General features: G+C 43.6%; 27 protein-coding genes and 1 long non-coding RNA gene across 55 annotated transcripts; 8 read left to right on the top strand and 20 right to left on the bottom strand.

Moving 5' to 3' along the window:
• Positions 1-3,225: 3,225 nt before the first annotated feature.
• On the top strand, positions 3,226-3,511 carry LOC119133576. Its single transcript, XR_005100162.1, has 2 exons — positions 3,226-3,309; positions 3,465-3,511. It is a non-coding gene; the product is annotated as an uncharacterized LOC119133576 (long non-coding RNA).
• A 625-nt stretch (positions 3,512-4,136) lies between these two features.
• bhlha9 (basic helix-loop-helix family, member a9) lies at positions 4,137-5,576 on the bottom strand. Its single transcript, XM_037269554.1, has one exon. The coding sequence runs from the start codon at positions 5,299-5,301 to the stop codon at positions 4,546-4,548; it is 756 nt and encodes a 251-aa protein (XP_037125449.1). The 5' UTR covers positions 5,302-5,576; the 3' UTR covers positions 4,137-4,545.
• A 3,087-nt stretch (positions 5,577-8,663) lies between these two features.
• On the top strand, positions 8,664-18,969 carry sptbn4a (spectrin, beta, non-erythrocytic 4a). Of its 3 annotated transcripts, XM_037269852.1 has the most exons (21): positions 8,664-9,343; positions 9,571-9,724; positions 11,785-12,048; positions 12,242-12,475; positions 12,539-12,628; positions 12,698-12,976; positions 13,064-13,194; positions 13,271-13,475; positions 13,554-13,799; positions 13,869-14,003; positions 14,098-14,339; positions 14,399-14,537; positions 14,601-14,685; positions 14,766-14,977; positions 15,209-15,817; positions 15,893-16,608; positions 17,119-17,179; positions 17,251-17,519; positions 17,579-17,749; positions 18,101-18,146; positions 18,393-18,969. In XM_037269852.1, the coding sequence occupies exons 2-21, from the start codon at positions 9,602-9,604 to the stop codon at positions 18,687-18,689; spliced, it is 4,554 nt and encodes a 1,517-aa protein (XP_037125747.1). In that variant the 5' UTR covers positions 8,664-9,343; positions 9,571-9,601; the 3' UTR covers positions 18,690-18,969. The 3 variants fall into 3 exon arrangements, with proteins under 3 accessions (XP_037125747.1, XP_037125745.1, XP_037125746.1); XM_037269850.1 differs by having other exon boundaries at positions 15,209-16,608; XM_037269851.1 differs by lacking the exon at positions 8,664-9,343 and having other exon boundaries at positions 9,354-9,724; positions 15,209-16,608.
• An 8,143-nt stretch (positions 18,970-27,112) lies between these two features.
• On the top strand, positions 27,113-30,211 carry micu2 (mitochondrial calcium uptake 2). Of its 2 annotated transcripts, none has more exons than XM_037269906.1 (12): positions 27,113-27,344; positions 27,597-27,726; positions 27,820-27,851; positions 27,914-27,989; positions 28,144-28,191; positions 28,345-28,427; positions 28,827-28,880; positions 28,950-29,047; positions 29,128-29,299; positions 29,366-29,474; positions 29,566-29,723; positions 29,912-30,211. In XM_037269906.1, exons 1-12 carry the CDS (start codon positions 27,150-27,152, stop codon positions 29,999-30,001), a joined length of 1,245 nt encoding a protein of 414 aa, XP_037125801.1. In that variant the 5' UTR covers positions 27,113-27,149; the 3' UTR covers positions 30,002-30,211. The 2 variants fall into 2 exon arrangements, with proteins under 2 accessions (XP_037125801.1, XP_037125799.1); XM_037269904.1 differs by having other exon boundaries at positions 29,900-30,211.
• A 3,220-nt stretch (positions 30,212-33,431) lies between these two features.
• On the bottom strand, positions 33,432-36,509 carry LOC119133697 (interferon regulatory factor 2-binding protein 1-like). Its single transcript, XM_037269780.1, has 2 exons — positions 34,462-36,509; positions 33,432-34,363 (listed from the first exon to the last, which is right to left on the bottom strand). Exon 1 carries the CDS (start codon positions 36,253-36,255, stop codon positions 34,489-34,491), a length of 1,767 nt encoding a protein of 588 aa, XP_037125675.1. The 5' UTR covers positions 36,256-36,509; the 3' UTR covers positions 33,432-34,363; positions 34,462-34,488.
• A 378-nt stretch (positions 36,510-36,887) lies between these two features.
• hnrnpl (heterogeneous nuclear ribonucleoprotein L) lies at positions 36,888-45,424 on the bottom strand. Of its 2 annotated transcripts, none has more exons than XM_037269776.1 (14): positions 44,770-45,424; positions 44,426-44,521; positions 43,856-43,974; positions 43,531-43,768; positions 43,372-43,457; positions 43,154-43,250; positions 43,011-43,083; positions 39,324-39,392; positions 38,998-39,245; positions 38,796-38,917; positions 38,519-38,720; positions 38,005-38,062; positions 37,470-37,565; positions 36,888-37,389 (listed from the first exon to the last, which is right to left on the bottom strand). In XM_037269776.1, the coding sequence occupies exons 2-14, from the start codon at positions 44,507-44,509 to the stop codon at positions 37,328-37,330; spliced, it is 1,554 nt and encodes a 517-aa protein (XP_037125671.1). In that variant the 5' UTR covers positions 44,510-44,521; positions 44,770-45,424; the 3' UTR covers positions 36,888-37,327. The 2 variants fall into 2 exon arrangements, with proteins under 2 accessions (XP_037125671.1, XP_037125669.1); XM_037269774.1 differs by lacking the exon at positions 44,770-45,424 and adding an exon at positions 39,610-39,645.
• A 282-nt stretch (positions 45,425-45,706) lies between these two features.
• Positions 45,707-55,157, bottom strand: slc8a2a (solute carrier family 8 member 2a). Of its 6 annotated transcripts, none has more exons than XM_037269767.1 (14): positions 55,014-55,157; positions 53,924-53,996; positions 53,314-53,439; positions 50,313-50,687; positions 50,082-50,219; positions 49,708-49,935; positions 49,381-49,644; positions 48,876-49,307; positions 48,362-48,723; positions 48,036-48,139; positions 47,524-47,636; positions 46,582-46,681; positions 46,209-46,478; positions 45,707-46,132 (listed from the first exon to the last, which is right to left on the bottom strand). In XM_037269767.1, the coding sequence occupies exons 4-14, from the start codon at positions 50,646-50,648 to the stop codon at positions 45,756-45,758; spliced, it is 2,724 nt and encodes a 907-aa protein (XP_037125662.1). In that variant the 5' UTR covers positions 50,649-50,687; positions 53,314-53,439; positions 53,924-53,996; positions 55,014-55,157; the 3' UTR covers positions 45,707-45,755. The 6 variants fall into 6 exon arrangements, with proteins under 6 accessions (XP_037125662.1, XP_037125659.1, XP_037125661.1 ...); XM_037269764.1 differs by lacking the exon at positions 53,314-53,439 and adding an exon at positions 51,972-52,084; XM_037269766.1 differs by lacking the exon at positions 53,314-53,439 and adding an exon at positions 54,418-54,510 and having other exon boundaries at positions 55,014-55,127.
• A 574-nt stretch (positions 55,158-55,731) lies between these two features.
• nccrp1 (P1, F-box associated domain containing) lies at positions 55,732-57,779 on the bottom strand. Its single transcript, XM_037269779.1, has 6 exons — positions 57,538-57,779; positions 56,821-56,901; positions 56,661-56,757; positions 56,472-56,567; positions 56,111-56,249; positions 55,732-56,018 (listed from the first exon to the last, which is right to left on the bottom strand). Exons 1-6 carry the CDS (start codon positions 57,677-57,679, stop codon positions 55,872-55,874), a joined length of 702 nt encoding a protein of 233 aa, XP_037125674.1. The 5' UTR covers positions 57,680-57,779; the 3' UTR covers positions 55,732-55,871.
• Positions 57,780-58,329: 550 nt separating this feature from the next.
• On the bottom strand, positions 58,330-60,094 carry LOC119133695 (odorant receptor 131-2-like). Its single transcript, XM_037269778.1, has 3 exons — positions 59,684-60,094; positions 59,365-59,528; positions 58,330-59,298 (listed from the first exon to the last, which is right to left on the bottom strand). The coding sequence occupies exons 1-3, from the start codon at positions 59,712-59,714 to the stop codon at positions 58,486-58,488; spliced, it is 1,008 nt and encodes a 335-aa protein (XP_037125673.1). The 5' UTR covers positions 59,715-60,094; the 3' UTR covers positions 58,330-58,485.
• A 2,905-nt stretch (positions 60,095-62,999) lies between these two features.
• ckma (creatine kinase, muscle a) lies at positions 63,000-65,971 on the top strand. The gene is made up of 8 exons (XM_037269777.1): positions 63,000-63,150; positions 63,980-64,188; positions 64,253-64,407; positions 64,467-64,599; positions 64,736-64,907; positions 65,076-65,199; positions 65,272-65,461; positions 65,542-65,971. The coding sequence occupies exons 2-8, from the start codon at positions 63,996-63,998 to the stop codon at positions 65,718-65,720; spliced, it is 1,146 nt and encodes a 381-aa protein (XP_037125672.1). The 5' UTR covers positions 63,000-63,150; positions 63,980-63,995; the 3' UTR covers positions 65,721-65,971.
• Positions 65,741-82,075, bottom strand: mark4a (MAP/microtubule affinity-regulating kinase 4a). Of its 4 annotated transcripts, none has more exons than XM_037269772.1 (18): positions 81,381-82,075; positions 79,385-79,582; positions 79,140-79,193; positions 76,511-76,559; positions 76,365-76,430; positions 76,015-76,085; positions 75,848-75,904; positions 75,211-75,447; positions 73,895-74,014; positions 73,644-73,743; positions 73,425-73,534; positions 72,702-72,897; positions 72,344-72,570; positions 72,158-72,261; positions 71,398-71,679; positions 70,968-71,050; positions 69,824-69,868; positions 69,574-69,749 (listed from the first exon to the last, which is right to left on the bottom strand). In XM_037269772.1, exons 1-18 carry the CDS (start codon positions 81,432-81,434, stop codon positions 69,685-69,687), a joined length of 2,118 nt encoding a protein of 705 aa, XP_037125667.1. In that variant the 5' UTR covers positions 81,435-82,075; the 3' UTR covers positions 69,574-69,684. The 4 variants fall into 4 exon arrangements, with proteins under 4 accessions (XP_037125665.1, XP_037125666.1, XP_037125667.1 ...); XM_037269773.1 differs by having other exon boundaries at positions 72,344-72,555; positions 81,381-82,074; XM_037269770.1 differs by lacking the exon at positions 70,968-71,050 and having other exon boundaries at positions 65,741-69,749; positions 81,381-82,015.
• A 4,393-nt stretch (positions 82,076-86,468) lies between these two features.
• exoc3l2a (exocyst complex component 3-like 2a) lies at positions 86,469-93,935 on the bottom strand. Of its 2 annotated transcripts, XM_037270043.1 has the most exons (14): positions 93,315-93,935; positions 93,224-93,234; positions 92,522-93,077; positions 91,895-92,115; positions 90,665-91,412; positions 90,480-90,594; positions 90,300-90,410; positions 90,124-90,224; positions 89,907-90,017; positions 89,706-89,841; positions 89,501-89,623; positions 89,271-89,426; positions 88,341-88,462; positions 86,469-87,371 (listed from the first exon to the last, which is right to left on the bottom strand). In XM_037270043.1, the coding sequence occupies exons 3-14, from the start codon at positions 93,055-93,057 to the stop codon at positions 86,975-86,977; spliced, it is 2,877 nt and encodes a 958-aa protein (XP_037125938.1). In that variant the 5' UTR covers positions 93,058-93,077; positions 93,224-93,234; positions 93,315-93,935; the 3' UTR covers positions 86,469-86,974. The 2 variants fall into 2 exon arrangements, with proteins under 2 accessions (XP_037125938.1, XP_037125937.1); XM_037270042.1 differs by lacking the exon at positions 93,224-93,234 and having other exon boundaries at positions 93,315-93,929.
• A 432-nt stretch (positions 93,936-94,367) lies between these two features.
• ppp1r14aa (protein phosphatase 1, regulatory (inhibitor) subunit 14Aa) lies at positions 94,368-96,790 on the bottom strand. The gene is made up of 4 exons (XM_037270051.1): positions 96,529-96,790; positions 95,445-95,525; positions 95,191-95,223; positions 94,368-94,924 (listed from the first exon to the last, which is right to left on the bottom strand). Exons 1-4 carry the CDS (start codon positions 96,730-96,732, stop codon positions 94,757-94,759), a joined length of 486 nt encoding a protein of 161 aa, XP_037125946.1. The 5' UTR covers positions 96,733-96,790; the 3' UTR covers positions 94,368-94,756.
• Positions 96,791-97,387: 597 nt separating this feature from the next.
• On the bottom strand, positions 97,388-101,353 carry dlb (deltaB). The gene is made up of 7 exons (XM_037270044.1): positions 101,131-101,353; positions 100,807-101,046; positions 100,674-100,731; positions 100,335-100,592; positions 99,406-99,767; positions 99,032-99,248; positions 97,388-98,811 (listed from the first exon to the last, which is right to left on the bottom strand). Exons 1-7 carry the CDS (start codon positions 101,179-101,181, stop codon positions 98,105-98,107), a joined length of 1,893 nt encoding a protein of 630 aa, XP_037125939.1. The 5' UTR covers positions 101,182-101,353; the 3' UTR covers positions 97,388-98,104.
• Positions 101,354-107,003: 5,650 nt separating this feature from the next.
• On the bottom strand, positions 107,004-110,419 carry zgc:153990 (uncharacterized protein LOC768125 homolog). Of its 4 annotated transcripts, none has more exons than XM_037270049.1 (5): positions 110,144-110,419; positions 109,191-109,389; positions 108,699-109,106; positions 108,538-108,591; positions 107,004-108,466 (listed from the first exon to the last, which is right to left on the bottom strand). In XM_037270049.1, the coding sequence occupies exons 2-5, from the start codon at positions 109,315-109,317 to the stop codon at positions 108,045-108,047; spliced, it is 1,011 nt and encodes a 336-aa protein (XP_037125944.1). In that variant the 5' UTR covers positions 109,318-109,389; positions 110,144-110,419; the 3' UTR covers positions 107,004-108,044. The 4 variants fall into 4 exon arrangements, with proteins under 4 accessions (XP_037125944.1, XP_037125940.1, XP_037125942.1 ...); XM_037270045.1 differs by having other exon boundaries at positions 108,681-109,106; positions 110,144-110,417; XM_037270047.1 differs by lacking the exon at positions 110,144-110,419 and adding an exon at positions 109,893-110,120 and having other exon boundaries at positions 108,681-109,106.
• Positions 110,420-110,583: 164 nt separating this feature from the next.
• capns1a (calpain, small subunit 1 a) lies at positions 110,584-114,650 on the bottom strand. The gene is made up of 11 exons (XM_037270050.1): positions 114,435-114,650; positions 113,536-113,592; positions 113,419-113,455; positions 113,243-113,335; positions 113,008-113,065; positions 112,869-112,933; positions 112,624-112,692; positions 112,263-112,341; positions 111,801-111,917; positions 111,669-111,727; positions 110,584-111,595 (listed from the first exon to the last, which is right to left on the bottom strand). Exons 2-11 carry the CDS (start codon positions 113,580-113,582, stop codon positions 111,569-111,571), a joined length of 651 nt encoding a protein of 216 aa, XP_037125945.1. The 5' UTR covers positions 113,583-113,592; positions 114,435-114,650; the 3' UTR covers positions 110,584-111,568.
• An 8,451-nt stretch (positions 114,651-123,101) lies between these two features.
• On the bottom strand, positions 123,102-135,656 carry nova1 (NOVA alternative splicing regulator 1). 2 transcript variants are annotated; one of them, XM_037270039.1, is made up of 5 exons: positions 135,454-135,656; positions 135,198-135,377; positions 129,420-129,563; positions 124,804-124,970; positions 123,102-124,125 (listed from the first exon to the last, which is right to left on the bottom strand). In XM_037270039.1, exons 2-5 carry the CDS (start codon positions 135,358-135,360, stop codon positions 123,106-123,108), a joined length of 1,494 nt encoding a protein of 497 aa, XP_037125934.1. In that variant the 5' UTR covers positions 135,361-135,377; positions 135,454-135,656; the 3' UTR covers positions 123,102-123,105. The 2 variants fall into 2 exon arrangements, with proteins under 2 accessions (XP_037125934.1, XP_037125935.1); XM_037270040.1 differs by lacking the exons at positions 135,198-135,377; positions 135,454-135,656 and adding an exon at positions 132,091-132,495.
• A 919-nt stretch (positions 135,657-136,575) lies between these two features.
• On the bottom strand, positions 136,576-139,734 carry kptn (kaptin (actin binding protein)). Its single transcript, XM_037270041.1, has 12 exons — positions 139,327-139,734; positions 138,996-139,078; positions 138,851-138,935; positions 138,726-138,780; positions 138,560-138,638; positions 138,362-138,435; positions 138,166-138,272; positions 137,942-138,046; positions 137,630-137,693; positions 137,385-137,520; positions 137,080-137,253; positions 136,576-136,882 (listed from the first exon to the last, which is right to left on the bottom strand). Exons 1-12 carry the CDS (start codon positions 139,526-139,528, stop codon positions 136,724-136,726), a joined length of 1,323 nt encoding a protein of 440 aa, XP_037125936.1. The 5' UTR covers positions 139,529-139,734; the 3' UTR covers positions 136,576-136,723.
• A 3,411-nt stretch (positions 139,735-143,145) lies between these two features.
• On the top strand, positions 143,146-147,497 carry crx (cone-rod homeobox). Its single transcript, XM_037270467.1, has 3 exons — positions 143,146-143,516; positions 144,587-144,738; positions 145,195-147,497. Exons 1-3 carry the CDS (start codon positions 143,420-143,422, stop codon positions 145,822-145,824), a joined length of 879 nt encoding a protein of 292 aa, XP_037126362.1. The 5' UTR covers positions 143,146-143,419; the 3' UTR covers positions 145,825-147,497.
• Positions 147,498-148,424: 927 nt separating this feature from the next.
• Positions 148,425-151,493, bottom strand: h3f3c (H3 histone, family 3C). The gene is made up of 4 exons (XM_037270469.1): positions 151,343-151,493; positions 150,115-150,259; positions 149,778-149,931; positions 148,425-149,530 (listed from the first exon to the last, which is right to left on the bottom strand). The coding sequence occupies exons 2-4, from the start codon at positions 150,240-150,242 to the stop codon at positions 149,402-149,404; spliced, it is 411 nt and encodes a 136-aa protein (XP_037126364.1). The 5' UTR covers positions 150,243-150,259; positions 151,343-151,493; the 3' UTR covers positions 148,425-149,401.
• An 896-nt stretch (positions 151,494-152,389) lies between these two features.
• On the bottom strand, positions 152,390-180,424 carry arhgap32b (Rho GTPase activating protein 32b). Of its 6 annotated transcripts, none has more exons than XM_037270465.1 (24): positions 179,968-180,424; positions 174,144-174,249; positions 172,458-172,555; positions 172,177-172,261; positions 167,449-167,535; positions 166,181-166,318; positions 165,844-165,936; positions 165,614-165,736; positions 165,310-165,387; positions 165,017-165,098; positions 164,153-164,203; positions 163,832-163,906; positions 159,428-159,577; positions 159,193-159,295; positions 158,643-158,787; positions 158,439-158,521; positions 158,223-158,330; positions 158,014-158,159; positions 157,749-157,950; positions 157,513-157,658; positions 157,360-157,434; positions 156,453-157,232; positions 155,788-156,365; positions 152,390-155,656 (listed from the first exon to the last, which is right to left on the bottom strand). In XM_037270465.1, the coding sequence occupies exons 2-24, from the start codon at positions 174,144-174,146 to the stop codon at positions 153,578-153,580; spliced, it is 5,508 nt and encodes a 1,835-aa protein (XP_037126360.1). In that variant the 5' UTR covers positions 174,147-174,249; positions 179,968-180,424; the 3' UTR covers positions 152,390-153,577. The 6 variants fall into 6 exon arrangements, with proteins under 6 accessions (XP_037126360.1, XP_037126356.1, XP_037126359.1 ...); XM_037270461.1 differs by lacking the exon at positions 179,968-180,424 and adding an exon at positions 175,876-176,042; XM_037270464.1 differs by lacking the exon at positions 179,968-180,424 and adding an exon at positions 175,802-175,825.
• A 1,240-nt stretch (positions 180,425-181,664) lies between these two features.
• Positions 181,665-184,580, bottom strand: vps26bl (vacuolar protein sorting 26 homolog B, like). Its single transcript, XM_037269385.1, has 6 exons — positions 184,195-184,580; positions 183,595-183,751; positions 183,273-183,437; positions 183,019-183,194; positions 182,808-182,950; positions 181,665-182,647 (listed from the first exon to the last, which is right to left on the bottom strand). Exons 1-6 carry the CDS (start codon positions 184,415-184,417, stop codon positions 182,519-182,521), a joined length of 993 nt encoding a protein of 330 aa, XP_037125280.1. The 5' UTR covers positions 184,418-184,580; the 3' UTR covers positions 181,665-182,518.
• Positions 184,581-185,281: 701 nt separating this feature from the next.
• On the bottom strand, positions 185,282-202,905 carry jam3b (junctional adhesion molecule 3b). Of its 2 annotated transcripts, XM_037269387.1 has the most exons (10): positions 202,763-202,856; positions 198,193-198,243; positions 190,231-190,299; positions 190,042-190,155; positions 189,824-189,976; positions 188,946-189,148; positions 188,276-188,375; positions 187,793-187,922; positions 187,662-187,716; positions 185,282-187,472 (listed from the first exon to the last, which is right to left on the bottom strand). In XM_037269387.1, the coding sequence occupies exons 2-10, from the start codon at positions 198,224-198,226 to the stop codon at positions 187,437-187,439; spliced, it is 894 nt and encodes a 297-aa protein (XP_037125282.1). In that variant the 5' UTR covers positions 198,227-198,243; positions 202,763-202,856; the 3' UTR covers positions 185,282-187,436. The 2 variants fall into 2 exon arrangements, with proteins under 2 accessions (XP_037125282.1, XP_037125281.1); XM_037269386.1 differs by lacking the exon at positions 198,193-198,243 and having other exon boundaries at positions 202,763-202,905.
• A 10,209-nt stretch (positions 202,906-213,114) lies between these two features.
• igsf9bb (immunoglobulin superfamily, member 9Bb) lies at positions 213,115-230,039 on the top strand. 5 transcript variants are annotated; one of them, XM_037269755.1, is made up of 21 exons: positions 213,119-213,438; positions 216,127-216,318; positions 217,365-217,511; positions 217,614-217,765; positions 217,868-217,985; positions 219,491-219,632; positions 220,044-220,189; positions 221,535-221,677; positions 221,779-221,919; positions 222,057-222,173; positions 222,255-222,405; positions 222,462-222,585; positions 223,295-223,470; positions 223,781-224,007; positions 224,413-224,497; positions 224,569-224,733; positions 224,874-224,919; positions 225,369-225,853; positions 226,796-226,994; positions 228,999-229,126; positions 229,278-230,039. In XM_037269755.1, the coding sequence occupies exons 1-21, from the start codon at positions 213,375-213,377 to the stop codon at positions 229,490-229,492; spliced, it is 3,363 nt and encodes a 1,120-aa protein (XP_037125650.1). In that variant the 5' UTR covers positions 213,119-213,374; the 3' UTR covers positions 229,493-230,039. The 5 variants fall into 5 exon arrangements, with proteins under 5 accessions (XP_037125648.1, XP_037125649.1, XP_037125646.1 ...); XM_037269753.1 differs by lacking the exon at positions 229,278-230,039 and adding an exon at positions 227,641-227,686 and having other exon boundaries at positions 213,115-213,438; positions 225,369-226,994; positions 228,999-229,095; XM_037269751.1 differs by having other exon boundaries at positions 213,117-213,438; positions 225,369-226,994.
• A 2,921-nt stretch (positions 230,040-232,960) lies between these two features.
• Positions 232,961-237,944, top strand: LOC119133683 (cilia- and flagella-associated protein 58-like). Its single transcript, XM_037269757.1, has 18 exons — positions 232,961-233,319; positions 233,522-233,804; positions 233,871-234,019; positions 234,101-234,251; positions 234,326-234,520; positions 234,599-234,736; positions 234,830-234,989; positions 235,116-235,198; positions 235,281-235,472; positions 235,555-235,716; positions 235,791-235,937; positions 236,022-236,162; positions 236,227-236,450; positions 236,528-236,636; positions 236,751-236,855; positions 236,939-237,058; positions 237,118-237,242; positions 237,450-237,944. The coding sequence occupies exons 2-18, from the start codon at positions 233,550-233,552 to the stop codon at positions 237,550-237,552; spliced, it is 2,559 nt and encodes an 852-aa protein (XP_037125652.1). The 5' UTR covers positions 232,961-233,319; positions 233,522-233,549; the 3' UTR covers positions 237,553-237,944.
• A 451-nt stretch (positions 237,945-238,395) lies between these two features.
• Positions 238,396-244,398, top strand: fez1 (fasciculation and elongation protein zeta 1 (zygin I)). Its single transcript, XM_037269097.1, has 10 exons — positions 238,396-238,597; positions 239,889-240,255; positions 241,154-241,241; positions 241,620-241,706; positions 241,770-241,935; positions 242,031-242,353; positions 242,867-242,947; positions 243,157-243,232; positions 243,297-243,362; positions 243,468-244,398. Exons 2-10 carry the CDS (start codon positions 239,918-239,920, stop codon positions 243,482-243,484), a joined length of 1,242 nt encoding a protein of 413 aa, XP_037124992.1. The 5' UTR covers positions 238,396-238,597; positions 239,889-239,917; the 3' UTR covers positions 243,485-244,398.
• A 1,007-nt stretch (positions 244,399-245,405) lies between these two features.
• Positions 245,406-263,093, bottom strand: esama (endothelial cell adhesion molecule a). Its single transcript, XM_037269095.1, has 7 exons — positions 262,676-263,093; positions 248,594-248,748; positions 248,304-248,505; positions 248,081-248,236; positions 247,882-248,004; positions 247,564-247,699; positions 245,406-247,232 (listed from the first exon to the last, which is right to left on the bottom strand). Exons 1-7 carry the CDS (start codon positions 262,734-262,736, stop codon positions 246,722-246,724), a joined length of 1,344 nt encoding a protein of 447 aa, XP_037124990.1. The 5' UTR covers positions 262,737-263,093; the 3' UTR covers positions 245,406-246,721.
• Positions 263,094-264,501: 1,408 nt separating this feature from the next.
• On the bottom strand, positions 264,502-267,758 carry LOC119133370 (myb/SANT-like DNA-binding domain-containing protein 2). The gene is made up of 5 exons (XM_037269094.1): positions 267,178-267,758; positions 266,570-266,828; positions 266,429-266,492; positions 265,452-266,324; positions 264,502-265,409 (listed from the first exon to the last, which is right to left on the bottom strand). The coding sequence occupies exons 1-5, from the start codon at positions 267,628-267,630 to the stop codon at positions 265,394-265,396; spliced, it is 1,665 nt and encodes a 554-aa protein (XP_037124989.1). The 5' UTR covers positions 267,631-267,758; the 3' UTR covers positions 264,502-265,393.
• Positions 267,759-273,954: the final 6,196 nt, after the last annotated feature.

Below are 273,954 nucleotides of genomic sequence, written 5' to 3'. Positions count from 1 at the left end.
TTGATGGAGAAAAGAAAACCTGCGATTTCTTTGGAGCAGAAGCGTGCTCAAGGAAACAAGGGACTTTTAAAGTGGCTGAACAATTTCTTTTCTGTAACCAAAGGCAGTGCAACAAGCGTCATGTCAATGCATGTGCAGCAAAAAAATCAAATCGCAGACTGAGCTTCTCCTCGGGTATTAGAATCCAGCAAAAGTCAAACCAAATGTGTCTGTTGTTGACATTATTCAGATTGTTTAAACTGTTACCGCTGCACTAATATATATGTATACAATTCCTAAAACGAATGCACTTATGTCTCAAATACTCGTTTTTTATTGAATTACATGGATTGTTTCTTTTTTCCTTGGATAACTCGAGCACGAACAAACATGATCTCTTGCCTTATAAAGAGTTACCTTTGTTGCATTATGTATTTGAGCCTTGGGTGTTTTCTCATTGCTATTCTGAAGACGCTAACGTGGCCCAACGGCTTTAAATTTCTCGCAGACTTTTTCAAAATGGGGCAGCTCAAAAAAAGGGGCAGTTATTCTACAATAAGGACCTTGTGATCCTCCCCTGGAGTGCCCCATTAAGTGAAAGACTTGTGCGCTGGTCCCGGCCGTTAACACGTGCCTCATGTGAACGATACTTTTTCTGACTGCATGTTAAGTAGAAATAATGGAGTAGCTTCGGGATATTCTATTCATCTTTTAAGGAGCACCAACCCCATCCACCATGTGTGCGTGTTGCGGTCATGGGCCGGCCTCTATTGTTGCATCATAGATTTTAAGAAGCTGACAGAGTAGAGCTGTTTTGGATTTTGTTTTGCTCAAGAGGTGTTGGATCATCCTTTGTGATTCACATCCGTTTAGTAAAGTGTCACCGTTTTGCCTGCCAGATGAATCTCTTGCTCCTTTTTAGTTATCTGTGTGTTGATATTGGTCAGTTCTGGAGTTGAGCCCCAATATCCCAATCCAAAACCCCAACTCGTTCACTCCCATTGACAGCTATAGACGTCAAAGATATTCATTAAATGCCTCATTAAAATGGTTCAAGAAAGTTTTCTTTGAATCAAAACTGTTCTTACCTTTATCGTGTTTTTTTTCTTAATTGATGCGCATTTAAATGCATAATCAATCGTGAACTAAACGTTTTGCTCTAAATGAAATCTAAGCTATGAAAATTCCCCAAACTGGCTACCAATCGACAAGGGATCTAATCAATTTAGGAAGGCCAATGCCAGTGATTAAAGATGTGCTTTAGGCATGGGGTAAAAAAACAAAACAAAACAGTAGTTTAGCTCTTTTTAATGCCAGTCTGCTTATTTAATGGCAAATAAGTGACCCTGTTTTGCTCATTAATTTGAAATCTGACTCATGTCAGCGCCTCACCTGCCATGTCACCCTTTGGAAGCGAACCATCATGACATTTTAATGGTGTTTTGATCAAATTGGCCATGGCTTGACAATGATGTTTGCTCTTTGATGTTACCATCTCACACCCAAAAATAAAAACATGGTCATTGTACTGATCCATCTTCTTTAGACAGCTGGATCCCATTAGTCACATTTATCACGTCGTTTCCATTTCAATAATTGCCATATCTGTCTCAAGCTTGGAAAAGACAAATGGTTCAATGACCAAATTTCAGTGGCATTACAAGCGGAAAGAACATCTCAGTGAAAAGGAAACCAAGTAAGACTGACACATAAACCCAGAGGATGAATCCGATAAAAGCATAAAAAGAGATTGAGGTTGTGATTGAAAACAGCAGCATCGGGTTCGGGTTAGGGTTTATTCATTACTTGTGTAATTTGTGAGCAAAAAGAAAGAAAAAAAAATGCAAGTGATTGCTTGGACTTAAACCACAAAGACTTTTTTGCTTTCCACCCATCTATTCTGTCAGGTTGAATAAATAAAAGATTTTATGCACAGGCATTCAAAACCAATCTAGTTGGAAAAATCTATTTGTGAGAGGCTGATTAGAAGTAGAAGGGGAAAAGAACCCAGAATAATTAAAGACAGCGCAGCGCAAGTCGCCATCCAATTACTTAACAAGGTGTCGCTTTATATTCCTGAGATGGGGCCTCGTATATGGGAACAGATAGGCGCAGAAGAGAGCAATTTATTGTAATTATTTAGGCCCCCTCTGTTAAGGAAGTGACTTGATCCAGACTCAGTGTCCTGCTTAAGGTTTTAAAGCCGAGGGGCTAGCATGACAGTGATGTTAAAATAGTGGGAGAATGAAAGAATTCACTTCCACTTCAATGGTTATATACACGTAGATAGTCTTTTTTTTTTGCTTGGCACTATATAAAGCTGACAGGAGTTTGAGAAAAAAAATCTCTTGTTGTGGTCCAGTGTTTCCATCTAGTGTTTGCTAATGATACTGCCTGCTGCTCTGTGAAGTCAGACAGCCCAATAAAAAAAACAAGCTACAACTTGTTTCATTTGTTGGAAAATGGCAGCGATAACATTTACAGGGTGAGAATTTTCCATGATAAGTGTGCAACAATGAAAAACAAGAAATGAAACGGAATATCTAACTGATACAGTAGTGAAAAGAAAAATGTCATTACTGAGACTGCTAGGGACAAAAATAAAAACAGCTTCATAAGAGGCAGATAAGTGGTGATGTCATGGTGTGTGAGCACGTATGGAGAGCATACATACATCTTCACTCTTGGGGTTGACTCATCCCATTATCACGCAATTGCATCATTTCTCTCATCTTTGCTTGTTTTCTTATCCATCAGTTTGACAGCCAGAGGTGTTGAGGCGGCGGATCTGTCTGAGAAAAAGATGCATCATTGGCACACTCCATTCATTTGTTGGAGAGATGAGGTAACTTCTAGCTTGACTCACAAGTCCACGTGAAAAAAAATATAGATTTTCATATTTATATGAATAATGTTATTCCGTACCATTCCCCAGGAGTAACCTGTGAAAAAACAAATCCTCTTAAAAATGAAAAAGTTGTTCCTCAATTTGCCTCCTCTGTTCCTGTTTGCATTACGCTGCCAAGGCTCAACTACAAAAGATTACACTTAAGTGACAATAAAGCAAGGGCCTGCTGTCAGTGGAGATCATTTGGTGCCAACTGCAAATTTAGAGCAACTTGTAGTAAAAAAAAAAAAAAATTCCAATGATGCTGGTGTGTAAAACAGAATGCACGAATATGAAAATCCTTTTATTGTGTTCATTTCCACCGCATGATACTGTGATTGCATCTTTGATTAAAGATCTCCAGCGAGTGTGATGTGCCAAAAAGGGAGTAGAACAAGACATGCTGTCATTGAAAGCTCCCCTCCCCACATCGTCTCGCACTGGTGAGTCAAGTTTTCCCATTGATTCACGTCTGTTGAACAACACTCAAAAACTGAAGTCACTCTCGTTTTTTTATGTTTCCTCTTCCTATCACTCCACTCCTCCTCATGGTTTATCTATCTCTCCTTCCCTTTCCTTCTGCTCTTCCACCTTCAAGCTTGTTGCTGTTCTTCTTTCAGTTGTTGGGAGAACTTGAAGCTGTTTCAAAAAAGAACAACAAGAAAAAAAAACTTTATTGCTACCTTCGGGCCAGTACAGGGGATTTCACCACACTGATGATGGGGCTTGCTCGCTCGCTCGCTCGCTCGCTCTTCCTTCCTGAACCCACATAAATCTGTCGCTGAACTTCCTCCTTATATATTCATGGTATGCTACTTGGCAGGGAAGACATTTTTTGGACTGACAAAACAAAGTCCAACTTTGCTCTTTTAATTTCTTCCTCTTGTTTGATTTGTCCGTGGAACCGGAATTTCCTGAGGAACTGAGTCTAAAAAGATGCTGTATTGCAGGTTGACCTATGCTCTTATTCTTTTGTTGACTTTTGCCAAGAAAAATGACAAGAATGGACTTGCAAGGACATTTTTCAAACGACTGAAGGACCTCTGTCATCGCAGACACGGAATAGTCAAGGCCGCTGACCTTAGGCTATAATCAAACACACACACAAATACACACCCATTCCTTGCACACATTTGATTTGAGTTGTGCAGAAAGTAACGATAACCCAATCCTATAAATGTACACAGGAGTCATATACGTAGTATGCGCATTTAATTTGGAAGTTTTTCAAATGACTTTCAAAATATACAAACAATATATCGACAGTCACAGCTTTTAGGCCAAAAGAGTAAATAAATATTTTAAAAAATGCTTGTGTAACGTATCAAGACGCTGTGATTCTTACATAACAGTGAAGCACAAATACACTTGTGCGGATCTTCAACACTCAATGAGAAATAAATGGAGAGTGAAACATTCTTTTGGAATTTTCAATCCGCATATGACCATTGTGAATTTATTCACCATATTTTTCACCTTTTTCAAATCTGGCCACCTGCTCATAGGTTTCTGTGCACTACTGATTTTTAAGAAAAGGATTTTAAGTGTGCGTTATAGTCTGTAAAAGACGCTGACCTGGACTGAATTTTAATACTGAGTTGATTAAATCATCAGAATGAAAGAAACAAAAGCAAATCATGAACCTCTCCCCCTAAAATCATTCAACTGTCCAACAATGTTCACAGCAGTGTGTCTGACCCCGCAGAGAGCTTGTGCTCAAAGTCCTGCAAATAGTTCATCTGCCAGGGACGTCCCAACGCTGGAGACGGCTCCGCAAAAGTGTCAATGCACGCTTGGGTGCAGGAGCCCCACATTCCGGGCAGAGGGCTGGGCGGATGGCCGCCACAATGGCCGCCGTAGAGCTGGCCCTCCGGCGGATAACAAGGGTAGTGCGGCGAAGGGGGACATGACGACGCAACGGTATCCACGTAAAGGCCCTCTCGGGGCTGCGTCTGCTGGGAGATGGACGCGCGCCACGGAACGTAGCTCCGATGCTCCAGATGAGGGATGGCATCAAGTCGAGATGGCGTCATGGCCGGTGAGCGGTCGCACTCCCGATGGGCGCAAGGCTTGCTCGGAGGGTTTGTGCTCAGGAATACGGAGAGAGCAGAGATACGATTGATGGCCCTTTGCAGCGTGGCGATCTTTGAGAGTCGTTTGCCGCTCAGGTCGTGATTCAAAGCCACACGAAGAGCATTGAAGGCCTGGTTGTAGTCCATGATGCGTTTTCTCTCACGGACGTTGGCCGCCACCCGTCGAGCTTTGGAGCGGACTGGCCTCGAGCGCTTTTTGCTCTGGCCTTCCTCCGGGTCACTGGGGCTGCTCGTTGAGCTCTCGCTGTCTCCAAACGGCGGCTTCGGACTCGCTCGGTCCTGAGCGCCGAGGTCCAATTCCTCCTCGGAAAACTCCGACTCTGCGATGCTGCTGCAGCTCATTGTGGACACCAGTTGGAGATATGGAAAAGAAATCTCTGGGCTGTCGGTGTTTGCCGCTGCTGCTGCTGTGCCGACAGCCCTGTGACGCTCTTCTTTCCGACTCCTCTGGTTCTTCCACGGGACGGGCTGGCTGGCTGGCTGGCTGGCTGGCTGGCTGGCTGGCTGTCTTTTTAACGCTCCTGAAGTCACATGGTACAGTCACCTGTGAGGAATGGTGCACTCTCTCCCTCTCCGGGTTTATGAGTAGCCTCCAGCCAAATGGCATTGTCGCCACCTCCTCCTCCTCTGACTCTCCCTCACATCCCTTACAAGTTTCAACACTTGCGTCTCAGCATAAACAAAACATACAATTGGAAATGAATCCAGGAACTTTTTTGCTGAGTTGTCTTTATTGGTTTGAATGTGCAAAACTTTGTGCAACCTTTTTTCTGTCATTTGTATCAAAAGCAAGAAAGACGTCATTCATTGTACAACTTGAGTGCCACCCTATCTTTGAAACACATTTCTTTCCTCTTTTCTCTCTGGGAACTGTCTTATCTAACACAGGTTGGATTTGTCTTGCAATTAGACGTCTCAAGAGCAATGAGCTCCCCCCCCCCCTCGGGTTTAAGAGGGCATGTAATTTAGAGTATCTTCCCTGGAAACCATCCTCATAAATCAGGCTTGGGCAGCACCTCAGGACAATGAGGCGAGCAGAGCCTCAACTTCAAAGAAAAACAAGGCCACATTGGAACCTGTAATTGCTGATGGCTGAGGCCGTCTGTCTTCCAGAACCTGTTACTCTTCAATAATGTGTTTTGATTTTTTGAATTGACTACCAATTATTTAAGTCTTGTCTTCTAATAATGTCTTTGTGATGGCGGAGAGCGTGTAAAAAAAAAAAAAATATTAATGTTTTTTTTTTAATTGACTACAAATTATTTAAGGACAAGTCTTGACTTCTAATATTATCTTTGTGTGTGTGTAAAAAAAACAAAAAAAACATACACCTACGTACTTACCTACAAATGACCCTGCTGATTTTTTACATACCTTAAATCTCCAAAACCTTTTGAAATGTTTAGCTTTTATCACATGCTATGGATTTATGGCTTTTACAAACATTTGAGATTGACTGTGGTGTCGTAAAGACCGCCCCGACCGACCGACCGACTACAGAGTCGGACTCTCGTTCCTTTTTGACAGGTGACAACACCCCAGTAATTATCAGCCGCCAGGAATAAATCACAAGATTTGATCACACAACTCAGCTCACTAGTGATGGGATAACCATTTTCAAGGAAGTGCTACCTTCCCATTGCCACTGAATTTGTAAATCTCCCGCTCAAGCCTCAATAATGACTGGTTGTTATCCGTTTGTTATTAGAGGTCTGTGTGCCAAACGTGGATGTATATTACCAAAGGGGGTAGTTAGGGCTAATAAGCGACTAAGGTCTGGGTTCGCCTAACCTTGGCTTTGCGCTGGTATGTTAATGCGTGTTTTTGCCGATTGCAAGGAATTTTCTCACCTCTATAAAATGTCTGTCAACATACGTATGTATGCATGTAAGTCTTTGCAAAGCAATACTGTCATCTAGTGGTATTTGTGTAACTTTTGCAATTGGCAGCACATTAGGCCTGTTTTTATTTTAATGCTTATTTCGCAGCGGTAGTTAAAATAATATAATAATTATATGTATAATAATACACATTTTGCAGCATACGTTTAATCTTTTGTCTCCATGTTTTGAGGATCTTTTTGGTCTCTGTTTAAACAAATAACTGATGAGACTAATTCGACCTTTTTGTCAATAAGCTCATAAATGTAAGGTGTTAAAAAAAACAACGAATGTTTGGGTCAGTGACAGCCGTGCGCTCTCTAATCTAGCTGTAAGTCGAACATTATTGTAAAGCTCTCTTGTTGATTTACGTCATGCAGATCTGATGTCATGACACGTCTAACCGTTTCCTCCGCAAAGGAATGTAGCCATGCTTCCTGATTGTTTGATTTGGTTGCACATGGCAATGAAGACACCATGGCTCCTTTCTACTCCTTTTGCACTTCGGAAGCTTTGCATTGAAAAAAGTTCTCATATGTCCGTTGGACATTCTTTCCGCAAAGAAGTCAGTCATTACACTGGGTTATCATTAAAGGGCCCATTCGCAGTGTCGGAACATGTGGTCAAGGTTAACTGTCTGGAGGCTCGTTCCCACACAATATTTAAATGGCGCCCCCTGACTGTGCAAATGCATGTTTTTTTAATGTTTGCCATACTTTGAGCAAATAGGAAATAAATAAGAATAAAAAATGTTGATTTTGAAAAAAGTAGGCTATTTGATACCAGTTCACCACCACTTGGTGTAAGATGCACTTTTCCCCACTAGATGGTGTAAGTGGGCTACAAAACGTGTTTGGTATTTACCATCTGCAAAATACCTCAAGTTCTACTTGACCAAAATAAAAGCTGTGGACTCTCCGCAGACTGGAGGTTTCAAGGTTTGGTTACGTGACGTTACGCTCTGCAAAACAATTGCGTGTACGTTTCTGCTCCTTCAGTATACTGGTCAGTCCGGTTTCAGCACCATGGTCAGCGCCCCGTCAATGACACTCACAGCCACGCCCCATAGCTATCAGCGCTCATTGCCTGACTGCAGGTCATCGCCAACATCTGCTCCCGGCTCCCCACTTCAACTCTGTCACGTCCTTGTTCCCCTTTTTCCACAATAAAGAAAGTTTGTGCTGCATCTGGTTTCCCTCACCTATTAAACTCACTGATTTATGACCCATAAACACAGTTCTAAAATAATTCTCTCTTAATTTTATAAAATAAATAAATAGTGAAAAAAATGAAATGAATAAACAGTGCAAAATTAGAAAAAAAATACATTTATAAAAAACGACCTGCATGAATTAAAATAAATGTATTCGATGTGGAAGTGAGGCGTTACAGCACACACTGGTTTTTGTTTTGGATTTGTAAGACGGGGGGGGGGGGGGGGGGTCCCATTGCAGACTGTCTTCAAGCAGCAGCAGAGTGAGCACTGATCCAAATCAGTCAGCTGCCCATGTGTGCATGCAACCTCCCTCTCATTGAGTGCTTTACAATGACCCCTCCTCCATCCCAAATCCTGCTCCTGCTCCTGCTCCCGAGTGCAGTCATTTTCTAGTGCAGAGAAATGTCTCTGGTGACACTGAAGGGTGACGTAGGCTCTTTCCTCCATTCTGTCTTTCATCAGCACATCACTACCTCCCAACATCTTTTACCTCTTCCCTCATTTTCCCCCTTTTATATTCCCTCTTCCTGCCTGCCTCTCCCTATCGCCCTGCCTCTCCCTCCCTCCCTCCCTCTCTCTCTCTCTCTTGCTGCTCTGGCACTGCAGTGCTGATTGTGATTGCACACACACATGCACTCACACACACACACACGTATGCACCCACACAGAGCATTGGTTGCTGAGAGGTAGGACTGCAGCAGCATGCGCCAACGGCGCTGGAGCTGCTCGGGTAGCGGGAGGACGGCGAAGTGAAGCGAGGAGAATGTTGTCTGCCGTCTCACGTCAGCATGCATCATTGGCGCGGTAGCAATGATGCATTTCAAGAGCAGATAGCTTCTGTTCTCCTGCCTCCTCTGCACTGCCTCTGCATCCTCTTCTCCCTGCTCCTCCCACTCCAACTCTTCCTCCTCCTCCTCATCCTCCTCCCGTCTACTGCTTCACTAGACAGGACTATAGATTGACCAGGACTAGCAAGTGCTGGATGATCAGGTTTGCGCCGGCTGGGGAGATTTCTCTGTGGCTACATCTTCTCTCATCCCTTGGATTTTAATTGACATTTTGAGGCTAGAAGACAAGTGGCCACCGGCAAGATATCGTGGTTGTGTGTGACACTCCTCAGCAGCGTTGCTATTGGCTCATTTCCTTGTTTTTTGCTGCTTGTTTTTGCCTTTCCTGGCTAGCAGGCACTGCAGCATCAGGACCGCAAGACGGATGAAGTAGTAGGGCATGAGGACCCTGGGCCATCCAAACCAAGGGCTGGAGTGCTTCCATTGCTACCACTGCTGAGGTGCTTATCTTGATTTTTTTTTTTTTTTTTGTTCTTCTTTTCTTCATCCCCCTCCAGAAAAAGAGTGTCTGGTGGGGGTGGGTGGTGAGAGCACAGGTATCCAGGCCCCTGCAGAGCCGGGGGAGAGCAGGGTGGCTCGTGCGTAGAAGAAGCAAGCAGGACGTCCTGAGGGAAAGGGCCGGCTCAAGCGTTGGCCTCCTGATGGTGGCTATTTTTGTCTCCCCTAGCTGAGCGACTGGGACAGAGGGTGAAGAGAAGATGCTTATGGCCCGAGACACGGCGCGAGATGAGGCTCAAAAGCTACACAGGAAGTGGCTGAAGCACCAGGCCTTCATGGCAGAACTGGCCCGGAACAAGGAATGGCTGGCCAAGATAGAACAGGTGAGTACATGCGAGCGAGGCATGATGCAGGATGGAGAGAGAGGTCACATGCTGAGGTGGAAGTGTCATGCGTGCGTGCATGCGTGCCACCAGAATAAGAATGCATGTCTAAGTTGAAGCTAGCCCAAATTGGGAGACTCGTCGTCACTCATTGATCATCGCCTTATTTCTGGGCAAAGGCGGCGGGCATCCTGAATAACATTCTCAAGGTTAGGAATGTTTGCTTTTCACATTCACAGGTGACATGATGGCTTTGGCCTCTCGTGCAGCATTGTTTAAAGAAAAAAAAAAAAGAAGCACAATTGCGTCAGCCCGTTCAGCTCACAGTTGATTTTGGGGACACGACGTTCACGGCAGCAGTGATCAATAGAGATAATCTTCATTTTTTCCTCGCTCGTATAGAAAGGCGGGATTTGTTTAAGACAGAAACGCCGTTACCTACTTTGCTACCAAGCTACGTGTCCTCTGCTAAAGTGGGCTATTGACATGTAAATTAGCCAAGTTAGCACTGGACGTGTTGCAAAATATTTTGCTGCTTTCAGTCAGGAATTGCATTCTCTTTTGAGAATATGTGCACTGAAGAGCTTTTAGCTGATTTGATTGACACTTTAGAATGAAAAGGCTTCATAACATACATACAGTTATTTGTCTGTATTGGAATAATAAAAGAATGCAAAAATCAGATACTACAATATAAGCTCAGATGATATTGTGAAATACAAATGCATTTTTGTTTCACCCACAACGTGCCGACGTTGTGTTTCGTTAAATCGTGAACTTGCTTCCATTGACTGTCATGATCTTTATACATGAATTTACTGTTGTCTCCATGATGAAATATTCATGAGATAGTGATGTAACTAATTATATCCATGGTCCTTGAAGACAAGCCCTACTACTGTTTGGTAATGTATCAGATGAGCCATTTTGGCTGCATGTAGTATATGTCAAAGGAATTTTAAATTTAATAAAAGAAAGAATATATACTCCAGGAATGCTCTTTTGAGTTTGGAAAGCTCCTGAATCACGCAAATATTTTCATCAGTGTTGTTGCAAATTGTTGTACAGTATATGTTATATCAGAATGTTCGCAAGTGATGTTGTACAAAGTATAAGAATCTTTTTTCTCTTATGCATTTGCACCTCCAATGGTTAAGATGCACATACTGTACGAATAGAAAGTATTTTTGTACTGTCATGTAATCAAGCTTGTTTTATTGATGGCGCTTTTAGAGGGAGATTGGAATCTCTCTCTCAGAATGAACTCTTATTTTGATCTTGAGGAAAATAATGCTGCGTAAAAAGAGTTGCTGTATCAATTTTAACCTGCAAAATCATAAAGCACGATTCACAAATAAACCAATGCTTAAAAAATGCAGTTTAGCCTAAATTCCCATTGCAAAGTTTCACGAAGACTGTTGTATGAAACATAAATGAAAAATGTTCATCGCTCACTCTTTAGTGGATGGAATCAATGTTTCCTGTCAATAACTTGATAAGCTTGTGCTAGCAAGAAAACACCAGCTGCATTGATCGCGCTGCATCTTTTGATTCAGAATTCGAATTCATGTTGCGAGAAAGAAGCCCAGATACAGGACACAACAAGGTGTATTAGACTTACCATGCACGATTTGTAGGTCAGCCCGAGGCCAAAGTTTGCTCCATTCCCTGCATCTCTGCAAGCAGGGGGTCGCTGTGTTATTCCATCTTATTTTTGGCCGGCCGCAGAAGCAAATTGATGTAGCTACTGCGTCTTTTTTTTTTTCTTCCTCCCAGGCCAAACAATTGCATATGACAATGGTTCATCAGCTCTCGTGCTATGTTTTGAATGATATAATGAGATTTTTCCAGTGTTCATCTTCTCCATATGTTGTAGTGAGCATGGCAGTGGCTCATCCTATACGAAGCGTCCCTTGAAGCCACGGCTGACATTAATGGAGTGAAACTCCGAGTCACTCAGCCAAGAAATGACAATCATCCACATAATGCATCTTCACTCTTAAGACTCACTGCAATGATTTGAATCCACTTTTTGTAACAATGATTGCTGTTTTTCTTAGGAGGGCCAGGGGCTGATCCAGGAGAAGCCCGAGTTGCGCACAGTTGTGCAGCAGAAGCTGGAAGAGATCAGGGAGTGCTGGTCTGACTTGGAGAGCACAACTAAAGCCAAGGCTCGCCAGCTCTTTGAAAACAACAAGCCGGAGCCAGCGGTGAAAAGCTACTCGGACCTCGACAACCAGCTCTCCCACTTGGAGCGCCAGCCCCCCCAACTCGAGCAGGCGCATCATCTGCCCACGTTCAATGAGCAGCTCCAGAAATTCCAGGCGAGTACACCAATAAGGAATGGATGGCTCAACAAAACATAGAATTCATATTGTGGCTATATATTATATAACATAATAATAATAATGTGAAAAAAAAGAAAAATCCATCCACGATTGTGCTATTCCCACTCCCTAACCATGACTAGTTGAACCTTTGCTGTAACTCAAAGTGTACTGCTTCCTTTTGGTATAGGCTATGGAGTCTCAGTTTGGTGACATTTACAAGGATGTTGAGGAACTGGGTAGCTTGCAGGGCGTTTGCCTTCCCCAGCGAGGTCTGATGGCGGGTGACAAGGAGGGCGCTGAGCAGTCAGGCATGGTGGAGACCCGCATTGTTCGCCTCATTGAGCCCCTGAAGGAGAGACGCCGCATCCTGCTGGCTTCCAAAGAGATGCACCAAGTGGCTCAAGACCTGGAAGACGAGATGGTCGGTTGGCTTGGAATCTTCTCATTTGGAAATATTGCTTATCTCCTTTTTATTATTTGATAGCTTTGGATTCAAGAGAGGCTTCCACTGGCATCGTGTAAGGAATATGGAAATAATCTTCAGAGTGTGCAGCAGCATGTCAAAAAGAACCAGGTGACTATCACAAAGACACATTTTGATACAAAGCGCTCTTGAGATTGACCTGAGATTTTTCTTCTCCAGACTCTCCAGAGGGAGCTGACAGGGCGGCGAGCTCGCGTTGAGGAGGTTCTGGACCGAGCGGGAATCATTGCATCGCTCCGCACTCCCGAAGTGGAGTTTGTGCGTGAAGGGGCCGGCCATGTGCGGCAGCTTTGGGAGGTGTTGCAGTTGGAGCTGGAAAGGAGATGTGTCATTCTGGATGCTGCACTCCAGGCTCAACAATACTACAGTGAGGCAGCCAAAGTGGAGTCCTGGTTGTCAGGTCAAAAACTCCAGCAGGCCAATGACGAAAAAGGCACAGTACGGACAATGCCGGGAGTCTGTCAAATGATTTGGAAAGGCGCCACTCGAGTCCACTTCTGACGCTTTGCTGCTCCTTTTCTGTAGGATGAGGCGAGTACCCTGCAATTGTTGAAGACTCACCTGGCTCTCGAGCAGACGGTGGAAACGTACGCAGAGACCGTGGGTATGCTCTCGCAGCAATGCCAGCAGCTGCTCGAGCTCGGACACCCGGAGAGGTGCGACACGACTCATCCTTTGACTTTCTCGTCACCTGTCGGACAGACTTTGAGCGAATTGGTTGTCTTTCCTCAGTGAGCAAATCACCAAGCAGCAGTCCCACATAGACAGACTCTATGTGTCTTTGAAAGACATGGTGGAGCACCGGAAGGTCAAGCTGGAGCAGCAGTACTGGCTTTATCAGCTCAACAAGGACGTGGAGGAATTAGAGAAATGGATCACCGAGCGTGAGGCTGTAGCAAGTTCCACCGATCTTGGCCAAGACCTGGAGCATGTTACGGTGAGAAACGGGGAATAGGCCATACATTTCCAAGCATTGATTGATCGATTGATCGATTTCTTTTTTGGCCCCCCCCAGGCACTTCAAGAAAGGTTTACCAAATTTGCCTCGGAAACAAACGGCGTTGGTCAGCAGCGGATGGAGCAGGTGAACAAAATGGTGAACGAAATGATCGACTGCGGTCATTCGGATGCGGCAACCATCGCTGAATGGAAGGACGGACTGAACGAATCCTGGGCCGACCTCCTGGAGTTGATGGAGACCCGTAGACAGATGCTGGCCGCATCCCACCAGCTCCACAAGTTCTTCACTGACTGCAAAGAGGTGTGTGGGTTTGTTTTGTGTTTTTTTGTCCGGCTGATATTTTGAAAGCGCTTCTGTCTGGCATTGTAGGTTTTGGCACAGATTGCAGGGAAGATGAAGCAGCTGCCAGAGGTGAGGGCATGCCAAGCCAACATCACCAATCCAGCCACCCTGCAGAGACTTATGCACTCTTTTGAGCATGCCCTTCAACTGTTAGTTACACAGGCAAGTGCTAGCATCTCTTCGAAAAAACCATCAATCGTATCATTTACGATTCTGGTTTGAGTGGACTTGGCTTTTTTTTTCTGTCTCGGTTCAGGTACGACAACTCCAGGAGAACGCCGCGCAGCTGCGTACTATTTACGCTGGCGAAAAGGCCGAGGCCATTATGCTCAAAGAGCACCAAGTGATGGAAGCTTGGAAGGAGCTGTTAAGCTCTTGCGAGGCCAGTCGTGTCCAGGTCACCTCGGTGACAGACAAGGTGCAGTTCTTCTCAGTGGTGCGCGAAAATCTCATGTGGATGGAAGGCATCATGGGCCAAATTGGATGGGACGAGCCTAGGTAAGATCTCGCTCGGCCACTGTTCGTACGTCAAATGTGTCATCGTTTTCTCCTTTCAGGGATTTGACCGCATTGGAGGTCATGATGAAACAACACCACGAGCAGAAAGTTAAAATCGACGGCCGCAGCAAAACCATCCAGCAGTGCGCGGATCTCGGCAAGATCCTCATAGCTGCTGGCAACCCTGCGTCGGAGGAGGTCAGGCGATGGAACAAAATGAATGACGTAAGCACACAAGTGATCGAATCATACGTTTTGCAGATTAAAGAGAAGTTGGATGCGCTTCTGGCCAAGCAGAAGGATCTTGTTGAGAAGTGGGACAAACACCAGGAACGCTTGCAACGCAGTCAGTAGCTTGCTTCTCCGTACAACACAATGTTAGATGGATGAACCATGATGGCAATTGTGGCGTCTCATCTTCTTCAGAACATGACAGATTCCACTTTGCCCAAGAGACAGTAAGGGCAGAAGCCTGGCTGAAGGCAAAGGAGCCTCCAATCACCTCCAAGCAGCCAGAGGGGGGACAGACCCCGGCCCAAAGCGACGAGGTGGAGCAGCTCATCCTTCGCCACGAAGCCTTCCGCAAAGCTGCTGTAACCTGGAAAGAACGTTTCAGCTCTCTCCGCCAGCTTTCCGCAGTAAGTTGTTCAATTACCGTAATTTTCGGACTATAAGTCGCACCGGAGTATAAGTCGCACCAGCCATAAAATGCCCAAAAAAGTGAAAAAAAACCATATATATGTATATAAATCGCTCCTGAGTATAAGTCGCCCCCCCACCCAAACTATGAAAAAAACCGCGACTTATAGTCCGAAAATTACGGTAGTTGGATTCCACCAGCAGAAAAAAAAACAAATGTCATTTTTCAGGCTGAGAAGAGAAAAGAGGAAGAGAAAAAGACGCCGCTGTCCAGTCGAAGGATGTTCCCGCTATCTTGCCTGACTCCCGGCGGCGGTTCCTCGTTGGGTTCCACTCCGTCGTTCATGAGGCAGACGGTCCGCGCCCAAATAGAAGCCACGCCCTTACCGACCAGCGTGGAACCGGCTGCCCCGACCCCGAGGCTGTCCTCGTCGCTCGGCAGCTACAAGCCGCTCATAAACGGATCGGGCTATCACAGTTTGGAGCCGCAGGGTAGTGGAAAATTGGTGAACCCCTCCTATCTTGGGATGAACCATCAAGCCATTGGAGGTGGGAGTGACTCTGCCTTTTCAGTGCTGACTTCCAAGTGTGGAGGACAAGACACTTCCACTCACCATGTGATAAACAACCAAACAAGTGATGGTGCTGAGAACTCTGGCTACTTCGGACTGTCTGCGGCTTGCCTGGGCGGCTCCGGCGGGGGCGGCTACGCCATGCAAAGCCATCCGGGCGGTGGCCGCTTAGGAAGTTCGGGGAACCTGGCTCAGGAGCAAAGCAGTGGAGCCATTCCTGGCTTCCTCCAGCAGCCCAATATGGGAAGTTCCGGTTACTTGACGCAACCTCCAAATATGGGAAGCTCCGGTTACTTGACGCAACCTCCAAATATGGGAAGCTCCGGTTACTTGACGCAACCTCAAAATATGGGAAGCTCCGGTTACTTGACGCAACCTCAAAATATGGGGAGTTCAGGATACTTGGGACAACATCCAAGTTTAGGGAGTTCAGGATATTTGGCCCCACAGCCACATTTAGGGAGTTCAGGATTTATCGCTCAGAATTACCACACCAGCGGAGGAGGAATGGGTAGCTCGGGCTATCTGGCACAAAATCACTACAGCAGCGGAAGTCTGGGCAGTTCGGGATACCTGGCGCCTAGCGGTGGCATCATGGACCCCAAAATGGCTTACGCGTGGCAACACTTGAAAGCTGACTTCATGCAACCCGGGATCAATCACATCCACAAGGCTGTCAACCCCCTCCTCGAGGCCAGTCGAGTCCAGCGGGAACAGTACGGCGATATCCCCATGGCGGACACCGTGGGCCCAGAATCAGGACTGGAGCTACTCCACGGCCGTCTCCAGAGGGATCCCCGGGGCAGCCGCTCAGACCCTCAGATGGACCACCTGAGACGAGAGAGGGAATACAAACTGGGGAGACAAACGTCCAGCGAGCAGGAGATCCAAGCCAGGCTGAATGAGCTTCCCATGATCGTGCGCCAGGAACGCTACCGGAGACGCTTGGAGAGGCAGTCGTCGAGTGAGCAGGAGGGGAGCGGCAAGCAGAGGCTGCACCGACAAGACTCCAGTGACCTGGAGGGTTCTGTTAAAGATGGCTCTGACAAACGCTCAGGGTAAGTCAGACCTGATGGATTTGGGCTGATAGCCGATTTGTGTATTTCCCGCCACTATCTTGAGCTATGGCAAAAGAAAGTGTGTCCTTGGAGATGTCTGGAAAAATACCAAAGCTTAGTCCAAGCCACCCCTGGGCAGATTTGCACCGTGCCTTTGCTTTAACACACAAATGTAAGGCATGACTTAAGAAAAAAATGGGTTTTTGCAGACTTACTGTACATAAATAGAATTTTGAAAATGCCCTGGGCTCTGTGGGACCTCACGCTTTAACATTCCAGCTCGGGCTGACTGAACAGTTCAATAGTCACTGTCATTATAGCAGCAGATGTCACTCTTTTAGCACAGCACAGCACAGCACTCCAACTCCCTTTACATTTGATTGATTGATTTTTTTTTATTTTAATCTGTAGGTGTAAAAACAAAAAGTACAAGACATTTGTTTTGGTTCCAACAATATTCAAATAGAAAATCCTCTCTCTCTTCATGGCTGACTCATGTTGTCACTGCAGGGAAAAGAGATCGACAATGGCCGAAATTGTCGAACAAGTCCAGGAGCGAGAAGCAGCCCAGGTAAGTTACAATGAAGCAGAATGCTCGCTGCAAGTTGCTTTTGGGTCATTTTCTGAAATGTGCTTCATCAGGCCAGAGGAGAACCTTATCGTCCTCCGAGCAGCCTCTCAGCTCCAGTCACGCGCTTTGACGGTCGCCCTCGCGCTCGAGACCGACCCAAACCCAGGAGGAGGCCCCGCCCGAAAGAACCCGAGGAAAGTCGGCGCTCTCGATCGGCTCCGGCCACCGGCGCCCCGACCACGCCCCAGCCGCCGTCACACACGGCACACAACGAAGGATTCCTGTATCGCAAAAAGGCCACCAGCTCTGATCTCGAAGCTCAGCAGAGAAGCCCCACCAGGTATGGAACTCTTCTGAATGATCAAGTGAATAGAAAAGCAAATCTTCTATCTTTCTCAGCAAATCCTGGGTGAATGTCTATTGCGTGCTGAAAGAGGGCAAGCTGACCTTCTACAAGGACGCCAGGAATCACAACACAACATATAACGGAGAGCCATCGGTTGACCTTTCCAACTGCTCCTTTGATCCTTCTTTGGGATACAAGAAAAAGAAGAACGTCTTCATTCTTCAGTAAGACAGATTGTGTCTTTTCATACATTGAGATCTGTTAAAGGAGCTCTATCATTCTATTTGAAGCTTTCCACAATTAACTATAGGCATATTAATGATGCGAAAGTGGGGGGGGGTTTAGTCACTATGGGGGTGGCTCGGAGCCGGTTGTTTTCTCGGATCGGGGCTGCTGCTTAGAGAGGAGGCATGAGCAAGGAATGCTCCAAGATGAGTGAATGTTTTGGTGAGGAACTTTCACTTGAACATGACTCAAAGCTCCAAAAAGATGATTTAGCCAAGATATTGCTCCTTTAACTTGAATTCTTTACAAAGCATGAGCAACTGACTGCCTCTGGTTTTCTTTTCTCTCAGAGTCAACGATGGAAATAATTTATTAGTATTCCATGCAAAAGATGAGGTAAGGTCCACTTTTATGGGAAGGCAAATTTTGATCTTTTTTTTTTTAGATTTTAACTTTTTGAGGTCAACTAAATCTAAAGAAAATGATATGATGGATTTTTGAGGCAGAGTTGAAATATGAATGCATCTGTAATTACTCTCAATAAAGCAAAAATGAACCATATAACTTATTAATACCCCCCCAAAAAAGGTCATATGAGAAAGTAAACCGCTCATGTGGCTTGCTTGCTTGCTTTCTCTGCAGGATGATCTGAAGGCTTGGACTTCCAACATCACCACCTGTATAGCTGAGCACGAGGCCATGGCCGAGTGGGACAAACCCGGCACTTCGGGCATGGACCATGACCGTTCGGAGAGGAAGGAGAGGTCCGAAGGCGACGCCGACGCCAGGTCCGAGAGATCGGAGCTCGTGGGCGAGGAGCGATCCGAAAAGGAGAGGTCAGAGAAAGGGGACGGCTCCGACAAGTTAGACACGTCTGAAATCGCTGACAAGCTGGAGGGTGGGGCGGGGGGCTCCAGCACATCTGGAAAGAGCAAATGAAGAAAGAGTCTTGCTGACAATTCATTGCTGGTTGCTTGTATGAATGGGAAGGAAGCATGTTTGCAGAGTTGGAACACACCGCCCTCCCGTGGACAAGGTTATCATCCTAACTCATCCATCCATCTCCCAGCCAACCTCCCCAAAACCCAAAGCAGTGCAGCAGTGCTTGCTCTGCGCCACCTAGTGGTGGGGGCTTGCCATTGTTTCATCTATTGGCTTCATATGTTTCAGTGACTGATTTCACCATGTCTGTCGGTCTGTCTGTCTGTCTATCGGTCGGTCTGTCTGTCTGTCTGTCTGTCAGTCGAGACCCACCTGAAAAAGAATTGTTCACAATAATTCTAAACTTTTGAAGCAATATACTTTTTTAAGTTCTTCGCTCTTGTAGTGAGAGATCAAAGCAAATGAAGTTAGTTGAAAATGTGATGATTTGATATGATTTCTCATGGTCCCCCCCCCCCCCCCCCGTCTTGCACCTTAGATACTTCAAAACATACAGTACGAAATCTTGAAGACGTGTTACCCCACCCACCACATGGTAATCATAGATCATGTTATTATAACGGAATGCTGGTGTTAGCCACCTATCTTTTTTTGGGATGTTGTTAAATACAAATTATTCTTTTTTTCCATCCATGTCAACAAAAACAAAAAAAGAAAGGGAGCTGTCTATGAAATGCTCACAGTGACACTATTTGACATAATGCCTTTGTACACAAAATCTGAACACTGCATGAAATCTAATAGTCTCTTAGTGCACTTGTTTGACTTTTTTATGTTCATTTGGAGAAAATTGCAATAATTTCATGTGAGGAAACATTTTTGCAATCATACTCACAAAGTAGGTTTGTCTTCCATCCACACTTCCAAATGACTCCTCCTTGAATGATGAGAAATTCTTATCATCTACAGTATTCCCCCCCCCCACACACACACACACACACAGAATGTACCATTGTGTCTGAAGAATTGTAAAAAGCCGAAAGTGAGGGAGAAGCTCTGTACCGTTTTATTTTGAAGAGCAGCTTGTCAACAGCGAGCTCAATTGCAAATCTATTTGAAGTCATGAATTGTATATATCGTTGTGTGTATATCAATAAACCCTGTGCGCTAATAAAACAGTACACTAAAGTGAAATGGGTAAAAGGAAAACATTTATATTAATCCACTCAAATAAAAACATTACATTTAAAGGAAAGTATGCAAATTAGAAGTCTCTAATGAATTACATAGCGTATATAAGTACACCGATATCTAGTCGTCTGAGCCACGTTTACCAGGGAAAGGCAACAGGAAATACTCCAAATATGCTTGTCTTTTTATATTCTTATGTTTGCTATATTGGCCCACAGCCCAAATAAGACCATCTAGTTGATTGAGTTGTCAGTGTGTTTGTGAGAGGTGTGTTCAATGTATGTATTAGCAACACGTGTAAATCAAGAAATTATTGATGGCAAGCACAGGGTTCTGTCAGATACTGTTTGTTGCCCATGTCTTCATTCTTTTACATGTTTGGGAAGAATAGGATAGAAATGTGAACAATGCGGCCATTTTGACACAACCTGCATAAATAAGTCATCCACTAAAGCTGGATTGGGGCATTGTGTAAATGTTGAGATGAAGTGGTCCATTTTATCATCATTGCCCCTTGAGAAAAAAAAAAAATATATATATATATATATATATATATATAAAAGAGTCTTCCTTTGTTTGTAAACACCAAAAGATACTTTCCAATTCAGTAGTATTGGGACACCACACCACATGAGGAATGTAGTGACAATGTGTGCAGTGTCCTTCTGCAGCCTTCAAATTATTCAAATGAGAAAAGATTTTACGATGCGAATGTTATTTTCCTGTCACTCATTTAACAGAAGTGCCATGTCATACGGTTTGATGAAAGAGCACTACAGAAGACTGGTGATTATTGAATTGTCATTGCAATACAGCGTTTTATCATTCATGTGGGAGCGACAAGATTACAATGTGGATGTAGTTGCTCCAATCCATGTTTGCTCTCCATCACTTTTATGAAGCACGCTGGGGACTTCTTCCCCCCCCCCCCCCCTTTCCACCATGTTTTGAGCAACTCACCTGAAGAGACAGCACAAACTGTGACTGATAAAAAAAAAAATGCAAACTTTGTTTCCTTCATTGATTGTCTTAAAGTGTGTATGTCTTTGTTACTTTACATTCAAACCTGCTGCTAAGACATTAATAAACCTCCGAACTTGCTGATGCTAACATGACACTGAATATGTGGACACATTGTGTACTGTATGATCTGCAGTTCTACTCACATGACACATTCAAATGTTTCCTACTCAAAATGTCACTGTAGAACAGGTGTCATGACTCCAGCGCCTCTTGCAGTCCTAAAATATTTTCTGGTGAAGATATTTCTGCTCACCCTAGACTCTTTATTATTTTTATTATTATTTGTAAGATATGATCAGTTAGCTGAGCAGTTTGAAAACAAAATTTGAGTCCTGGAATCTTCAGACACAAGACATTTCTCTTCTTGCGAGTTGAACTAATCTCGCATCCATTTGTACATTTGAACTCCACCAGTCAAACACTCCAATAATTCAAATTCCACTGCAGACCTCAATCGGAAATCCATTTAAGGGGGTTTTTATTTCGAAGTTTGTGCCCCTATTTGTCTCTCTATGTACAATAAAAGAGTAGAGCACGAACTTATCGATGCTGCACTTGCAGCTTTTTTTTAAACAGTAATTAAAAGGTCGAATTTCCTCCAATATATAGTTTTAAAAATGTTAGTGAATGGGTGAAACGTATGAGAGTTTAAAAAATAAATAAAAAAATAAAAAAAGGCTTTTGTTAGCACTGTAGTGCCAGCAAGAGGGGGACGGGCAGGGTGGTGGGCGACTGTTCCATAAAAAAATAAATGATCAGACATGTATACATTATGGCACAAGTCCTGCACAACTTGATGTATGCTTCAAGAATGTACATTAACATTATGATTTGTTTATTGAATTGAATTACATCTAAATTATATCTGTCTGTGGAAATATGGTGATGTATAAAATCAGTCCATCCCTTCACTTTGCTATTGTCTTCTTTCCCCTCTGAAGGTTTTTCGAGATACTGATGATCCCCTTCAAGGAAATTTCATTTATATACACATGATAAATCTGAATCTAATGGTGACTTCAAGTGTTTTTAAATATTTCCATCTGTTACTTTCCTTTGGGCCGAGCCCCCTCCGGCCTGCACCTGTAAACTCCTCCAACATAATACATTTCCAAGCTATGTAAAAATGAAAAAAATATTGCCATTTAAAAAAAATCCGCTTTTAATATTCATGACTTCCTTATTTCTTAAAATTGACCAAATTCAAACAGATGTCTTCCTTTAGTCCAGCTCTTTCCAGTGGCATTGGTCTTGCGTATGTATGATTTTGTGTGTGTTTTAAAAGAACGTTTTCATACTTTATTTGACTGTATGTTAAATAGTAGGGGTGTAACGATTCATCGATACACATCGATTAATCGATATAATGCTCTACGATTTGTTGGCATCGACGCTAAACGTAAACATCGATCTATATCGCCCGTTTTTGACCTCGGACATTAGATGCGCCTTTATTTTGAAATCCAGTTCATTGTTGCTTGCTTCCTCTTTCCGGGAGCAGTGCGCGGCGTGTTGTGTTGTGAGCAGAGCAGGCACGTGAAAGGGGAGCCGACAACTACGCGGCTCCTGGGCTGGTGCTATGGCTAGTGTCTGTCCAAGAAGACGAGGAAATTCGCTCCCCTTTGGGCTTCAAGTCATTCGTTTGGAAGCACTTTGTAATTTCCTAAATAAAGAGTTTGCAGTACCTTGTTGATTCTGCGTATGAATTGTTATAAATCAGGATATTGTTCTATATCGACCGTAGAGCACTATATCGTGATGTATCGTGAATGAATCACAGCAGGCTTTAAGATATCGGCAAATATCGTATATCTTGGTATCGATATGATATCGTATCGTTACAAAACCCGCGATTTACACCCCTATTAATCGATGTGTATCGATGAATCGTTACACCCCTACTAATTAGGGTTTCAAACTAGGGTTAGGGTTTCCGACTAGGGTTTTAAACCAAGGTTAGGGTTACAAACTAGGTTTTAAAGCTAGGCTTAAGATTTCCAACGAGGCTTTCAAACTACTTTTAGGGTTTCTAAGATCAGGGTTTCTAACTAGGCTTTCAAAACTAGCGTTAGGGTTTCCGACCAGGGTTTCCAAGGAGTTTTGCCATTGCTATTTAGGGTTTCAAACTAGGCTCAGGGTTTCCGACGAGGGTTTTAAACCAAGGTTAGGGTTACAAACTAGGTTTTAAAGCTAGGCTTAAGGTTTCCAACGAGGCTTTCAAACTACTTTTAGGGTTTCTAAGATTAGGGTTTCTAACTAGGCTTTCAAAACTAGGGTTAGGGTTTTCGACTAGGGTTTCCAAAGTTAGGGTTAGGGTTAGGATTAGGGTTGGGGTTAGGGTTTCTAACTAGGCTTTCAAAACTAGGGTTAGGGTTAGGGTTAGACTTAGGGTTAGGTTAGGTTAGGGTTAGAGTTAGAGTTAGAGTTAGAGTTAGAGTTAGGGTTAGGGTTAGGGTTAGGGTTAGGGTTACTAACTAGGCTTTCAAAACTAGAGTTAGGGTTAGGGTTAGGGTTTCTAACTAGGCTTTCAAAACTAGGGTTAAGGTTTCCGACTAGGGTTTCCAAGGAGTTTTGCCATCGCTAATTAGGGTTTCAAACTAGGCTCAGGGTTTCCGACTAGGGTTTTAAACATAGGTTAGGGTTTCAAACTAGGTTTTAAAGCTAGGCTTAAGATTTCCAACGAGGCTTTCAAACTACTTTTAGGGTTTCTAAGATCAGGGTTTCTAACTAGGCTTTCAAAACTAGCGTTAGGGTTTCCGACCAGGGTTTCCAAGGAGTTTTGCCATTGCTATTTAGGGTTTCAAACTAGGCTCAGGGTTTCCGACGAGGGTTTTAAACCAAGGTTAGGGTTACAAACTAGGTTTTAAAGCTAGGCTTAAGGTTTCCAACGAGGCTTTCAAACTACTTTTAGGGTTTCTAAGATTAGGGTTTCTAACTAGGCTTTCAAAACTAGGGTTAGGGTTTTCGACTAGGGTTTCCAAAGTTAGGGTTAGGGTTAGGATTAGGGTTGGGGTTAGGGTTTCTAACTAGGCTTTCAAAACTAGGGTTAGGGTTAGGGTTAGACTTAGGGTTAGGTTAGGGTTAGAGTTAGAGTTAGAGTTAGAGTTAGGGTTAGGGTTAGGGTTAGGGTTAGGGTTACTAACTAGGCTTTCAAAACTAGAGTTAGGGTTAGGGTTAGGGTTTCTAACTAGGCTTTCAAAACTAGGGTTAAGGTTTCCGACTAGGGTTTCCAAGGAGTTTTGCCATCGCTAATTAGGGTTTCAAACTAGGCTCAGGGTTTCCGACTAGGGTTTTAAACATAGGTTAGGGTTTCAAACTAGGTTTTAAAGCTAGGCTTAAGATTTCCAACGAGGCTTTCAAACTACTTTTAGGGTTTCTAAGATCAGGGTTTCTAACTAGGCTTTCAAAACTAGCGTTAGGGTTTCCGACCAGGGTTTCCAAGGAGTTTTGCCATTGCTATTTAGGGTTTCAAACTAGGCTCAGGGTTTCCGACGAGGGTTTTAAACCAAGGTTAGGGTTACAAACTAGGTTTTAAAGCTAGGCTTAAGGTTTCCAACGAGGCTTTCAAACTACTTTTAGGGTTTCTAAGATTAGGGTTTCTAACTAGGCTTTCAAAACTAGGGTTAGGGTTTTCGACTAGGGTTTCCAAAGTTAGGGTTAGGGTTAGGATTAGGGTTGGGGTTAGGGTTTCTAACTAGGCTTTCAAAACTAGGGTTAGGGTTAGGGTTAGACTTAGGGTTAGGTTAGGTTAGGTTAGGGTTAGAGTTAGAGTTAGAGTTAGAGTTAGGGTTAGGGTTAGGGTTAGGGTTAGGGTTAGGGTTACTAACTAGGCTTTCAAAACTAGAGTTAGGGTTAGGGTTTCTAACTAGGCTTTCAAAACTAGGGTTAAGGTTTCCGACTAGGGTTTCCAAGGAGTTTTGCCATCGCTAATTAGGGTTTCAAACTAGGCTCAGGGTTTCCGACTAGGGTTTTAAACATAGGTTAGGGTTTCAAACGAGGTTTTAAAGCTAGGGTTAGGGTTTCCAACGAGGGTTTCAAACTACTTTTAGGGTTTCTAAGATTAGGGTTTCTAACTAGGCTTTCAAAACAAGGGTTAGGGTTTCTGACGAGGGTTTCCAAGGAGTTTTGCCATTGCTATTTAGGGTTTCAAACTAGGGTTAGGGTTTCCGACCAGGGTTTTAAACAAAGATTAGGGTTACAAAGTTGGTTTTAATGCTAGGGTTAGGGTTTCCAACGAGGGTTTCAAACTACTTTTATGGTTTCTAAGATCAGGGTTTCTAACTAGGCTTTCAAAACTAGGGTTAGGGTTTTCGACTAGGGTTTCCAAAGTTAGGGTTAGGGTTAGGATTAGGGTTGGGGTTAGGGTTTCTAACTAGGCTTTCAAAACTAGGGTTAGGGTTAGGGTTAGGGTTAGGGTTAGGGTTAGACTTAGGGTTAGGTTAGGGTTAGAGTTAGAGTTAGAGTTAGAGTTAGAGTTAGGGTTAGGGTTAGGGTTAGGGTTAGGGTTAGGGTTAGGGTTAGGGTTAGGGTTACTAACTAGGCTTTCAAAACTAGAGTTAGGGTTAGGGTTAGGGTTAGAGTTAGAGTTAGGGTTAGGGTTACTAACTAGGCTTTCAAAACTAGAGTTAGGGTTAGGGTTTCTAACTAGGCTTTCAAAACTAGGGTTAAGGTTTCCGACTAGGGTTTCCAAGGAGTTTTGCCATCGCTAATTAGGGTTTCAAACTAGGCTCAGGGTTTCCGACTAGGGTTTTAAACATAGGTTAGGGTTTCAAACTAGGTTTTAAAGCTAGGGTTAGGGTTTCCAACGAGGGTTTCAAACTACTTTTAGGGTTTCTAAGATTAGGGTTTCTAACTAGGCTTTCAAAACGAGGGTTAGGGTTTCCGACGAGGGTTTCCAAGGAGTTTTGCCATTGCTATTTAGGGTTTCAAACTAGGGTTAGGGTTCCCGACCAGGGTTTTAAACAAAGGTTAGGGTTACAAAGTTGGTTTTAATGCTAGGGTTAGGGTTTCCAACGAGGGTTTCAAACTACTTTTATGGTTTCTAAGATCAGGGTTTCTAACTAGGCTTTCAAAACTAGGGTTAGGGTTTCCGACCAAGGTTTCCAAGGAGTTTTGCCATCGCTAATTAAAGTTTCAAACAAGGGGTAGGGTTTCCGACTAGGGTTTTAAACCAAGCTTAGGGTTACAAACTAGGTTTTAAAGCTAAGGTTAGGGTTTCCAACGAGGGTTTCAAACTACTTTTAGGGTTTCTAAGATTAGGGTTTCTAACAAACTAGGGGTGTAACCCTAACCAACTTTGTAACCCTAACCTTTGTTTAAAACCGTGGTCGGAAACCCTAACCCTAGTTTGAAACCCTAAATAGCAATGGCAAAACTCCTTGGAAACCCTCGTCGGAAACCCTAACCCTCGTTTTGAAAGCCTAGTTAGAAACCCTAATCTTAGAAACCCTGAAAGTAGTTTGAAACCCTCGTTGGAAACCCTAACCCTAGCTTTAAAACCTAGTTTGAAACCCTAACCTATGTTTAAAACCCTAGTCGGAAACCCTGAGCCTAGTTTGAAACCCTAATTAGCGATGGCAAAACTCCTTGGAAACCCTCGTCGGAAACCTTAACCCTAGTTTTGAAAGCCTAGTTAGAAACCCTAACCCTAACCCTAACTCTAGTTTTGAAAGCCTAGTTAGTAACCCTAACCCTAACCCTAACCCTAACCCTAACTCTAACTCTAACCTAACCCTAAGTCTAACCCTAACCCTAGTTTTGAAAGCCTAGTTAGAAACCCTAACCCCAACCCTAATCCTAACCCTAACCCTAACTTTGGAAACCCTAGTCGAAAACCCTAAGCCTAGTTTTGAAAGCCTAGTTAGAAACCCTAATCTTAGAAACCCTAAAAGTAGTTTGAAAGCCTCGTTGGAAACCTTAAGCCTAGCTTTAAAACCTAGTTTGTAACCCTAACCTTGGTTTAAAACCCTCGTCGGAAACCCTGAGCCTAGTTTGAAACCCTAAATAGCAATGGCAAAACTCCTTGGAAACCCTGGTCGGAAACCCTAACGCTAGTTTTGAAAGCCTAGTTAGAAACCCTGATCTTAGAAACCCTAAAAGTAGTTTGAAAGCCTCGTTGGAAATCTTAAGCCTAGCTTTAAAACCTAGTTTGTAACCCTAACCTTGGTTTAAAACCCTAGTCGGAAACCCTAACCCTAGTTTGAAACCCTAATAGCTGTTAGTCACGTGGCCCAATGTGGAGGTACTTGTGGGCGGGGCCTGCTGAAAAACCAACTACGGAAGCTCGCCCAACCCAGAGAGAAAATGGCCTTCGTTGGAAAAGTTACCTTCTTGTTGAGGAACGCTGTCAGGGGCTCGCGTTCTTTTAGTTCTTTTCGAGCTTTAACATGGCGCCGAGCTGTCGTCTGTGGCACAGTCGTCGCAACTGGATTCATAGGTTACCAATATAACGTAAACAAAAGCATTCCTCTCGCCGTCGTTCACGCCGAAGAGCAAAAGGTGAGTGTCATGCGTAATAATGCATGAGCTGTTTTAAATGACTTGTATTGTGCATCGCTTGTGACAGCGTCAAAGTCCCTATTAAAAGGCGTAACGCGATTGTTTACCCTTTTACGTTCCAAAGTAGCGACCCTCCCTACCTCCCTCCCTCCCTTGTTGTGGTAACAGGATCGCGTCAAAGCTTGTTAGACACACAAGTTCAACTAATACTCATGGCTGAAATCCTCCTTGAACATTTTGGCGTGATTTCAGGAGACCGCAGCCCCCCAAATGTCAGCCCGAAAGAGGCGTTTCATCCAGTTTGCCTCGATTGTCTATCAGGAAGAGCCCTACATGACACCAAGAGACTTCCTCTACTCGGTCATGCTGGAGAATGTTGATCGTAAGCTTACAGTTTACAAAATAATAAGCATCGTCTCATTTTATTTGTCCAGCTCAACCACTTATTTCTTTTTTTATGTTTCCCGTGCTGTAGGAAAGCTCCAGAAGAGAGTCTTAACAAAAAAGGTAAGTGTAGTTTCCCCACTTTGGGTAAGTTCAGGGATACAAATGGTCTGACATGTTTGTAGGAAGTGGAACGGATGACAGTGGCTGCTTCCAAAGCGTGGCCTGGCAATACTTTGTTCAGACTTTGGGGAGATCACGGTAAGCTGAATAGGCTGTTTGGATGCAAACAGTTCCAAAGTTTCCAGATGCTGTCAGCGTTTGATTTGTGAAAGCCTGTCCGTTGCTGCTGGAAGCTGCGATTCATATTTGTACTTTTTTTCATTTATAATTGTGACATGTTGTCATTATGCAGGTTTGATATCCTACACGGAATACCTGTTCTTGCTGACTATTCTGACAAGTAAGTAAATGACTAAAACACCGCCTGAACTGTCATTTTATGCGATGATGACATTTGACTGCCACAGTTTGTCAACATTTCCATTTTCAATGCTACATTCTAGCTTGTGTGATGACTTTTATTAGACATCAATATGCTGCTTTGTGTTTGCAGAGCCACGCACGGGATTTCACATCGCGTTCAAAATGCTCGACGTGGATGGCAACGAGCATGTGGACAAAAAGGAGTTTATGAAGGTCAAACAAAATGGCAACGTGTATTTTAATAGTCTTCCTCACGAGTGATTTTTTTTTTGTGGGCTCTAACGTCACACTGTTTGCGTTTGTAACGCTGCCTGATGCTGCCGCAGTTGGAAGGTGAGGGGACCACAAGTGTTCCAGGTCCCATTTGCATCGGTGTAGCATGACTCAGCAGTTCTCTTGAGTGCATTCCTTTCAATATTCCCGTGTCCTGACCAAGCATGTGAATTCTTCACTTGACTTCCTCTGTAAGCCTTTCTTTTTTTGCAGTTGTACAAAGAGACTGGTTTTTCAGGAGTAGAAGTGCATGTTTTCTTTTTTTCTCTTCGACAGCTAGTATGATTTGATTTCGTTTTTGAAAGCGAGTCATCATTGTTTTTTTGGTTTTCTTTTCAGCTTAAGAAAATCATTGGAAAAAGTAAAAGGAGCATTTCAAAGGATGACACAGAGGTGAATTCTTTTTTTTTTTTTTTTTCTTCCCAAAAATTGTTGATGTACTAAAATGCTGGACTCTTGCAGATAGCAATTGAGGACAGCGACCAAGTGAACACGACGCTGCAGGCGTACTTTTTTGGAAAGAACGGGCAAAACAAGTTGCAGTATCAAGAATTTCGAAAGTAATGGGACACCCAATCACTTCGCTCGATACACTGTCAGAGTTCTGTTAGCGATCCGGAACGCTTTGACCATCTCTTAGGTTCATGGAGGACCTACAGGCTGAGGTTCAGGAGATGGAGTTCCTGCAGTTCTCCAAAGGAATGGATACCATGCGACGGGAGGACTTTGCAGAGTGGCTGCTCCATTATACCAACGAGGAAGACAATGAGGTCTACTGGGAAAACATGAGGAAGAGGATCCCTGCTGGCCAGGTACGCTCGCAGCCTAATTGTTCTCTCATTGGCTGCCAATTGCAACATACTCATTGCCCTCTGCAGAGCATCACATTTGAGGAGTTCAAAGCCTTCTGCCTGTTCACAAACAACCTGGAGGATTTTGCTTTTTCCATGAAGATGATCAGTGAAGCCAACCGTCCTGTGGGAATGGGTAAAGATCACTTGTCCAGCTAGAATGCACAGCAAGGGAGATGATGGCCATAGTTGATTTGATTTGATTCTTTTCCATCTTCTGAAAACAGCCCAGTTCAAGCGGGCCGTGAGGATAGCCACAGGCCACGACCTGTCTGAGAACGTGTTGGACACCGTGTTTAAGCTCTTTGACATGGACGGCGACAACTGCTTGAGCCACAAAGAATTCATCGGAGTGATGAAGGACAGAGTGCTGCGTGGGCTCAAGGTAGGTTCCCATCACTGTGGCTTACTTGCTCTAGAAAAAAATAAAAATCACGACCACGTTAAATAAATGATACATTGAATATCAGAGTCCGAAGACTAATATTCTTATCCTCTTTGCTAGTCGACGTGGCATTTTCCAAGAGTTCTTGCTTTGTTTTATGTGATAAACATATACAGGTGCATCCACAGAATGGCTTCTCTGGCTACTGGAAATGTGTGAAGCGCGAGACCCTGAAGGGAGCTAAGGAAGCGCTGGGAAACGGCAGATGTCCCATCTGAGCGTCGGATCCAGCGGGGGGGGGATTCGTCTCAAAGCCACCATTAGTGATTGCATCATCAATGAGCACACACAAAAGAAAACTATGAGTACAATATCCTGTGTTTCAAGAGCCAATTTTGTAACAGTGTCATTTCAGATTTGATCTGCTTGGTGTTTACACATTTGTACTTAAATAATACAGTCTTGCAATAAATCAATTCAGTACAGTGTTTGTTTTGAGTGAATGTGTTATTGGTTAGAATGGGCTTGGGCGTACCGGAGCCTATCCCGGCAGTCATCCGGCACGAGGCGAGAGACACCATCAACCCGTTGCCAGCCTATCGCAGAGCACACAGAGATGAAACAACCATTTGCACTCGCACTTATGGCTTAGCAATTTGGAATGCTCCATCAGCCTACCATGCATGTGCCCGGCCGGAGAAAACCCATGCATGGGGAGAACATGCCAAGTCCACACAGGGAGGGCCCGAGGTGGAATCCAAAGAGAACTTTTTAAACTGCGAGGCGGATGTGCATGCATATAAATATTGTCATCCAATATATCAACTGCAATTTCACATTAGATTGCTGGTTTGAAATTTACTTTTAATATTATTAGTAGTATTATATTGAAATAAACATTGATGTTAAAACTTGTCTGGTGTTTTAGTCCTTGTTTTTATATTCGCCAATTAAAACATATTAGACGTCACAGATCAAACAGCCAACCCTAACCCTTGGAAAACATATTGGAACGCGGCCACGCGAGGACTGGAGCTTGACACCTGTGACCTTTGACCATGATAGTTCCCTAATAAAGTGGCCTGTTATTAGGTACACTTGAAATGGCGGTGTACCTAATGGAGTGTCCGTGTGATTCCCTCGTTAAGCGCACCTGCGTGAAAAGTTTTAGCTCCTGCGGAACGTGAAAGTGACCAAAAACTTTTCACGCAGGTGCGCTTAACGAGGGAATCACATGGACACTCCATTAGGTACACCGCCATTTGCAAGTGTACCTAATAAAGTGGCCACTTTATTATCTTGGAAAACATGTTGGAATGCGGCCCCACGGACTAGAGCTTGACACCCGTGACCTTTGACCATGATATTTCCCTAATAAAGTGGCCTGTTATGAGGTACACTTGAAAATGGCGGTGTACCTAATGGAGTGTCCGTGTGATTCCCTCGTTAAGCGCACCTGCGTGAAAAGTTTTAGCTCCTGCTGAACGTGAAAGAAGCTAAAACTTTTCACGCAGGTGTGCTTAACGAGGGTCACTTGGAAAACATGTTGGAACGCGGCCCCGAGGACTAGAGCTTGACACCTGTGACCTTTGACCATGATATTTCCCTAATAAAGTGGCCTGTTATTAGGTACACTTGAAAATGGCGGTGTACCTAATGGAGTGTCCGTGTGATTCCCTCGTTAAGCGCACCTGCGTGAAAAGTTTTAGCTCCCGCTAAACGTGAAAGGAGCTAAAACTTTTCACGCAGGTGCGCTTAACGAGGGTCACTTGGAAAACATGTTGGAACGCGGCCCCGAGGACTACAGCTTGACACCTGTGACCTTTGACCATGATATTTCCCTAATAAAGTGGCCTGTTATTAGGTCCACTTGAAAATGGCGGTGTACCTAATGGAGTGTCCGTGTGATTCCCTCGTTAAGCGCACCTGCGTGAAAAGTTTTAGCTCCCGCTGAACGTGAAAGAAGCTAAAACTTTTCACGCAGGTGCGCTTAACGAGGGTCACTTGGAAAACATGTTGGAACGCGGCCCCGAGGACTAGAGCTTGACACCTGTGACCTTTGACCATGATATTTCCCTAATAAAGTGGCCTGTTATTAGGTCCACTTGAAAATGGCGGTGTACCTAATGGAGTGTCCGTGTGATTCCCTCGTTAAGCGCACCTGCGTGAAAAGTTTTAGCTCCCGCTGAACGTGAAAGAAGCTAAAACTTTTCACGCAGGTGCGCTTAACGAGGGTCACTTGGAAAACATGTTGGAACGCGGCCCCGAGGACTACAGCTTGACACCTGTGACCTTTGACCATGATATTTCCCTAATAAAGTGGCCTGTTATTAGGTCCACTTGAAAATGGCGGTGTACCTAATGGAGTGTCCGTGTGATTCCCTCGTTAAGCGCACCTGCGTGAAAAGTTTTAGCTCCTGCTGAACGTGAAAGAAGCTAAAACTTTTCACGCAGGTGCGCTTAACGAGGGTCACTTGGAAAACATGTTGGAACGCGGCCCCAAGGACTAGAGCTTGACACCTGTGACCTTTGACGTTGATATTTCCCTAATAAAGTGGCCTGTTACTAGGTACACTTGAAAATGGCGGTGTACCTAATGGAGTGTCTGTGTGATTCCCTCGTTAAGTGCACCTGCGTGAAAAGTTTTAGCTACTGCTGAACGTGAAAGGAGCTAAAACTTTTCACGCAGGTGCGCTTAACGAGGGTCACTTGGAAAACATGTTGGAACGCGGCCCCAAGGACTAGAGCTTGACACCTGTGACCTTTGACGTTGATATTTCCCTAATAAAGTGGCCTGTTACTAGGTACACTTGAAAATGGCGGTGTACCTAATGGAGTGTCTGTGTGATTCCCTCGTTAAGCGCACCTGCGTGAAAAGTTTTAGCTCCTGCTGAACGTGAAAGAAGCTAAAACTTTTCACGCAGGTGCGCTTAACGAGGGTCACTTGGAAAACATGTTGGAACGCGGCCCCAAGGACTAGAGCTTGACACCTGTGACCTTTGACGTTGATATTTCCCTAATAAAGTGGCCTGTTACTAGGTACACTTGAAAATGGCGGTGTACCTAATGGAGTGTCTGTGTGATTCCCTCGTTAAGTGCACCTGCGTGAAAAGTTTTAGCTACTGCTGAACGTGAAAGGAGCTAAAACTTTTCACGCAGGTGCGCTTAACGAGGGTCACTTGGAAAACATGTTGGAACGCGGCCCCAAGGACTAGAGCTTGACACCTGTGACCTTTGACGTTGATATTTCCCTAATAAAGTGGCCTGTTACTAAGGTACACTTGAAAATGGCGGTGTACCTAATGGAGTGTCTGTGTGATTCCCTCGTTAAGCGCACCTGCGTGAAAAGTTTTAGCTCCTGCTGAACGTGAAAGAAGCTAAAAGTTTTCACGCAGGTGCGCTTAACGAGGGTCACTTGGAAAACATGTTGGAACGCGGCCCCAAGGACTAGAGCTTGACACCCGTGACCTTTGACCATGATATTTCCCTAATAAAGTGGCCTGTTATTAGGTACACTTGAAAATGGCGCTGTACCTAATTTTAATACAAACAGATTGCCATACGGTGCCACTACTTGGGTGGTGTTTGTATTCTAATTAGCATTATGTTAATAAATGTAAAGCGGGGTACACTTGCATTACGAAAAATCACAAAGGAGACAAATACTGTTCACACCGCAATATAATTTCAGCAAATGAGTGTACAATGTTGTGGGTTTTGTTTGGTATTTATTGAATAAAGTTTGTAAAAAAACGTTTGTCTGAGCATCTGTTGCACTTTTTAAACAGAAATAAACAGTAAACAACAGCCAGGCAGCAATTCAACTACTGTAATTTGCAATTTACTGTATAATTCATCCACTGAGATCACAAGTATGTTGTTAACCTTTGAAAATGGTGGTGCTAATTCTTGTCAAATTTTGAGAACGTAAATAAAGCTTCATTCTGTGAAAGAAATGAGTGAGTGGTGGCATGGTTCTAAGTACATCCAACATACAACCACTAAAATAAAAAATGTGAGTGGTGGCATGGTTCTAAGTACATCCAACACACAACCACTAAAATAAAAAAATGACACTTGAGTATGATGCCATCTTTGGTCTTCTTACTATAAACAAAGCATAAATGAATGAAATTTGAATTGTATCAAAAATAGAAATTACAACCATATTGAAAGGAAATTCATATATCTGACAGACCTACACGAAACAGAAAGAGATTACATCAATCCAATCCTTGGCTTTAAAAAAGAAAAAATTCTTTTGAGAACATGTTTGACATTCGTTTTAGTGTGTGTGTGTGTGTGTGTGTGTGTGTGCTCCACGCTTATATCGGTCAAACGAACAGTATCAATGTGATCCATCTGTATTTGCCAATATTATACACAAACAGGGAGGGGAGGGTGGGGCTCTTGTTTTATTTGATAAAAAAGGGTGTGCTTTCTATTGTAGACTTTGAAAACGGCTTGATGAAGTCTTGTGTCCTTTAAGCCAACAGTCTCATCATCCTCTTAGACGCACACGGGAGCGAGGGAGTGAGGGAGGGAGCTCTTGGGTCCTGAGAGGCACATGTTGAACTGCAGAGAGGGCAGACTCTGCTGGATGTGGTAGGGAAGTGCTTTGGAATCATCGTCAACAGCCACTACAGAAAGAAAGTAGGACAGGACGGGAATGTTAGGAAATCAAACTTCTACACCTACACAAAGCATGGAAGGAGAGAAAAACAAAATGCGGTCATACCATTGCTCGGAGGACGGCGAGGAGATGTCACGGGTCATTCTCCTTCTTTACTGTCACGTCTCCGTCCCCAGCCAGAATCGTGGAGATCTCGCCCTGCATGAAGGCCCAGGGCACGGTGGACCCGGCCAGGGGACAGCGCTCTCCGCTCGGGCAGTACACCTCTCCTCCTTGGCCCTGGCTGCGGATGAAGCCTCTGGTGCAAGGAAAGCAAAACTTGTGGTGCGGTACCGAGGGACACTGGACAAAATGGGTGTCCTCCAGGCGCTCTCGGCAGAGGGTGCAGCAGAGCAGGGCACCCTGGCTTCCACCGGTGGTCGACTCGCCGCCGCCGCCAGTGCTGCCGCTCAGGCCCGCAGACGCCTGAGAAACTGAGGTGGAGGCGGCGCCCCCGGAGGGGCTGCTGGTGCGTCCGGCCCCGGAGGAGTGGGCCGAGGACATGCCGGGGCTGTCTCTGGCCACCTGGCCAGAGCTCAGGCTGTCGGCGACACCCATAAGCGCAGACATGGGCGAAGGCTGGCTGTGTAAACGAGGGGGGCCGTCCGGAGGGGCGGCCATTCCCGAAAGAGGTTCCATGCCCGGGTAAGCGCCTCTGGACCACACCTCTCTGGACGGGTGATCGGGTCTTCCTTCGCTCTCGCCGTTCTCAGAGCCCGGAGAGGCCTTGCGGCGCCGAGTCGCGCTCTTGGCCGGGACAGAGCGTGCGGCCACCGCCATGGGCGGGCCGGCATCGGGCTGCGGAAGAACCTCGGGGATGGGCGGCTCCTTGAACATGCGCACGCCGTCGTTTAAAAGCTCCGACAGTCCCCTCCAGTCGCCGCTCCCTTGTCGCTTTTCGTATTCCACGTAGCGCAAGCCAGAGTTCACCGCTTTACCGGCATCCTTGGCGGAGTCGCGGAACATCTGCCTGACAAGGTCCGGAACTCCAGAAAAGATCAGCCCAGAGCCAACGGGGTACTCCACAAAAACCTTGAGCTCCAACTCTGGATTGGCGCTGGCGTCAAAAGCCAGAACCCGGCCCATCAGATTGTGGTCTTTCCTGAAGCGCACAGTAAAGGGCACACAGGTGCTTAAAGCCAGGAGAACATCCCGAACAACTTTTGGTTTGTTGGGCCAGCCTTCCACCTTGCTGCGCGCTACCTCGTTGAGTTCAGCCATCATTTCGCTGTTCCTCCACGCCGCGGGGTCGATGCTCACCAAAGCAGACGTGCTCGCTCCCACGCCCAGAGCCACAGCCTGTCTTCTCGCAGCATCGCTCATGATGGGGCCGGCTGAGACGGCAATAGGAGCGGCCCCCGTTCTGGAGCCTGATATTGGCGCTAGGAGCCCATGTGGGGATGCGACTAAGCCCTGGGCAATCAACGCATGGGATATCGTCCCGTGGAGACTCGGAACAGCGCTGGCCATCGCCCTGCGAGTGTTCGGGCTCTGTCGGCTGCTTTCTGATAACGCCACATCCTCCGCTCTGTGCAGACCATTAGGGAGGCGAGAAGATGCACCGTACTCACCCCTACCCCTGTCGAGACGGTCTCCGTGCGGACGCCCGGCTTCCATGGATCCGGTCGAGCTGGCCTTGCCCTGCTGCGGGCCAGGAGACCTGCCCTCCAAAACTCCATGCGTGCTCTTCAGTTGTCTGGCTGTTTCAATGAGGAGCTCGATGCGATCCGCGCCGTCGTAGTTAACGCATCCCCGGCACACGGCTTCGCTAAACTCCCACAACATGGCCCAGGGCATCTTGGGTAGATCGCAGAGGTAGCACCATTGGCGTCTCGAGGAGGGCTGCGATGTGGAGGACATGTTGTTTACAGGCCCTCGACCAGGCAAACTTTCTTTGCTAGGCCTAAACCTTGCGATCAACGTTTCCGACGATTCTCCCTTCTTCAACCACAGCTCACCACATAGCGCACATTTTTAAATGATCATCTAGCGAAAAGTAGCTCAATAGACCACTGTATTCGATCACATTTAGTCATTTGCAACGTCGTCTTTCTTGATTTGGTCGCGTCGATCCGTGCAGAGGGAAGTCAAATCTCACAGGACACCGGAAACACCTACGTACTTTGCGGCCCGGGGCATCATGGGAGTTGGAGGCTTTGCAGCAAATCTAGTCAGGCGAGACTAACATCGAGGCAATTTAACATGTAACTATAGTTTAATACACAGTATTGTAATCACATACCCAAATTCTAATGCAACTAGTAGGACTATAAATGTGTGGCCATTTCACAGAAAAGGAGAGAAGGGTCAGAAATTAAATCACAAACAGTACAATTCAAATTTTAACATCGCCATGCTCTACATTTTTCTATAAAAAAAGCACAATTCAAATATTGAAGAAAAAAATCCCATTTGAGATATTGATTACATGTATTGTGTTACTGTACTCTAGTCAGAATTGTTCAGACACTCATTAGGTCACAGCTCACTCCTACAATGTTTCCAGATTCTTTATTTATTCTTAAAATGTTCACAGTACCTATTAACTAAATGTTACGTGATCATCATTTGGACAAGAGGATCCCAACCAAACAACAGTCATGTTTAGATTTTTCTTTAAAATCACATAGCTGCAATTTGCTCATTACACAGCTTGCCAATAAATACATTATATGGTTGTTGACCTTGCACAGTAAAATCCCTTCCATTTCAAAACAAAAGGCTGGGTTGACATCGAAATATTTCAGATTGGGGGCTTGATAATATATATGTACATTGCAAAGAAGAAATACTGTCATCACAAAAATATCATAAAACACAACATTCCTATTTATGTCAATAATGAGTGAATATTTTAATAGGACATAAGAACAGAACTACATTAGAGTTTATGAAAAGAAATAAAATGTGACATTGTTTGAAGCGGTTGTATTTAGCTGCTGGCATGATGGGTGGTTGAGAAACATAACTTCAAAGTGTAAGGGTAAGGCCCACCTAGAAAAAGAAAAGGGGAAAAGCATTGTACACATTCCTTGAGAAGCTCGAGATAATGAATGATCGGTGTAAATCCTTACTGGGGTTTTTCATCTGGTGATGGTTCATCATTGCCAGGGCTTCCATGGCATCATTAACGGATTCCCACTCAAGCAAACCCGATGAACTTCGCTCACCTGTCGTGCCACACGAGACAAAGGATTTCATGGAAACATCAAACTCAAAGATATGATATGGCTGTTGAAAATTCCTTGTCATTTCTGACATATTAGCATACAAAAGCACTGTTATGCTTTGTGTTGTTTTGGATTGATGTTGGGCATCTTTTGATTCAAACCTTTGGGTGTATATGAGCCCATATGCCTTTCAAGAATGAACAATACTGTTGCAGTCGAGTGGAATCCTTGCATCGCCAGCACCGTTCTTTTGAAAATAAACAGCCTTTTGCTTTTTCGTTCAATAGCGCAACCTCTTCTGAACACTTAATATTGGTTCGAAACCCAAACATGTTGAGTCATGAACAGTATTGTAATCTCATTATGGGTGAGCTGGCTGGCACTGCGAAATTCCATTCCTTAACACAAAAAACATTTTCTACTCATGGTCTGTACTCACTCTTCCCACTGAAAAGTTTCACACTTGAAGGGCTCTTAACTCCTAATTCATCGCAGATCTAGAAGAGGAAAACATAGCTCAGTGAAAATGAAACCAATACCACCTTGTAGTACTTTGTTACAGAGGATAAAAAAAAACAAAAAAAAACTTACTCACCCCTTTCTTTGTGATGTTAAAAAAAAAAAAAGAGCCCAAGTTAACCATGTCAATATGTTTACACCGTTAATGTGATCGATGGCTTGTACAACTCCACGTAAAAAAAGAAAGAAAAAAAATCTTTATGGCTCTGTTCACACTGCGGCTACATACATCAGATTTTTTTTCATGCAGTGTGAAGAGTACTATTCTGACTTTTCCCGAATCCGAGTTGGGCCGCTATTATATAAATATTGTATTGTTCAGATCACAGTTTACATCAAAGGCTGAAAACGTTTTGAAATGGTTGTTTTTTTCCATCCCAAAAACCAGCCATTTAATAAGGCGAGACATTTTTTAGCCTTGTGGCTTTTCTGACCTGGTTGAAGATCTCCTCAGAGATGTCAGGCTGTGCGTTAAAAAAATGTAGGACATTGGTGGGGTGTTGGATTCGGTTCTTGGCTGCCTGCTCTGGTGAGGTGAAGCGGTTGTTGCGAGAACCATGGAAGTCTTTGAAGCTACTGCTGTTGTCTTCCAACTGGTAGCTCTGTCCCGGCACGATAGCCTGCTGCTTGGACACGCTGCCGTGCAAAAGCAATCGATTAGTACCTGGATCATAATAATGCCTCACTTTTAACATTTTCTATCACCCTTACCAGACGTTGAGTTTCTGTCCAAAAAGGAAGTTGTTGTTAAGATGGGAGATAGCCCTGTCCACAGAATAGCAGTCCCCCATCTCCACCATTGCAGCTCCAGGTTTGCTCTTCATGAACTTAACCTGCAGGAAAAGGAGATATGCAGGTGACAACATGCCGACAACCTTTCTTTGAACCAATTTTGAAAAGGAGCATTCCTCACCCTCTCCACATTCCCATAGAGGCAGAAGATGTTAAAGACCTTATCAGCGTTAATCTTTGACGGCTCAAGACCGTATACCATAAGTACGGGCGAGTCTGCATGAGGGCCGTACTCGGGGGGCGGTGGCCCGTATCCCGCGCCATAGCGCTGGTTACCACGGCCACGTCCGCCCATACCGGGTCCCATGCGGTGGGAAGGAGGCCCGTAGCTGTCGTCGCTGTAGCCATGATAGCTTCCCTGAGGGCCACCTTTATGGTAAGAAGAGAAAAACAAACCAATGACGACCCTGTGCACCATTCCTTAAATCACAATGAAACGATTTATACCATAATCAGGTGGGTGGTCCCCGAGAAGAGCAGGCTGCCTTTGGCGTTTGTTTGGATTTGCATTTGGGTCTACGTAGGGTACAGTCAAAAATAGCAATTCAAAGAGCTTGTCGACAAGAAATCGAGCTGGAAAATTGACATTGGTGACTGTGTGTTATGGGACAAGGTGACAGGCATGCAACTTGCATCTTAATTGTTGACCGACGGACGGTATGATTTCGGAAGCCAACTATGACATAATGGAGATTTGTTTGTTACTGCTACCCTAGTACAAACACAAACACACCTTGTGAATTGTTCCAATTGCCTTCACCGTCAGCATCTGTGCAGGTACACATATACATGTCAAATAAAAAATAACAACCGGGGGGGGGGGGGGGGGAAACACATTTGATACACATGGATAATTACAATCAAATAAAATTATAAGTGTGCAACAGTTTGCATAACAAAACAGTCCATGTGACCACAAAACAACATTTTGGTATGCAGCAGTTGTAATGACAAGAACTGTGATCACCATGTTATGTGCTTTAACCACAATACAGCAGTCATTCATTTGCTCTGACATGAAAACGATTTTCTTAATTTCATTAAAAAAAAGTCACAATTACACGAGTCAACAGCAAATGTTTATGTCTCTAAACATGATTGTGATTCAAAAAAATGTCTTTACATTTATTGTAGCACATCAGGTTTGTGAGATGTTTTCATTTTTGACCTATAAAAGCTTGTGCGTCAAACTGATTTGACCATGTGTTGTATATAATAGCTAGGATGCCACGGAGGGGAAAATGCCACCTAACAATGTTTAAATATCACAGTACTAAATATACTACATATATTATTATTATTACTATGAAAACCTGATGTGCTTGAGAAATAAGAGAAAAAAAATCTACAAACATTTACTTGCATCTGTTAAATAAAAAAATAAAAATAAAAAACTCAATAGAAATTGTTGACCAGTGTTATTTGACCACATTATCCAATCCAACTGGAGCTGCATCATACATTCATTAAAATATATTTGAGCTGCTACCGCTGCCATCAGCTTTTTTTTTTTTGGTACAGTAACTTGACTAAACAAGCGCAAATTTGAACATTGGTCCACAGTAGAAGTCAGTTTTTAACAATTACATCAACTTGTCACTGAGCAGTACTTACAGCACCATACATGAAGTATTGGACACAGTGGGTGGGTAGGTAGGTAGGTAGGTAGGGGGTAGTCTTCAGCAAAGGACGCTTACCCTCCAAGCTCAACTCCTTTCCAATTTCCTTTTTTTTTTTTCTTCTTCACGTCTTCCTTCTTTGCATCCCCACCACCAAAGATAAGTACATCCACACATCCATGCTTGGTTTTTGCTTTTCATTTTTTTCAAAGTTGCTATGACAAGCATCTCTAGCTTACCGTGGTGACCACAAAGCAGGATTAGTGCATCATTTGAGAGTGGGCTGTCTGTCCACAGACACACTGAGCCAAACCTGCATCACACGGGAGGTGTTAAAGGCATCACTGTGGGCCAGTGCAGGGGGGAGAGGGGAAAAAAAAAGAAGAAAAAAAAAAAAAGGAAAATGAAACAGAACAGCACAGAAGGGAAACAGGTGGGAAGGTAAAGGGGGAAAAACAGAATACCAGTCCAAAAATGCTGCGCTTTGGAAGAGGATTTGTAATCTGTTTGCATCTGTGTTCTTATGCTTGCTGAATGTTTCATGCTTGTGTCTTCATTGGATATTTCTTCAGGTGTAAAAATGGCCACTGACTTTGATTTGGTTTAATGGCGGTCGGTCACTTGTAGAAAAAGGGAAGAGTGCTTGTTGCTTGTATATCTGCATGATGATGTGCTGTGATGGCCGTTCCGCATTGTATGCAGTCGGGGGTCGTAGTGTCTGTCGTGTGTTCGCTCGCACAGGAAGGTGGGGAGGCGTGCTGCGTTATTGTTTCGACGAGACGCCGGGGCCTCTTTTGTGTCATCTGTTCCCTTGAGTGTTTGAAAACTCCTTTGTGGATCCCTGTCGTAGTGTTACAGAAGGACTAGCCTGAGGGCCCCCCCCCCCGGCCGGGGCTAGGAAGTGCGTCCGGCAACAACCGATCAATGTACTGTGTCAAAAGTGGTTGCTCCTCAAGGTTCTGAAGATGTGCTGTACTGGAAAACCAGATGGTGGTGGTGGTGGTAGATGCTTATCAACAAGATGGCGCTGTGTTGGCTATAGGTGGTGTTTGCGTGGGTGGCCTTTGAATATTTCTGATTGTCCATCACCCCCAAAATAAAATGAATCATTCCCTTGTAGTGGAGATAGAGGTGATGAAGTACTGCCTTGAGGTTGTGTTCCAGTGTTTGTTGTCCCACTGTGTCCAATGTATCCCAATGACTTATGGCTTCGGGTGCCGATGTATTGTCGCTGTCGAGGTTGTTGTGGCTTTGGCAGCATGTGTCTGCTTGGGAAATGAGGTCAGTCTGTATATGGCTTTGCATGGCCAGAACATGAGGAGTACCTCGAAAGGCAGCACAAATGTTACAATAGTCAAGTTCATTCGATTGAGGGCTTTTTTTTTCAGCCAAACTTGCTTGATTGTAGCCAGTTTTAGAAATGTAGCGACCAAATTGAAACAACACATGGAAGTACTACCTTAAAGGGGTCTCTCCAGATAAATATTTTCTTTGCAAAAATATATTCTGATAAAAGAAAATCTGCCACTCCACATTAATCTCATCAGAACACGGTGATTAGACTAGCGTGGGCACATATTATTGCAAAGAAAATACCTTCAATTCCTGTTGAAACACCTGACAGCAAGGCATATATTTGAACAGTGTGTCTAATACGTTAAAATACCAAACATCCCAGGAAAGTATTTTATTTTATTTTTTAAAGTTATGTGCTTCATTTTCAGATTTACTATCGTGTACATGAGTGCACTTTGAACAAAAACTTAATTTGACTTCAGCCTGCTGTAATTTTATTTCACACGAGCCTTTTTCCAAGGCTCCTCATTTAAGCGTTGAATAATTCAAAACGCTAAGAGTGCGCTTGCTCTATCAATCGCTCTTTACGAGAGCAACGCAACAGTATTGATTCAAATGTTTATGACTGCTTCAATCAAGAACACTCGCCGTAGTGGCCGCTTTATTACTTAGTCAAATTAAAAATCAACCACATTCAAAACGAATATCATGCCAATGTGAACACAATACTTTGCCTTCGGCAAACTAGGATTAAAGTCCTGAGATCAGAGTCCATTTTGTAAATGATGTGTTTCATTTAACAATGACTACAATCTCCAATATGTTTGACTCTTACATTATCTATGTTCCGCTGTGCAGCTGTGTCATTCATGCTCTCGAGGGAATGTGGGACCTAAGAGGTGAATGGTAAACTTGTGCATGATGCTGTGACTAGAGTGCACTGGTCTTTCCTCATGCATAGGACAAAACAATTGGCTGCCAATCAGGTTACCCCTCATGCCCTTAACCGTGTGGCTGCTGCTGCTGTGTAGCAAGAAAATGCATTCAACTGTGATTGTACCAGGGGAATAATGCCTTGGAACAAGAATAAGCATGGCGAGCAAGTGGAGGAAATCAATAGCGATCAAAGGCAATATTCCCATAGTAAAGAAACCTAACATTTAGTGACATGAAAGATAAAGAGGAAGTAGAAAGGGGGAAGGGATGCTAACAAACCTACCTTGGCCACTCAAGTTAGGATTTGTGTAGTCCCATGTGTCCTGGTCATTCTTGAAGACATTTAGGCGTGCTGGCTGTGGATTGAGTTACAAAAGAAAGCCCAAGAGTAAATATTTGGACAAATGATGACATTATACCTCATACCTTGGCATATTCAATCTTCAGCGTGCAGCAACCAGAATAGATGTCTGCTCCATTGAGCGAGGCTTTGGCCCTCTGGGCACTTTGGACAGAGTCAAATGTAGCAACTGTTGAGTTAAGGTGACCTTTTTTTCGAAGCAGATTCATAGTCATTCCTGAGCTTTCTATTTGTAATATATATATATTTTTTAAATATTGTCCACAAAAACAAAAAAGGATATTCAACCATGGCCTGAACACCATTCTTTCTGAAGATGACGATCCGCTGGACAGGCCCGCAGTTGTTACATATGGTGTACAACACGTCCTGTAGAAGTCAATTGGAACAATCAAATACCATTACAAATATACTTTCTCTCCAAATTTCAAGTTCAGTTTACCGTGGTGATTGGGTAGATAGGGTTGATGATGGTGAGTAGCAACACGTTGTTCACACTCCGCGTGTCGTCCGAGTCTCCTGGCCGGGAGATCTTTTGGCTCGTGGAATAGTTGATGAAGGCAGGGTGGCCTCCAATGTAAACCTGGTTCTCTGCTGCATATGTAACAGCAGAGGAGGATCCATTCATGTCCTCATACTCCACTAAGGCCTGGCGCTTCTTGGGCATCATTACCACAGAACTATGACGAGGAGGTAAAAATCCATCTTGGTAAGGAAATAATGAATGAAACAAGCTTCAAAGCCAAAATGTGCTAGTGGATGAATACCTGACCGTCCCAAACTCTTGCAAGGCTTCCACCAAATCAGTCTCCACAATACCATCAACCAAGCCCCTGATGTGCACCACCGGGGAGGGTAAAGGTTTATGGGGATCATCGTAGCTTTCCTGAAAACAATGTCATCGCAAAGATGCTCATAAACAACGAGCAAAGCAATGTGGGAAATAAACCCATCTCTACCCGAATAAATGACACGCGGCCAAATTGGGGTCTTGGAATGAAAAGTGCATTGAGGTTAGCTCAAACCATTAGCAATTATTAACAGTGGACTTCGACGTTAACGGGAGGGGAAGAAGCAATTCGATTTGGAATATTAGGGATATAACAATGTTTTAACTTTGACGGCTCGTCTACTAAATTATCTAAAACTCTCAGGAAAGAGACTAGTTGGAAAAGGCGAACAATCGTGTGATCACATTTGTGTTTGCTTAACCGCTAGCTTCTTGGCTACTGAAGCGCATGAAGGTTTTGTAACGATATACATGTGTCGAAAGCTACATGTCGTGAAATAAACAAGTGCGTTAACAATGAAATAGTGCAACAAGAAGGCACGTCTACCGTTGTCATCCCTCCGTCCTCAGTTTTCTGTCGTTTTGTTGCTCTGCCTCCTTCTCCGTAGAAGCGCCCCGCAGCAGCAGCCATGTTGTCCTGCCCCTTGTGCCAGATTAATGATGCATTCAAAATCAATGGGACAGCGCAACTTCACGTTTCAAACATGCGAACTTTCGCAGGAATTTGATGAGGCTACAGTAAACGATTTAAGAACTATGTATTTGAGAAAGAAGGAAACACTTTTTTTTTTTTTAAATCCTTGCAAAGAATCACTGAGATCACGCTTTAACATTGAAGACAATCTGTGCTCTTTTTGTAATAATGGCATTGAACCAACCGACCATATGTACATTAGCAAAAAGTCACATAACGTTTGGTGTCACTTTCAAAAACAGGAATGTGGAGATCCCTGCAAATAAACGATCGAAGATCTCATATAAAGGCTCGTTTTACGTTTTTTCGACGGCCAACGTTTAAACGAGAAACAGCAAACGGCTCGCTCCCGTTCAATGGAGATGGCAGCACTGCCCCCTGGCGGATGGGAGAGGGATTTGCTCTCAGACGCCTGTGTGTGCGCGTTTGTTTATTTCTGACATTTGTAATCGGTAATGATGTTTAGTTGTGTTTTAGAACATGCAATGATTTACAAATACGGAACATGAAATTACAGTTTACAAATCAAAACAGATGCATTTTTTAAGGGCGAATCATTATATTCTAATCTATCCTTGCCATAATGTGACTTAAAAGAAATAAAAATGTCTGCATATATTAGTAATCCAACAGGAGTCATTTGTAGTCGCCAAAAACGGCCCAAATTGCTTAGAGAAACACATTTAGTAGCCCGATTTAGTAGCAAATTATTACAATTTAGTAGCAATTCTAAACTACAGTTGATGACAAAAAATATCAATTTGATAGCACATAAACAGGGTAAATCCATCATATACAGTAGTAAATGACAACAACCAAATACAGATATGTCATGACAAAATAGAATCAAGCAAATATTATTTTGAAGCTATTTTAAAACGTGAGCCATTTCATTCAAGAGCCCCAATAAACGTAAAGGGGAAAAAATTCATTTCTAATGCAGTTTATGAGTCATAAAGCATCAAGCCAGCCTAAAATTCATTTTGACAACCATGAAATTAACACAATATACTCCGTATTAATACAATGGATTCTTGCTGCAATAGATATGCAGGTTTACATGTCCAAGTCTACGTATTTATTTGATAACATGCCAGAGGTGGTGATAGGTCTTCTAAAAATCAGTTCTTTCCAAAAGAATACTGTACATCTTTGTGCAGTGAGCGTTCCCATCGCCGCTTTCTCAGAAGCCTTTTATATGGCAGTAGGCCTCCAAACTAGAGAAGAGAATGTAAAGGAACCAGAGTCCAAAGAGAAAGAGTGATGTCAGGATTTTGGGGATCCGTGGGCCTCCCAGCTCACCCCCAATAGAGGGCCTCCGGCGGATCATCAACGCTCCCATTGCGAAGAAGGCAAAAATGGTAAAAAGTGTGACGGAGAAGGCCAGTGAGCCAACATCCACACGAAAAACTTTACCTTTGACTTCCCAATAAATGGCAGCCACAGACCAAGCTACACCAATACCTAAAAAGACATTCACTGCATTGCTTCCAGTTACATTTCCCACTGATGCGTCTGCATATTGGTCCTGGGTTGCAGCCACTTTGCTGGCAAAGGTATCTGGGGATTCAAAGTTCAGCATTAAAAATGGCTGCAATGAATGAAATCGATGAGAAGCGCTCCATGCTGTACGTACCAGGCAGTGAAGTCCCCAGGGCTACAAAGACCACTGCAGTGACCGTGTCTCTCAGGCCAACTGTGCAGCCAAAATGGGAGGCAAGGTCTCCAATAATGGCTGTTAGGATCCCAACCACAGATATTGACACGATAAAACATGCCCACCCGTTCCAGTACTGAGTCGGCGGGACAAAAGCAAAGAGGACTTTCCAAAAAATGCACAACATGTGCATGAAATAGTCAAAGCAGTTGGGCATCGGTTGATCTTCGCCCTCGTCATCTCTATCACCTGTTAGAAAGACGACAACAAAAAGTGTCAATTCCAAAAGCAGATAAGGACGGACGGACGGACACGAAACTCATAAGATGGCTTTTTCATGATAGCCACTGACCTGCACTGACGGTGACAGCTTCAATGAACTGCTCCCTCCATGAACGTGAGCCAATCACAGCTGCTAGGTTTGTATCTTTAAGGAGTTTATCCACAGTATTCTGTCAGATGAAATAGGCTACTTTAGGATTGTTCAGTAATTGCAAGCATTTTTTTCCTGAGACATTACAAATGAAACAATAAAGAAAGAAAGAAAATCTATCAATAACTCTGCATGTAAACAATCATTTACTACTACACAAAGTAAGATGAATATCATTATAAAACACCTTCCTCTTTTACACAGAGATTATGTAACAAAGCTGCCTGTAACAATGATCCAAACATCATGCATAATGGAGGAAGGTCAACACTACCCGAAAGAGTGTTCGGGATTAGCTGTACCGCATATGTCTCGAAATAATATTTTCCAGCTCTGTGCAGTTTTTAAAGATAAGGCCAAACAGAACAGGCTTAGCACACAGAGACTCAGGGGTGTCAAACACAAGATTCGCGTGCCAAAAGTGGCTCACTACAATCTTACAAACTTTACTTGTAAATAGCCACAATACCATTTCTATTTATGTCATGCAATCATGTCAAGAAAAGGCATGAGGCACAAATACGCAGCATTTTCTGCATATCCAAAGGTGTGAGATGAGAAACTGAAACCAGAAATACTCCATAACAACAGCACACCGCCCAAACCGTACCTGGTCAAGCATGCCATTGGAAGTCTGATGAAAACGTGCCATATTGTTAGTCAATCTACATGGTTAAATCAATGAGATTAGGAAGGAAGTCACCTTCATAATTCATTCAAATGAATAAAATGTCAATATTAACTTGTGTCCCACTATAGAGATAAAAAAAAAATAAAAAATGAAAAGATCCATTTTGGGTGCGGTCGTCAGAAATGCAATATACAGTGGATTCATTGTAAGGTAGTCAGCCAGCTACACACCTTAAAGTCACAGGCTTCTTCTATGATGATCTCCATCCTGCTGTGCTCTCCGAGAATGGGCTTACCCATCTCAGAGATCCTCCTAGCCTCTTCCTCCTCAGGGCTGGGGTGACCTGTCAAGGATCAAGCAGAAATTGACGTTGATTAGGAGATGCTGTGCCTGCCGCCATCAATATTTGCCGGCCGGCCGGCCACACGTCTGGGAGTCAAATTTGAAAGGTTGCTGTAATTTACAAAGTACCCTCATGCATGTCAAAACTCAGTGTTGGCTCAGAAATGAAGAAAATAAGAATGCTTAACACTGCACCCTTCAAAGCAACCAACAAACAAAAGTGTCTTACCCTGATTAAGCAGTAATGCTGTCAAAAATAAATCATGAATGTTTCCATGTTGGTATGACAACAAATCATTTGATATCAATCAAGCAATCATATTCCTTAACCCTAAAAACATACAAATGTAAAGTGGCTCCGCTTGTGCAATAAACAAACAACACATATTTAGTGACTTACCAGAGAGTCCTCGCTTGAGCCATTTCGGCTCTTTGAGCACTATGAAGAAATGTTCCCGTTTTTCATACTCTTCCACATTTAGAATGTGAATTTTCAAGGTGTTGCTGGAGGCATACAAGATATACACAAAACATAGTTAGTACCCAAATTAGGAATGGGAAGCCAAATGAAATGTGGACTCGTCATTATCTCAACAGCTAAAAGTAACATTTCAGCATTGTTTTGACCAACATCCACATCTCAAATATTTGCTCACATGATGTTTAAAACAGCAGCAATGTACGTTCTTCCGGGGGAAAGCCAACATTTTCTTTGATTTTCCTCACCTGGTCTGTTCATTGGTAAACTCCAGCTCACCCTTGGCCTGCTCGTAGTCCACTCCAGCTTTGGCACTGCCGTCCTCTGTGTGATATGGTATAGAAACGGTACCCCTGGAGCCTGAGTTCCTCACCACTGTCGCCGTCAGTGTGCCTGTGCTCTCACTCACCCGCAAAACCCCCTGACCAAAGGTGAAGATGCCAGCATGGTCATCATCCAAGATAGTGACAGTGGCAACCAGCGGCTCCACCAGTCTGCCCTTGGGTGAACATCCTGTCCCTTCATCACCACCCTCCTCTAATCTCAAATTTTGAAGACGGACAAAGAAATGTTCGTCTTCTTCAAAGACGTCATCGTCCAAAATGTTTACCTAGGAAAAAAAAAAATCTTGTTTATGATGAAGGTACATTTGCCATTAAATTCCTATCACAGCTAAAAACATATCGATCTATTTTTTGGTGTTCAATGACATATTATTATTGTTATAAATATTATTGCCACGCCATTTTTTTCTTTGCTCACCTTGATTTCTTTCCGTGTCTCTCCGGGCTTAAATATCAAGGTTCCTTCAATAAAGTCATAATCAGTTCCAGCATTGGCAGAACCATTTTCTGTACAGTAGTCCACATAAAAGGTATTCTGGGATGTACCGCCATCAAGGATCACCCAAAGGCTTAGAGTACCACAGTTCTCAATACACTGATACTGGGCACTTTCAAAACAAATGTGAGAGCATGTAAGCTTGTCATCTCCTTGTCCGCTACGGCGTGAATGTTGAGAAGCATGTCTCCTCAGTAGGTTTCCAGCACCTATCAACAAGCGAGTCGCCTGGACACGGTAAAAAGCTCGACTCTTCTTCTGACGAACCAAAGTGGAGTAGTTGGCCATTTCGATGAGCTGGTCGAGGTTTTTCTCAGGGTGTTTGTCCCGTAGGTCTTTGAGTTTACGAACCACCTATCAATGAAAGAAAATAATTCTGTTTTTAACCACGTCTTGCCATGTGGAAAAAACCCCCAGTCTTCCCTACCTCATCTTGGCTCTGGTCCATCTCACTTGGCGTTTGTACAGACACTGTCACACTCGAGGAGTTTCTGGGGCACGAAATGCCATCGGAGTTTTTTTCATCGATGATCATCTCAGGGCCACCTTCCATTTCCACCACAATACCATGTCTTTTGTCAGCACGGTAACGTTTGCGAAGATATTTGTAGAAGAGCAAGCGACGGTCAGCGATCCAAGCCAACAAGACACACACCGGGAAGTAAAGCAGGGTCACTGCGGCTTCCCATACCTTGCGATACACAACGGCAGCTTTTAGTCATTTGCAATTGCCGTCAAATGTGTCGAAACGCACCTCTACGATCCCAGGCGAGATGACGGCCAGTATGAGATAGAGCCAAATGTAGGCAAAGATACTCCAGAAGGATGTAATAAAAAACACTCGTAGGTGTTTGATCTTGCGAGACTCTCCGTCGGGGATCACCCACACACATATGCCGATAATCACAAACATATTGAAGGCGGCGCTTCCGACAATGGTGCCTGGGCCCAGCTCCCCTGCATGAAAGTTATGCCCGCATACCTGTCAAGTGTACAAAAACAAAACAAACAAATTCAGTGCCATCGACGGTTACTGACGTCAAAGCAAAGGTAAGTCTACATTGTACTTTTGAAGTTGTTATAAAACGAGGGCGCTTTATTGTCACGTAAACCATTTGGGTTGTATACCTCAATGACAGAAAGCAAAATTTCAGGAGCGGAAGAGCCGAGAGCCATGAGTGTGAGGTTGGAGACGGTCTCGTTCCAGATTCGCACAGAAGTTACTGTTTTCTCTCCATTGGGTTTGGTAATGGTTATCTCTTTCACCTGCAACAGAGATTGATGTCAGAATCTGCCAATGATGTCATCAAAGTGTCTGTAATGCCAACGTTGACGAATTGAAACGGATGTGACCCATACCTGAGAGGTAATGACTTCAATTGATGCCATAAAACGGTCTGCAATGATGGACACTCCAAGGAAAATGTACATGAGACAGAGGAAGTAGATGATAGCTCTTCCTGCCCTCTCCCCTTGAGGAGGGTTGAGTGGCAACCACACCGGCAACAGAATCCCAGCTTTACACACCACCTGGCCCGCACAAACCCGCTTGCCAGATTCTGTGAAATTAGGTGACTGTGAAGGGCCAGATGCTCGTTCCATAACCTGTGGCCTGAAGGAGGTGCAAGGGTTGGAAAGTAGAACAAGCCCGAGAAGAACAGGGACTGTTGGAATGTGGATAGGTATTGCTTCCATATCTCAGAAATGCCTGGGGGGAGCCGCTGGGTCACAAGTCTGAAAAAACAGATTTTGTTTTTCAAAATAGATCTCATCTGAAGCAAAACTTTGAAAGACTCGAAGGAAATGGTGCCAGATTTTATTCAACCTAAACGTGTCCGACTTAGCATATATCCACAAACACAAAGGCTTGGAGATGAGCTAAACGTAAACTGATCTGTCTGAGTCATCTTGTCTACTTATCAAAATGACCTGTGAGAAACTAAAGACAGAACGTTAAGCCATGCAGCTCTTGCGATTGTCTTTCTTTGGCAATGCTCATTCATCCCAATTAAGAACAGGCAATGTATTTTATTTTTTTCTTTCAAAAGATTCAGAGCTTCGTAACAATGTCTCTGTAATATTGATTTGAAAGATACGAGTTTAATATCATGTGTACAATGATGCAAAATGTTCCCATCAGTTGCTGTGCACATGTTTACAACTGACACCAGTCTCCTTCACACCCGATAAACAGCCAGAGTGTTTTGGGACCTTGTGCGTGGCAGCCTAATTTATTTATGGCCATTATAGCTTTTAAAGCTGCTGACCAAACAAGAGCTTTCAACTCATTATGGCAAAAGCAATGCAAATAAGGAAAACAATACGGATTGAAGTAGGTGTCACTTGAAAAGTAAAGCAGGTAGTTGATTCTCGGTAGGTGAGAGTGACGGGCTGTTCCTGCTACCTCCCACGCGGGTGAAGCTACACTGCATTGTGCGTTGTGACTTGAAACGGATACTTGGCTGCTGCATCTTTGATGCAGCCTGAGCTCTGCCTGATGGTTATACAGTTGTGATTCAGGAACACAGCTAACAGAGCTGCTGCATCACATTTCACTTTCCAAGCAGTGCTATGGTTACCACCACCTCAGACTAAGAACCGCCTTACACCAGAAGCTCTTATACACAAATGTTCCAAACAAAACACAAAGTAGTAAAAAGTGACTCAGTTGATGAGGTTAATAATAATCGGACTCCTCCTGATAGCATGCTAGCATTAAGCACATGGTTAACCAAGGTTTGTTAAAGAATTATAAGGTTGTTTCCATGATATGTCAAAACTTTCCATGATGCATCATCACTGCAAATGTTTAGCAAGCTTGCAGTGTCCCACATACATAAATGTTTTGTTATGTTAGTCAATGGATACGTGACCTGCAACAGGAAGGATGTGGTTTATTTGCAATCGTGTTATCAGACCATTTTAAAACACAAATATATATAGAGATGCTTTTAAACGACCCAAGAAGTCTGTAAATGCAGATAGAATGCTTTCAGGTCTTTTCAATTGACTTCATACTTTGAGAGAAAATCACTCAATCAGGGTTTTGACTTTCCGTCTGCTGTGTTGCGTCTGTTCCTCAGTATATTATGAATTACCCTCTGCGTATAAATGACCACCATCCATGTTTTCTATGAAGGAAAAAGCAACGTAAGCCACGCGTAGCGTGTCCACTACGTCAAAACGGCTATCAATCTGGAGAGGAATATAAGCCCGTTTAATCAAGGTTAAGGTTTAGTTTACAGCGTGCCAGGCAGGGACAATGCCTCCCTCCGCTGCACATGTTCAATGATATACAGTACTTTTAGCGGACTTCATTGAGCTCTATTTAGACTACTTCCTTATGCACATCCCATCAGTGAACTTAAGCGATCTTTCATTAGTCATGGAGAATACATCGATTCATTATTGTACGTTCCTCAGTGGCACAATTAAGCACTTTAAGCAAGCTAAAGAGCAGCAACCCAGGCTTCTTAGTTAGCTTCATTAAAGCAAACAGTATAACAATGTACTATATTAATCATATTGTTTTTAGGTCATCATATTCACTTTTAAGTTTGTATTACAGTTGATAATGTTGAACGTTAACTTCCTTCAGGAAAAATTGTTTTGGAGACCAGATCTTGTCCACAATATGTAAAATGGCACCTCATTGCTGTTATACTATATATCATTTGCAGAGGGGATTTTTGGCGTACTATTAATAATGCACTGTGGAAAAGCAAAAATGATTTGACTCATAGTAAACAAACATTCGAGTCAAAACATTCGAGAGTCCCTCAAATGTCTTCCTGGATGCTAACTCCAAAGGACAGGACAGGAGGGAGCGAGAGAGAGAGAGATGGAATGAGAGAGGCTTAATGAAGCCGGACATGAGGTGGACACATCAGGCTTTTTGACAAGCTACTGACAGCCAGGAGACAGCAGCTTCTAAGGTTTCTATTACATGAGATACTCAGTCTGGGCATTGGCAACCTTAGAAGTTACCAGTTCTCTCCACTTTAGGTGGAACGCAGTGCGCTTTGAAAAGAAATATTCAGCACGGGCATTTGGCTTTTAATTCGTTGCTGTTGTTTTTAAACATCACATAGGAAACCCAAAATGTGACCGGTGTGGACGAGATTGAGATTCACAGGTGTAAAGAATGATTACCCATCCTAAGGTCACTTATTTCCTACCTAGAGAAACACAAAAGTCACGTTATGCACTAGTTCCCTTTATTATTCATGGCAGTTTCCGGCATTGCCGATTTACGAATAACTAAATATTAACAAAAAGTGCCGAGGCGATCAACAGACCTTAACATGTAATGAACTAGTCAAGACAGTGAAAACAAAATGGACACATTTTTTACACTTACTGACAGTTCATTCTCTCCAAAACGGGGGCTTTCACTAATCTAGGAGCATTGCTGCAAATTCCTCCTCTCGTAAACGGCATGATCAGCAACTTAGTATATGGCACATGATAGACTTTGGACAGTTCCCTAAAATTGAAATAGCCCAGTCCATCAATAAGAGACAACTAATCAATACTATGTGGGTAAAGCAGAGCCTTTCAAACATCTTTACTAAATCATGGGGATGAAAAGTTTTCAGTGGGGGAGATAACAACACCGTTTTACTGATTGATCCAGGGGGAAATGTGAGAGAAACGTGAGGTATAGTATAGCCCTTTGTCCCGTGGCACCTGAAATGGCACGCGTATCATTGCCTGTGCACAATGCTGGAGCACTTGGGTTGCTACAGTGGGGGGCGGGGCGGGGTGGGGTGTGGTGGGAGCGAGCTTGCATTTCAGCCAAGTAGCAGCAAGCTTTAGCAGTCAACTTTTAGCTTTTATCCTCAGAGCCACAGGACCTTTTTTTTTTATACTACATGTTTTATTTGATATTATAATCAAGTCGTGGTGGGTGCTGTGTAAAACATCAATCAAAATAGAATAAAATTGATTTGCAAACCTGAGCTACTTACTGTCTCAAACATGGGCTGCAGTTATACCGGGATGGACGATGTTCTCCTGCACCAGCCACAACATCGGATAAACCTGCAATGAGACAGCATGAGTGGTCAATTCGGACATATACGTAGATATAAACTGGAGGTTTTTATGGTTGTTCTCATGTAGCTGATCAAGGTAAGCAAAAGAAAATCTCTCTGTATGAGGGATTGTTGGTTAGGGGATCTGCCTCGTAGTTGTGAGGTTTGGGTTTCAAATCTCAGCGACTGCCTCCTTGTGTGGAGGCTGCATGTTCTCCTCATGCCTGCTTGGATTTTTTCTGTTCTCTCCCCCTCAGAAAACAGAGCAGAGTAGCCCGTCACTTCAAATTTGAAAAAGAACATTTAGGTGTGCGCACTGTGAATTGAGTTGCAAAGTAAATATGATCACTGAATTAGTGATAGTTACGTTTTCAATCTGCACTGGTTCTTTGATCTCAAACAAACGATTTGAGGTCGCATGACCTGACATGTTTCGGCTTGTACTTCCGCCTTCATCAGAGTGTCCTTCAATCTGCATTGTATTGTGCAAGGTTCAATTGATGGGACTTTAAGTCTATAGCCTAAATACAAGTGAAACCTCGAGTTACAAAGGTTTTGCGCCATTTAAAAACAAACATTGATTTAAATACTATTTTCAGTATCCGAACAAGTGGAAAATTTGCCTCCGCATCTCCAATCAGAAATGATAGCTTTAAAAGATGAAAAGGCGTCACTTTTTGTTTTATTCAACAATTTTAATTTATGGCAAAATGTAAATGACATTTTATCTAGTTTGTATATTTGTTGATGTTTCAAATGAAAATGGTCATTTTGTTTTGAATATTAAAGGACTATTTCATGTGGCTTGACCGAGCCCAATTGGATGGAAAACTGCAAAATATTTTGAGCTCTGAACTTCTTTTTGTCGACTTCTTTGTGTGCCCTGCAGATAGATGACTGTCAACCAGTGCAACCCTACCTACCTACCTACCTACCTACCTGTTGCCCAAAGTCAGCTGTGGCTCCAGTTCATTCGCGCACTTCTTCAGGACAAGCGTAAGATATCGTCTGTTAAGTCTCTTACCTTCTGGTTTTATGGTACAGCTCCGTTGATAGGTGACATTGTTGCAAGTATGCAGGATGACGACTATCCCGGATCGTCTTAGAGGAAAAGTCGCGGAAAAAAACTTTGCCGGTGGACGCTGATGCTTGGTCACGTGACGACGCGCACACTGTCTCCTCCTCCCAAGTTGTCCCAACTCGAATTAATCATTGAATGGATGCGAAAATGATCAAGATCACCGTGTACATACGAGATTCATTGTGAGTAGGTTCAGATTCATTCTTTTCCATCTTTTTTATTCTTATAAATCTTCTAGATCGTATTTTTTTCGCCATGGCCCGTGTAAATAAATATACTAACGTAAACGATATGCTTTGGTTTAAAGGTGAGCTACATTGAATCTACAGGATTTGTCCCAAATGTATTACCAACTTACATTATACCTAGTGCTTAATCATTGAATGCAAACGTTTTAGAAACATTATAGACATTATAATGGATGTATTTTTGTTTTATCAAGTTAGGTGTGCGTAATTGCATGGCCCAGCAGGGCAACCACACAACAGAAGAGAATAGAAGAGAAGAGAGAGAAAAAATCCATTCCATTCCATGTGTAACATATTCTAGCAAGAGTTGCATGGTATATAGTAGCCTACCAGGGACATTTTATTTTTCAGTCACAAAGGTCATGGCCCTAATGTCTAGCGTGCAATATAATGTATGACAATCAAAAAGGGAATTGTTTCCGTTTTGGAAGAAAAGTCTGTACATTTTATTCAATTTGTCCAAACTTTTGTTTTGCTTCTGTGAAGGCAGCCAATGTATTGCTATAATCTATCATCTGAGGAAATCCCAGCAGCCTATTGAGAAAAGATGCGTCTATGAGCTGCTTTTGAGTGGTTTGACAATAACTGAGCTGCCGGTAAACCTTGTGGCGTAGAAGCCATTCAAAAATTGGTTCTTCACTCTGTGCAAGAAGTGAATGTACCTCACGCCCGGGCCATAGCCAGAGAACACGTGTGACACCTACAGGTCAACAGAGAGGCAGGCAATGAAAAACACATGTGGACGTCAAACCAAAAGAGCACATTGGGTGGAGGGCGGCAAAAGGAACTTACTTCCTTCCACGTGAGGGAATAGATGCTCAAGTCCTCAGTGGGGTTGACAGAGTGCTCGGAGATCACCGTGCTTTTGTCCGCACCCAATAACTTCACATGGAGTTGGTAGATTGACTGATGCAGTTGACTCTCCTCATACCTAGTTCAATCAGAATAATAATAATAATAATAGATTCATTTCATTTCAGGCTGCAAACACAAGTACTGAAACCTGAACTGAAAAAACGAATTATGTACACCAAACATAAATATTACACGCATGCACAATTTGCAGAAACCTTGATGACATGCATCATTTGAACCAGGCTGATAAGAAGCCATATGATAATGTTGCACAGTCCATGATGAGTGAGTCACCCACCAGTCTTGAATGACTATTTCTGGTTGAAACTCATCCAGCAGCTCATCCCATAGACCTTCTGCCTTTAGGTCCAGAGTCTGCTCCAGTGTAAACCAACTGACAAAGAAAGAGAATATTTTGCATATCATGATGCTAAATGTAAATATAAATGGATTCTATTCCTCCCTTACCATCTGCTCCACACATTACCTGAACTGCGGTAAAGCACAGATCACAACCCCTGCTGGAATGCCACTGGTATCTTCAGGGAGAACCTCTATGTTGGTGGTCCAGCCAGTGAAGTCACCTTCAAATTGAAATTTTCTAATGAAATCACACACTTGACAGACATGCAAGTCGGTGTCATTACCTTCCGGTTGAAAAATGGGAGGGCCACGCATGGGAAATTCTGGCAAGTCGGGTTCAGGTGGAGCCATATCTTTACTCAACCCTGTGCATTGAGGACAAAGGGGCAAACGCCACACCTGTTGAGTTAGCAAATATGACAAAGCCATGTGTTGCAGTCACACCCAAAATCACACGTAAAGGGAGTTTAGAGTGCATGTTTTGGGAATGTGGGAGGAAAGCCATGCAGTCATAGGGAGGGAGAACATGCAAAGTCAACACATTTAGTGAATTACTCACTTGACTAGCCGTTCAAAAAAAAAAAAAAAAGTGACAAGCAACAAATCTGTGGACTTTTGTCATTTTAGTGTAGACTTATTTAGACTTTATTGTAGACTAGATGTTTTTTTTTAATCAACTCAACTCACATTTTTAAATGGGAACGACAAAAGGCCAAAGGTTTTGCAAGATGTTGTAACCAAACACTCTCCCCTGTGCTCATTTTTGGGTTTGAAAATACCCTCGAAACATTTTGGATCAATTCAGTGCTAAACCACATTCTTTTACAGTTCCTAAATCACATTTCAATGAAGTGTTTGATCATAAAGACAAATGACAATGACTATAAAGTGGGATTCCTCAGTCAAGTTCTACTTGCAAACGAATCATCCCAAAAGTCAGACTCAGTCATGGAAACACAATGGGTTGCTCAGGTAAGCTAGTACAGTTGCGTTATTGTTACCATAAGGAGACGAGTTCTTGAGCAGATTCCTCCCAAATGGTTTGGCTTCATGCACAGACTTCCAGTCCAGGCTTTGTGGTGCCGGCAGGCCCTGCAGATTCCACTCATCCTCACATTTCTTTTTCCACTCAGCGGCACTCATGGTTCAGGCAACAATGTGTGTTGTGTTTCAAGCAGGAAGTTCTTTAGGACATTTATTGCAGTGTGAGTGTGTGCACACCACACCCAGTGTGTTGCAACGTAAACAAGGCCATGCAAGCTGCTGTCCAGACTCTTAAAGGCACAGTAAGCTTTTTTTTTTCCCCCTTAGTGTCTTTTCTGCAAGTTGTCAAAGATGCGCTTTTGTGTCTATTTGAATTGAGCTTTATAAACCATTCTGCCATTTTGCCGGGGAAATGGTTTTTTTTTTTCGGAACGGAGAGGACATTCCATTGACAATGTACTTTACATGTATTGTATTATGTTTGAGGCAGTCCAAGGAAATCCCGGACGATTTTTGAAATTCCCCCCGGACGTTTTTATAAGTAGGACCTGAAAAAGATGGTGACCTCCAAATGATCTCGAAGCTAAAGAGATTTGGGAGTTTTTCCTTGGCCTCAGGGCATGTTGTTAATATTTGGCCTGTGAAGACCTTTGAGTTTCTGTGATTAGGGCCTGTATACATTTGACTTGACTCGATGCCGATGGCACAGGGTCATCAATAATCTGCGATGTCATAAAATGACAATTTTGGGGAGGGAGGCTGCGTGTGCATCAAACGTTAGGCTTTCATTTCAGAAATGGAAGGAAGACTTAAGCAGAAAGCGCCTGTTTTATTGAACGAGAATTCCAACCAGGTGACTTTGTTTCGACTTTTTACTTGATGCAGAAATGAAATGTTGTGTTCTCTGCAGCGGAGCATCAATTTCATAAATGCGAGAACACACACACACACACAGTTGTAGTTAGTTAAGTTGTTGGTGCTGTGCCGTTGTTCTTGCTTTTTATTTCTGCTGAGTCAGGGCCGCAGTTGCAGAGCAAGTAGTGTTTGAGGTGTTTCCTGAAGCACTTGTCCCTCACGCCGTATATGATGGGGCTGATGGCGCGGGGCAGGACCTGAATGAGGATGAAGCAGCCGAACAAAGAGTCTGAGTAGTTCTTGGGGAACCAGCGGAACAAAGCTTGCTGGAGCGCTGGAACCGCATACGTGGTCATGCACAGCAGAAGCTGAAAACCGTGCAGCATGACAGTCCTCTGAGCCTTCTTGGCATCCTTGCTGGCCGATTGGGCCACAAAGAAAATCTTGAAGTATGTGAAGAAAATGACCGGCCATACAAGCAACAGGTATATAAGGTACGCATATTTCTGCTTCTCAGCCAGCAGCGGATTGGGGAATACGTTTAGTCGTGTGCAGAAGACCCGAGATGAGAAGTACTCCGGCGGCTCGGTGGCCAGCGTTACGAAGAGGTCCGGCAGGGTGGAGATGAGGCTGCAGGTCCAGATCAAGGCGATGAGGGCCAGAGTTCTCCTGACCGTACAGATGCGAGCGTGCTGAAGCGGAAGACACACGGCGATGTAACACTCGGCCGCCATGCACGCCAGGTTGAGGGGCGTGTTCTCATTGGTGAGGGCGGCCGGCAGGAGTAAAGCGGCGCACGCCGACACGCTGATCCTGTAAAGGATGTAACTGATCATGAAGAGGATGAGGCTGATGGTCGTCTGGATCATGTCATTCACAGCCAGATGGAAGAACAGGATATAGCGAGGGTCCGAGTAGAAGATCTGAACATGGATCGAAAAATTCAGGTGCATATTAAACATCCCCAAAAGTCCAAGATGGTGTCTTACCTGGTGCTTGCAGAAGGTGTAGATGAGGCCCACGTTGATGTAGTTGATGGACAGTCCCATGGCAAGCACCAGCAGGTTCTTGGCCAGCGCTTTGCTCAGCGAGTCTCGGTACTGGATGACGGCGCTGGCGTTCCCCAACGCGCCTTCGCTCATGTCCCCGCACGCTAACGACAAATTTCAATATGATATCATTGTCATTGAATAAAATGTAAGTGCTCATGAAGATCCTGAGTGAGAGCAGTGTGGGCATGCGTGGCTGTGGCTGTGGCTGTGGCTGTGGCTGTGGCTGTGGCTGTGCAGTCAACGAGTCAAGACTCACCTGTGTCAGGTGCATACACCTGAGTCCCCATGCCAGCCCTTCAGCTATCTTTTATACCCCAAATTGGATGATCCAGCGCACATGCGCACAAACACACACACGCACACACAATAGCACAGAATGCCACTGTAATATTTTGCAACTATTTCTGAACCGTTCACAAATATAAATTTAAAGTTTTAAAACAATCATATTTCCCTGTAGAGTTTACATGAAATGTTTATTATTTATTCTGGACTTATTTTTGGTCCAACATTAACATGTTTATACTGTTAAATTATTTGTTGTGTTTCTTAGGGAAATATTCCAGCGATGAAGCAGAAAGATTTCGCTACGTTTTGGGGGCGGACATATTGATTTTCGGCCCGTGTATTTTGCGTGGCAAGAATGACGTTTGAAGAATACTGTCTACCAAGTTGAAAGCATTCTTGCTCTACTATGACTTTTTGCATTGTCCAGGCAGTCTGGTCTCACGTGCCCGCTCGTCCCAGTACCTTGGACAGCGCCCTGCCCCGGCTCACAACAGTAACAGCCACGTCACAATGACACACGCACCCACCGAAAGTAACAACTCCCACCAATTTGTTTAGTTGTGTTGCAGGATTCAGAAGAGACTGAAATCTTGGTTGCCATCATCATCATCAGCTTGTGATGCAACGACAACAAAACAAGTCCTCGGATGTGGCGTGACCTTTCAGGTCGTTTTTCCTCTGAGGATTTGTTATCGCGTGAGGGAATTCTCATAGGAACGTCGACTGGATGACTTGATGAATCCGCGGAGGAGACATTAAAGGTCAAACAGCTTGTTAGGAGAAATGTTGTGTCTGCTCATAAAGTAGCTGTGTTCCCAAGTTCTCGTCTCTTTGCTTAATGGGTGTTTCATAACAACACTGCCTGTCAGCTGCCTGATGATTTGTGAGGCAATCCACTTAAAGCAGTTGAACAAGCACACTTTAACAGGAGACATACGTACATTCATGGCTTCAAAGGAACTCGATACTAATAAGATCAATCCTATAACCCCAATCTAAGCGCTTCATGACTACTTACCTTACCACCTAAACAAATATTTCTCAAATAAAGAAAAATATTTATCATAAAAATATGAATAAATCCAAAATAAATAACCAAATAAATAAATACATATTTATTAAGCTTCAGTATTAAATTGTATTGCATTCACAATGAGGCAGTTGAATTGTAACAACATAATACAACTTTCAAGACTTTATGGCGTCACGTGAGTTGTTCTGACCATTTCTATTACGCATGTGCACGAGAAAGTGCACTGCTCTTAAGTCCTTTCACTTTCTCCGCAAAATACATTTATATTCTATTAATTGTAATATGACCTTGAAGTATACAATACTTAATCACGACGGGGAAAAAAATAAAGACTATTGGGCCACTGGCAGGCAGAATGGAAAAAACTAACCCAGAAGATATGTTTGGGGGTGCATAAGTGCATCTTTCATTCACAGAGCAGCACGGCTCTCCAAACATCCCTTGGTGCTAATAGCTTTTGAGCATCCTGTGCCAAAGGCCCTTTTGATATTCCAGTCTCTCCTGGCTCGCTTTCTCATGCCCTCACGCTTGAAAATATTCACTCGCTTTCTGGTGCCAAAGAAGATACCACCAGCCTGCCACTCTGAATTGGGATTTGTCAAGTATTCATTTGCATTTGAAGATTCACCTCATTCAATATTCAGTGTGCAGCTGACCATGTCAAATAATACATTTTGTCAGGTCAAGAGACGGTTAAGATGGCTAGTGGACTGATGGGATGAAACTAAATCAGGGTCGGGGGATGAGTTCATGCTTGTCAGGGTGGGTGTAGGCGAAGCCAAGCAAGCTAGCCTGATATAATTATAGCATTCCTTGTCCACAAGATGGACGGACATGTGACTCCTGCTGGTTTTAGTTACAAAGACACCAATCACCAAGTGGAAAGATTTTGCCACTATAGCGCCATGCTCCAACTGGAAGAAAAAAAAAACCCAAAGTGTTTCCATTTCAAATTGGACTTTGTGCTCACTTTTTGTAGTAAGTTGAGTAAAATTGGAGCTGTAACTTGCCATCCATCATGATTGATATTTATGTTTATTTTGCATTTGTGTTCTCTCACAGTAGTAGCCAACAAACAGGTGTTTGATTTTATGCGAGCGGGGGCAGCGGAATGAAGCGTTAGATATGGTGTTCTATTCAAGTACTATTATTTATACAGGCTTTGCACGTCATTGTTTGTGCTTGCCAAGCCTCTAGTGTTACTTTCCCGTGCAGTCAAATATCACTTGAGAGAGTTTAGTCCTGAACATATATAAAAATTTGCTCTTGGTATGCAATTGACCCAGCTGCAGCTTGACACTGAGCTATTCTGACCTAGGTCAGTGCAGTTGGCGTGCATTCCTTTCCAAGCGACAAGCTGTATATGCGTATAAATAGGCCTAATCTGCAATAGTGCAAATCACATGATCACTTTCTATGAAGTACTCAACTTTTCAATACAATTGACCCACGGAAATACGAGGTGGTATTTCTGTGTCTTGATGGTACATTGTATGTTGTCAGGAACTGTGTAGGTGCTATTTGCGGAATGCACAGTACATACATCACAGAGTGGCAGTGACTCAAATGTCAGCCGCTGGTATATGGTGTCATTGGCAGCACCCACCACTATCATTTTCACCCTGTAACTGAAGAAGAAAAAGGAATCTTATATGATTGTCGCTATTTTATAATAGAGAATACGTGTCTAGTTGGAGTCTGTTTTTAATGGCTTGTATTCATTTTGACGTGATGACCGGAATTGTACGGATGGCTGAAAATGTCTCATTTTGATTTGGCACCTATAGAGTCACCAACCTTATATATACAGTGCCATGACAAAGTATGGTGAATTTTTTGGGTGCTAAATTAGCATTTTAACATGGCTAAAAGCTAAAAAAAAAAAGAAAAACAGAACATCATTAACAATGTTTTAAATGGCATCATGCAGACAAAGATCCCACTGATCTGATGACTAAATATTTCCTCCAGCCGTATTTACATAAGCTAATGTGGATGAATGGAAAAAGTCCACCGAGCCTTCCCAACTTTCACACCTGACACCCAGACCCCTTCTCCGCTTTGCAAGAACCTTGCTCAGCTTTTTTCATATCAATCCTTCACTGCCATCCATTGGTGCTATGTATGGGCGGTTGCGAGGGGTGTGTGTGTCTGTGGCTACAGCTGTGGGCGTCCTTCTTGGCTGCCTGTGGTGTGCCCCTGTCCTAAAGTTTGTATTCGTGCACAGGCCTAGGCCAATCACAGCGGAGCAGGCACTAAAATGGCAAGCGCAACGCTTGAGTGTCAGCCCCAGTATATAAACAGAGAGCAAAGACCCGCAAATCCGGGTGACCCCTAATTTGGCCGCAGTGAACAGGATCTGATCCCAAGGACTGTTACCTTTATTCTTGTCTAGTGTGCAGGTAAATATGACATTTTATTGGGTAGATTCAGCAAGGAGGATGAAGATGCCGTCTTTGAGGATTCTGAGAAGGATGTCAGATGCCAATAAGATATTTGCTATGATGCTGCATGGATTCGATGATTTTTGACTTAAGGACACATATGAAATGGTTTTAGGGTTCCGGGACTTTTTTTTACTGTATTCTGTGTATTCTTTTGGCGGCTCAAGACCGTTTGGCATACATTTCTCGATTCTCATGGAAAGATCAAGCCGTTCCAAAAAGTCGTTTGTAATTGTCCAATTGAATGAATTGGTTGTAGTTGATTGAATATCAAATGTCACTGCATGCATGAGTTTGGATCGCAAGTCAAATATGTCTGTATAGACCAAAACGGAACTCGTTCAGTGCCATTGACGGTGACAGACGTCAAAGATATCAACTGGGTTGGCAGCGAATGAGTTGAGAAAGGCACGGCTGCAGATTTTCAGTCATACTGTATATCACAATCTTAACTTGGACATCATTTGATCCCAAGCAAGATACAAACGTTTTCTCATGTAAAGATTTTGTGCTAAGCAGTCGAATGAGAACAAGGTTGTGAATTTTCTAAAGGGCAACTCACTTCGCGGCGGACGTGACCAAGCTAAAAATAGCTCCCCGTCCTTCCCAACAGACTCTATTTTAAGTGGACATATGATACATTGGAAAGTGTGGAACCAAGATTCCTGCGAGGCACATAAAACAAGTGCAGCTGTCTCTTTTGAGCGATTCCATATCATGTCATTTTTCAGATGATAATCATATCAGCTTTCTGACATATGTATCTTGGGTTCGCTTCTGTTGGCAGTGTGAGAAAAGCAACCATGCCTTTCGGAAACACCCACAACAACTTCAAGCTCAACTACAAAGTTGAGGAAGAGTATCCTGACTTGTCCAAGCACAACAACCACATGGCCAAGGTTCTGACCAAGGATATGTATGGCAAGCTGAGGGACAAGCAGACACCTAGTGGCTACACCCTGGATGATGTCATCCAGACCGGTGTTGACAACCCCGGTATGACAAACGCATCAGTAAATGGAAAAGATTTGATCTTCAAATCAACCAATGTGTTCCTTAGGTCACCCCTTCATCATGACTGTTGGCTGTGTGGCTGGCGATGAGGAGTCCTATGAGGTTTTCAAAGATCTGCTGGACCCCATCATCTCCGACCGTCATAGTGGATACGGCCCCAACGACCTCCACAAGACTGACCTGAACTTCGAGAACCTGAAGGTCGTTTGGTGAAAACAACCTCAACTAAAACTTGACACTAACTTTGTTGTTGTCAATAGGGTGGTGATGACTTGGACCCCAACTACGTTCTGTCCAGCCGCGTCCGTACCGGCCGCAGCATCAAGGGCTTCACCCTGCCGCCCCACAACAGCCGTGGCGAGCGCAGAATTATCGAGAAGCTGTCCGTTGAGGGTACGACCCAATGCATTCAAACATTTGGACAGGAAACAAAAAGGCTGATCTCATGAAAAGCAACCTAGCTTAGAAATGGTGATCCCTAGGTTCTAAAAAAATCCCTATGTTCCTCCAAAAATATACACCTCACCAGCTCTGACCAGCCTGGATGGTGAGTTCAAGGGCAAATACTACCCCCTGAAGACCATGACTGATGCTGAACAGGAGCAGCTGATTGCTGATCACTTCCTGTTTGACAAGCCCGTCTCCCCCCTTCTGACTTGCGCTGGTATGGCCCGTGACTGGCCCGACGCCAGAGGCATCTGGTGAGCGGCAACCATCAAACCATATCAGATATGCCCCTTTTCGAGGAAACGGGGCACAATTTAAAAATACTTAGAGTAATATCCTAATAATCTAGTCTCTTTTGTATGTCATCGAATTGAGATTATATATATAATGTGGCTTTTTTTTCTCTTTACTTCTGTCTCAAGGCACAATGACAACAAGACTTTCTTGGTGTGGGTGAATGAGGAGGATCACCTTCGTGTCATCTCTATGCAGAAGGGCGGCAACATGAGGGAAGTCTTCAAGCGTTTCTGTGTTGGCCTTCAGAAGGTACAATGGAAAAGACTGCCTAGAAGAATCAAAAGCAACATTTTCATGTCTTTTTTTTGGGGGGGTTACCAGATTGAGGAGATCTTCAAGAAGCACAACCATGGTTTCATGTGGAACAAGCATTTGGGCTACATCCTGACCTGCCCCTCTAACCTGGGAACCGGTCTGCGTGGCGGCGTCCACGTCAAGCTGCCGAAGCTGAGCACACACGCCAAGTTTGACGAGATCCTCACCAGGCTGCGTCTGCAGAAGCGTGGCACAGGTATGAATGCGGATCTTCTCAGAGCCGCCGAGTCCCCAATTTGCTCTTCAAAACATCTGCCCTGATCCTCTCCTCTAAAGGCGGTGTCGACACCGCGTCCGTCGGTGGTGTTTTCGACATCTCCAACGCCGATCGTCTGGGATCTTCCGAGGTGGATCAGGTCCAGATGGTGGTTGATGGTGTCAAGCTGATGGTGGAGATGGAGAAAAAGCTGGAGAAGGGAGAGGCCATCGACAGCATGATCCCTGCCCAGAAGTAAAGAGGAACAACCCTGTTTTTTTCTCATGACCATTTCACAGCAGCTCATGGAGAGACTCTTGACTCTGCTCACCTTTACCTCCTTCCATCTTTTTTCACGTTCTCTTGTGTTGGTTGGTAACATCCTAGGATCAATCCATGCTGAGCTAGGCTCCCCCTGGCAAACGTGGCAATACCTACTTTTTGGTATAAACAAATGAGAATTATTGAAACTGTTCACTGCTCAATAAAAAAAATTGCCCCATTAACAAATACATCAAAAATGTGTTCTTTATGTCACAAATAATTTTGATTTTTTTTTAAACCATTTCAGCGGGTTATTTTATTATTAGCTGCAGTTGGGTAGCAGATGGATCCAATCTGCCAATGAAAAAAAACATTAAGAAAAAAAAAAAAAAAAGTTCTTCTGGACCTAACTCTTCAGACTGCTGACATTTTGGACATCAAACTAAGACAAAGTGAAAGAAGGAATGCCAACATCAGTGAATTTTATTAACCTTCAGCTCCATGTTCTCCTGTAGATATCACAACCACTCAAGCTCAGTTTACAGTTGCTTTTTGTTATTGTTGGGGAGGAGTTCAAAGAGCAAAGCAGTGAAAAGGCAACCAAATTTGCGAAGCTCTTTTGCATACATCATTTTTCCCTTCCAAAATCTTTTTTTTTAACAGTGCATGTTAAATACTGAGCCGTTCTTGATTCAAAATACTGTACCTTTACTACAAAGGTTTTAAAAAAAAGTTGGCTAGATTGCACCTTTATTGTTTCTCCATCTTCCACTAATGTCGAGTTGTTTGCGTGATAGCCTTTATTTTTTTTTGTCATCTTGAGTTGGTTCCACTGCAATGCTTCACCTGATACACAACACAGTCGGTGTCTTTCTATGGCTTAAATGCAACACAGGGCTTGCTTGGATAAATAACATCAAGGATGTTTTACGCTTCCCAATCCAAATAGGGATTTCAAATGAACTCTCTTTGAGTAGGTCATGTGGGTACATTTCTAAAAACAGACCTAGCTTCTTCTTCTTGTTTTTTGCTGCCCTGATTGTAGTTAACAATATGAAGCCAGTGTTTGACCCAAAAGCTGTCTGTCCACGTGCGAGAGGGGAAAGAAAGCTTGCAGCCACGTCGCGCACACGTTTCTTGATACTGTATAGATTTAGGTTCAGTCTGCATTTTGGCAAAGCTACCACTCCTAGCTGTGCATCATTTCTCCCTTTGAATCCAAACACTGAAGTCATGCAGGATTGCAAGTGGGTTGTTTTTTTCCCCCCATTGTCACTGACAGAAACAGCTGGAAATGAGATTGACGTTCTCTTGCTCTAGCTATAAATAAACCTTGAGCTCTAAGATATATACTATTTTCATAAATTGTACATACAGTCATCAACTGACTGATATAAATCCTGTTTTAATGATATTATTCTAAAAAATAAATGAAGTACCTGTGCAAATATCCACAAATTGAAGTGTTTCACATTTAAGACATTGGCGCCCTCCAGTGGCTAATTGTGGGTATTCCACTGGAAGGAGCTGATTCAAGTCAAAGCAAAGTGCATTGAGGTCTATATTACCTAATGCAAAGATATACCACAACGAGTTAACGCCCAGGCAGAGGACAGGGACAGTGTCCACATTGCTTTTCGCCTTAAAGAGGAGGTCGACTCTCCCTCCTCGCCGACTGAAAGAGCACACACTCACACTCACACACACACACACACCCACACACACCAGTCAGCGATGAAAAGCTGTCATACATTGGTCTGTTACGTGATTGTATAATGACTCCCAGCACAAACACGGTCTCGGGGTTGAGGGGAAAAGCAGATGACTGAACGTGTTGAGGTTGGCATCCCTGTTTCATAGTAGGTATGAAAATGAGATGGACATGAGGGATGGATAGATGGATGGATGGATGTTAGTTTGGGGTCACCATGAGAAAAGCCACATTTGAGAAATAGTATTAACAGTAAATCAGCAGCCAAACAACATGATCTCTGCAGCCTACGTCAATATCACAGTACGGTATTCACTAAAAACAGGAAGGGAGAGAGAAACGAAAGCAGTCGTGGCTCTTTCTGTCTTTTGTACATTAAATACTATATACTGTGTGTGAAGGCGCTGGGGTAGTTCACTTTAAAGGCAACTGGACTAACGAGAAGACGGGAAAACAAAATGGCCCTTCTCCGATACTCCCCTTTTGTACGCAACAGCCCGCAGTCATCAAGAATGGACAGACAAGTTTATATAGTGTGCCAGCCACAAGAAGAAGAAGAAGAAGGTGGAGTGTGTTTTCATGTGATGGCTTTTGCTACTTGGCTCATCCACTTTGGTGATGGTGCAGAGTTGTTGTGATAGCACAACAGCTTACTACCCTCATGGTCACTACTAATGGACGCATCCTCAGCTGCCCCATGAAATCATACTGAAGTGAATGAGGGCTACAGATTCTGTCAAGTACTAGGTGTCAGAATAAGTGCTATGCATTTGAAGAAAAGGTGAAGGGATGACACAGCAGGATCATTCGAATGCTTCAGACAAGCACCTTAACATGAAAACCTGCCATTCCTTAAGCCCTTGATTATTCCTACCCTGGCCAAATTTTGGATGCGTTAAATAAGTGCATTGCTGTTTGCATGTTTTCAATTGAACACTGAGAAAAATCTATAAAAAAAACATGAAATAATGGATTCATTTTGTCTCCTTTCTTTTTGGCTTGTATTTAAGAGTTAAACGTACCAATCCATTGCAATGTAATTATATGAAATAGAAGCTTAATAGAAAATGTTGCAATTAAATATCCCTTAAAACAACTTTGTACAGTCGTTTATCCCCTCTCGAGTACCATTTCCACCTTAAGACCCGTTCATAAAAAAAAAAAATTAAAAAAAAGGAAATTGAGTCCAACTTTGGCCAGGATATGAATATTATTGGGCATAACGATGTGAAAATCTTTTCAGTAAAAACCTCCATTCATTGAATGCGCTGTCTGCAGCCTCAATGTTGCCAAAGCACTTTTCTGCTCATCTGCCACCTGAAAATGTGTCATGAAGCCAAAAATACCCGTCGGCTAGTTAAGCCCACCGACCGTGTCAGTCAGCTTCTGACTGGCAAACCCTGCTCTGCTCTCATCTGCTCAGCTCTGCTCTCATCATTGACCTTAATCCAGCGCAGCAATGTGGACTCATCAAAACAACACAACTCCACTGCTTGCTTGGCACCGAGCCAGAAGTGCATGAAAAATGGAATACGGAAAGATGAACCCATATCAATATTAGAAAGTGGACGAGCTTGTCAGTCAGTGTATTTCTGCACTAGTAAAAATAAGAGTGAATTAAAAACAACCATCAGAGCAATAAATTAAAAAATAATATTAGAATTATGGCTAGAGTAGTAGAAAAAAATATTTAACTAGATTCAGTCAAATCCAGGTCCAGTGGGTGAAGTTTCTCAGCGAGGAGAGCTGAGCTTTTGCGGGGTGATTGGATGGGGGGAGGGGGTGGCTTGAGAGAGGGGGCGCTCGCCTTGCTGCATGTGTGTCTTTGTAAGGGTCAAGTGTGCGTGCGTGCGTGCCGGGAAGAGACCCCTTGCCACTTCTCTGCTGGCTCGCTCTATCATTTTCAAATTTGACGCACTCTTTCAAACACTCGCACACACACTGACACATCCCCGGCGGGCCGCAGCAGCCTCCGTTCAGAGTTCCAGATCCTTGGATATTTGGGTGGCGACGTCCCGAAAAGCAAGTGGTGCCCCCCAGAGTCGTGTGTAGCGCACCCCGTTTGAAGTCCCGGAGGCGCCGGCGGAAAGATGGCACACCTCGGCCTCAAAAGCCACACGGCCCCCTGCCGCGCCATGGGTGCAGGAGAGCAGAAAGGGGCCGGCATGGTGCACCTGGCAGCCGCATCCCAGTGCTGCCTCACGCAGAGCCAGCACAACCTCCGCAGGGTCCCGCCGCCCACCGCTTCTTAGATCCCGGCCACGTCCGACGGTCCTGGGCTCGGACGCTTTTTGATACCCAGGTAGATGGCAACTGCAAAAGGAGACAGACGTCCGCTTTTATTGCACTCAAACGAAACGACAGGAAATCAAACGGAGCACACTGACCTTGTGAGCGCAAATCTCCTGATTCCCTCAGATTCATTTGTGACCCTGCAAGACAGATATAAGCCGTAAGAGCTCATCCAGAACAGGACGCAAAATACATTGACATGACGTTCAGAACAAGCACAGGCAGGCCGTACGTATTACCCACCAACCTTTCTCACGTCAATTTAAAGCATGCATCGATTGCTCCTCATAGTACGTACCGCAATGCGCATTCCAGTAACACATGGAATAAACATTGAATGAGTTTCAAGGCATTAACCACCACAAATTGATCATGAAAACTCTCTGGCAACACTGAGCACATAACTTAGGCGACGGGTCGTTCAAAGTGCAGCAGCTGGAAGGAAACCCTGCCATTACGATCGATCAACCCACTTAATCAGGCACGAAAACTGCATGAACCAGACATGTGTGCTCCACTCTGAATCAACGTTCCATTGTTTTTTTTCAACGGGGTGTGTGGGTGTAGTGCACAATGAGCCTTCATTGCAGTTATGTATGAAGAGTTCTGGCTCTTTACTATGGTTGGTGGCCCTCAATTGTTTTTCCAACATTCATGCAAATTTGGGTCAAGTTGATTACGTCTCTAACGCACAAAATAGTGACATGTTGTTTGTCGACTTATTTATAACAAAACAAAAAAAGCACGGTGTCAAAAATGAGCCTCTTTTCACAATCAGGGCCGTCAAAAAAACAAAACAAACGTGCAATGCATTAATGTCCGTAGCCCAGCAGACGGCGCTATTTTGCATTCTTGCTGTTTTCTAGTTCATATTTATTGCAGTGTTCAAACTTGTATATTCACTTCGCTATCTGTTTGGCTAGCAGTGTAATCATTTCCTTTTTTCGTCTGTGTGTTCAATGCAACCAGAGTATACGTGGATGACGCAACGACTCTTCAAACAACAAAAGAAAAGGAAATCAAGACTTCCTTGCTAAGTCATGCTTAAAACCTACTTTATAAAAAGCATGAAATAAAGATCCAATAAAATAAAAAAAACATGCAGAGTGGCAACAATTAATTAATAGGGCCGTACAGAAAAATCAGTGAGGCATTCACGGACTGACGACGGAAGTTCCGTGGCAGACGATGGAGCGGCGCAGGCACACAAGAAATAAGCAAGACACAACGGGAACTTACTAACGGTTTTTGATCCTTGTGGAAGAGTGCAACCCGACACTGATTTGTTTGAGCCCTGGCGCTTGGACGGGTCAAGGTTGACCCTGATGCCATGACAGTAGGAAAGCAGAATAAGAAACAATGGAGAAAAAAGGGCGGCGAAGGGAGGGAGGGAGGTGTTATTACATGGAAGATCATTGAATCGCAAGTGGTAGAGGAGAGTGTGGCACAGGAATTGAGTGGGAAGGATAAAGCTGCGCTTTGATTAGATTAGTCATGGGCGATTATGACGACGAGAGGAAGAGGGGAACACGGGGATAATCTGGGGTCACAGACCGACTTGCAAATATGAAAACATTCTCATACGATGGATCCTAGCAAGGTTGAACACAAGTTGAAGAAATGTTTCACTGTATTATTAGAATTTCTTATTTTCCTTTGAGATCGTTACCTGCGAGTGATTTTGGAGGTCAGTTTGGTGAAGAGGTTGGAGGTGGCCCTGGTGCGAGCATGGGGCAAAGGGCTGGCATCATGGTGGGACAGCGTGGGTGAAGTGGGCGGGGCCGAATAAATGGGAGGCCCACGGTCTCTCAGCTGTCCCCCGTGAAAGGTGCTGCGGATTGTGGAGCCTCGAGTCAAGCGGCATCGGTCTGAAGAAGAGGAAGACGCCGCTCCGGCTCCGGATATGCTGAGTGTGGAAGGAGAGGCCGTGGGCATGCGGTGGCCCAAAGAGCTGCATTCAAGGAGAACGGCAACAAATGATCGAGTGCATTCTGTCGTTTGAAGAGTTGAACAGAAAAAGTATTTTGACGTCACTGGCTGAAGTCTTTTTTCCACCAAGGAAACAATTCATCATCCAGCAACCACTTAAGTTGTCTTTGCGTGGTCTGCCATGCCTTTTGATGGAAGTGGTGAGCACTTTCTTTTTTTATTTAAAAAAAAAAAAAAAAAAGAATTTGCTTCGGCCATTTATTTTTATTCTATTTTTCTTGTACATTCACAATTATTATTATTGCTTTCTTAGAACACTGCGGATACCATTTTCGTGACCGGCAAAAAACGAACGCCGTAAATCTGCGTGGAAGCGTGTTAGAGAAAGTACTGCACAAAAATCAGGATATGCCAGCATTTCCGCATGCATGTCTATGAAAATGGAGTTATCGGGTATCATGAATAAGAAATATGCAGCCAACAACTAAATGAGTGAGTACCTGTTGTCTTTGCCATTCTGCAGGAGAGAGTGCCTGTCAGCACCCGAGCGATCCGTGCACACGTATGTATTGCGGCGTGTCATTGCGCTTCCAGGGATGTTGTTCTTCATTGTGAAAAGGAAGGTGAGAAGCACTTTTTTTTTTTTTTTTGGTCACACGGAAACGGGAATCAAATACAACACTCACCGTGGTGGCGGTCATGTCTTTACGGCGGTCCGGTATCTCCGACTTGTTAGGGTTATTAGCGCTGCTAACCATGGGACTAGAAGGAGGAAGGCTATGGCTTCCCATCACGCTGACACTGGCCTTACGCGAAGGCATCCGTCCCTCTCGCAGCTCCCTCTCGCCCGTGCTCGTCGGGCTCCGTTTGGGATGCATGACGGGCATGGACGGTCCGCCTTTGTTGTGGAGGACAGCAGTGCAAAGACAGACAAGGGATTCATATAAGGAGTATTCTGCATGAAGAGTGGCTTCCAAAGGGAGCTTGGCACAGTCACGCTTTTGGTTGGCCCACCTGAAGTCCCAAGCAAAAGTAGATACTCACAGAAGTCGCTGTGTCGTCGCTGCCTGTGGTAAGTGGAGGCACTGCGCTGTGTCTTACTGTGTGAGGAGGAGGAGGTGGAAGAGGAAGAGGAGCCAGTAGCTGCTGTTGAAGAGTGTTTGTTGGTTCCGTTGGTGATGGGGCTGGGTCGCACCCTCGCCAACGACAGGCTACTGGCTGTGCGGGCCTCGCTGCCCTCCTAAAATCACATTAGAAGCACCGAAAATCGCATTTGATTGGCATCGTGGGATATTTCAAATAGGATTGATTTCATGAAATATCATTCATTTATAATCATAGTATTTTAAGCACATTTTTAGAATTGAACAGATATGTTGGATTTAATGAGGGTTAAATAACTTCACATCAGTGTCTATTGAATTTTCTGGGGGTAAATAAAGATGGCACATTTTAGACCAGTACTCAAGTTGGATGCTTCTAAATGCAAAGAAGTCAATAGGCAAGAATGTAATGGCCAACTTCACAACTCTTAAGAGATTTCTTGGCACAAATCGCTTGACTCGAAAGTGGCCGGCCAATCGGTTGCCTTTAACAAGAGGAGCTTATTGAGAGGCTGCATTAAGAACCAGTAAGAGATGAACAACTATGAATCATGACAATCCCACTTGGCAGGTATCAAGGGCAACAGGGATGTCAATCAAACCATACCACATTCCCTCATCCATATACGTAAGATCAATAAAAATAGATGTGTATATAACTCACATCGCCTTTGCGGCCCAGCAGTAAGTAGGTAGCGGTGACCTCATTGTATTTCTGATTGAGCAGAGAGTCCTTGATTTCATCGGGAGTGAAGCCCATGCCGACCATCACCTCTGAAGCACACAAAGAGTAAACGCTGATGTCAATCATCTCGTGCCCTGACAACGTTGACCGTCTTCAGTCAGCGTACAAGCCATATAATACGAAAGCGACTTGACTCACCGATGCGGGCGGGATCGCTGTAGTCTTCAACTGGTTCTATATGGGGCTTTAAGTCCTCACCCTCATACCCTGAATTGATCCACTTGTCCTTCATAACTTGCTGTGGAGACGAGGAAAAAAAAAAAATATATATATATATGAATCATTTATAAATAAAAAAATAGATCAAAAATTATAGATAAAAAAGATATCAAATATATGAGTCTGTTGTGTTTGAATTGAGGCAAACGCTGGCTATTCTTTCTCCTCACATCTAGGGTGCAGCGTTTGGCGGGATTGAGCACCAAGAATCGCCGAAGGATCCCTTCACAGTCTGTGGACATGTAAAACGGCACGCGGTACTTTCCCCTCAGCACACGCTCCCTCAGCTCCTGTTGGGTTACACAAAATGGAAAACCACGTTTGGGGGAAAACAACGCTGTTATGGCCCAGTATGTCATCGCAATTGTTTTTCTGTCTGCACCTATAGCCTTCTTTAATCCTTAATAAGACAAATAGTTTAGTAGTGAATAAATAATTGCATGAAAAAAGACAGTAGTTGGGAAGTTGAAAAGAATTTTTTGGGGGAAAAAAAAAAGTGCTTCCTCATGCTGCTAAGTGATTCATTGCCTGGTGAGATGAGAGCCAGTTGCAAGCAGCTTTAGGGATTATTTAAGATTTGTTGCTGTCATACTAAGATGGCCAACAAGACTACAAACAAGGAAGCTTTTATTTGATTTTGTTGGTATTATTTTGATTTGATCAGAAAAAGAATGGCAGTGAAAGAAAAGGGACATTTTTCCACTCCACTTGTCACCTCTTTTATGGTCAATCTGACTTGCAAAGGAGTCAACAGACATGGTGTCTGGTTGCTAGTGCAACCAGAACTCATGGGAAAACATTGTAGGGAGCTTTTGGCACTTCCCCCCCCCACCAAACCGGGCTATAGCCTAACACAGTCCCCATCATTCAAAGGGTGAATGAACAGCGTGTTGATTTACTATCCAGTAAAATGTCTTTTATCGTGCTATGCTCACAGCAAGGTGATAGCCTGAAATGTCTTCAGTTTAGTGATGAAATTAAATATTGATATATCAAATCATAATGTGATGGCAAAATGTTATTTGATTTCATTCTTATTGGAGGGTCAGGACCCCAAGGTGACTGTTTTTCTGGCCTTCTGACAATATAGTTGTTGAACCCTGATGGACATGTTTGATGTAGTGTAGATGTTGCTACGACAACACTAAATCATCCAGTCCTACAATAAATATGACCAGCTAAAGTGGGGGCATTTTAGGAGTCAACAGCGGGACATCACACAAATACGCGTCTAACCTATTTTGCGGCGTGATATGCTGTTGAAGATTATATTATTTTATTATATTATAAAATAATATAATAATTAGTATTATTATTAATATTATTATATATTATACAGAGATAAAGAACTCAACAGTAGTAAAAAAAAAAAGAAAAAAAAATAGTGCCTCAAGTCTCCAAACCTAACATTTAGAACCAAGTAAGAATTTTTGGAAGAACCTAGATGCCATAATCCAATTTTTGGTGCCACTTCCCACCCACTTGCCTTCAAGTTCTGCCCATCAAAAGGCAGCGAGCCACTGACAAGTGTGTACAGGATGACTCCGAGACTCCAGACATCCACTTCTGGTCCATCATATTTCTTTCCCTGGAAAAGTTCAGGGGCAGCATAGGGCGGTGAGCCACAGAAGGTGTCCAGCTTGTTGCCAAGTGTGAACTCATTGCTGAAACCAAAATCTGCAATCTTGATATTGGCGTCTGCATCCAGCAGGAGATTCTCGGCCTGTGCACATAGTAGATGCAGAGGAAGAGAAGCGAAGTATGGGAGAGGAGTGCAGAGAATGATGAAGGAAGTAATAGGATGAAGGAGGAGAAAGTGAAGAGATTAGGTTGGAAGACAAAACGTCACCTAGAATGGGAGGGAAAAAAGAAGGATGTATGTAACAGATGGGAAAGGGGGAGGAGTGACTCCATGTTGTCCAACAACACCGATAGCTTCACGTGACTCATGCGTGTGCTCCGTAATCTATTCCAACACATGCCAGCATTCGCCCACTTTGAAATTCTCCATACTGTGTGATTAAGACGCTATGGGGCCATTTTCACACACAAAGATTAAGACTAGTCGGAGATTATGTTTTGAACTAGCCTTCATCCAAAAAGCCCCAAGACAGCTTTCTTACCTTCAAATCTCGGTGGACAATATTCTTAGTGTGGCAATAGTGGACAGCGGAAACAATCTGCAAACGTAAAGTGATTTTACAAATATTATTCATTCAATTTTAATTCGATGAATACATATAGATTTTGCTGCATAAAAGAATGTTGTTGTTGTTGTTGTTTTTTATACCTGTCGAAATTTGGCCCTGGCTTCAACCTCCTTCATTCTTCCATGAGACACGAGGTAGTCAAACACTTCACCTGTGATTGGGAATGGTAAACAGAAAAGAAAAAAATATATTTTTTCTTTTTTTCCAGATAGCAGCCATGATTGGTCGGTGGAGAACTGGAATGTGCCACTGGCTCACATTAGCATTTCCTATTTGAGTGCTTTTGTTCTTCTCAGTAGTGCAGTGGAGTTGGCGGGGGAACAAAACGTTCCCTACTTGTTTTCTCACTATTACCAAAACGGTGGAAATGTGCTTGTTGGTAATGTGGCTAAATGCTCATTACAATTTCTTGCTGGCACATTTTACCCACCTCCACTGGCATACTCCATGATCAGGTAAAGGGTCTTATCTGTCTCAATCACCTCGAACAGCTGCACTGTGGCGCAAAACAGAAACCCCAAATCAAAAGGTGGACGTACGGGTCACGTCGTGGATACAAACTGGAGTCTTACTTACCTATGTTGGGGTGATTCAAGCCTTTCATTATTCGTACCTCTCGAAAGAGCTGGAAAGACACAACATCAATAGAATACAATACATCACATTTTGGCACTTCACTTATCAATGTCGTCATTTGTTTCATTCAACAACAAAAAAAAGGATACGCAAATATTTGTGTTGTAACATTTAGGTTTGATATCAATAGTTAAATACAAGATGAACTCATCATGTTAAGGTGCTTGTGTTTAGTTGCCAATGTGCATCTTTTGGTTGCCAAGCCCCAAAAATTCTTTAAAAAAAAAAAATCATTCAATACAAATAGATAAAAAATAGAATGAAAATAAAAAATAAATGAAAATATTTAAATAAGAAATGGAGAAAACAAAGCCCTCCAATGAAATGAACTAAATTCAAAAATTCCTTGTAAATGAGTGCTAGTTTCACTTGGTTTTTCTCCCATTTGCCCTCATGGCATCTTGTTTCTCCCTCTATTCCCTCCTCCTCCTCCTCCATGTCTCGCCATCTTCTCTCTTTGCAAAGGCCAACGTCACTGTTGCCATAGCAACCCAGGTATTAAGACTACCATCTTTCTCAGCTTCTCCAGCTGTGCTTATGTGAATCTTGGCATATACGTAGTAGCGATGTGTGATTGTCATGTTTTCCGTCCCGGCAACAGCATAGCAAATGACCTCAATTATGACATAAACCCAAAATGAAAGGGCAGTTTAAATTGTCATGATTTCTACGAAATCTCTCCGGTGATGTTGGAGCCTGATTTTGCCATCTGTGCCTCTCTTGTCCACCCCTGTACATTTGCTGAGAGATTTCCCCTCTACACGAATTCCCGTTGCCATTAAACCATGGGCATGTGAGGAAATGCCGCCACCATCATCAATGGCAAATTGTAAAACGACAAATCCGCTGTCATGACCTAAATGTGGCACCAACAGCAGCTGGTTGGCTACCAAAGTAGGAAGACTCGGTACAGACTCGGGTCAAGCATTTAATTATTTGACTATGATGTAAGCATCTGAGCTTGACTAGGATTAATGGATGTCTGCGATCAAAAGGGCAGCGGATCGGAAATTGCGTTTATTTACAAAAGCCTTAATAACAACCCAAGGTCATTGCTTTTGTTGGACAAAAATACAAAGACTGAGAGAAAGAATTATTTTCATTTTATGAAAGGAATTCTGTTTTTCTTTGAGGGGGTGATTTAAAATGCCCATTTCTGGGCATGTAACAATATAAAAAAAGATTCCATTTTTCATTGATTCATTTACGTTCTCTGCAATGGTCGCCCTGGAGCAATGCAACTCATGCTAAGTATGAGAAGGACAGACTTACGCTTCAGTGATTGAGACACTTTGGCCCATATGTGCACATAAGCGGCATTAAGGGCAAATATGGCTTGATTGGATGCTTCTATGAAGGCTTCGTCTCTTCAACATGAGCTTTTTACGCTTACCTGACTGATTCAGTCATATTAGGCCACACATGGCAGAGCACAAGAGCTTTTGACCTGCCATCTTTGTATTATATCTATCTGTCCAGCTGGAGATGACTATACAGCGGACCCCACACACAATTATAGTGCATATAGTATATATGTTTTGTTTGTTTTTTTTGATTAGCGGATTACAGGATTACATACTGCCACCTACAGGACAGGAACTATTTCTATGGACACTTTTATTTCTGTGTATTTATAATGGTCACTAATTTGATGCCAATTCCCATTATTCGCAGGGCAGCATAGCGAAAAGCGGCGTTCCACTGTACTGCGCTTCTGAGTGCTATGCTGCAGTTGCCCTTGATTGCTGCCAAAAAAAAAAAGTGCACTGGCTTCGTTTGACCTTCATGCACAGTGTCCACCATTTAGGCTCAAACGTCAACATGCTGACCAGCAGGAAAAAGTTGACGACGGTGAGCGTTTGGAAAAACTCGAGTGACAATATATTGGCCACAAAAGCAAACATCTAAAAGGGCGATTCTGTCTACTGAAAGGTAAATAAAGAGGATACAAAAAGAAATACAAGAGCGATTCCTGAGAAATACGGCTCGAACCAAATGCCATTGTCCGGAAAACAAGTCGTCATAAAAGCCGTCGACGGCCCGTCCACTGTGAAACTGTGACAATTGTTAGCTGTGATCAATTGCACAACCGAAAGAAAGAAAGAAAGAAAGAAAGAAAGAAAGAAAGAAAGAAAGAAAGAAAGAAAGAAAGAAAGAAAGAAAGAAAGAAAGAAAGAAAGAAAGAAAAAGGGGAATTTGCAGTGTTTGCCGATAATCACGGACCTTTACGTGTGGGCTGAAATAAATTCCCACTTTCCTTCCACTTTGATAGTGCGGGAAAATTGTTGAAAATGCTTTTTCCCCTTCCCTGGTTTTCCTTCACATAGCAAAGCCGGGCATTCCGATTTAAATCAATTAAGGTGACAGGGTCATTTCACTCCGAACATTCATCTGTTGCTGAAAGGCGCTCTGCGACCATTCCCCGTAAACTTTCAAAGGTCATTGTGAAGTGGTACAATTGACCAGTCGGTTACTTACCATTATTTGAGGGTTTTTTTTTTTTTTTTTTAACAGAGGATAGTTGTAAATAATTGAAAGCACTTCTCTGCATGACAGCGCAGTAACTTACCTTTTGTAGGCTGGTTGGATTCAACTGAGTTTTGTCTATGATTTTTATTGCGACCTGGAAAACAATTATTTGGGGAGAGAAAGATTTGTAATGATCTTAACACAAGACAATTCAAATTAAACATCCTGCTTGGCCATTTGGAGATGATTTTAATTATGACAACATTAGCGTGGCTAAAAATATTGCAAATGTTTCCCTTCACTTCCCTATCCCCTTGATTTCTCCATAATCGTTTGATATCTTACCTCTCTGCCCGTCAGGATGTGGCGCGCCAGCTTGACCTTGGCAAAATTTCCCTTGCCGATAGTCTTGAGTAAACGATAGTTTCCAATGTGAGGCTGCTCATCGGAGCAGGAGGCGATAGAGTTCCTGCACCGTGCACCGAGCGAACGGCTGGACTGACTCGTCGCCTTGTCCGCACGGCTGGCCCCCAACAACACATGCTGCAAAAAAATGGAAGCTTTAACATAAATATTACTTGGCCAACATCGTCACACAGAGCAGTCTGTGCAGGGACTTTGTTTTTACTTGGTGCAGTTTAGAAAGGGCATTTTGCGCCGCTGTGGGTGTGGTGTGAACACAATCAACCTGATTTGCCAGCATAATGGTTACATACCAAGTGATAAAGTATTCAAATAGCCGTGCATATATTCACTTCGTACTTTCTGGTATTAAAATTCATCAACACTTATGCAAGAAAGGCAAAGCAATTGGTAGAGTGAGAGCTAAAAGCAGAAGGCAGAGGAAGCACCATGTCACAGTGACAAGTGGGTGAGCTACGCACGTACGTACATATGTACACAAAGACAAACAAATAAATGGAGGTTAGACTCAAAAAGGGAGCAGATGCTGACACAGTAGTCCCTGGCCAGTTCCGGGCTCCAAGGCATCGCACTTCCATCCACCCAGCATGCCATCTACACACACTCACACACACACAGACAGGCATGTACAAACTCTCAGACGTACCGCCATGCCTCCTCTCACGACTCATCCAGAGCCCATTTGGAATAACCATAGGCAGTGAGAAGCCACAAGCAAAAGCAGTGTGGGCTTTTTAAAAAAAAAAAAGATATTAACAAGAGGCCCGAGCACGTGAATCCACACGCCAACCCTTCCTCAACTGTGGCAACATCTCGGCTGTTCAAATCACTCATCTACCAGAATCACTTCATTGTGGAAAGCAGATCAAGATTATTCTAATGGAAAGGGTGGCTGTCAATTCATAATCAATCATGCATGCATCTTGTAAACCCTCACACACACACACACACACACACGCGCACACACACACACACACACACACACACACACACACACACACACACACACACACACACACACACTGCCTCTCTGGCTTAACCACTTTTGTGTGCTAAAAGCTCTGCTAACAATCAAGGAGGTAGGGGGGGTGGGGGGGTGGCGGTCACATGCAACATCAATCTGTGCTAGATGTATAGATGTATAGATAGATGCATAGATGTATAGATAGATGTATAGATAGATAGATAGATAGATAGATAGATAGATAGATAGATAGATAGATAGATAGATAGATAGATAGATAGATAGATAGACAGATAAAGATGCACGCATAAGATGTATCTGCTTTGCAATGTAGTGGATGCATACATGGCCGTCGCTGTCTGCCTGCCAGCCAGCCAGCCAGCCAGCAGGGTTGGGCGCTAAGCAGCCTGCGCAAGCACTGACTGCACATCATTCCATGCAGTAATCCCCCCCTCGCGTCATACGAACAAGGCAGGCAGGTATGCACTATACATTTGTTTTGGCCTGTGCAGCCGTCCCACCCACCTGATTGCCGGAGAATGCATGCATGCATGCATGCATGCATGCACACAGAGGAAGCGGCGGCGGCGGCGGCGGTGAGGGGGTATTGTGACATCCCAATCTCCATACAGCCTTATAATAAGATGTGACAGCTGCTTTTATGGCTTTCTGCGCATATTGGTTATTGCATGCAGAGGGCTGCTTTGCTGCACCGAGCTATACATGCATGCAGAGGCACTCGGGGTTTGCCCGTTTTTTTGTTTTGTTTTTACACCAATATAAATCCAATTATTTTTTGGAGTCCCAACGCAATCACGGACAAACACATCGCGCTATGTATCCAACCCGTAAGATAAAAATAGCACCGAATGCATGGCAATGAAGATGATTTTGAGAACGCATTTCTCCCCCTAATGCCCCCCAAAACAAGCTTTAGGCTGCAGCTGCACTTACATGGTCTCCAGTACTCCTGTCGTTGCCAGACGGTAATGCAGATCGAGAGGACATGTTTTTTCCTCCCCTTTCCCTGAGTGACAATCGCGGCGTGTTTTGAGTGAGCGCTTTTGTCGGCTCCACCGGCAGAATAACATCCGCCGTCCCGAATCAATCTGCCTCTTCTTCAACCGGCCGAGCCGCGGTTGAGCGCAGACCTCTGCCTGTCATGGCAGGAATTGATATCCGGAGGGGGGTGTCCTCAAAGCAGCTGCATCTTCCATCCACCATGCACTTTGCAGGGGGGGAGAAAAAAAAATGGAGACCAGAGAACACGGTCGATCGGCGATGCAGCAAATGCAAATCCGTAGCATGGAATATGTGCTAAAATGCAGAAATGTTTGTGGCGACTGACTGACTGACTGACTGATTGACTGACTGACTATCCACCCCCTGGCTTCATTGCTGCACAAAACAAACACGGCTTCTTCTGGATTGTGTCATCTCCGTCGCGCACATCAAATCTTATTTGGGGATTTGAGCCCATCGATGCCGATGCAGCACGCCCGCTTGACAGCAGCTCTCGGGAGACCCAGTCGAAGAGGGAAGGTGCAGCGGAGAAATAGGCCGAAGTGCTCACAAATCGGTATTCTCGCTCGCTCGGTGTGCTGCGCTGCGATGCGCTGCGCTGCGCTACGCCGCTGCACCACTACGCCACGCCACGAAGAAGAAGAAGAAGGAGCACTGAGTGGAGTGGCAGGACTAACAAGACTTAAAAAGCATCAAAGGCTGCACGTCGGCCTTGATCGGAAGCACTGCATCCATCCATCCATGCCCTTGAAGCAAAATTGAACATTCCCCAATCAGATCATTAATCGTGCTGCACCCTGCGATCATGCAATATTAAAAGCATTCTTTCAAAAAACATAATAATAAAAGACGTTTGTTGCTTGCAAACCTCGGCAACACATTTAAACTTACAACATTAAAATACATACATGCAATTATTCAGGTTGATTTCTATTCATTCTGAATGAGTAGACTATCTGGATGGATCTATTTTAGGCGGGGCTGGTTATTAAAACTGTAGCAAACACTCACAGGGTAAGAACTATTTCATTTGATAGTGCTGCCTATGTTTATATAAATACAATTGATAATGTTCGGTTACTCTGCTTTTATTTTGAAAATCAAATCTCCACATTTCCTGCCAAAATTGTATTGGATTTTTTCTTACAACGCAAAAACTGACAGGTTCAACTCAACGTTTACGCAGATTTCAAATTAAACGCAGTCGTTATATTGCAGTGCATCTGTTTGATTTTATATTTTGATTTGATTTTCTGAGTTGGATTCTCACCTACAACACCTGCACGTTGCCACCTAGTGATGGGCAAAGTAAAGCCTCCTGAATTCGCCATCAGTTCATCGACGCTTCGATCACATTAGCTCTCTACTGACACCTGCTGTACAAAGACAAGTATAGCAGTTGAAATCTTGAAACGTGTCATTTTCCCCATGTGCCCACTAGATGTCACGAGTGAGCTAGAAAGTGCACACCGTCTGCTCTTCTGTTTGGTTGTGCAGTTGTCCTCTTTACACACATTTTGCACACATTTTCAAATCATCAACAAAGGAGGTTTAGGTCATACAGATTACCCTGACAAGTTTGAGTAAAGAGAAGCAAGTTCATGTGTCAAAGGGTTGAAGGGAGCGATTGTTCAATCGGGCCAGCTTTGCCAAGCACTGTCAGCAGGAGGGCAGAAGGATGTGGAGTCATTAGGCTCCTGCTTAAATGCTTTCCTGATGAAAGATTGATTGTGGTTCAGGGAGGGCTGAGAGAGTTTGCGTTGCATTAATAACTCTCCTTGGCGCTGCAAGTGTTCAAATGATCCAAAGACAGTCAGCATGCGTGTCGAAGAAGAGTGCTTGGCCTAATTTAGGGCTGAGTGACTCAAATTAATGTCATGTCAGACAATAGGCATGCATTGAGGACATACGTATTACCACCTCATGCAGGGGCAGCGCAAATCAGACACACAGCCAAAGAAATAAATAAATATCCGTTATTTGTACTGCTTTTACCCATAGGGTAGATAAATACAAATTCAACTCCTATCCAGATGTCTAAACATGGAGTTTACCACACGGGTTATGCTTGAGGTCGGCCCAACCTCAAAACAATGTGGAAATATGCAGGGAGGGGGGACTGAATGGACCCTCCTCCTGATAGTAGCGCAGAGGTCATGTCTGTGTTTACCCTTCTATTCACCTTCTTCAGACAAGACAAGGCCTATTTGCAAGTCTGTGGCAGTCGGTTTACTCTAAATGTGACCAGCGGTTTTTGGCTTTCCTGCAACACCTCTTCCTGGTGGGGTGAAGAACACAACCTGCTTGCGTAAATAAGCCTAGGGAGAAAGCACAAGGAGCCAAAGGTGAGCCGCCTGTTGGCATATTTCACAAGAGGAACCATTGTTTCACTACAAAATGCAAAGTAGTTTTCCTCTTTGCAAAATAGCAGGAGGAAAATGTTTAGCAAAGCAAAGGGTGGGTGGATGGGTGGGCTGGGCTGGGGGGGGGGGAACTTCTTCACAAACAACAATTGCTCCAATTGCTGCCTTTGTCCCACAAAAGGCTTCATTCTCAGCCAGTCAATTGGTAATATTGGCCAAAAACAACCGTTTTTATCTTTGAATTGATGGATGTATCATTGGCTGATTTGTATTTGGAAGCAGTCCAGTCCGGCCGAGTTTGTGAGGCAAATGGGATGTGCTCACATAAATACCGCTCCAGCAACAAACGCCTCGCCCTGTTTTTCTCTCTCTATTATAGAGACGTCAAAATAGTTTAAACAAAGGAAAACAAATAGGCCCACAGGTTGGGATGTTTACAGTCTCAATGGCAACAGGCCAGCACATGTCCACCCAGGACATTCTTTTGGGGATTCATCAAAATTCTCATGCAGATGTTTTGGTCATAAATTCCAAGAGTGACTAATTTAATAGGAATACTTTCCAAGAGTTTATTTTGGACTGTAGGTCCAGTTTTGAACAAAGGTGAACTTCCTGCACTGGCTTTGAGAGCGATGATTTAATGTCTGCTCACAGTGAAATGAACATTTTGCCATGTCTAATCTTACGGGGCGGCGTCTGGAGCATGCACCTCCACATTGCTAAATAAAGTTGCACTTGATGGAGACCCCAGATAACATAAATCAGGATATCCCACCTGCAGTGACAAAGTGTACCATTGTTTTGCTTCAAGTGGGCAGCCATCCTGAGTGACAGTATGTTCTGGACACGCTAGCTTCTCGCTTTGGCATCTTGCCGGAACCAGACGTTTACGTGTGTTACGCAATGTGTCTGCTGAACTTGACCACACCTCAGGCAAACATGCCTTAGCGCATCAGACATAAACATTCATTATTAATTTGCATTAATTAGCATTTTGCTAAAGGAATATATATATAATTTTATACATATATATATATATATATATATATACACATACATATATATTTTTTTTTTATACACATTTATATAATCAGCCCGAGCTGAGATTCCTCTCTCTTATAAGGCAGACTGCCAAACATCAATCCCTATATGGACAAGAAATTGCAAAACAATGCATGTACCTATGCTGCATGGACTTTGACCAGCCAACAAAGGAAGAAAAAGTCATTAGAAGCAAAGAATCCTGATAGCACTGGATAGCACGCGGCCTTATAGATATACGAAGAATGACAGGCAGGAAAACAAAGGGAAAAGTCTGCACGCGTGAAATTGCATGACAGTGAAAACAAAGACAGGGCAATGCTTGCTTCCCAAAACAAACAGCAAATGCAGCCAGATGGATTTTCCATTGCAGAGCCGGCCGGCCGGCCGGCCGACCGACCGACCGACCGACCGGCCGGCCGGCCGTGTTAATGAGAGGAAGTAGAGGAGTACTTCCCAGGGATTGCATTGTGATACTGACGACTCTTCCTCTTTCAAAGCTCGCAGATCGAGAAACCTCCATCAAGAATTTCTTCCTACCCGCCTTTCTCATTGGCAAATGCGATTCCCCACATGGGATGCCTGAAAAACAGACCGTCCGGCATCCGCCATTATCTTGATATATGAAAGGATGTCTGATAATGATTTCACAGAAACATCCAACAGACAATTGACATTGCCAAAGTCAACATTCAAGTGATTCCCATTTAATGTTTTTCCCTTGTCCGTACTCTGGCTGCATGGAACTTGTTAAAACGCACACACACGCACACACACACACACACATTACTGTATAAACTGGGGCCAAAAATAATGAGGCACTGATTAGAGGTTAACAACTTGGCAAAATATGTCATCTCTAATTTAATTGTCAAAACTTTAACAACTAAGATATTGAATTATTTCTTTTTTATGAATACATACACTTTTGATAGACAAGTTTAACAGTCTTGAGAATGATTTTATTATCCAGATAAATTCCTATCTGGAGTCCACGGGCCCTTGAGCAACTTTGACATAAAAAAACAACTCACATTCACCACACATTCACTCAGAGTGGCCGAGAGGAAATTCCCCCCAGGGCTAAAGGTAAACTTGGCTCCAATTAAAGCATCCGTTGGCACCTCACAGGACAACAGGAAATCTTTGTTTACCGCAAAACATCCCGTTGTTGGCCTCGGGGTTGTGTGACCTTTTTTGATATACACAAGCTGAGCGTCATCGAGTAAGGTCGGTGGAGCCCTATATTTCAAGATCTGCCATATCCTTAAGAGAAACAATTGAAACACGTGTGCATTTGTGTTTATATTGAGGCAGTGTTGCTTCTGCGTCACAACCTGGTCTGTTTGATATACATACGTATTGTTGAAAATAGCTGCTGCTTGACACGCCCATGTTCAGGGAGCACAACAGCTAAAGTTAGAAGCAGGGAGATGGGAACAGCACAATATGTCGAGAAGAATAATAAGGATAAATATTGAAGCTCATTTTCCTAAACTTTACACCTAAGCATCATTATTATAAAATGATATACTACATTTTAAATAGATATAATATAAACATATAAATTATTATATACATATCAATTCGATGAGATATTATTTATAAAAGCGGGTCAATCTACCCAATCAATGGGTCTTTATTAAGTTTCCAGCAATAGATCCATATCATTCACAGTGAAGAGTTCAACACATCACTCTTGTGTATAAACCAAACGTGGGTACAGTATATATATATATATATATATCCATATATATATATATTGCCAGGTAAATAAATGATAAACAACAAAGCATCATATTGAATTGCCTCTGCTATGATGGCATTATCATTTTAGAAAGCTGAAGATGAATTGTTTCTCAACTCATTCAGAGCCATTGACGGTTATAGACGTCAAAGATATTCACTGGGTTGGCAGTGAATGAGTCATTGACTTGTTGAGATCAGAAATAAAACAAAAGTTCATGTCATGTTATGTGAGTGTGATCAGAAGGAGCAGTACCTCGAGTCAAGTTTCTTTACGTAGGGTCGGCACGCTCCATTTTTTGGCAAGGTGCATATATGTCTCATCTTATCACAGTATGACTGCAACTGCTCTTCTTCACTTTCACACCATTTTCTCTACTCTTCTCTGTTAAATTGATTCATGTCATCAACGTCCTGATTGCCAGCGGATTGAGCTCTTGCCTTTCTGCCACTTGCCTTTCTGCCACTTGCCCTTCTGCCACTTGCCCTTCTGCCACTTGCGTTTGTGCCACTTGCGTTTCCAGCACTTTTTCTACGGTTTCGCCTCGGTCGGTGCTCCGAGAACCAATTGGTGACAGCCATGGCGAGACGCAGGAATCCCAGGCTAATGCAGTGCATCTCCGAAGTTATGGGAATATCAGTAAAGATGGCGTGATCCCGGCTGATTAAGGTCGAGCCGCATTGAAAGTCTTTGACTATGTTGAGGATCTCGAGACGCTCCGTCTGGCGCATCATGCCTCGGATATTCAGCAGGGTGGAGACGTGCTTCTGCCTGGTGTGAGGAAGGACACGGACAGACGGAGGTGGTGAGTGGAAGGTGATGACATGGGCGTCATTAGGACGGACAGTAATGACTTTGCATCACATCCGTCCGTCTGAGTCATCTGTTTCTGGGAACCAACTACTTTTTTTGAATGTGCCGTAAGCAAATATTATTCCACTTACCGGAAGGTCTGCAGTCACTATTGAATATTGTTAGAATTGATTATCCTATCGATTATTCTGTCAATTGATCGAATAATTGGATTCATTCTGTCAGAATTTTTTCTTTCGCTTCAAAAATATTTTCGGTGTCATTTAGGTCACTGTTAATCCATACCATGCAAGTAGGATTGATGGGCATTGTTTTCCAAACGTTTTTGATGAAACACAAAAGAGAATCCAGTCAGGACTACAGAAATGATTAAGCATCATGAAGCAGGAATGAAATACCAAGACGGAATACCAGAGTAAACAAAAAGGGTCTATGGAGCTAGCTATCGATCTCTCTCTGTCTGTCTCTCTCTCCCTACGTGGCACCAGTCTGTCTCCTGCTGGGTGACAGGAACAGGAAGTACTCGGCAGCAGCTTCCTGTCTGCTCTTTGGAGACTTCTGCGTCACAGGCGCTAAGGTTGCCAAGTGTCATCTCAGTCTTAATCTGTGAACAAACATCTTTGGCAGTTGAGCCTCACTCCCTCCCTCCCTCCCTCCCTCCCTCCCAGCCCGAGGCCTCGTCGCCTTATTCACTCTCAAAACAGAATAGCAAATCCAAAAATAGCAAAGTTAATGGATGATATGTTTTCATGCGCCTTTCCTTGTTTTGAACCATTGTGACAAAAAAAACATACATACTCAGACATTTCCCTTGGCTGGACGCCAAAAACAACAGCGAAAGCATGCAGAATATAAGTCCAGAAATTCTTCTTATAGACACATCCTGACAAGATCTATTCACATAAAGAAAATGTGTTCAACCCTTACCGAATATCTGGAAACTCTTTGACCAGTACAGCAACCTCCATCTGGATGGAAGGCGTGTCTTCGAGGAGAACAACGTCAGCTAGGTGGCAAATGAGACTGTCCAACCAAGATGAACTTGATTCCTGAAACAGACATGCAAATTGGATTATTTACCGTCATAATGTTTGCCATTCATCATTATTTTAAGCATTGGGTTTATTCATTTGTTTGACATTATTTAGAGATTCTTATATGTTGTCTGTACTAATTGCTGTATAAGCGACTCGAATTTGCTGAAAAGGTCATCTAAGGGATGAATAAAGTTGAGTCAAAGTTTCTCAAAAGCAAAGCAAAAATGTTTACTAAGTGAATCATAAAATTCCGTTTTTCCTGCCTATTGTTTGACAGCGGAATTCTTTGGTTTGACATTTGCTAAAAATAATCTTTTTCACCCCGTCACTAAAAATCTGCCCCCTCCCTCCCTCGCCAGTTTCCATTTTTCACAGTCAATTCATTCTCCTCTTCAGCGAAAAAGGCCATCAAGGCCATCCCGCACTCACTCACTCACTTCAAAGTCACCCAGCTGACAGGAACAGGAAGTTCCCTCTGAACACAGCAGCTTCCTGTTGTCAAGCGAGGTGACGGACACTTGTTTGAACTCGGGCACAGAAAGAGGGCAAATGCCACGCTGTCAGGCCAAGTTGTTTTAAAGCCTCTTCCCCTTTCGGGTTAGTGCCTACGTAAGCTGAGATCATCCATCTCCAACTCGCCGGCTGCCACCATTTTTCACAAGTCACTGCTGTATCAACAGTGTCTGGCTTCGTCCTGACTTAGGAAGTTGGAGGGGCAGGCTCCATTCTCAGCAACCATCCTTGCCATTCTATTCGGTCCTAGTCCAGACATTACCCCATAGCAAATTCTTTCGAACGAACGAAGAACAGCCTCACTCACCAAATCCTGAAAGAGTCCTTTAATCTGTTTGGCTTCGTCTTGTAAGCGGAAAGCCATTCTCTTTCTCATCTTGGACGAGGTGCAAATGAGCCGACCCCGCATGATGGCTCGTACGTACTCGACCAGGATCCGACGGTGCACCTCGCCCACCAGCGTCTATGTCATTGGAGGAAAAAAAAAAAAGATCCAATGGAAATATTCTCTTATAAACCTGGTCAAACAATCCATACCTGATACGGTGGAGGATCCATCCGTCGGAACTTTTTGAAGTGTTGTTTAATGCTCGTTTCGATGGCCCCGAAGGTATCTGTGTTGGTCAGCCATTTCCTCTTGATCATTTTGTCAAAAAACGGCTGGAAACGACAACGGATGCTTCAAATGGGAGCTGTCCGACTGACTAAATGCGACGACGTTACTGGTTGGACATTTGCTCACCCTAATGTGCTCAAACAGTCTATCGGCCAGCACCTTCACAGAATGGTTGATGATCTTGTCCAGGGAGGAGTTGGCTCTTTTTGCTGAAGGCTCACTGGCCTGCGGATCACACTGCCTGCAGCGCTCCACAAAGGCTCTACCGTGTCCAACAAGAACATGAATATTCACATTCTGAAAGCCATCTTCAAAACAAAACTTGACCTGAGAGGAGGGCAGCAGTTGACTAGCGCTATGGTCCTGGAAACGTATCCATCTCCTCGATCGCCAAACTCTGCCTGGGTCTCGTGAAACATCTGTGCTTTTCTTTGGAAACTGCGCACAACATTTGCTTTGAAAATCCACAAAACACCAAAGCTAAGCTTCCAGCAGAAGCAATTTGGCATGAAGGGCAAGCCCAGATCCCAATTTTTCAACTCACCTATGAAGAAAGTCAGCCAATCCGATGAGACTAAAGCGAGCCACCCTTGCCCCGAGGAATTGGTTCACAGAAGTAGATTTGTCCAGATCTACCTTCAGCCTCTGCAATTGTCAAATTCCTCAGTTATGTATCACAGCAGTTAAGTCTGTAAATGTCCCCAGACAAAAAAATAGGACCTGAATGACCGACGGCGCTAGGTGGGACTGATACTCCTCAATGTGGAGCGTCTGGGCCCATCGCCTCTCTTCGTCATCCAGAACCTGAATGAGCTCTTTGGACACCTTCTCCTGCAAATCCAATAGACACATGAGCCTTGTTACATCAGGCGGGGCAGTCGAATCAAACACTTTTCTTACCTTGACAATGCTAAGACACTCCGTTTCCAATTGGTCCACCGTGTCTTGAGGCAGAAGAGGTTCCAGGGAACCATAGTTGATTGGCGTTGCGGTGCCAATGGTTCCCAGGACATCACTTGGAAGAGAAACATGTGATTCCAAAAAGCTATTTGAGTGGTTTTCACGCTATGACTGATGTACTCTACCGGTTGTAGATGTTGTAGAACCAATCCAACAGTGAATAGACGTCGGTAATCTGCAGCGGGCCACGGGTAAGTGTTCGTAGACGTTTCGCCACGGCTTGATGATAACTTTCCACATACACCTGGAATGCAGAAAACTCCTCGGGGTAAATGGACACGGCGTTCCTCTTGGCCGCGTCCAGGTCATCCACCATCCGACTCCTCAGACGCTCCAGGTACGAGGCCAGCTGGCCCGCCTGAGTGTCCACCTGGTTGGGCAGGCTCCAGTCAGCAGCCTCCGCCACAGCTTCTCTCCACTTCACTTTCAATCGTCGAGGACGGTGGCTTTGTTGGCTCTGGGGAGCTGCGTCCAGATCTCGCTCTGGCTTGTTCTTCTCTCTGAGAGCCCAGGCCATGTCCGCATTCTCCTCCTGCTGAATAACCAGTACCACATACCCGAGGTTGTGTCCGGCACTGGGCTGGCGGAGAGACTCGCGGACCACATCCCACATCTCTCTCATTAAAGCCTCATAGAGAAGCTCCACGTCTTTCTCTTTACGGCGGCTTGAATCCTGAGTTGCGTTGGAGCTGAGTGACTCATCCAAGGATGAACACGATAAAGGAATCATGCCAGAAGCACCCAAGGGAGCAGGACTGACGACGGGACTTGACGGCAAAAGAGAGAGCAGCTCACACTCTCGTTCCAGCTCCTGGATGTGCGTGTCAGCAAGGAGCAGATCCCGATGGTTGACTAGCTGTAAAATCTCCAGTACTGTTGAGAGTAAAGCAGAGACCAAATTAGTTTCAGTGGTCTGGAAAAGATCTCAGATACATACATGAATGAATGAATGAATGAACTACAGACTAAACCCTGGACATTGGACAAAGGTCCATGTGACTTTGATGGCTCCTGAGTCGGATCTATTTTTGTCTCTTTTCCATGACAAACATTGTTCCCTGTGGAGTCAGTGGAGCAAAACTACGTTGAACGAGGGTATAGGAAGTGCGTGCACTCGTTTCCTGGTCCAACAGACTGTTGATTGAATCCAATGACTCAGGATTATGTGGAGTTCACATCAGTCGCAATTTATTAGGCAAGGAGCCATATAGTCAAAGAAAGATGGAGGCAGTTGTCCCCAAGAATTACAGTGGAAGCTCAAATTTATGGACCGACCGACCAACGAGCTTTGGATTCAACACAATAAAGTTTTAGTCCTAGCATCACTTGTGATCAGAGATATCCTGGTTGTCTACCTGAGAGGGGCTCTCTGGTTTTGACCACTGGTTCTTTTTCCTCCGTTTCCTCATCAGTCTCCTGTGAAGCCTTGTCAGACATGGATTCCCTCTTCATCTTGCCAAGGCTGACCATCCTGAGGAAAGAGGGCCGCCTCGATGCCTCCGCCTCACCGTCTGCACTCAGGTCCCCACAGGGCAGGCTTTCTCTGCGCTCCTCCTTGCGACGGCCGCCGCTAACGCTGCACAGGAGCCGCACAATTCAAAAGAGAAATAGGGAGGGGGTGCAGATGCCTCACGCATGACCAAATGGATCGATACGTCGATTGTTTCTTGACACTTTTGTCCTTTTGCGATGTATCGCTTGTTGATTCCATAATGGTGTATCGCTTATGCACTCGCCATTTCCTTTGTATGCTTTGTCCCGTTGTCGTGTCATCCTTAATTATGTTATACAGGCCTCGTGTCTTACAGTATAAAGGCTCGGGTTGTACCTGAACGTGTTCAATCAACCAAAGTTCATGAACTTGTTTAGAATTTGGATGAAAGTGACCTGAACGGAATGCATTTTTGCTGCATATATACACACACACACACACATTTACACACATGTATATCGAGGCAACAATTGTGTGTGGCCATCCTCACCGGAATAAAGTCATAATTCCTTCTGAGCTTCTGCGTAGTCCTTTCCTTTTTTCCCGTTGTGTTGGGAGTGTGTTTGAGTCTCCAGGGCTGTAGTGGGGTAAACTGTGTCCCCACACACTCCGTCCAGATTTGCGGAGCCCCTTGCCCAATTTTCCAAGGGTTTTCAGTGGCGACACACCACAAATCCGCTCCAGGGTTCCCCTTAGCGGCTTTCCTTTAAGAGTTCCCGCTCCGTGCTTCTCGGCATTCAGCTCGTTTTCCTCCTCTTCTCCATCTCGAGAGGACCTGAGCTGGAGGTTACCCCTGACCTCTCCCATGATGAGCCCCACGTCACCGTCATTCCTCTCGTCCTCATCCAAGTCAACGTCCTCAAAAGGGTTCAGGTTCTTTTTCAGATCCTTCAGTTCGTGCAATTCATTCAGATCATTCAAGTCCTTGAGGTCCAGGTCAAGCCTCGGGAGAATAAGTTCACCATTCACTCTGGGGAACTCATGGCAGCTCTTTGACCTACCTGGGAGCTTCTTTAGAATGGGCATGTTTGCACTTGAGATTGGAACTGTTGCACAAGAACAAGGGACACCAAAAATAATTAGTCGATCACTCCAACTGTGCCGTTTCTTTACTTTATACGGAAACGATTCATGACAAATATTTCAGCTGTATTTGATGCTGTAATAATAGACCAACTATTAGCAACGTTACCTGGATCACACCTGTATGGATAAAGAAACATTTTTAGAAAACACAATCGAGTGACGGAGCAATGTGAAAGCCACCAAAAATGCAGTCTTACCTGAGAAGAAAACGATCCTTGTAGTATTTCAGTAGCGTGTCATCCTGAAGTGTGCAGGCTTTGTGTGTGTGTGTGTGAGACTGATGAGTGCAAGAGTGTGTCTGAACGTACTCGTGGACTCAAGAGAGCAATGTGGCTGCCCGTGGTTTCCTGGCCAACTCTATTGTGGTGGAAGGTGATATGTTTTCCTGAGGAAAGGCCTGTCCTGTCGCTTCTACCCCTCCTACACCAGCAAAGCTTCACCCCCCCCCGCCAGTTCCATGAACACCTCTAACTTCTGTCTCGGTGTGGCAGAATTTGAGGGATGAATGGATGCCCTTGAGTGCAAATTCCATTCATGCATCAGCGGCAACGTAGCGGAAGTGAGCAGCAATGATGATAGACACTTGGGTTGATGCCATATCGTTTGTAACATAACTTCATTGCCGTAGCAGGGCCGTAATAGTCAGGCTCTAATGTCACATAAAGGAAACTGCCGGACATTTGTTTGTGCCTGAAGTATGGTTATAAAAAATCTTTTGTTTGAGGTCTACCCACATTTGTTTATCATAAATGGCACCAAAAAATACGAGTTGATATAGAAGACACGGTGGTTCTTTGTTACAACCTACCGGCAGTAGATGCTTGGGCAAGATATATAACAGTTAAATAAAAAGAAAATCAAAAATGACATGAAATGAAATCAATCATTATTTCTCACTCGCTGATTGGTGGTGCCAGGGTACACTCACCTGACTCGAGTGCTTAATGATGATGGTGTGCATGTGGGTGTGGCTGCTTGTTCATCTCCATAAGGACCCTCTGACTGGCTGCCGACCAATTCTGGGTGTGGTCTGCCTTTTGCCCCATATCAGCGACCCCTGTGACCCTGAACAGGATGGAGGGAGGGAGGGAGGGAGGGAGCACCATACCCGGCCGGACTCCCCTATGGCAAAAGCTTTCTTACAAGATACAGTGGTGAATTCTTGTTTCTGCCACCTAACGGACACTTTGGTAATTGACCATCGTCCCATAATGTGATATACTGTCGTCAACAAACAAATACTGCAAGGATAGCTTGGTGGTTTCATTTTAATATACTTGAAAGAACACCATTTAATCATGACTATGATGATGGATGTGTGACAACATATGTCAAAACATACATGCATTCTATTTGACAAGACTTTTAAATGAATGATAGTTTAGAAATAATGGTAATAAGTTTGAAGTGACGGAAGAGCCACTTGTTTCTTCTCTCGCACTGTGCCACAAGCACGTCATTGGCAGACAGACACCAAATTCTCCAACCACAAATGTTTTGTATATCCATTGGCAAGGATTTGACAAACAAATCATATGGATAATTAAATACATGAGTGTGATGGGTTTTTAATTACTGTGTGTTATTTGTGTGTGTGTGTGTGTGTGTGTGTGTATATAATTGAGGTTGGGGCAGCTTGTCAAAGGGTCTGGTTCTGGCCTTGGTGGAAATGGTGTGGTTTGTTGAAATGATAAGGTTCATGGCGATGGTGGCTGTGAGCGATGACGGGATGCTCCACGCCTTCACTCTGCAGCTCTTCCTCCTTATGAACTCCCTGTAGCTTCTCCACCAGCTCTCTGACGAAGGTCTTGAGAAGAACACAGCACAATCGTGTCACATCAAGTGCAAGGATTTTCCTACAGGTGGCGCTAGTGTTCACTTTCCAGTCTTTTCTACTCTGTATATTTGCTTTTTGCTGTTCATATTTCAAATGCAGTCATGCACTGCTCCTTCTGGGCCAGTGTCTTGTCTTTTTTAATACGAAAATACGAACAGCCCTCAACGGCCAGCCTTGGCCACAACCTGATCAGGACAAAATAAAAAATGATGCATGGAATAAAACCAAAATATTACCTCAGTATCTTTGTGACACTTTGTAAGAAGCTCCTGTAAAAAACGGAATACAAAACGTTACATGCAGTGGAATATATTTCAAGAAAAGCAACAGCCTGTTGTTTGACTTTGTATCGTTCAACCTTTTGACTTGTCTTTTGTCTTTTCAGTGTGAGCTCAATCCTTAATATTAAAATGTGGGACATATTCATTGTATATATGCCACACACGGATAATGGCATCAAATGTTAGAGCCTTTAAGAAAGTTTCTTTACCTGCAGTTTTTTAACACGTTCCACATCATCAGGAAGGTCAATGAAGTCGTCAATATTCACCTCTTCAGGCATATCTTCTTCCTGATACCACGACATCAGATAAAGATGCAAAACATTTGAAAGGTTATCATGGAAAGGCCACATCCATATCAAAATCTTGTGCGCCGGTAGATACCAGAAGTCAAACTCCTGACTAAGGTTTGTTCTTATAGTTAGCGGTACTCAAGTAAGTCCAACTGAATTGATTCATCAATAATTGTAAGACCCAAAAGCTCTTGTTTTCCTTTTTTTATTGGGTCAATCGAATCAGAAAAGTTCCTCACTTGCAAAGACTCATAGAGCTTGAAGATGTTTTATCTTGTTTAACGGGATCTGAAAACTGAAGATTGCAGGTCAGTCATTTGTGGCTTTGAATACTAACACTGTTGTTTGGGCATAATTGCCCCACAGAAGCTTCCAACAAATGGCCATTGTAGCTATTGTATCTATCGGCTGTGTGTCTGCCTGAGAAAGACACATTCATTCATTCATTCATTCATTCATTCATTCATTCATTCATTCATTCATCTTCAACACTGTACTCTGTGTCCCTCTTTCTTTCCACTTTAATTTGGATGCGTGCCTCAAGACCAATTAGAAGATTTTTATGAGTCAACTAAAAGAAGGCAAGGGGCAGCTACAGTATCAGCAGAGATGCACACTTGTTTATCTCCATCCTGTCTTCCCTCCCCTTCCTTATTCGCCTCACAGTTCCAGACAGGCCATGTAAGGGAATAACTCCTGAGACAGATTACAGATATAGGAGAATTGGACTACAGATGGGAGGTGTCCTTCTAAGGAGAAACAGACCTGCCCAGTGGCCACCTCTGTTAACTCTTAGAAGACGAGATGGACCGCGAGACTGTCAAACCTTGAATGATCCCTGTCGCCTCATTGCCATGACAGTTCAAAACTATTTGGTGGCTCAGATGGAAGAAACCAAGAATAAACCTAAGCGGTTGTATTCATGATTTGGCATTCAAGAAGAAAGGAGATGAGCACAGGTAATGTACCTGCGGTTGTGCCTCCCTCTCGTGGGACCCACCTGACCAGAGTAGAGCACGTCAAGACGGTCATCAATCCACTTCTCCACATCGAGGCGTCTCTGCAGCTCTTTCCGGTTGTATTTGACTGTAACCCGGGCATGTCTTTTGGGGGCATGCCCGCTGTATTCCTCAAACGGATCTTCATCTATTAAATGAACGTCCCCGCTTTCTCCAGGTTGGGTACCGGTCCGGTCGGATGCCATGTCCTCTCTGTTGTGTACTGGTCTGACTGGTTTCGCGTCTTCTTCTCTCTCTCTCTCTCTCTCTCTCTCTCTCTCTTTTTTTTTTTTTTTTTTTTAAACAAGCTGAAGTGGATCGAAGCGTTGGGAGGCGACGACAGCTCAGACAGACCTGGCATCGTTCCGCCGGACTGTGTTTTGTTTTCAAAATGGTACTTCCATCACATGTTTATATGGAAGCCCATTAACGTTCATGCTATTTGGTTAACACCGTTTAACATGACTCCCTTGACGTAAACTATGTAGTTGTACTACAAAAGTAACTTTCTTTTGTTTACTGTTGAATTCTCGTTTAAATAAACAGAGAGAAAAGTGCCCTGGAATTGCTTTTCGCTCTTACGACATATGGAAAATAAAATGTTTTTCCTTTTAAATATATTTTATTGCGCACTTGAAGTCTCCAGGATCGTAGAAAAAAAATAATCGAATCCCTTCAGGTGTTGCAGAGAGACTTTTAAATTCGGTTTGGGGGATATTTTTTACCCCGTTCAATTTTTTATGATGTATCAGTGGCTCTATGAAAGTTTATTTTTTCAAAGGATCATTAGGGCATGAATCATCTGTTTTTCGAAAGGAAAGGAGTATCTACTTGTAAACTAGGTATCTCAACTTCATTGCATTACATCAAACATGTTTTTATTTCACAACAAATCCACATTATGATCAACTTAAATAATAATGAAAACACACACACACACACTTTGGCATGAACACAAACAATGGCACATGACAGGGCAATGTGATCAGTTAACAGTCAACTGATGATCGCTTTCTCCCGCTATCCCTGCCATGAATAACTTTGGGACATTTTATCTTCCATCGCCCATGAAACTAATAAAAAATAATAATGTTTGTCTTCATTCAGGATCATATAAATATATTTCTGTGACAATCAAAGTGAAGCCGTAAACATTGTTTTTCCAAATAAATAAATAATAAAGTATCGAAAAATGATGGTGCGCACAATAAGGAAAGAATGAGCAAAGGAAGATTGAAAAGCAAAAGAAAAAACAAAACAACAAAAGACAATCAGAAACCAAGTCATACATTGGAGGCAAATTTTCCAGCAGTTGGGTACTGTAACTTGATGTATTTGGTTTGAGTTGTAGGTCCTACGAAAGATGGATCATAATAAGTTTTTTCTTTGGGTCTTAAATGTCAAAGAGGTATGCCCCATATACTTTTTTGGAATAATCTTTGTAAATGATCTTCATTCGAGTAGTCCATGGTTTGGTCTGTTGTAGTACAGCGGCTTTCTTCAACTCGTCAATTTTGCTCCTCGTGTCCGCAAAGACGGAGGAGCGACAAGTGCTAATTAATATTCATTTTCTTGCGTTCACCTTAGCCCAGCAAGTGAACCAAGGCCTGCCTCATCCCTCCACATAAATTCCTCCCTGGCCAGGCTGCTCTCCGCAGGGTTGTGTCTGTACCCTGACCTTCCTTCCGAACAGGGGGCAAAGCTGAGGCGGGCTGTGCTGTTGCTGATCTTGAACAGACCATTTGGGCTGAGGAAGGAGTCTCTCTCGCTTCCTCCCAGGTTGTTCACCGTCTCCAGGTCATTGTAAACTGCTGTGTCGCTGAGCTGCTTCCTTCCTTGCAGCCTCCTGCGCCTCCTCAGCAAGATAATACCGGCCACCAGAGCCACCACCAGGACGGCAAGAACGCAGGAGATGGTCAACGTGGCCGAAGAGGGCTGCGAGCTTTGACGCAAAGCCGGCTTGAAACTGGGCTGGAGCGTGAACTCGCAACTGGGACCCATAAATCCTTTCGGGCACTGGCATACGGGCCCTGTGAAGTGAGTGAAGCAAGTGCCGCCGTTCTGACAAGGACGTTGGCCGCATGCGTCGGAGCGCACGCTGCAGTTCTTGCCAGTGTAGCCCAAGGTGCAGGAGCAAATGTAGTCATTCACACCATCTTGACAGGTCCCAGCATTCTGGCAAGGGTTCGAAGCACAGTCGTCCGTGTTGACTTGGCAGTTGGCACCGGTGAAGCCCGCCTGACAGCGGCATAGAACGCTCTGGCCCAGGTCTAGACACTCGCCACCTGAGAGGGGAAAAGCACTTGGTCAGCATCGGGCAGACCACAGACTCAAATGCTTGCAATGCAAATTTGAAGCGTTTAAAAATGCTAGGTGGACACTGCATGTGGTCAAATCAAGAAAGAAAGAAAGAAACTGTCGAAGTAGTCAATTCAAATGAACCCCAAGGAAAGCGTCATTTGAGGGCCAGTATTTTCATACGCCCACAAGGGGGCGCAAAGTTACCGTTTAAACAGGGCCTATTGCTGCAGCGATCCAGCTTCTTTTCACAGTTGGAGCCGGTGTAACTGGGTGGGCAGCGGCAGGTGTAACCCCCCGTCATGGTCTCCACACACGTCCCGCCATTGAAGCAGGGACCATCCGCACACGTCATTGCAATGATTTCACAGTTTTTGCCGTAGAATCCTTGCGGGCAGGTGCACGAGTAGTCATTTTCAAGGTCCTGCCGAACAATAACCAAAGTGGCCAAATCATTGCATTGTCCCTTTGTATTCAAATTCAAAATGCAGAAGCTCCAACTACTAACATAGACACTGATTTAAAATCAAGCATTTTGACTTCTCTTTCAAATAAATACACTCTTTCTGTGGGAAACTTACATTGCAGCTGCCTCCATTTTTGCAGGGGTTGCTGTCACACTCATTCGTTTCCAGCTCACAATTGGTTCCCCCGTAACCAGGCCTGCAGGTACAAGTGTAGCTGCCTTGACCCGTGTTGGTGCAGGTTGCGCCGTGGGCGCACGGCTTGTGGTTGGTGCAGTAGTTAAGATCCTGGTCACAAAAGAGGCCCCCCCAACCCTCCTGACAGTTACACTGCCAAGGCTGGCTGCAGGTGCCGTGGAGGCAGCCCGGGTAGCGCACGCAATCGCTGCACGAGGGACCCTGCCAACCCATGCGACATTTACAGCCCCCTGGGGCCTCGCAGTAGCCGTGCCTCTCGTTGCAGTCCGCAGAGCAGATGGCTAGGGGGAGGAAAAAAGAAAGAAAGAGAGATGGGGTGGGGGGGGTGATTACAAAAGGCACGCCTTTGCATACATCTTCCGCACACATATCGGGGTCTGTCTGACCCCAGCCGCCCCCCTTTCAGACTTCAATGTTGGTTAAGTATTAAGCCGAGCAGCTGGCAGGCAAGGCACGCTGCCTGGGGATGCTTTCTTCTTTGTTTTGGTTTTTATCTCCTTACTACATGCAAACAGATCACCTTGAAAATGGTTTGTGTCATCACAACCGCAATGGCTTTTTTGTGTACCAGAAAACATGAGGTCAATGGGACAACAATTTACAAAACACACCTTAACTGGATATCACCATTCTCTTTTACAATAAAAAGAGGAGTCTCGAGTTTCTCTTTGGCAGGTCCCAAATGTTATGGATTTGTTTTGTCTCAGTTCAAATAATTGACTTTGAACAACTGAAAAGTTGAATTTCACCTGGAGTAGTACCACTCAAGTGTTGTGTTTTTTTCTTTTTTCTTAACTCATTTTTTGTCACATGCTTCATCTTAGTTAGGGTTACACTTTACGACTTACGTTCAGAGCAGTAGTTTCCTTTCCATCCCGCCAAGCAGATGCGGTTGCCCTCCTCGTCACAGGTGTAGTGACCCAGCGTGTCGTCCCGTGGCCTGCAATACTCGGCGCAGCCGTCTCCAAAGTAGAATTCGTCACAGAAGACGTGGTATGAATATCGCAGCTCGCTCTGCTCTCCAAAGTGCACATCCTGGGACCAGTCCTCCCCGATGGCCAGTCTCCTCCTGGTGGCCAGGCGATTCACTAGATTGTTTTGGTTATCTGCAGACAAAATTCGGTTTGAATTGATTTCGAACATATTGCCATCACGGGAAGGTCACATGGGAGAACAATGTCACCCACCTGTGTATTCAGTTGGGGATTCTGCGTTCCATGCTTCAATAATCAACGAAAATGTCCCCTAAAAAATACAGGATGAATAAATATCCATCCAATGGCCGCCATTGAAATCATTTCATCATGATGTTGAGCTTACCGGCCATTTGAAGTGGAACGGCACCCTGATTGGGGCACTACTGGAGATGGACGTGTGATCGGCCCTGATGACATTGGTTTGCCCGGTCCCAAACGTGCACGGAGGCTCTGCGGAGATCACATCTTCCGGATGCTTGAGGCAAATTCGAAAAAATATGTGGCAGTCCCTATGCCGTCTGCAAATTCGCTGCGCCGTGTGGAATGAGTTGATTTTCAACTCAAACACTCCGGAGCATAACACCTGAAATGACAAAACAGCATAATATTTAAAAAATATCTATTCTGCAAGAAGTTGAGATCATTCAAGTTGAGAAAATCCACTTACAACGTGCACCAAGGCCAAAGCCAAAAGGTATCTCAGGTGTGCACGTGCCATTTCCTCGGACTTTTTCAGGGCTTTCCAAATTGATATGGACGCAGGCAGTAATTCCACACCAAAAAAAAGATAACAGTCCGTCAAAACATAAATGACGCTCGACGATAGTCTTCCTTTTGCGTTTTCTCCTCGTTTGTGGCTAACCCTATTTTACACGTTGCACTCTACTTTGTTTTGGGTGCTGCAGCGTAATGATTGCTTTTATACCCGGCCGCTGGTGACGCGCGTCACGGCCAAAGAGGTGGGTGGAGTCGGAGGAGACCTCAGGGGAGGGAGCAAGTCTGCCTGCAGGGATTTAGATACATCTGGACCCAACTCATTTGGATGGAGAAGAAGCTAATGTGTGTGTGTGCGTTTTACAGGGATATGGATTTGGTGGGTTAAGAAATACTGTAGAAATACCTGCAGGACAACAGGATGCGAAAATACTCTTTTTCTGCATTTTTCCCCCCCCGCCGGCTATTACACGCCTAAAAATCGCCTCGAACATAACATCTGTTAAACGCAAAGTTTATTTTATTCTTATTATTATATTTACTTATATACATATACATATATAGCAGAAACTATAGCACATATGGTCCACTCTTTTTCTTTAGCACTTATAATTGCTCTGACGCGTGTGGGGGAGACAAAAAGTGTGGCGGGGGGTCCCTGGATAGGACTAAAGGCTATTCAGACGCCTTAAGCGTTTGTGTGCGCGTGCGCGCCTGTATCACATTGCCTTTGTCTGGCTCTCAAGTGAACAGCTGTATGATAATAAACGGCACATGGTCGGTCGTGTGCAGCGCCATCCCTGCTGCTATTGTCTTCCCAGAGCGTGACCCCCCCAAAACACACACACGCGCAACACCCCTCCCCAACGCATACACACACTCATCAAATCCAATTTTTCAGGGTGGGCTGGCCGTTCGTTGCTGCACCTGTCGTTGGAGGTTAAAAACACCTCAAGTGTTGTTTACACTAGAAAGCTGCTTCATACTGGCTTAATTGCTAGAAACACTGAACCTTATAATTGCTCTGACGCGTGTGGGGGAGACAAAAAGTGTGGTGGAGTGGAGGGGGGGGATTGCTCAGTCAACCTGCTGCTATTTGATTTATTTTTAATGAAATGACATGTCACAAAAAAGGCCAAGCAAAGCACTACTGTGCCTGCAGAGCGTCCAGGTTGAAGCCTGGCCCCATGCCTGAAGTCAGCTGGGGTACGTTCTCGTTTGATAAGCGAAATGTGAAGGCAGCCCTATTCATATTCTAATGAGGGGAGCGGAGCGTGCCTAAGTATACTGACCGACTTCCTTACAACATGAACAATAAATCAAAAAATGTCTGTGTTTATTCCCAATAGGATGTTTTTATCGTCTCACTTCCATAGGTTGCAGTATACCGTCTGTGGATGTTTTTTTGTGTGCTATCAGCATTGATGTGCTGCAGTGATGTCAAATAATCCAATGCCCCTACTAACATGGCCGCCACTAAGGAACGCACGCCTAGTAATATACCAGTTCCTGCCTGTTGATTGTGCCACAGTCTTATGATTGACTTCTTCTTTGGCAAAATAGTAACTATGGCAGGGAATGAACAAATTCTACATTTACAACATGTGTGAGAGAAGGTTTTATATGAGGTGCTTCATGAATCAACAGTGCCTGATGCATATCTTTTGGGGGTGCTGAGCAGATGGACAATGCAGCCGCTCTGTGTGCATATGTCTGACTCGCGAGGAGCGTGACATGAGCGTGCCATGGGGCATGGGAACCGGAGAAGAGTCATGTCACCCTCCCATTCGAGAGGCCAGCATCTGCCTCTTGGAGCAGCTTGAAAACCTTCTCCCTAAGGTCCCGTGAAGGAAAAGGGGGAGTTGCAGCAAACCTGAGCCGCCCGTGCGGGCAGGCAGGCAGGCTCTCCAGGGAAAAGTCAGCCTGCTGTGGCCGCATCCACCGTCCTCGCTTTGTGTCTGATGCGTCGACAATAGTGCCTCGGCGGTGTGCTCATGGGTTGCATCTTTAGATAAACGTCTCAAAACTGTAATGCGATTTCATGTAACAAACACACATGCAATTCAGTAGAAACACACTAACAAAATCTTTTTTTCTCCATATTCCAATTTTTGGGACTCCGCCAATACCACATTGCAGTAAACACACAGCAAAGAGGCATTAGGTGATTGATGAAATTGCCGACATCAGCGAGCGAGCGAGCGACAACGTGCCGGTGGTCAAAGTGACACAAGCCATAAATGTGTGACTTTGAAAAAGAAAAAGAAAAGTGTGTGACTTTGATTTTTGTTTTTGTGGCTTTATTGCTTTGAATTCAGGCAGCTGGGTGGGTCCATTTCTGAGTGCGCCGTCAAAGCGGCAAAAGACAGACAGCAGACTCACGGAGCGAGGGTGAGAAACTCAAGTTATCCACGTCAAATTGTTAACATTAATGTCAATGGCTAATTGTTGCATCCTGAAACCCGTCCATCCACAGGCGTGACTCACCTTGATCCCGCCACCACCAAAAAAGGCCGGAGCCTTTGTTTGCACCGACTACTTTTATTAATAGCGTGACATCCAAGAAGGTGTCAATAAAAGTCCCATACATGAGTGCGACATTGACCCAAAATTCGGGAGGGGTTCTCGAAGATGAATTGGAATTCAAATCCACGACTGCGACATTTACCCAAAATTCAGGAGTGGTTCTCGGAGATGAATTGGAATTTAAATCAAAACACGAAAGCAGAATCTTAAAATCAGGTAAAGTACATTTTCAGAACTCACCGATAAACAGCGCTGGCTGACGTTATTTTCAAATGGTTTCATTTGTGACTCAGTATGGTGGATTGAAGCTGTTGCAGTAGGTCTGGGCATCCTCTCTCTTCTCCAACTGGGTGTCATCATAGCCATGATGGGCCAATGTCAGTGACGTGACTACCGGTTCAAAATGGTGTTAGCGCTAGCGTCATCGACACTCATTACAAATGCGTTTGTTTTGTTGCAGACTTCGGAGCGTGCCCCAAAAATGCTGCCATCTGCCGCAATCTCACTTCACAACATTTCCAGCTGCAGGACATATACAACATGTCGTTAGAAAGCAATGTTCAGTTGAAGGCCAACATCTCTTCTCTGACTGGAGAGAAAACCAATCTCGAGATGGAGCAAAACACCCTCCTCGCCGAGACAGACACCCTCACAAACAAGAAGGCCGTCCTCCAAACTGAGATAGAACGGCTCAATAAAGAGATATGGATGCGGACCTCATACTAAGTACCACTCAGAAGAAAAACAAGATCAAATCGGATTGCTGTTTGTTATGCTATTTTGTACTCCGAATTGGATATATTTGTGCTTTGTTTCAAGTTCTATGAGCGTGCATCTATGTTTGCCTTCAATTCTCCTTTTGGTTCAGGGTAACGGTGTCGTGGAGAAAAGATTCGCCGGGAGCCAGACACTGTTAAGAGATTCCCGGTCGGAAACAAGTGGAGTGGTCCTCTCACTCAATTTTGCTTTATTGTTTGGATGGTTTGATTCGGGACTTTATAGTTTGTGGCATTCGAATGGTATTACCGACTCATTGACTTTCATCATTTTTCTTTGAAATTCCTGCTAAGCATGATGTCATGAGTAAGAAAGCTTTGATTCAATATTTAGATCGTAATTATTATTTCATGGCAACCCTAATAATAATTCATGAAATTTGTATAGCGCTTTTCAAAAACCCAAAGACGCTTAACCCTAGAAAAGCGAAGCCGGCTGTATATCGGAGTTACTGCCCCTTCCTAATCCAACAGTGGCTAGTGGAAGTGAACTGTTTGACTATAAGCAGCAGATGTACCATTTGAGACAAGGCCACCTCCCCCCACGCATGCAGGCCTCAGTCCCACCTTTGCTGGTCCCCAAGCCAGACTCAGCTTCTGCAGCAGATGGGGGATGAAAGGAGGAGCTGGGAGGATGGAAGGCATGCAAACAACAGGCATAATAACTGAAGACAAGGAAAGGTCACACCGGTCAACTGTGGCAATGGACAGGAGGGGGGGAGTTGCAGAAGGATAGATCGATAGATACATTTGGGCCCCTCTAAATCCATCACTCTTTCTGCCAGATGTCAACAAGTTCTTTAAGCTTTAGGGAACTGTAAGCAAAATTTGCTGTGGCACTCTTTTTTTGGGGGGGTAAGCTGTATTTTTTCATTTTATTTTCTGGGGATGCTACATTAAACCAGCTTGATATGAACAGTCAAGCAAAAAATAATTACAATATGTAAAACATCAGTATTTGGACTGTTTGCAAGATATGTTTAAAATTTAAAAAAATTACAAGTTGATGTTAAGGTGTGTTTTTTTAAAGGGTTATTTTGTAGAGAGGAAATAACTACAATTCAGTACAATGCTGTTTTACAGACACTCAGAGAGAATAATAGCTTTTCAGTGAGGCTTAAGTCCAGTATTCAAGGATACCCTAACGAGCGAATGCAAAAGAAGATGGAAAAAGAATACAGCTGCCTGTTCAGGACCCCACCCAGCGAGACACGAGCTGGCTACCCAATGCCTTCCAGCTATGCAGGAAGCGGCACTACAATGTTGAACTTCTATTCAAGTGCAGCACACACACAGTTAGAGCAGCTGTTTAACCAGAGGAGGCAACTTTCAAATGGAACTATGTCATATCCACCATCACCACCACTTTATTTTTTCCACAACCGAAAGCATGACTATATTGCTGACTGTGCATTTCAAAACATTGAGACTGCTAGTTAAACTTTCATGGGAACTCAAGTGTCTTAATGTAAAAACAACCATTTCAAAAATTCATCCACCTGCTCCAATCAGCACAAGCAAAATCATACTTCAACCTTACCTCAATATTTCACCATGAATCATTCAAAAACAAAGTTTACTGAGTTCAGTAGCATAGTTGCTTTAAAATGATTGTGCTGACCTACTAAAGTTAATAACAATCCTCCTGGGCAGGGCAGACTACAGCTGGTCCTTTTGTTTTCCTTTGGACTCCTGACACGTGATGCAACAGGAAAGTGTCTTGAAGGCTTGATCGCTGGCATTCATGATCCTATCAAAATGTTGCAACAATGACGTGGTATGCTGAGAACTACATGTTCATTTGGGTGACCGTGCTCTCTTCATTCGTTGGCCGCTTTTACTAACTACCACAGCGCCCTCTAGTGGACATAGCTAGTACCATGTGCTATTGGACGCAGGTGAGTTTATTTTACGAATACATTATTGTTCCCCAAGAATAAGCCAACACCTTCGATGCAATTCATCTGATACAACTCCTCAAAAAGAAGTGAAAACATAGAGTGCACAGCTCTAAAATCTGCAGAAAGACTGATGCTAATGCTATGAAAACGAGGGCATCATAGACACGCAATAATATGAAAGTGAAATACACTTTCTGATTTGGTGTCATCTCAAGCCTACCGCTTTACCGTCCTTTTTTCCAGAGGTCGAAGGAAGTGAACGCGCAATGAATCGAACGGCAAATCCTCCATTTCGGCATCGTTGAGATCATTGGACTACAAAAGTCTTTCCGGGTAAGAAAGATTTGCGAAACCGTTTGGCTGCACCCATCTTTACCTTGTTTGGTCGTGCCGCCCCAAAGACTGGGACATAAACGATAAAAATACATAGTAAATATTAGATCAAACTGAACGGAGTAAAAATATCCCTCAAACAGACTACAAAAGTATCTCTATATAGATGGGTGGATAGATAATCTTGGCGACTCCAAGAGCACGACAAAATGAATGTAAAAGCAAATAAAGTGGATTTCCCATGGTATGTGTGGTGCTGCCAAAATTTTAAGTGATGGGGGGAGCCCAAAATATTGACAGATAGTTTATTGAACATCTGAATGAAAAATTTTCTTTTACGGAAGTTCTAATATATAATGCAGTAAAGAATGTAAAAATAAAAAGTAAAGTATAGCTTTAAGATATATGGACCATATAATGGTCAGGTGCTGAAAACTACTCAAGGTTACAGTACTCGTGATACTCTCTACACACACGCAAGGGAACACTTACGGACACAAGGCACTGAATTTGACACGTTTCAAATTCAATGTCCCACTCTCGAATGTCAGCAATAAAACCAAAGAAATGCTTTCAAAAGTGGTCCATTCTTTTCAATGCAATGACAGAAGTATCACTTTCAGTAGCAAGAAAACAAACCCACAAAAACCGTCCAATTCGACCGCTCACGCAGGCTTTCTAACAATACAGTGTGTGCAGAATTAGGAGGCAAACTGTATTTTGGAGGATTTTGGTTTTGAACGACTACAGTCAAGATTTTTTTTTTTAGAAACGTTAAACTTGAATATTTAAGAGCGTAAAAGTGAGGATCTGGCTTTCTTTTTCGATGTGTGCACAATTATTAGGCAACTATTAGTGTGTAGAATTATGATGCAACTCAAGTAAAAATGGAAATGTTCCCATCTCACTTGTTTATTTTCATTTGTCAAAGTGAGAATAATAAATAAGTCAAAATTGACTAACATGAAAAAAAAGATGTGATCAATCGAGCCACCCTTCTTTTTAATAACACTTTTTTGCCCCATTTAAAACAAGTTGCCTAATAATGATGATGAACACTGTGGGGTGCTCCAGCATCCCTCCCTCTTTACACAAATACACATCATTTGAAATGCATTCAAGCTTATACAGCATGGAGTTGGAAAATAGGCATCAAAATGATGGTGGTCAAAATACGCACTTGCCTAATATTTCTGCACGGTGTACCGTCTCTCTCTACCCACAATGGAATATCAGTCAAGTACTGTCATAAATACAGTAACCAGTGTAAAATCCAAAGGAAATGGAAGCCTTACGTGGCCAAGTCTCGGGTCAGATCCGGCAACTTAATGCTATAACGCTGGCCGTCCGTTGAGCTTATCGTGCATGAGCGTGATGGTGCTGCCCGTAAAGTCTCGAAGCACCTGGACAGTTTCTCGTTGGAGCTGCAGGGACTCGCGCACAAATTCCTGCTGAGTTTCCGCAAGCTGCTGCACCGACTCGGACAGAAGCTCCAGCGAGCGGGAAACCGTTTCCAGCAGGACGTTGGTGGCATGCTGCTCCTGGAGGCTGGCCGAAGCATTTTGTAGCATGCTTTCCCTCACGTTTGCGCTGGGCAGACCGCTGAATGGAATTGAGGCTGTCAAGGTTGAAACGCCAGAGGAAGTATGAGCTTGTTCTTGTTTATGGAGGCCGTTCTTTCCTTGGTGATCCCCTCTTGGTTTATTTGGTAAACTTGAAGGAAGCGTGTCGTTTTTGGAGTCATCATCCCAGTCTGGGGGGGGGGACAAGCAGACCTAGGTGAAGGTGTGTCTTTTAAAATGGATCCCATTGATGACAACTCACCTTCTGATACAGGTATTTCAAACTGCACGTCAAAGGCAGTATGTGATGAGTCCCCTGCAAAATGAAATGAAGCAAAAATATGACAATAAGATTAACAGTCATCAATCAAATTCCCAAAGCAGTAGTTGGATCCTCTTTGCTACCTGACTGTGCAAATCCACCTGAAGATTGGGACATTGCCGGAGGCCGAGATGATTCGTCAGCACCGTTCGGCGAACTCTGCATTCCAACCATGTCGTCCTCGTCCATTTCTTCAACGTCGTCGTCGTCGTCGCAAAGAGGGCCGAAGTCACTGTTGATCTGATCTTCCTGATCCATCTCCAGAATCTGGAGCACGACTTTCTCGGTTTGGTTCAGGTCTTTAGAGAGACGCGAGTTGATGCCCCGGTTTGGCACCTTGCCTGACCGCATGGCAGCAACTTTGCGCTTGGTGTCACACTTCAGGTCTGACCATTTCTTAATGACCTCAATGACCTCTCGCTGACACTCGCCGATCTCATTGACACGAGCTGCAATTTCAGCCCATGTGCGCTTCTTCACATCTGTTGGCACGCCACGGTTGAATTTTCCTGGAAAATGTTGACAACGTTGTCACAAGAACATTGGTCCCACTATTAAACGGACCAGCTTAGCATGAGCATTTAGAGACATACCCACAATCACAGAGCGATGTTTCCTCACTTCATCTAAAAGTATGTGGACCTCACTGAATGTGAAACGTGCTTTCCTTTTCTTGAAGCGTATGACACTGTCTTGGTTGAAGAGTAACGTTGAAGACATCCTCCACAAAACAGCGTCAGTGCTTCTTCAGCTGCTTTGTAATTGACTCTCAGCTCCAACTTCTAGATGAGTCTGCCAAAGGGTTGATCATGAATGACATTGGATTTTTTTTACATTGTGACTCAAAATACAAGAAGTGAACCACAAGGCTAACATTTCGTGCTATTTTAGCACAAGGTGAGAATAAACCTACACGCGTTCCAGATGAGTAGCATTGACTACTTTGGTCTATTTGACCGGCATTTAACATAGTGTTTAAGTTACATCAAGTATGAAGTGCATTGTAACCTTGCTCTCGGAGAACCAAAGAACAACTTGCGTTGACTACACTTGCGACAGCCTAGCATAAATAAATGGATACAGTACTCATTCGCAAGAATAAACTTTACAGACACCGATTACAAATAACCATATGCATGTATCTGACCAAATACTTTTGTCCAAAACTGGCGTATATACGTAAGAGTTGGTAGCGTTTGCATTTATTTCAGCTCGGCTAGTTCTGCAAAGCATTGATTGCTAAAGCTAACGTTGACTCAGGTTCGCAGCTAATAATGCACAGTTTTTATTCTCACCACGTGCAGTAGATGAACTGTCTTTATTGCATATACGGCATCAACAGAGCATACCTGCACTTAAGTCAATAGAAGTTGTTTTATGGCAGCACTGATGCTATTCAAGCTCAGCTATGCTTTCTTTGCAGCAAGGCAGCCAAGGCTAATGCTAGTCCTAAGCTAACAAAAAAAAAAAAGCGCAGTATTCGCACATGCTGGCTATTGGAGGGCAGGTCAACTTCCAAAGCGCAACTCGAAAAAGATCAACTCACCCGAGTCCAAAATTTTACATTTGCTCTTGAAGCATTTAAAGTCCTTATCAACAAGCTAGCTAAAATAAAGCTAGCGGGAAGACTCCCATTCAAACTATGTCCGGTGACTAGTTCAAGTCAGGTAGCCTTACTCAAAAGCGCAATTATGCTTCAATGCCCCACAAATCAGAAGACAAAAAAAAAAAAAAATTCATTTGTATTACACGACCCATATTCCCATAGATGTGTCCAAAATAGTAGACACTTAAACTTTTTGCTTTGCCTGCCTTTTGATGACATTTTTCTGATTGTAAAAGAGCTCTTATTTTGAAGGAGAATCACTTCCGAGAGAGCGAGAGAACTGTAGAGATAAATTTGATTTTTTTTTAATTTAATATTGTTTATGATGAAAAGGCATGTCTCAATTAAGTGTTGGTAATTTAAGAAGTTGATCAATTCAATTCAAGACACATTGATCACACCTTTATTTCCAATACAGCACACGTGTCTATTTCGACGAGAAGTTAAGTGGTTATAACTAGAATGACAAAAACTTTGAAAAGGCACCTCAATTATTGGCTGCATGCATTAGTAGCATACACATCTGTATTGTGTATTCATTCACACATTATGCTGGTTCAGGCATATTCCCAGAATTTGAAGTTGTAACAAATGGTAAATGTAAAAAGACAGCAATAACGTGGGCTGGTGGCACTAATATGGAACATAAAATGACATCAAATGACAAAAACAGCTATCAGCCTGTAAACCAAAACAATGTCTCGATGTTAAAACATGCTATCAGGAGAGGACAAGAGATAACATTTCAGATTTCCATTTTTTTTTATATATACGTATGTATATATATAAAATTAATTGATTACAAGACTTAGCCAACATTTGCAGGCTAGACTTAAAACAATGTACTTGATAAAATTTGAATTAAAAGGCAAACAACTAAACATCTTTATGGCTGTTTTGGAGGAGAGAGGGTTTGCCCTTTAAAATTGATCCTGACTTTCACAATTTTAATGTTTTTGTCAACTGAAATGTTTTTGATTCAGCCAAACTATTTCACATTTTATGTGGTCTATAATTTGGATTTAACGCTTCACATTTCATTTGGACTCGAGTACAGTCAAAAAGCAAATGTCAAATAGCAAAGCTAACGACTTAAGCTCAACATGCAATTTCTCATGCTGGCTAACAGCTTTCTCTTCAGCGGTGTGACCATTGTCAGTGAAGGTTTGTGCTTCTTTGATTGACACAGCATTCATATCTGCTTTACAAGTAATATGGCACATTCAACAATACGCTAACAGTCAGGTGATTGCTTTAAAAGGAACATTTGCAGACAGTGAGTGGGCTGAATAAAATGGGAAGTTGCTGGAAGATGGGGATATATATAGCTACAGACCATGTAAACAAAGTAGGACTCTCCTCGGCTCAAGAATACATGGTCAACTGAAGCCACTGGAAAAGACACAAGCATAGAGAAAATGTGAGATTTCATCCAATGACTGAGTTCTCAGTGAGATGGCATTACCTCCTGAACATTGACTTTGATAGTCCCGTTGTTGTCCTTATCCAGCGTTTTAAAGGCACCTAAACAAAAAGGTACATCTTAGCGCCAGCGCCGAAACATCACAATGGAAAACCCGATTTCTTTGGAACTTACGGCACATGGCGTCCAGCCTTACGAGACAGCCAATGTAGTTGTCAAAATCCAAGTTGCCGCTCTCGTCGCTATACCTGCGAATGATCATCTGGAACAGCTGCTCACTCAGAGGAAAGCCTGCACAAGACCATTTCAATAGTCCATATTAAATCCATCAAATTCAACTTTTATCCACACACAAGAGTATAATGCGGCTAGAATGAAACATTCCGTGGAATTGAATCTAAGGCTATGAATGACTGTCCATTTAAAAAAAAAATTGCATTAAATCCAAGAAAAAAAATTGAATGCAGCTATATAGTGCATCTGAAAAGCATTCACGGTGCTTGATTTTTTTTCTTCCATATTTTATTCACATCCCAAAATGCAATTAATTAAATTCAAATGAAAAAATAATATAAAAAAATCAACACAATTCTAATCCATAATTGCTCCCCACAGGCAAAAAAAACAAAAACTCACCAGCAGCTTTGAAAGCATTGGGCAATTCATCCGCCCCAATCACCCCAGAGCCATCTGTATCGTAGGACTTGTACACTCCCTAAACAAGAGCGTACGTACATTTTTTTCAAACATGCGTTCAAAAATGGAATCTTGTAAATCAACTTGCCAAATTTAAAACTGAAACGGCATAAAGATTTGTTACTTGATTGCAGTGTAATACCAAAAATACTTTGACTGTGTTGCCATTGTTCCACAATACTTTTTTTTTTTTTTTTTTCTTTCTGTGACTCACTGGTAAGGATTAACAGTGACCACAGGAATGCAACGGCAAAGAAAGGAAACACCCATGTAGAATAAATGCGCTGTTCGCGATACTTGCCTGCCATTTCTTGATGTTGTTCCACAAGTATTTGAATTCATGGAAGCCGAGTTTTCCAGTGCTGTCACTCTGGAACATCATTAAGGTCATCAAATATGTCATATTTACCCAAGGTGTATTTCAGTCCAACTTACTCAGCATACAAACCCAGTTCACATGGCACTTAGTGTGACTTATCTTTCAAAAGCTTTTGCGTCACCTGTGAAACAACAGATAAAGCCCGAAAAAAAAGAAAGGAAGGATACATCCATGACTGCCACCATGCTTCTGCAAGACTCAATACTGAAACCATCCGTCTTCAGATCTCCATCTGAAACACACACAAGGGTTTTTTTCCTTCTGCAATATAATATCGTGTGCTAGATTAAGATTTGATGAACTTACGTTTTCCAATAATTTTGTTGAGGATGTTCATGAGTTCAGCGGGACTCACTTCCATGTCCTGTGAGAATTCAAAAAGTAGAACTTAAAGTGCAGCCATGCAATCAAATGTAATGTAAAAAAAAAAAAAAAAAAAATGAAGTTAGAACAATCAAGGTCAGAAGATAGGGGGGAACCAAGTATGCGCTCGACGAGGAGACAGTTTCAACAATGAAACAAAGTTGGGCAATCCACTCACATCTCCGGCCAGTTGCTGGAAGACTCTGCGGAACTGTTTCTCCTCATCGCTCTCATGCTGCTCGGCGTATGCGATCGGTCTGCGAGGTGGAGGCTTTGAGAACATTGCAAACATTATCATTAGTCTCGAGTTAATCGTGCACACATTGAGCTAAATAAGAAACGCTTGTCACTCACAGGTTCCGAGGGCATGAACGCGGCCGGGTCGATGTTGCTGCAAAAAGCACAATTCAAATGATAAGTTCAAAAAAGACACACTGTGTTTTGCTATTGGATGATTGTGTAGTATCTTACCCGATGACATTGATGAGGCCACCGATGAATTTACTGGCAAATGACATCTTTAGTCAGCTGTGAATTTCAAAAAGTAACGGATTATTCAAAAATCCAGCACAAACACATGGCGGCGCACTAGTACTATTTCCAGAGACAATCACTGATGAAGGTGCAGGCTCTTGTTCCTTGCCTTTGGTCATTTATTCACAGTTCGACGCTACTGACAGGAATGACAGCTCATGTTTAAAAAAGAAAACTTTCAATATGTCGTTTGAATAAACTACAAACTGTCTTAAGCCAAACTCAGTATTGCAAATATTACAGGGGGAAATATCTCGAAAAACTCAGTGCAAAAATAACAATAAATCGGAGTGCCGCTTGTAAAACACAATATGGAACTTGGCGTGCCCGGTTAAGTTTGGAGTGATACGCCCACAAGCACCAAACGTTTCCTGGGTGGCAAAACGCTGCCGCACCCCAAGCGCTGCTGAAAGACGATCAGCAAAGTTTATTTGTTTTGTTTGCAAAATACAATAAGCCTTCAAGCCTTAACAACAGCAAACTGTCATCTGTACAAGTTTTTCCCTTGACGCTTTGTAACTATATTGTAACGTGATGTTTTTCACTGTTTCTTGGCTGAAATAAATTGCGGAAAAAAAACACGTTATGGTCATGTTTGTAATATTTTTAAACATACATTATCAGCAATTTTGATTGAAACCTCAAGACTACAAGAGCGACATTAATCCGAGGCAGCTAATACGGTAGGCTAAAGGCTAACACGAAGCTAGCCATCTTACTAGCAAGGGCACAACCAACCTTGCCCGTCTAACCGGACCAACCTTTCCTTTTCTTTTCTCTAATAGTTCTCCAGCCCTGCATGGGTTGACAATGACATAACATGCGCAAAGACTTACCGCAGTGCGCAAGTAGTTAGCTAGAAAGTAGGCCGGTGTTGGGCAAGTTTCGCAGCAGCTGGCCTGGCACTGAAGATCCCCCGGTTCGTCCGTCCGTCCGGCCTGCCGTCACCACAAACACAAGTAGGGAGGGAATATGGACTACAAGAGTGCAAACTGTATCCGTCCTTCTGCCAGAACCGCACCTCTAATCTCTTATTTGCATGCTCACTCTTACATGACTGCCATCTACTGGAGTGAGACCAAAGCGTAAACACGACAAATGGAAAGTTGGGAAGGTGAACCCGATTGTCGAGTTTGTTTCTTTTTCAAAATTCAAATTGTATGAATCATATTTGCATCATTGACAAATACAAGCTGTGTGAAAACCCCTGGCTATTTCTATTTTATTATATTGTATTTTGTTCCTGTTTGAATTTTGTATTTCATTTGCCATCATTGTTTTGTATGTTTGACACAAATATATAAAAATAAAAATATTTGGGGGGGGGACAAACGTGTAAGAATGAATATTTTCGCTCCAGTTAAATTAGCAGCAACACTGGTAATCAATGCAGTTCATACTAGATTGTAATATTAATCAAAATACTAGAAATTACAACCCAGTAGCTGTGTTTGATAGTATGTGACGTGCAGTGCAGTGCAGTGCAGAGAGGGATATGTATCCTGCAGATAGATCCCACTCCAGCTAAAATGACTCCATCCATGAAACAGAGGTATCCATGGTTACATCAGGAGCCATGTTAAGAGAGCCTGAGTGCGTGTCTATTCTCAAGCAGTCATTACCCCTACCCCCTCCCCAAATTCATCATTTGAATACATCGCCCTTTCACCTCGAGATTTTCTAAAGGACATTTGCAGTTTAGGCTTTCAATCATTTTGATGATAGACTGCTTATTAAACATCTCTGAATTATGAATGTCAATATTACCTGTGTGACTTTGAAGGATTGAAATGATGAGCTTGGCTATTTCAGGGGCATTGAGGCTGCGGGGTGAAATATTGCATATGGTAGCATCCCAGTGCGACATATTTGCAGTCTTCAGAACAACCTGTTTCCTTGACAACGCAGTTTTATCATTCAAGCCCATTGCTACCTTGTCTCAAAGCAGGAATCAAGTGTGGCTTGGATTTCTCTTGCCGCAGGGATTCACAACACAGCTCAGACTGGAATGAAGATGTGGAGAAAGCAGCCTGGGAAATTAATTACTACTTGCATTGCATATTCAATGAGTGACTATACAAATAGTCATTAGGCGTGAAATGAAAGCAGCACTGAATTAAGGAGATGGAAATTTATCGTTGATAAATGCATTCAAATATACAGTGAGTATTTGAGCTCAGCATTTGATGTAGTATTTGTGGCAGTGAAACAATCCGGAGGCAACATTATGTAGTAGGACTGCTTCAAAATGATGCGACAGTGAATTCACCTACCTGGCGTGTTTTTGGAATGCGGGAGGAAAGCAGAGTACCCGCGCAGGCACGGGGAGAACATGCGAACTCAACACAGAAGAGTCCAGAATGGAACCTCTGCACTGAAAGGACATGCTAATTCATGTATACCATCTATTTGTGAATATAATAATTGATGTTGATCAAATCTCTGCTAGCATTTCAAATGAGAGTCTTTACATCAAATAAAGGTTAAATTTCAAATTGTTATGACCAGTTTGTATAGTCTGCACTGGTTTATTTATTGGTTTGGCTCGTTTACAGCTCATGATTCAGAAGCAACACTCCAGAAATCAATAACATTTCAATTTCATAGGATGTATTGTTTGCTGTTCGACGTCAAGACAGACTTGGAGAGGACAAGGTGGAGAAAACCAAGAAACAAGACAAGTGATGTTAAAATGAACATTTATAATGACTCTGTTGCCGTCGCAAAAATAATCTTTAAAAAACAATTCATTATTAACACTGAAATGCTGACTTCACTGGGAGTCCACGAGTCATAAAACACAACTCACTGAATTTCTTTTACAAACACAGTACTACAGTTACATTAAATAGTCATTACCGTTAAATCTATTTATGAATAATGTTCAAATAAACACATAAAACAATGACACTTTTTTTTCTTTTTAAAATCTTCCCACCACTCTCCCTCCCGCCTTGTAGCCGTCTTTCTTTGTCTTCAACAGTAATCATCGAGGAAACACTCTGCTTCTGAGATGTTTCTTTGACAAAAGCCGAAAACAGACTGGCAGCATAACAATGGTGCCTGAGCTCGAATGTTTTTTAAAATTACGGTGATGTTTGTCACGCGGAATGGATCCGATAAGCGTTCCGATCGACTAACGTTAAGTTATGTAGGCTTGCTGCCTTTTGGCTCAGTGCAGAATTATTTGGCACTCATTCTGACAAAGAAAATTGCCATAAAAACCTTTCACACATTTCCCCACAATGGCACGAAAAGGCATCGTGCTTATGTTTGTGAATATCATTTTGAAAAATTTGGGCCATGAAAATCCTTCACCTTCTCACATTCTCCTTGGCACAAAAAGAAAGAAATGTTCCCAATCAAAATACATCACTTTGCGTGACTTGAATAATTAGCGTGTATGCTGTCAGTCCATTTTTTTTTTTCCTCTGAAATGTAACAAACAGAGGTCAACCCAAGTTTGAACAAAAAGCAAATCGAAATGTCTAATAGTATAATCATATTGCAATGTACTGGCATGCTCCCCATCAGTGTTCAACCCTGCACATTAGCCAAAGAACCAGAAACAAAACAAAAATAATCATAGCAGTTTGTCAGTAAACATGGTGAAATATATCCAAAGTATACATGAGTTCCTGGGGATGAAAAAGTCAACCAAGTTCATGGGAGGATAAAAATAAAAAAGAAATGGCCACGATTGCCGATTGGCAAGAATCTTCTTTTCTCAGATGAAAGTTGTCAGAAATACCATTTAAAGGGTGAACACAGTATCATGTGCTCATCGAACTGAAACGCAAACAGCGCTATCGCATAGGCGGCTGTTTGACACTGAGGCAGGCGCAAGGTAGATGAGGTTTTTAATTGGGTGGGGGGGGGGGGGGGGGGGGGGGGGCAAGCAGCCTTAGCCAGTCTGTAGTGTTTAGCAGTCCTAGCCTTCTTGTGAAAGGGCGACCAATGTCCGGAATACATGTGGAGTGAATAGACTTTTTTTTTTTTTTTGGAATGATACAGTAATCCATTTGGCATTCAGATATGGAGAAGTAAATGCAAAGGGGGGCTGGAAGCCTAAGAGAACCACACACAAACATCACTCATGTAACTCGGCCTTCAGCGTTCAAATTGTTTTCCTCCGTTATTTTCGTCATGTCGAGGTGGCAGAGAGAATCATCATTTTTGCTGGTGCTGATTACGCCTCTCAGACTTGACTGCAATATCAAAAACAAAAAAACATCCCTTAGTTGCCTTCAGCCCCCCAACCCCCCAAAGAAAATTGGCTGGATAAATGATGTATATTTTCTAATTTTCAAGACCAGTCAACAAAGATAGATATAAAAAAGACAAACTATAGATCCCTCTCACACATTTGTTCAAAACAAAGCACTCGGTGATTGACACAAACGTCTGCTGAAGGGAATGTGAAGGACAATGCGTTGGAGAGAGGGAGAGAGAGAGAGAGAGAGAGAGAGAGAGAGAGAGAGAGAGAGAGAGCGAGAGAGAAGAAACGTGTGCTACTTCTCGATTTTTGTCAGAGACTCCAGCCCTTTCCATCATTCACCCGACAGGATTAATAAATACAAATTACATCAGAATAAAAAAAAAACCCGAAAAAAATGGTTTGCCTCAATTCACACCTACTATGACCGAATAATCAGTAAAGTGCAATTATGCAACACCAAACAATTGACATAATGCGAGTGAAGTGGAAATTGGGTTCAACATATCTGGTTCATGACAATGGCCGTGAGAGGCCTACCTGACTATAGGTGAAATCTGACATAGATATTAACTCTACATGTTTGTGACATTCCTGATGAAATCAAAAGTCATGGATACATTCATAGATTAGAAGTAGAAGCTTTCGAAAAAAAATGTGACAGGTTATACGAGGCTCAACCTGTTGGTTCAATAAATGGATGTCTCACAGCCATGTGTGTCTGTTTAGGTTAAAAATAAAAAAGAAAAGAAAAAAAGACAAAACAAGGAGCCAATTACATTTTCACATTTGCTCGTTTCCCTTTTTTTGTTTGTTTTGTTTAAACGTCTTCCTGAACCGATGATGTCTGGAGTTATCAACTTGAATCTGAGATATGGGTGCTGTTGTGTCAGTGCTGTTTTTCTGGGCCAACATGACAATAATAAACTCCTTTCCAACTCACGACATTAAAAACACAAGTTCATAAAAACATGAGGCGAGAAAAACTGAAGTACTCTACATTTGACTGCATGCAGTGTCGTGAATGTGACGTACGAGTCGCCTCGCCAATTTCCGTCGACTTTTTTTTCCCTCCAAAATGTTTTTCTTTGATAGCATGCATTAGAAGACGTGCAAAAAGATAACACCTAACTCCACAAACACATTTGTTTTCGATTGTTAATGGCTATGTTATGGATGCTTATAACATGTTATGCTTAGTCCATGCTGGCCAATAGAGAGACATTGTGAAAAAACAGCAGTACTTAAGCCACAGGTCAAACAAACACGCAAGGGATGCATGGAGAGTAAAACAACATGGATCCATAAAAATCACAATCTTTTTACTCGTATTCTAGTATGTACCTATGGGACCAAAACAATGCACAGACAGTCCTTTTTGTTTTCTTACATCATGATTATCTTTTCTCAACTTAAAAGACAGTGTTTGGTTGGCACTTGATCAGCACTTCTAAACAAGTTATCGATATTTAACAATTGATCGCACACCTAGCATTTCAGAAGCTGCAGAGGTCTAGTTTGGCACAGGTTGTACTACGGAGTCTATTATTACTTATTGTCTTATCAAGACTTGACTGTATCGTCTTCTATACACCTTGTCGCCCGCTTCCCGTCTGGAGGAGCATATTTCGAATCGACTGACCCGCCCGACATCTTTTCGACTCAAATATTTTGTATAGTTGACTTATCAAATAGCAGCATCTTCATAACTTAGAAAAAAAAGTACATGTAAACCTATTCATTCAAAACTTGTAGTAACTTCAAAGGTTCATACAACAGACATAAAACACAAAAACAGGACAACATGCTACTATATTGCTTCCAATATTCTTTACATTTTCTTACTGTCAAACTAAATCATCAGTGACAGGAATATGGACACCACCACCACCACCACCACCAGCAGCAGCGACCGCTTGATGAGTCATCATAATGCACAAACAAATCGCAAAGCTAATCTTAATCAGGCGTAGTTGGCACTCTCATCATCCACACAAGTATAACATAGTTCACATTGTATTGACAACGCTGGACTGCATTTAGACTACAAACTAGAATAGCTACAATAAAGTACATATAGATCATATGACGTGACATATTGTATTCCACAGAAATGAAGTCGAGTCATTTTTCAGATAAGAGGATATGCATAAAGGATGTCATTGTTTCAGCTTGAGGTCACTAACAAGTTCCCCACGTACTTTTCGTCCAACGTATGCATTCTGATCGCTTTTGTGACATGAGCTCCGTTTTTTTCAGCCGACGTATGAATAGTCATGAATGCTCAACCCATATCTGCTCTCATCTGGGAAGAAGAAAAAAAACAAAAAAAAGTCTGCTTCCATTATTTTTCAAAATCTTACCTGTTCTCGGATTGACTGAATTGGACACTTTTTTTTTTTTGGAGTTAAAATTGCTGGTTGGTCTAGTAGTGGGTGTCACAGTTTTTTTTGGAGGCAGGTGTTTTTCTGTGCATTTTAAGCCCGGTGAACTCCTGGCAAAATAGTATCGTACCCTTTCGACCTAGTGCATAACTCCCACCGGCAGCACACCCCACCGACACCGCTCATGAGAAGACGAGACGGGAGAAAGGAGAAAGAGGGGGGAGAGGAGAGCACAGTGTACTGTACAGTAGGGTTAGGGGGAAGAAAGAAAGAAAGAAAGAAAGAAAGAAAGAAAGAAAGAAAGAAAGAAAGAAAGAAAGAAAGAAAGAAAGAAAGAAAGAAAGAAAGAAAGAAAGAAAGAAAGAAAGAAAGAAAGAAAGAAAGAAAGAAAGAAAGAAAGAAAGAAAGAAAGAAAGAAAGAAGCACAGAGAGCTAGCAGGTCACAGGCGGAACCCGAGAATGACGACAAACGTGCAAGAGGGGGAGAATAAGATGTTGAGAGAAAGAGGAAAGTTAATGAGGTGCAGAGAGATATTGTATTTGGCACTGTTTTGACAGAGGTTTGAAGAATAAGCTCCCTGCAATCAAGCAGTCCAGTTGCATTGATAAATCAACCTCCCTTGTTTTTGTGCTTGTATTTGATTCGACTATGCTAAACCACTGGGCAGTACAATGTTCTACTATTTCACACGTAGCCAGATTGGTGATGAAGAAGTCCAGGAAGAGAGGCCCGCCCCGTTACGGCAATCGCCTGAACAAAATGGTTACTCGGACCATCCTTCGGTCCAAAAAAAGTGAAGGGAGGGACAGAAAGGGGAAAAAAAATGTCCACAAAAATACATTTTCTTGGATATTACTCAGCTGTAAACACAAACCTCACGGTGGTTTGTTTGTTCAAACAACTGAACTTTTGATTGGAAGATGTTTTGTTTGGGGGCGGGGCTTAGCTGTCACAATTTGAGAGCGTAAAAAAGCAGTTTGCCTATCAGAACACATCCTCTAATTTAAGAGCGCTGTGCCTGTGCTGACGGCATTGGAAGATATTTATGATGTCCCTCTTGTCAGACCTTCAGCTCTGTGTAACATACAGTAGATGTGCACGTGAAAATACACACACGCACGCACGCACGCACGTATCCCAGAAGTGACAGACAAGCTTCACATTGTGTTCGTAATGTCTCACAGTGCAGTCTTCGTAGACTAAGAGTACTCAAGATGAACACAATGGATAGCAGCACAGAGGGAAGCCAAGGTATTCTTTTCAGTGCTCAGAAATGCTCAAAACAGTTGGCCTCCCCACTTTAGATTAACTATTACCCCATGAAAGACAGCGATTGAAAAATATTGACGAGATACTCTGGCCGATGTGTTTTTTGGGATTGATAAAAGGCTTGCCCGGATGACGCCAAAGACTCCTTTTTGTCTCCATGCAAATCGAGAAGGACGGCTCACACGGAAAGTGTGACCGAGCGAGCGAGCCTTCTTTTCAAGCGTCACTCGATTTCCCTTTCATTAGAGGATGCCTCTGACGAATATTTGGTACCCTTAAATGTAAAGGCAATCGTTTTTGTTTGTTCACAGATTCACGCAGCATTCTGATGGAAGTGCAACAGTGGACACGCACGCTTCTTACAACTCCAGCGCGCAATATTTATGTACGGGCGTTAATTATAGGGATCACGTACACCGCAATAAGGCAAAAGCACTGTCAGGTATTTTTGGGGCAATTTCACGAGATCAAAAATGCTTTCGTCATGGGTCACATTTTCTGGGCTGAACCGAGTGGGAGATTTGGACGCCATAATGGGGAAGGGATATCGGAAATCCTGTAGCACCAATAAAGGGTAAAACAACTTATTTGGGGGGTTTTGTTGCAATGACTTGATATATTTGAATGTTTGTGCATTTGTGGGAGCTATGTGTTTTTATGTTAAATATATATATATATATATATATATATTGATACATTCCTGTGTGTCTCCTCTATCCTCTCACATGGATTATTGAGCCCCTGAACTATACTCGCAAACTGCACTTGTTTAGTTCACACTGGGCTTGACTTTACATTTCTTTCACTGCAAAACATTTGATCCCTGTAAATAAAAAATAGGCAAATGTTTTTTTATTTTTTTTTTACATTCAGATCAACCTGCATTGGCAGGTTTAAATAAAATGTTTTAATTGAATTTGATCATATTAATAAATAATGGCTAAAAATATAAAATACCCAAATTTAGAAATTTCAATTACAATATAAGGTTTCAACAAAAGTCAACATAGGCAAATAATTTGCTTTTTTTTTTTTTTTGTGTAAAACGGCTCCCTCATAATAGTGCCTTCTGCATTGTATACAAAGATTTGTGGAACAGCCCCATTATTTTGGCTGTAACCTCACTGGACGCACTCAACTCACCGGGAGCTGAGGTCTGCAACTGACATCGAAACCGTCGAACCGAGATTAAAAAAGAAAAAAACTAACTAAGAGGAAACTTAATCAGCAATGAGGTTTTAGAGGAAGGTGAAACTTTATATCTCACCCTTGAATCTGCAGCTTGGCAGTGGAGCATTCAGCTCACTTTGATCGCCATCATCAGAAAGGACTCGACACAAACTTTTAAAAAACATCAGGACGCATCAGTCCTAAAACACATTCGAATTTCACACACACACACACACACACACACACACACACACACACACACACTTGTCTTCGGTGTCTCCCCCTCCTCCTCCTCCTCCTTTTTTGATCCTCTCATTTGATTCTGAAATATTAAACAAATATTTGGACATTTCCCTTTCTTCCTCATTGTGACCCTCTAGGAATTCCCCCTCTAGCTCTGTCCTCATCCTTTCCTTGCCTTTCCTTTCCTTTCTTTCCTTCCTTCCTTCCTTTCCTTCTTCTCTCTTTTAACCCACTTTTTGCGGGTTGGTAGCACGCACGCCCTGCTCATACGTGATCCGCTGGCTGATCAGATACTGCGCTGCTTGTGTAGCTGCTGGCGACCCTGTTATGGTGACTTTACGGTTCCGAGTACCAGGGATGAACTCTCCCTTTTTGGAGATCTGGATGCGGGCTCCTGTTAGCTCCTGGTACTCGACCAGCGTTTTTCCTCCTTTGCCCAAAATGGCACCCACCAGATTTTCGGGTACAGCAATTTCAACCACGTCCTTGGCTCCGTCTGCGAGCTTCTCTGTGGCTAATAGGGAGGAGGCCATCAGTGGGGACGAAGCGTTTAGGTAACCGTTGGAAGCACCTGTAGCGGCCGCGAGAGAACCCAGGGAGAAACCGCCCAGCCCCGTTGCCGGGTGGCCGGCGCCGCCGGAGGCGTCGCTAGCATAGGAGGCTAAGAGGTTAGCTGCGGCGGCGGCCGCCGGGTTAGCGCTGGCCGCGACTGCGGCGAGGACACCGGAGGCTGCTGCGGGGTTAAGGCCCAAGCCCAAGGTGTTGGTATTGTAGCCGTAGCTGGCCAGCGTGTTGAGGGCTGATGTGATGGCCAGGAGGTCGTTGCCAGAGAAGCTAGACATGGTGGCAGGGAAGGCTCCCATTCCTGTCAAGCCGGCCTGGCCCAGAAGACTGGAGGCGGTGGCGGCTGCCGCTGCTGCGTTAGGCAGCACCTCGGCCGTGTTGGCGTACGGGGATCCGGTGGGGTTGGAGTTAGCGACCGGCCCGGAGACGTTGGAATAACTGATGTTGAGGCAGCTGCTGCTCTGAGGGTCCTCTTGGATCTTTTGGACTATGATCTCTACTGCCTTACGGTTCTGCTCAGGCTCCCCGCTGATTGTTACCACTCGCTCCTGCAGGTTGATGCCCTCCGGCTTCTGGGAGAGCTGCACCCAAGCCCCTGACTGCTCCATCACCGCTTTCACTGTAGCTCCTCCCTTGCCAATAATCAGCCCAGCTGTGCTGTTGGGCACAATCAGTTTGGCCTGCAGAAAAATATAAACCATATATATATATATATATATATATATATATATATATAGTAGCGGCAAAATGGAACCATTTAAGAGCACAAACAAAACAAGGGACGCTTCGGACCGAGTCGCTCGGCGCTTTGCTAGCACCTGCTAGCACTCCGCGGTTTGTTAATCCTAGGGGGTTTAAGCTACAGCTGTCACATGGCTCTGTCTTGCTATGAAAACCTGGAGGTAAAAATAACCCCATACCCTCACTTTTTCCTGACCTTACCAGCCTGCGGGTCATGCCTCAGAGACTGACTAACAGTGCTAACGTATAAAGTCGTGAACTGTGCCTACCGTACACAGTAGAGACCACACGCAGCGCAACTAGAGTGATGGATGAGGTGACAACTCCCACCGAGGCCAAACAGAAATATCTCAATCGGCCTCTCGGAGAAGGCTGAAATGTAGTCCATAAGCGAGACTCTTGGATGAACTCATTTACTGCCAGCCCAGTTGAGATCTTTGACGTCTATGCTTGTCAATGGGAGTGAATGAGTCACGTTGAGATCAATTTAGTAGAATGGGGTCCGAATGGGCCCGTCCGCCAATCCATACTTTTTCGGGATTTTGCCAGATCTTTTTTTTAGATGATGTCTTGACCGTGGTCGTTGTCCGCAAAGTCTCGGCTTCACCCAAACGCACCTGTTTGATACGGTCGGGGTTGACGGTGGTCTGCGGCTGCAGTATGCTGACCGGTTCTGGCTTCTGAGCACTCTGGGGCATTTCGCGGACTTTCTCGGCAATGAAGTTGTGGACACCGTTGAGGGCTTCAACGGTACCCTGTATCAGACAGACGCGCTCTGTTGTTCCTACAATGACAGATTGCAAACACAACCCATCAGTTACTTGAATACGCTTGGAATGGATTTATGGGATTTGCCGAAATCTACATTCATATAAAGACTTCCTGGCAATGGAAGAAAATGTTCCTTGACATTCGACAAAGCGACCCAATTACCCAGCTCTTGCTTCCTTCCCCCATTTCTACAATCAACGGAGAACCAGCTGAAAGAAAGAAGCACGCTTGGTTAGTGAGCCACAGGGGGGGCGAGAAGGATTCCTCTTCAGTGATGTAACTCTTTCACCGAGTCTTACTTGCTTTTCAGTTCTAAGAGGCTCAACAACCTCTTGGGTTCTTTCTACACCCACATTGTTACGCTCAATTTTAAAAAAACATTCGCCCTTTTCTATCAACTTTCCTGTCTTGCTCTCTCTGTTCAATTTTATTGTTGCTCAGAAAATGACAACGCTACTCGGGAGATTGCGGACCTCCGAGGCTGAACATTTCTGCTGGATTGGGCGTGATGTGAATTTCCAGACACATTAAGCGCGCAGCTGATGGGTTCCGGCCCACGCGACCCACCTTGCCACCCCTCGACAATGAGAAAATGGAAATTGGTTCGGCTGATTTTACAGACATATTATGGTTATTAGTTAATTAGTCTGCCAAAGAGAAAGCAACACGGACAAAACACAGGAGTGCGAACGTGATCTACTTTCAAAGTTGTTCTTCGGTCATGGCTCCAATGTCTGTATCGGAGAATTAGTGGCGCCCAATCCCCAGCGTTATTCTAAGCCCCTAATTGCCCTTCGTCATCATAATGTGAGTTACAAATGATGAGCAAAGCCCCAGCACTAAAAGTAAAAGTGAGTGTGTCAAAATCACATTCGGAATGTGGGTGTGTGAAACCCGTGTGGATAATGTTCTGTGTTGCTCAAGAGCAAACTCCAGTGGGTCTCAGTCAGGTATATGTCAGGCCCTTTCCATGCGGGAAAAGTGCTAGTTTTAGAATATCTCTGGGGCAGCACGACTGTCACGGGAATCTAGAGGAAAAATATCTTAAACCTTGCATTCGCCCGTATTGTCAGCATGTGAGAATAGCAGTGACTGATTTCTTTGTGATTTCTCAGAACACCAAAGGAAAAAAAAGGTTTGCAATGACATCCATTTTCTTTTTCTTGACTCAATCTGACTCATCCCTTTTGTGAAGAGAGATTAATTGCATAGGTTTACACGAGTGAGTGTATTTTATATCCACGGCGGTCTGAATAAATCCTCCTTTCCAAAGGAGCCAGTTTATGCATTTATCCAAACACAAGGCATGCAGAGAAGCAAATAAGCAGGCAGCAAATGAAATGGGACCACACAGTTGGCGCTGTTGCACCTGCTGGTCATTTTTGAAGTGACAAAGTGACAGAGGGAAGCGTGCCAGCCAGCACAGGCTATTAACCTAATGTGTGCTTTTATGTCAACGCATAAATTCCTAACACGTCACTCTTTTAGTTCAACTATTGTTGCTTTATAGCCATGTTCAAAGGAATGCAAAATCCAGGGTGTGTTTTAAAATAAACTGCGGGTGTAATGTTCTATTAATCCTCGACAGTGCTTTTCATTAGTTGGAAAAAGATACACCACACACATCCGTGAAACACTAATTGTCCAACAAAAGCACTTTCACCACACTGTGTATGAATATTAAAACACCGTTTGTGTACTATAGCCATAATCACATTTTTGCCTGCTGGCAGAAGCAAAAAGAAATAATAAATGACTAAAAAATTGCTCGAGTAACTTATGTGCAAGCGTGTTGCCGAGAAATGCTGCGGCTGCCGAAGAAGCTTTAAATGTTAGCAGTGATGACGTGCAAGCATCTGCCAATCTAATGGGACAATTATCCATTTGACCACCTAAAGCCTTGCCCGATACTGTCGGTGATTGATTTGGCGATATCTTCTCTAAGCTACGCTATTAATATTTCAGGTCTGGAGTCGCAGGGGGTACAGAAATGTTCCTGAGAGCTTTGTCAAAGATAGCGGTGATTTTCTTTCATCTAGAGTTTGGATGAACAAAATTGTAATTCTTCTTCTTCGTTGCCTAAGATATAATTGAGACCAATGTAATCCCGCCGCAGTTTTAAATCGACTGTAAGATGAAAAAACTCAATTCACATGGTAAATTAAATGATGTGAGAATCAAACAATTAACAAAGAGTTCTATCCTTATTTGACAATCATGCATTCTGCAGTGAATTGACACATTCACTTTATGAGTGAATATTTCATGGGATGGTTGCGGGGGAGGCAGTTAAATCTGAACCACGACTAACAGTAGAAGAAGAAGATTTTCCTATTAGCGTGTAAAAAATATAAATTGGGTATATGCAAGACTACTTTTTTAATGGTGAGTATGCTGCGTCTCGGGAAAACATAACATCCAGTATGAGGATATCGCGGAATGCAATGAACAAGCCGCTAATTGCAGCAGGCTTAGCTCTTTCAAACTAATACACATTGTGACAAGTGACAAAATTTGGGAGGTGAAAGGACAACATCTTAAGAGTGTGGTGTTAATGGTCCCTGAATGCCATAAAAGATGCCTGTGCCTGGGTTTAGTGAGCTAGCTACCAGGTGTTAACAGTCTAGGGGAGGCTTGTAAAACAAAGATTTGTTTTCAAGCCAAATGTGTAAAAAAAAGAAAAAAAAAAAACGGCATTCCATGGCAGACTTGCAAGTCATATTTTAGTATGAGGTCATCATAAGAAGCAAATCTTAAAGAAAGCCAGGGAAGGGAGAAGGGGAAGAAGAAAGTTGGCCTGTGTTGGAGGAGCTGGAGTACAGCTGGGAGAGGGGTCACGTCTACTGAGAGAGATTGAAACAGGCTATTTCTGGGCCGGGCCAGCCCGGCCCGGCCCGCCTGTCCCCTCTCACATACAATCATGCATCATCCCCACTCTTCACTATCTCCAATCACTCATCTCTGCCATCCACACGGAGGCCTAATTTTACAGTCCCCATCAGGACTTTCATGTTTCTGACGGCGGTCGGTGTGAGGTGAGGCCTGCCTGCCTGGCTGCCTACTGCCTGCCTACTGCCTGCCTACCTGCCTACTGCCTGCCTGCAGGATAAAATGGCTGCAGCAGTTGTTGTCTCCCTGCTTTTTCCCGTGAGTGATGGTACTGCTGCTGGTGTGTGTTCAGACTGCCGCAGGAAGACAGATGAGGGCGTGATCTGTGTGTAATGGTATTAGCATGCTACATCAGCCAAAATGGCCAGTGATTTATCACCAAAGGTAAAGCACGTCGCAGAAATATCTCTTTGTTCAAACATCGAGCTATTTCAAATGAAAGCACTTTATTTCGGAGCAGTTGTTACTTGTGTGGGCCAATTAAATCCTTGCCGGCAAGCGCTCGCCATGAACTCATCTTGTCACTCGTCACAATTATGAGACGGGCAAAGCAAATGGGCCGAGCAGGTGGCGGCCTATGACGACGTGAACAATACAAAGAGATAGATGTCTTTGTGACCAAGATCACCACATTTTCCAATTTAAAAGCAGTCAATTGTGTTGGAAATATGAGGAGTACAGGGATGATATGCTTTTGATTGCATCGTTCTATAAACATCTGGACCTAATAAGCAGTGAGGTGCACAGCACATGTTACTATTTTTTTTTTATCTTCTAGCGTTTTGAAGCATCCCCTGAGGCATGAAGGACAAACACAGACTCCTCTACGGCTCGGGAATTTGTGTTGGGGGGTCGGAGAAATAGAACAGCCTTCACCTGTTGCAATGTCTGTGTTTCACTGAATAGACCACATCCCTCTTGAATATTTTTTTCAATTAAATGTTAAGGAACCCAGAATACTGAAGAAGAAGAAAAAAAAAAAAAAAAAAACTAAATCCATAGGCATGATTATTACGTATAATTCAGATTGGTGGTTATAACATAATATATATAGCACACACGCACAGTGGCTATAAAAAGTCTACACACCCCTGTTCAAATGCCAGGTTTTTGGGGTATAAAAAGATTAAGACCAAGATAAAAATTTTGGAATTACTGCCAAGATATTTAACCATATTCCCATCAGACCATAACACATTTCCCTGAAAAATGATTTTCTTTGTGAGATGAGGCTTTGGTCTGTATAACTTTAAGATACACACTAGGATGAGGATGATGACAGAAATCCCTGCAGCTCCTTGAATGTTGCCGTGGGCCTGTTGGCAGCCGACCTGACCCATCTTTGCTATCTTTCCATCAATTTTGGAGGGGCATTCACTTCTTGGTAATGTCACTATTGCTGCTGCTGTATTTTCTCCACTGCTTTCCATTCTACAATGAATGACTTCATCAATACTTTTGCATCTTTTTCCTGTCAGATATTTTTGAACGGTGCAAAAGCTCTCTGTGGACCATGGCTTGTGTGCTACAACATTTTTTTTTTTTTTTACAAGAATAGTGAAAGACCTCTTACCTGGGTAGAAATCTTTGGATTTCGACAGCTTAATGGTGGCACCCGTCTCTTTCTGTAGTTGTACAATGGTCTGGCCGCCCTTGCCGATGATAGAGCCGGCTGCATAGCTGGGAATCAGCACCTTCAGGAAGTATTCACCCTCCTCTGTGAGAGACAGAGACGCGGAATGTAAAAAAGGGGTCATGTTTCATAAGGTTGCCCTGCAAGATGATCATTTACACCAGGCCGGGGTGTCAGTAGTTCAGGAGCCACGGGCAGCCTAATTTGATGTCAAGTGGGCCAGACCAGGAAAATCATATCATCATTTCCCAATAACCACAAAAAAACATATTGAATGAATTATACAAAAGAGCTCAGCTTTCTTTCTAAATGAATTTGCAATTGTTTTGTGATAGAACAGTTCATAGGTATTTGGAAGTTACGAAATACAGAATCAGAAATGAAATACATTTATGAAATTCAATTTCCCTCCATGTTCATAATAAATATGGAAGCCTGAACCATACAAACTAACTTTAGATTTTAAACATAGTACATATAAAAAATAAGTCATCACAGCCCTAAAAATGTATTCTATATATATATATATATATGCAATCAAAAATACGTAGACGTATTTCATGGACAATAGTATTCCATCACACTGAACCAAATATGGAATTGCACATTTTTAAACCCTAACCACACCAAAGATTCATTTTCACAGAACGGGCCAACATCCAGCTGGCCACACTGAAGCCTCTAGCAGGCCATTTTTGGTTCACCAGCCTTTTGTTTGACACCATACTTGGGTCTCATTACCTTCACAGCCAAACAGTAGCACACATATCAACGTTTAAATCAGTCTAGTGGTGTGTTCTGTGTCCTGTCCTAGATATTTTTCAGAGGAAATGATGACCTTCTTTCCGGCTTGCGAGGGCCTCATTTAAGCTGTTTCCAGTGGGTTTTAACCAGGCTGTGTTCAAATGCAAAGCCATAACAATGTCACTCGGCATTACTTGCTTATTAGAAAAGGAAGGATGCGGACGTTTTCAATGCAATGATAGCCATCGATCAAAACAAGATGGCATGAGCAGTCAAAAGCGCAAATTAGTTTAGATTGCTACCATTTGGAAAGGGGCTGCCAAAAGCCTTCCTCAGCTTTTCCCATAATAGTAAGAAATTGACAACAATGCATTGCTGCCAATAAAATCCGGACTATAATAAGGATGCTAAATTTGTATCGACCTTGAACGTAAATCAATCCAGAGTGTGGCAACAATTTTGTGTGAGTCCAGAAAGAATAGCTATCATGATGATGTCATACTAAACATTGTACACCGACCGCTTCGGTGGTATTCTGGAGCCCCGTTACAAACGATGCCCCCTGCATCCCGATTCCGATGCGGTGACGTCATGTTCACTCTTGTTCGGCTGCCTCAAGGGTGATGCCACTTCAATCGGCAGAGATGTAAAGAAACATGCTTACAGTTTTTTGGAATGATCATTTTTTCGCTATTCCCCCCACCCCCCCGCCATCCACGCAATCAATGGTGGCAGGAGAAAGACAAATGGATACGAGTGGATCCCAATGAATGAAAAGCAACCTGTTGCCACGATTATTGAACATATTTGAGAGAACATGGTACTAGAAAGTGCCTAGCCTCAACGTAAGGCTCTCTCCACTTGACATTAATATGCCCCTCATGTTCCATTCAGACACACATTTGTGCACCACCCAAAATGAAAGGTTCCACAAAACAGACATGTACGTGACACCTGCGAGAATGATGGCCACATTTTCTAGACATTATGAAAAAGCCTTGTCAATCAACCAGATTCTCTCCATTTGCTATTTCTATTGTCCAAATGAAAATGTAAGCAATACCACTATGTGTATTTTTTTCCGCATCGCCTAATCTTTCGATTTTCACGACGTGCACTGGCAATCTGTTCGTACGCAATCCTCACATTGAAAAACAATAAAATGACCTTGATCACGCACCATCGACATGGTCACCGCCAAGTATTTGAAGCCCCGACTACTATTGCCGAAATTCGATCAAATGTCAGCACGGCCGAGAATTTGAAGGGAACGACGAAGCCGGTCGCAGAATCCAAACGTCGAAAGACCTGTTGTTGACAGACGAGCCCAAACCCACTGCGTAACTTTCGGCTTGGCATCAACTAAACCCGAGGGGGGGGCCAGGAAACCACTACGGTTCTCTCCGTCACCCTTGCGGTCATGTTTGCAGTCATTAGTCAATAATTAATTCCAACCTAGCGTCTGAGATGACAGTAACAGGTTTTCACGGCATCATGTGGTAGAGTAAACACGGCAATCTGTTGCTGGGGCACATTGGGACGCTGAGCCGGTGGGGGGGCTAGTTCAAAGCCCTTCTTGCAATACTGGGAGGAGATGCTGAGCCAAATAGATTTGGTTCAGTCATCCAAGGGGGGTGGGTCAGGAGGAGATGCCGTCCGTCCGTCCGTCCGTCCACGCTCCCTCCTTCCCACAACCGGTAGGTACCTCATTCTGCATCTCAATCTACGTACTAAGCTGGCTGCCACTAAAAGCAGGCGGAAGCAAAATGACCGCAAACGGACACATGAATGAAGTGAGCAAAAGTCAATGTCTTGGAGATGGATCAATTCAACAAGTCAGAGGAAAAAAAGAGTTTGGAGGGCTTACCCATTCTGAGATCTGCTGCTTCTCCGGTCCTGTGTCAGATCGCCATCAATGCCGGGACACAATCTCAAAAGGGTGTCTTAACGTTACCCTCGGCATAGGTGCGACCGTAGTGTTGAGGAATGTGGCCGCCGGACCTTTTTTTTTTTCTCTCTCTCCCCACTGAGGTCTGTTTCATCGGCGGGTGCAGAAAAAGAGATTTCACCGCAGCGTCCGAGTCATGCCTGCAGCTGGCCACAGCCTCAATTGTCTGCAAAAATGCTAATGCAGACTCTCCGTGTTTTCAGTGAAAGACGGCACGCATTGTTCGAGCCTGCATCGGTGTGAAGGAGGAGGGGGGGGTCTTCCCTGCCGCATCACCCTTTTCACTGCTCTCATCCATATTCATCGAGTGGCCTGTCCATCTGCGGCAACGCGCCGGAATGACACTTCACTCGGCCAATGGCTGCTCTCCTCTCGCCGCCGCGTCATGTCCCCACCCCCAAAAAGCCAGTCCCAAAAATTGAATTTTCTTCCCATACTCCGCCTCTTTTGACGCAGCACTATAAAGTACGGCAGTCGCTTCCCTCACTTTTTTTTGGTGGAACCCGACAAGGTGAAGCATTGAGGGGGGGGGGGCGACTTCGGCCGTCAACGGGCAAGCATGTAGCGTGACCTTCACCGCTGACCGAAGCGGTGTATTGATAACCTAGGCTAGATGATAAAAAAATGTGGAGGAGGAGTGAACGGAGACGGCGTGCCTGCCGCACGCCACCAGTTCGCCTTTCCCCCCCCCCCACCCCGGTCCCTGAGACGGCCATGTTTGAGAGGGCGGAGGGGCTCATCAACCATTGCAAATGGCAGTGCCGCAGAATGGCGGAGGGGGGTGATGAAGCCAATCACTACGCCTATAAATCCCCACACCGAGTGGGATCTTAAGAGAGTGCACATAAAGAGCCGCAATGTCTTTTCAACTGGCTGCGTGTAGACACAGCGGGTCCGGCGTCATTTAACACAACATTCTGCCGGCAAAAAAGGGAGGTGCTTTTGCATCATCATCTACCGTGAATCCAGGCCTAATATTGGTCTTGCAGCCTTCTAGAATATTTGACCAGTGTCATACTGACTGTATATAGACACAGCTTCCCCATAGACTCCATGGAGCTTTCACTTTGCTCTATCTTCTTTCCTATCCCTCTCTCTCTCTCTCTCTCGTTCTCTCTTTCCCCACCACCTGGCAAATTCACAGTCCGCTCACGTCACATCGCTCTGCAAGGGCACCTGTGTCCTTCCCACCCAAAAATTCAAAGAAAAAAATAACAAGTAGGCCTCACATTCCTGTGCCAAACCCCCATTAGCGACAAAAATTGCAATCCTAAAATCAAGTCACACGAGCATTTTGTATATTACGACGCACTTGCCAAGAAACACAGGCTCGACCGAAATGAATGAAATATGTTCATTTTGAGAAGAGGAGGGCAGTGGTGATAAAAGAAGAGGGATCAGCCTCATTTGCCGTGTCTTTGGCTTCTAACGCTCGACGAGGGGGGGCTCGGCTCTCGGAGCACAGGCGCTCTTTTCTTTGTTACAACTGACAGTCATGTTAATGATCAGTTTGCTACAAGGAACATGATCAATATCAAATGCGGACAAGCGCTGGGTGATTATAGTGCAGGCTCAGTAGCGTCTGTCGTACAATCCTATGTCATGGGAGGTGATACTGAATGCTACGTAGCATTTGTAATTTACACAAATGAATGGCGTTGTATTAAATAGTGGCGCATTTGTAGCATTGTGGTGGATGGCTGACATGCATGCATGCACCTTCCATGTGACTCTCTGCAGATTTCATTGAAAGTGTAATCGTATGACTTGCAAATTGCTATCAATTAATTGAGCTAGAAATAAGCGTGAGCTCTTAACTTGCAAAGTGAGAACGCCGTGTGATTTCTTGGCACCTTTGATTTCAGGGGTGCTAATGCAGACTGGATCCATTCAAATATGACTGATGGCATAAAGTAAGAGATGACATTTTAGAGGAGAGGTGAAAAATAAAGTACTCCTTTTGGAGAAAATATGAGACAAAATGGACAGAGTGCCTGGGAGATAGAGGTTAATCATTCTGTCAACTGATTGTTGATAAATGTGTACTGAGGCAGAATGAAGTGCACTACGTGGCTGTAATGATATTACCTGGGGGAATGAGCTACACTCACGCAGACGTCCTCTTTGCAGCAACTGGCACGGAAACAAAAGTTCACAACATTTAAAGGGGGAATCTGCCATGTCGTCAAAAATTTGGGAAAGTGACAAGTAACAAGTTCTTCTAGTGAAATCTGCTTTCTATGTCAAAGATCAAATTTGGCATTGACAATAAACTTAGAGAGCAATGATTCCGATTCAGTTTATTATTATTCTTACATGCTCTGTCTGCACCTGAGAGCATTTACGTTTAGGTTCAAGTGGGCTATCACCTCTCCGTGAACTTCCAGCCAGATGTCTGACCTCAAGGACTCACAAGACACTGCACTGTCAAACCTAATCTGTTTTAATTTCACACTGAGCATAATTCAAATTTGTCAAGGGAGATTTAAAACTGTATTTATCTTTTTTTTCTTGCTGCCAAACCTTTTTATGTCCCGCGCGGCAAACGACAACTGAACAGAGAAACAGATGGTTAACGGTGAAAAGATTACTTCAGATTTTCTTCTCCTTTGCTTTTTAAAGACTTTGCATAATAGACCCCATCACTTCTGCTCTGAATGGACGTGCGAGGCAAAGAGGGGGGCTGGATTGATATGCAAAAGCGACCTGCCATAAAGAGGCCACTGTGTCAAGGCGTGTTGAAGTAACAACCGCATGACACACACACACACGCACACACACACACACACACACACACAAATCCCCCCCCTCCCCAAAAAAAGCGCCAAATGCACAGGTGCAGCACGTAGGGGGGTTGAACACACTGCGTGAATGTGCATCTAAGCTACGCTGGCTTGTTTTGCAAGCAGCGGGTTCACATGCAAGAGCGCAAATTGGTGTTCCACAAGTGATTGCAAAAGCGTTGTCGATGGGTAGGATGGAAGAATCGCGACGGAAAGAGCTGCTTGTTATTGGGTGCTTCTTACCTCCAGTATTGGTGCGCTTGGTACAGCCAGCCTCCTCCGCCGGAGTTTCCAGCGGTCGCTTACGGGAGTCCGAGTTGTCCGCCTCCATGTGGCTTTGCTGCAGGTTAGCTGTTGAGTATATCCCGTTGTGGTCCATTGCTGCTTCGCCACCACCGGCCATCATCTTTCCCTCCCCCGGAGCTGGAGATAAATTTGTGCTAGTCCCTTACTCACACACTCGCACGCGCGCGCGCGCACACACACACAGCGCCCTCACCAGCAGCAGCAACAGCACAGCCGGATGACGCGCACCGCCAAATGAACAAGTTTTGGGGGCTTGAATGGTTCGAGTGGGACTCCACTCTCCGCCGTCCCTTACTGAGCTAAATATAAATTCCATTGAGGGACAGGCGGTCTTCAACGTGCTCTCCAAGAGCGCGCTCTTTATTGTAGGCGCGCAAAACAAAACAGACCTGCGCCCTCCTCCCACCAAAGAAAAAAAAAAAAAAAAAAAACTATAATAATGGTGGTGGCACTTTACGAAAATAACCAGCCTTTAAAACTAAGCTTCGACGCTGGCAGGGGAAAAAAGATATTTTTACCTTTATTTAACCCCATCTTTCTCTTCCATGTCCTCAAGCGCAGCTGTTATTATACGTAGAAACGTAGTTGGGGACCTTCAAAACATTTACAAAAATGTCAGGGTTTTATTCACTTTTGTGAGATACTGTTCGTGTATATGACACTCTCTTGACAGTTTGTCAAAAATAAATACGGACCATATGTGTAGTCAGAAGTTTACACATGGAATTTGGCTTTTTGGACAACAACAGAAACACATTAAAAGTCTTAAAGCTCACATATGATTATAAAGCTTTCCTTTTTACATTTTACTCCTTCAGTTGTGGTCTATATAAAATTTCACAATATTTATGAACACGTCTTGTAAACAAGCACTGCAGTCGTTAAGCAGTAAGCTAATGCTAGCGTTAGCGAGAAGCTAACGAATGCATTTAACACATGATTGATATGAAAGTGGAATATTATTTTTGTGTCATCTCAAGCTTACCACTTTACTGTGTCCGTCGTTTCAATAGATTGAAGGAAGTGAACCCTTAATAAAACGCAAATCCTTCTCTCCACTTCAGCATCCTTGAGTTGATTGGACTGCAATAAAGATGGCGGATTTGTGAAACCGTTTGGCTGCACCCTTTACCTTGTTTGGTCGTACCGCCCCAAAGACGGTGAGGTAAAACGTAAAAAATGTCATAGAAAATGGATCAAATTGAAGAGGGTTAAAAAATATCCTCCAAACAGATTATAAAAAGATATCTGCAGCGCCTGGTGGAATTAGATGAAATTTTTCTTCCATCATGGAGGCTCCAAGTGAGCTAAAAAGTGGATTTTCCATATGTCTGCTTTAATTGGATCAAATGTTTTGTCAATAATGCTGAATACCTTTACAAAATTATGAGTATAAATATGAAGGCAAAATAATCTTGATACTTTTTTTTTTTTTTTTAAATGTACCACCAAAACACTTTTTGTTAATTTGCAGATGTAGGAAGAGTGATGTCCTCCTTAGCAATATCCTTTTCATGGGTATGTCGACCCTCAGTTGAGTTTGGCTTGGAGTCAACACTCAGAGCTGCCACCCTCCTGGCAAGACGCTCCAAGACCAGATCAGCAGTGCTGGTGAGACTATGCTACGATGACACAGAGAGCACAGAGTCAAATAAAAGATTTGTCAACTTGATATTATTCTCCAGGTGCTCATTTGAGGTCAGCAATACACAGTTTCCACTTTTGTGCTGAGTTGGCGAGAAAGTCTCCAACACAGCGGTGCAGAAGAGCGGCTGTGGATTTGATTACAATCATAAATCTCTTGTGTGTCACCACATACCTGTAAGATGTGCAGTCCCTTCAGCGTGAGGACAGCCAACTCTCTCAAACCATCCCCAGTCAAGTCCAAGTAGATGATTGACAGCAAAGGACTCTTGAAGCTCCGTCGCCACAACAACTCAAAGCGTCCTTCTTCTCCTCCTGTCCCATACTGGAATTTATAACAGAGAAGTTCCTACACAGGTGGATGGAAAAACAGTTTGCGCAGTTATTCATTTGGCCTTTCTCATCATCCATCCATCCATTCGTTTTATATACTAGTCGTCCTGAAGAAGAAATGTGGAGACTTGTGTTGGACTTTATGACCTGTCCGTATGTTCCCAGCAGCACTTCCTTCTGCCCATCAAAATCCAGGTCAATAACCAGAGCACAAAGCACAGCATCCCACTGGTCACTGTCGGCGAGGCATAACGAGTGGGACAAGCCTCTCTCGTGGACATTCCTAGAAAACAATAGGCCGGTGGAACTCTGGTGTCATAGTATATATTTTTTTGCTGCACAAGTTCAAATGACTTGTTCATTCATGACCAAAACATGATAAACGGGATCACCTGTAGACAACCGCCATCTCTATTGTGCTAGTTACTAGAAGGTTGTAGCCTTCAACTCCAAAACCTGAAAGAAAATAACAGAGACTTCAATATAGTATGACTTCAATGCTCATTTAAGTTTTAGTGTTAGTTGACATATTGTTGATATTATACATTGGATATCATTCTTTTGACTTTATTTTTTTGGCCAAGTATGTTCGCTAAAAAGAGCAAGCTATTTTTGTTTATTTGTGTTCTCTAACCAAACAAACAATTTATCGTTTTGTTTTTGATGATTTCCCATGAAAAATAGAAAGAAAAAAGATACATTACTTTTTTCTCCGCCGGGCATATCAGGCTCTGTTTGGCAGAAGAGAGGAAAAAGCAGCACAATGGAGATTGGACTGTCAAACTGAACGCGCCAGCTCTGCAGAACCTCTGTTAAAAACACAATACATCAATTTACTAAAGACACATGCACTTCTTAGCTCAAAGATTGTGACTTGAACCACTGCAATTCGAAGGGGGAAAAAAAGTCGTTCTTAGTGTTGCCTCACCTGGCTCCCACTGTTTGACTAAAGCCAGTCCAACACAGCCGTTCTGGCAGCCAAATGCAGACAGTCTCCGGCCATCAGGTATGCACAACATGTCCATCCATAAAACACTGTGAGGGGGGAAGAAACACAACAATCAAGAAAATATATACATATATATATACACAGAAAATATAGATATAGATATGTATAGACTCACTTGCTGGGCAATTGCTGTAGCTCTGGGAAGAGTCTCTCTACTGGCTGCTCTTCAAACTGGTGGAGTGAGGCATTCTGTTGAAAACAAAAGTTATGTCATCACCAATGGGTCAAGCTAGAATGGACTTATGTAAGCAGCTCCACCAAGCCAAATATTGGAATCTGGGATATCCCACAGCACACACGCAAGCACACAAACCTCCTTATACAGGTGGATCCTCTGGTCGTGACCACTAAGCAGAAACACGGTCTCTCTGTCTCCAGCGTCACTCTGCACTCTAATACAAGAGAAATAGATACATATAACAAAAAGATCGAATGAAGCTGTCGGTGACCGTACTGAGTGTATGCATAATGGAACTTACTCTGTGTGGTACAGCTGAAAGGGTGTGAACTGCAACTCCAGATTTAGGCAACTTTCTGTTAACATCAGTTTAAGATGCATCATTTGAGAAGGCGGTTGAGTTGAAGTGGCCACAAGTGTACTCACGTGCAATTGACTCCAGGTTGAACTCGGAGCCAGGCTCATAGTCGCAGTAGATATTCAGGAATGGGGTGGCTTTGTCCCCAGAGTCCTGTTAGAAAATAACAATGATTCAAAGATTCAAATCATATGCTGACTTTGCAATATTTACCTTTATGAATGTGATGCCCACCACAAGGCCACTTTTGGGTGAAGACTTGTTGAACGCATCGATTGACACAATCTCTGCATCGACTAGATAGATGAGGTAGAAGAGATTCAAATTCAGCAATATTGTTCTCAAAATCATTGTCAATCGTAAAATCAATATTATCACAACTTGGCTTTGGGGCAATTACCAATCAAATCACAATAATGCCATTTCAAAGGTATGACTTTTGGACTGTTGGGAGAGAAGTTGAATCATGTATTGGCTTCGATCAAGAAAGTACACAACAGATTGATTTATGGTTTGATTTAATTGAGCTGCCAGATAAATCTACCTGGTATGTAGGTGAACTGAACTTCTTTGGCCACTGGTCTAATTTTTTGCTGCAGCTCTTGGTAGGTGAAGCTGACAACCTTCCCTTTGAGTGTAGCCGCGAGCAGCTCTTGTTCCCCGGCCTGACACAGTCCATAAATGTTACTCTGGGAGGGGAAGCGGCTAAAACTGTCCTCCGCGAAGGGATACATCTCTACGAACATGACGTTAGCAAGCTGCCCAACACCGCCAGGAAAGTCAAGTCTTCTCACTTTGCATCGCTTTAATTTAATAGCTACTCCCGTTTACTGGCTGCAACCCACAATGCTCTCAATGGCAACAACAAACTTTGAGTAAATAAACATATTTTATTTGTATCTCGGAGAACATGGTCTTTTTCTTCTTCGTCTTTTTCTTCTTCTTCTTCTTTTTCTTCTTCTACTTCTTCCGCTGCTTCTTCTTCTTCTGCTGCTGCTTCTTCTTCTTCTTTTTTTCTTCTTCTTCAAGCGAACCAACGTGCCTACGCACCGGCCATTTTGGAAGGGGCAACATTGCTGTCGAAGGCAATGCCTTAACGCCGTGACTTGCTCATTAATGTGAAACAAATGACTGGCGGAAAGTTTTTTTTAAATGCCAATTGATCTCAGTTGACAGAAGACAACTTTACCATAAAAATTAAAACGCAAATTTAATTTCTATCCCTTTTTTTCTATACGTATTTGCTTTTACTCACTTGCGCTTGTCAAAAGTTTCATTGTCTGTCCACCAGATGTCAGTAACAATTCACTCATCAACTTGTCTCCACTTTTATAAAAGGCTTCATTCTTTTAAAGGTCGTTTGCTTCATCTGTCCAGACTCCAGAAGAAGGAGTCATTGAATGAGAAATGAGCCAACCACAACTAGATCATGATTAAACAATACCTGTCACTTCATGAACCACGCAGGACTGGGTCACACAGACCCACACTAGGAAGACCAAATCACTAAAAATCACTTTTAATTTCCCTCAAGAGACCAGCCTACAATTTAGAGAGCGCACCTAATATTCAGAGATGGATAGTGTGTTATATTATGGCAATGGAGAGGCACGCTTGGTTTGTCTGTCCATCCCAAAGTGTCAAGCATACAGTAAAGCTGTTGCTCCATATTGTGATAGTTCAGAGGTGACAGTGTGCTACACCCCCTCTTCTCCTAATAGCACTTGCTAATCCATCTGCAGGATTACTGTCCATTGTAATCACTCATCCTCCCCACTGACACACCTCAACTCACACCGCACTCGGGACTCATTACGTTCACATACGTATACACGTATAGGTGAACAATATATAGCTAGCTGGCATAATGCAACAGGTTTGTTTGCACTCATTTTTTAAATCAAACGTGGCTATTTTATGTTCATGCCACACTTTTGTAATCATACTGAGCTCCTAAAAGACTGCATGTCTAAAGTGTTTTGAAAAAAACTGCAATCATTATCATTGAAGTAGATTTTAAAAAACGCTTTTTCATGTGAACGAACATAAAAGCATTTAAGTCCATCGAATACGTTGTCGTCTGTTGTAAATAGATTCATTTGTTGTTTATAATTAATACATGGGAAGAGAACCTTGGGAAAAAAACTCATCTCAAATCACAATTGCAATATTAAGGGCAATAAAAATCACAATTACATTTCAAAATTGATCTGCCCAACGAAGCACTCACTCCCACTTTGAGGTAACATTCTCTCCCTTTTTCCATCTATCTTGTGTCAATGTTGAAAATCCCTGATGGTAAAAAGAACGACTGCATCTTTGTTCATATCAAACTAGACTAGAAATGGGGGGGGGGGGGGATTTGCGTGGCTGACTGCATGCTATGAGTCTTTGCTGAGCTGCTGGTGGCACCTGGTTTGCACAGAGGAGATTAACGGCGTGTGCGTGCGTGCGTGCGTGCGTGCCGACTGAGTGAGTGATTGGGACTGACAGCGAGCGGCCTCTGTATTGCTGGCTGGCCTGCAGATTTAGCCGACCTGCTTTAGACGCTCTAATCTGGATTAACTACAGCAGTGTGTCAGTGGTGGACGGGAAGTGGGATCCTCCCCCAGCTTCTTTCTGCCCCTTCACCTGCTTCTTCTCGGTCTTTCCATCTTCAGCCCTCCCTCCCTTCATCTCTACCTGTGTTTCCCCTCCTTCCTTCCTTCATCCACGCTTGTACCAGTTCAAGAGAGATATAAATAATAAATTAAAGCTTGCCTCATGGCCTGCGCCGCTGCTTTTAGTCCATGGTTAGGGGGAGGATATAGTCCAACAAGGATTAGAGCAGCTCAGTCTTCTTCCACATTTGTCGGTTGTAGCTGCAGAATTGGCTGTTCCACTTGGACATGGTAGACATGATGATCATTCATGTGGAAAACGTTAACAACATGAATACGACACCATGAAGATGGCAACCTTCCAATTTAAAAAAGATAAATGTTTCCGTCATCGTATTTCGATGACCTTGTGAAACTCACTTGACCGATAAATGTTTTCCATTCGATTTCATAATTCAGCATTATTATTTCAAAGTTGAAAAAGATGTAAAAAACCAGCAACAACAATACATCCGTTAAATTCCATTTTCTCATATTCTTAGCAAAGCTTACAAAAGTGCAACAATCCAAAGTTTGACTTCCTCCTTCTTTTGTTGAGATGAAATGATCCATTTGCACGTTGCTCTCGTTTCCTTCTTCCACCATGTTTTACCATCCAAGTCAAAATTCACTCCTTGGTGCACTTCGGATGGCAATAGTTCCTTTCAGCTTCTGTCCCGGCTTCACCACTGAAAGGATTGTTCTGTCTTTCCTTCCTTTATCCGGTGATAAGAGACTTTTCAGATAAAGCATATTATGATAAATCAAATGAGCTTTGTCGGTTTTGTGCAGCCAAGTGTTTGTGAACGGGAGAGCGACAATGAACATGAACGCAGCTGTTGGGTGTAAAACAGAATCTGATGTCTTGTCTTTTTACAAAATATAGAAAAATATATCATATATTTCCTGCTGAAAATGGAGATTGGCTAGAAATGTCATAAGAAAATGATTTATAGTTTCAGGTCCTAAAGCCATTGGGCATCTAAGACCTAAGTATCTATAATGCTTTGCTGTAATCAACCTTGTGTACGTAGAGGTGGGCTGTTTACTTACCACGAATGCTACTAAAGGGCCTCCTTCTGGTCTGTGGAAGCTAACTGTTTGACTCGTAATGCTCTATGCTCAGAAAAATCCGTTTCAAACACGCCAGCCAGCCAGCCAGCCAGCCAGCAACAGTGATGCTTAACCTAGCCTCATACATTCCACTTTTTTTCTTTCAAAAAAATACACCTTGAATGTCAAGGCTAGTTTACACCATTTCAGTTGCAAATGTCAATCTGTGGTTCTGATAGTGTTTGGGCCCGCAGAGAAGACTCACCTGTTTTCTGGGGATGGTCATGTGACGTTTGCATGTTGAACCGTGATTGGTTGTTACCTGAGCTTTGAGCACGTGATATCCGTCAACAGCAAAAGGGAAAATATTTAAAGGTAATAATTGCACATAAAAATGAATGAAATGATCAAATGAATATGAACATTTGACAGCTGCAAATGGCTAAATAAGTAAGTATATTTTGCGTGCGCCTCTTCAATTCAACAATTTCCACCTAGAATTTGCCTTTTCGTCTTCCAATCCGTGCACCCTATATCATGGGGGACTAAATATTTCCACTGAGTTTCACCAAACGAGCACAAGTGTGCCTTCCACCTGTTGCGTCTGCGCGTGCGTGCGTGCGTGCGCGCGGTGGGCGGGGTTAGCCGGAGCCAACTTGCGCCCTCTAATTAGCAGCCTATGCGGGCGAACCGAGTCAGTCGAGCATCTTCTATCTAGCCATCAAGTCAAACTCGAGGCCGAGACAACAACCTGTGCGACAACTCGGAGGAAGAAAACAAGAACGATGCTTGGCACTCACCATCTTCCTCCAAATTAACCAAGTGAAGTTTTTCCTTTAAAAAGCGCACGATTGGAATCACGGGGATTGTGCGCCTCTCAGCTGTTGCGTTGCGTCCATCCCACACACAAACAGGAGCGTCGGGATTTAAGAGGCTGCAGTCAAGATGATGTCCTACATAAAACAACCTCATTACACCATGAACGGGTTAAATTTGCCCGGCCCGGGGATGGACGTGCTGCACACAACTGTCGCTTATCCGTGTAAGTAAAAAAAAAAAAAACACAACTTTTATATCATTTTAATTGTGCTTGTTTGCTTTCCCTCTGTGGATGAACTTAAGTGTTGCATTAATAACCACAAGCGGTATCTAAATCTACATTTGAAAACATTTCATTGTTTGAAAAATCATTGAATTCAATTCCATCCATCCATACCGTTTATCTTCACGAGGTATATTTGATTTAAGTTGAATCCAGTTCGGCAATGATATTTGTGTTGAACTAACAAAATATTGAGAACAGGCAAATGCTAATTTTTTATGTTTAGGCCAGAGACAATTTTCTTCATCTTCTCATTTTTATTATTATATATATATATATAAATATGTATACGAATATATGTATAGCTATCCTCCCGTTGCGTCTGCACGCGACACAACGAACCTGAGTGTTTAACAATGAATTAGTTAAAATAGTTAAATATAATATATATACGTATATTTGCTTGTTATTTAATGTGAGTCAATGTGACCTGAAACACCACAGGTGAAATTAAAATGTGTTCCATAGACCAGCTTGAGAAGAAAAGAAAAAATATCCAGCCTGTTTTTAAAAATGAAAAGCAGATTCGATTGTGCGCGTTCCAATCATAAATCAGATGAGCTTTACGTGTTTCTGTTTCCTAATTTAACCCTGCAGTCAATTTTCCCGAAGTAGATATTCCGTTAAATGTCGCCGAGAGAGGCCAAACGCTTCTTCTCACTTGACTCGTTCTGAAACAAATACTCTGAGGCGTTTGGCCGTGGCGCCCCGGAGGATAAATACGTGGGACTTTGACTGCGCAAACTAAAGTGCAGCGAGTAAAGTTTCTCTCCCTCTCAGGGGGAAACTGACACAGCTGAGGCTTGAATATTTCAGTATAATGAGCAAATACTCGCGAAACGTTCCTCGCAGCAAAGTCAAGATCACTAGAGGAGATTCCCAACTGTCTCTCTCTCTCTGTCTGTCTGCTTGTTTGTTGTCACGCCGATCTCCTTCAGGAAAACAAGGGGGGAGCATCTCTATGCTGACATCTCCATTTAAAAAAAAAAAAAAAATGTTTTTATCTGCAGCCACGCCCAGGAAGCAGCGAAGGGAGAGGACCACCTTCACTAGAACGCAATTGGACATCCTGGAGGCCCTGTTCTCCAAAACCCGCTACCCAGACATCTTCATGAGGGAGGAAGTGGCGCTCAAAATCAACCTGCCTGAGTCACGTGTGCAGGTAGAGGACGTCAAAAACATTTTTGAGGTTATAATACAGTCAAGATGGGATGTCAGATATCAACACTGAAACAAGGCGTGTCCTTCAAATGCATGAAATCATTCCAAATAGACATTTTCATCAAGAGTGATCATAGCAAAAAAAACATAGAAAAGACGCATTTATTCATTTCGAATATGAATATGAAGACCTCGAAATGTCTCCAAATAAATGTGCCTTATGATTGATTGGCTGGCAACAAATGTCACGTGAGGTCTCCCTATACAACCCTGACCAGGACAAGCATTATAGAAAAAAGAGATGGATTTAAGATTTGCTTTTCCATGAACACACACACACTGTTAAGAGTGACATTCGAGCAAGAAAAATGATGTGAGTTTCTTTCGCTTCAAAAAAAAGCTTCAACTAAGCAGGCCCAAAGTGCTTGGTGATGAGCCTCTCACGCTGTGTGTCCAGGTGTGGTTCAAGAACCGACGGGCCAAGTGTCGTCAGCAGCAGCAGCAGAGCAGCGGGCAGTCCAAACCCCGCCCCCCTAAGAAGAAGGCCTCCCCGGTGCAGGAGGCCAGCGCCCCCGATCCTGTTCCCAACCCGGGCTCCTTCAGCCCCTCGTCGGTCCAGTCGGGCCCCGGTCTGGTCCAGAGCTCGGGAAACACGGCCGTGTCCATCTGGAGCCCGGCCATCTCCCCCCTCCCTGACCCGCTGGCCTCCTCCACGGCCCCCTGCATGCAGAGGCCCTCCCCTTACCCGATGAGCTACGGCCAGCCGTCGGCCTACGCCCAAGGCTACGCTAGCACCACCTCCTACTTCACAGGCCTGGACTGCAGCGCCTACCTGTCCCCTATGCACTCGCAGCTATCTGGCACCGGGGGCGCTCTCAGCCCCATCACCGTGCCCTCCATGGGGGGCTCCCTAAGCCAGTCGCCTGCCTCGCTTTCTTCGCAGGGTTACAGCACCGCTTCCTCCCTGGGCTTCACCTCGGTGGACTGTCTGGACTACAAGGACCAGCAGGCCTGGAAACTGGGATTCACTACAATGGACTGCCTGGACCATAAGGACCAAAACTCCTGGAAGTTCCAGGTGCTCTAGAAAGCGCGGCGTCCACTTTGTTAGTGTGAGGCATGCTGCTGATTTCTCTTTTGTACGTATAAGTTTGATTTTACGACCGGGCTAGCTGTGTAGGGAACAGGCACGTGCATAGACATTTTGGGGGCGCAAAAGAGGGGCGGGCACCCATCAGCAAAATTATTTATACGATATAAATAAATGGTGTATATATTTATTTATGTGTCTATTGTGTTAACACAATTAATACTGTCAATTTTGAAACTGTTAATAGAGAATGTTGAGGAAATGGATCGAAAAAGTCTACAAACCCCTTCAAATGTCGTCATATACCAAAAATGACAAGATAAATCTTTGCATAACTATTTCCACCAATTTAACATATTATGACAACTACAAAAAATCTTGTGTGGGCGACAATTTTCACAAGAACTCCAAAAAATGTCAAAACACTAAGAAGGCAACATAATGTGAAATATTTGCTTTTGAAAATATGAACGAATGAAGGGGGAATGGGTGTCAGCAGAAGGGGCACTTCTTAAAGGGCTTAAAGGGTTGGTGCCGGAGCCTCATCTTCTGTCGGGGTCAATCTGTGCACGTGCCTGGTAGAGAAGCTTTTTATTTGAAGACAAGACAGCAGAGGCTACCAAGCTAAAAACATATTTTTAACCACCAGATCAAAAAGCCTTTATCAATTTCTAGGAGACCTGGTCATGAAAACACAATGAGAGTGAATTTCTTTCTTTCTTTTTTTTTTCTCAATGTCATTTGTTCGCAACTATATATTCTCGAGAGTTTGTGTACTGTTCTACAATGTTTGCGTTTAGTGTCATCGTCCGAATCAGTTTGATGAACGGCGATTAGGATCTTCTGTTTTTAGTTCGATGTCATATTAAAGTGTATACGTTATTGTGCACTGAAAATCGCTCGTCAGGAGTCTGCACGCTTTGAGACGCTTTGTTCCAGTTAGCTAGAGGTCAGTATGAACACACCGTGTTCTGGTCTGGTCCAAAGCGTCATGTTCGTCATTTCCTTGCTCCGTCCGTCTCGGTTATTTTGGTTGATCTGATTCTGGAAGTGTCCCAATCCTCTTAGCTTCCCTTCAGCAATGCCCTAAGTGAATTAGTCAGGATTATTGCCTATCCTATGCTCCTCTCCTTCTTTTTCCAAACTCTCTTGCTTTTCCCCCTTCCCTCCATCTGGTCTTTTGGTTTTTTTCATTTGCTATTCATCTGTCCTTTGTTTTAATCGCACGCCTTCGATGACAGTTTATTATTTTACGATCATAAAACTCAAGTACTTTTTACAGCGGCTGAAACATTTCCACTAAGGCCTATCGCTATGAATCTCAGCGCTCCCCCTTCTTTCGCCCATCGCCGCACTCCTCTCCTCTGACAATTTGGTAATCCCAACATGACCTGATTACAGCCACGCAAACATCCGATACATACAACAACATGTTTGTATGTCGCATTCATCCAATCCTTCCAACTCCAGACATATCATGACGTTTAAAGCATCACATTTGCCATGTTTGTACATTTTGAGTTCTATTACGCTTTATTGTGTCGTTGCATAGAGGAATGATCAATTGATTGTTGGTGCGGAAAAAAAAAGTACATTAATTGACGTGAATGGGTCACTCCAAAGAGATGTTGGATGTAATCTTCATATAAATAAAACCTGATTTTACTTTGTATGTGGAGTGACTATTTTCGAAGAGTTCCATGGAACAGAAATGGACGACCAGCACTTCAAATCACTTTTTTGCACTCTGCACTGATTTAATCCCACTCTGTGCACAAAATAATCTCTTCCACCCTCCTTGTGTGCTGTGATTGGTTAATCCCTGCATCTGTGCATCCTGATTGGTTAACCTCTCAGAGAGGGCACATTACATTTGTGCCCCCCCCACACACACACACACTGGGACAGACAGACAGACAGACATTTGTACTGTAATCCTGGGGAGGAGCAGATGTGATGGGGGAGGGACACAGTGCAGAGCAAGACGATAAATTTAGTGTACGTGTGCACGCAAAAAATGTTGCAAAACAACTACAGGAAGAAATTCTACAATAAAACCAACATGTTGCCTCTTAGAATATTTTCCAATATTTAGCAAACTTTTTTATTTCTTTTTTTAAATAATGGACTTTTCTGTCCACAATTATGGGGTAAACATCACACAAATGTATTGTGTCTTTGTCAGATCATTGCAAGTTATCAGAGATAAACGTAAGGAATATTTAAAACATGATAGTACCCCTGGAAAATAATTTGACCATAGTGACACGCCCAACCAAGGTGTGTCTTGTAATCAGTATCACAGGTGTCTTGAAAGTTGCGATCTAAAGCATAGCTAGGGTGACAAGCAGTTTCCACGATGGAATTCGGATGATTTAGGCCGTATGAAAGAAACGCTCACCGACAAGGCAGCAGGCATAGCGTGCGTCGCGCAGGATGGACTGCAGGATGGGGCCTGTCAAGCCACTTGGCCTGATGTTACACTGCCACCTAGTGGCATTACTCTATACCGCAAGCATAACATGGTGCTATTTTTTATATGCTGTTAGCAAACCATGTTTCATGCCACTTGAGCAAAATAAACACATCAACTTTGGTTTCTTTTTGACATATATTTAATGCTACAATATGAGAAATTTGGAAAATACAAAGATCAGCTTATTCATACATTTGAAACCCTTGAGTATTTACTAAAAATATAAAATAAAGCAATGAGATTATAGTGTGTATTACAAACTTGGAGAAAGGGATAGAGAAGTGAGAGATGCGAAAACCCCAAACTATGGTTTGCCCACGAGGCAACGACTGCTGGTAAAACGTCGCCCCATAGTGGCTGCATTTTGCAAATACAACTATTAATGATGGACAGAAGCCCTGTCCCGATTTTCAAATGACTAAAAGCTGAAAATTTTGAAAACTGAGAAGGAAGAAGAAAAAAAAACACCTTCACCATGTTGGAGTTTTCATGCTTTGATTCTGTAAGTGGAAGGGATCATTTGTGATATTGATGAGTAAAACAAAAAACCATAAGCACAATAACCCTAAGATATTTTGCTTATTGATTACAGCTGGTTGAAAAGATCAGAGTTCACACATGCACACAAACTGACTGGCTGCACACATTTCAGAGGCAGAGTTGTGCTTTGAGAAGTTAGGGGGGGGGGGGGGGGGTCTGACAACGGACTATGCGGGTGTAAGACAGGGCAGAAGTGTTGGGGCTAGTTTTAATAGCACCCTGCTGTGGAAGTTGCAGCTCCCCTTAAGCAGACTAGCCCCTCTGCAGCCCAGGAATCCACGTGGACCCAAAGGTGTGACTGGTGGTGTCTGGATACGCCCCGCCCCCTAAAAGCCAGCATGGGCAAATATGCATGCCCATGTTCGTCTGATCTTCAACACCGTGGAAGTGCACGAAAAAGGTACCCTAAAAGATTTGGTGAAGACGATGAAACATCAGAGAGCAGACATCGACATAAAGTAAATCTACCTTTTAAGAATCTACTGACAAGCGGAGATGGGAGTGAGGATAGGTCAAGAAAGAAAAAGGGAACAAATGTAAAAAAAAAAAAGGTGCTTTCTAAGCACGCTCTCCACGGATTCGGCGGGCCAGCTGGATGTCCTTGGGCATGATGGTGACCCTCTTGGCGTGGATGGCACACAGGTTGGTGTCCTCAAACAGTCCCACCAAGTATGCCTCACTGGCTTCCTGCAGACACACACAGGTAAAAGATCACAGGACACATTTTAAAATAAACCAGAAACACAAACAATATCTTACATTTATAAAAGTAACTAAAACAATCTAATTATAGTGAAAATGTCATTTGTTTTCATTTTTGTCAATTGACCCCTGATTTAAAAGAACAACACTCTAAAACTAATCCTAAAAAATATTTCAAACAACGGCCAAACAGACAAAATAAAAACTGCCAAACTAATATAAAGACACGCACCTGCAGAGCACCAATGGCAGCGCTCTGAAAACGCAGGTCAGTTTTGAAGTCCTGCGCAATCTCTCTGACCAAGCGCTGGAAGGGCAGTTTACGGATCAGCAGCTCTGTGGACTTCTGGTACCGACGAATCTCCCTCAGAGCCACGGTACCGGGCCTGAGAAACAATGACAAAAAAACAATCGCAAGCTCTTGGTAAACACACACTTTAAAATGTACCTCCTCACTGCATCGAAGTCTCCATTATAATTTTGCCCAATTTGTCTAACCTTCTACTATTTGCCATATCATGATTGGTTGCTGTATTCAAATAATTGTCTCCATTAGTTGCCAAGGTTACCTGTAACGGTGGGGCTTTTTAACACCACCGGTCGAGGGGGCACTTTTACGAGCAGCCTTAGTGGCCAGCTGCTTACGAGGAGCCTTTCCTCCTGTGGACTTACGGGCGGTTTGCTTGGTACGAGCCATTACCACTGAGTATCAACCTAGAAGAGGTATCACAGATTAATACTCATATGCACAACTGTAACATGACTTCATATAATGCAACTCAATGCAATACAGCTGTACTACATTTAAGTGTCACTGTTATTTTGCTCCAATATCAATTATTGAAGCAAAGCTCTACATTTACACTTGGGAAGTTTCTTTTTTCCAACAACTGTCACTGAAATGGATTAACCTTGAAATGACTCAAGTAAGCTCGATCTCAACTCTGAAGTTTACTTGCTAGTCCAAACAACAAGGCGATGGATGCATTGATTTCGCACGCGTTTGTATGACGTTGTCACATAGCAACCCCGGTTTCCAATCATCCTGCAGTCGGAGATTCTAAAGAATAGCTAACGTGACTGTTGCCAAGGTGACAACGTTGATGCGCCTGGAAATAACATTGATTACAAATTTCTTTCATATCGGTGACGTGTGTGCTCATACGGGTTCTTTGTCATAATGACAGCTAAAACAAATGTACAGTTACTTTTCATAAAGTGGCTGCTTTCAGATTCTGCTTGACCATTGGTTGTTTTTTTAAGGCCATTCAGTCCGTCAAGTGTTTCGTTCTCCAAGTGGTCAATACATTGTGACGCTTTGAAAGCAACCAATCAACGCTGTCTTTCACTCGCCTAACAACCAATGAACTGTCATGTTGCTGTCGTTGAGGGCGGGGACACCGAATAATCGCTCGCCTCTGGACCGCAGGATTGATGGCCGCATATGAAACGTTAACGACTATTAACATTGAGTCGGACACACGACTTTTGCTGAGATTCACTGTCAAAACACTATCATTAAAACGTTAAAAACATCTGCGAGTGCCAATGAAACTATGTGAAGCGACTGCTGAAGCAAAGCAGCAGGCTAAAAATCGTCGATGAAAAGAACACCCGTCCGTTGGCGTTTCGAAGCACCGAGCCGTTTCCTTACTTGTACTCGATCGAGGGGCCAGCTTTTCCGCTTTATCGTAAACGTCGACATTTTGAACACAAACGACCAAATGAAACGGACAGATTTCGCACATAATATGAACGTAGAGTCGCGGTATGAAAAGATGACCGAAATGGACTCACCAAGGGGATTTGAAGCCTAGTTTCCTCGCAGTGACTCGAGCGTGTTGTTGCAGTGTCAGATATTTACTATCTCGTACACAATGGAAGGAAGCGCGGGGAGCAAAATGGCGCCCGTGTCAATCATGTCTCCCACAATGCAACTACCAACAAATGTAAACAAAGAGTGCAATTGCACTTGATTTACCTCACACTGCCAAATAGGGACAACGACATTAGAATTCCAAAATGTTGTCATAGTCAGACGTATTTCGGAACCTCACACTGCCAAATAGGGACAACGAGGTTATAATTCCAAAATGTTGTAATAGTCAGACGTATTTCGGAAGTTATTTGCTGATCGCTGCATTCACGAAACCAAACGGATCAAATGTATGTTTAGGAAAAGTAACCAAGTTCAAGGCAAGTCAAATGTAAAATTGACTTTGGACGACGTGTAACCTGATAAAGCCCCAAATAACAGGCTGTTTCATCTGCTTAGACAAACGATTTATGTTAACTCAACATTACATAAATGTCAGCATATATTTGGATTGGAAGCAATGTGGATCGCGGCAATTAAGAGAGTAAATATTATTTCTGATGCTTGGGGACATTTTGGCTCATTTTATTAGTTTGATCAGTGTATATTAAATGCACGTGTAAAGATGTTTTGAATGCAGTTTAGCTAAAAAATGAGTGGGATTGTTGCTATAAACCAGGTAGGATTACACTGTCAACACAATCACCTTAAAAAATCGAATCCTGCAAACCTGCGTCATGGATTAATCCCAGACTACTTTCAACACGCTGTATATCTTTTATTTGATTTAATTGTTAATCTAGATTGACTTAAACACGTCATAAATAGGATTGGAAGGCAATTGCTGCCCCCTCGACCATTACATTTAAAATAATCCTTGCTCTAAATGTCTTGTATATATATATATGTAGCTGGAGTAACGGTGATTCCTAAATATTTTAAATTGAGAATTGCTGTTGAGCAGCTGCTAAAAAAAAGATGTTAAACCAAGAAACAAAAGAAAAAAATGCAACATCATTGACACATTGTTAAGTGCTATTCCCCAACAGTTTTCTTTATTTTAGATCTAAACTTAAAGTACCCAATGGTTAGAGACAAGTATTTCACATTGAAGTACACAGTGCCTTACTTCTGGCCCAACTTGAAAGAAAGAGGCTTAAGTTAAGGTAAGGCAGGAGGAGCAACATTTGCAAGCGATATACTGCATAAAACCATTACAGAATACAACTCGTTTGTTTTGAACTCCACTGGGTAGTACCAAATGAGTGTACACATAGCTTTTCAGCCTGAAATACACATTTCAATAATTAACGACATAAATGGTTTGCATAATATGGGCAAGAGCAGTAAAATAACTCCCCCCAAAACAATTCTACAAAGTGGGATGTTTGTTGTTTTAGAGGAAAACAAATGCTCAACTTTTATTAATGATAGAACAGGTCTCACAAATAGATAAACGCAATGGGGAAATGAAATGTAAAAACTCTTTCACATCTGTACCTAAAATTGACCATCTCTTTTGCTTTTTACTGCGCCGCTATGCTTGGTCCCCCCCCCCCCCCCCCCCTCCTTCTAACGAAGTACCAAAACATTCCATCAGAAATTTGAGTAAATGTACATAAAATGGCACAGTCACAAAGAACATAAAAGACAAAAAGACATGCTATATGAACTGACAGATTCTTGTCAAGTTCACAAAGATGTATTTTCCAAAGACAAACATGGACACAGTGTACTGCCTACCTACCTACCTGTGTGCATATTGGTTGGGTGTGACGCTGATAACACAATGCTCCACTCAGACCTTGTGCTGCAATAAAGAAAGTCATGAACAGTGAAGTACACAGAAGTGTTCTGTAAGAGAGTGCATGCATTTGTAAAATGCAAAACTTGTTCCCATTTATGCTCAAAGCCAGTGGCCACATCTAAAAAAAAATACATCCCCTTCAACTATAGATTAGTGTGCGTGTGTGTCTATAAAATATCTTATTTTATGTATCTTAAGAGACATTTGTGGTTCCTGTTTAAAGTAGCTCACATCTTTCATGTTATACATTATGACGAACACAGCAAAAATGGGCTCTTGGTACATTCGGGACTTTCTGTAAAAAGTCTTCTATTTTCCTTTACAATTTGTTCAAAATACAGAAGAGCAAAAAATATAGGCGGTACAACAGTCCACTGTCCTGCAGAGGCTGATCAACCAATCTTTTCAATTATTCCGTACATATTTGTGTTTCTGGCCTCTGGATAGCCAGCTCACTCTGGAGGAAGGCTCCCTGGCCTAATGCTGTGGAATACGACGACGCTCTGCTGCTGCTGTTGTTGTTGTTGTGCGGCGGATAGGAGTTACAGCCGCTGCGCTTCTCAACGGGGGGGCCCTGGGCCTGAGGTACTGGGTGGTAATCGTCCAAATTGTCGTAGTGGGATTGCACCGGTTTGCGATACGAGTAGTCTCCATCCGCTTCGTGCTGCGATCGATCAGCTTTGCAGCGGGCCAGCTGCTCTTTGGGATGATGATCTTCCGGCGGAGCGTGATAGCTGCTTGTCATTTTCCCTTTGCTGTGGTGGCGCTCAGCATCGTGGCACTCGTAGCGTGTCTGGAAGCTCCTCTTGTTTGTGTGTTCCGGCTGCCAGGGTTTGGAGCGGCCGCCGCCTTCGCTAAGCTTTTCAGCCGAAGCCTTGAGGAGTTTGGCTTCATGTTGCCCGCTCTCCTGCTGATGCGCGGCGGCAACGGAATGAGACGATTGGCATTTCTTGGAGCCGCTTTGCTTGGCCGGCCCCCCGTCTGACCTGTCTCGCGTCGGAGCACCTTGCTTGTCGCTCTCCAAACATTTGAGGACGTCGGGGTCCGAGACCATGTGTCTGGGCAGATGGCGACCGTCTTTGCTCTCGGTTGTACTCGACAAAGCCTTACCTGGATCGGACTTGCTGCGCGAGTGCAGGGTGTCGTAGCCAGCGACGTCCGATAACGCCAGCGAGCCGACGTTGTCGTACTGCGAGAGCACCGGACCTTTCATCTTCTGCCTGGCCCGACTTTCTCTGCGGATAGACTGCATGCGCAAACATTCCCACTCTTCGGGGTCCCAAGAAAGGTAAGAAGGAACTTCCTTCATGCCGTGCCCAGGTGGCATATCCCTGCTCACAAAGCTGTGCTCCTTTCCAGGTGGGAGAAGGTTGCGAGCGAGGTAGTGGTACCCTGTAGCCTTTCCGCCGGCTCTGCAGACAACGCTCCCGGAATCTGGACAGGCCGAGTGGACGCGGCGGCCACGGTTGGTGCCGTGAGGGTCCAGATCGTAATAAGGCCCCTCCCCGGAAGACGGACTGTAGCGGTACTGGACTCGGCCGTTCTCAAAATAAGGCTGCAGTTGAGTCACGTGATAGTCGGCCTGCTGCGAGGACTGCTGCGGGGCTTGTTGGTAGGGTTTGCACTGATACACGGGTCGATGGTAATAGAACATGTCATCGGGAGGAACTTCCGTCCTTTGGATGGGTACGGTGCGGATGGTGGCGGGAACGTGGAGCGAGTGCACTCTGCGAATTGTGGGATAGCCGTGGTTTCGGTCGAGGCTGTAACCCGAATGGCCGGCGGCGGCGCCGTAAACACTGCGGGGGTTTCCTCTGGCCTTCATAGAATGGTGGTGGTAGGACCTTGGGCCTAAAGTGCTGTATTTATTGTCTACTCGGGCACTGTAAGGTATCTGAGGTTCGGACTTTGACGCATAGGGGAGGTGCGAGGGGATGCTGTTGGGTCTGTAGTGGTGGGGCACGGGATGCGGACCCATTGAAACGGGTCTCTGGTGGTAGTACACCACTCCTTGAGGCTCCATTAGAAATGCTTCACTTTTGGCGTGGTAGGGACGTGCGGAAGATTGACGAGGAGAAACGGGATGGTGATGAAGGGCCTCGGAAGGATGGTAAGAGGCTTCACCTTGACTGAGTGCAGCTGTGGCTAGCTTGCTCTCCATGGTGCGGACCGGAGGGGCTGGAGGTGTGGATCCGGCGGGCTCCTTTTTAGCCGCCGACTCTAGGCAGCAGGGTTGTGTTGGATTTAGGACTTCATAAGGCCGATCCACGCGCTCAGAAGAGATTGGTGTCGCTGTTGAATGAGCCTTTGATAGTGGCTGACTTTGAATTTGCATGTGGGACTGCTGCTGCTGCTGGCGCTGATTTTGTGTCGGTGACAACACCGACGACTTTTTGGCTTTCGGAGCTGCTGGAGGCTGCTGCTCTGATGAGGAGGAGGAGGAGGATTTCGCAACACTTGTGAGCTTGGCGTCTTCCTTTGGCTTCACCTAAGAAAGTGACATGAATGTTAAGCTGCGTCGAGTAAAAATCACACAACGCTGTCGGAGAGAACAAACAATGATTATAAATACGGACGGTAAATATGAATTGTTGTTGAGTTTTCAGAATCCTTACTCACTTCAGCAAGATGTTGTCGTAAGCCTCTGGTGTCTTTGCTGTTGCTAATGGCTGCGCTGCTCCCACTGGTGCCAACTTTACTATTGGTACACACCGAGTCATGTGCCACCAAGGACTGACTTTCCGCCATCCTAGTTGGAGAATTCAGGTTGGCTGTGCTTTGAGGGATGACCTTTTTATGACGTGTCTCTGAAGGAATAGAGTCCATTTCAGGGGGGTTTTCGAGAAGAGTCGTCGAGCCCGTGGCACTTTCCGGCGGCCTGGTTGTCACGCTGGTTAACTCAAGCACCTGCTGTTCTTTCGACGGACTTGAAGAAGAGGGAATGCATCGGACGGCGGTGACTGACACGTTGCTAATTGTCTCACTTCCCTCTCCATTGGAAGTCTGGAAACGCGGACCCGATGATGCACGGCCGTCAGAAACACGTGGCGTCGGGGTCTCGCCAGACCGAGGCTGGGACTGTATGTGATGTGCTGACTCAGCAAGAACCAGCGCCAGCGTGAGGGTGGCATCCTTAGGAGGAGGGGGGGCATTTGCCGGAGTGCCCAGGGAATGTGTGCTGGTGAGATCCTTTGAATCTGGAAACAAGTGAAAAATCAATTCGATTGCAGGAAGCCAAGTCAGTCTACACCCAAGCGTGAATATTATGTTGGCCAGCTTCTTACCTTGTTGCTCGTGGCTTTCACGTGACACCAGTTGAACGCTGTCCTCTGGCTTTAGCGCTTCACCATCCACGCTGGCCAACTTGGACTGGAGCTCCATTTGGAAAGCTTCATTTCGAGACGGCTCAGCTTTTAGACAAAGAGGAGAGTCTTTGGGAGAAAAAGGTTCTGGAGGTCCCACCGCTTCAGCGGGAGTCCTTTCAGGCATCTCCATGGGAAATATCTCCAAAGTGGCGGTCCTGACACTTCTAATGGGGGACACGGCTTGTGTGGGTTTATCAGCGTACGCGGTGAGTTTTTGGCTTTCCGCTTTCTCGACTGCAGCCGGGTTCAAATCTGAGGGCAACAAGGATGATGTCAAGTTGTCAAGGAAGGAGGAAGGCATAAGGTCAGATCCATTGGTCTTTCCCCAGAGGCTGCCAGGGCCCCTCCTCTTTAAAGTGGAGCCTTCCGCTCCCGCGTGCCGATCAACCGGGGGGAATGCGTAAGCGGCGTCGGGGAGGCTGCTGCTGCTGCTGCACTGGAAAGACATGGGGTCAAAGTCCAAGGAGGCCATGCCGATGTCTGGTGGGCTGAGGTCCACGTCTTCGCCGGCTGAGCGCGGAGGCGAGATCAGAGCAGGTACGCAGATGGGGCCGTCATCTCCGTCGCTGTCCTCTGCGGCGCCGAGGTTGTCGAACGAGTTGCAGTGCTGTCGGCCGTCCGACAAGTCGCCGTTGAATGAGGCTGAAAGGGCGTCGCTGCTCGATCGGGGTCTCCGGGGACGGTACACCTTGGACTCTCCTGAGAGAAATGACAACAAATACAGACCTTCATGAAAACATCATTTGTTGAGGATCTAAGAGCCATGAGAATTGTTTTTAAACCAAGTGAGATTGAACAGATACATAGAAATGTATGCTACAATTACCTTCAACATTATGCAGAGAACTTAGTGACTCTTCACTTTTAGCAGATCTTAATGTCGCTGTATCTCCTCGACCTCCTAAAACAATCAATTTGAGATCAGCATCTCGCCCAGGAAATATTGAATTTTGTACAATGTGAGAAAGGAAAGACACACCAGCTAGAGCCATGGCCTTTAGTTCGTTGGGCTCACTGGGGTTGCGTTGCAGCTTGCGTTTGGACATAGAGGAAGACTTGCCCAAGTTGAAGAAAGAACGCCAACTACCCACAGGAGATTTCTTTGATTTAACAGGAGGTCTCTTCCTGTCATTAAAAAAAGAAAACTGTCAAGTTGGCTATGACAGAATTGAGGGGGGAAAAAAAAAAAATCCCAAGTTTCACCAAAAGACAAACCTCTCTGTGGGAAACTCAATGACCGTGTGGAACTTGCCCTGTAGGGCAGCAGGACCTTCTCCAACCTCAATGTATTTGCTATCTTCAGTGACTGGAGAGTTAATCTGAGCCTGAGTTCTAGCCTGAGCCTCCTCCAAACTTAGAAGTTTGGTTGAGGGTGATGAAACCAGCAGGGACTTGGGTCGTGACAATGAGTTATGACCTGTGGACACGTAGCGTGTGAGTAGAGGCAACAGTGACTCATGGGACATTTTGATGGTTATACCTGCTCCCTCGCGAATGAGTGAGCTAAGTTTGGTGCTGAAGAGAACATCCACATGATTGAGAATGAACTCAACCACAACTGACTGGATTCGGACTTCCATGAAGGCCGCCGTGCCACTGAAGCATGCCGATTCAATCTGTTTTGATCTGGGAAAGCAAACAGACGCATTCAGCTCGTTTGTTTATCAAACGCGTATATGCTCCACTTACCTCAGCAGGTTGGGGGCCCAGACAATGGCCAGGTTCTTACTGTGCATGTTGGTGATGTAGCTGAATGCCGCCAGACGGGAAAGGTGTCTCATGAGAAACTCGAGCGTTCTACAAGAGCAAATACACCTATATTAACTTTCTTTTTCTCACATCATTGAATAGATGAGCCGCACTCCTTATATAAGCCACAAGGGGGCAGTGTGCTTCTACTCTGACCTGTAATGTGGAGGAGGAAGTTGTTGGATGACGTCATGGATTTTAATAAGTCGCTCTTCGTCTGTTGCTGCTGAGACAGCCTCCTAAACACACGCGTGCGGATGTTACTTGGACAAATCTCCTTGCAGATCAGTAACAGAAGTACAATCTGGCCTTTGGTTCATATTTCAATGGACTCTGAAGTGAACAGGAAGCACTTCTTACAGAGAATTTTTCATACAGCTGATAGGTGAGCAAGGGGTTGGGCAGTTCTCTGAAGTAGAGCTTGCACAGCGAACCAACACAGTGGATGTCCTGTACGTAAACATCTTTGGTCAGGTCGGGGATTTGCTCAGAGTCAAACTCGTGTCTGATGAGAAACAAAGAGCACAAAGACAGAGGGTATAAAAAAGAAAAAGCTGCAACTGCTGCATCAAGTGAGCCATTTTTCTTTTTTTTTTAAAACACATTTCTTTTAAATGGCAAACTCCACAGAAGAATGTTGCTGAGATCTTAAGTATCGCAGATGACTACTAATTCTTAGTATCCTCCCGGTGGAATGCAATAAATAGGAAAGAACACTAATGTTCCCTTAGGAAGATGTGCAACGTGACAGTGCTAGTGGCTGAAAAGTGAAATTGGACCCCGCTAAGTGATCCGTCCCACACATACACAAGCACATTCCAGTCAGGTAATGTATATATTTACATGTAAGCAGAGATGAGAGACAACTATAAATAACAATGCTCTCCTGCTGGCTCAATCAGGCTCATACCGCAATTTCTGGATATTGGAGGCAATTCCAGAGAGGCGGTAGATACCATCCACCACACCGTGCTTCTCGATGAACTCGGTGCAGCTCTTGAGTACCTGGGGAACTGCAGACGGACCAAGAAAAAGGAATGTAAACAAACTAACTAAGCAGAAATCTATCGATTTATTTTATTCTTCTGCAGAGCAGAGGGAGAACAAATCCAATTCAGTGACGTTTTGGAGTGTGACTCTCTCACCATCATGTCCAGAGTTGAGGAGGTGCTCGCCCAGGTCGCAGCCAAACACCCTCTCCCGGAGGATGCCCCTCTGCTTCAGCTTCTGCTTGGTGGGCCTGGACTTCATGAAGGAACGCAAGAAGGTGATCAGCTTGCCATGCTTCTTCGACACTGAGGACAGAAAGTAGGAAGGACGCGTATGAGAACCACCACATCAAATACAGGAGCACAACATCACTTTGGCTTCATTCGAATGTATTGAAGCAATTGTCCCCAAAATGTATTTTCCATGAGGTCATTGCATCATCGGTTCGATTTTCCCTGGCTGATGGAGGTCCTCCTCGAAACAAGGAATGTGACAAAATCACAGCTAGTACTCAAGCTGGAAACATTTGAACTCGAACCACAGAAAATAATACCAACACATAAAGTCCGCCCGCCTCGCCACAAAGTCAACTTTTAAACACAGTTAAGTTGCTTCTAATCCGATGGTATTTTTCAAACAGTCATAAATCTTTGACATGTGGCCGTCTGGTGTAGGGTGGGGATCCAGATGATGATAGCTGAGGACATTTGAGCCTGCAGCCCTTCCTTGGCATTTGAATACTAAACCGATACAAGTCAAAAGGCGTTGTAGCCTAAAAAGGTCCACTGGCAGGTTTAAGTTGGAGCTTGTGTGTGACCAAAATGTTCCCCATTGAGGCTTGGCTATTGCGGGGGGGGGGGGGGGGGGGGGGGGGGCAAGGACATGAGGCCAAGCATCGCAGCAGAAAACAATTATCCACGTAATGGCAAATGTTCATTCTTTTCCCTGCTTCAACCCCAAAGCCACAGCCCTGTCAATGTAATCAGAGAGAGACTTTTCAGAGGAAGCAGTTGGGCAGGAAAATTCCAGCACCATAGAAACGCACCAGTGATGTTACAGAGCGACTCCATAGAGACAAAGAAAAGCCTTGAGCCTGAGTTATCTGATACAACTACTGTGCGCCACCTTGCCCTGAATACAGAAATCAACATAATCGTCTTAAAAGGGCCAAGTCTATTCAGTTTGGCCGAAACCCCCTCTGGATTCAACAATTGTACACACCCAGTTACTGTTGGTGCTCAAGCGGGAAACTTTACAGCTCTCCAGGAAAAGTTTTTTTTCTTCTCCCCCCAACAAATGCCTGACTTTATTTCTATTGTAGCAATAAACAAAAAAAGAAATATATTACATTGCAGTACTGTATTATTCTGCCAAGAAAGCCCATACTAGTTTTGTCTTCGAAAGCAAAGGTGTACGCATATTGTTTGGGGAAAGCACAAGATGGTGCTTCCACACATTTAACATCTGCTGTGTGCATTGCAAAGACTGACGACTGTGTAAACAACAGCGTAGGGTCTCCCTATTGACCCACACAGACTTTGTTTGAATAAACGTGTCCAAGTGTCCAATAACAGGCCTTATAGCTATTAATGGTGACTCAACAGGAATTTTGGGCACTAGGTGAACAGAATAGCCATGATTTACTGTTGATATGAATGGATTCACGGGGTTGGTGACGTCATTTCGTTGCCTTCAACTGCTGCAATAAAAAAAAAAAAAAAAAAAGATGTATTCTCTTCTATCAACAGATTTCGGGGTATAGAAACATTTATGCTACGGTGATTGTCACGTTTACATCGTATGTCGTAATAACGAATGGAATATTTACAGACCAAGACGATCACTGTGACCCATTTACTGGATTGGTTGTGGTACAAAATGAAGAAAAGATCAAATACTGTCAACGTTTTGTATTGTGCAACCACGCGTAAATGAACCCTAATTACATTTAGGGATAAATGAAGGAATTGACAATAAAGCTGACTCTGACTCTAAATAGTAAATATGAAGGATCATATCTTTGACTTAATTTCTACGGCGAATGCCATTCATTCCAACACGCAAATCCCTCACAAACAAAGAGTTCATTACCGGGAAGTACGACTCTGAAATGGACATTCTAATGCGTACATTTTTTTACTACTAATGTAGAACACAAATAGGTCTATCTTCTTACCTTGTTTCCACAGTACAGTACGAGGCTCGCCCCCGGGCTCGAACCAAATAAAGGTCCAACCGTACGCTCGTCTTTTTCTTCCGCAACTGGACAAAAGTGGGCCAAGACTGTATTCGCACCTACATACATAGGTTGAAAAGGGGGAAAAACGGACAAAACGAGAGACGCGGACCACTTTGTCCTCTTTGCTCTGTCAGCTAATAACTCCACGCGCGTGCTTACTATACAAGACGTGCGTGTGCGTGCGTGAGCGCGCCTGCGCTCAGGCATTGGTTTCCATATCAACTCGTGCTGCCTTCAAGTGCTCCAACATGTGTGGAACATTCCAGACCTACACTCGGTTCAACTTCTGACATTAAAAACGGGAACATTCCAAAGTTGATAATAATCAAGAACAACTACCCCAATGGGTAATATGAGCAGGTGACCGAGTGTCATCGTTTTTTTTTTACCGTAATAATACCATAGTAAGAATACCATAAAGGTTGACCTCGTGACTTATTACGGTGAAACCACACACAGCGCTGTAAATAATTGCTATGGGTGTATGCCAAAAATGCTGAGTCAGCAGTACATACTGTTGTTTTACACTTCAGGTTACAAAAAGGAACTGCTTATTTTGTGTGTCAACAGGAAGAGATGTCATGGAATTTAAAATTAACATTAACAGCTTAAATCTTTTTTGGGGGGGGGGGGGCAATGAATGATGCAGACAGCAAACACATGCAACAATAACAAATGAAACACTGATTAATTATGCTACATGAGCAGTCACGCCATACTGTATGTAGTTCAATTGTATACATTTCGACTACCTTTCAACTTTCTCCCCCATAGGGGCCCCGCTGCTTCCCAGAAATGTTTGTAATTCCTGAAATTAGTTGTTAAGGAGGCATGTGGATTCAAAGTCAAGCGAAACTGATTTGTTGATGGCCCACGATCATGGGACTCTTCCACTTCATGTGACTTCAACTTAACACTCACGTTCCAATTTTGCCCAACAACACATTACAGTGCAATGTGGTGTTAATTATGATATATATATCATCCCCAAAACTGAGATGCATTCGTAAAGATTACTCATGTGGAGCGTTACACAAGGGACCTGGAGAATTTCACAGCCCAGAGCCGGAGCACCAGGAAACGAGCCGGGATCCTTGGGAACAAATCAGACTCTCCGTCTCACACGTTTTCTGTTCAATGACTTCCTCCCTCCTTCACATAAGCAGCTGTTTGAGCTCATTGAGTTTATGCTCAAGCAGCTGCCCAAATCACATGTCCCCAGACATGATGACAATAGGCGTGGAAATCGGGGGCTTGCTCGACATTTGGCCCAGCAACTAGTAAGTGTCAAAGGAAAAAAAGGCTGAATACGCATTTTCATCATCAAATGAATGACGACTACAGTAAATACCCAAGCGTCCGCTGCAATCGTTTGCATTTGGAGTCACATCAATTGGTCTGGTGTCCTATGAGTTTCCATCATTCCACTGGGGCTTAGCAATGCTTTGGAAAGCACAGATTGGATCAAGGAAGAGCAAGTACATTATTTTTTTTTTCTTTCCTTCAGTGCTGGTAGCTCCCGACAGGAATGTGCTCTTTTAGTCGCCATGGAGAGGGAGACAGCGATTCGTACTGTTGCAGAACAAAGCTTAGCACTCAATGGATGGGTTTACAGGCCCCCCTTGCTGTGAAAGGATTAAATAAATCATGGCTAGTCAGGACCCAGAACTGTGACACCCCTACCACGCTCTTTCAGTTTTGGACTTGCACAAACACAGCTGGACCTCATCCAGACTCAGGATACATTGAGCACTTTGGAGAAATGCTGCAGTAACCTGGCTCACCCTTCAACTCATTTGCATATAGCACCTTTAGGGGCCAAGACAGAAAGAGAACTGGAGACAAGATTGTTCTCTTCTCTGAATACCCTTTTCAAAGTGGGGATGCAACTACTATATTCAGCAACCGTGCAGCTTTCTTCTCTTATACACAAATTGCATGTGATGATGCCCGGAACGATTATTCTGACAAACCTGAAACATCATTACGCAAAGAAGAAGAGCTTGATGGGCAGGGCTAACCTTAAATGCAAATAGGACTATTGTTTGCAATTTTTCACACATCTCTTTTCACATGGGCCTACAAATGTATGCAACAACCAGATTATGATCACATTTAGTATATTTGAACATTATATTGAACATCAATTTATATTTGAACATTTTTTTTATGACTCTCACCAAAACTTAGAAATAGAACCATCATTGATGTGACACATTTGCTTTGAGGTACCATAACAAATGAAAGTGAAAGTGTAGCACAAAACAAACTTTTTGAAGCGATTGTCGTTTAGGGCAGCACAACAAGGAGCTTTTTCTACCTGAACTTAGGCTGTAGTGGTTAAGCGGGTCGGCCACCCATGCATTGTCCTGTATTACACTCTCCATCTCCAAATCTGCATGCATCCCGACGAGCAGATGGACCAACAGAAAGATGGACGGATGGATGGACGGATGGACACATGGGAAAAGCAGCAGAGGGAGAGAAGCACTTAGAAGCAGTCTTCCATTACAACAAGGTCATTCTATTTCAAATCGCGTGTAGTCCGACAAACAAACTGCAACACAATCACAGTTTTTATGTGTAAGTGAGCGAGGGATGCGTGAAGCGGGTGGAAGTATACTTGTATACCAACACGCACAGGGAGGGAAGAGACTCCATGAGGCGGGCGGCAGGCCAGAGCACGGGGACGCTGAGGCAGAGGAGTCAAAGTCAAACACATCAAGACACGTGCAAGTACTGCATCCGTACACTTCCATCGTGTGTGTGTGTGTGTGTGTGTGTGTGTGTGTGTGTGTGTGTGTGTGTGTGTGTGTGTGTGTGTGTGAGGAGACGTCCCTATTAAAGATGCATCAAAGCAGTGAGAACAAGCAATGCGGGTTGTATTTCTGACAATCAACTTAAGGCTCGCTCTGCCCATTCAGGTTAAAATTGCTTTCGGTAGCAGCGGAGTTTCGAAAAAAATCAATGTACCATGTGCATGCAAGAGAACCCAAACACACAGTGTTGCTCCAACCAAAGTTGGAGAATGTGCAGACATCAATTGAAATATTCACTTGTGTGTTGTCCATGCGCCACATCGGACGGACTACAAGCTCATGAGAAGCATTTCTGATTCATCAGGCGCTTTATGCTTCTTTCTGGTGGTTAGCAGCCAGCTGCAATCGTCTCATTCCAAGGCCAGCCAGATTCTTGTGAATTAAAGTCATCATCAATCAGCCTTTGGTGTTGAAATTTACAAGTACAAAAAAATGTGCAGTCCATCCTTGGCAGAATATCGTGCTCAAGATTTGTTACATATGTATTTGAATATTCCAGTCATATTTTTGACATGTTTATTGGCTTCTATACAACTAGATTAGGCATACAAAGTGCTGAGTCAAAAATAAAAAGTTGAAACAAACTACTCCCCGAAAAGCCAGCCTTATCGCTCAACTGCCGTGAACCATTGCTTCCTTCCGACAACATTTCACTCAATGCTTTGAAAGTAAAGGGCAAACACTACCTGGCTTTGGCACCGAGTTGCTCATGGACTGTGGCACTTTATCGTTTATGAGCTCCACGCACTCACTGGGAAAGTAGCCAACCTGGAGGGAGAGAAGGCACAAAACAAAAACAAAATCAGACTTAGAGCACTAATGGCTGAGTTGTAAATAGAAAAAAGAAAAAAAAAAAAGTCAAACCATCGCAAAAAATGTGAACTTTATTCTTGTGGGCTTGGGTCCATTTCGCCTTAATTCAAAACTTTGCTTCCTCATTGGCCATCAAGAAAAGCAGACGAGGCAAATGCTAACACACCTGAAAGCCGTGCTTCCCCCTCCACCATGTGGTGTCTTCTTTCGGAGGCATGTCAATGACTGAAACAATGTCACCAACCTGAAGGCAAGAGAAAAGGCTCAGAACCCAGTAGAACCACTGGATTCTCTGGTTTCATTTCACTTGTTGCGTTTGTAAAATTGAGCACGGCTCCTGGAAGAGGCAACTAGTTTCCAGTGGGTTTTTTTTTTTGCTCTCTTGAGGACTATAAAGTGGAATGGAATGCATTCTTTGTGCGCTGTCAGACAGTCTGAGAGAGCCATTGAGCGTTGTGTATGGGTGTCACCTCAAAGGACAGCTCGTCTGAAGCCTGCGCAATGTAGCGCTTGATCACATGGGCAGCTGCGATTGCCGGCACGTTGATGGATGACTCTTCGTGTACCAAAAGATGATTACCTTTATTGTCAACCTGCAAACAGTGTCGATTGAGTCAGGGATATAAAGGCGATGAACACAATAAGTGCTGAGTCAACTTCCTTCCACATCATCTCAATGAGGAAAGTGTGTACTATGTACCTCCATCCACGTGAGGGCGGGCCCACAGTTGATCTTGTTGTCAGCAATGGCTGAAAGCCGGGAGAGGTAACCCAACAACATCTGGGAAACAGACTAACATGGAAGGAACAATTAAAGAGGAAGTTTGAAATGAAAAAAACCAAACAAACCAAAACAAAAACACTTTTTGTCATCAGCTGAAAGCTTACTAAATAGAGGGACATTTCTTTCTGTTTATGACTCTGACTCAGTTTGTTGGAACACTACAACTGTAAAATGGAGTTTCTGGAAAAGGTTTAAGAGTGTCATGCGACATCCTTGGAAGGGGTTCTTTCCAGTCCGCATGCACGGAGCTCACCTCTGCTTGATCAGTCAAAGTGTCAAATCTTGGCAGCTCAGGCAGCTGGGAGAAACGACGGTCGTATATGCAAAGGTGCAGGTGCTTGTCCAACACACGGAAATCCTCATAGCTACGCTTCACAATCCAGCTTCGACCCTGAAAAAAAGAAAACATCGTGTGAGAGTGGAGTAATGATTCATTTGGGCGTGACAAAAGCTACCTGACCAATTTCATTTATTTTCGAACATTGTGGAAAGCTGCACAGTGGGCCTTTGTGGTAAGCACATCTGCCTGAGTTTTGAGGGTTTTTTGAATCACAGCTCCACTTTTCCTGCGGCACTTCCTCCCGCATTCCGAAAACATGCATGTTAGCAGAGGCTAAGGTTAGCGTCATCACTGCCATTCCATTTTTCTTGTCTCTTTCAACGCCAACTAAGGCAAAGCTCCAAATTGCCTAACCAAGTGAGAGAATCTTGTGGCCTGAAAAAGTTTGTGTGTACTGGGGCCAAAATCTGAGCACTGAGATTTCAGCACAGCACTCAAGCCACTGATTCTTTTGGCGGGGCTGAAAAGTCTCCGTAGGCTCAGTGAACACACATTAAGCTTTACTGCCTGCCCCACTTTCATACTGGGAATCCAGTTACCATCCACACAACTAAACTATGCTGCACCAATCAATATTGCTATTCAAAATCGAAACGGAACTATTTGCAGTCTCTTTTCATATAAAGGATGATTGCAAATATTTCCAGTGGCTTGAAGTACTAGATGGAATTTCCAACTACATACTTGTGTGTCATTTTCAAGGACAAGGAAAAGCAATACCTTCTGCGGTTGGAATAAAAAAAATGTCAACAGAGGAAATAAGGGCAAAGCTACTCTGCAGCTGGAGTACGTCTGTTTGTTTGGGTTCATTTAGTATGCACATGCCGTGTAAACAGAAATGTAACCACGTTCAACTGGGACATGGGAAGATGAAGGCTAGCACATGAAACCAAGCTTCTATCCATAATAATTCAGTTTTTGGATCATTCTAAATAATGAAGTCAAGAGACTACACCACAAAGTATGCTCTGTTGGAAACTCAAGAAACTGACCTGGAACTCGTAAACATTTCAGCCCTAGTGATTGTCACAGTGCGGCGGCCACATAGAGTGCTTGGCCTTTACCAATTTTTATATTTTTAAAGGGTTGTGAACTATTTCAGTCATTCTGAATTTAAATCCCTTGGATGATTTTTTCTATGTTAGTGTCAATTGTGTCATTGTTTATGAGGACAAGCTCACCTGGCAGGAAATATGAACCAAGTACACAAGCTCCTTGGACTCTTGGCTGTTGCGCGTAACTTCACTCTGTTCATCGCCAAGAGACAACTGAAAGACAACACAGTAATGAGCATTTCAGGTTTTGATTGACGTTAATAAGATGTGGTGTCACGCTAACGGGGGTCCCTCACTTTGAATATTACGTCTTAATCAGAAGGGAGCGGCTAAATTCCCCAGTGGTCCCTCATCAGCTTGACTTTTTCTGTTCAAAAGGATTTTCTTTTCTACTTTCTTCTGGTGTGATGCTTTGAGAAATGCTTTTCAAAAGATGAGAGTAAAAGCCATGTCCAATATTTCGTGGCTACAAAGAGACAAAGCTTGTAAAAAGGTTCTTCTCAACAAAGACGACAAGTTCAAATCAGTTCCACTTTTCTTGTTTCAAATGATTTTGGCTCCGTCTAATCCTTCTTGGCCTGCTTTCACTCCCAAACAGAATCAAGGCGCTCGCTGGAAGGAAAATACCACTGCGAGTGAGCGTGATACGCTCTGGCAGCAATTTCACTTTCCTTCCAAAAGTTGCTCCTGGTATGTCAACTATATGAGCACTTGAAGGCTAAAATGTCCAAAATGACAGTTGTCAGCCCTGCATTCAAATCTTTGTGCCTACCTACCTCGAAAAAAGGCAGCAGGTTGCCTCACAGCTGCGCCCTAAAAGCACATGCTATTAAAAGTTCTTCTAAAGATACACGGAAATTTCCAGCGGTGCAGGAAACCATAAACACAAGAGCGCTCAAAACAGCAATTTGATCTCCAATGGAAATAACACGATAGGCTTGCCACTGAGTGCTCCAGCACAAGTAGCACTCGCATTCTGGAAACCATATCCACCTTTCATCTTGAGTCACTCCATCTTAGGTACAATAAAGTCACGCTTATCGATCAATACGCATAACATCCATAAAATAGCAAGACCATGTTGCTCATCATAAAAAATAGGAAAAACAACAGACACACTTGAGTACTCACAGCAATGTCAAATGTGCATTTCATGTGTTGGCCATGTTAGCTGTCACACTTTCTTTCCTTCCTTCCTTCTCGTTGGTGCAGTGGAGATTCACACCGCCACGTTCCCCCTCCTTTACTGCCCAACACCTGTCTCCAGTCTCTTTTTCTCATACCGTCCCACAGAGTCCAGTTTCAGGCGCGCAATTCCAATGGGCAGGAGGACGTTCAAGACTAGCTCTCCACAACACTGGCAAAAGGAATACTTGCAGCTTGTAAAGGTGATGTTTAAATGGTAGATTCCTCAACAGGACAGCTTTCATCTCCTTCATTTGGCGCCCGCCGGCAGCCATCCTGCCATTGTGACCATCAATCCTGATTCTTTCCTTTGCTTTTGGGCGTTCTTGTCAAAAACAATCATACTGAGTGGCCACTACATTCAATCAGCAACAGAAATGAAAGAGAGAGTCCAAAACTTTGCGGCTCTTTTCTCTGCAGATTCTGCCACGCGTGTTCACAATCCCCCACGCTATTCTCTCTCTCTCTCTCCGTTCTTCCTCCTCCTCTTCTTCAACCCTGTCTGACATAGGACTTACTCCACCCCTCCCCCTCCTTGTGTCCTCATCTTCCTCTCCCTGGTTGGCCGGCCGGGACAAAGAGAGAGGATGGAGGGAGAGAGAGAGCCAGAAAGAACAGGGACATGAAGGGGGCAGGAGGTACATGGGGGTGAAGAGAAAAAGAAAAACTGCATTTGTCCCTTTCACAATAAAAGATATACAGGGAAATTGCTCCAGCATGTGACTTTGATTTGAGTGGCCGCAGGTAAATCTAATTATTCTTGAGCACCAATCTGTTTGAGAATATCAAAATGCTAATCCAATGTTGACCCAGTTAGATTTACTCGCCAATGCTCAGCGATGGCTTGAAGAGATACAGTTTATTATATATTCCAAAAAAAAAAAGGGACCTGACCTCTCAGATACAGTATTTCAAGAATGAAGGAAACCGCAAGTAGGCATAACTCAAAACATGAAGAAAAAAAAAAGCAATACTTGCAGGTCTTTTATCAAATATTCAAGTGATTCTGTCTCAGTAGCCAAGCGTGTAATGTGACATTCAGAAAATGTAATACGTCAGACATGGATATCTTACAAGATATCCGCTAAGCTTTTCAGACACAGTCTACTCTATTTCAGCAAAACATCTGTCACAGACTAAAAGACTCACCACTAGATTACATACGCAGGCACAAGCAACATTTTTGGGACAGGCACCTCCCTGCCTGCCTGCCTGCCTGCCTGCCTGCCTGCCTGCCTGCCTGCCTGCCTGCCTGCCTGCCTGCGTGGCTGCGTGGCTGCCTGCCTGCGTGGCTGCCTGCGTGGCTGCCTGCCTGCGTGGCTGCCTGCGTGGCTGCCTGCCTGCCTGACTGCGTGGCTGCCTGACTGCGTGGCTGCCTGCCTGCGTGGCTGCCTGCGTGGCTGCCTGCGTGGCTGCCTGCCTGCCTGCGTGGCTGCCTGCCTGCCTGCCTGCATTTAAGGAAGTTTACATTTAATTGAAGATCAAAACAAAACTTTGGAAAATGTCAAAATAAACAATGGGGGATTTTTTTTTTTTTGCACCAGTGGTTTCTTATTGACCAGCTGGGCGTCAGTTGAGTGGCCAAATCCTGGGAAGATCATGGAAGGGCAGATGCGCATGGCCTTGAGAGAGAAAGATCTTTGGATCATAGACAGAACCCATTATTTATACTTCTCTCCTGGTATTGCTTGGAAAATATTTTGGCCTATTAAACAGCCAAAATATCACATTTATGCCTGTGCTTCCAATGATGAATAATCAAAGAGGCCTCAACTAACCATTTTTTTATTTGAATCATTAGTTAATCTATCAATTATTTCATTGATAAATCTGTGAATCAGACCGACCGAGCAGAAAATGCACAAACGTGAATTAATGATGATTGGCTTTCCGGCTTACTTCGTAACATGTTGGCAAAAATGTTGGTCGTTGTTTTCAAAATTAAAAGCAAATATCTGATTTCGATTCGACACAAAGGTAATTGGCTCCGTTTCATGGAGGGCTACAAAAAACGGACACTAATTACTGTAGAGAAGCTGAAATTCAGGTATAGACAATTATTGATTGAAAAAAGGATCAAAACAATTGAACGTTTATCCAAATAAAAAAAAATCATACAAATATAACAAATCAAATATAACAATCATATATACTAAAAATAATATAAATCAATTAATTTGATAATCAATTACACCCCTTCATTTTCACTTGAGCCTTCCTCAATCCTCAGATTGCATGAGAGAAATCCAAAGCATTCACAATCAAAGGGATGGCAACATGGAAAGGAGGGGGGTGAGAATGAGTGCACGCCAACTGCTCTTTTGTTTTCTCCAAGCGGGGCCGTGCTGGCTGGCTCGAAACAGTTACATCATCCTTAGCAAACAAACAAAAATCCACAGATCTCTTTTGTGAGAACATGTGACAGGGGCTCAACATCATCTTATTGCTAGGCAATAGCCCGACATTGCTTTGTCTACGCTGATAGACTCAACAATCGAGAGTTAAAAGCAATCAGATCGTGTTTGACCTTTGGCTTCAATTGGCGTTTGCAAGGCTGGCTGTGCGCGAGCCTCACTGCAACACGGCACAGTTGATGGATTGGATCTCACTGGGGAAGGAAGGGAATTCATTCCTTTGCGTCACCCCTTGGTCTTCTGTGTGTGTGTGTCGGGGGGGGACCATGTGGTCGTGTTGCTCAGCCAATGGGATGAGGGAGGAGAAGATCGATAGAAGGATGGATGGCCGGTAAGAGCGCAGACAACCTGTCACGTCAGATGCAAGGCATGCATCGGCCATGCAGCACCACACCAGGGGGGGGCTGCTCCACAAGGTAGGCTGACCAAGGTGTCGCTCTTAATTAGCTGCTGCATGCATGCAGCACAAAAAGAAAAAAACTCGGGCTGTCATAATGGAATGGTGTGGTGAAAAAAATGGCACTTCCTTCCACATCTGTTATCCAAATTCAGGGTAAACATAATAGACATGTGTTCTGAAGCAAAGCACATCTTTGGCTGAATCACATGCAGAGGCTTGACTCATTCAGTCGTTACATAAACAGTTCCTTTCAGTGGCTTCAAAATTCAACAAAAAGACAGACAGACAGAGCTCTGAATTCATTTTTCTTTTCGGAGGGAATCGCTGATTGCAAAGAGGAGAAATACCATAGTCTAGTGCCTCTGTCCTGGCTTGTCAGTCAAATATAACTACGTGTACGGCAAGAGTTAGTTGGAGAACAGAATGTACGGACAACAGAGGCTAATGTCATTAAATTTGTCACGTAGTAGGCAGAAATTTGACAATACGTACTCTTTAAAACACAGAGTTCGTAACACAGTGGGGGGCAGTTGCAACCTTTGCAAAATCACATCAGCAAAATTGCCCAGGAATGCACTATGTCAACCATTAACTGCCACTTAAAACACACAATTCTGTCCCCCAAATGACAGCAACAATGATGCTGCAGGTGAAGCGCTCTCAAGTAACAGCAAATTAGCTGAATGCTGCCCCCTACTGGCTTCCGCCCAGAAGCGGTGAAGCCGCTGACAAAGTCTGACAAAATAGCAAAAGTGGATTCATTCGGACAGCTTCAATCTTAATCCGATTTTTTTCCTTTCACAATGAATTGTGACACAAATATGATTGTGAGAGTAATAAGCAAAATGACATTACCTGTATCGTGCCAAAGTCCACATTTTCATAATGGAAATGAGCACATTCTGCCAGTTTGGGAAAGTGGCCCTTGGTAAAGCAAAGTCTACATGAAAAAACAGCATATGGTCAGTCAGAACGCTCGAGAGTAAAACACAGAGTTTAGTTGAGTGCATACAGTGAAAGTAATAAGAGGTTGCAGATAGAAATAGAATGCGAGAAGCCATGCAGACGCATGATTAAAACAAAGAACGGAGGCAGATAGATAGATAGATAGATAGTAGGCTGTTGTGTCTACTCACTTCTTCACATTCTTGACCTTCATGCTGGCTGTGCTGCTGCCGCACGACGAGCGCACGAGCGGCTCGCTCCGCATCTCGGGGAACTCGGCGCTTCTTGCCTGAAATTTCACAAGACAAATTCAGTCGGGATGACCTTCAAATGGCTCAGCGTCGTTTGTGCTCAGAACGTCGGCAGCGCACTTTCCCATTGCATGCTTCAAAACTGTTGATGGCATTTGCATATGGTCATGACACATCTACTTTGAAACTTAGCCCAACGTTCGGAACCTCCACAGCAATGCCTGAGAACCAATTCCCCGCTCGGAGAACCGTATATAGAAGTGTAGCCACCCACGCGCAACGCCTCCAATTCTTCTAAAGCTAAGCCGTGTGTTTTCTTTACCTTCCAGCATAGCTGATAGATAGCGTGTGCGCACCAGAGAGCCCACGCTTGCATTATCTGGCAACGCCAGCACATTTTAGTCCGAGCGTTGGATTAGTGAATTAGGTGTTGACCTGAAAACCAAACATCTGAGCGGCAAAATGGCCCCCGTGTTGGCACTTTACATGTCCATTTAAATCCATGGAAGATATACTGTAGATGACATCACGTTTAATTCGCGGCCGGCCGGGGGCCAGATACGGCCCGCCACACCTTTTTGTGTGGCCCGCGAAGACAAATCCAATTCATGTCAGTACTAAAATTGCAAATTGTCTTCACTTTTAAAAAAAATCAAGATATTGCTAGCACACTCATCTTTTCTTTTTGGTAGCAGCTGACTGGATGTGTCCAGCAGCCCACATGGAGCAAATGACCTACTTGTTCACTGGCGCTGCACTCCATCTTACTCCGACAAAGGCCCACTAAGTCGGAAAGGTGTGGGCATTTTTTAAATGAATTGGTCATGTTGAGAGAGGAAAAAAAAAAAAAGGTCTTTTATCCAGGACCATTTTAAGTGCCTAACCATATCCCAGTATTAAAAAACAATCATTTCATTGAAAATAACTGCAATTGCTCATCTATGGTTAAAAAAAGAATGACAATTTAAGAAAGTGGAAAAACAGCAAAGGCCTAATCATGAGCAACACCGTGTTAGGGGTCGGACGTGACAGTTAACAGTTGCTGAGCGTTTCTTGTCACTTCCTTTAACCACCAGAGACATGAATAATGGAAGTTACTCTGGTCGAGACTAAGTGCACTATAAAATGTTGAATCAAGACAAGTAGACGGAAAAGGCCTCTAAATCCAATATTCATTAGCACGGTGTGCTAGTTGATTCTCTCCCTCTTGCCCAGTCAAAGAAGGCATTGGATTCCAACAACGCACGTCTGCAGGTTACCATGGAGACGGCCTCATTTTCACCATACTTTTGCAAGAAGTCAAACCCAAACCTGAGACTAGAAAAAAACGATTGGCGGTGTATTTGACAAAAAACGTATCTTTGGTGTTTTCTCTCCAGGATGGACCTTGTTGAAATAATGAAATGAGAATAAAAGTCGATAAATATTTGTGCAAAGAGCAGCAACGCATCAGTTAGCTAGCTATCATCTTCCATGCGTGCTAGTGTTTCAAGCAGCAGAGCACACATTGTCTCTTTAGACGGCATCTTTTCTTTCTCAATAAAATAGGACCAAGGATACGACCCACAGCTCAAAACACCATCATGACGAACGGAGTGTGTGTGTGTGTTTATTTGAGTGTCTAACCATGGCACTAATTGTCTCTTCCCAGTCAGGTCTCTCTCTGGGATGAATGTGAGCCAGTTCAGGCACTGTATCGTCGTCCTCCAGATGTCGTCCAAGTCCAAGGCCCCTGCGTGCGTGCATCAAACACAACAATCATTACCATCAAAAATGTGACATGAGTAAAGCAATGTTGCAGATGCACTCCCCCCCCCTGCTATAAACAAACAAACAAACCAAAAAGTGTCGCTCCTTTGTCCGCCATGTTTGTTTACTCAGAAGTAATCTCGGGGAATGAAATTCTTTCGTGTTGCTTGCCTGTGTCTGTCTACACCTGAATTCATGCAGCACAAGTCATTTGAAGTTGACGTGTGGGTTTTGTGTATGCCACAGTTTACTAGGTTATTTAACCCAGATTACTGAGCACTGAATGCAAATAGAAGCTCCTCTGTGATATGAACTAGTTTTGAAGTAAAAAGAGGGATTATATGGAGCGTTTTTTGTTGATGCAGCAAAACTGCCTTCGGCCATGCTAACGCAGCGCAGCCCCCTCATTCATTTTCAATGGAGCCCATCTGCTGCCGCAGCAGCTACAGAAGGCCAGCAGAAAAAAAAAGATCAGCTTTAACTCCCAAAAACTTGTGCCATTTTATGGAAATGCACTGACCCATTCAATACAATTGAGTCCTGTGTGCACATTAGAAACTACCGCTTTCATTGGATTGCATGTTAGAATGCTGATGAAGGTATTGGAACATGACATCCTGCACCTTGACCCCGTCCCATTCATCCCCCCTTAAACCTTCATTTTTTGTCATAATGCTGAACGACTATTTAATGTATGCTAAGCTACTGCTGCCATGGTAACCCCGGGGCAGGATTTCGACTTAGTTCAGGACTGTTGTAACAATGTGCTGAGAGCAGGTGGGGACTGAGCTCCATCAAACTACAGACTGATATTCAGATTGGCATTTACAGAAGAAGAAGGATTGTAGGTCTGTTTTATAGACCAATATGCAGTCATTGGTTGAAACTAAGTGAGGTTTGTCAAAAGGAAATAGATTTCAAAAGAGAGCTGAGCTTAGTTGGGCATGAAATGTCATCTGGATGTGACCATATCCCACGTGCACACAGTAGTGAATGAAAATGCCTCCAAAGCATGTGCCCACAAACAAACCAGAAGAATTTCACTAGCCCCTTTTGCCAACAGTATTTGGGCCAAAATGTCCTTGAATTTGCGTGCGAGCAATAAAGCATTTGGGCAAGGCTCGAGGTTGCACGCGTGATGACAGTGCACGGAGCATATCGAGGTGTTGGTGTAGCAATGACGTAACTAGCTGAAAGCTAATACACTTGGGCTGTCAATAGAGACGCTGGTAATTGAGCTGCTAGTTGCATTCAAAAGAAGATGACAAATAGTTGCTTGAAGGGATGTGGCGGTGATGGTGACGGTGCAAATTCATTCGACTAATTCAGCTACATGTGTGTGGAGCAACCTCCTCCCCTGCATGCAGATATTGCTATCATTTCTCCTTGAGCCATACAAATTCCAAATAACACCCTCTGCTGTCATCAACACTCACAGCCCAGCCCAGCCCGCACAAGCACACAAACAGAAAGCTGACATCTGCTTCTCAATCCTATGAGCACTTGTGACAGCCACCAAGCAAACTAAGCCTAACCTTTAGGTGTGGTCCTCTCCTAAGTTGCGCAACGGCGGTAGCTTCACTCGAGTTGGTGCTGCGTGTGGCCCTACCTGTCCGAGATGTCAAGGCTGGACGTGGATGTGGCTCCCAGCAGTCCAAGTGCTGCACTCCCCACCGCTGCGGCAGCCCCGCTGCCTGCCTCCATGATACTGACTCACCGCAATGTGGAGCCTGCCTGCCTGCCAGAGAAGTCCAGAGAGGGAGAGAGAGAGAGGGAGAGAGATGTGCAGCCTGCTTGCCTGCTTGCCTGCCTGGCTGCCAGAAAAATGGCAGGGGGAGCAATAGAGAGAAAAGAGGGAGGGAAAAAGACAGATGAGATCAAATAAATCATCGATATAGACGCAAGAAGGAAAGCCGGGGGGTGTCCACCATTGTGACAGACGCACAACATGGCAAAGTGTCATTTGTGTTGAAATGATAGAAAAGCATATGCATCCAATCATTCCTCTTGCTTTCCTCACATGCAGAGTTCTGCCAGCGTATCAATCAACAATTAAACAGACATATTAGCCGCACAGCTCGGTAGTGCCTGACGTGCCTCTCTCGATCTTTGACCAAATGATTTCTAGCAGCCTGCTGCGTACAAATGGAATGATCTCAAAAAACAATTGGGAATTTCTGTGCACGTATAAAGAGGGAAAAGCCTATGCCGGTTTTCCTCATCATCAATGACGATGCATTGCACACGCCAAGGAGGGGAGGGAGGGGGCGGGCGGGCGGGCGAGGAGCGAGAAGCGTGGGAGGAGAGGATCCACATACAACACAGTAAAGCAGCAGCTGCTTCTTCTTATTGAGCTGTGTGATGATCACAAAATAGGCAACTGTCACTTGACTCCATAAACTCAGCCATGACGTAACCACACGTATTGTGTAAACATACGAGACTTGCCCGACAAGTCTTCAGTTGCGTAGCTATGCTCTTTGCATGTCATTAACATGCTCCATTTGCTGCCTTGTTTAGTTAAGATGTCTCACAGGACTAGGATTTGCTTTCATGGAACTCCTGCTATTTGCTGATAGCTGGAAACTTCTCTGTACAATAGCTTTTTCGGCATGTGCAAGGAAGAATTGTTTCGAAAAAAGATTTCAGGTAGAAATCCAATATTTGCCGAGTGCTACAACACGATTGGCATGAAACATTGACCCGAATGCATCATGACACCCATCAACCTAATTCACACAATAGTAATGAGGCCACTGGATGGTCCAACTAGCGAGCAACTAGACAACTCTACTTAGCAAGGCCAGCCCGCCCGCCCGCCCGCCGTCTTTCTTTAAAGTGCCCCTATAGAAGCATTTCAGGTTACACGAAGAATTACGTAGCAAGGAAACATTCATACACTAGGAGAGTTGAAATAAAATAAAAAAACTGTTCATAAAATCTCCTTAACTGCCCTTTAAATGTGGATTTTATGACGAGCAGAGCTTATGAGATTTAAAAAGTCATGTAAGGGCCAGCGAGTTGTAATAATGCAGAGCAAAAAGCGTCAATCTTGTGACAGCCAATACAAGGCAACACAAGGTAAACATTCTAAAGCATTTATTATATCCTATTGTCATTCTATTCTTCAGGATTACAAAGTTGGCATAATTGTCAAAAAAAAACATGATTATGCATTCATATTCAATCCACCATTTGTTTATACAAGGAAAGCATACTTGAATGGCTATAGTTGCACTTTTTTGTTTTAAAAGAACTCATTTTGCTTGGTCCAAAAGGAACTTGCATAATTAGAGTGTTTCAAATGTTCTCAAGACTTTTTACATGGTCGAACATGATGTTGTTTCGTTCCAAAAAATCAATGAGCGCCTGAATGCTGGTGATTTCAATTACTAACAAAAGTCGTTGCCAGGCCAAGTCATGAATGGACACCATTTTGTTGAATCCTGATCTCATTCAGCCACCACTGGGGGGGGGGGGGATACCTTGACAATTTCCTAATCAGCGTCTGTGTCAATGCCAGGATTGTTTATGGGAAACTGGCAACTCTTTTGGGAATGTCACGGCACCCCCTCTGAGGCCACGGGCAGGCGGGAGATGCTTTTTCACACTGCCTTTGCAAAGACTCTTGCACGGAGAGGAGAAGGTCTGAAGACAGCCCGGCCGCTTGGCACAATTAAAGAGCGTGAGCAAAGGAACTGCAGTGCATGCCAAGACCCTCACAATGCAGCAGTATCCAAAGCCTGGGGTCAGAGGTCAAGGCTGGATTTGTGTATGGCCTCCAACACAGAGACAGACAAGGAAAGCTTTCAGAGATTGGCCACTTTTGTGTCGAAAAGAAAGACTAGAAAGACCATTTGGGAAAAAAATTCATCACATCACAAAAAGCAAACTGTAGTTGTCCACATGAATTTGGGGGAATGTTTCGTCTGCTTTTCAGCCAATCGGGACGTGAGCAGCAAACGGCATCTTTGGATGTATGCAAACACGGCCGCGTAACTTTAATAACAAGACGAGACGAGTAAATGTTGCCGCAAAGTACAGACTGAAGGATTAATAACTCCAGATCAAAGTGACACATTCAACTAAAGGGTGGAATTGAATCACATCAAGCTTCAACATGCTTGGAATGCTAACATGGCTCTCAGGGGAGAGAAGAAAAAAAAAAAAAAGCACCGCAGTTACACCGAGAACATACTGAACCGTGACCCAGACAGCAAAACAAAAACTGATGAAGCGTGCGTGGCTCCTCAACTATTGCTGCAATCATGGCAGAAGTGCTATGCACATTTGGGAACTTAAGATCAGATTAATTGTCAATTTGTGTCGATGTGAAGCCCTTTGAGACTGCTTGTGATTTAGGGCTATACAAATAAACTTGACTTGACTTGACACTGCAGGTTGGATCCATTAAGTCATGAATCTGTCTCACCAGCTATGAAGAGTTGCACCAGGGAAATATTTGGCAAACACTTTGTCCTCTTGAAATGTTTTTGCTTGCAACGGCATGCCTTTAAGCTAGGCATTTCCTAATGCTGAAGCAGATCATTTCTGTATTTGTATCTGACTCCCGTAATTTTCGGACTATAAGTCGCACCGGAGTATAAGTCGCACCAGCCATAAAATGCCCAAAAAAGTGAAAAAAAACATATATGTATATAAGTCGCTCCTGAGTATAAGTCGCCCCCCCACCCAAACTATGAAAAAAACCGCGACTTATAGTCCGAAAATTACGGTAGTTAAATAAGAATTAAAGGCCTGGGTGTATATTTGATGAAGCCCTAATTTAATATGCTATGAAAAAGAAGCCTGAAGAATTTTGGATCAAATAACACACTCGCTCAGAGATCCAGGGACGTATTTAAAAGTCCGATCATTTGATAAGAGAATGTCCAATAGAAATATATGATTTCTTCACCTCATTCATGATACACAGTATTTATGGCTTAATTGTTTTTTGTTTTGTTTTGTTTTTTACTTATCTCCAGACTCAGAAATGTTGGTATTTTACTGTTGTTTCTGTTATTCATTTATTACTTTCAACTGTCTCATTTGTTGTACGACTTTGCTTCACGGACAGCACTTTGCATGCAGCGATAGTTGTTTTAAAGGGCTCCACAAATAGTTGAGCCTAACTTACAAGACTAAAACATTCCTGTCGAATAAATCTTGTTTTTGTCATACAAATGAATCATTTGCTGCTGTTAGAGAACCTGGAAAACAAAACCATGTTAAATTGCAATCGGTAAAATAATACTAAAAAACGCAATAACTTACAGTAGAGCAAAATCATACTGCAACATATAAAACTAAACTAATAATACTCCTTGTACTTGCTTGACCCACCAGACATCACGACAGACAGCATGAACAGCAGAACACAAAAATGACTGTCATAATAATAACAACAATGACAATAAAGAAGAAGATCGAGCAGAACAGAAGCCCAAATAAAGGGGTCCTCTCCCCATTGCTGGTGGATCCGATTAGCCAAGCCAGTGAGTGGGGTTAGTTTCACACATGCACGCCATTTCACATGTGCAGACTCGACTGGCTGACTGACTGACTGACTGATTGACTGACTGACTGTGTCTGCTCCTTAAACAGTGGCTGAAAGTAATATGCTGCAATGGAGAACAAACACAATCCACGTGACAAGCTGGTAGGTAACATGAGCGTACACAAGAGGAAGCACAAGTACCTCACTTCAGCTTGCTCCTGCTGTGGCGTCCGTTCGACGACCACCCGTCGGATGGCGAGACGAGTTTAGATTTCACTGTCTGCGTCAGGTTCTTTTGCCTTAGCGCCGATTGGGTCCACATCGCAGCTTTAGTCCGAAAAGTGCGATGACGGAACGACTATTATCATGTTTCCCATGAATGAAAGGGACGGACGGACGGACGGCGCCAACAGCAACAAAAAGACTCACTCCCCCGAGGCTCAGCAGCACTTTTCAGCCAAATGATTTCTTTCAAATCATATATCTTGACGTAAAGCTTCTTGGTTTAACAGGGCTTTTCCTTTTGATTCACAGCTCGCTGTTTTCACGTTTCTGAAGAATAAAATGCGTCCATCCATGTGCAAGTGAATGGAGCACAAGTAGGAAAGGAAAGGAAAGGAAAGGAAAGGAAAGGAAAGTGAGTGATTCCTAGCGGGAGCACAGCAGAGCAGCGGCGCTCTGGCAGTGTTGCATTCGCGGGAGTCGAAAATACTAGCTTCAACATAATCGCGACAGAATTTCACACTAGTGTGACAAAACGTTGATATTCATCCCTTTTTTTTTTTTTAAATTGAACTGAACGGTACATTTTATTTCGGCATTTTTTTGTTAAGGATGCATCTTCATAAGTCGCTTTAGATAAAGGAAAATCAAAGTTTATCGAAGTTTTGTTGAAACGCATGATATACATGAAAGTAAAAGTCTCGCTTTTTTTAAGACAATGCTGTGCTTGTGTAAATACAGTAGTTTGGATTGCTCAACCCATCGGTGTACTGCTGAAACGTGTGGAACGCTTGACCCAATATTGTTCTTTACGCAAATCTGCCCTCTAGTGGCTCATAAAGGAAACTCCACCGGTGCTCCATCAACTGACGTTTTGGAGATCGGCAGGTGAACTTGTCTGCAGATAAATCATGTCGTAAAAAACCACAACACATTTGTTCATTTATAGTTCATTTATTCTATTTCAATTTAATATTACTATTTTACAAACAGCATTAGACAGGCTTCTGTCTGTATCAGGGCTGGAAAAAAATAAAATACACAACAACTAAACATACACAGGCAAGCTGACCCAGATTTTTCTCAAATGTATTTTCAGTGAAAATCAATCAGCAAATAAGCACACACAAATTAAACACAACAATGTGCCATTTTTACTCTAAGGACTCATGTGGAATATAAAAATATAGGGAACTTCAATATAATCCATAATGAAAGAAGCGCAGTTATTCTCACATCGGTGCTTTTCTTTTTCAGAATGGGAATACAAAACTTTTTTACTTAATGATATGTATTTCAAAGTTAGCAATGCATTTTCAGTTTTACCCAGGCTTTTTAGTCGAAACCTTTTGTTGGCAATCAACCCTCAGGCACAAAGAAGACTTAACTATCAAAAAGCGACCGCCGACACGATCGATTGGAGGCGGTGGGCGTGATCCAGAGAGGTACAGTACGTGAAAAGTCATGGGAACAAAGCCAAAAAAGGATGAAGCAATTTAGCAAATCGATTTTCAAAGTGTCAAACATGCCTCCCTCCCCTGGGACATTTTGTAGCTTGAGAGAAATAGCTTACACTTGGAATGCCTTTTAGTTTTGGCGTAGAACCCCCTCAGTTGTTTTTCTAGCTGTCCCACACTTTGAGAAATCTGAAATAAAAATTAAATGATTTTTTTTTTTTTTCATTTTTGATAGCAGACAATTTCTTTAATTACATGATTCGTCATTTGGTCAGATAAAGCAGAAAAAAAGTAAAGTAAATATAGAATATTTCTGATCCACAAGGCTTTTAATACAGTGTACCCTTGAACATATTTTATACAGTAAATTTTATTCTTTATACAAGGAGGTGCAAAAGTAGACGTGTTTTTCCCCCCCTCTTTTTTTCTTTTTGTTTACCTACTTTTGCACCCCGCTGCATCATCACTATTTCATTAGAATAAAATATTTCTGTCAAAAAATAATTTTGGATGACTTTACTGTCAATTGTGTATTTTCCTTCAACTTAAAAGCGTCACATCAAAAGTGACATCTACACTAGGTAAGGCATTCAGCATATCTATCTGATGCTATTAAAAAAATAAATAGTCTTTTCTGGTGGAATGTATGAAAATGTTCAGTTCTCTCGTCTTCAGTTCATTTTCTCTTGAACTTCAAGCCGATAAAAGTTGGCTTGGCTTCCAAGGCAGCAATTAAATGATTCATTGATAAATGTGAGATTTATAGGAGTTGATCACTGCTGCAGCTGGCAAGAATTCAAGGTCATGTTAGGGACATTGTGTTTGCAAATGACTGTATCTTCAAGTGCACCAACAGGTTGACGACAACCCACCATAGATTTAAGTCGCACGAACCAAAGTAAACACTGTCATTTGTTTTGTCAGGAAAATGAAAATAAAGCTCATTTGGTGGCTGCTTTTCAAAAGGAATACAATCACTTGCAAGTACAATTTGAGTAGAGCGCATTCATTCCCTACGCACAAAAAAATATTTTCAAATTCACAACTTGCTGCGGCAGTGAGGGGTGGGCTTTTTAGTCGTCCTTTTCATCAGCCTGGCTTTTCTCTGCGTTGGAGGAGCTTTCGAATCGTTGGGAGGCGAGGATGGCTTGATGAGACATGCTCTTCCTTGCAACATCGCTCTTCCTCCACAGGGTTATTTCCTGCAACACCAGAATATATATATATATATATTTTTTTTTTTTACACATATACACAGAATTTGACTTGTCCAGTTCACTTGCTATTGTGTCAAAGGTGCTCATAATATTAGTTTCCATGAGCCAAAAAGAATGACTTTTAGCCATAGTTGCACCAGTGTACCTGCTGTTTGAAATAGCGCCTCTCCTCCTCATCGATGAGGACCAAGTTGAGGTAGTAGCGGACTGAAAACTTCTTGTTGACGTCCCTCATGGTGGGCGTTATCTCATAGCCTGCTAGGAACAGCCTGATGGGGATGGACTCTCCTGCACAAGTCACACTTTGTTAGACCAGCAGACGGATCCATCACTGTGGAACAATCCTTTCAAATTACCTCGGACCGGCGCGCCGTCCATGATTTCGTACTTGGCGATGGTATCGTTCTCGTGGTAGACATTGGGCCCGGTGCCAGTTGTTTCCCGCTTGATGATGTCAATCTCCATATGCTTGATTTTAATTCGCACAAGCAAAAAGTAAATCTTGCCGACAATGACATCTTTTAGGTGATACCTGCAAAGGACGCGGACACCCTAAAGAACACTTTCAAGCAGCCACGGGCGCCGTCGCTGAGCTGAAACGTAAACATACTTGGATTTGTTGTACTCAAATTCGATGTGTAGACAGTCCTCGATGCCGACTTCCATCTTGATGGAGGAGTTGATGTCGGGGTAAGTGCTGAGCGTGTGGACCACAATGTCCACCTCTTTGATGATGTCGCTCAGTCTGCGGCCTACTGTGGCTCTGAGGAAATAGCTGGAGGCAAAAGATTAGTCTTGAAATATAAATAGCTGTAGGCAAAGCACATACCGTACATGATTCAAATCAAGCAGAGTGTACATCCACTTTTAATAATTGCAGCTAAATGTTGTACATTTTGGATGGCTCAGCAATGCAAATAACTGCAACTCACCGTAATTTGACATTCTGCCCAGTGTAAGCCTCATAGGGCTTTTCCACATGCGTGAACTCAAAGTCAAATGTCTGCGACTGCGTGAGCTCCCCTGGCCGTGCCAAGTCTTTCACCAGGGACACAAACTCGTGGTGGTTTCCCCTGTCGTAGTAGAGCTCTGAAAGAGATTTTCATTCTTTTTTTTTTTTCTTGCCTGACATATGACTGCACTCCTAATACTATATTGTACTAAATGTGGCTGTTATTACCCAGCTTTGGTATATGAAATATTTGGTCGACCATCGAAAAGAAATGACAGTTAATGATGGCAAAATTGACATTCCGGACGTTATTTGGCTTGGACATGGCGTTGACGGTCAGGTGACCTGTGAGCGAGAACTAGCACATCTGTCACGAGACCTGACACTTTCGGCACACTTTTGACAGCCAGCCGCCTGCGTGCGTGCGTGCGGAAGCCATTGGGGCGTTGAATACATTCTCCTGCAAAGTTACTTTGTGAGTGAGTGTCCGCCGTCGCCTGTCAAGACGACGTTACTTCTCGGCGGGACTGCAAGGGGCGAACGCGCAGTCGGTCGGTGCAGGCCACCGCCATTGGCTTACCTATCTGGCCAACAAACTCAATCTTGATTCCGTTGTGCTCCAGCCTCTTGCCAGGGTATTTGAGGTTGACGTTGACCTTGCCCGACACCGTCTCGCCGTCGTAGAAGAGGAAATATTTATCCTTCTTGCCGTCCTCGCTTTTATGCTCCGCTTTCTTCCTTGTTTCGGCATCATTGAGAACTATATCGACGTCCGCACTTTGGCCAAAACCAAAAAAGTTCATCGTTGCTGGTCAGGCTTGCTTTTTTTCTCTCTCCGTCAATAGAATTTGTAACCAAATGTGCTCCTTGATATAGCGATCGTTTGTTTGTATAGTACAAGTAGCTTCTCAGTTGTTTGACTAGCCCTACTAGTTTCAACTGAGTTACTACGCATGCGTCAACAGTCACGTGGACTCTTACCACTTCCGCAAGTAGGTTCCCCCATCTTTTCAGTTTCCCTCATCAAACAGAATATTCAATTGAAATATGCAAGGTCCAGGATATGTTTGATGCTGTTGAATACATGCAATAGCAATTTTTTATCGTACACAAAATAACTAAGCTGTCTCCGAGTGGGATGGCTGTTCAATGGATTCAACTTGGAACTGAGGATGTAATTACAGAGTAGCGCCTGTAGAGGTCCAACTTGAACAGTCGATGTAATTGAAAGAAATCCAAATAGGAACGATGCGCAACATGATACAAGCAATCCCCCCCGAGCCGAGCCGAGTTGTTCAGATATGTTGTCGAGAATGTCATTATTTATGATGGAATGCAAGCAGTGGAGACATCTTGTCAATGTGTCAGTTCCTCATGTCATCCTGAAATATTTTGTAAATGGGTCTCATCCTTGTGTCAATTGTGATTTCCTCCCATCAGCCCCCTTCCCTTGCCTTCACTTGCTGCTTTACCACTCACTCACTCGCTCACGCTATTCTGTCTTGTTCAGTGTTCACTTGCATGTGCTACTAAACAAACAAATGTGAGCTAGCACGCATGGATCAAAAGCCATAGGAATCGCTATTAATATTACAAGTGAATTTTATTCATCACTAATAGTGAATGGACAAATCCCCCCACCCAACAAGCCCTGGAAAAGCATGTCCGAGTTTAGATGACAGCATTTATTTCTTGGCATTGAGTGAATAATACAAAGTTGGAGCTAAATGACAGCTCAGTTTTCATTGCCCTTGACTAAAAAACAAAGTTACAGCGTGATAATAGAACCTTTAACACTGTTGCTTTCTGTGTGAAACAACATGCAAATCCTACATCATTTACCATTTCACACTGACATGTCTTGTGATTTGTGAAAAGCAGAATTTAATGAAAGAGCTTCATTTGCAACAATGCGGCAAGAAGTGTGTGTTGTTGTTTTTTTATACAAACTGCAGTCAACACAAGCCAGTAGTATCCTTTTGCCTAATAGTGTGTCCTTACCAAAAATATTTTCCACTATATATAGGCACAACAGTAATATATATTTCTATGTCTATTTCAGCATGTCTAGTGTAATCTATGGGGGGGGGGGGGGGGGGGGGGGGGGGAGAATCTATACACATTTGCAGATATGTAAAGACGGAAAGCATAAATTTGGGGTTACATCATCCCTCTCAAACGCCATGTTTGTGGATAACTGAATGAGCAACACGAAACCTCAGGCAGAATAGCAAATGGGCAAGAGAAAGAAAGATCTATTTTAACGGCAGAAGGCACTTGGGAGGAATGAAATTTGTATAAATGAAGGTGGAGCCTGCGTGACTCCTTCACCTCAGTTTGGATCCATTAGTGATCTCAAATGAGTTTGTGGTATTGAAACTCAGTTGACTGTGTTAATATTTTAACAAGGCGGTATGAACAAATCCCTATGTGCAAATGTTTGGGCAGATCATCTCGACCATGAATTACATTTGGTGAGTGAATATTTCCCAAGAAAAATGTCAAAATGGTGAAAGTGAATTGCTCAGCTGTTAAAGAACTATAACAACGTTAACAACAACAACAAGGTGTGGAGTAACATTTTGCTGGCCACATGCTATGATGTTACCTTTTTATCAGTCATATGAATACAAACTTTCATACTCCTTTTCTGATTGGATCTATTTTTCGTTATCTTAAAAGGATTAAACAACACAAAGTACCTATATACAATCAGTAAAAGTGTTAACCTTCCAGAGCTCCAAAAGTAATGAATCTAACTTTTAAAATGATATGCTCCGCCCCACCCACAAAGAAATCTGACATGTTAAATGAGATGAAAAGGGCATTTTTTGGAGGCGGGGGTTAAAATCTTTGTTGATGACCGGCTTGGTTGTTCATTGCATTTCTGTCTTTTTTTTGTTGAAGGGGCGAGGGGTCTGGAAGGCTAACTCATACACCCTGTCAAACTTGTATTGTGATCATGTAATAGTGAACGACGCACAACAAACAGGACAGTAAATTCTCTATATACAAGATGAACAGCAAGCTGAGAAGGACACTTAAAAAAATCAAGAAAACGCAACGCAGCACTGATTGTGTTTCACAGCATTTGACTGGCACTCTTCAAAACCTCTTTCTAAGACAACAAACAAAACAGAGGTCATTCTTTTTTTGTTGTTGTTTGTGTTTTGACAAAAGAACCTGGGCACGGCGATCCCAGCGGACAAAGTTCAATATGCAAGACTGCTCATGAAGCGCATGTTGATATGCAGAACGTTCGTTCTTTTTTTCTTTCTTTCTTTACCGGTGGCAAAGGTAGAAATGCTTACAGGTTGATGCAAAGTGGTTAAAGTAACATATTTAAACCCACAACCAAATAATAATTACAATAAAAAAAAAAAAACACAGTTAGTATTTTACAAATATTTAAAAAAGTAAACCTTTATCTATAGGCATTCAAAATATATCCCATCAAAAATAGTCTGACAAATTTCAACAGTAGAAAATAAACGTTATAGAAATGACAAACGGTTTGAAGCGTCATGTAGAAATGTGTCATGTTTGACTGATTTTGGTGGGACGATGTGTTGTCAAATATTTCATCCAAGTGGATTTGAGAAATCACTTTCAAATCCATGCTTGAGGTCAGCAATACGTATTGAATATGAAAATGTTTTTGCAAACCCTGCAAAATCTTATCACCTTTGGCAAAAAGTTGGATTGAAAAAGTCACGTCGAGAGCTCAAGAGCATGAACTCCGTGACGAGACTGCCGAGACTGCAGCCGCACATGTCACTTGTTTCACTTGGCACTTTCCCACTGTCATCCTTGCGGTCATTTTCATATCACAAATGACGACTTATGTCGAAAGTCACCCTACAAAAAGGACCAAAGACGCCATTTTAAATCCAGCACACTTACATTCTGATCAGTCATTGAACACAGTGTCATGGAGAGCTGAGATGGCCCTGAATAAACAAATCAAACATTCCTACCTAAATCAAAGTTCATAATCACCCCCAAATATCTTATAATAATAATATCAAACATAAATAATAGGCATACCTCGTCCTCCGTCCGCACATAGTCCACCCCGTCTCCTTTGGCTGGAACTTTGTAGCTACAACGCAGATCACGTGGAGGTGAATGCGTGTCCAACATGTGGTCTTTGACGGGCGGGCGGGCCCACGTCTTACCTGTTCCCTGCCTGCTTTTGACTTGCGAAGTAACCCCGCTTATACGCGCAGCAGATCCCGGCCGATATACATATCAGTACGACCACCACCACCACCACTCCCAGGACGATCCCCACCACATCAATATCATCTGTGGACACACAAATGGGACATTTCTTTTGAGTCAACTCGAATTAGAAAGCAACAAAAGTGATGTTACCCATAATGGCTTGACATCCTTTTGAGGCAATTACTGCACTCAAATGATTTCTTACTTTCGAGTTCTCTGCCACTAAGCAGGCATTACGGTCCACTCTTCATTAGCAAACTGCTCCACCTATCTCAGATTGGTTTCAATGACTACGGTGGGTTTTCCTTTCATTACCGCAGAGCGGGGGGGGCAAACATTTCTGTCCACAGGAGTACTGTATAAATAAAGTAGTCCATGAACTCCGACGAACTCTTGGAATCTGAATTTCAACTATGTGTTGATGCAGCACTTACAGACTTCCATCTTCTGCGGCGCACACTCAGCATATCCTGCATCGTTTTTCGCTCGGCAGTAGTACTCGCCGGCGTCTTCTTTTCTGACTGAGATGAACTTCTACGGAAGGGGAAAGAACAAAAGAGCCAGTCAGTGTTTTCAAGTGTGTAGGTAGCCATTTGTGAATGCTGACAATCTTTAGTAGCACTCAGATGTCAATAGTTTCATGTTATCCATCTGTGGCATTGTTTTCCCACCAGTAGAGAATTCACAGTCCAATGGTGACGGGCACAGGTGCAAAAAGAGCTAGTATCGTCCAAACCTCATTCGTTTACAGCTGCCACTTTCAAATGCATCTGGAGTTTGACACAAAGGAGGAGACTGCGCTACGATTTGGCATCTTAGAGGCCAGCGTGGACTCACTCGCTCGCTCGGGTGAGTTAGCGGGGCGAGCAGCGTCCGACCTCCAAAGCCAGTCCGTTGAGGAATGTGCGAGCGAGGACAGCACATTCATTCCCCTTGTGGCTCAAGCCCTCCTGCACCCTCAACTGTCTACCCAAAATATCCCGCCTACCCCTGGGCGGGCGGGCGGGCGTCCAGCCACCGTTCCTGCCTGCCTGCCTGCCTGCTTGCCCCACCCTCCTCGCTCATGCGTGTCCTTGTCCAAAACACACGCGCGCACATACTCACCAGAATTCCTGTTTCCGAGTTGAGCGTGTATGACGAGTTGAAGAACTTGATGCTGCTCTTTGGGTCCTCAGGAATTTCCTCCCTGTTCTTGAACCACTGGTACTGAGACTTAGGGAAACCCTCTTCCTCCAAGCAACTCAGCTCGGCCGACTTCCCGAAAGGGACCGATTTGGGGACGTTGCATTTCGGAACCACCGGCTTGACTGTTGTGGCAAAAGAAAGAATCAAGAAGGGAAAGAAGGAAACGATGTAACAGCGCAGCATCCAATGAGACGAAAAAGTGGATGCAGAGCCGCCGCCGCCTTCCTCGCAACGAGGATGCGTTTACGATTTTTGAGTGATGCCAAAAAATGCAAGCAAAACTCGGCCGCCCAAGGGCCGCAGCCCTTGCTTTCTTTAGCACTGCGATTCAGAGCAGATGCAGTTTCAGAGGTTTCCCCTTATAGCCCAGAACATGCCTTTGCAGCTGGGTAGGTCCAGTCCGGTCACAACACATCCTCACATGTATGCCAAAGGCTTGGTGCGACCTACAACACGGTGTCATCTTACCGCATCCAAAGTGTGAACTCACCGGGCGGGCAAGGTCTCTCTCTTTTAAGGGCAAAATGAAATCATGTTATTATTAGCCTCAAATTTGGAATCCTCTTCTTTTGCTCTCGCATTAATATCACCATACGGTGACGTGAATATCACGATGTGACACATTGCAATATTATTATTGGAAAAACCTCGAGAGAAAAAACGAGGGCAGATTCCGGATCGGCGCAAAAAGAGTGGTTCGTACGTTTATTTATCTCTGATTAAAAAAATGGTCAAACTTTGCTGACTGGTGGTCTGACCCCAAAACAATTGGGAACCACCGATTTAGCGTAGCGTACCTCGAACGACGAGATCAATCGCAATCTCGTCAAAGGACTTGAGGTCTTCGGCAGCTGTGACCTCGCAACGATATTTTGCCGTGTCCAACCGAGTCGCGTTGGTTATCACCAACGTGGCAGGTTCTCTGATCACCGCTCGGTTCTCCAAGTCACCTGCGCAAAGAATAACGTCAACGAGCGACTGAATAAACGGCTGAATTTGCGTACGACTGGTTTACCTGAAACTTTGTTGTTGAAGTACACATAGCTCGGTCCCTCCGCTTTAATCTTTTTCCACTCGATTCTCGGATTGTTTGTGGAAATGGAGTCGATCAAACACGATAATTCAATTCCTACAGAGTAGACGAAAAGACACAAGCAGTCAGCACAAGCAGTAAATAATTTTCTTTCTTTCTTTTTTTACTTACTGTCAAACTCATCCGTCCACGGCGAATCGTTGTCCGTCTTCAGTACAACCGCCAACACACTCAAGTAGCCTTCAAAACAAAGAGACAAGGGCATGCGAAATAAGACTTTCCGCCGCATTAATCTTCGTGATCGTGATGATCTCACGCTAATTTGCACAATACCAGCTGACATGCTCCAACCGATGCGCCGTGTTCCTTTTAAGACTCTCTCTCTCTCTCTCCTTGGGGATACATATGCTCATGTGAAATACCATCAACTCCCTTGAAGGAGATGAATGTCAATCCCATATCATGCATGATCTTTCTTCCATTGCTTTGGTTTTTGTTCATCTTCCATTTCTAGTTATGTTTGTCAAACTATATTGTCAGTGTGTGTGGGGGAGTTGTTTCCATACACTGGGTAATTGCGCACGGAGGCATGTGCTCTTTCAGGGCAAGCTCACCATGCCAGTAGTTCAACTGGCTGCCGAGCCCTTTTCTCTCTCGCTCTCTCGCTCTCCCTTCTCTGTGGGCCTGACGCTATTGCCTGATGCTTCAAAAAACACTGGCCCAAATAGGGAGGGCCAACAATCAGCAGTGACCACTGGCAGAGCTAGGATATTTCTAATGGGTGGTGGGGTCACGGGGTGCCCAAGGATATCGGCCCCCTCTCTAGGTCCGCCACCGGCGGTGACATTATGTATGTATCTTAATCAAAAAAGGATCGGATAGGATAACCGGAGCTTGCCCTTTGGAGACGTGGCAAGTGTCTAGGGGGGAGGTCACCTGCTAAAGCAGACAATCTAAGCTGATTATCCCACTGCCTTTTTTGGAGATCATGACAAGACGACAGCTTGTTTAGTGCAGACGTAGCAACATGTCATCACGCTTGAAAATATCTTTTGAGAAAAACCTGTGCATGTGACGCAGGACTGCACAACATGTACTGTGTAACTTTAGATGACATCAAACTAGGCCAGGCATGCTTAGGAGTCCAAAATATCAGAATGAAATAGAAACCAAAGATGATGTCTTCCACGTGATTCATTTCGGACAATAACTTTCTGTTCAGTGGAATTCAGCTTCCTCTAAGGACTACAAAGGTGTGTCCTCATCACTAATTCGGCGAGTACTAGTACAGATTAGGTGCCTAAATGGTCGGGGATAAAAAGCTTGAGAGCTTTGCCATGGAAAAGACATGAAAAATCTTGCACAAAAGGATAAGATCACTAAACGTATTCATCGAGCCAATAAAAAGGACAAATACAAGGACCAGGACTTTAAAATATGATCTAAGACGGATAGACATGATGCCATTCTAAACTAGAAGTCCATCATCGGTAGCCGTGTAACCATTTGTTCATCTACTTTGATGAAAACAGTCTGTCATGTCACATTATCTTCATTCTCCTATCTTCATTACAGCCTCAATGCAATGATGACCATTGCCACAGAAATGTAATGTGCTTGGCACGTGACCCCCCCCCCCCCCAATCATTTCATGGAATAGAGTAGACAATGTCCTTTTTGACACAATGATTCCCAAGCACCTTGGCGTGCCGTGGGAAATCAAACAATTTCACCTCTGAAAATGATGGATGACCTTCTTCAGCCATCTAGCACCATTTGGATGAAGCACAAAAGTGCATCAATGTTTGACCTCCAAATGACTCTTCTGGACGAATGGACAAAATTCCCCACAACAATGCCAACGAGATCTTTTTTAAAATGACTACACCCAAACGTTATATCATCGGGTATCATTTGTTTTGCAGATGACCGACGTACATGATCAGCTTGGTATATTTGGGATGACTTTTCTCTACTGAGTGAAATCTGCCAGTCAACAAATGGATATCAAAGTTTTTTTTTTTTTTTAAATCCTTACTTGCTGACCCCACCATCTGTAATCTTCTGGTTTAATTCCTTTCTAAAGTCTCTCTCTCTCCTTCAGGTTTGACATCACAGACTGAGGTTTTCTTGATTCCTGCACTGTGTAATAAATCCCTCCCTCCTCCTTGTTCCCCTTGTGGAAAAATACACCGTTGGCTGTGATGGTGAGGTCGGTATCATAAATAGAAAGGTTCAATTAAGCAACCTCGAGATATTCCCTGCCTTGTGCGTGCAAAGACTATTCCCACGCCCTATCAAAGCATGAACATCAAAGTATCCACACACACACACACACACTGATATCAACCAGTTGCTGTTTTCGATGCGAGGGCTGCTCGTCTACGATGAAATGAGCTCTTGGTATGACCAAATATGGAGCAGTTGGGGATTTTATGTTTTAATCCATTATATTATTCATCCAGCTGAGTACAGTCAGTTCAATAAATGTACACAGAAGATTAATTTTCTCAACTAGTTTGACAAAAATGAGTGTTGGTTCCAAACCAACACTGCTGCTGCAACTGATATATTTTATTCGAATGACATGACGTGCCTAAAAATGTCTGACCTTGTTTGAACTTATCCGAGGTTTTACCGCCTTTTCACATGAGCGGTAAAGGGAGCAACACGTTGGACGCCAGGTGCATGTGGAGCGTGGATTTGCACAAACGCCACATGTCCTGCATACCCCATTTATTCACTGCAACACTCCCAATTTAAACACAAGGCAAACAGGGATGCCAACCACAGGCCAAGGACCACGTAAAGAAAAGGTTTTGTTTTATATGATATTATTAAATGAGGTTACACCGCCCCACATTCATTTCTTTCCATTTGTCTAAAGATACACAAATATTCAGTGACTCACGAGTGACTCACAACTGATTCGGATAAGCCTTGGTAACAGATGAATCAGAGTACCGGCAGGTCATTCCAATTTCTTTCATGTTATCCAGGTGTCGACTAACAAGGTGCAGTTTACTGCCACCGGGCCTCTTTGTGTATGCATTTATGCCGCATTTACATATGTTACTTGAGGCAATTATCTGGGAGCTCATTCAGGCCGGGCGGGGCGGAGCGTTTGCCTTACTGCTGGTGAGCAGGGCGGCAGGGTCAAATACTCCGCCAGAGCCAATGAGGGGAGCTGGGGGGAGGTGATGGTGTCACCGAATGCCTAGGAACCTGTCACTTTATGTCAGTGTTAATGTTTGCATGTGGCCGCTTTGACTTCCAACAATTACAGCAAGTTCACAGGGTTGGATTAAGGGGAGGCAACTTCTACTACTATTCCACCTTTCTCTTCAGATCATCAACGTTTGGAAAAATACTTGCTCCAGGGGTCTAAAAAGTGGCCAAATACAGAAGCCCATTCACTGGCTTTGTGGCATTTCACTGAACGGCAAAACGAGGCCTGCTATTTTTGCTGAGTTGAAAACATGTATTTCTCAATTTAACAACCCTAACAGAAAAAACAAGTAAGAATCGAAAGACATATTTGTACTCCCTGAATGGTTTGATTCAAAGTGACTTGCAAAGTCCAGAAGGTTGACTCGCCATCAGCAGCAAGCCTCCCGAGCATCCATTTAAATGCTTTTCTGCCCTTAATTTGGTCTGTCAGAGAATTGTTCCCATCACAGCATTATCGTCTTTGACAACCAGTGCACATGGATATCAACCGTAGCAGCAGTAGTCCTGATGGTCCACATCAAGTTTGAAGATTGTGCACCCTGTAAAAACAAAGCTTCCACTGACACAAGTGAATCAAAGTACAAACAATTTTCACAGAATGATCATGAATGCCAAAATGACTCATTGGACCAGTCATGTGAAGCATCCTGGTGCAGAGCTTATCAGATCCTTGATGCTGTGTTGTCACTCCGCCGCTCGCTTCACATGGTCCAAAGAGCCAAGAGGGCCAATGGAGAGCGACACATTTTTACATTACAGGAGGGAATCGATGTTTAATTGAACAGAAAAACGCTTGTGACCGATTGAGCTACGTATGTCCATTTCAAATACTTGTGGAGAAAGACACTTAGCGTGACCCCAGCTCAGATATGTGTTGTATTTAACTCATTTACTTGATTGCCCTCATGTAACACTGTCCTTCCTTCCTTCCTTCCTTCCTTCCTTCCTTCCTTCCTTCCTTCCTTCCTTCCTTCCTTCCTTCCTTCCTTCCTTCCTTCCTTCCGCTGTACACCCTTAAAGGGGAGCTCCACAGTAATATGTTGTATGTGCCCCAACTAGTCCAAACACAGCATTTGTGGAAAATGAGTTAAGCATCTCGGGAGGCGGCCATTTTGCCTCTTGCTGTCGACAGAAAATGACATCACGGTCGACAGCTCTCAGGTCACAGCCAATTTTTTTTTCTTTGAAAAATGAACGGTGAAATCAATCCATCTTTGATGACACCATTTCTTCTGTCAGTCCAGTCAGTCTATGCAAGGCCAGTTATTATTGCTGATAAGGACAACCAAAGAACTCAAGAGTGCAGGTCAACTCTATAAATAGTGGATCAGCAGCACCACCAGAGTGAGCCCTCGCAGCCCACTAATTGGGATGGCTAGGAAGCGCAAAGTTTCAACCTTCCGCAGCGTTTCTGACAAATCTAAAGACCAAATCATTGGCTGCTGGTTTTGACACTTGAAGGAGACAGTAAAAGCCTTGTCAAAACAGTTTGGGGCGCAAAGCCAAGCGTGTGAGCAGGCCTCCCCTGGCGCAGCAATTCAGTTATGCGAACAATGTGACATGCCACACATGTTGGCTGTCCACATGAATTGGTGAGCTCCGTGGCATCACTTTAAGGACCATTTGATACCCAAGAGTGGGGCTTGGATAATTCAACTCACACTTTTTCCGCTGGAGTTGAAGTGAAATAAATGCCAGGCATGATGCTTTGCTTTGCTATCATGAAAATTTGTGCTCAATCACACCAGTGGCGGTGCCAGAATTAGCTCCTCGCCACACTGCACACAGATGGCATCACTCGCGCTCATTACAAATGCTTCACATTCTAGTTGGGGGCTGCCCGACCCCTTTCTTAATCCTAATTAGGAATGCAATTTCCACGCAGGCCTCTTTCCAGCACGATGAAAATAAATGTGTATGACTGCAGCGTTGGATGATGGGAAACATGACATCACATGAAAGCCATTTGGATGGCATGAAAGTCGGAATGTTGCGGATAACGTTGGACTGCTTCGAAATTTCAAACGTCATTGAAATGTTGACAATCATGCCCCCGTCACTGTGAATCAACCGATCATTTCACTCCAGCATAATAAAACTCTTACACTTCACAGGCTAATCAAGTTGATGTTACAAGGAGCAGAACCACTTTGCAGACATCAGCACGGAGTGGAGAGAACCACCATGAGCTCATGCCCAACTCACAACGGAACAATACACACACACAAAGGCGGACAATGCAAACGTGTTGACTTAGCAGGTCCAATCTGCTTTATCTGCCTGACTTCCTGCGTGGGCTAAGGACGCCCGCCCGTCGAGGGCTAAAGCGAAAGGGCGGCGGACACAACAACTGCTCGCACAACTCTGCTGACTTTTAATTCTCTTTTCATGAGTTGTGCATTCGGGCTCCGTCGGATTCAGTCGTTCATTGATTTAATTTGCCTGCATGGACACTTTTCTCATGCCATCAAGTAAATGCATGCAAGGGCACCCAATCTCACAGAGCACACAAGGCAGGCGTGCCCTGCTCTGCTCTGCTCTGCTCTGCTCTGCCCTGAGGATCATTTCGAGCTTCAACTTTGTCAAATGATGAAAATAAATGATGTACAAGTCTGTCGTAGAACCTTCATGAAAAAAACAGGATGCCGAGTTCAATGATGAAAGAACCCTGGGACCAAATCAGGGCTGTTCCTCTCTTCAAAACACCGACAACCCCCTTAAGACAACAAATGCTCATACAAAGATTTAAATAGTAAATAGTTTGTGAAGGCTTGCTGAGTTGTGGAATAGGGAATGTAACTTGGACAACAGCTGGGAAAGGAAACAATCTGAGGCTTCTGATGCTGCGCACCACAAGCGACCCCCTCACACCGCCTCCCGGAGCCGTGCTTCCATCACCTGCTCCGAGTGGAATCCATCATGGGTTTCCCTCGGAAATACCAGACGGACTTTGGCGCTGGAAAAGCCACTGATACACACCTGAACCTCCATTTTACACCCTTCAATTCCTTACATGATAGTGTCAAAAAGATATCTCTGATAGAGTAATGTGTGGGACGGGCCTGCAAGGAATATTCGGACTGCATGGAATTCTTTGAGTGCGCTTGACACACCCGCTCCTAATAAGCCGTGACTAATAGTCAAAAAGGCTAAAAGACCATCGTAATCTTCTTAGAGGCATCACTGACTCAGTTATGAGTGTTGGACATTTACTTTGGATCCCTCGTGATGGAGACTGCTATTCTCATTTTTCCAGACATCCATCAGCAATTTACAGAGATGCACATTTGCGGCGTTGAAAGCTAATAAAAGCATAGGATAATTGCTCCAGCTCAAAGCAGTATGCGCAAAGGAAGAACGGTGAAGAAACTTTGATGTGGGCAAGAAAGAAGCAGCGTGTGGAGGCAGGCAGGCAGGCAGGCAGGCAGGCAGCAGCACAAGAAGCACATGGATTCCAGTTAACATTTCATGCTGTATCTATTTTCTCAAATGATTGCTCGGCTTTTCGCTGGTGAATCCTTCATGATTTAGTCATTAATGTAAACATTGCGCTGTTTTTTGTGGTACAAAAAATGGCAAAAAATGAAGAACCGAGATTTTTTCTTTTCTTTTTTTTTTAATCGCAGTGACCCAAAAAGTAACAGTTTTGCAACAGTTTAGCGCATTCTTGTGACTCCAGTTCACAGGGAGACGCCATTTGGCACACATCACCAAGGCAATGAAGGAATGAACATCTCGAATTTCTCCACAAAATATACGTAGATGAGATAAACAGAAGAACAAAACTGGACTTGCATCCCATGTCATGATCATTTTAAGTCATGGGAGGTCCACGCTAATTGTGGCTCTCAAAGGAAGCATCTCCCTGCTGTAGAGCATTTTTTTAAGCTCATATGTTTACGTGTTGCTAATGACCGTGGAATTTATGCTGATGTCTCAATTAAAGTCTCAGCGAGGAAATGGCATTTGCGATAACATGCTCATTTGGGCTATTACTCGGGATGACAGGATATGAAGTTTAATGTTTGGAATTGTTTTCTAACAACAACAATTATATCCTTTTACAGCAAAAAAAAAAGTCATAGAATCAGGAACTCTCCTCACACAGATGTGTGTAGAATGTTGGCTGTTTCACGGTCAGTTCCTTCCTCTTGTTTTTCCAGTTACTTTTATCCAGTCAACTTAAGAGTTATTAACTTAAGAGTTATTAATTACTGTGATGACACATGATAAAGTGGTGAAAGCCACCCAAATAGCTTCCCTTTTCACTTTTGGTTCCTATGACACGGAAAAGCAAGCAGAGCCCGCATGTAAAGCCCTTCATTCTATCGGAGCTCAGACAGAGGCCAGCCACCATGCTACAAACGCATCGCCTATGTCTGGCATCCGGACAACTATTTCAGGCACGTGCATACCCCAAAATATGCGCTCACACACACACACGTGGCAAGTGGTGTGTGTGTGTGTGTGTGTGTGTGAGAGCTGGATCTGAGCTTCAAGTCATGCATTAGCCCCGATACAGACCATTCAGGATACAGGTGATGTTTTGTGACAGAATCAAGAAAACGCATTAATGCTGCTGCTGCTGCTAGCTAGCATCTTGAATTATTGATTCTAGTTCGATTCAACAAGTCACGTTTTGATACAACAAGTTTTGTCCCCCCCCCCCAGAACATTGGTATGGTGAGAAAGATATTTGAAGATAGCAACAGCTATTGAATATTTGACCAAAAAGCTAATGGTGCACTTCTGCCATTCGTGGATGGACCGAAACAACCCAAGAGTGAGCATGGCCAACACAGACCGTGGCCAGGGGCACATTCTCCAAAAAATGACCCAGACTTGAGGTTTCAAGTGTGCCCAAGCATACATCGCCTCGTGTGAGTGATTTGTTGTCGTGACTCACTGGCGAAAATGAGTCAAGGCCATCCGACATCAAAACATGTGCTTGTTCTGCAACCTAAAAAAACCCCCAACAACAACAAAAAACAGGTCACACACCTCCCCAACCATTGTCCAGTGTGAAAATGGCTGGTTGGTAGCAACCCATGGTTGATATGGGATCATGTGCTCGACAGTACATCTTTGAGCAAAAATAGAAGCTGGCATTTGGTTTCTATCACGTTGGAAATACTGTCCGACACGTTTCATAGAATCAAATTCCAATTATTGGTCTAGGTTGTTACTTTACTCAGCTGTAGTTCAACACTTGACCTATTGTGCTCGCAAACTGAACTCGAGTTAGTGTTCTTGAACACACACACCGCTAATAACTCATTTAACTGGGCACCGAGATTTCTGCATGGAGCCGTCATTGCCAAGTGTGGATGTACTGAGTCATTCATTTGTGCAATGAAGTCAGAGATGTATAATTTCTGCCCCTCGGGATCTCCCTAGCGATGCGATTATGAAAGATACGATGTAGCTTGATGACGTTGCCAAAAAGTCATCTATTCCAAATGATTTGCCGAAAACAACATTGTCTGATTGTTATCCTTAAAGAACCATAAATATTCTCATCATAGAAAATGGATGGATGGATGGATGGATGGATGGATGGATGGATGGATGGATGGATGGATGGATGGATGGATGTTTGAGAGAAGTCATTTTTCAGAAGCATTATCAAAGACCCCATTTTCAGGTGGAGCCAATGGTTTGGAAATAACTCATGGCGAACACCTGAGCTTTAAAGCGCAATTGCCTCTTTCTTTACAGCCCAAAAATAAAATGGTTCCTGAGCCATTTTGTGGTTTTGAATGTTAGTGTGAAAGTCTCTCATCCATCTCGTGCATTGCCTCGGCAAAAATGAACAGGCTAATTAGTTTGCTAGCTTCCCGATTGTTGATCAATGGTGGCCTGGTTTGACCTATTGATGGATGCACTGTTGCTATCCAGTAAAGACACAAGCAGGACTTACTGTGTTTTGCCCCCTCAAGGGAGCATGTGACACCACCCCACCCCACCCCATCCTCCGATAAATATCATCAAACAGGAAGTCATTTGTGTGCTGTGCACAGATACGTATTTAACGGTTCAGTGCAGCAAGAGAAAACATTCATGCTCAATGGCCTCCTACTCTTTCAATTTTATTGACAGGCTGCTTTTCAAATTGAAAGCGGCTTTTGAGATATTTGACCAAATCTGTCAATTTGTCTGGAATCTTTCTTCACAGCTTGCCCTCCTCCTCTCTGCTGTTATCAGCAGGACAGACGGACTTTCTTTTTATCTTTCAGGCAAACAGGTGGCCGGCCGGCCGGCCGGCCAATATTGTTGCACCTCATGGAGGAGGTTTTTCAAGCTCCATGTGTTTTCCATTTGGAATGTTACATTTGCTTGCATGGACACTCAGCTTTGGGAGGGACGCTGTAGATATTTCTGGTGACGCCTGCTTGCGCCACAGCTCCAAACACCTCCACCCACTCCCGCTCAGCTGTTTCGGCCAATTCCAGAGTAAGCAGCCGTGTGCCGCCGCCGCCGCATTCGCTTTATACACTTTGGGGTCCACAATAGAGAAATATTCATGACAGCCTGTAAGGAATCTTTTTTATGATCAACTTTGTCAAAATTGGAGTGAGCAGTACTCAGTCTCCCCCTCTCCCGAAAAATCATTTCTTTCTCGCTGTGACATCTGAGCCCAGAGCAAAATGTCAATATGCCAGAGCTGACTCTCACTCAGGGCTTTCTGATATGAATAACTCCTGACTTGGAACAAACAAATGCAGAGCATTAAGGGACTTCTTTGTGTTTGTCTGCTGCTCGATAGCGAGCGCCGCCGCATTGCAAGCCGTTCTCTCTGTCCTCCAAACATTTGCTCGCAAGCTTTGGGTGGGTCAGGAAACATCTGACAACATACGGGCTCCTAAGGGAGCGACTATCTGCAGTCATCTAAGGGGATATTGACTCCTGTCTCGCCAAGCCAGCGCTCGGCCGCACACGCCAAACAACGAGAGAACCCTCGGCTTTCTTTTGGACAAATGTTTGAAGAGCGTCAGTCCATGAGTAGCAGTTTGAGAAGCGCTGTTGTGTGATGAAATGGCTTATCAGCAGAGTACATAACAACAACCAGCTCTTTGACTTATCTAATCATGCAGATAAAGAGATGGCTCCAATTGGATTTTGTTGTCATCCATGAATGAAAAGAAAGATAAAGTGGAGCCAATCATCCAATCAAAATAGTGTCAAATCTTGAACTTTAAATGATGCTCTACCACACTCAGAGTCAACAGAGTCAAAGTAGTCCGCTCAAAGTTTGTATTTGATTCAAACGAAGCCACTTTGAGCATCTTCCGGAGTCTCACATAGTTTTGCTCCATGCACTCTTGGCAAAGACAGAGCAGATGCTGGCTCTTCTTTGGAATATTCCAAGGCAAAGTGCTCAGATGAAGCCTAAAATGTCAATGCATTCCATGAGGTCCGATTGGAAAGTCTGCTGTAAGCATGTGCACTTAAAATAACAATGGCCTGTGTCTTTTGCTCCGTTGACAGATGACTAGGATGATTTACAGCTATGTTGGCTTTAGCCTTCACTTGGAATAGCTGAGGCCCATTGAAGAAGACAACAGACAAGGGAATGAAATTGCAACTAAAAAGGCACATCTGACGATAAATCGATAGAACGCAAGCTTGTGTGGCCTCGAGACATCCACACGAAAACGACTTTTGACGCAGCGTGACTCCAAAAAGAAATGTATTTCAATTAGTGGTGGCCTATCAGTGGCTATTAGTATTTCACAACACAGCCTTTAGCCAGCTTCAATCTAGCCAGATTAATGCTGTTTCTAAAGACACGGGCAATGCTGGCTCAGAGCCAGTCGACCACATGGCTAAGCCCCTGTCCGAGCAAGACAAAAGAAATTCTTAAATCTTCACCAGCTCACTGCTCCCTCTGAAAATGTCAATTGTTCTCCTGCCATGCCCTGTCACAGATTTGCTTAGGGGAAACACTATCAAATTTACTGACTAAAGCCTCCAAAGCCTCAGGTTATAAGTATACGGTCAATTATGTGTCCCATTTTTTATCTTGCAAGTCATGTTTCAAAGTTGACCCCTTAAGTTTCATGTCTATCATCCCTTTGAACCCACAAACATCTTCTGAGTATGACAAATTGTATCTAAAGTGGAAAAAGGCTGCAGTGTAATTCGGATTAAACCGTTTATACACGTGAATGATCCCAGGAGGGTCTCATGTCTGTACTTTGATCGCTATTTTGGTCCCATCTCATGCCTGAGAATGAACCTGTGTCCAAGGGTAAGACGGAGAAACACAATTCATGCCAACTCATGTTAAGGTTTGCAATGCTATGTTTCCGCAAGTGAGTCAAAATAGGTTAGGAGCAGTGTTTCAAAAATCTATTAAAGGTACACTGCTAAGGCCAAACTACTTGATTGGACTATTATATGGCTCTTCCCTTGTTACTGATTTTCTTGCTTGGTCAGAACTAAATCAGACTCAAAAAGGTCACGTAAACAGCCCTGCTTCCCAGAATGGCTGCTCACGTAGCTCAGCAACAAGTGGCTTATTTAACGATGAGTCATTTAAAACCACGCGGCTACGAAGATGATTTGTTCCTGAAATATTTCTTTCCTCCCTCATTGTTATGGTACGAACAACTGGAAAACCCAGAGTTCGCCTCCACAGGTGTGCGTTCATCACTTCCAGCTGTATGCTGATAAAACGGCGGCGAAAACACATCGAACCGATTCTGTTCGCTTGTTTTACAACGCTTTGAAAAGAGTTCACGGGGGAGAGAGAGGGGGCGGGCAGGCGGGCAGGCAGAGCAGAGCAGAGGACACTGACTGGCCCCACTCCTACCGCGGACAGCCTGTGCCTGTGCCTGCCTGCCTGCCTGCCTGCTTTATTCAGCCGGCAGGAAAAACCGTTATCTCGCATCACTACTTCGAACATCGCCACCGCGGCCCCACAGCCACGCTAAATAGTTAACGGCACGTCCACAACCATGTTTAATTCACAAGCACCGGGGCGTCCTTTGAACTCCAAAGACAAACTTTTCCGAAAAGTAAGCAAAACGCGATGGGGTGCACACGCTAGAAGTGACGATGGCGTTTCTGTTCGTTCTTGCGATGCGGGCGGGCAAGCGGGCAAGCGGGCGAACGATGAATACGAGCAAACTGAGAGTCAAACGATGGCTTGGGCGAACTGATCAAAAGCGGCTTAAAAACACTCGACCTGCTTACTTAGTATTCTGTTAGTAAATTGTACCAAAATGGCGACTATATATTTGTAAAAACACGAGTCAGTCCGTCTCTTTTCCAAGGTAGAGGTTCTCGTACGTCTGGTGTGAGTTTTAGTGTTTGACGAACCTTGTCTGATGGGATCGCTTTTATATCCAGCGCTCAACTCAAATCGCGAACAAACAGCGGCACAAGTAGCTGGACTTAAACTGGCGCGCTCCTTGTTGACAAAATACAATAACCGTGAGTCTGCTGGATTGAGTTCTATCTTACTTACAGTGAGTTGAGAGGAGAGTCAGGAGGCAAGCCAGACGCGCTTTCGCCATCTTGGAGTCGACGCTATGCTCGCTTTGACCCGCGGTACATGCGCAAAGTAGCCTAAACAGATTTGGCATCGGATTGAGAGGGAGAGAGAGAGAGAGAGAGGGGGGGGTTACGCGAGGGGAGGGGGGAGGATTTCCAGTAGGTTTCCATAGCTACCGGAAAGCATCAGTCAAGTGGCCAAGAATTTCTAGTTGATACGAAGTGTGAGGCTTTTGTTTTGTTTGACTACTGTGGCCTTGTGCTACGTTGCAGTTGCGCCAGGGAGCGAGCAGACCCCAGTGGAAAAAAAAAAGAAAAAAAGAAAGCGACTGGAACTCATCTTGACTGAGACTTCCAACTCCTGACGTAGAAGGTGTCTGCTATCCATCCAGAGACGAAAATAAAGTGGAATGTAACTACAAGTAAAACAATACAGTCAAGTTACACAAACTTAAGGTCGCATATCCTGGTCGGCGGGGTCACCAGTGTATTCCAGCTGACCTCAGGCGAAGACAGAATCTGCCTTTTTCAATGTTAGATTAGACCTCGGGGCTTTCGTGTACTTATCTCCCAAGGGCTGAGCGTTAGTTGTACAATTGAAAATGCTTGTGTGTGTAAAATTATTATGAAGGATTTCAGGGCAAAGTCAATAAGATTGTGATTACTCTTTGGTAAGCTTTAATCTGTTTGCTGTTGTTGCTCAATTTCGACTCAACGTGTAAATGTACCGTCCAAATATGATGCTACTTTTTCTCAGCTGAACTTTTGTCATGCTATTTTTTTCATCGTTAAAATATCAAGATGGCATTATTCCATCAGTACTGACAATGAAAGGGAGAGCTACTTTGACTTTTCTTATCCGAGAGCATGAAATGACATTTGTTCTTGCTATTCGAGCTTGAATTGATATAGAAAGCCTTTGTGGCTCAAGCGGCCAGATGGCAATAGGCCGTGGCATCCCAATGGACCTTGGCTGTTATTGCTTTAATGCCAAAATAATCCTTCACCAGGACCAAACTACAACTAGTAGAATTTTGATTTATAAAATGGATGATAAGGGATATAACAGAATCCCGCCCATTCCTAATCATGGGCCAATCATTTATTTTTTTAAAAAATTCAATCTTCCACAACTTCAGTAAAATCACAAAAAGTGTAGCAAACGTGGTTTTGCGTTTTCAAATCAACTGGGCTTTTCTGGGCTGGTCTTTTAATTCTATCAGCATTTTGGGATAAACCTTGGTGTGTAAACAAGAGATACATGCATAGAATTATTAAAAGAAGACACATTACAGATTGGATGATTTGGCCATATGGTGCTTTGGGATAAACTCTTGAGATTAGGAGCAATTTATGAAGTCCATACTAAGAAGTGGCTCGACTGTCACATTAAATGCGTCTTTAGGGTTGATTGTGTACGTTGTGTACTGTAATAGGACTAATTGTGTGAATTATGCTTGCAAAAAAAACAAAACAAGAGACAGTATACATTTGTTATGTACATCTTTTGTGGACTTTAAAGAAATATTTTCCAAAACAATGTGAACTTTAAATTACAGACTGTCACTTTGGAGTTTTCACCGAATTTCCAAGCCTTTGGATGATGTACTAGCCATATTTTTAGATGAATTACAGTAGAGTGGGCCAGCTCCATTTTGAGTGAACAGGTACACTATGAGACATCTATCTGCACATGTACTTTATGCAGTTCACTTATTTCAATGGAACAATGATGTTGACGTCCCCCAGAGCATAGACAAATACAACATAGCTAAATTATGCACCAAATGCATCAAGCTTTCCACTTCGTGAGCTTGATGGGAAGAAATAGAACTTTGGAACACACACACGCACACACACACACACACACACACACACACACACACACACACACACACACACACAGACACTCTTTTTTTCCTCCATTGTGTTCCTTGTGTCTTTTGAATAATAGAAGTGACTTGAGATGTATTGAATTCTCAGATTTATTTGCAGCGCTTCGAAAAGCTGGCCTAAGAGTCGATCGACTAAAGTGTATTTTGAAATCTTTTTTTTGCTCGTGTCCCTTGTACGGTAAATACCTGGACATACAAGATGAACTAATGACCTCTTGTCTGATATTCTACTTTTCTGTGTATCCAGCAAAAATGATGAATTTGAGCACATTGTTCCAAGACTTTTGCATGTAGTCCAGTGCATGTATGGTGGACCTTGCGGGGCACCAGTCACTGTAAACAATGTGAACTGTGGCACAGTGGTGTCCTCATTACAGCCCAAACCGAGGGAGGCATGTGCGGACGCCACCAGACTGACTGCACATGAGCAAAGCCTTCTGCTGCTTTCCCTCCCTCCCTCCCTCCCTCCCTCCCCAGGCAAGCCATTTGTCATTCTTCTCACCCATCTTCACTTACCACTTGTAATTGTTCCCACACATACATACGTACATACTACGTACGTACGTCTTGTAGTATTGTGACTGCAAGCACAACATGGATGCGCAGCTTACCAAATGGACCGACTGGCATTTTTGCAGGGGGAAGGAATGCATCATCGGTTCTCTTGGATGAATGCATTTTTGCCATTGGATTACAAGGATCATCAGAAAACAACCCTGCAAAAACAATAGCTATCATTAAAGGTATCAGTTAGGGCTGTAACAAAAACGATTAATAAATGAAAAAATAAATCAAATCTGTTCTCGGCCCTGCAAACGTAGCTATAATTAAAGGCATCAATGAGTGCTGTCACAAAAACGACTGGTAAATAAAAATAAAGAGAATTGAAAATAAAAAGGATAAAGAAATCAATAAATCAATCAAATCGATTCTCTCCTGCAGGCCCTGCAAAAAGTAGGTATAATAAAAGGCATAAATGAGTGCAGTCAAGCAAAACTATTTCATTCAGAAAAAAAACCATTTGGATTCAACCAATATGAATGGAATCATATACCATGTCTCCAGCAGATACGTATGTATCAAATCATCTTTTATTGGAGCGGTGCAGACCTCATGTTTAAAGGCAAAGTTAACACGTGCGTGATATTTGCGTGGACATGGTTTAAGCTCCGAGTGCTGGCTGCAAAAAGGACTAGTCACCCTGCATCTGGAGGAAGATGCACAACCCCTGCAGGAGCGCCAGGACCACCGAGACGCTTATTAGCCTTATGGGATGACAGAGCTGTCCAAGCAAAACAGAAGCGTTCCTACAGAAAGAGGCCATTTAGGACGATAGAAAAATGAATTTAGTCACGGCTTTGCTTGCAATGCTAAAAATACATGAAAGTATGCCATGTTGACACTGATTATATTGCTGATTTGCTGGCACATCTGTCTCCCCCACCAATTTCACACATCTTTTTATTCAGTGTTTGCAAAGCAAAGCGTCACACCAAATCACCGTTGATATGAATGCGGAATGTTTGCTTTTCCCAAGGTGCACATACATGACTCTTGAACTAGCACTCTTAGCATGAAATTGAATGCAACGCTGACATACTTGTGCAGTTCTTAGCAGGTACAGAATGATTTGGATTCCTTTAAATAGTGCATCCACATGATGCCACATTCACTGATCAAATTTGACACTCCTACCATTTCCTATTTATGCCTTGTCGTGAATTTATACATGATTTAAATCAAATTAGAGGCTGATTAGGCAAAAGGCACGATTCAATGTATGATGTCATTTGTCAACCTAGTTTTAAAGTAGCAATGCTGAGGCTCCTTCTGAACAACAATCAAGATGGGTACGTGCAAAATGAACACTTTAATGTTATGAACATTTGCACAGACTAGTATAGTAATCAGCTTGGATTTGAGCCAGTGATACATATCATTACTGCACCAAGGTTTGTTGTTGGTGTGAATCTGCTTTTTATGTCCAAAAGTAAACAGCGCTAATTTGAAAAAAGATCAATTGTTCCTTTTAAATTTGACGTCCACCGACATTTCGCGTCATTACAAATGGAAGTCCCAGAGTCGAGCGTTGAGGCGGAGCGTCTCACTCCAAGGACCGAGGACCATTCCGTATTCAAGGCGAGGCCGTAAATCTCGTGCCGTATTGCACTTGCTCGTTGAAAAGCTATTTCTGGCTCATTTATGCTCAAAGAAGCAAGTGAACCCGCAACCTCAGGGATGTGGAAACATTGAACTCAAATTGGATGTGTTTGAGCAGTCTCGGACGGAGAGGATGAACTTGAGAAAAGAAAGAAGGACCTGCAGTGAATGAACTTTGAAACATCTGATGATACGTCGTACTTAACACAAGTCCATTCTTTCGAAAGGAATTAATCCGGCTCAGCTAATAAATGAGTTTCTTTCAATTGTTCATTCAAAACCTTTTGTCACCAGTTTCATCCAAACGAAATGGGAGAAAAGAAAGTGTGACATCGTTTTTGTTTCCCATGCTCCACTCATATTTCTCCCAGTTTCTCTGGCAAATGAACAGATATTAATGACCCATAATCCATTTGATATGAGTGAGTGATCAGACTTTCTGCAGGGAAGGAAGGATTCTCTGGCGGCCGTGGCAAGAAAATGACTGTGAATAATGTGAGCGTGCGCTTCTCGTGCCGATAAAGCAAGCTCCCTCCATACGATGCTCCGAGCCGTGCGGATTGGATGCCGAGATGTCGCTCTGGATCTCTGAACTGGGAGATGCCAGGTCACTGATCCTGACAGATAGAAGAAGACTTTGAAGTGGGAGCTCCTGTAAATTTGACTAAGAGTGAAGATGAAACCACTGTAGCATGACACATCTCATGAATTAAACAATGCTCTTATTAACTAAAGTGAACTGCGGAAGTTGTCTCTCGGTGCTCGCCTGTGATCTTTTTTTTTTTTTTTTCCCTTCAAAGTCGTGTTTGACCACATGTGCGGGTAGAGAGATTCTTTCCTAGTGGGATGGCATGGAAAACTGCGAGTGGGGGGAGGTGACGGGATCTCCGATGCAGCGGACCAAAAATGCGGGCCAGATGCATCTCAATTCCAATTAGGTAATGGGAGCTGACAGCAGGCATGAGCGAGACACACAAACACACACACACACACACACATGCGAGAAGGGCTCAATGGATCTTTACAAGCGGCATTTGGCCGGCCAATGTCTCAGGGCAGGTGGGTACACCTCAAAGATGAAGACGTGAGATGAGGAGCGGCCATCGAAACGGGATCAATAACTGACAATGACATTGCATCATATCATACATGATGTACACGGCGGTTATGCCAATGAACTCATTCACTGGCAAGCCGGTTGATATCTTTGACGTGTCTATAACCATCATTGGCACTGAATGTCGCCTGCCCCACCTGTCCTTGATTCTTGAACATGTGTGTACTCCTTGCCTGCAGCTGTCACCAATCCCAACATTCTTGGCATGCATGGCACACAACACAACACAGCACAGCACAGCACCGCACCGCACAGCCAAGCCAACAAATTGCCTGCTTGGTTAAATCCGAGTGAGCACTTGACGGCGGCAACGGCGGCATGCTGCCTTGCCACCTCCAGTGAGGCACATAGCCAGAATTGGGTCCTCTCCAGCTGCCTGCCGGCCGGCTCACTGTTATATGTTTTCAATGTGCAAACATCTGTGCAAAAACATGAGACGGCTCCAGATACAAACAGCAAAATGAACTGGCTGTGTGGCTGTCTTCCAGATGCTTTACTCGTCTCAGTGTCTCCCAACAGTCAGCTGGGCCGTTTCTTGTCTTTGAGCTGACATTATTTTCAAGTAACACGCACCATGCACCTGCATCTGTTGGCTCGCTCATGACTCAGCCATATGATAAGTAAGGTCCGGCCGGGAATGGCAGTAAAATGCCAAGTTTGCATTCCATTTGTTTCTACAAACGAAATCGCACCGCACCTTAGTAATATGGTGGTGGGCAATGATTTTTATGCTGATCTTAATTTGCCGCAGAATAAAGAAAAAATGCCAACCTGTCAGAACAGAGAAACGTCTACATTTATGTTGATTGAATAGATTAATCATAGATTTTAACGGATGCACATATGGAATATTGAATTCAAGTTGCAATGACAACTAGTTTGTTAATTTGACTGAATATGATGATGTGTGTGTGTGTGTGTGTGTTATGGTGGTGAGAACGAGATAATTGTGGAATGCCCCCAAACTAGGCCAGCTTTTGTTGTGGATCAGGATTGTGGAATTCTAAAGCACCACGTGTATCTACAAAATGTGCAGATAGTCATCTATACAATATAGTAGTGTATTTGTGACATTTGTAGCCAGTTCATTGTACATTGATTGTGAAGCGATGCTACTTTTCACTGCAATCATTTTCACAATGTTAATAATCTAACAAATCCTTCTGTTTACAATGTCTATTTCTGATCCTTGGATTATGTGTCACGTGATACAATGCTCCAGTTTTACATTTCACAACAATACTATGTATAGATGAAACAATGATGTGGTTTTAATCTATCTGCTTTAGCATCTGATGTTCAGTTCAACAGAGAGCTAGCTGCATTGCTGGAAGTAGAATTCTAAAGTCTATCAAGTCAAACTGTGACAATCAGAATATCATCATTATTTCTACAATATCGCACAACTATTGTTTGATGCGGTGATTTGAAGCTAGAGGGTCTTATCTGTACCAGTACTTCAATTAGCCTAGCTGGAACTAACTGTGTTACTGTTTTTTAAATCCAGCTTTTGTCAAGCCCAAATAGGTTCAATCCACAGCAGAAATAGAGGAATTGGCCTGTTGTGATAAGGGGAGAAAACATTTTCAGAAAAATCCTACCAGCAAGGCTATGACCTTTCCCTTCACCTCATCCACTGTTTTCGGCTAGCCGCTGCCGAAATGCCAGAGAGCAAAACGGTTGTGCAGCTCTTGTCACCCCTCCATGCAGTCTCTTTTCCTTTTGCAAGTAGATAACCCTGTGGAGGTGATTTAATTGATCTGTCTTGGTCAATCAAAGCGTTCCCTGCCCGGAGCCAAAACCATGGGTTGGTTGTCAGTCTCATATGAAATCAAACATGGTGGAAGAAGAAGAAGCAGCCAAACCTGAGTTTATGTACTTGTCAAGGTCGGCAAGGTGTAATATCCCTGAGATTTAGTGATTTTTGTGATTGCCTGGTCGGAGAAGCCGTGATTCATTTTCAAGCTACGCACCAAGGCAGGTGCTCTTTTTCTCACTCGTATGGTCAGCTGCTCATCTCAGAAGGGAAAGAATGCAAGCATCATTTATTTATAGACCTAAATAAAGACAACCTTTGAGGATTTTGTTGTTGTTGTTTTTTTTAAAACATTGCATATTATTTGCCTGGTTCCGGAAAGACATTTTTTCCCCATTGCGTGAATTGGATCTCTTTAGCATTTATTCAAATGAGTTTTCATGCATGCAATCCGTTCAAAACGATAGGGCTGTTTAGAAAGATAGTGCCCTCTTGCGGTGAGTCAATGGAAACATGTCAAACACACAAAATGATTGGGGAAAAATATCACTTTGGGCCACACTACTTCACACCTGCAAACTGGAAAGAGTCTTTTTTAGGACCCCTGTCAGTCATGTGCCCCGAATCGTGATTACTGTTCTTCCCTTTACGGCGCCCGGGAATGAACCTCATGAGCACAGCAAGAAGTTCAGGGGGGGCGTTGCATATCATATTGTATCAAGTGTCTTTGGGTTTTTGAAATGCGCTATACAAATTTAATGAATTATTATTAATTATTATTATTATATGGAGTCGCTTGTCAAATCAAATGAGTAGTAGAGCCAGGCGCAATCTCCACGCAGGAAGGCGAGGGATAGAATTGAACCGGATCACCACCTAGTGAGTGCCTTATATGAATGTTTTTATATCGTACAGTTGTGGCATTTGATTTTTTGTCGATTTTTTTTGTTTTCGTGTGACTTAGGAGTGTACAGTATTAATGCATTACAGAGGAAGACAGATAAAACGTCCTCGAATCCAAAACAGGCGCAGGTCATCTGACAAGACGCTTTGGGGGCACCGAATAAATAATTGAACTCGGCCTGATCTTTAACTCCTTGCACAAGCTTATTAACGAAAGAAGTGAGAGAAGACACAAATACGACCCCACTCGGGTGAAGTAAGAAAAAATGGAAAACGTGTTTTGCAATAGCTATGACCAAGCGCTGTTACCGACAGTACACAGACAGGGTGAGCCACCGAGTGCTATTTGCAGTTGGGGTGTAGCTAGCAATCTGGCGCAACGACAGTACCTCAAAGGCCTCAGCGTGGGCTGAGTCAAGTTGTTGAACAGATGTACAGCAGGGTCCACTGGGAATTGGCTTGTTTGGTGTGTGTTGATGCTGGATTACTGTGCTGCCTGCTAGCACAGAGAATTTTTAGCAATCCAAAAGGTAGGTATGGCAAAAACAAATGAAGTATCGGGACATCAAAATACATGCTATTGTGGGATACACATTTTAAATACACATAAATGACCTCTACTTGGCAAGAATCGGTTAAGGGTGAAAGATCTTATGCCACTTTTTATTGACTGAATGAATCCAAAATCATGAAACAAGTGGACATTTGTGCATATGGCCCAATGTGACTTAATCGTATGAGGCATGAAGTCAGCAAATTCTGTTTGTAAAATAATATTATGATGATACAATCCAAACTTGTTCAGTCTTTTAATTCCATGAGACATTTCTCCATCCGCGGTGGCAAGTCAACGTACCCAACCAAATATGTGATGTGACGTTGTGGACAAAAATGAAGCAACAGCGTCCTCTGCTGACAGCTCATCACCAAAACAGTCAGACGTCTGGTGACATTATGACCTTTAATCATTTGAACCATTTTAATGTTGGGTCAAGATCTTGGGTGTTGTCACAAGAAACCAACACACCAAATGAAGACATGATCATGTTTTGTATTCTCTGTATAATCAATGCATGTAGATTTAAACTTGAGCTAAATGTAACATACTGATGGTTTTGCATAATACATGTTAGAGAGAGAGATCAACAAAGACAATACGGAGTTTTGTTGTGGTGGGCGGTAGACAAAAAGCATATTGACAAGCGGCATTGATCTTGCTGGCCCAGACTGAGTGATCCCAGGCACAGATTTGTGGACCTGCTTTCCTAGTAAAACGCTCAACCTTACATGAGTGGACTATCCCCATATGAAACCTAAAAACAATGAAAAACTATCCCATGGTTATCCCATGACTACTTTCAACTACATGGCAATTAACACAACACCGTTTTCTGTTTTATCAAAAAGAAAATACATCAACTCACAATACTGCCAAAATAGAAATGAATGTCAAAAGTGCTTGTACCGGACTTGTCCACACAGTTGATCATATTTTTGTGCCCTTCCTGTGCATTGACCCAAGAGCAGCGCTCCCTCCCTCCATCCCTCCCTCCCTCCAGGAGTCCCGCAGAGCAGAGGCAGCACGACGGGTTCGAAATGATAATGCATTAACAGGCTGTCTGATGTCAACGGCAACTGAGTCAGTCGAATTTCAAACGGTCCATATTTAGACATAACTGGGTTACATAGCTGACGCACACTTTTTCAAGTGCATCAAACAGCATGAATCATAACCGATTGACATAGTTACTGCACTTCACCATGGAAATATTTCCTTCACGTTGAGTGAATAAAAAAATGGCAAGCGTTGGATTTCACAGAGCAATGACTAACAGGAGGAGGTTTCCGCTCGTGTTATTGCGCAGGATGATGGTGCAGCTCCCTCCGCAAAGGCTTCACAAGCCAACCCACCTTGAAACGGCATCCTCTGATGTTGCCTTAAGGTTCTGATGGAAATCTGACAATCCAAGACAATCTGTCGGGGAAAGCGTTCATGTGCAGCCTCAAAAGTCTTGTCAAATAAATCAGAACAATATTAATGTATCGATTCATATCTCGGGATTTGTCGGGTATTCCTGTTCTAGGTATACGGTGCCCAGAATGCAGAGGATATTTTCAATTTATTTTTCATTTGGTGATTTATAAAAAGGCCGAGAGTGTTGCGTTTGGAATATTACAAGCAGCATAATCATGTTTTACTTCATGTCCACATGGCTACTGTTAGTAATAAGATCTTTAGAATGCGTTAAGAGAACGATTTAGTGTTTGACGTGGTTGACGTAATTTCTTCAGGTTGGAGTCTAGAAGCTCCGAGTCGCTCTTAAACTTGAACGCATCAAACCGGCACAGAAGTTGACACTGCAGCTAACCAATGACCGATTGGCTTCCTCCCAAATCCACCAATGGAGGTGGTGCAGAGGCGGGCTCGCGATGACCTCATGATTGTTGCTCGGTCTCCAAGAGTCGTTTGCTGTAGTCCCATTGGCGCAGGTGATCTGTCTCGGGATGAGAGAGGAGAGGAGAGGAGAAGAGAGGAGAGGAGAGGAGAAGAGAAGAGAGGAGAGTGGCGGCGAGTCGCGGCGAGGGGAAGGGAAGAGAGGGGAACGCTCCGGTGGACAAGTGACCTGGGCTCGCTTTGAATTCCAAAAGGATAGCGGCCACCTTTAACATCCACTCGACGATGACAGCACAGCTTCACCGAATGGGGGGGCACTTTGAGATATGATGTGCTTTCTTTCCGCTGGGGAATAGTACTATGATTTGGTATGTGGCCACTTTGATAGCAAGTGTATTCAGCACCCGAGGAACGGCCGCTCAAGGTGAGTCGAAGCACATTAGCTTTTATGGACCGGCGACTTTTGCTCAAAGTTTAACCCTTGACATTCTCTCACGGATTTATGTCACCTTTTCTGGAATAGTTTGGGATTCAAATGGCCTACTTTACCAAGCCAAGTTGCTTATTTGCGAGCACGAAGCAATACATTGAAATGGAGGTGCTTGAAAATGTGCGGTGCGGTGCAACAATGCTGACTGCAATACATCATTGAGCTGACATGTGCATTGTCGCGTCAGGTCGACTTTTCTGCAATTTAGGGCTTTTGAGCAAAGTGGAAGGTGAGCCAGCGGTTGCAGCATGCACCTGGCTTCCCAGACTGTCAACGTCAGTGCTAATGGACTCACTCGAATAGGATTGCATGGTTGGCTTGCCCTAGTTTTACCACTTTTGTCCGCCAGAGGGAACACTACCTGTGTGAGTGAGCGAATGTGTGTGTGTGTGGGCTTGACGTCATAATTAGCCTGCACACTGCTGCGTCTCCTCAAGTTGGGGTCACCGGAGCTGATCTTGTCAATCTTAATGTTAAACCGAACATTTTGCTTCAGTTCAGCAGTGTGGGATAGATAGTTGAAAGTGCGTTCAATCAACCTATTGACCCTGACCTTGTGTTTGCACAGCGATTGACTGAGAAGAATCTGCTCAAGATATGTCACACGAGTGTGGATTGCCGTTGTCATTCAGAAGCAAAACATGGATGGAATTTAAAAAGCTGGCCAGGACAGACACCGGCTGCTGTCTCACTTCAACGCGCCGTCCAGACACAACAATGTTTATTGTGCCGTTGCCTCCTCGTAAAGTGCTATTCAAACGTCGGCACGACAGCTTTGGACATCAATCTGTGTTCTGCACATCGGCACAAAGCAAATATTTCAATTCAGAGTGCTTGTTCGTGAGCTTTCTTGAATGAATTGTTCACTGATCCACTCCCAGCTGTCTGGCCTAATTCTACCAGTCAGCAGGAGGTAAGAAGCTCAAAAGCCATTATGGAGAGCAACATTCAAAAAGCACCACCACATTCCAGAAGAGCAACATATGTCGAGCACATAGCATACATGACATTGTCTGGCCTTTAGTTGCACCAGCAGATCATTGTATTTCAAAACCAGGACCAAGTCATCTAAGTTACACAACTCGGCCGGTTTACTTGGCAGATTGATATAAAGGTTCACATCAAAATGGAGTTCAGAGGATCATAAACGTTGATTCATTTTGTCAAAAAGCTATGATTAAGCAGATGTTTTGCGGACGACGCGGACTTCAAAACAGCCAAATCTCTAAACATACGCAAATAAAACACAGTGATGGGTGCAAAAAAGAGATGTATCTTGTGCTGAATCTTTCTTTTAGTCATGTGATGTTTTCTTTCCAGAGACAGTCAATGTGTAATAGTTCTCATTGGACAATGATGACATGTAGTGCATATGCTACACAATCTTACTTTTCTGCAACCCTTAAAAGTGGTCCCTCTGAAATAAGTCTGAGACAAAAGAAAAAAAAAATCATCTTTGGATGTTGGCCGACATCACATGAGACACAAAAGTGTTCCAAAAACGCCAAAGTTTTGTGAAAGTTCAGAGGCATATTTCTTTCCTGTAAATTCTGGTTGAACTGTAACAGATTTATATTTTTTCATTTATCTTTCTTTCTTTCTTTCTTTCTTTCTTTCTTTCTTTCTTTCTTTCTTTCTTTCTTTCTTTCTTTGGATCATTGCCTCGATGATCATGCATATTCCCTTGGGTATTTGATTGTAAATCAACTAAATCCTAATTGGGACGGACGGAGGTGGTGGCAGAGGAAATTTTGCTGGGGTTTCCATCTGGATCCTTTGCTCTCTCTCTCTCTCTCTCTCTCTCTCTCCCGCTTTCATCATCAACATTGAAGTCATAGCACCAAGGGCCCTGTTGGTGCGCAATTTCAGATGATGTCACCAGCAGCCAATCAACACATTGTAAAGCTTGAACGAGTGTGTGTGTGTGTGTGTGTTGGTTCTCCACCACTGGGAATAGCGAGCGAGCACACACTTATTATCTGGTTCTACTGGCGAGCACGAGCCATCTCCTATTTGTGAGCTATTTTTCATTTCGAAATTCTTCTGAATTGGAGAATTGACTATTTGGCTTCAGTGGACGCATTGGGATTTATGAAAGCAGTTCTATTAAAAAAGAAAACCAGATACCCTAAATACATCCTTTCCTCATTCTATTCCCTCTTTCAACTCCGATTGAAGAAATGATAAGGGCAAGACAAGATGAAAAGATTGTGTCTTGATAGCTCACATTCATTCGAGTGGCCTTCAGCTTAGCTTCTTGATTGATCACTAGCAGGCGTTACCATCCTGATTGATAGAACCTTAAGCTTAGCATATGTTTTTCTTATCAGATAGAAATAATCCCTCAAAGACCCTGACTCTCAATAAACGTCGTATTGGTCTATCCTCCCTTTTGCTGCTTTTCTGATCAAGCTGTGGAATTAGATGTCATCAGACCTTTGGGATTTTTCCATTGATTTTGGCTCATCCAAAACAGACAAATAATAAAACGTCATAACATTGACTTGAATTGCAAAAATCCATTTTGGAGCGTTTTTTTTTTAAAATTTGTGCTTATATGACATTTTTAACATGACAAATGCTACAGAAAGTCCAAGTTGAGCATTTGATGTGCTCCCGCAGGTGCCCACGGAGTGCGAGAGGAGCCCCAGTTTGTGACGGCACGTGCAGGCGAGAACATCATCCTGGGATGCGATGTGTCCCACCCTTTGAACGGCCAGCCCTACGTGGTGGAGTGGTTTAAGTATGGAATGCCCATCCCCTTCTTCATCAACTTTCGTTTTTACCCTCCACATGTGGACCCAGAGTATGCTGGTAAGATGTGTTTAGTGACTTTTGAGCAAAGATAAAAAAAAATCTCTGCAAAACTAGAAATAAAGGCATCATTCAATTGTTATTGTCATAGTTTCATATTCTTACGACTGCTCCTACCTCGAGTGTAAAAAGGAAATAAGCAAAATCAAAACAACACCTTGTTTATTTGGTGAACGTACCGATTCCAAATCGGTCCGCATTTGTTTCTTTAGCACATCAGGTTTTAAAAATGATAATAATAAATGATCATTCTCATCATTATTATGATTATTAATGATCATTCATTATTATATGAATCAATGAAAAAGATGTCTTGTCTCATGGCCTAAAGTAGTTGGGATTATTGAGGACTGGCTTGGCTTTGCTGATGTTTTTGAGTCCCAGAAATCCTTTGTTGAACTCTTGTTGCCAGCGGCCCATCTGCTATGATGCAATTACCAGTCGGCATGGAGCAAAGGGCATTTGCCGCCCACCGACCGACTGACCCTGTAATCGTCCTGTCCAAATTTGATATGCAGCGACACGATGTGCTGTCACATTTTGCCGACTTGCATTAGCGTAAGTTACGGCGGCGTACCTGCCCTCGCCACAACGTAGCTTCAAGACAAAGTGGCCGTGAAGAGAACATCTCAGCCCCACTGAAGCTGACAACTTTCTCTTTGTATTCATCATCACCAGTCACTTTTGGATTTTGATGTTGGGTTACTGCTCTCTTGCTCTTGCTCTTGCTCTTGCTCTTGCTCTTGCTCTTGCTCTTGCTCTTGCTCTTGCTCTTGCTCTTGCTCTTGCTCTTGCTCTTGCTCTTGCTCTTGCAGGTGCTGTTTGGAAAAAAGGTGACACACGCTGATGTTACACACTTTTCAAGCCTTGCCTATTTATATCTGAGCTATTTGAAGCTTGCTAATATTCACTTGGCATTTCTTATCCTTTGACGTTTTCTTTTATTCTTTCTCTCCGTACACTTCTCACCTCCTCATTACATTCAACTCACTCAGCTGCCTTCCTGCTGATCTCATCTGTATTTTGGATGCTTTTTTTCTCTCCAGGCCGGGCCAGTCTATACGGCAAATCCTCCTTGCGGATAGAAAATGTTCGTTCGGACGACCAAGGCTGGTATGAGTGTAAGGTGCTGATGCTGGAGCAGCAATATGATACTTTCTACAATGGAAGTTGGGTGCATCTAACTGTCAATGGTAAGAGACGTTGGAGCAAAAATAACCCAACCGTTTATTTGGAAGTTTGTTGTTATATTCATGATTTTAAATGGAACAATTCCTATTTGTATGCCTCTCCAGCCCCTCCCACATTCACAGATACGCCACCTCAGTATGTTGAGGCCAAGGAGGGAGGAAGCATCGTTTTGACCTGCATCGCCTTTGGCAACCCCAAACCCTCGGTCAGCTGGTTGCGGGACAGCAACCTTCTGGTCACCAGTGCCAAGTATAAGGTCTCCGAAATAGCGATATTTGATCAACCGGCGCAAACAAACTCAATCGATTGAATGGAAGCAGACAGAAATGTCAAAGCGGTTGCACTTTTGTATGTTCAGGTATTTGATGGAAGTTTGACAGTGCTGTCCATCGGCCGAGAAGATCGCGGTGCCTACACATGTCGAGCCTTTAGCCCCCAAGGAGAGGCCGTTCACACAACACGGCTGCTAGTTCAAGGTGGGCAGCTCATGTTAAATAGCAATGACCACTTTTTAGCCAACCGAATCCCTTTAGAAGAGCATCATCGGCACCAAAACTTTGAATGGCGGTCCGCTCAGCGCAATATAAGAAGAGAATAACCAGCAATGTCATTAACTGCTCTGTGGGTTTTCCGTCGAGCGCGACGCACATTTTAAAGACCAAGGGCAAAAGGAGGAGAGTGAAGTCAGCTAGCTCTGCATCATTCCCAAATTGCTAAGTCATAGCACGCCTTTCTTTTTCATTCCAATTCATCTTTAAATAAGTGACGTGATCCAAAAAGTGTGATTCTGTAACCAGACCGTGTCATTTCAGGAACACCTTAGTCAGCAAGACTAAAAGTTTCTTCTTTTTTTTTTTTTTTTTGGAAACATTTTTGGGAGGCTGAGCGAAGGAAAAAAGAGCCATCAGCTTTTGTAACTTAAGCAATAGATCAAGTTGAGCAACAACTCCCAAAATGAATAATTCATTTAATACAACAACAAACACACCCCTGTGCGTTCTTTTTTGTTTTTTTTACATTTCCAGAAAGTCACTCTTGGTGTTATTTCCAGATTGTTCAACGGGATCCCTTCATTTATACCAAAACAGATGGTGCTGCAAATATTCCCCCTCATTTAATTCGTAGATTGCAGCCAAAGCTGGCCAAAGCAAAAGTCAACCCCTCCCTGCAAAGTGTGACGCAATCTCTCAGGATTAAATGTTGACATTTTCAACAGATTGATTTTCAGGCAAAAGCATGTTTACTTCAAAAAATAACAAAAATGATCTTCAAGGTATTTCAGTTATCCTGCTCACGTCCTTAACCTGACCATATTTCAAATGATATCGATATTCCAGCCCCTGAAAATATCATTTCTTCTTAAACCAGTAATACAAAGCCCGAGATAAGCTACGATATGTTCAGTTGACCAGCTCTGTATAGTTTATAGCAGAGATGGATTAATAGAGGTCCTCCTGGAAAGCCATTGAGCTGCAGATCAACTACAGTGCCAGCAAATCTCCAGCGCTCAGCTGGTTCCAAATAGGGCAGGTTGGCACACATGCGCCTCTACACACACACACACACACACACACACTAGCACACATTTGCTGCTTGTCTGGCTAAGGGGTGGCAGATGGAAATACTCTGCCTGTTAAAGGATCAGAATGTGGACCACAGATCAAAACTAACATATGGGACTAGCAATCTGCGTGTGTGTGTGAGAGATTGGGTATTCCCGCAGAGGAATATTAACTGCATGCCATATACACGGCATACATATATGGAGCGAGCATCATCCATCTGGCAGTGCAAGGATCACTTGTAAAATTGTCATAATCCTTTTCTGAGTGCAGAATAATTGCGATGACACTGATCAGAACAAAAAGCTGTTGCTTTTGTAGCCTCAACATTTTTTTTATAACACAAAGTAGGTCAAAATTGTGATCTATTATCATGAAGAAAATTGGACCTAATTTTTCTCCTGTGTGTTGTCCACCAGGCCCTCCGTTCATTGTTTCGCCGCCAGACAACATTACAGTGAACATCTCGCAAGACGCCTTCTTCACCTGCCAGGCGGAGGCCTACCCCCGCAACTTGACCTACACCTGGTTCTGGGAGGAGGACAATGTCTTTTTCAAGAAGTAAACAGCATTTTTGAGAGCAGCCATGACTCGACTCCAACCCAACAAAAGAAAAGATTTCATTTGAATCACAAATGCGAACTGAACAAGGCATTATTTAAAAGACAGGCGGTCGGTGCAGAGTTTGAGTCCTTTCTCAAGCTGTCTGTAGATAAGGAAAAAGGAGCAAGATTAAAGTCTCCGCTGAGCAGAATGAGGGCGATGGGATCAAAGATGTCGACGGGATGACTGAAAATGTCATCTCGGGATCACAGCGTGCTTGATGTCCACTCGCGTTTGTTACAAGATCAATTGAAATGGAAACAAACAATTGCAGTTTTCTAACAGTTGTTCCGCGGAGAAAGGAATTGAATCATTTAGCTGAGAGCCGATAAAAATCTCCTTCCTTCCTTCCTTCCTTCCTTTCCGCAGCGACCTCAAGCGCAGAGTCAGTGTTCTGATCGACGGCTCCCTTATCATTGCCCAAGTCAAGCCAGAGGATGCCGGGAAATACACTTGTGCTCCTAGCAACAGCCTTGGCCTACCGCCGACTGCCTCTGCTTACCTGACTGTGCAATGTGAGTGAGTGAGTGAGTGAGCGAGCGCGGCTAGAAGCGTCCCTGACGGAATTTCAAAAACGTGTTTATTTTTGTCCTCTGGCAGCTCTGTGCTTGTTTGCCATTAGCGGTAACTATGGCAACAGTTCCAGAATTTTCAAAGCCACTCCATCCAGCTATATATGTCTGTCTGGCAATACGATATTTAAAATGAGCTACCGTCCCATTTGTGTCCAATATGTACACCGGGTCTAAAACGACGCCTCCTCGTGTTCTCACAATGTCCACGAGTGCTCGTTGCAAGTACTAACTACAGACAACCTGGCCGAGCTTTTGACACTTGGGCTCTTATGTGGAGCACAATGGCAATGCTCTACTGACATTGGCAGTAGTCAAGGCAACAGATGTTTTGCATTCCCTCACTCGCCTGCCTCTTACGTACATTAGCGTGTGCCGTGTGTGACAAACAGAAGCAGGAAAAAAAAGAGAGAGGGGGGGGGGGAGGAAGGGAGGGTGAGAGATGAGATTACATCATTGCTGTTAGAGCAGGTATGTTTCTCTGTAAGACTGCAGAGGCCTCTCTCTGTCTCTCTCTCTCTCTCTCTTTTCTCCCTCCCTCCCTCCCTCCCTCATCCCTCCCTTTCTCCATTAGCGCCCACCTCATCTGCTCTGTGGCCGACGCCATAATTCTACTTTTCAATTCATGATTTTGCTTTCCAGTGAATAATTGCATCTTCCAGTGGGAAGCGGTGGGTCGTGAGCCATTGCTGCGTCTGTGAGCTATTTTTAGAAACTTGGCTGATATTCTCGTCTGCTGGTGCTGCTCGCGGCTCTCCTCCGGGCTCTTTATAACCGCAGCGGCGCTGCCAAGCCGACGTTCTGAACTTTGGAGGTTACAAATTGAATCCGGCAATGTCACAATAATGTCTTGATTTGCTGGGCTCCACCCTAACGCAAGCCCTTTTTTTTTTTTTTTTTTTTTTTTCCCTTTTTCCATCTCCACTTTTTCGCAATACCAGATGTCGTTATTATCACGCTCCACAGTGGCACCACCTCCTACCTCCTCTGCTGGGTTCTCTCTACCTTACGTCATCTGTAACATTTCTCTCTCACCTCAAGCTTGTGCTCTCCCTCGTTTGTCCTTCCTCTGTCATGCCAATTGTATTCACTCATTCCTGCCTCTTCACACTCCCATTGCGTTTGGCTTATTACTTTGAAGATATCCTCTTTGACATAACTGGCCCTGGTGAAGAAAAGCTGTTCAGAAAATGCACACGTGAAAGGCCAAAGTGACGGGAAATAAAGCAAATGATATGTAGTACGTCAATATTTTCCATGTCCTTTCTTGTGATTTGCGTTTGAGCAGATCCTGCCCGTGTTGTCAACATGCCATCCGTACTCTATGTGGCCATCGGTTTGCCGGGCTTTATCCGATGTCCTGTCGATGCCAACCCGCCTGTAACATTAGTTAAGTGGAAGAAAGACGGTCTCCCGCTCCGGATAGACAAGGTAAGATGAAGCACTTGTGTATCGTAAGCCTCACTCCAGTGCAGTATATACGTCTATTATGATTCGGGCAATCAAGAATTGGGCATGACTGACATTTACAGTACCCTGGTTGGAGCCAAATGGACGATGGGAGCATCCGTGTGGCAGAGGTGACGGAGGACTCTCTGGGCACCTATACCTGCATGCCTTACAATGCCCTGGGTTCCATGGGATGGTCCCCACCTGCTCCCCTGGTGCTAAAGGTACACACAAAAATCAAGAAAAACATCGATCTGTATAGTATATGTCAAATCAATATCCATAATATATCTATCTATCGATCTATCCAACTCAAATTGCATGATTGCTCCACTCACCTCATCTGACTGAACCTGTGTAGGACCCCCCCAAATTCTCAGTGGTCCCTGGAGGGGAGTACAGACAGGAGGCTGGGAGGGAACTGGTTATCCCATGCGAGGCAGAAGGAGACCCTTTTCCCAATATAACATGGAGGAAGGTACGTGGCGGCGCCTGTATCCTCGCTATCATACGCAGCGATGCTTTATCGGATGACAGTAACACGTTGATATTTTTTCAGGTGGGAAAGTCCAATAAAAGCAAGCACAACGTTTTGCCTCGCGGCAGCTTACAGTTCAAGTCACTTTCAAAGGAGGACCACGGGGAATGGGAGTGTGTCGCCACCAACGTTGCTACGAGCATCACTGCCAGCACGCATATCCAAGTTATAGGTAATGCACACATTGCACAAGTGGTCAAACAGTGGTCACGAGTCAACTACTTGCAGGCACAAGCCCTCACGCAGCCACCGGAGTCCATGCGGTGGCATCCTCCACCTGGGCCAACGTCTCGTGGGAGGTGGGCTACGACGGAGGCTTCCAGCAGACATTCTCAGTCTGGTACGGCCATGTGTGAGTCATCCCAGCTTGCTTGGCTTCCTGCTTTTTCTCCTCGTGGTATTCCCAAAAATGTCGGGATTGCGTTCAGAACAGCTTCCTTCGATACCATTTTTGACATCAAGCCGCCGGGCTAAATGAACCTTTTAGTCGGGCGGAAATGTGAATTCCCCTCTCTTTACCTCTAGCGCTGCTGTTGCTGCTTTGCTCTGCTTGACTGTGTGCTGTCCGTGGATTTTGATAACCTGACAATGTCAACTATTTATCCCACTACGGATGGGAACATTCAAATTGAAGTCTGCGCAATTTAAAGAATTCATCAATCAATCAATACACAGATAAATAAATGACAAGTGAAGTGCAAAATGTGCTACCGTAGCATTGTTTTTCCAAGATTGTTGCAAATGCTGCATGTGCATCTTTTGGTGACCATATCAACTCCTGAACGTCATCGCATGGACAAAGGGCAAAATGCAAAGCTAACTGCAGCATGGGCTGATCATCAAATCAAAGTGCTGCAGTTGATGATGTGATAACTGTATACTGTGTGTGTGTGTGTGGACACTTTTGAGGGAAATCAAGATTGACACTTGAATTGCAAACTCTTATCAAATACGGAAAGTTTGAAATGGATGACATGGGTATTGAATGATGATATCCTACAAAGTCAGATATCTTGTGTCTCTGACCCCGCCACTCACCTCCAACCATGACTCTTGTACAGGCTAAAAAGGGAGCGTTTAGGTCCACATGATTGGCTCTCAGTACCCGTGCCAGGCGGCCAAGAGTGGATGGTGGTGCCTGGCTTGGAGCCCGAGACAACATACCAGTGCAGCGTCCTCGCCCAAAACAAGCTTGGCACAGGACCATTCAGCGAGGTTGTCACTGTGAACACATTAGGTGAGCATCTGTTGCTGCCTCTTGCGTTTGGGCCCTCCCTGCATTTTTGAAATGAGAATGAATTCATTTCATGGAATTATTCGTGGCGTTGTGGATTTCAAGCCAAATCAAGTCAAGTCCGAAAAAAAGTCAAAGTCTGCTTTCTTGTCAATTTCTTCACATGGCAAGACACACAAAGAAATCGAAATGACGTGGTGACAAGACATAGTACACAATATACGTACATACAAAAAATAAAAACAAGAAGGCACAAACAATGAATAAATAAGAGCGATGAATCAATAAACAAATACAAATGTTTGTCTTCCAGTATTTCCTCTAAGTACCCCTGAACCACTGGTGCTACTTACCCCACCACGGTGCCTCACAGCCAATCGCACGCAGCAGGGAGTCCTGCTTACCTGGATCCCGCCCGCCAATCACACAGCACCGATCCAGCATTATGTGATGGAGTTTCGCTTGGGGGAGCGATGGGAGGTCCTGGATGACAGCGTCCCCTCAGGCGACACGGAGATGCTTGCTCGTGACCTCATTCAGGTAAAACACACCAGTCAAGAATCGCAACGGGATAGGTTCTCTTCTGGTGGCTTCGGGTTCAACTACTAGGAATCCTTTTGAAATGTAATGAACATATTTTTGGGTGACTAATAAGTTCTGACACTTTCATCTTAATGTCACATCTATTTCGCTTCAACCAAACCATCTTGCCATCGTGATACATAATGTGTGAGCTTTTGACTCAGTGCCATCATGCTGATGCTTGCGTCACCCACCCACCCACTCACATTTCTCCTGCACGTCATCACGCCACATCTGCTCCCTTCGATACCTTTTCTACCACTGGTTTCTTATTCCACTGAAATGATATTCATTGTTTTTCTAATGAATGAACCCAAATAAATGATAGAATGATATTCTTCTTCTTGTTCTTCTCGTTTTAAGGAGGCCTGGTATGAGTTTCGCGTCATGGCCGTCATGGACGACACAATCAGTGAGCCTAGCAACATCGTCGGTGTGTCCAGTACTGGTAAGGCGTTGTTTTTTGTTTGTTTTTCTTTTCTCACGATTGCCATGACTTTTCTTCTTCCTCCTCTGTAGACTTCTTTCCACCGCCAGAGATGGTTGAGGAATCAGGTTTGGCGCGACCAGTTGTGGCTGGCATCGTGGCCACCATCTGCTTCTTGGCCGCAGCCATCCTTTTCAGTACAATGGCGGCCTGCTTTGTCAATAAGCAGCGGAGACGCAAGCTCAAAAGGAAAAAAGGTAAGGGAAAAAGTCGTCCTTTTAGAAATGCCAGCCAATCCAATGATGTATCATTTTTCAAAATCATTTTCCGTGTTTGACTTGTTAAAAATAGTGACGTGAAGCAATGCCTTTTTTTTTTCTTCTTCTTCTTCTTCCAGATCCACCTCTTTCTATTACCCACTTAAGAAAAAGTATGGCAACGCCGTAAGTACACACGACTCACTTGAAACAATAATTAATCCTCAGTTCCCTAATATTACAACAATAATAAATGACTTTCTATTGCGCAAAGCCAAAACTTTATCAGCTAAGCATAATCGAGAACATGGTAGCCGAGGTTATCTCGGATTAGACTCTTGGTCTCCAATAATTTGTTTGGGGGAAAAAAAAAAAGAAGGTATTTCAATGCACGAGCACTGACAAACTTGTCGTAGTGGTCATTTGGATGCATGAATTGTAAGCGATTGCCTTTTTTCCGGGTTTTGTCACAAAAGCAAAAACAATGGCAACATATGCAAATATTTGACATGATCCAATTCCTACTTAAAGTACGTTCCTATTTATATATTTGGTGGGGGCTGGCGATGAATGTTCCAGCCTCTGACAGATGAGACTGCATCACGTATTGATTGACACAATGTTCTTCTCTCTAGGCAATCTTCAGGAAAGGCCAGTCCGGAAAGCATCGGCTCAAAGACATCCCTGTCACAATCGTCAGAGGATAGTCCTGAGCAACACGGCAAGAAAGCGTCCCTAAGTCCAGCCAAGAAAGAGGAGTTGTCTCTCTACAAGAAGACCAAAAGAGCAATAACGAGCAAGAGATACACCATCTCCAAGCAAGAAGCCGAAGCAACCACACCTATCGAACTCATCAGCCGTGGCCCCGATGGCCGTTTTGTCATGGATCCGGCAGATGCCGAGTTTTCCGTCAAGCCCCGGCGAATCCAGGGTTTTCCTTTTGTGGAAGAATCCGACCTCTACCCTGAATTTCGACAGTCGGACGAGGAGAACGATGATCTTCGGCCTCTTCCGCCAGTGATGGCCCCTCTGCGGCCTCACCAGATCTCGCCCATCTCCAGTCACGAATCCTACCTCCAGCCTCCGGCCTACAGTCCTCGTTTCCAGAAACCCTTTGAAGGTATGACGATCATGGAGAGCGGCCGACTGCAGGCCGCAGGGCAGATCCGCGGCTCTCTCCATCACAGGGCTTTCTACGGCTACCTGGGCTCCCACGGGGATCACGAGCCTCCTCCTTTTTATATGACCGATACCAGTCCCCTTAGCTCCGTCATGTCCTCCCCTCCGTACCTGAGCGAAGGTCCCTTTGCTTACCCGTTGATTCCAGAAGAAATGGGGGAAGGCGATTTCACACAATACGCCGTCTCTGGCTTCCCTTATCCTCTGACTCTGGCTTCTTCCTCCCATTCGCCGGAATTTTGGCGGGGAATGGATTTGACCTTCTCAACGGTGGAGGGTCCCCAGTTCATTTTCCCGCCACGCCACTCTCTCCATCGCCACGATTCTCCCTACCCCCCCCCAGCCCCTGTTCTTCCACTGAGTGCTTTCCAGACCTCTTCTCTCCCAATGCCCACCTATCCGTCCGTATTGCCACTGGAAGCGCCGCAGAGCTACTCCAGCAAGTCTCCCAGCAAGGCCAAGCCTCACGGCTCTCCAGCCAGGCATTTCGCGGCCATGCAAGAGGCTCATTTCGGTCAGCTAAGACAGCGTGCAAGTCGCGGTATGGCCGTTCCGGTCTCGCCTTACACCGATCCGACGGCCCGTACGGGCCCGAGCGCCCTCAGTAGCCTGGACACCCGATGGTTTGAATCCAGCCCTCGTTTCAGTCCGAGACAGGCTCGCCGGATGGATTCGGGCGCGCATCAGGTGGTTCTGCAGCCCTCTCGACTTTCCCCTCTCACCCAAAGCCCCTTGAGTTCTCACCAGGGATCTCCCGAGATCGTCGTCCGTCCCCGACCGCGGCCCAACATCGTAGCCCCGGGGATGTCTGAGATTACCCTCCTCCCTCCTTCCGCAGCCACCTTCTCAAGGAGATCTTCCCCTTCTTCCTCACCCGCACTAGGCCAGGGTAGCAGAAGATCCAGTCCTGGCTATCGTTCCCACATGGCCTTTGCTTCATCCGCGAGCAGCTATCCGGCTTCGCAGTCGCCGTCACCAGCCATGGAAAGGAGCAACGTGTTTGGGCAGGTGCCGTCTCACAGGAGAACTGAGGAGGAGATCCTTCCATCTGAGCCCTCTCCATCCCAGTTGTCAGCTTCAGGGTAGGTAGGGAGTGATTCATCTGCTTGACCCGTGATGCTTTGAAACGTGACTTGACTTTATGACTTTGCTTGCTAATCGAGCAACATCTAGCAATTGGAAGAAAAAGATCATCTTTGAATAGAATTTGCATCAACTCTACAGACATACTGACATACATGCATACAAAAACAAATCTATACGTATATATATATATATAAAATGATTATTATTTATATACGTATGTATATGAATGGAAATCGAAAAGACAGGAACTTGCTTCCGCCTAACAGGAGGAATTGCCTCATATGAATGGAATTGAATCCCCAGATCAATCTCCATCGTTACGTCTCGATCCAAGCGTTTGACGATGCCTGTGTCATGGCGAGGGATGCTTTACGGATCTGGGCAGGCCCTGCGGCCCATCCTCGGCCCGCTTTCATGATCAATTCTCCCCCTCCACCTTTTTCCAGATCTTTCTTTCCCAGTCTTGTGTTTGTCAACGATCCCTTTCAAAGTTGTCGTTGGGCCAAGTGTGTCACAGGGCCTGTCTGCTTCTCATGTTTTTGCGCCATGTTTGTCCTCATTCTGACTTAGGGCCAGTATGGTAAGTAAGTGGCTTTGAATAGATCCTGGAGTCTTACGTGCTTTGTTTTTGATTGATCTCAGCTATCTGGGCAGCGTTGTTGTGACCAAGTCGTCTACACCGCAATAGGTAAGGGTTGGATCCATGTCTGAAAGGGGGGGGGGGTTAGCAGGTGGGGCTTTATTTGATCACCTCGTCCTTTAAAGGGGAATACAAGAGATGAGTCTCTGCTCAATTTTTGCCTCCCTCAGTCAATCGTAGGTCATCTCAGTTCATACCCAGTGCGTTGAATATAAAGGTAGCAGCGACATATTTCGGCTTCAAACAGCAAATGTGTCATTTCCGGAATTTGAAGACTTGGCGGCAGCCGTGAATCGCTTTTTTGAGCGTGACGTGAATCGCTTTTTTTTTTTTTAAATGAGCTTAAATAAACATCCAGTAAATGTTCTGTTTTGACATGTTTAGCTTTTGTAAGTGGAAAAACATCCGGCCAGATTTCTCTCTCCCTCTCTTCCGTTGCCAAGCTAACTCGAGACACACACGCGCGCACGCATGTCGTATGATCGATCCCATTTGAAGTCCTCTGCATGCAGGGTGAAAAATAATGGTTGACCATTTGAATAGCTTTCGATGAAATGTGTCAAGCAAGTGGCACACTGTACAAGAAAACACAAAAAGTGCTCAGTTCAAGTGAGCTGATGGATGAAAATCTTTTTGAATGTATTCCCCTTTAAAGTTCTGTTCCATGTGCAAACTGCCATGCATGCCATTGCTAAATCCGCCTCCGTTTCCCAACAACAACAACAAAAAAAGAAAGCCAAACAATTCTATTGATGAATTCTTGTTACATTTCTTGTCCTAGTGCTTCGCTTTTCTTTGGCTTATTTTTCATGATGTGACTGTTCCCGCGTAGTCATTTCCCCTCCAGCCATCTCTTCCCCCTGTCAGCATGGTGAAGCCCATTGTAGACAGTTTCCATGTCTATGAATACATATTGATAATGCTTTGTTGCTCAGCTGTGATTTTTTTATTCCTTGTTCTAATGATCCTTGGTTTCTCTCTGTAGCCACTGTGGAAAGATGGCCGCCACAATTACGCTTTTTGTTTTCTGTGCATAAATACCGTGCTGGTGTGTGAGTGGCAAAGAAAACCTCCTAAGAGAGACACCTACCTATTTGGATGTGCCACTGACAAGCCGCACCAAGGGAGCATTTCAAAATGAAAGAAACACATAGTCAGTCCATCCATTTTGGTGCGGTTGCCCTGAAAATGAACAGTGTCATTGGTTCATGGAAAGATGTATTTCACAGATGCAAGTCAGGTGTCTCATCTTGAACAATGTGTTGCATGGATCAAGCAGGACTGAATTAGAATGAGTATGCCCTTGAAAATATATGGCATGGAGTTAGCCCCTTTTCCCCTCTTTGTTGTCCTCCTTTAGAAAACGTCGAGGTGCGCCGAGTGTCCTTTCGGGGTCTGAGAGGATGGATGCTCTGAAATACCAACGGATTCGAAAGGCTAAGAAGGTGACCATGAATAACAATAATTCCAAGGCCAGGAGGAAAGCAGGTAGGTCGCAATGCGCGCACGGATTTTGTCACCATTTTAGAATGGGCATGCCGATTTTCGTTTTGCTCCAAATTCCAACACATTTTGCAAGCTGAATTGGCAGCGAACGCATATTAGTCTTGCAGTCTTTGCTGTGGGAATGTCTTTGCAGGTGTCTCCAGCTCTCAGACCCAGCAGGCTCACATCACTCAGGTACTTCAGCCCGAAGAAGCGCTCTACCTCCACAGGAAAAAGAAACGTCTCCGGATTCACGATCCATACAATCGCTTCTCTGCTCTGCTGTACCGCCGGCCCCTTCCAGAAGATCAAAAGGCTATTTTGGCTTGTATGGACAACGTCGAACTAGACCAGGCCACCTTCCTCTGAAAATAAGGTCGTATAGATGTTCTATGACAATAACATTGATGCTTTTAGATTGGTTCAACCGCCTCGACATTTAACATGACTCTGAATGAATCAGCTCAATATTTATTTGACCCTGATGACAATCCCTCCAAAATCGGAAAAGTTGATTTCGATATGATGTACTTCTAAATTCTGCCCTCTGAAGTCAAAGTGCTCATCTCCATCTTCCTTCAATGGTCACGTCGAGTATTATTCTCAATGTGTTTATCAAATCAGAATGATAGCTGCCGCAATTTTTCTCCAGTGCAAAAAGCGATGACAAAAATGTGCAAAAGTGAAACACAAGCTTGCACTGCCTGGTGAGCAGGTTGTGACTTACGTACGTGTTGCTTCTATTTCGCACGTCGTGTTCTTCAAGAAAGGTTCTCTGATGAATGTTTTTTTCTGAAATCTATCCAAACATGTGACAGCAGTCTGCAAAAGGTCATATGATATTGTGGCAGGACAAACATGAAAACAAAATAGAACCAAAGCGTAAAATGTAAAACTAGTGTTAAATTCATGAGGAAGCACCTATAAATATCTTTTTATTTTCAATCATTTTAGAAACCAAAATTTGAAGAAGAAAAAATCAGTTCATCACTACACAATAAATTCATTTAAAATATAATTTTTTTTTTTTTTTCACGATGAAAAGGAAATTAACGATTGATTTGTACCTGGACCGTCATTTAACACTTTGACTTAGTCATTGGTTGCGGTCAATAACAGTAGATTGTATGTTCATCGTGAAGATTAGATGAAAGTTCCCTTCTAAAATAGTTGAGAGAAAAAAAATCGACTTACTGCTGTCTCGTTTGTGCTAATAAAACTAGAAAATAGCTGTGAGGATATTGCTGATGGGCATACCACTATGAACGCCGTTCTGTGTAGATTTGTCAAGCTTTTCAGAAGCTGACGAGCGGAAGAAAAACAAAATGATAAGAATACAAAAGTCGATTTTGAAAAATCCTCACGGTCGGTGGGCTGTGAGCTTTCAAAGTGGTGGGTGATTCCTTCTACTTGTACATTCAGTCACACGACTTGAAAGTCAATCTCAGTACTGTATCACTGGGGATTTCATCTCACCTGCTTTACGGGCTGTAGCTATGCGCACGCACAACAAGTAGACAACCTGGTGCTAACCCATGCTGCACAAGTCAAACATTTACATACTTACTATGTATTGTTGTCAAATGCATTTTCTCTTTAACCCAAGTACACGACCTACAAATGGAATGCAATGTCCAACATTTTTATCAAGCTTCTTCCAGCAAAATGGTGGCGGCGGCGGCGGGGGGGTTGATGGCTACCCCACAAACAAAGACCCTCCCTCATCTTACACTGGCTGACACACTTTACATCAGTAACAGAGAAGGAAAAGTATTGACGACATGAAGTATCACTTTTGTTTCAGTGTACAGATGGAGAAGAAAAAGAAAAAAATCCATACTTTCCTTACAGTTTGTATATAACGTCTTAAATAAGCATACATCTTTTTTCTTTTTTGGTAGAAGGAGGTACAGTAGAATGCACATGTTGAAAACTCGAGTGGGGGATCTTAGTGTAGGTTCCGTGATACTTTTGTAACAAACCAATGTCAAAATGTGAGTAAAAGACATTCTCCAATATAGGAATTAGTTGATTGTTAGGGAGCCAAGAAATAGAAACTATATGAATATAATAGACATATGTATGTGTGGGGCCCAAATGGCTCTCTATATATTTGAGGACACTTCATGTTTTAAAAGAATGTACGACTCTATATTTATTTTTATATCCATCTGTGCTTATATGGTAGCAGTGCAGTAGGGGAAAAAAAACAAAAACAAAGAGAATGGTGCACTCGAATGGATTTCACTGTACTGTATACAAACACAGCAACCTATTTTTATAGCAACGTCTGCTTGCCATGAATAGTAAATATGAGTTTGACTGTGGGCAATCGTCTTTCTTTCATCCTTTGGAGATAGTTCTTTTTATTCGGATTAGTTGACGGTATCCACAATTTGGGGCTTACAGACATGATGGCACGCTTACCCTTTCGATGGTGCTCTATTTATTTGTTGAGTTCACAATATGTACAACTGGAATGGCTTTACATGCACGTATTCATCATTTGTAAAGCAGCCATTCGTAATGCTGCTCGCAATCCACGTCCAAAGGTGTTTTTTCGACTTTCTCTTGAAGCACGAGCATGTTTTTGGGGTCACGTGATGTTAACTGGGTTGGTTGGAGCATTTCAGCAGCTTTGTGGTGTGCCATTCAATTCAGTGCTCTACATTGCCAAAAAAACAAAACAAATGACATATACCTGTACATTCTGAAGACTGGTGCTATTTCCAAACAGCTGTGGTGCTTTTTTTTTTTTTATTCATTGTATTTCCTTGCTTCAGACAAAATGTAGCCACACACTTGTGTGTTGCACTGTACAACCTGGCTGGCCCTGTGGCCTTTGCCGTTGCTTCTGAGACATGACAGCATTACAAAGTGGCAAGAAAATATTAGAGCAAGGGCATTTTGATTTGAATACATCCTCATGGCCAATTGCCTTTCTATTTGTGATTTTTTTCCCCCAAACTAATTCGGAGATGCTCACCACATACATACCCTGATGAGGTCAATGAAAGAATTGGAAGTTGGAGTCTGTGCGCATCCAGAACTCACCACTAGATGGAGACAGCTCTGCATAAAAAGTAAAGCATTAGAAGTCGTGAAAAAACGACTTTTAACTCCCATTCACCAAAAAGGTGTCTCTCGTTATATTATAATATTGCAGAGGAAAAAAATCAAAGTCATTCAATAAATATATCGTTGAAAAATATTTTTCTCAAGGTCAACTCCTATTCATGAAAGCCAAACTTCAGTCTGAAAACTGTAGTTTGTGTTTTGTTTTCTTCATGAAAAGTTCGGGTTTCCTTTTAATCCATAAGCCAAATGCAATACTACGGAAGAAGGACAAACTGTAGTTCGGTTTTCCATTTTTTTTTTTTTTTTGTCACTGTCAAATGTTTTGAGTGTGCTTACAATAACTCAAACAACTCAGTACCTCAAAATGTCTCTTTGTGCAATTCATCCAGAAACGTAACAATCTATTCCAGTCTGTTCATTGGCTGAGAAATTCTTGCAAATTCTTTGTTTTTATAGATCTTCTTTGAGACACTTACAATTCTTGTTCACCCCAATGAATGAAAAATGGATTGAACTCAAATGAACTGTCACTTGTTTTATTTGTGTTTTCAAATGTCTTGGTATGCTTGAACTGTAGTTGTAAATTCATAATGGTGTATATTACATCAATTTTTATTTATTAAAAAAATGTTTCAATTTTCCAAGACAATGTACATATGTTCTTGCACAAAGCCAAAACACAACATCTCTCCACGTAAGAAGACCGAGACCAGTCACAAGGTGAGCATTTATTTCACCGCACTGCACTGCGGGCTGTTTTCTCACGCTAAGTACATTTTTGGGTTGTCGATTCCACGATCCACCAAAGTAACCAAAACTACAACGAAGGATTTCGCTCGACACGTCACGTAATGGAGGACGTCAGTCATTTGATCAAGTGTGACACCAGAATGACTTCCTGAATATATTTGTATCATCTATCTCATCTGCGATTAAAAAAAGAACATTTGAACTGGGGATTTAAATACCCCCTCAAAAGAAAAAAAGAATGAGTCACTTCCTGGTCGCCAATTTTCTCTCGCGAGATTGGTCGTTGCCTGGCAACCAACATAAACTGGCCATCAACAGTCTTCTAAATGACACTAGGTTCATTTCCGCTCTTTGGGTCGTCAATTGCGGTAAGTCGTCTCGGGGTTTAAAGAGTTTTATTACAAAATGGTACTTATTTACAATTAATAGCAACATTTGATCATTTCCATTGAATTCGTCAACTTGAATACAGACATCCGGCTGAATATTTCGACGAAATCGTACTAAGGGATGTACTGAAAAGCCAGATCTAATTGTTAGCTGATGTAAATATTGGGTTATTATTCACAGGTTGGAAATAAATCCAACAAGAGAAGACATGGCTGAATCGTTGGAAGAGTTCCAGGTGGTCCTCAGTGAGCTCACTGAGGGCCAAGAGGAACCAAACACGGTCAAGATCCGTGAAGAATATGAGAAACTACTCAATGCCCTGACTAAGTCATACAACAACGAGAAAAGGCTCATGAGCAAATGCAAGGAACTGAGTGCAGAGATGGCGTCGGCCTCAAACAAATTAGAAGCTTCCCGCAAGATTTCTCAAGACGATGAATCGACGATGACTTCCCTCAAAACGGTACATATAGCATGAGTTCAATATTGTACACGCATCGAATCAGCTAACCCCGAATCACTTCCACAGGAATTAGATAAAGCTTGGAAAATGGTGGATAACGCCTACAATAAAGAGCAAGTCCATTTGGAGACAATCAAAAATTTCCAAGAAGAGGTTGCCAACTTAACACAGGTAGTAGAACAACTCAATCTAGCCATTGCTAACCAAGATCAGAGGTGAGTCCAGCAAGCCATGGGTAAAAATGCTTCTCAATGCTACCACCGTGTGTTGATTTGTCCCCCAAAATGTCTTTTCAGCGATTTGCTGAAAATGATTGAAGACTTGACGAACGAGCGTGATCGCCTTCTGACAACCGTGGAGAGTCTCAGAGAACAGCTGAGCATCACCAGTGCAGGCAAGCAGAAAGCAGAGACTCAAAGGGAGGATGCCTTGAACACCATTTCCCAGGCAGGTACATGGGGCAAAAAGGATTCCGATGAAATCCTCTCCGTCAACCAATTTGTTCCTTTCTCTCCATGTAGCTCCAACATGAGGTTCAGTTACAACAGAATGAGATTTCCCGCGAGCAGAGGTTTAAAGAAAAACTCGAAAAGGAGTTGAAGGAGATGTCCCTTGACTTGGAAGCCAAAGTTCGAGAGATCCAAACAATTGAAAAGGATTTCCGAACCTCCAAGGATGAGCAGCTGAGAATAGCGCAACAATTGAAAGCAATGAAGGTCATCATCACAGACATCCATCATTTCAGTGCTTTGATTTCAATGACAGCATGAATGAATGAATGATTTCCCCCCCAGTTTGCGTTTGATAAAATCACCAAAGATCTGGAGCTGTTGCAAAACAAAACCAACAAGCTGCAGCGCGACCGAGATCATCTTGTATCGCTCAAAGAACACCACTTTTGGGAGAATCAGAAGAATTTAAATGAGATTAAGGTGCAGAGTACACATTAGCAACAAGAGGTTTTTTGGTTTTGTCTTCCTACTGCCTCTGTGTAATTCCTCATTCCTCCCTCCCACACCTGTCAGGTAAAAGATGAAACGATAAATCAGATGCGCCATGAGATTTCCAAGGAACGAAAATTGAAAGAGGCCAACCAAAAGAAGTTCCGTGTGATGGAGGAACAGAAAGCTGACGTGGAAGTACAGAGAGGGATTCTGAAAACTCGGATCACTGGTCTAGAGAAAGGTATGCGATGGGCTTTTGGAAACACACATGATGATGCATTGAGCTCAAGTATTCCGCTGGTGAACAAAAATGAATGCCCAATCTACGGGTGGAACTAAAGTGCCTGCCCAACTTGTCCTTCTGCAGAGTATGAAGCGACAAAAAAGCAAATTGAAGCTGACAAGAAAATCATTGCTGACCTGACCAGGGAACGAGACATGTTGTCAAAGGTATTCTATGATTTTCTTTTTGTTTCAATCACATCACACTTGTTGCTTCTTAAACCCATGTTTTGTTGATTCCAATCAAAAGAACGTATCCAAAGCTACAGATGCAGTGGAGGAACAGCAGTGCATCGTGATGGAGCTCGAGACGGACAAAAGGGTGCTACAACAAGAGATTAACGGTTACTGCGTGGATGGACAGAAATTGCGCAAGACTCTCCAGGACCTGGAAAAGGAACGGGACCGCTTCATCAATGACAACAACAACCTCTTGCAAAAGGCAGGTCATGTCTGATAACAACGTCCTCTTTTAGGATTGTAAAATGAATTCATTCTGGGGGGTTTTTGTCTTGCTGGAAAAGGTGCAACACAAAGTCAATGAACTTGAAACAAGCCAGATGGCAGTCCATAACTGGAAAAAGAGAGTGGCAGAGGAAGAGGTCAAGCTGGAAAGAAAAGAGGAACTGTTGGATTCTGTCATAACTGAAAGGAACCACTACAGCAAAAACCTCGTCGATGCTCAGGCAAGAAGGATGGACTATTTGGGCACTTGTTTGAAGCACTTGTTTGATGGATGTGATGCTTCGACCCTACCCAGGACGAAATTGCAAAGTTGAAGATAAAGAATAGGGCCATGAACACCCAGAACACTCAGTTGAAGGAGGAGATAGAAGCAAAAGAGTCCACGATCCACAAAGAACAGCAGCACCACAGGCGCTTAGGGCGAGATAATGACAATCTCAAGGTACCATATATATATATTCATTTCATTTTTTAAAAATGATCATTCATTTATTCTTGCTGTGCTCCCGCCGTTTGAACATTCCAGGGACAGATGAAAACAATAACACTGCAACTGGAGGAAGAAATTCGACGTGTTGAGAATCAGAAAACAGAACAAGAACGACTTCAGAAAATCATAACTGACAAGCAAATGGAATACATGCAACTGAAAAAGCAAATTGATCAAGTAAGAGATCAATCATACTTGGCGTGAATTGCAGCTCCGCGTCAACCTTTGGTACCATTTCCAGGTGATCAGGGAACGGGACAACTTGGGTAAGCAGCTGCTAAAACGCGATGAAGAACGAGCTCTGTTGTATGAGAAGATTAAGATCCAGCAATCCATCATATGCAAGAGGGACTTTCACCACAATCAGAAGCTGGAAGACATCCGACTCCTCAAATTGGAAATCAAGAGGATCAGGCGTGAAAAGATTATCTTGGACAAGGCTGTACCCAACGCAGACGACCTTAAGTACGAAGAGAGGAAATCGGAGTGCTCGGAGAGTCTTTCGGAACTCATTGTGTCTTTGCCGTCCGTCCGTGTTGTAGACGAGAGTTGTTTGCCCTGCAGAGGGAACTGGCCAGAGAAAGGACGAGGAACGGTGTCCTCGAGGAACAGCTAAACCCCATCAATATTCACAGATGGAGGCGACTGGAGGTAAGTCAATCCAAATGTTATTGCCAATCCACGTTCATGGTCAGCACGTGGAAATTGATCACAGGTGGAAAATGTCGAAAGCATTAACCCGTGTGAAATGATTGTCGACGACAGGGCAGTGACCCCTGCAAGTATGAACTGATCCAGAAGGTTCATACTTTACAGAGAAGACTTATCAATAAGACGGAAGACTTTGAAGAACAAGAATTCTTATTGCAGGTGTCGTGATGATTACGGTTATTTTATTTCCCTCAGACTTGTTGAGTCTTTGATTGATTCCAATCCAAATGTTATTGTCACAGGAAAAGGAGAAGCTGTACGTAGAACTGCAGCAACTTTTGGCTCGCCAGCCGGGCACCGAAACACTTGAGCAGCTTCAGCATTGCCAGTGGACATTGAGGGAAAGGACCAAAAAGTTCATGGTAACTTTCTTTTTCATGTACCACAGTTGGGATTGGAAAAATCTCCTTTGATTCCACAGGCACTGACTGCAGAGGTGAGAGTGCTGGATTCAAAGTTGAATGAGTACAAAAGTGAGAATCAAAAGTTGATCAATGAGATGGCCGACCTCAAGAAGAAATATTTCAATCAGAAAAAGCTACAAAGGTGAGCTCTGATGTCTCGTGCATTTGAATTGACTGAGTCCACATTTGCCAAATTCAGATCTGCAGGCCTTTGCCTTCCAAAGGCCTTTGATGGACCTTTTATCATTCTGATGTCTGTTCCAAACCAAGCAAATATTCATCTCTGTTCTTGGTTTTTATTTGATTTATCTTTTTTTTATTTTATTTTATTTGCTGTGTCTCATCTCAGTGACAAGTCCAAAAGCAAGGGGGAACAGTTGGTGCTACCTCAGCTCATCAACAAGCCACAATACTCTGGTGGAGGTTTCAACTTTGATGAACTTTTCAGATGATCAACGATTTGTTTCAAACATACTGTGTGTAGGTGACTATCACAAAAGTCCGATTTTTTCTCAGGAAGTGACCATTCTCGGCTGCCTTCAAACATAATGTTACATCTGAAGCACTTGAATATCCAGGGACAGTGGAAAAGAAATCTTGAAAGCATTATTATTATAAGAATATTTTTTTTATAGCTATTTTTAGGAATCATTTGACATTTTTGGTGTGTGTGTTTCCTAGCACGCAACTGTACAAGTGTGTTATTACATGCGGAGGGAGCTTTGTGTATTTTGATTTAAAGTACACACAAGACGTCATTCTAATTGACAGCTTTCTTCCGAGCCATTTGAAATAATTGTGCTCGCTCTGTCATTAAATAAAGATACTGAATGATGATGCCTCACCATTTGCTGCTATTTTTATATTTGAATTCGTATTTTGGACAGATTATTTCTTGAGTTGTTTTTTTTTAGTGGAATTTAAATGTATGCTATGGAGGAAAGCAACAGCTACAAAGATGCAAAGTGATATTAAAGAAAAATGGAATGAAAAATGAGCATGGCTAAGTAACATCATCAAGAGCTGCAATCCTTTTATATTTAAGGTTGGATTGATGTGCTGCAACATCCCCTTCCCCCCGAGCCTGCCTCATGAATATGTGAGCATGAACGCTTGCATTGACAGACAAAGGGGAGAGAGAGAGAGAGATGCTGGGAAGGAAAGAGCAGAGCAGAGCAGGGGAGGGGAGGGGCTGAGCTGATGTCATGTTTCCTGCGCAGGCGCTGCATGAGCTGGGCTGGCTGGATGGCAAAACAAGGGACTGTGGGACGGACGGACGGACGGACGGAGGGAGGGAGGGAGGGAGGGAGGGAAGGAGGACACATAAGGGGGGCTGAGGGAGGGAAAGGATACGGAAGGATCTTCAAGCCATTTCCTTTCTTTTTCACTCCCATTTGAATGTAGCATCCCTTCATCGGTGACATTTTCAAGCGAGCCAGCGCCTATTCTGGTCCTGCCTGCCATCAAACAGGAACATCACGTCCACATCCACTGCAGGTAAGCAAGCATCAGTGTGATATTCCTTTCACCATGACAGACCAGGCGGGCGGGCGGGAGGGAGGGCCGTGATTGGGGTTCTTGTCTTGCATCGCCATCTTTTCATAAGGGGGCTTGTATTCATCATTTCCTCCATCTTTTATTCCTCAATTCTTGCTTCTCTTCTCTCCCTCCCCCCACATTCCTTTTTTTTTTTTTCCCCCTCCCCGATGAGCTGATGACATACACTTGCTTGTCATCCATTAGTAGCTTGAAGTTGCACCTCCCTCTGCATACAAGGTGGAATCCATCTTAGGTATTCTTAGGCATTGTGGGGGGGGGGAATAAAATAGATAATAATATCAAAATAATAATAATAGCAAAATAATATAACAATAATAATGATAATATCAAATCAAAGGTCCCTCTGATTGTAAGCCAACTGTCAATCCCTGTGGATCAGATTCTCACTTGGTAAAGGTTGGATGGAAATCTGCTGACACGCATTCAAGGCACACATTAGAGGGATGATACCACAGACACGTGCATCGTATTCACTGTTTTCAATCCTTATGTACAAATTAGAAACATTTTTGCTGTGAGTTTGACTCATTCATATAAAACAGAGCTGGCAGAAACTGAAGTTATTTGCAAAGTTTGCGGTAAATGAACTGTTTCTTATGAATTCATGATTCCTTGGCCTTTCTTCTTTATCATCTAACAATAATAGGAAATGACCTGCACTTAATGGTGCGATGAGGAAGCTTGATTTTTCAATATAAGCACGATAACACTCACCATAGAAATAGAATATCTTTTTATAGAATATGTATTTTGACAAATGTGCATCAGTTTCTAATGGCGTGAAGGTACTTCATTATCTGTGGTTTAGCACGAAAGCCAATTGATTGGATTCCCTTTGGGACACGGTTCCCTTCTGGTCCATCCTCTTCCATGACCTCACTGTGCCATTTCTCATTAGGTTTGGAAAGACATCCTTCCGCGAAATGACCATGACAGAGAAAGAATTCATTTCGCTGGAACTGAACGGCTATCAAAATAGAAACAGGACAGCTGGTGAAAGACAGACAACTTTGTATTACTCAGATTTAAGATTAAGCCTCATCCCGCTTTACTGACTTCAATTCTCTTAGCGATAGCTAACGTGAGATAAGGTGGCATACAGTAAGAAACCTTGGACCGACATTAAATGTATTGTCCTAGCATGAAGAGAATGAGATTCTCATATCTGCCGTCATTAAAACAGCAAAGCTAGTGATGGTGACTCGACTGTCTCTCTCTCTCTCAACAGCTTTTGGACTCCGAAAGTGAGGGGATACCATGGAAGCCCCTCTCGTGTGTTTGGATGAGGAGTTTGAGGACCTCCGGCCTTGCCGTACGGATGAGTATGACCACCCGGCGGTGCTCAAGCACCCCTCTTACACCACCACCACCACCACCACCGTGGTCCCGCTGGTCTCCATCACCCGAGAGGACTTCTCTGAGCTGGAGAACTTTTCCGAGATGATGAGCTTCAAGTCTATGGAGGACCTGGTCAACGAGTTTGATGAGAAACTCAACGTCTGCTTCCACAATTACAACACCAAGACCGAGGGCCTGGCGCCAATACGCAACCAGTCGCAAAACCAAGAGGAGGAGGAGCGGCTCCAGGATGAAGAGTGAGTCATTCCTCAGATCTAATGACGAGTCCATTACAGCCAACAAGTATCTTGGTCCACACGAGCCTTAAAGGTTCTAAAAATTGTCAGTAGGAAGATTACACGGTGAATTATTCAGTGTGCAGCGTTGTGTGCTTTCCTTGTCTTTGGCCCTGCCCTGCCCTGCCCTGCCCTGTCCTGCCGTGCCCTGCCCTGCCCTACCGCAAGCGTGTGTCGTCACACTGTGCAGTGGGCTATTCGGATTAAAAATAGCCTTGTTGTGGGCACAAGGAGAAAAAAAAAGTGATACTTCTAAATGAACGTGACTTATTCAATTATCAAGCGAGGCTCAGATGAGAGCTGACCAGGTTATGGTCGAAGCACATATTGTACATACTATTGGCAGGACGACTGCAAACCTATGAATAAATAGACAATATAATTAAAAGCTTTTTAAGAGCAAGTGAATGCCACCGTGCTTCCAGAGTGCGTCATGAGTTGAATAATGTCCACTATGTGAGCGAGCTGAGCGTGGGCAGCACCAAGCAGGTCCTGAAACGCCCGCCCTCTGAGTAGAGGAAAGAAAAAAACGGCCATCTCCAAAACAAAGGCTGTTTCTCTCCCAGTTGATGTCATTCCTCCTCAAACACAGGACAAGAGAATCCGCTGGCTGGCACAAGTTTTTGTGAGCGCTATTGAATCTATTTGTCCATTTCTAGCAATTTTGCAATGTTTATTTTATTCATGTGCTTTGTTCTTTTGCAGCCCACGGCTCGGCTCCAATGCAAAAGTTACATTTGTTTGAATTTTGAGTGAGTGTGCTACAAGAAAAGAGCTTCTTGGACAAAAGTAGAAAACAAAGCTTGAAATATTCACTTTCCTGTTCAAACCTATTTTTCTTTTTCCTGTTGCATTGCAGTGTGTGGGATGCTCTAACTGACAATTACATTGCTGCATGGGACGGTCCAGACTCCGAAGGATTCAACGCCAATTTTTCTGACAAAGAGGTAGGCAGCCAGCCAGCCAGCCACACTCACATTCACACTGAGTGGAAAGTCAAACTATTCCAAAAACTACCATCTATTCATGAAATAATTCAATTCATCAAATGTTTCATTGATTCAATTCACTAAATATTTTTTTTTATGAATGTATTATCAAGCAAATAAAGAAATGAATACATTGAAATGGTTTCAAGTGAATCCATAACATTTGACAAAAATTGCTGGTTGAATTATAATTAAATGGATGACAAATACCACAATGGGGAAATAATTCCCATTTTAGCGGTAAACAGGATATCAAATTTCAATTGGAATCTCTAAAAACATGTCACGTCAACCACGTTCACTCTTTCTACAACTTTCTCTTTTCTGTTTCTCCAGATCCACGAAAAAGAGGAGGAAGAAATGAATGAGAAGAATGACAATGCCAATTGTCTGAACGAAGAGCCTCTCATCACAGCAGATCAGGTTTGCATACTTTCAATGCATTCAAATGATCAGCGTAGCTAAACCAAAGTATCCTCCTTTTAGGTCATTGAGGAGATAGCAGAGATGATGGAAAACTCCCCAGACCCCGGTGAAACCGAGGAAGAGGACGAGGAGGAGAGCAGTCGTTGCTCCTCCAGGACTCAGCCTTCCCTGCTGGAGGAGATCCGACAACTGTCCCAAGCCTCTAACAACAACTGTTCTTATGAAGGTTTGCAAGGCTTTTCCAATCATCCATTAGTCCTCTAAGGCAAAAAAAAAAAAAAAAGTCCTCTTTCCTCCCCCATCTCCCGCTCCGTTCTGCAGGCCTGAGTCTGATGCCCAGCTCCACGCTAGTTGAACTCTTGCACCGCGTGGAAGCCGCCATCCGAGAGTACTCGGAGGAACTGGTCAGTCAGCTGGCACGGCGCGACGAGCTGGAGTTTGAGAAAGAGGTGAAGAACACCTTCATCGGTGCCCTGATGGACGTGCAGAATAGGCAGAAGGAGCAGCGAGATAATAGCAAACGCCGACGCCGGGACAAAGCTTTGAGCCTGCAGGGAGGAGTGGCTCTGGTGCCGGTGCCGGCCAACGCGGCCAATACCGGCACCGCTGCTCGTGCGGACAAGACGCCAAGCATGCCTGTCAAGGTAAACAACATTGAAACTAGTCCTACTTGATGTTATTTCGGTTTTTCTCACACCTTTTATTTGGACATAATTCATTCAACTCAACTCATTCCAATTTTAAACTCACGCGGCTTACAGGCTCATCATGTAACAAAGATGATATAAATCTATATTTTTTATATTCATATATATATTTGTAATATGGTTCTGTGTCATTCATCCAGCATTTCTGCATTCACAGCAATTTCTCCATAAAAGGCAATGATTCTTAAATCTCTATATTGTGTGGAATGGAGATCGAAATGTTCTCATTGAATACTTGCATTAGAGAAACGTGAAAGCAGACTGCCTGTGATAATGCATCTCAAGGCCATTAGCGGATCTTCCTGGAATGATGTAGGAGACATTTCCGGAGAGTTCAAGGCAAACAACCTAATGGGTTTTCCCGCTGTGCAAAGCAAAACATCACTACTGTATCTCATTTGGAGTGACGGTGACTATATCTGAATTGTGTTGATTGCTTTTGACCTGCAGCGCTTCAGTATGGAGGGACTATCCAACATCCTTCAGACGGGCATAAGACAGACTTTTGGAAGCACAGGCAATGAGAAACAGGTAGCCATAATGGCCATCCTTTTCAAATGAAATATTTCAGCCTCAAATGGATTGATATGCTCGCCAAAGTACTTCACCCAAAAAATCCATTGAAATAATAAGATTCAAGTTTGTATTTTGATCTCATTTGATCGCAATATCAGAAGTGCTAAATGATGCAAAATGATTTGGATGGAAACGACTAAATGATCCCTTCACCCTATTTCTAGTATCTGAACACAGTCATTCCTTATGAGAAGAAAAGCAGCCCACCATCTGTTGATGACCTGCAGATGCTAACAAAAAGTAAGTTCCTGCAAAAATACTCTTTTGTATTTATTGCAAACATGTCCCCCCCCCCCCCATGTAGTTCTTTTTGCCATCAAAGAAGACAGCGAGAAGGTGCCTACGCTGCTAACTGACTACATATTAAAAGGTAGAAGAACTTGGATGTGATGATACATGGATTTAAAAATAGGCCATGAGAAATAGGACCTTTCCAATATGACTAATGGAGATATCCACTGCTTTCCTTCTGCAGTTTTGTGTCCTACCTAAAGCTTGGTACCGGCAGTCAGGCGGGCAGTCAGTCAGTCAGTCCGACAGGCAGGCAGGGGCGGGGCCACGGTGTGAACTCCTCCTTTGCCCGCTGGCAGCATGACCCTTCTCCTCGTTGGTGGTTATTCCGCCGCCACTGCCGCCGCAGCATCAACCTTATATGCACCTCACCTATGATGATTGCTTCTTGCTGAGCTCATCCTGTCTCTCCTCGCACTTAATCATGCTTTAGCCAGCCACTGAAATATTTCAAGCGGGACAGCCAGATCCCTCTTTTAAAGGACTTCACTCATGGAGCATGACACACACACACACACACACACACACACACACACACACACACACACACACACACACACACACACACACACACACACACACACACACACACACACACACACCATGGTGTTTGTGCATTTTATTCCTCTGTTTTCATTCTTATTTATTCCAGTCATACTTCATGAGAGTACATTGCATTCATAAACACCACCCCTCCCTACCTGTATTGTTTAAATTGAAGCAGTTTCTTTGACCACACAAGCCATGCACTGTTTTCTGATCACTGTAGCGGAGACGGAGTGAAAGAGAAACCCATCAATTCAGGTGCAGTGCATTCTTCTGGTCTTGTTTCCTGTTCTTTAGTTGACTGTGACTACACAGTAGGTTTTGTAATCTCTTTTCATTTGTATCAAACATTTGATAGAACCGGATTTTTCTACTTTGATTTGATGTCACCGGAGTGACAGCTGCTGCTGTGTATTCCGTATTAATCCGTCCGTCCACAGTTTACCTTGGATAGCGAGCGAGCCTTGGTCAACTAGTCCAGGAAAGGTGCACACATTGGCATATGTGATGTGTAAATGAATCTTACATTGCTAAATTGCAAATTCTAATAAACATGCTACCCTAATCAAGTGCACGGTGCGCATTGTATTTATTATATGTGACCTGCTTCACGCCTCACCATACAGGAGGCTGAGTTGACCACTAGATGGCACTAAAGACCACTAGACAATGGAAAAGCCACTTTTCTAGCTTTTAAATACATTTTGTGGTGCACTCGGAGTCTCCAGGATTGTAGACCGTTTCATCTAATTCCCCCAGGTAGTGCAGAGACACTTTTATCATCTGTTTGAGGGATATGGTTTAATTGGATCCAATTTGTCCCAGTCTTTGGGGCGGCACTACCAATCAAGGTAATTAGTGGTTGCGGGCAAACGGTTTCGCAAGTCCGCCATCTTAATTACTCAAGGATGCCAGCCAAGTGGAGCGCTCAAGATGGATTTGCTGAAAGACTTCGTTTCATTCAGTTTCTTCATTCCATGGAATCATCGGACGCAGTGAAGCGGTAAGGCGCTATGTTTTGACTTCTTGTGGATGGATGTATTCTGAGTAGTTGTATCAGATCGACTGCATCGAAGGTGCTCTTTTATTTTTGGTGAACACAATTTTGTGTTAAATGCATTCGTTGGCTTAACTTGACTGCAGTGCTTGTTTACAAGACGTGTTCATGAAGATTGTGAGGGGATTTATTTTGTTACGTGTTATGTATGGTTGTCAATCAAAAAGTTTGTGGCAGAAGTAAACACTACGCCGCTTAAAAACGACATTTTTGTAGTTAGTCTGACAGGGGTGTGACCTACCCCTTAAAAACTACAATAATGTCTGAGCGGGCTGTAACCTCTTAATTGCATTTAAAGAGACCGCACCAAAACGGCTTGCTCTGAGCCGCTCCTTCCTTCCTTCCTTCCTTCCTTCCTCCCTCCCGCTGTTCCACATGATATAGACCAGAACTGAATGAGTCAAATGTTTACTAATACCCGCACACAACATAAATGTTAATCAACAAAATATAAGATTTGCAGGCTGCAGCTCACAGTCAAATGTGTTGATGCAGCGCGCGCGCACACACACACGCACACCTCTCTTCGAATTTTTAATTGAAAATATTATACAAAGCATTTTTACAAAGAAGAATACGGAAGATAGATACAAGTGCACATCTTGTCTAAAACCGAGACCACCGTTAGTAATAAACACATTTGGCCTCCAGTTTGTCCACAGTAGTTCATCCATTTTAGTTGATAGCACTTTAGTTCAAAATAAAATAAAAACAATCGATCATAAAAAACATAGTTTCTTTAGAACATCCAAAAATACGGTTGGAGATGTTTTAAATCAATTCTGTTGTTCGCAATGCAGTTTGAAATCTCAAATACTGACGTTGATGAATTGTAGCTGCATTTATATAATCAAAGTAGTTCTTCTCATCAAACATTTTTCTTTTCATTCTTGCACAGCGTTGAGATAAAATCAATGAACAATTTCACTTCCAGAAGGGGCCAGTACAATGCCAGTGTCAAGACAACATAGAATATTGGATCGTTTTATACAATGGCGCACACATTTAATGCATTTTTTTTTTTTTTTTTAACCAGATAGAAATGTCTTTACTGAAAAGAAGTTCAAACAAAGCATGTAATGAACAGAAGTATTTGTACTGTTTTTCTTTGGTTCAGTATCCAGTGTTCAAGGCAGAAATAACTTAACACATAATCTCAGTTTATACCCGCATTACTGTTGCAGCGTTCATACTTTTCTCATAACTGTAATAATAACAAGAAAAATAAAATAAATAGCATATTTACATTTCTTGTGCTGCTTGCAAATAAAATGATGGTTACTTAAAATAACTTTGTCACTATGTTAGGGGGATTACGACGTTTGTACAATTTTGCTGCAATGCCCTCAAGATTTATTAGTCATAGTTTTAACATTTAACGGCTCGGCATCTTTCGTTTCGTTTTGTCTTTTTCGCTTAACAAGTGACATTTCACAATTGTAGGTGGAGTCGCTGAAGCGAACAAAACATGAAGGCCTCCATGTGTCAAGTTACAAGTGAGCAACCCAAAATAGTGCTCTGCTTATAAAGTCGCTGAATAAATGTGTTCAAATGGTTCATTATGTCTAGAAGCAAAAACAAAAGAAACTATATCGGAAATATAACAAATAAAAGCTGTTGAAATTGAAGGACATAATAAAAAATGTAAAAATTGTAAGGTAGAAAAGATTGAACAATGTAGCTAGCTATACAGTGCGTCATGACTATAAATAAAATACTTAAACCAGGAGTGAGTCCTAAAATCTTCATAAGCTTTGCTAAATACCAAGAACCCAGTCCTCCATGAAAAAGAACTCCAGGCGAACCCTTCCAGGAAGGACTTTAGGTAATGGCTATTAGACAAGAGATCCAGCCTGGTTCTGCGCAGGCACCATAATGGGCACCCCACCCATGCGGCTGATGTTGGAGCCTGTGAGTGTGGACGAGGGAAGTGGCGGAGGTGGCGGAGTGGCCTGAACTTGGAACTGAGGAGGATGGCTAAAGCTTTGTGGGAGCATCTGCGCCTGTGGCAGCTGGCTGTAACGTTCCGGTCTGGCTTGGGCCTCCGAAGAGTCGCGCGGTAGGGTGGCGTCGCTGTTGTAGCCGTAGTGCGTCGGGGTGGACACTCCCTGATGGCGGGAAGGACGGTAGCCGGCTACGCTGCCGGTGGCCGTGACCACGGAGGCCGTGTCGGACGGAGGGCGCTGGGGGTACTGCTGCTGCTGCTGCTGCTGGTGGTGGTTGTCGTGTTGCTCTCTGTGTTGCGGGCTGGAGGCGATGGAGGACAAGGTGCCGTTCTTTGAGATGATATCGGAACCCATTCCACTTTTAGCCCAGGACACGCGTTTGGGAGCCTGAGCGTCCTCTCTGAATTGTGGACAAAGGTGTGAAGGAAAGTTTGGTTGAATCTGAAATGTTCTGTAGTTTTTGTCATTTCGTGGCCCCGAGATCCAGAAGTTGCCACTGGATCAGAGCAGTTAATATGCCAAGTGTTTCGTTTGATTTTGGTTGGATTCAGTAGGATTGATTATTTGGATTCTTTGGCATTTGACCCAACATAAGACTGACTTTGTTCTTGTTCCATTGGTGTCTACTTTATGTGTATCTGACTAGTATTATTCACGCACTGCAAGTGGAAGTTGTTTTTTTGGGTGCAACAACTTTACGCTGACTCTTCTGTCAGTCTTGTCCAACTCACTTGATTTCATTAGCCAGGTCATCTTCATTGTCCCGTTGCTTCTTCTTCTTAAGGAAAAACACGAAAATGAGTAAAAGGCAGAGGATGCCAACCACTGTGCCCACAGTGGCGCCAACAATCACTCCAACTTTATTGGCTGTAGAGAAAATCAGAGCTCACAACAAATACATGGAGAATAAAATGCATCAAACTGCAAGAAGATGGTTTCAAAGACTCAAGTGAGATTACAAGGTGGTTTGTATTTAGTCAGTGATCTGTTCTATATCGTACTTGGATAAAAAAGTACTGTATGGTAATAATAGTAACCGTTTTACATACGATTGGAAATCTCCAGGTTGATGAAGCAGATTTCAGATCCGACTTCATTGCTGGCATTGCACACATACTTCCCTGACATGTTACTGCTCAGGTTACTCAGCTTCAGAATGCCCGTCTTCTCATCTATAATGTCATTGAAACAGGACAAGCATCATGTAGGCGTGGGTTCACAAAGTGGATGGACACGCTCTCTACTCACTGAGCATGGGTGAGAAGAAAACCTCCGAGGTGGGACTTGTTCTCTTCCACTTATACAATGGAATTGGCTTGCCGCTGTTGGACTTGCAGCTCAGAGTCACGTTTCCTTTCTGCACCGGTTCCCCTGATAAAGTGCACTTTGGGACAGCAGGGGGCACTGAAGAGCAAAGTGCGGAATCATCGGATTAGTCAAACGTTCCATCGTTGGCTCCGTCGTTTCTTACCTTTGACATCCAGGCTGAGCTCGGCAGTGAGGCCAGGTTTATCCGGGATGATGACTTGGCAGAGGTAACGTCCGGAATCGGACTCCCGGGTGTTGTTGATGAACAGAGACACGTCCCGAGAGGGCATGCTAGAGGTGAATCCAACTCGGCCCTTGAACGCAACACTCCCCACACTTATGGAGCCTTTAGTGTAAGCGATGATCTAAACGGGACGAGCAGAAAGAAATGTCCATAGCTTAGCCTTCTTCTATGATTGTGGTGGCGACGGCGGCGGCCAATTCATTTCTTACCAGGTGAGTGTTGTCAGAAACAAAGTTCCAGAGGATGGTGTTTGTGCTCAGGTCATTATCGCCAGGCACCGTGTTGTATGACGCCTTCAAGACGACCATGTGACCCTGCAGTACATCCATTTGAGTTTGGGCCATCAGGATCTCCGCCCAAATGCCTTCAGGGAAAAGACACAAAAGGCCACACTCACGTTTCGGGAAGGAAGCGAGTACATGTCGAAATCCCACCACAAGGTCCGTTGACCCAATTCTAGCGCAAATGTCCTAGGCTGTAATGTAAAGGGAAATCCAGAGGGGGGCAGCACACAGCTGCAACACTCTCTCAATTGAAGGTCAGTGCAATCATATGAATCTCGGATGCAAACGTTTGACTGAAACGGTTTCGTAAGATACTTCATCATCTTGCATGCACCGTATCGATGCAATGCAAGAAGCCAAAGTCTTTGATGGCATCAAATGTTGCAATCATCTGTAAATAAGGTCAAGTTGGTTGTCAGGATCCCAAAAAGATGCAATGGACTTCATGCTGTTGAAGACTCCATCTAACATTAGGATCAATGGAACTGCAACATTGCCCCATGGAAAGAGATCTGAAGCGAGTAGGTGTCGCTATCACTTTCCTTGCCACTCTGGAGAGAAATGAAGCAGATCGGTCGGTGTCAGTGGAGAGTGACAATGGAGGCTTAACTCTCCAGATAATTAAGTGCATTAATTAAGTGCTATGACGCGCGTTTACAAGCAAAGGGAGGAGAAATATCGCTTGGCTTGTTTGACAATGAGGCTTGGGGAGATTTGCCGAACCAATGACCGAGAATGACGCATATCAAGTTGGATGCTGACAAAAAAGAGGTTTCATCGGCAAAGGCATTGGGGTAAGACAGAGGTCGCCTGGCGTGACAGTGAATACATGAACGAAAGCTTTTGCCCACCAACGGTTCTATCCAAAAGATCAAGTCAATGAATAAAAGTAAAAATGCCTGCTATGAAGTGGCTGCCAGACGGCATGAAGGTGAGCATTTGACCATGCAATGACTCAGGTGCAATGACAAACTGCAGTCTGGTCGACGAGCACAACGAGGCTAGAGATGAGCTTTATAGTTTGGGACACCATTCTTTGCTTCTGTAAACTGGTTGTTGCAGCACCTGTCCTGGTGGCTGCTTTCACATTCTCTCGGCCGTGGATGTGAACCTTTTAGTCTAGTGCGCTTACACGTGTTCTGCGACCACACAACAAGACAACTTGGGGAAAGAAGCTGCCACTTTTTGCTTACTCCGATTAAACGAGTACATGGCCGTCCGTCCGTTGTGAAATTCGACTCAAGCCTTGGTAGAACAACCTGTTGAAAATTTGATGTGACACAAACCTTGTTGCCATCTAAACATGAGGGACGGGCTGTTTTTGGTGTAAGTCACTAAATTATAAGTGACAATACACGACGAGGTCGAGTCGTGAAGCATTAAAGCGTCATGAGCTTGAATGGCATCAAAATGCAGGCAAAAGCTGCTGTGTCCAGGTGGACCAGCCAGCGCAACGGTTCAATGACTTTGTGCTTCCCGAGCTGTTGCTGTAATGCCCTTTACATTGAATGGAGTTGACGTGTCGCTAATGAGGACGGTGCTCCAATTGTTGGGTGGGAGAGGGAGGACATAGAGCGACACATCAGCGCTGACAATGAGATTCAAGTGTCATCGCATTCCTCCGTTGAGTGAATTAGCTTCAGCGTCAAGTGTGTACTGTACACACGAGTTGCCTGCCCGCTGATTTTTTTATTTTTTTTTGGAGGTGCAACATCAAGTGTTATTTCCCTCCATGAAAGTATTTCCTGCGTGTGAACATGAGATCTTTTAAGAAGCAAAGCTGGTGATTACAAGAACCGCTTGGGATACCATTTGTTTATTTGCTCGAGGCCTAAGTGCAGATAAGGCATTATTTTGATGGCACCAATTTTTGCTTAGGGTGGAGTGGGTTGGTCACTTCCTCTGAAAATGTTATCAGGGACTTTGTAGTCAACAGTGGCTTCTATTTATTAGATGTACAAGGTACCATGAGGACATTATTGAAAAGGTTTTTTGAAATATGACTTCATATATTAAATCTATATTTTAAATATGAATCAATATTATGATATATGAATTCACTTTTTTGTGCTCAAATCATTTTGTAATTCCAAAAATGTGTTTTGCTCAAATTGTTTGCTTTGTTGTTGAACTCATCAGATGTGGATTAAATCTTCATTCGTTGACATTCAAATGACAAAACTATTATGAACTATTGTACTGTTCATCCTGACTTGAGGCTACTAAAAAAAAAAAGAGGAGCCTTTTTTTTTTGTTTTCTTTCCCCAGTGCATCTTTAGCAACACATTTGACATCGTCAGAACAAAAGGTATTTCATCATAAGGCAGCACTATTGAGCAATTGGCTCCCAATTGTATTTTAGACATCATACGGAGAAGGCCCTGGCAGCGATGAAGCTTTTCTAACGATCCCAATGTAGCACTTTGGGGATTTGAATGAATCCAAGGCCATTTTCTAGATCTCCCCACTCACTGGAGCCCCAAAACACAGCTGTTTCCTCACATGTGATGTCAAATGAATCTTATTATAGTGACGCATATCTTCAGATGAATTTCAAAATTCGATGATTGTTTTGTTCATCACGGCCAATGCAGGACTGTGCAATCACATGCGCACGATTCAGGGCTGGAAAGTCATCATCTGATAACTATGCGATTGTATTTTTTCCATTCTAATTAAAGGGGAGACAGAGCAGCAGCCAGCCATTTGAGGGAAGGGAGAGGGGCAAAACATGTTGAAGATGGCGGAGGGCTTGGGATCAATCATTTGACTGCTGCTGCTTGTGATTTGAAATGCAGATTTCATCATGTGTTTGTGTAGAAGCTTTTCCAATGTTGAAACATCCTGCTGTATTTGGAATTTGTGCTGCAATATCTACGTACATTCAGCCTGCAAACTAAATGCAAAGTGAAATATCGATTTTTGTCCTTGTACGCGCGCTTTATCTTGATTCTTGATGCAGATTTCCATATAGACATTTGCAATGGAAATCGTTTCAGCCTCTTTTCCATAGATATCAAAGAACTTTCTTCAGGTATAAGAGCAAAGGCCAAATTCTGCTGGAGTGACACCAGCGCCGGCCGCATATATTGTGTACATAACAAATAACAGGTCGTTCGTGAAAAAGCTTCCATCTGAACCATTAAGCCGTAGAGAAAGAAATATAATGCAACCTTTAGCCCGACCAGTAGCTTGTATCGGGTGAATCGGTAGCATTCTGAAAAAAGCACAACCACGTTCAGCATTTATTTCAAATCAGCTCATTTTTGTCGGGACACACTATAAGATGTGTAACTTGGCGAGGCAGCAAGCCACAAACAAGTCATGTCAGTAAGCACACGGTTCTGTTGCATTTCAAAATGATTTACCAACAGCAACGTTTGCTGGTTCTGTTCATAAAACTTTCTGCAATCCATAATGACGCGCTCTGGAGTGAGCAATAAGCTCCGCCTCTTTTCACTGAGATGCTGCAGGCACAGATGCTAATATTTTGATCGCTGCATCTGTGTGAGTTGCCTCATTAGTGAGAGGGAAAATAAAAAAACACGACTTATTATATATTCATATTACTCGCTAATAATCTTGCGGTTGTTCTTTCAAGTTCAATTTTGGTAGTCACTAAATAATCTAGTTTATTAATCATGATCTCAATATTATTATTAAACATGATTATTTTTTCCATAATTGCTCAACCCTACAATTCAATGCGTGTGAATTCAAAGGCCAAGGTTATAAAAATGTATTCAAGGCTCAGAGGTCATAATTACTATTTATGATGACGACCAAAATATAACAATGATAATCATTTAATTATATGGTTGACATATCGTTAGGTCTGAGCTAGCGGGAGATCAGGTTCAGCTATTATAAACTTCTTTGAATACAGTGCAAAATGACCCCCCCCCCCCCAGCAACACTGTAATTACCGTTATTGTGACTCTAATTATCTTACCGCAGCCTCCGTTGCTGGAATATGATTGGATATTGCAGCACAAATGACACTGTGGACTTTAATAACACACACACACACACACACACACACACCACGGTACAGCCGTAACATTTGTCACTTTTTATGTCGTCGGCGCAAAAATACAATTCTTCCTTTTCACAAGTACTCTGGATAATACGCTAAGGGTGTCGGTCGGCATGGCGGCGGCTTTAGCTCTGGTCTCTGCTGCACTCAGACTTGATTGGGTTGGATGGCGAAGCTGCCAGGACTCTGCTGCTATAAGCCTCAACACTACTAATCCTATCAGCGTTCAAATGTAGCTCGTGCTGCAGGTATGCAGGCGCGCTGCGCTCCCCAAGGAAACAATCACATCTGCTGTTGGGGAGGAGAGATGTTACCACCAGGAGGACGCCACATCAATTAACAACTTGACTTTCCAAACACCAGTGATGTTAATCCACTTTCAGAAGTCTTGAACACTTCATTCAAGAAAGTAGGAAATACCAATAGATTTGCAAAAACGGACATCTTCAAAAAAAGTCATCCTTTCTGTTTCAAGAAGAAAGCCATGAGATGATTGAAAAGGCTAGCACTCCAGCAGAAAAGAAGGATCGACACTTTTCTTTTGAGTTTTGGGGGACTCCCCCATTTTCATTATGGACAATGAACAATATGGCCAGACTCCTGTTACCAAGCTGTGTGATTCTCAAGTGGAAAAGAAACAGGAGACAGGTTACAAGTCACAAACGCTCTCTTCATGAGGTCAGTTCCCCGACCCCCCCCTTTGTCTCATTAACAAGTAGACGGTGGGGATCTAGTTGCAGGAAGGATGGGCGGAGTTCCGGCCGGCCACATGCAAACACTGAATTTGAATCCAAAGATGAGGAGCTGACTGTATAATCACTTTAGTAGCCTGTGCTTGCTGAGCAGCTCCCGACCAACTCCACTTTCTTTCCATCACTTCTGCGAGTGAGCATTTCCTTTACGCCGAAATGTAACACATTAGCGGGATTGAGTGCTTGGATAGAGAGGAGAAGGAAGAAGGAATGTTTCTGGAAGGCCTTATCTGAGCCCACCAGGCTGCTGGGATGGGAAGTGGAATGTCAGGCCCAGGGAAAGAGGAAGTAGAACCACGCAAGCACACACAAAGGCAGCGAGCATGCATGAATAGAGAGAGCCGTCCGTCCCAACCAGCACGTAGCCTTTCCTGCGTTATGTGACTTATAGCTACAGCATGGTTGCAAATGTTGCTTTTTTTCATGTGAAAAAAGGGCGAGCTATTTGGATATACTATACAAATAAACTGTCTTTTTTTAAGACTTCACCAAATTGCCTTCTGTCTAAATGTGTTATTTGGCGAATATCAGACGTATGCTTCGCCGACACCCCAGCCAGCGTCTATTGTCTGTCTATGTGCTGGCCTGTCACATGTGGTGTGAAATAATGCATGGACTCCTGAGTAGGGCCACTTTCTCACTCTCATTTTCCTGAGTGGCCTAATGGTAAGTGGCCACAACAAGCAGCTCAACTTCAAGTCACAACAGAATCCATATTACTTTGGGGACAGGCCCAGCTAATGGAACCCAGTAGGTCCATTTCTAGTGGGAGGGCTGGATTTAGTGGCCATGGAGGGAATAAGGCAATCTGTGAACGCATGGCCGTATTTGCTGACAGGGCAGGAAGTACAATGACGCCTGCCAGCCAGCCAGCCAGCCAGCCCCCCCGTGATGAAAATAACAACCACCATACATAATGGAAGACTCTATCCTTCGACGTCTGCTCCTTCCGAGACCTTCCCTTTCCTGTCGAGATTTGTTAGTGGCCGAATGCGTGCGTCCCATGAGAGAGTTGTGCGAACAAACGCATGATGGTGATGAGATCCTGTCGGGGTCTCGGAAGGTACTTGCACTTGATCTGCCCAGTCATCCCTTGGGATAGGATGAATGAATTATCTTGTTCATTTTCAAGGGACATTCCACAAACAAGCAAGCAATGCAGATGGAGAGATTTGAGATCATAGCCAGAATTTGGAACAGACCCCGAAAAGGAATTTAACAAGATGATATCTGGGATGGCTGTACAATGACAATCATATATACGTAGTTTTGACAGATTGCGGGGGGGAAAAGTAGGTCAGAGGGGGTCCACTGGGCTGAGAGTCCACCAAAGAATTTTTAGCAACAGTATCAAACCATTGCAAACAATTCATTTTCAAAATGGATGGCGATAAATGCGTCAAATTACAGATGGGTACATTTCACAAGACGGTTTGTGTTCTTGCCGGTTGCCCAAAATTCAAGAAGCTGTGATCTTTTTGGGAACTTTCCCCCAAACTTTTGTTTGCTGTCTTGGAAAATGGGTTTTAGAAGAGCAACATTTGTTTGTCTCGTTCCAAATAAGTTGCACTGGCACAATCCCTTTGGTGACTTGTGTGCGCGTGGCGCCGTGTGCTAACACGAGACGATGTGGCCATTCTGTTAGTGAGTCCTGCCGAGCGCCGAGGTAGCAAGAGTGCACGAGTCCCGTGATTCGAGGGGACACGCGGCGACTTGAGGGGCTGCGTGTGAATCGACTTAAAGCAACGCAGCAGGGGGATCAAATTCCAAGGTGCTACAACTGCCTGGAAATGAGCTCTTATATAAGCAACCTGTCCTTTGTGATAACCATCCCCCCCCCCCCATTGCCACACATTTCAGACATTAATAAAAGATGTTTTCGATGTTTTCCCACCGCAGCTACAATGAAGCGCCGAGTCAGACTTTCATGGGCCGTAAACAAAGCTGCTCTAATTGACTGGCTGTGAAAATGAAAATATAACATCAGCTCATGTTTACTGTAGAAGTCAGATGAGCACACGCATGTGTCCCGTGTTATTGTTGCTTGCACCGTGTATGGGAGGACTAGAATTCTTATCTGGCTGCAACACTGCCAAGTTTGCAAGCACTCGTTTCTGGTTTGCTCATTTACTGCTTTATTAGATTACACGTTTTTTCTACAAACACAAAATTCCTAGATAAAATGCACAGGACTATAATAAATAAATGAGGAACATATGGGACATAAATTGCCCCGGACCCATCAACTCAAATGAAGTAATTGATTTATTAGAAGGGGATATGGTAAAAAATAAACAAGTGTGTATCACCTCATTACATCTGTGCCACACACACACACACACACACACACACACACACATACATTCCTGTCTGGTCCAGTACTTTGGCCTGGTCCGCCTCTCAGATTAACTGTAGCCTGCTAATTTGCTCCAATGTCAAGATTCCTCATAATCCCGCTCTAATCCTCACCGAGTCGATTAAACAGTCAAATCTCCATCTGATGCAATCTTCATTTAACCTACTCCTTCCTTGTCCTCCTTTTCTCCCAGCGCAATCCTTGACTGGGCAGAAAATCTTTGCTTTGTCTTCATTATTTTTCGCTATTCGCTTTGCGCTTGTTATAGCTCATTTCTTTCTGGCTCATAGGAAAATGCAATAGTTACCGACCGGCCTGCATTTTCCAGAGAATGTCCAATTTGTAGTCAGGGAATGACTTTAGACTCCACTTTTCTTCCGTGTTGCATGAGAATTCAATAAAGTGAATGTGAATTTGCTCTTTTCCTTATGGAGAATGACTCGTGACTGTAGCCTCAAAAACATGTTGCATTGAAATGAGGATTTTCATTTTTTATGACAGCGTGATGGAGATACTTAATAGGGCTTTTGTGTGCACATCAATGCATGTGAGTGTGCCTACTACAACCAATGCTTTTCTATTGTATGTTTCAGCAAATGATAACGCAGACTTCCATAAATAGAGGTGCAGATGTTTTCAAAAACAATCCAGTGTAGAATCACAGTACAGTACAACAAGCAAGCACTCATTAGATTCAACGTTTCGGGTTAATGGCCCTCATGAATGGAAGGTTAAAAAAAAAAAAGAATCAGTGAATGCAATGACGAGTCACTAATGAAGGTTAAAAAGATCAATGGGGATGCTGGACTGAGAGGAAAAAGAAAAAGCACCTCATTTACTGTTACCAGAGGAAAAAATAAATAAATAAATAGATATAGATATAGATATATATATAGGGCTTCCAGAACTGCTGACGAAAACCAAAAGTTTGAGCTTCAGGTGGTAAGTAAGCCTTATTGCAAATTTCCATATCAGTAAGAGTCAGCAAGCTGCTCAAGTTCAAACCTAAATGTAATCCTGATAGATCCTGTTTAGCATTCAGTTGAGAGACTTGGGTCTCTTCAAACATGCACGAGGAAAGATTATGAGGGCTTTCTGTGGCTCTCTACATGGAATAGTAGTTCTGCACTGAGTGATGGAGAAGAGCTAGTTTCCGTCACACTGCAAACACTCGGGGTGACGTCAAGACGACGGCACAAAGAATTCTATTTTAGTCATTAGTTCCTCTGCCTTGGGAGTTCTTGCTCCATTGTTATGGACACAATTCTATAACATATGGTCACACATTCAAGGAAAGCCATGTGATTGTTAAGCGGATGACGTGTTTCTCAATATATGGTAGCTCGGCAATAACCTTATTTTCATTTTTCACTTATAACAATTCGGTCATTTTGTTTTTCATTTTTCTGTCCTAATAATAATGTTTTTTTTATTTGATTTTTTTCATTTTTCATGAGGCTGACTAAAGTTTTTTTTTTTTTTTTTTTAAAGTGGCTATTGTTTACAAGAGGTGTGGTCACTCGGACGGAGGGAAGTCGAACCCAATTAGAAAGGAGCATAAAAGCAGGATATTGCAACATATCAACTCTCATCTGTATTCTGTGTGTGTCAGTGAGAGAAAGAATACAAAAGTAAGAATAAACAGCAATTGTTTAGGAGTTAATGGTGACACCGGCCGGGGGCTTGTGCAAGCCCTTCAGCTTTTATCGGTAACGCCGACATCAACTGAGCTCTCTCCTCAGAGTGCAATTGTGGATGACAGAAAAAGAGCTAAGAGCTTATAATTACATGCACCACGCAGTGAGGTCAGAGATGAGAATAGAGGAGGGAAGGAAGGAAGGGAAGGGTGGAGGTTCATCAAAAATATCATGTCATTTCGATGCCAACATTGGAGGTGGCCAATGAAAAGTGGCAATAAATAAAAAGAGACTGGTGCAACAAAGACCCTGGTGCTCTAACCCTCGCGGCTGACCTGAGACACTGATGCTGATGAGATGCTGGAGCTGCAGCCCTCCCTCAGGAGAGATTGGATGGAGATGAGCGCAAGGAGGAGGAGAAGCTGCCAAGAAAAAATAGGAAAAGAGCAGCACACGGAGGGACGGGGGGGGGAGGAGGAGGAGGAGGAAGGTAATCATACTGATAAAAGACAAAAGAAATGCTTGTGTGTGTGTGTGTGCGTGCGTGTGCCGAAACATAAAAGAAGGCCAGCGGGGGGGGGGGGGGGGGGATCGTGACTAATATTAATTCAAATATATTTGTCATGGTAGCTGGAGTATAGAGGTAAGGCTGCCAGACATGGTTGAGGCAGGAAAAAAATTGAAATACCATTTGAGGAAAAAGTCATGAAAAGTCAGGAGGCCAAGATCTGCAAAGAACAAGAAAAAGTCTTTTTTGTTTCAGTCACTCATTATTCTTATTTCTTTTTTCCTCATTCAAGGCCAATGTGTTTGACATAGAAATTGTGTGACGGGAAGAACAAGGCAACAGACTTCCTCTCAAGGGGACACGGATGTCCTTGTGCTTAAGAGATTCATTCCCAAATCTGAGAGCATCGCCATATAAATAAATTACAATACCATGTTCGTCTTTTATATTTAATGAAGACTTGTGCTTCAACATTCAATTATCATTTATTGTTTGCTATGTGGAGGTGAATGCTCGCTCGCTCGCTCGCTCACGTCCATTTGCTTAGAATAGTGACAATTCAGTTTGTTAGCAAAAGAGTCGGATTTATAGATAATTCAGTTCAGCTACATCTGTCTTAATATTCAAAAGAAGTACGTACATCGTTCGAAATAATCATTCAATGTGTAGACACATTAAAAACAAAAAAAAGTGCTTTGTCTATTGATGAAGCTGCAAATGTTGCTATGATCAATTGAAATAAAACTGCATATTGTCATTATAGCTTTATTTTGGATGCAGCAGATAAATATTTCAAAGCCTTTTGGGGTACATCTAATTGTGTGAAAGTGTTTCTTTGGTAGTTCTGCCTCAGTACAGCTCAAATGCCCCAAAGGCCTTTGCTTAATAGCCTGCTTATAATGACTTCTTTTTTTTCCACGTTGTTGCCTGTTGACAGCATGACCTCACACAAAATGTCTGCCTTGTACATTATATTTTTGGATATGGTGCGGATGGACATATTAGATTGCAATAATAAATAAAATATATATCATTCAAAATGTTTTACTTTTTTATTATTATTGCAATCTGATATGACAAGTAGGGAAACTAAAAGGAAAGTGTCATCCAAACAAATTGCTTCACGACGATACGACAGCAATGAATGAACTGGCTAGAGGAATCCAGGATTGTGTCAATGTGCCTGATGTCATAAGTGCATCACCCCCCCCCCCCCACTGAAATACCTCAAGTAAGAGTAATTGAACACAGCCTATGTTGTCTAAGCCAGTGCCCTCAATTCCCGTCTGCCATGGGCTTTATTAACTTTTTTTTTGATGGACAGGTCGAAGGGATGTAAGGTGGCAGTTGTTGTTGACTTCTGGTTGCAACATCTGTCCAAGCCACGGGCAGCTTGGATCGTTTGCTCACTCGACAATTCTTGCTTGTATTGAGCAAAAAAAAAAAAAAAAATCTCATTTATTAATGCAACAGCAAAGTTAGAGGTATACAGTCCAATCAATTTCAGCATTGGCCAGTTTGAATTTGACTCTTTCATTGGGCAAAAACATTGGATAGTAAAAATTAATGAATATAAAAAAGTAAAATAATGAAATACATTTTGTCTCACTATTATAGCGAGAACTCAAATATTTCTTCAAAATCTAATATCTGGCGGTGCTTTTGAAAGTAGACAGACAAGCCAATTGAGTTGCCTGGTGCAGTAAATAGTTATTTGTTAAGTCTAGTCCAAATATTGTCACGCCCAACAGCAGCAGATTTGTCCTATAACTTTGGCTCACGCTATGTTTTCCCAAAAACTGTGCGCATTGCATTTTTTTTTTGCAGTGAGACGGAATCCCGAGGAACTATTATTAGTCAAATAAGAATGACGACAATGTGCTTGAAATAACAATCGACCCCCAAAAAATGTTTCTGCTAATGAACTGAATTTGCAAAGCAAAATATCAGCGAGAAAGCCCCAAAATAGAAGAAGATAGGAAGTGTGTGTGCCTTTAAGAGGGTGCATAGACCAGAGTCTGATGATGGGAAAGTCAAGTCGTAACTTTCTCATGACCCCGAAGAAGAGGCCTTTTCCTTCTGACTCCATGGATGGAGATGGGATGTCCTAGCAAAGATTCAGTCATCAATAGTCCTCTTTGCAGCGCTTCGATGACATACTACCTCCGCTATTTTTAACACTCATTCAACAGGAGTGTTGATGTAAAAATGAGGTCAAAATATGAAAACCCTATTTAGTAGGATTCTGCTAATACCACCATGTCCCCCATTTAATATAGTGTGACATCATTAATCCGGTAAATGGGGCTTTAATTAAGGTGATAAAATTAGAGTAAGGTGTTTGAGATGAAGATAATTACAGTAACAGGCAATATGAAAAGAGGATTTGGAAATAGTTTTGAACTAACTGGTGAAGAATGCGACAGTGAGGATGAACTTCTCCGACGTACATAACGACAAAGGATTACTACCGGCACGAGAGTTTGAAACAGTCAACTGGCCCGCAGGGAAAAAAGTGCGCCGTTGTATTTCCGTGTCATTACGTATGTACCAATAAATCCCCCAATCCTTTCTCAAATCAAAATTGCACCAGTTGCTGGGGACACACATGAGGACTGCAGGCTTCAAACAGCCCTAATCCCAGCTCAAAGTGGAAAAGGAAAGGGCCTTTGCTACACATCCATTTAGTATTATTCCAAGAAATAGGCAATTAGCGATAAGGTTGTCAATTGAACGCACTGCGCTCGCTGCCTTCTCTGACCTTTCCTGTCGTTGTAGCCTGGAGGGAGGGAGGGGAGGGACACGCAAGATTTGTCAAATGGGATGTTTTTCAACTTACTCTCCTACTCTATGACAAGTAGGCGTTTTAACTTCCAACGGGTGAGGGATCAGTGTCCTACAAGTGTGTTTCGAAAAATACATGAAGCTAAAAATAACTTTCAACCCCCTCACTCGTAAATCACTGAGGGTTGCCACAGACAATCTGCAGTGGAAATGAAGCTTTGCCCTCCTCATCCCAATGGAGCCTTTGAAGCTTGTGTGGATTGACCTTGTTAAATAAGTCAAGTCCATCGTGGACCCACCTGGAAAACAAATGAAGATGTGCTTTTGCCAGATGCTATGTCCAGAATAAAATAGTACCAGATTTGATCAGCAGCTAAAATATGGATTATAAATGAGTACCAACGGAATCAACACAAGCGTAGGTGTCAAACTCGGGGCACGGGGGCCAGATGCGGCCCGCCACATCATTTGATGTGGCCCGCCAAGACAAATTGCGCATCTGGCTTTAGCCATGATGTCTTTAAAACGCTTGTACAATGTTTTTCATCAGTCAGTAGCCAAAATATTCTCTGTTCTTTTTTTTTTTTTTTGGGGGGGGGGGAACAAAATCACAAATTCTTATAGTCTTATCTTGTATGTTGCAGGACGTTTGCTCACTTCCTGCTCTAATGCACACGTCAACAACATGGTCTTAAGGAGCACTGAGCCTTCCTGTATCCAAAGGCCGCCATTCATGAGCACTTCCTCCACGGATCCTGCCTGGCCTCTAACTGTTCCGGACACACCTGCAGGACAACTGATTGTCAAGGTCAGCTACTGTGACTCCAATGTCCTGTTGTGTGTATGTGTGTGTGCGCCGCAACACTGAATCACCCACCACCTGCCGGTAAATGACCAGAGTGGTTTCTAAGTAAATTGTACCTGCAAAATAGCCCAGAGGTGATTGATCTAATGGAGTCCTCCCTCATGGTGGGAAGAATCAGGTAGCAGGTGATCTGCTTCCCTCCATCAGGAGGAGGAGCAAGCCAGCCTGAGATTGCCCGTGTCAGCTCATGACATTGTTTTGGCAACAGTGTAGAAAATGGACACTTTAAGCAGCCAAAAGAAATCTCAAGGAAAATGCTCTGTGCTCCATAGCTTTCATGTCTGAGAGTCACCGGCTTGTCTCTTGAAAGTTGAAACTAAGTGTCCTAGTTAGCCCACATGAGAATTGTAATACAAGTTTCTTCTAAACGCATTCAGAGCTCGTATCGGTGCAAGATTTTGCTCAGCCAAAATGGCCACCCCTAAAACATGATACTATGTACATAATTATGAGCATGAAACAAAAGCTCCCATTGGGATTTTTGTTGTTAAAACAGCAGCAGCAGGATGTTTGAAATGACCTTGCCATGTAGTCTATGGGGAAAAAAAACACTACATGGAAATTTACTGAAGAGAAATAAATAATGTCAGTGAAAAACCGAGACAAATGATCCTTTTCTCAGACAGCCCTCCAAAATGAATAATTGATAGCTTGTCGTTCATAAAACATTTGGAAAAAATCTTGAGTATCTGTACCATGTCCCAATTTTCTAAATCTGAAAGATGACGGACGGACGGACGGACGGACGGACGGACGGGGGGGGCTGCGTTTACATATAGTTATCAAGCAAAGTAGGAGTTTTAATACGTTGCTCAAGAGAGTGGCGGATGAGCCAATGTTGCAGAAGCTATAAAGGGATTATTCGTCCCTGGAAGACATAATCATGTTTAACACATTTTTGCCCAAATCCTGACAAATACATTTTTTATTTTTATTTAAATATACCCCTCCACCCACTGGCACGCCCAGCAAAAATACAATTTCAGTTTTTCTTTTTTTCATCTTCTTCTTCTTATTATTATATTACATGGCATTGTTTTTAATATATTTGACACTCCATTTTGCTTACCTGACAACCCCAACAGGCAGGTAAATGACAGCACAGTAAGTTTCCACAAAGTAGCCTCCATGTTTCAGGTCGCCACAGTCTCGCAGTCCTTCCTTCAGCAGTCTCGGGTGCTCTCTCTCTCTCTCTCTCTCTTCCCTCCTTTTTTTGGTGGGCTCGGACACAGCACTCCAGGTGCTTGGCTCTGCCTCCCCGCACAGGTAGGTGTCAGATGGTTAAGGGACACTTCAGGTGAGGAAATATGGAAGCCACCTGAGACACCCTCAGTCCAGCAATGATTGATTGGCCCTCGACTGTAAAGAAAGGTGGAGGAAAAAGTTCAAAGGCAGCTTCACCACTGGGACGTCCGCCTAAAATGTCCGCGTCGTGCGCTGGACCTCTCTCACAGATGTAGGAACGAGAAACTCGGCAACTTGTCGTCGCCGTGTTCTTTACAGTGAGGGGGGGAGAGAGAGAGAGAGAGAGAGAGGGGAGGGACTGAGAGAGAGGGAGAGAGAGAGCTACTGTAGCTTGAGCCTGCAGAAATCTGCCCCCAAAAAATGCCTTTTTATTGAAACCACAGTGACAGCATATTTCTACAAATGTTTCAACTTGATGTTTAGGCCTATCAAGCGATGGAGCACAGGTGCAGTGGTGTAACCAAATAAACATGTGCAAGATAGCTTCATAAATAAAGACATCAATCATAAGCCAAGCCAGAAATGCTTTCATGGTAAAAGCAACAGTTTTCCAGCCAATGTCAAAATAGGAATAGACCTATGGTGGGTCACGGAAGTGGTCAGAGTGCCTTCATTTGATTTTTTTAAGGTTAACATGTTGTGCTGATGCTAATGCAGGACGATTGCTCAATTATCAAAGGTGAATATGGGTTCATGTTGGGAAGAACTCCAAGGAAACGGGCTTTTATCTATTTGAGGATAAGATAGATTGTTTTGGAACTTTAAACGGCAATTTGGAGCTCCAAATAAACGATTTTTTTAGGAAGGTATAGGGAAATGATTCGAAACCATTTGGACAAGGATGAAGGACGGACTGGCAAAATGTGACCACCTCTGCTTTTTACTTACCTTGATTAAGAGCTGGGTCGTTTTGACAGTGGTACTCTGCAGCAGTACTATCACGTCCGACTTATTTCCAGGAGCAACAAGCCTACAATATATTGCGAAATAAATGAGGGAGGAAGGAAGGGAGAATTCACTGTCAGTCCGCAAGAAGTAATACATTGAGTACAAAGCATCTAAGAAACAATTACATAACAAACATCCAATACAAGATTGCATTGTATAAAGACTTGAAAGCAAATCACGTGCTCCCACATTTCCCAAACATGAACTTTTGTATTCAATTGAAATCTTGTTGACCGTTTGGATGAAACATCTGCCACCTTGTGGTCTGTACATGATACTTTATGGCAACATGGGGACCTTTGCCTTTTCATTCTTCTTTCTTTTTTTGTTTTTTTTTGCCAGTGCTGCAGTGCCTCAATTGTCCAAATCTTCTGATCATATTTGTTAAATACTGGTTGTAACTCCATGCAGATAATGTCCAGTTCTTTTTCAATGATGGCTCTTGTCTGCCACTCTGTGGTCGTCAGAGTAAACTACAACTAATGTTCATCCAGAACGGAAACAGGATGAACCTCATGCAGAAGCCGCGAATACTAATGCTTCATTTCATTCTATTCCATTTGCAAAATTCCAGTTCAAAATGTGACATTATTATAAGGTGCTTTGAGGAAAAAAGTAGTAAATGAATGCAATCAATTGCACTGCAAATAACTTGGATCAGACAAGCAAGGCTACCGTTTTCACATTTACACACAATCAGTGTGTAGCAAATCAAAAGTCAGTGCCCCATTTATTGTTTTTAACAATGACAGTGACCTCCACATGACAACAATCAAGAACAAGGCGTCAGCCAATAAAATAGAAAACACCGTTGACTGGTATTGCAGACCAAAACAGATAAACATTTTCAATAGCTGGATTGCACATATATACTGTATATATAGATAGATATTTATTTAGATAAGTTAATGTCAATATAAGGTATATTTTATATCTATACTGAATATACAGTACATTAATTTGATTGCTAATCAAAAGAGAATATCGCTTTCAATCTTTTTTCCCATTTTCTTTGAATCAACTCTGGACAGTCCTTGACTGGCACATTGCACATAAACTCTGAAATTATTCTCAGAAAGGCCCACGGTTTCGCATTTTGTCGTCAGCCTGTCTGAAACCCTTTTTTTTCTCTCTCTCTCTCTCTCTTCCCCAAACCACAAGAACATGTATACTTGTGGTTGTACTTTGCATTACATCCATCAATTTTCTAGTGCTTCTTCAGTTCCGGGTCAACCCATGGGGAAGTAAAAGTACTCAATGAAGCTGTTTTTGCAATGTGGGTGGGATATCAGACACCCCTATGAAGTGAGGGCTGAAAGTTCTTGACTTCATTCGAGTTTCAAATCGTGACACATAGTATATCATTTGAATTAAGGCCCCGCAGTTCATTAGTCTGTAGTTTGAGCACTAGTAATCTGATATGATATCTCTTATGGTCCCCTTGTTACATCACTACTAATTCTACTGAGGTAGACCGATGCATTCATTTGGACAAATAAATAAGAGTGACAGCTTTTGAAATGTTCCCATTTCCACAGACATGATGTAACCATTTTGTGGATATGTCATTTTAGTCTCTAGGTAACTGGTCACCTTAGCTTGGTTGGGCATGCATCCACTCATTTGGAAACGCACGTCCAAATATGGCAGATTAAAATGCTTCATTGTTGTTGTACTTCAAAGAATAACCAAGTGCAGTTTCCAGGCACTCCACTAAGGAACCTGCAGAGAGGAAGTCCAGATCCACCTCTATGAATTTAATGTAAATTGCTAAAGAGCCAGGCTCATTTAAGACACAGTTGCGACAGTTCTCTTGAAGAAAATGAGTCAGCAAGGAGCCCTCACTTTGGAAGTATTTTTTGGCAGGAATCTGAAAATTCTGTAAGAGACACTGTTGAATGGTCCTAGCTTCAGCAATGCCAAGGTAGCAGTAAGTGACTTTAGGCCCAGTGCTGTCACTATTCCCTGCTCCATCAGTCTGACAGTTCTCGGACTCACATTGAGGTAAGCTACAGTTGTGAATCTCACTTTGGGGAGAGGTCCGACCCGATGCCGCCGCCGCCTCGTAACCGATAGCGTAGAGTCCGTACGTCTTGGGGAGGTCCCCGGGGAGGAGGTAGTGAGATGTGGACATGCTGCACCCTGCTTCCCTTGACAAGGACACTAGAAGCCAATCCACCTCCATGTGCAGCTCTAAGCAGCGCGCTTCGCTGATGGTAATGTCCAGGAATTTGTAGTAGACATTCTTCCAGTTCATCTTTTGAACTTTGGTCATGACGGTTTTGCCCTCAGGCTTCTCTGGATTGAAGTATTCACGAAGCCGCTTTCCCAGCGGTACCTGCGAACTTATCTCGGCATAATGGTAACGCACGTCTTCTCGCCAGCGAGTGTCGTAACCGACGCCGAAGATGGCTAGCTTGTTTGAGAGGTGCAGGCGGGAAAACTCGGTCCAAGTTTGAAAGTGCTCCCATTTGAGCTGCACCGATTCCAGGATACGTATCAGCGTCTGCATTGTGTCCTTTTTTCTGAAAAGAAATGGATTACGACGATTAGACCCGCCTTTCTTCTATAATGCACTGGCGGACGGGTGAAATTGACTGAAGGACGCGTGGTTCAAATTCTCACTTACTGGATTTGCTCCGACAGCTCCGCTTGAATCTGAAGAACTCTGCTTTTCGGCATATGTATTTCTTCTACAAAAAAAAACAACAAAGAAGCGGCTAATTCACCGTTCTTCCAAACTTTCGACCCTACCTGCCCAAATACCTACCGGCGGCGTCCACGTCTCCCTCCTGGAAAGCCGAATCAAGCACCTGGTTGCACCAGTCCTCCTGTGAGAAGTCTTCCAAGGTGCTGCCGTCCGATTCCATCTCCTGGTAAAGTCCACTGCTGTTGATCAGCACCGGAGCACAGCTTTGGGAATCCCAGCCTCCCTGACCAAACACCTTCTCCAGTTGCTCTATGGTATAGCTGCTCTTCCTCTTGCCGATGCCATGCTCCTTCACACGGCTGTAGCAACGCCGAAGTGTCTGCGCAAGTGAGAGAAACGTTCAGGAAATCGCGCCCGGGAATATTTGGGAATTTTCATCCAAACATTGATTGCTGTGCTAACAAACGATCTTAAACTATAGGGATAGAGCTGAAGGCCAAAATCACCATTATCCAAGTCGTTGACCCACTTTGTTTACTAGAGGTTCCACCCGGAAGTGCCTATGACGTCATAGTCAAGCAGTCACTCAGTCAACAGAGTTCATCCGCGAATGAAGTAGCAGCGTGTCATGACTGACTGATTGATTGATTGATTGATTCTAAAGCAACGACCAGTAGACAACATGGCTATTTGGATGCTTGAGTGTTCCCATATCCAATCCAGTGTACCTTCATCCTCTCCCGGCACTGAGACGGGGTCCTCTCGTAGCCCAAGTCCGACAAGGCTCTGGACACCCGCTCGTACATGGCAGGGCCGGGGGCCTTAGCGGTAAACATGGTGCCCGCCACTTCCAACTGCTGCATCTTGGCCTCCGTGAGCCTCTCGTTCCCCCACACGGCGATGAGGGCGTTTGTTTCCGAAGGGGTCCACGACATACCCCGACAAGCAGTGTAGTTGTTGGAGGATGAGCCCGCCGCCGCCGCCGCCGATGCCGTCCGGGCAACGGAGCCCGCGGAGCCCGCGGAGCCCACGTTCAACGGCGAGAAGCGGTTGGGTGTGGAGGGACCGGAGTGATACTGGTCGCTCAAATCCTCCGACTCAGGGGATGGCACCTCGGTTTTTGGGATCTTTAACGGCCTCGAGAGTTCTGGTGATTGTTCTGCGTTGCTGGACGCCGCCATGTTCGTTCACTCGGTTGCCTAGGGAGAGAGGAAGGAAGGGAAGGGAAGGCGACGCTCAGGTCAGGCATGGACAAAAATGCGGTGCGGAACCGTGGATTGGATGGATGCGCACGTGGAGGCTGATGCGACAAAAACAACCCGTCCGCCCGCCCGCCTTCAAATTGCACTTTGAAAATGTTTGGATCTCGAATCACTTTGTGCAATTGAGCTTCTCTCATATGAAGACGGTGGCAACCAGTGCTAATGCACGATTACCAGTACTCCTGTTACTGCTGCTTATTCTTATTTGTTTCCTTGCATTTCTTCTTCTCTTTTGGCAAATTGTTTTGCTGCTTTACCTCCGCTGGAAAGAAGGTGGCAGTAATGCACAGAAAGGGAACATGAGTAGGGAATAAGGGTGCCAGTCCGAGCTCGAATTTGGAGATTAAAAAGTCACACCTGACCAGCCATACTATAACAACATTTATGTCATTTGATTTATTGAAAAACACTGCCATGTAATATAATAATCCTATGTATAGAATTGACTGATGTTACATGAAATGGACTATTGGCAGTTTAAAAACGGAACACAACATGCTCGGCTCACAAAATGTTTCAATTTCTACCATCAGAAAGTCGCATCATTACTGTCCCAAGGAACAACACAGTCGTGTCATCCTCGGGCACTGAACGAGACCCTATATTGGATTTGGAGGCAATAATTGGTCATTTGACGGCGTACTTGATGGATTATGTCATTGTTTACTTGATCATTGCTGTGACTGGCTTCCTTTAGGGACCACTGCCCACTTCTGCTTGCTCTGCCATCTGTCCACCTTTAGGCTTTTTGTGGCCTGTGGGGTCCTGACCTGGCCTAAGAGACAGTAACATTCTTTTCAGGTGAAGGTTACTAGCTGTCCAAATAAAGGTCAAAAAAACAGCTATAACCTTTATTACTACTGCTGTCAGTAAGTTGTCACAAGCTGTTTAAATATTAGTTCTTTATCACCACCCAGTGACAATAGACATACGAAAAATAAATATTATATATCATACGTATGTCTTCTATCCAAATGAATGCTCTTATTCTGGCATTCAGTCCACTGATGTCAAATTCTCCCACGCATTGTGAAACAAAAGAAGCCCCTCCCTCCCTTCAAGTCCTCTGCAGACTCCCTCTCTGGCTCTCTGGCTCTCTCATCAGAAGCATCCCAATCAGCATTTAGCTCTTTAAGTTCCTCCAGCTGGGCCCTGCCGTGCCTCCGTCCCAGCGGATTCCACTACCCTGAGCTAACCTCCCCCGAGCGACAAGGGGGTACCAGGTGCCGTGGCTGAGCGAGATGTCTTGGTAATTTGGCTTGACGCACCCTAACACACGCACGCCCTCCTTATATCAAGGGCAGAGAGGGACTATGGACATTAAACACTGTCTCATTAAGTTTCTTTAGACAAGACGGGCAACCTAATGAGAGGCCATGTAATGAGCAACAACATCTGATCTCCACCAGCTCAAAAACAAACCATCCAGCTAGGCTGGCCGGGTCAGGGCCAAAGTCATGTCACGCCTCAGTAAACGGATGGAAATATCAACGGGTCGGCTTGAAGAGATCCAAGTTGGTGCGCTTCCAAAGACAAATAGAGAGTTTTACTTCCACATCTCCACACTGTTTTGAATTTGATTGAAATGATTGTGTCTTGTTTATAAGCTACAGCACGATTGGGTTTGAAATTGAGAAATCATTTCTTATGTTTGTTCAATATTTTCCGAATAAAAAGAAATCAATAATAAGAAGCAAAAATTCCAAATAAGTCAAAGGTACTTGCAGTGATAGTTTTTTTAAGGTCTTCCAAAAGGGCAGCAGCTGGGTGCCATAAATCAATTCGATTTAAATATCACAGACAGCTTTTTAAATTAGGGACATTTCTCAACATCTCATGCATATACAATTAAGAAACACATCGTTAGCTGGTGATTACATAACTTATGACGCAACTAAAATGCTAAATCAGAATAGAGATGTCTTGCTTTTGTTTTAGCGGTGTAATTGATTGCAGTGTAGAACCTGTCTTTGGGTTGTCATGGCAACACGATTCCCATTCTTCTTAAAGTTACGTTAAGTCTGACCCAAAAAAAAAAACATTCTCCGACTGAATGTGTTTATTAAATATTTGCAATGAATTGATTTTTTTTTAGTTTTGGCTGATGCAGAATTGAGTGAAATATCACACAAAATCTTGACCTCAAGTGTCATTGTTCATGAAGGGAACATGGTTGAAGTTGGGGGATGATGGCTCTATCTCACCATGGTGAATGATTACAAAGGTTTGCCCGTCCATGCAGACCCCCCTGCCCCCCTCCGAAGCTCAGGTGTGGAGCAGCTGAACAACCTAGGCCTGTCCACAACTCAATACACCATTAGCCTCTTTGGAGAGAATTTCCATAATATCATATCCTACATAAAGGACAAAATACGTGACACTGGCCATTTTTTTTATCCAATCAGTGTCCGGATTGTAATTCTAATGGGAGACACTGTTTTTGTGACACACACACACACAAACATGCAAAAACGTGTCCAACCGCACACAGCGGCTTGTTGTTTTCATCCGAGTGTGATGTTGGTCCATAATCCCTCAAATAATTCGACCTTGGGGGTTGCTCACTTTGTTTCAGTCTTCTTGAATCTTTCTTTCCCAAACATGCTTAAGGGGGGCAGGGGCGGTCATTAGTCTGCACTGCACTGGAGAGCAGACCATCACCTCTTGATGGGGCACCATTTGAAATAAGCAGCTAATTCGGGAAACAACGCCAGATGGGTCATTTACTGAAGAAGTGGAAACGAAACAAGAAAAGTATTCGGTGAAAGTGCAAAACAAAAATAACAAAGATAATTGCTTTCAGGATGAAATTGGAAGAGAATTTGTGAGTACAATTTGGTGACTTTGACAAGAATGACTTTCCCTAGTTCTCTAGCACAGTCAGTTTTATTTATTTTTTGCACTCATCTACGGCTGCATGGCCGGCCGGGTGTGCGGTGGACCTTAATTAATATTAAAACATTGGCAAGATCCCCCTTTAGTGACGGTTCCCCAGAGACACACAGCTAATTAAAGGGCTACCCATACCAATGAAGTGAATTGGCCTGATCAAATACATGAGTTATGTATGGATTCATAAATATACAAACGTGTTTAAAGAGATTAACAGTATAATACTTTTGGAGGTGAGATCTGAAGTGTGACTACGTACATACCGAGATAAATCAATCAATGGCTTCGTTTATACGGACGACATTTCTTCAATCGGAATTTGGATTCGATTGATGAGCAGATGCACTGTTTTCATGGACACTCACTCCAAATATTGATCTGAATTGTCTTTTTCTTTAGTGACTCGGGCTCTGCTTGAGGTTTTTCTCTTCAGATCAACCATTTCAAGTTCAAGTATGTCATTGGAGAGAAGTGTTTAGTAGGCAAAGGCACAAACATCCGAAAGCGCTCATCAAGAAGGTGCTTGTCCGTTTCCTTCCTTTGGAGCCTGAAGACATGTCGTCATAAAAAGTCTGTCTCTGATCAGAAGGTTTTTAATGACGACATCATGGTCATTTCCTGACAGCCCGACAATTAACTTTTGTGCCAGCGGCTTGGCCGCGCTAATAGTTTCAGTGACTTGTAAGAGTATCGGTCGGCGCCAGCGCTAGCACCGGTGGCGGAATCGCGTCCGGTAGAGACGCTCGGGTCTCTGCCCTAATTGCTATGAAAAGCTCATTTTTATGGAGAGCCAGGAGGGACTGGTGCCCTTTGAGGGATTTTCTTCAGGCTGCCTACTAAATGCACACCATATGGAGGAACACAAAAACATTGCAGCACCAGAAAAGGAAAGTAGTCAAATTGGACCGTAGTTGCCATGTCTAGCAAATCGAAACAAACATGGATGCTGTTATTCCAAGTCATTTGCTGGGACCTGTCCAGTGGAGGCAAAGTTAACCAAGCCTGATCATAAATAGATGGGGACCAGACTAAATAAAGACGGACAGGACGACAATAGGTACATATTGTTGTGTTGTCTGTTAATCATTCCCCAAACGCCTCTGGCTTCAATAAAAAAGAATAAAAGAACAATTTGGCCAGCCTCAGCTGTGAATAAGCAAGCTATCACGGAACACAATAGCGCAGTCACGCCGCTATAATTTAGCTTGTGCTCTCCGACACGCCCCGCCCCGCCCCGCCGTCTTTGTTAATGTTGTCCGTCAAGCATATCATTTGCCTTCAAGGCCAGATGGTTCAAATCCATAATTCACAACAGCCCACCACCACCACCAACAACATCCAAAAAAGAGACATGACATTTTTTGCACGACGGCCCACCTCTTTGGTTAATTAAGCCAGTGAGTTGCTCGGGGGGCCATGCATGCACCTGGCTACCTGTGCTCTACTGTGCTTTGTCCATCCATCTCATTGACATGTGTCGTGAAGAGCCCCATATGTACAGTAGGATGTGTCTAGGTCCTGTAGCTGCACAGAACATCATGTTAAATAACCAGCGCCATTCTAAAAATATGACCAATTTATAATAAGCCTAGGTAATGGTCAGTATTCAGTATCATTCAGTGTTTTTTTTTTCTTCTTGCATGTCATTTGTGGAAAACACAGAAAAAGAAAATGGGACAAATTGTGTCGAACTTGGTGGCCTCACACAGTTTTTGCTGGTCATGGAAATACATTTTTGGAGAATTTAGATTGATCAGACAACTCAAGAAACAACCTGAGTGATGGCCAAATGTGTGTGTGTGTGTGTGTGTGTAAGAGCATTCATTAAATTGTGACTGCCATTTGCCATTGATTTTTCCCTGGAGTGTGTTGAAGTGCGCCTGTCTGCCTGGGGAAAGCAATCAAGCTCAAAAGTTTTCTTCAAATTCAGGGGGGCTGACAAATAAGTCATCTTTTTCAGCACCAATCAATACCATGCAGGCCTCTTGACTGTTACACAGCAATATTTGCCCGCTCTATCGCTGATTGGAATGAACTCCATTTTGCGGAGGGCCACTAGGAGTGATTGTGAGAACGCAAAGCAGCAGACGTATTGCATGTTTTTTTTTCCTCTTGCCGACGTACACGTGAAGAGGGCAACTCATCAAAAGTCACTTGAAGATATCAGCTTTTAAATTTGAGGTGCCTAAAGGCAGACAAGGTCCCAGACTTGCCTAAATTGCCACCTTACATTATAATCCCATTGCATATTGAAATGAATATTTTGCATTTATCTGCATTCATTTGGAAATTTAATGGTATGACAATAAGAGAGAAAAATGAATTTGATCATAAATGAATTCATGAGATGCAAATCTGTGACAGATCCATCTTTTCCCACTACATCTCCTTCCGGTTACGGCTAATTGTTGTATTGTAGTGCAATTACCCAGCGTTTGTTCAGGCTTTACATAGTCTGCTGGTGGGCTGCGGCTGCGGCTGCGGCTTTGTCGAAGCACCTCCCTTCCCTTTAAAGAGAACATATTTCCCAATCAATACAATGGAGCTCAAGTCTTGAAGTAACTCACACAACTGAGCAGAATTCGTTTTTACTAGAAAGGAAAGCTTTGTTCTCGAAAAATCCACAACCCTGCTCCCTACGCCAATCCATCATTGATGCAACATGCTATGAATCGACGCTGTAAATAATGGTAACCCAAAATTATAGCTGAGAATGAGGTATGAGCAGCAATAAGTGTTTTAAAGAGAGGCTGAAGTTTTTGGGATAGCTCTAGTGTTCATTGGGGGGGGGTTAGTTGACACAGAGTCCCAGAGGGAGACGTTGGCCATTTTGCTCAGGGATGGTTCCATCTGGCCGGCACACTCCATGTATATGATGGAGGCGGCAATTACGCCTCTTTGGCATATGGGCAGTGGCAGACACCCAGCTCTAATCATCATGCTTGCCAACTCTTTTGCAGTACAGGTCACTTGCCCCCTCCCCCCCAAAGTTAGTCTTCACTAACTGCCCAGTTGGGTAACTGAGTCTGGCAGCTTGCCGTCAAACGTCCAGCTGGGAGAGTGGAGTTGGGGACGCACGCATACGCTCGCTTGTCTTTGCCCCTGCATGGTTAATCCCAAAGGGCAGCAGCGAAAGCCAGACGTGGCCGCAGATGTTCCCGTGTGGTACCTTGTGGTGTCCCGTGGCATAGCTACTGTATGATGCCAGGCTGACTGCAGGTGCTGGCAGCAAGTCAGACACAATTGGTACAGCTGACACACAAGTCATTTTCTTCTGTTGTGAAAAATGAATTCGTTTTTAAGAAAGGCTGAAAATGATTCATGAATAATGCAGACATTTTTGGAAACATG

This window comes from Syngnathus acus, chromosome 14, assembly GCF_901709675.1.
Source record: "Syngnathus acus chromosome 14, fSynAcu1.2, whole genome shotgun sequence".
NCBI classification, from domain to species: Eukaryota; Metazoa; Chordata; class Actinopteri; order Syngnathiformes; family Syngnathidae; genus Syngnathus; species Syngnathus acus.
The sequence above is the reverse complement of the archived record's forward strand: the minus strand, read 5'-3'. Positions and strand labels throughout refer to the sequence as shown.

What these genes read in the sequence shown, in the direction of transcription:
- bhlha9 (XM_037269554.1), bottom strand. Translation starts at nt 5,301, where the DNA reads ATGAGCTGCAGCAGCATCGCAGAGTCGGAGTTTTCCGAGGAGGAATTG.
- sptbn4a (XM_037269850.1), top strand. Translation starts at nt 9,602, where the DNA reads ATGCTTATGGCCCGAGACACGGCGCGAGATGAGGCTCAAAAGCTACAC. An exon ending in AAGACCTGGAGCATGTTACG is followed by an intron (nt 13,476 to 13,553) that starts GTGAGAAACGGG and finishes GGCCCCCCCCAG; the next exon opens with GCACTTCAAGAAAGGTTTAC. An exon ending in TATTCCATGCAAAAGATGAG is followed by an intron (nt 18,147 to 18,392) that starts GTAAGGTCCACT and finishes CTTTCTCTGCAG; the next exon opens with GATGATCTGAAGGCTTGGAC.
- micu2 (XM_037269904.1), top strand. Translation starts at nt 27,150, where the DNA reads ATGGCCTTCGTTGGAAAAGTTACCTTCTTGTTGAGGAACGCTGTCAGG. An exon ending in CATGCTGGAGAATGTTGATC is followed by an intron (nt 27,727 to 27,819) that starts GTAAGCTTACAG and finishes CCCGTGCTGTAG; the next exon opens with GAAAGCTCCAGAAGAGAGTC. An exon ending in TTTCAAAGGATGACACAGAG is followed by an intron (nt 28,881 to 28,949) that starts GTGAATTCTTTT and finishes GGACTCTTGCAG; the next exon opens with ATAGCAATTGAGGACAGCGA.
- LOC119133697 (XM_037269780.1), bottom strand. Translation starts at nt 36,255, where the DNA reads ATGTCCTCCACATCGCAGCCCTCCTCGAGACGCCAATGGTGCTACCTC.
- hnrnpl (XM_037269774.1), bottom strand. Translation starts at nt 44,509, where the DNA reads ATGGCTGCTGCTGCGGGGCGCTTCTACGGAGAAGGAGGCAGAGCAACA. An exon ending in TCTATGGGAATGTGGAGAGG is followed by an intron (nt 38,918 to 38,997) that starts GTGAGGAATGCT and finishes CTTTTCCTGCAG; the next exon opens with GTTAAGTTCATGAAGAGCAA. An exon ending in GGACAGAAACTCAACGTCTG is followed by an intron (nt 38,721 to 38,795) that starts GTAAGGGTGATA and finishes TTTGCACGGCAG; the next exon opens with CGTGTCCAAGCAGCAGGCTA.
- slc8a2a (XM_037269768.1), bottom strand. Translation starts at nt 50,648, where the DNA reads ATGGAAGCAATACCTATCCACATTCCAACAGTCCCTGTTCTTCTCGGG. An exon ending in TCTCGCCTGGGATCGTAGAG is followed by an intron (nt 49,645 to 49,707) that starts GTGCGTTTCGAC and finishes GTGTATCGCAAG; the next exon opens with GTATGGGAAGCCGCAGTGAC. An exon ending in AGCTGTCACCGTCAGTGCAG is followed by an intron (nt 46,479 to 46,581) that starts GTCAGTGGCTAT and finishes TCTTTCTAACAG; the next exon opens with GTGATAGAGATGACGAGGGC.
- nccrp1 (XM_037269779.1), bottom strand. Translation starts at nt 57,679, where the DNA reads ATGAGTGCCGCTGAGTGGAAAAAGAAATGTGAGGATGAGTGGAATCTG. An exon ending in TCCCATTTTTCAACCGGAAG is followed by an intron (nt 56,758 to 56,820) that starts GTAATGACACCG and finishes TTCAATTTGAAG; the next exon opens with GTGACTTCACTGGCTGGACC. An exon ending in ATTCCCTCACGTGGAAGGAA is followed by an intron (nt 56,019 to 56,110) that starts GTAAGTTCCTTT and finishes GTTGACCTGTAG; the next exon opens with GTGTCACACGTGTTCTCTGG.
- LOC119133695 (XM_037269778.1), bottom strand. Translation starts at nt 59,714, where the DNA reads ATGGGGACTCAGGTGTATGCACCTGACACAG. An exon ending in GGTGTATGCACCTGACACAG is followed by an intron (nt 59,529 to 59,683) that starts GTGAGTCTTGAC and finishes ATTTGTCGTTAG; the next exon opens with CGTGCGGGGACATGAGCGAA. An exon ending in ACACCTTCTGCAAGCACCAG is followed by an intron (nt 59,299 to 59,364) that starts GTAAGACACCAT and finishes ATCCATGTTCAG; the next exon opens with ATCTTCTACTCGGACCCTCG.
- ckma (XM_037269777.1), top strand. Translation starts at nt 63,996, where the DNA reads ATGCCTTTCGGAAACACCCACAACAACTTCAAGCTCAACTACAAAGTT. An exon ending in CGAGAAGCTGTCCGTTGAGG is followed by an intron (nt 64,600 to 64,735) that starts GTACGACCCAAT and finishes ACACCTCACCAG; the next exon opens with CTCTGACCAGCCTGGATGGT. An exon ending in TCTGCAGAAGCGTGGCACAG is followed by an intron (nt 65,462 to 65,541) that starts GTATGAATGCGG and finishes TCTCCTCTAAAG; the next exon opens with GCGGTGTCGACACCGCGTCC.
- mark4a (XM_037269770.1), bottom strand. Translation starts at nt 81,434, where the DNA reads ATGTCCTCTCGATCTGCATTACCGTCTGGCAACGACAGGAGTACTGGA. An exon ending in CTTGAATCACCCCAACATAG is followed by an intron (nt 76,431 to 76,510) that starts GTAAGTAAGACT and finishes TTTGCGCCACAG; the next exon opens with TGCAGCTGTTCGAGGTGATT. An exon ending in GCGACGACACAGCGACTTCT is followed by an intron (nt 72,571 to 72,701) that starts GTGAGTATCTAC and finishes TTTGCACTGCTG; the next exon opens with TCCTCCACAACAAAGGCGGA.
- exoc3l2a (XM_037270043.1), bottom strand. Translation starts at nt 93,057, where the DNA reads ATGCCCATTCTAAAGAAGCTCCCAGGTAGGTCAAAGAGCTGCCATGAG. An exon ending in AACTGCTGCCCTCCTCTCAG is followed by an intron (nt 89,842 to 89,906) that starts GTCAAGTTTTGT and finishes TGGACACGGTAG; the next exon opens with AGCCTTTGTGGAGCGCTGCA. An exon ending in AAGGACTCTTTCAGGATTTG is followed by an intron (nt 88,463 to 89,270) that starts GTGAGTGAGGCT and finishes TGTCTGTTTCAG; the next exon opens with GAATCAAGTTCATCTTGGTT.
- ppp1r14aa (XM_037270051.1), bottom strand. Translation starts at nt 96,732, where the DNA reads ATGGCATCCGACCGGACCGGTACCCAACCTGGAGAAAGCGGGGACGTT. An exon ending in AACGTGTTAAAAAACTGCAG is followed by an intron (nt 95,224 to 95,444) that starts GTAAAGAAACTT and finishes CGTTTTTTACAG; the next exon opens with GAGCTTCTTACAAAGTGTCA. An exon ending in AGTGTCACAAAGATACTGAG is followed by an intron (nt 94,925 to 95,190) that starts GTAATATTTTGG and finishes GTTCTTCTCAAG; the next exon opens with ACCTTCGTCAGAGAGCTGGT.
- dlb (XM_037270044.1), bottom strand. Translation starts at nt 101,181, where the DNA reads ATGGCACGTGCACACCTGAGATACCTTTTGGCTTTGGCCTTGGTGCAC. An exon ending in CTTTGGCCTTGGTGCACGTT is followed by an intron (nt 101,047 to 101,130) that starts GTAAGTGGATTT and finishes TTGTCATTTCAG; the next exon opens with GTGTTATGCTCCGGAGTGTT. An exon ending in AGGAAACTACTGCTCTGAAC is followed by an intron (nt 99,768 to 100,334) that starts GTAAGTCGTAAA and finishes TCCTCCCCCTAG; the next exon opens with CCATCTGCTCTGCGGACTGC.
- zgc:153990 (XM_037270045.1), bottom strand. Translation starts at nt 109,317, where the DNA reads ATGTCTTCAACGTTACTCTTCAACCAAGACAGTGTCATACGCTTCAAG. An exon ending in AGGTGGATTTGCACAGTCAG is followed by an intron (nt 108,592 to 108,680) that starts GTAGCAAAGAGG and finishes TTCATTTTGCAG; the next exon opens with GGGACTCATCACATACTGCC. An exon ending in TGAAATACCTGTATCAGAAG is followed by an intron (nt 108,467 to 108,537) that starts GTGAGTTGTCAT and finishes CCCCCCCCCCAG; the next exon opens with ACTGGGATGATGACTCCAAA.
- capns1a (XM_037270050.1), bottom strand. Translation starts at nt 113,582, where the DNA reads ATGTCATTTGCCAGTAAATTCATCGGTGGCCTCATCAATGTCATCGG. An exon ending in GGCCTCATCAATGTCATCGG is followed by an intron (nt 113,456 to 113,535) that starts GTAAGATACTAC and finishes TGCTTTTTGCAG; the next exon opens with CAACATCGACCCGGCCGCGT. An exon ending in ACAACATCAAGAAATGGCAG is followed by an intron (nt 112,342 to 112,623) that starts GCAAGTATCGCG and finishes GCTCTTGTTTAG; the next exon opens with GGAGTGTACAAGTCCTACGA.
- nova1 (XM_037270039.1), bottom strand. Translation starts at nt 135,360, where the DNA reads ATGATGGCCGGTGGTGGCGAAGCAGCAATGGACCACAACGGGATATAC. An exon ending in CAAGCGCACCAATACTGGAG is followed by an intron (nt 129,564 to 135,197) that starts GTAAGAAGCACC and finishes TGTCTCTCACAG; the next exon opens with AGGAGGGTGAATACTTCCTG. An exon ending in ATCCAAAGATTTCTACCCAG is followed by an intron (nt 124,971 to 129,419) that starts GTAAGAGGTCTT and finishes CTGTCATTGTAG; the next exon opens with GAACAACAGAGCGCGTCTGT.
- kptn (XM_037270041.1), bottom strand. Translation starts at nt 139,528, where the DNA reads ATGTTCGTAGAGATGTATCCCTTCGCGGAGGACAGTTTTAGCCGCTTC. An exon ending in TCAGTTCACCTACATACCAG is followed by an intron (nt 139,079 to 139,326) that starts GTAGATTTATCT and finishes TCATCTATCTAG; the next exon opens with TCGATGCAGAGATTGTGTCA. An exon ending in AGGGACTGCACATCTTACAG is followed by an intron (nt 136,883 to 137,079) that starts GTATGTGGTGAC and finishes GTGTCATCGTAG; the next exon opens with CATAGTCTCACCAGCACTGC.
- crx (XM_037270467.1), top strand. Translation starts at nt 143,420, where the DNA reads ATGATGTCCTACATAAAACAACCTCATTACACCATGAACGGGTTAAAT. An exon ending in CACAACTGTCGCTTATCCGT is followed by an intron (nt 143,517 to 144,586) that starts GTAAGTAAAAAA and finishes TTTTATCTGCAG; the next exon opens with CCACGCCCAGGAAGCAGCGA. An exon ending in TGCCTGAGTCACGTGTGCAG is followed by an intron (nt 144,739 to 145,194) that starts GTAGAGGACGTC and finishes CTGTGTGTCCAG; the next exon opens with GTGTGGTTCAAGAACCGACG.
- h3f3c (XM_037270469.1), bottom strand. Translation starts at nt 150,242, where the DNA reads ATGGCTCGTACCAAGCAAACCGCCCGTAAGTCCACAGGAGGAAAGGCT. An exon ending in AAAAAGCCCCACCGTTACAG is followed by an intron (nt 149,932 to 150,114) that starts GTAACCTTGGCA and finishes ATTGTTTCTCAG; the next exon opens with GCCCGGTACCGTGGCTCTGA. An exon ending in CTGCCATTGGTGCTCTGCAG is followed by an intron (nt 149,531 to 149,777) that starts GTGCGTGTCTTT and finishes GTGTGTCTGCAG; the next exon opens with GAAGCCAGTGAGGCATACTT.
- arhgap32b (XM_037270461.1), bottom strand. Translation starts at nt 175,970, where the DNA reads ATGGAGGCAGGCAGCGGGGCTGCCGCAGCGGTGGGGAGTGCAGCACTT. An exon ending in AAGAGACAATTAGTGCCATG is followed by an intron (nt 172,556 to 174,143) that starts GTTAGACACTCA and finishes GTGAAATTTCAG; the next exon opens with GCAAGAAGCGCCGAGTTCCC. An exon ending in TCCAATATCCAGAAATTGCG is followed by an intron (nt 158,788 to 159,192) that starts GTATGAGCCTGA and finishes GTTTCTCATCAG; the next exon opens with ACACGAGTTTGACTCTGAGC.
- vps26bl (XM_037269385.1), bottom strand. Translation starts at nt 184,417, where the DNA reads ATGAACTTTTTTGGTTTTGGCCAAAGTGCGGACGTCGATATAGTTCTC. An exon ending in GGGCAGAATGTCAAATTACG is followed by an intron (nt 183,438 to 183,594) that starts GTGAGTTGCAGT and finishes TTTTGCCTCCAG; the next exon opens with CTATTTCCTCAGAGCCACAG. An exon ending in GGCGCTATTTCAAACAGCAG is followed by an intron (nt 182,648 to 182,807) that starts GTACACTGGTGC and finishes CTGGTGTTGCAG; the next exon opens with GAAATAACCCTGTGGAGGAA.
- jam3b (XM_037269386.1), bottom strand. Translation starts at nt 202,880, where the DNA reads ATGCCAAATCTGTTTAGGCTACTTTGCGCATGTACCGCGGGTCAAAGC. An exon ending in GACTCTCCTCTCAACTCACT is followed by an intron (nt 190,300 to 202,762) that starts GTAAGTAAGATA and finishes TTTGTTTTGAAG; the next exon opens with GCTACTTGAGTGTGTTGGCG. An exon ending in CTTCAACAACAAAGTTTCAG is followed by an intron (nt 189,977 to 190,041) that starts GTAAACCAGTCG and finishes TTCTTTGCGCAG; the next exon opens with GTGACTTGGAGAACCGAGCG.
- igsf9bb (XM_037269751.1), top strand. Translation starts at nt 213,375, where the DNA reads ATGATTTGGTATGTGGCCACTTTGATAGCAAGTGTATTCAGCACCCGA. An exon ending in TGCTTACCTGACTGTGCAAT is followed by an intron (nt 220,190 to 221,534) that starts GTGAGTGAGTGA and finishes GCGTTTGAGCAG; the next exon opens with ATCCTGCCCGTGTTGTCAAC. An exon ending in CCAATATAACATGGAGGAAG is followed by an intron (nt 222,174 to 222,254) that starts GTACGTGGCGGC and finishes ATATTTTTTCAG; the next exon opens with GTGGGAAAGTCCAATAAAAG.
- LOC119133683 (XM_037269757.1), top strand. Translation starts at nt 233,550, where the DNA reads ATGGCTGAATCGTTGGAAGAGTTCCAGGTGGTCCTCAGTGAGCTCACT. An exon ending in CGATGACTTCCCTCAAAACG is followed by an intron (nt 233,805 to 233,870) that starts GTACATATAGCA and finishes TCACTTCCACAG; the next exon opens with GAATTAGATAAAGCTTGGAA. An exon ending in AACAATTGAAAGCAATGAAG is followed by an intron (nt 234,521 to 234,598) that starts GTCATCATCACA and finishes TTTCCCCCCCAG; the next exon opens with TTTGCGTTTGATAAAATCAC.
- fez1 (XM_037269097.1), top strand. Translation starts at nt 239,918, where the DNA reads ATGGAAGCCCCTCTCGTGTGTTTGGATGAGGAGTTTGAGGACCTCCGG. An exon ending in CAACAACTGTTCTTATGAAG is followed by an intron (nt 241,936 to 242,030) that starts GTTTGCAAGGCT and finishes TCCGTTCTGCAG; the next exon opens with GCCTGAGTCTGATGCCCAGC. An exon ending in CCTGCAGATGCTAACAAAAA is followed by an intron (nt 243,233 to 243,296) that starts GTAAGTTCCTGC and finishes CCCCCCATGTAG; the next exon opens with TTCTTTTTGCCATCAAAGAA.
- esama (XM_037269095.1), bottom strand. Translation starts at nt 262,736, where the DNA reads ATGGAGGCTACTTTGTGGAAACTTACTGTGCTGTCATTTACCTGCCTG. An exon ending in GCTCAGCCTGGATGTCAAAG is followed by an intron (nt 248,237 to 248,303) that starts GTAAGAAACGAC and finishes TTTGCTCTTCAG; the next exon opens with TGCCCCCTGCTGTCCCAAAG. An exon ending in GACCTGGCTAATGAAATCAA is followed by an intron (nt 247,233 to 247,563) that starts GTGAGTTGGACA and finishes TCCACAATTCAG; the next exon opens with AGAGGACGCTCAGGCTCCCA.
- LOC119133370 (XM_037269094.1), bottom strand. Translation starts at nt 267,630, where the DNA reads ATGGCGGCGTCCAGCAACGCAGAACAATCACCAGAACTCTCGAGGCCG. An exon ending in AGTGCCGGGAGAGGATGAAG is followed by an intron (nt 266,829 to 267,177) that starts GTACACTGGATT and finishes TCACTTGCGCAG; the next exon opens with ACACTTCGGCGTTGCTACAG. An exon ending in GAGCTGTCGGAGCAAATCCA is followed by an intron (nt 266,325 to 266,428) that starts GTAAGTGAGAAT and finishes ATTTCTTTTCAG; the next exon opens with AAAAAAGGACACAATGCAGA.